Raw genomic sequence first — 254,593 nt, 5'->3', positions numbered from 1 at the left:
GATTGCCGACAGTTGCGACTGGTGAGCTTCGGCCCAGCGAAAGATTAGTCCGATCTCGTTGAGCGCACCACTGCTTCTTGTGCCGCCCTGATGATTGACGTAGGCCACTGCGGTGGCATTGTCGGATTGGATCCGGATCGCCTGACCCGCCAGAAGGTGCTGCCAGTGGAATAAGGTTAGGCGAATGGCCCGAATCTCTAGGAGATTAATGTGAAGGCGTTGCTCTGCCAGGGACCAGAGGCCCTGTGCAGAGAGCCCCTCGAGGGCCGTGCCCCAGCTGGAGAGGCTGTCATTGGTTGTTAGGAGTTTCCATTGAAGATCCCCTAGAGGTTTGCCCTTGGTTGTGGGACTTACAGAGAAATAGGAAATCATTTTTAAAAATTTGGATAAAATGGAGTCTATGGGCCATATGCTCCATCATTCAGTGCTTTCTGGATAACAGGTTTCCGGATAATGGATCCCATACCTGTCATGCTTTCCATAGAAATGTGTTTTGGAAAGTTGCTTAGAATAACTATTTTATTTTTTTGAGTACTCCTTTACGTTTATATAGATATTAGAATGATCAATGACATTTTTAAGTGGCATTGATCAATGTAATATCTCTACAGCTTTTCTTCCTAAATTAAATTCAACAAGTCTAAGCGTGAGCTCTCCCAAACACGTATCACCCTGTGATCGCTGCTCTCTCGAAATCCCGGTCCGTTCTCTGCCAGATTGAACAATACAGCATTTACATCACATCTGAGCGCTGATCCAGACAGGGGAGACGTTGTAATATCAAAGTCAGCTTTTATTCAAGCACAAATATTCAAGTTACAGCAGTGGGTGCAAACTACCGCGTTTCGTGCCTGTGATCTCGGCACTTCCTCAGAGTTGTGCAAACTTCACACACGGACGTGTTTTAAGGTGATGTCACAGGTGTATTTCATTGGTGATTAAGAGTGAGAAAAAAATCTGGTTTTAAAGGTAAAGTTAATCAATGAAATAAAATAAATTGTGTAGTCATAAGTAATATACATTCATAAAATTCATTTATACATATAATCAAAGTATCTAATCAAGATTAACCTTCGGAGTATACCAAAAAAAAAAATATGTGTGTAAACAAGTGATAAAATATAAATTATCCCAAATATTATAAATCAATGAATTATTACTCAAAGTGACTTAATATTGTGACTTCCCTAAATCTACACAGCAATAAAAATCATTAAAACGACATGGTTGTTATATTCATTACTCCTTTATACTCACTGCGATGATCAAAACACGTCTTGTCAATTTTATATAATAATAATATACGATGATCTATATATTCATGTACAGATTGAGGAGCATTTCATCTAATATTCATCTATCATACAACTACTTTTTTTTTAATGATTTTTTATTTTGTAATTTAATAATGTTTATTTCATTTTCTCACTCTTATTCACCAATGAAATACACCTGTGACATCACCTTAAAACACGTCCGTGTGTGAAGTCTGTGCCGAGATCACAGGCACGAAACGCGTTAGTTTAAATATTACGTCTCCCCTGTCTGGATCAGCGCTCAGATGCAAGGTAAACGTTGTAAATATTTAGTAACGCTGATACCATTTTTAATATCCATCTGTCCACAAGAGGTCGTTCTTTGACCAGAATCATATCATCCATAGTAAAATGAGTGCACGGATGAGGAACAGTATGCCAGCCCCCATTTATATGTATAAAAAACATTTGGCTTTAAAAAAGTTTTAACTAACCATTAAAGGGGCCGTGATTCATTTTGCAATTGGTTTTCATTTTTTATTACTTATGGTCTTTTCAGTTATTTCGTTTTTTATTCACATTTATTTACATTAACCTAGCAACCATGCATTCCTTTGAATAAGAGGCTATAATATGAATAGGGGAGTGCCTGAATAGAAAGAAGAATAATAAAACCTAGCAATAACAAATTTGTAGCCTTACTGAGCATTTGTTTTTTAGATGGGGTCAGTGACCCCCATTTGAAAGCTGCAAAGAGTCTGTAGAATTAGGCAAATAATCTAAAAACAATTAATAATGAAGACCAATTAAAATGTTGCCATTCTATAACATACTAAAGGATAACTTAAAGGTGAACCACCACTTAAAGTCTTACAGAATACTTACTATCATGGGGTGCCAGACCAACCTGCTGAGCACAGGGAGTATATCCCAGCCAGCCTGGTCCTGGTAGGCCCTTCCACTATCCTTTCTTATAACATTCCAGAAACAATGTATTTACTTATATTTCTATTACTAGACCAGGCTCTGCTGGTATATGGGGGGAATTGCAGCTCAGGGCACTTTCATTTTTAGCTTGAAAGGGTCACATACTCTATGGCAGTGCTGTCCAACTTCTGTGGTACCGAGGGCCAAAATATTACGAATGGCCAGGGGGGCGCCGCCAATGAGGCGAGCTGAGACGCTCGCCTCAGGCGGCAACGCCGAAGCGGTTTCCAGGGGCGGCAAAAAGCCGCTCCTGCACCTTTAAGAGCCGAATTTCCGGTTTTTAAACCGGAAATTCGGCTTTACTAATGCGAGAGAGCGCAATTGCGCTCTCCGCATTAGTGTTCCTGCCTCCCCTCCCGACAAGTAAGTCGGCGAGGGGGGGCGGCATTGCAGGAGCCGCCTCAGGCGGCGCTTAGGTCTGAATCGGCGCTGCGAATGGCACACAGAAGCAGCACTGAGTAAGCAGAGAATGGCACACACAAGCAGCACTGAGTAAGCAGAGAATGGCACACACAAGCAGCACTGGGCAGGCAGAAAATGGCACACACAAGCAGCACTGGGCAAGCAGAGAATGGCACACACAAGCAGCATTGGGCAAGCAGAAAATGGCACACACAAGCAGCACCCCCAAGTAGAGAATGGCACACAAGCAGCACTTGCCAAGCAGCAGAGAATGGCACATACAAGCAGCACTGGGCAAGCAGCGAATGGCACACCCAGGCAGCACTGGGAAAGCAGAGAATGGCACACACAGGGAGGGAAGGCAGAACAGAGCAGGAGACAGGAATCAGGACCAGTCTACAGGGGCGATCCTGGCCCCTCCGCCACCTGAGGCAGCAGCAGTTGCTGCTGCCCCCCCTCCCTCGAAAATTCACTCTTAAAGTACCAGGAGCAGCATTTTTGCTGCCCCTGGTACCTAGTGGGGCGCTGCCGCCTGAGGTGACAGCCTCAACTCGCCTCATTGGCGAAGCACCCCTGCCAGTCTAATATGTACTACATACAGTGACTGGTGCTGGTGCCTCATTAGCATTTTGAATAAGGTGTGAACAGGTGAACAATGTGGGCAGTTTCAATCTGAGTCAAAGGTGTGAACAGTACAGGCCTTTAGGATATAAACAATAGAGGTGTCACAAGGAGGATCACAGGTGTGAACAATACAGGGGATTAGTCTGAATTTGAGGTTTAAACAATGCAGGGGCCAGTTAATCTCTGTAGTGATGCCTTTTAAATCTTACATATGGTAAACAGACACAGCATGTGGGGGGCCACAGAAGGGGGGGTCGCAGTTGGACAGCCCTGCTCCATGGGACCTCCCGTTCAGTCATTTCACTCATCTGTGGGTTGGGGAGTTGTGTACGAGGCTCTAGTCATGGCTGGAATGGCTATGACAACCTACCCCCACTGCTCACATAGTTTAGACAAATGCACAGAAATATGTAAACAGATAAGATCTTTGGATGTTTAGGAGGCGGTTTGAGGTTTAATGCTTGGCTGCTGGTTGCATTTCTTGCTTTGCTCTGTGTGTTTTAGCATCTAAGTGCAAGCACCAGGTCAAGATTAGGGATGGGTGAATTTTTTCACCTTGTTTCACCAAAAAAATGATGCCCATAGACTTGTATGGCGTTGTGCGTCAAAATAAAAAAACGCTCGTCAAAGAAAATTTGCTGCGAGACAAATTTTTTTTGACACCCATAGACTTTAATGGGCGTCGGTGACATTTCGCCGGCGGCGAATTTTTGTCGAAACGAAATGGGTCAGATTCGCCTATCCCTAGTCAAGATTATTCTGTCTCTGTTTAACCCACACTGTTATATTAATGTTACACTGTCCCATAGTGGCATCCAAAGGAGAACTAATCCCTCCATTTAGAGAAAGCTCCCATCCCCTTCCCTTTATTGCCCCCCTCCCTGCTTCTACCTGGCATAGTCCATTACTGGAAAAAAGTGTCCCTAGCATTAACGTAGCACAGCGGAGTGCATGGGCACCGTCTTCATTCCAGATCCTCTTATTTTTCTCTGGCAATTTAAGGAGCTTTCTAAAGCATGTGCAGTAGCCAAATACCAGACTGGCCCCAACTGCGCATGCGCAAAAAAGCTCAGTGTCAGCAGTCCCTTACAGGAGAAATCTGAAGATGGTGCCCATGAGCTCTGCCTCACTACTCTGCATGGATATGTCAATGTTAATGCCAGGGACACTTTTTTCACATAATCGACTATGTAGGGTGGAAGCAGGGAGGGGACCAATGGAGGGAATGGGATGGGGGCTTTCTCTTAAAGGAAAACGATATCCCCCATAGAATGTAGTTCTCTATAAAAATATATAGCATAAAACAGCTCATGTGTAAAACCCTGCTTCATGTAAATAAACCATTTTCGTAATAATATACTTTTTTTGTAGTATGTGCCATTGGGTAATCATAAAAAATAAGGGCCGTCCCCTTGGACCCTAGGATTCACGGTGCACACAAACAAACCAAACATGTTAGGTCACATGAGCCAATTAACAGACAGAGTTCTGTCTTTTGCTTCAACACTACTTCCTGTTACAGTTAAAGCTGCAGTACTGGAATAATAAAGAGCAGAATATATATATACAGGTTTGGCTTGAAGTTTTAGGGCCCATGTAGTAGATCCCTGCCATTCATTTCTGCTTCCTTCAGATAACATTACATGCACCTGTTGCTGTACAATTGTTCCAATGTACCGTGTGCAGAGTGACAGGCAGAACTAACCCTTTAGATTTTAAGCTCTTGTCTGTAGGATCCTCTGATCCTATTTTTTTTACTCTGTAACTCTTGTTTGTTGAAATACTTTAAGACCCCTGTTCCATATAAATGAATGTAAATCTCTGCATAACTTGCTGGAGTTAAATAAATGATGATAATTAAAATGAACTGCAGAAGGTAGAATCAGACAGGCTGATGTTTTTCTGCTGGCATTTGTGTCCTTAGCTGGTGCCTTTACCTACACATGCTTTGTCTTTCTGGGTGGCTGGTCCCTCATCACTACCCACAGGGCTCCTGATGTGTTATAATATCATTTTAATAAACCGCAAAGGCACGTGGCATGATTTCACTGGAGGCATGACTACTTGAAAAGCCATAAATGATGTAAATGGCAATCTCCCTAGACTCCTTACTAGATTTTCTTCATGTTGTACAGAGAAATACCATAAATCAGTGCCGGCATTGATATTATCCTGGCATACCACAGCACGATTTGACTGTATAGTGGCCCATTAAACTAATCGCAGCTTTAAAGGAACAGTAACAACAAAAAATGAAAGTATTTTTAAGTAATGAAAATATCATGTAGTGTTGCCCTACAATGGCAGAAATTGAAAAAAGTCTATATGGCACAGGTTAAATAGTAGATAACAGATAACACCATTATGATCTACAGAGCTTATCTGCTGTGTAACCTGAGCCTTTTCTCATTTGAATGGCTGCCCCCATTGCTACACAGCAGCTTATTAGTAGTGTTTATTATAGTAGTGTTTCTGAAGCAAACACAGCAGTTTTACCAGTGCAGGGCAACACTGCATTATATTTGCATTTCATTTTTTGATGTTACTGTTCCTTTAAGCTGTTCCAATGTCAACCCCAATCTCTTTGCACTTCAGGGACTGTTAAAAAGCAGACTGACATAGACAGTCACTATTTATTGGGCCTATCGGGGCCTGTTTGGGCTTCTGTGTACTTGAATTTTAGTTCAGACCTGCTGGTATTCATGTTCATGGTATTCATGGGTAAGTGGTGTCCCTACAGATGTTTTGCTGCAAGTCATCCTGTTCCTCCTGTGCCTTCTATAAATTTGGGACCAGCCCTTTGTATTAGGAAATTGCCTGGCAAAAGATCCCAGACCTTATGATATGATAACAATGTGCCCTGTCCGGCTGCATCTGATGGCCAGGTGTTCCTTCTACAGGATATTTGGCTTATATTTGCCTTCCAGCTTTTGTGCTTGGTCCCCGCTTCTCTTTTTTTCATAAATATGTTTTCATTCTTTCCCATGATGATTTTGTTTTTGTCCATTTTATATTGACATAGCCTTCAGTAAACATTCGATTAATTTATAGGTCGATCTATAAAGAGCCTGCCAGTCACATCATGTTTTGTTACTTTAATAAGAGGCTGTGTGTTTAAAGGGAGAGCACCACCCTCTGTTTTGTCCTCCTGTTTAATGATAAACTAAACCTCTGTTGTTTGCTTGCATAACTGTGTCAATGTACAACTACAGTATGTGTTTATACAGAGTTAGGCTATTTGCTTTGCATTTGTTGAGTATGCGTAAGCCTTCCCATCTGCTACTCAAAGGGAAGTATAAACTGTCATATGTAAAGAGTATTTTCCCTTCAGCAGACAATAGGGTACGAGGGAATACCTTAAGCTGGCCATAGATGCTGAGATTTTTTAAAAGATCCGATCGTCATCGTGAGACCACGATTATTTCGGAACGATCGTACGAAATGTCCATCAACTAAAAAGACCAATTTGCTAGGAAAGCAAAGGGTAGCTGCCTGCTTGTTCCTGCAAACATAGATAGATTGCACTGGGACCGACAAAGATTTTTTGACCTGGCCGATCAATTTCCTGACAGATGTCGGCCGAAAAATCGTAAGATGTTCGATCGTTCGAATCCCACTAACCGCACGATAATTTTAAAGGATTGGCCGGACTTCGCTAAAATCGGTCGTTCGGCAACAGAAATCTTTGCGTCTATGGGGACATTAATTCAGAACATTCCTTCTCTGCATAGTTGCTCCATTGATATCAGAATTGTGTCCTTATATTTTTATGAACCACCTAGTGCTCTACTGGAAACGTTTGATTTTGGTCATGTTTAAAGATAGTAGCAGTTTTGTATGGTTTTATTGAGCATTTAGCTAAGCAGGACTCCCTTAGAACTACTGGAGGACTCAAGGTTATTTGACTGCACAGAGTTGTGTCTCCAATGGGATGTTAAAGTTGCACTGACTGTAGGAGATTGGGAGCTGCTTCCCTCCACCCCCTCCTTAATCACTTGAAAAAAACTGTTTATTTCAAGCGGTTATTGAGTTTGAGTATCAGGTCCATGAAGGTTGGAGACTTATGGAGCAATAATGAAACCTTTACCCCAATAAAGTGAGTTCTCTGGAGCAGAGGTCCTACGTTTTTCTAATGTTTTTCATTGTATGTGTAAGTACAGGGCCGGATTTGTGGAAAGGCCACCTAGGCCCGGGCCTAGGGCGGCAGGATTTTAGGGGGGACGGCATGCTGCCCAACCACACCCACATTGGTTCAAAAACACTGGGGAAACGCTGGAGATACAATCATTTTTTAAATTTCCCATGCGCCAATCCCCATTGCTCTGGTCCAGATGATGAAAATTTGCACAAATAAAGTGGAGGGGACAGGGGCGACGAACGGCAGTGGGCCTAGGGGCGCCCACTATGTAAATCCGGCCCTGTGTAAGTACACACTGGTGAATGAAACCTGAGCCCTAAAAAGCATATTTCCATAATTTCCAACCTGAACAGTCATAAGCAGAGCAAATATTATAGTAAAACATCACAAATTCTAGAGCAAATACATATTTCCTACACATGACAACCAGAAGAACGGCATCTTATAAGCGGCCCTATTTACAAGAGATATTTTTTCCATTTATTTTACCTTAAATCAACTGGAATGTTTGAGAGCCTAGATCTCTGTGGGCACAGGACATTCCTACTTGGCATTCTTGTCAAATAAGTATTATAATATGTTTTCTATAAGGAGCTGAGTAGAAACTTAGACTGGGAGCTGCAGAGAGTGTGATGTTCTGAGAGTTTTGCTTCATTTTAGTTAGAGGCTTCAGTATAAGGAACTGTGAGATGGCATTCAAATGTGTAATGGGGGACAATTTGCCTTCTGTTGTCTCCAGAGCAAATCATTTACTCAGAAGCCCATTCTATTCTCAGTTAGACCCCAAAAGGCATATACAGTCATATGAAAAAGTCTGCATCATAATTTACTCCACTTTGAACTAAAGAGATAACAGTGGTATGTCTTTCATTTCCAAGGAACATCCGAGTACTCGGGTGTTTTCTGAACAAAGGTTTTTAGTGAATCAGTATTCAGTTGTATGAAATTCAATCAAATGTGAAGAACTGGTTGTGCAAAAATTTGGGTACCCTTGTAATTTTGCTAATTTGAATGCATGTAACTGCTCAATACTAATTACTGGCAATACCAAATTGGTTGTATTAGCTCGTTAAGCCTTGATCTTCATAGGCAGGTCCTATCATGAGAAAGGTATCTAAAGGGGAAGGAAACCTAGTCGGCGCAAACCCCCCACCCCCCCTCCCATTTGTTGCCCACCCTCCCCCCTGGCCTACCCGTCCCGCTGAGCAAATGCCCCTAACTTGTTACTTACCCTTCTGCGCAGGTCCAGTCCAGGGAGTTCACAGACGACATCTTCTTCCACGCGATCTTCTTCCTGCTTTGAACGGCGGATGCGCAGTAGGAGCATTTCGCCGGTACGATCTACAGCGCATGCGCGTGACTTTTGGCGAATGCGCAGTAGATCCGTACCGGCGAAATGATCCTACTGCGCATGTGCCAAAACGCCGTTCACAGCAGGAAGAAGATCGCGTGGAAGAAGATGTCGTCTGTGAACTCCCTGGACTGGACCTGCGCAGAAGGGTAAGTAACAAGTTAGGGACATTTGCCCAGCGGGACGGGTAGGCCAGGGGGGAGGAGGGAGGATGGGCAACAAACGGGAGGGGGGGGTGGGGGGTTTGCGCCGACTAGGTTTCCTTCCCCTTTAAATACCTTTTCTCATGATTGGACCTGCCTATGAAGATCAAGGCTTAACGAAAAACTAGAGAAATTCATTCATATGTAGTTGTATGATTGGAAATCTCTGGTTTCTCTTTAGAAGCCACAAAGCAAAACTGGTAACTTTTTCTGAATTGTGCTATAGGCCAATAGAAAGAGGGTAGGGGGAGTACCAACAGAGACCCCCAGTGGTTGTTAGGAGGCACATGAGTTTAGTATAGTGTGTTTTGGGATATGTCTAAAAAGCATACAGTATATTTCTTAAGGCAAATTTTAGTTAAGCCTCTGCAACAGGGGTTGGAGGAGTCAAGCTGAAAGACTTTTATCCCTCTACATGATCAAGGAATCTACAACAAATTAGGGAAAGGACACAATAGAGTATTGCACATGTCTCTCTGCCTGGTGAATAGTGGAATTCACTCATATGCCCTTGCCCTTAAAGGGATCCTGTCATCGGAAAACATCTTTTTTTCAAAAAGAATCAGTTAATAGTGCTGCTCCAACAGAATTCTGCACTGAAATCCATTTCTCAAAAGAGCAAACAGATTTTTTTATATTCAATTTTGAAATCTGACATGGGGCTAGACATTTTGTCAATTTCCCAGCTGCCCCATGTCATGTGACTTGTGCCTGCACTTTAGGATAGAAATGCTTTTCCATCTCAATGTAACTGAATGTGTCTCAGTGGGACATGGGTTCTTACTATTGAGTGTTGTTCTTAGATCTACCAGGCAGCTGTAATCTTGTGTTAGGGAGCTGTTATCTGGTTACCTTCCCATTGTTCTTTTGTTTGGCTGCTGGGGGGGGGGAAGGGAGGGGGTGATATCACTCCAACTTGCAGTACAGCAGTAAAGAGTGATTGAAGTTTATCAGAGCATAAGTCACATGACTTGGGGCAGCTGGCAAATTGACAATATGTCTACCTAGCCAATGTCAGATTTCAAAATTTGCCCTTTTGAGAAATGGATTTCAGTGCAGAATTCTGCTGGAGCAGCACTATTAACTGATTCATTTTGAATGAAATGTTCCTTAGTCACCCTGGTTTTTAAAATGGAGCTACTGGACAGAGGAATGTCAATAAGATTATGTGAACAAATCAATTTATCAAAATAAGAAAAATAGAATTGTGATAAATGTACCCCTAATAGTCTGCATCTACTGTACAGCCTGTCCTCTTCTTCTTGTTGTTTATTCTTTGTTTCTCTGTGATTTCCTGAATTCAGAGATGGATAGAGTTTGTGGCACACTGCTCATGTGAGAATGTTCTTGATATCCAGTCTCCAAACCCACATGTGTTTTCCCTTGAAGTGGATGATTAGTTTGTGTGTGTCGAGCAGGTTCTATAGAGCTCACTGTTTGCATGTATAGTGTAAGAAGATGTATGCGGGGTTGTGTGTTGCTAATTCAGTCCCCAATGATAATGTGTAGGACGTCTTTCTAGATATTCCTCACCCTGGGATATTCCCACGTCATCCACTACCTCTACAAATCATAAGTCATAACAATTACTTTTATAACAGCTGTGACTGTGATTTCACCCTGGCTTTATTGCTCTGACTGAGAGCAAAGGAATTTTCAGGACTTTGAAGAAAACATTGCCTGAGGCGCACCCTTCTTCAGGTCACTCAGTGTGAGAGATACATATTTCTATGGTAGAATTACCCCTTTTTTTCATGAGATTACCTTTAGAAGGGGTATAGTATCAACTGAAAATTACTGTATACTAGTGATGGGTGAATTTCCTGCAAAATTCGCAAAACGGCGGTAAAATTTTGACACAGCGTCAAAGTCAATGGGCGTCCGAATAATGTTGACGCGTGACGGTTTTGACGTGATCGACTTTTCCGGCGCACGTCCAAAATTTCTTGAATTTTCACTGCAATTTTGTGAATGTATTCGCCGGCGGTGAAACGAGGAGATTCGCCGCAAATATACTCCTGGCAGATTTATTCGCCCATCACTACTGTATACTTATTTCTTGTATGAAACATGTGCTATCCAAAACCTGCGCAAAGACTATTACAAATGTTAGCGACCATGTTTGCTTACTTTTTGACTGATTAAAGACCTCAACAAATTCATTGCAAAGTTTGTAACCAAATGGCTTTTGCAAACATTCGCAGTGTATGTCAATTTCGCAAGCGCAAAGTGGTTTTTGCAACAAAATAATTAACAAAACTACAGAACAGGTGCTAATGCTTAACCTTTGCTTAGTGATAATGTGCAATGTAATATTTGCCATAAAATTATTTTACATTGCGAGCAGTGCTAAACATTCGTAAAAATGTCATTTTAAATACCGCTTGCGACTTTTAATTACATTCCCCCTTAAGCACGTTTAAAGGTTGATTGATGTGCAATATTTAACCAGAACTTCGTGTCTACAGTATGTGATAGGACATGTCAATAGCTCTAGATGGCCACATAGTAATATGCTTTGCAATCTGCTAATGCTAGCCCACCATGATTTTTTTAGTAAACGCCCCCATACACGGGCCAATAAAAGCTGCAGACAGACCAAGTCGGCAGCTTATTGGCCCATGTGTGGTGCTTCCCCAATCTTGATTGGGCAGGTTAAAAAATCCTGTCGGATCGCAGTCGCATCTGTTCGTTTATATGGTCCCGGGTCGGGTAGCTGCAGGTAGATGTTGGGTTTCAGGTAGGCCTCCCTCGCTGATCTAGCAATTGTTTTCCCTTACCCCATTGATTCACCTCCGGAGTGATGTCACTTCCAGCCAATGGTGATGTTACTTGTGATCTCATGGGTGAGGTGGTGAGTAAACCCTTGCAGGTGGGGTAGCAGGTCTGAGTAGGGGGTATAGCAAGGTGGTGGGTGCGGGTTGGGTTGCAGGTCATTGAGTCTGGGTTGGGCACAGGTCTGGACATGTAGGACTCTACAATGTGTGTACCTAACAGTGGGCTGGTGAGGTGTGTAGATTAAGCAGGTGTGTGTGTGTTGGGGGCAAGTGAGTGGGGTGCAAGACCAAATAGCCCTTGGGTGGCAATAATTCGCCAGTGGCCCATATATATCCTGCAAATAATGTATATAGTGGGTGGCTGTGTGAGTCATATGTTGCATTTGCACTTTCTTTGTAGTGTTGCCCTATTTTTGTCTTATCTTTGCATAACTTTGCATAAGATACAGTATGGTATCTGAGACCTGTGGTTACAAAGAGCACCTGCTCCAAGGGAAAGTAAGTTTGAACATAAAGGGCAAACTACTTGTACATGCAGCACAATGATTCATAAAAATATAAAAACAATGAATATACATCTAAAACCAAATCTCCAGCAGTTCCACTTAAATCAGCTAAGTTGTTGCAATAAATAATGTTTGCCAGTCATCTTAAATTGTTGCTAATATTAATTCCGTTATTAGTAATACTTGTTGATTTGAGATTTGATTACATTTTTTTCCCTTTGTCTTTGTATCCCTCCCTTATCCCCTTTCCCCTTATTTGGCTGTTACATCTGACACATGCAATCTAATATCATGAATACAGGTATGGGACCTGTTATCCAGAATTCTAGGGACCTGGGGGTTTCCAGATAAGGGTCCTTCTGTTATTTTGATCTCTATACCTTAAGTTTAGTAAAAAAAAAAAAAAAAACGCTAAAACGTTAATTATATCCTAAAGAATTGTTTTGCCTCCAATAAGGATTAATTCTATCTTCATTGGGATAAAGTACTAGGTGCTTTTTTGTTATTACAGAGAAAAAGGAAATCATTTTAAAAAGTTAAAATTATTTAATTAAATTGGAGTCTATGGGAGATGACCTTCCCGTAATTCTGAGCTTTCTGAATAACAGATCCCATACATTAGGGGGACCTAAGATAAGAGCTTGGCTGAGGGTAATATTTAAGTGGGCATTTATTGGGGTTAATGGAACTGTTATGTATCCTGGTACAGGTTGGGCGGCATCTATAACCACCACAACTGGTATATTTGTTATTTTTACTGGTAAAGTATATTAGATCACATTACATGTGTGGTTATTGTCACAATGAGAGCTGGCCCAAGAGAAGGGGATGTGTAAAAGAAACGGATCCGCACACACACCGATTAGTGCAGTCGGGGATTATCCCCTTTTATTCAGCCACCAAACATCAACGTTTCGGGGGGGGGGAACACCCACCCTTCATCAGGATGAAGGGTGGGTGTTCCCCCCGAAACGTTGATGTTTGGTGGCTGAATAAAAGGGGATAAACCCCGACTGCACTAATCGGTGTGTGTGCGGATCCGTTTCTTTTACACATTGGTTGCTAAGGGACCCGGCCGGGTCAACGGAAGGAACGCACCACCAGCTTGCAGGATTGGTGAACTGCAGGTGTGCGGTAGGATAATTACATTGTAACCAAGAGAAGGGGATGCCAGCAATAAACAGTAGGTCCATAATAGGTAAAAGATGATAAAAATGATGAAACCCTCTTTTATTATTAAAAACAGTATGAACAAGTGACAGATATTTTGCCCAAGATCTCTGGGTGTTTGGAAAGGGAGCAGCTGTTAGGTGCAGAGTATACCAGACAACGTCTAAACCTCCATTGCTACAAAGCCTAACTGCTATCTATTTATATATTCCAGCTTGCATCCACCCATAATAGAACAGCACTCGGAGTTCAGGTGTGTTTAGCACAGGGCAAGGACCAATGGGAATGGTGTATAATCTCTATTGGGGTTATATAAATAATAACAATAATAATCCTAACGGTACCGATTTTAGAAGACTGAGCTCCTCTGTAATCCCGGAGTTTCACCACTAGGGAGACTCTTTACTCAAAAGTTGCACATTATGGGTTTCTCTAGATTTTCTGCTTAAGTTGTTAATTATTTTAGCCAAAATACAGTTCCTTTGGTTTGGATTAGTTCTCACCAGCTGATATTTTTCTAGAGCACCAAGTCTTTTCCTCGGGAGGATGAATTGGCTGCATCAGTCTTGTCCAGTAGGCAGGAATCAATCAGTTGTCACAGTCTGTTATTCTTTCTTCTGCATGAAGAATAGAAATTGCTCCAGTTGTGTAGTACAGGGTCTGTCTGTCTCTATATTTATATATATATTTATATATATATGGAGGCAGAGAGACACCTACATTAGTACTGGAGTCATGAATTCCATTCTATCAGCACTACTGAGTTGGGGGTTTCTCCCCCTATTTGATAGGAATGTTCTGGCCCCTCACAGCATGGCTTCTTCTGTGCTTTCCTGAGCTGTAACTGAATGGCCTTTCCCTCCTGCCTCTCCTCGTGCCACATGTACAGTATTAGAGACAGTATTAGAGAGACAGATACTGTTTCTGATTTGCTCACCCTATGTAACAATTTGTAAGGTGAGTTGCAAGAACCCAGGGGCGAGGAACATTTGTTAGGAGAGATTCCCAGCCAAGCAAAAAAAAAAAAAAAAAAAACCCTCAATTGAGTTTCTCTTTGATTATTTAATTGAGAAACGGTTTTTACAGAAGTACCTTTCAATGTAAAAGTAAGAAGTGCAACACCCCAGGAGCCGCTGTGCTCTCCCGGCTGAACAGTTTGCACAGTAAAAAGGTGTTTCTTTGTGTATTTTTCCTACATGCAGAGTCGGACTGGTCCGGTGGGCCCCAACCCTTAATGGGCCCCCGCAGGGCCAGACACCTCTCCAGATCTCTGTAAAAAAGTTTTCTACCCGCAGCGCCATCAGCGCAACGCATTCTGCACATGCGCCAGGCACCTTCACGTGTGCGCACTCGGTGCGTCACAGTAGGGGGCGGTTCGGAAGGGGCCCTGGACAGTAGTCCCGGTGGGCCCCGGGCCCCCCAGTCCGACCCTGCGCAGAGACCAAGTCGTAATTCTGGGACAGATTACAGTACAGGTAAGTGGTCTATTATTTGGAATGTTTGGGATCTTGTCTTTTCTGGATAAGGGATCTTTCTGTAATTTGGAGCACCATTCCATAATGCTAAGACAATAACACTATAAAACATGTATACATAGGGTTGCCGGTAAATTTCTTATACCGGCCCCTGGCCTTGGCAGGTGCTAGGCCGGTGGAAACCCTATGTATACACTAAAAACCCAATAGAATTGTGTTGCCACAATGAATTAATGCAGCTTTGTTACCATTAAAGGGTGGTTCACCTTTAAGGTAACTTTTATTATGTTATAGAATGAATTCTAAGCAACTTTTCAATTGGTTTTCATTATTTATTTTTTATAGTTATTTGCTTTTTTCTTCTGACTCTTTGCAGCTTTCAAATGGGCGTCGCCAAATGTATTGTTATTGTTACTTTTTATTACTAATCCTTCTATTCAGGCCTCTCCTATTCATATTCCAGTCTCTTATTCAAATCAATGCATGGTTGCTAGGGGAATTTGGACCCTAGATACCAGATTGGTTAAGATGCAAATTGAAGAGCTGCTGAATAAAAAGCTAAATAACTCAAAAACCACAAATAATAAAAAATGAAAACAAATTGTCTAAGAATATCACTCTCTACATCATACTAAAAATGATCTCAAAGGTGAACAACCCCTTTAAGTACAAAGTAAACCAGTCAAAAAATTATTACAAGCAAAGGTAAACCCTAAAAATGAATATGGCCATAATTTATATACTAAGCTTAATGCACAAGTCTAACAGTTCAGCATCTCTAATCATCTAGTCTTTCAAAGTTGTCTCGGGAGCTCGCCATCTTGGATTTTGTTAGACGTGTCAGTGACATGCCCATAGTGGGCTCTGAGCAGCTATTGAGACACTAAGCTTAGGGATCGTCACAAATCATAATGCAGAAAATGAGCTGATTCTACAGGGCTAAGTATTACATTCTCGTGCTAACTGTACTGGTTTCTGAGCTGCCATGAACCAATAATCTGAATTATTTACTAATCAGCTTTATATTATGACATTTGGGGGGTTATTTATTAAGGTTAAGTTTGTGAGGTTTTTTTTCCAACTCGAATAAACTCGAATGTTTGCTTATTTAGGAAAAAATCTGAATGTAAAAACTCTATTCAATGCAATCGAGAAAAAAACTTGAATAACGTGAATTTTATCAAGTTTATAGGCTTAAAAACCTGATATACCTCGAATTTATCTAGTTTTCGAGAGAAAACCAGCATAAAACACCTGAAAATAGTGAAGTCAAAAAACATCTTTAAATTGTTAAAGGGACCCATGCCATTGATGTTTACATGAATTCAACAGGTTTGAGCTGGAGTATTTTTGCATTCAGACTTTTTGCAGCTGTGGGGCATAATAAATCTCCAAAAATTTGAGGTTTTGTTTTCTCGAAAAATTTGAGGTTTTTTTTTTGTGAAACTAGACTTGAAAAACTCGAATATTTTGAGAAAACACAACTTGACCTTTACTAATAACTTATATTCTATATATACAGTATACTGTGAGTCGGTCCCTAAGTTCAGTAAGTGACAGCAGCACAGATCATGTGCAGTGAATCAGGAGAAACAAGATGGGGAGCTACTGGGGCATCTTTGGAGACAGAGATCTTTACTGCTAAAGGGCTGTGGGGGTCTTCGGGTGGTACAGAAGCCCAAAACATAATGTGCAGCATTTCCAACCTACTTCTTTGTTATGCTTTAGTTCTCATTTAAATTGGATTTAATGTAAAATGGCATTCCCATATTTAAGTGCTTTCTGTATAATGGATTTCTGGATAACAGATCCTGTGCCTGTAGTAGTAGACAAAGATGCAAGAGGACACAAGTTAAGGTGGCCATACACGGATAGATCCGCTCGTTTGGCGATGTCGCCAAACGAGCGGATCTCCCTCCGATATGCCCACCTTGAGGTGGGCAATATCGGGCTGATCCGATCGTGGGCCCTAGGGCCCAACGATCGGATCCTAGCGTTCGCCAAACGGGCGGTCGGATCGCGGGACCGCATCAACTAACAGATGCGGCCGCGATCCGACGGGATTTTTAATCCCATCCGATCGAGATCTGGCCGACTTTCAGCCAGATCTCGATCGGGGAAGCCCGTCGGGGGCCCCCATACACGGGCCAATAAGCTGCCGACACGGTCTGTCGGCAGCTTTTATCGGCCCGTGTATGGCCACCTTAACTCAGCAACTATTCTGCTTCAGTAACACCTATTTCTAGCATTTGCTTCTCACTTCTTTGTGCTTCCGTTTCACAACACAAAGTGTCCTGTACTATTTCTTTCACAAGAACACAAGCTCCCCTACCCGGGGAGTAATGTAACTCTCACTGATAGAGGTGCTCTCCTGCTTCCTTCTGAACTAGAATTTCCTAGCAGTTTTGTGGGAAGAATTAGGAAAGCGGTCGCTCCATGTGGGGTTGAAACATATTGGCCTTAATCTGCATCATGTCTGATCATTTAAATAAACGGTGGCCCTTTTTTTAATTCTTGTTTTGTGGGGTGGAGGCTGGGACCCGTTACTTCTTTGTGTAGCTTCTGGGTCTCAGAAATCACCATTAGTGGGTGTCAGAGTAAACTCAATAACTGTATTCAAGGTGTGGCTTTGAATTAAGAAGCAGATTTGTAGTTAATGGGTTGGGCCAGGGCTGCAGCTCAAGGGTCACTGTGTTCTTTTTGCCCCTCAGGCCAAAGTCTGTTGTTCCTCCCCTGCTCTCGTATGCGGATCAAGTTCACCTTGCGTCTCTGCCTGAACCCAAGAAACAGGCAGAGGGCTCATTATGGCAGCTGAAAAGCTTCTAATGGAAGAACCTTGAGATACATTGCTACAATTGGTATCATTCTCTGTGCATTTATCCGAGTGGTTGTCTAGGGACGTTAACAAGGTGTAATTAATTCAGATGAATATCAGATGAAACACTCCCTGGCTTAGCAAAAAATTAACTATAGCATTTTTCAGGTTCAGCGCAGATAATCATTGCCAAGCTGCTTGACCTCATCCACATTATCTTCTGTAGGAATAAAGGATTTTTATAGCTGAGGACAATTTATTTTTAAGCAATACTGCACAACACCTGAAAAGCGAGGACAGGGTTAAATGGCTAGAAGAACAAAATGGTCATGAATGAGTAGAATTCTCAATAACAAGAATGTGGTTTTGATGGTCGTGCTGGAGCAGCAGGTTTGGTAGCTGTTCTTTCAAGTTTGCTTTTGTTTCCGGGCCCTCAAAGGTAAATACTGTCCATGACAGTCTGACTAATGCTTATTATGTCAAGGGGAGAGTTACTACTAGTCAGGGTACATTAGGACGATCTACGTAGTTGCTAAGGATTTTAAAGCCCAGATGACAAAACTAAAAAAGAAAACAAAAAAATGGCATTATTTACAAGATTCAAAAGAAAATTGTTCTCTGTCCTGTGTTTACGTGGGTTTCCTGGGTGCTTCCAAAAAAAGTACTGGCAGGGTAACCAGCATTTGATGAACAAGCTCCATTGCTATATAAATAATAGTGATAAAGAAAAGGGCGGCGGATGTAGGAGCGAGTAGACAGTCAAATCTGATGCAGCGGATGAAAGCAGTTTATAAAGGGCCTGATAGAATTGGGGTAATATTACTGCAAGAGGTGATATAGAGATACAGAGAGAATGGTCCTGCTTATGTGTATCAATAAAGCCTCACTAATCTCTCCTAACTGATAAAATTTCACTTGTAGGAAACAGTACAACTGCTGCGGTTGTGTATTAACCCAGATCTGCAATAACCTTTGGCTAATAGCCCTCCTTACTACTGTATAACCACTGCCATTACGTAGTACTGCAGTGTACTGAGTAAAGTGCGTATAGGGCTCTGTTACATCAAGGGCTGATAACCGTTTCCATAGGTCCTGCCTGGAAACCAGTCTGCATCAGTGTTTATCTGTTTACTGACAACAGAGATTGTGGCTTCATGAAACTGATAATGTTATCAGTTCAAGTGTTTCTTCTGCTCGAACCTGAGCTTTTACTAGACTGTGTTTGCTTTCCTACTCCTTTCCTTTTGAGGAAACTTCGGGCGACTTCTGAAAAATGAACCACCAGATACGTTTTCCCACTGGCCAGAAAAGCATTTGGAGGAGATTAGTTGATTCAAAGAAAAAAGTTTTTTTTAAATAAAAATATCTTGATTTTAGTATAGCTATTTCTTAGTTACTTTATTGCTGAGTATATTTTTATACAGCATATTGTATTTTTTATTATTCACAGTATAATATGATTTTTTCATTTATTTATGTGCACCAAAGAAATCAATTATATTACCGCTAGGATTTTATGACCTGCAAGTGCTATTTTTGGGTGTTCAATGGCTTCAGGCGTTGCTCAGAAATGGCATTCATTACATATATTTACATCTAAAGGCTCTCCTTGCACTTGCCCTGAGAGCCTGTTTGTTTCTTCCAAAAATGATGTGCAAGTACACCTATTGACAAAGAGCAGGGATCCCCAACCTTTTGAACCCGTGAGCAACATTCAGAAGTAAAAGGAGTTGGGGAGCAACACAAGCATGAAAATGTTCCTGGGGTGCCAAATAAGGGCTGTGATTGGCCATTTAGTAGCCCCTATGTGGATTGTCAACCTACATTGAGGTTCTGTTTGGCAGTACATCTGGTTTTTATACAACCAAAACTTGCCTTTCAGCTAGGAACTCAAAAATTAGTACCTGCTTTGAGGCCACTGAGAGCAACATCCAAGGGGCTGGAGAGCAACATGTTGCTCACGAGTTACTGGTTGGGGACCACTGACAAAGAGGATCCCTGGAGGTACTGCCATCATCAAAGATGAAACTCCAGGGTTCCCAAAGCGCCCTCTGTCAATTGACACAGTGAGCTTGCGCTTAAAGAATCAGGTGCAAACAATATTGCACTTTGCACAATGCAAGTGGTAAATAAACACTTTTGTGTTTATAATTGTATATATATCAAAGCCTTTAGGGTAGTGGGAATATTTGTCGCCCGCAAATATTTATGTGCTGCTGTGCGACAAACCTCCCGAAAATGCCTCTCCATTGCCAATCATTGAAATCGATGGCGGTATGCCCAACATATCGCTAAATTGCCTGAAGTTTCCTCTCGAGGCAACTTTAGGTGATTTAGCAAAAAGTTGGGCATACCACCAGCAATTTCAAACATTGGAAATGGAGAGGCATTTTCAGGAGATTTGTCGCCCGTGCAGCACATAAAATTGTTGACAAATGCAGACAGATTTCTCTATATTTATTGCTTCCAAAAGACTATTCAACTGGTATATGTAAAGTAGAACCCCCATTTTAAGGAGGAAAAATGATGTAAAATATGGGTAAATATAAAATCAGGGAAATATGTTATGGATTATATATGAATGATTTTATTGTGCACAATGAGCCACCAATATGTTTCCTCAAAGGCAGTGTCTGATACTATTCACATTCAAGGAATCCAAGATAAAAACAAGCTTGTAGTTATTAAGGTCAATGACACAAAACAGAAGCAAATGCTGTATGTGAATACCAGAGACATGAGTGATAAAGCTAGCATCTGATCGAATAAAGGGGAGGTGACAGGGGCAATGAATGGCAGTGGGCCTAGGGGTGCCCACTATGTAAACTGGCCCTGGAAGAGGTATACCGTATACTTGTGGAGGTATAGTGGATTTGTGGTACCAGCTGACATCCCTAAGACTCTTCATTAAAGGAGCTGACACTGACACTGTCCCCAAAACATTGGCATTTTATAAGGAGTTCTAAATTCATGACATTCGTGGTTTTAATACAGTGATTGCGCCTGTGACATTTCCTTTAAAAAAAGCGAACTTTTATAATGCCTTCATTCTCTCTGTCCTGTTTGGCACTAGGATCGACAAGAGACACATCAACCTCTGCCCACTTTAAAAGAACACCAAGAGCACATCTTCATCATCATCATCACTCTGCTCCCTGCAGGAAGATTTTCAAGGAGCACAATTATCCTTTCTGTCTTGCTCTACTCTGAGTGCACCATTATCAGTTGTCTCTGCTTCCCAAAAAAAGATATATGACAGTACCATTATCTGTTCTTTAATGGCCTCACTTCCCTTCTCTGCAGAGAGATTTCTAGTGCCACATCATCTTTTAACTCAGTCTTTACAAAAGAATTTTGAGAACCTCTTATCCTGTCATCATTTCAGGGCATTATGTTTGTGCCCTTATCTTCTCACTGCTTATCTGCTGCACAAAACAAGAAAGTAGCTGAAGCAATACTGAAACCCACTAACTTCCTCCATCCACCACCTACACAGTGTGCTGTTTTATTATATTATATTCTAATATAATATTATGTTTATTTTGTATAGCTTTTTAATAGGTTTATTTTTTCCACTTTTCCATTAATCTAACACATGCAAAAGTAACTCTACTACTACCCTTTACTACTTGCTGATAAAGGAAAGGATGTTTTGGTTACATGACGGCTTTTATTCCTCGGCCCTCTTATCTGTACACGTGTAATCGTGAGTTCTTGGAACCTGAAACTTGAATGATGCAGAATGTGAGCTGTAAATAGATCTCTTTGTACTATAAAAGCACAGATAACTCTTCCCACTAACACTGAGACACAAAGACCCCTGGATTTTATAAGCAATTATTGGGGCTGCAGGGACTATTTTCAATATAAAAATGATATAAAATGATTTGCCTGTGTACTGCCATGAGCCACTGATCTGCTTTTGGCCCAGACTACATTGGGCCCCACAGAGCAGGAGTTTTGCAGAGAATGTGAAAAAAACTTTATGATAAGCAGATACTATTTCAGCTCTTGTGTAGGCAACTGAGCCTCACCTATCTCTGGGAAGGGAGTGTGGCTGTGGGATAGCAGCTATAGTAGGGAGGGATGGTGCCTATAGTAGCAGTAGGATAATAGTCTCTTGTGTAGGCAACTGAGCCTCACCTATCTCTGGGAAGGGAGTGTGGCTGTGGGATAGCAGGTATAGTAGGGAGAGATGGTGCCTATAGTAACAGTGGGATAATAGTCTCTGGGAAGGGAATGTGACTGTGGGATAGCAGGTATAGTAGGGAGAGATGGTGCCTATAGTAGCAGTGGGATAATAGTCTCTGGGAAGGGACTGTGGCTGTGGGATAGCAGGTATAGTAGAGAGAGGTGGTGCCTATAGTAGCAGTGGGATAATAGTCTCTGGGAAGGGACTGTAGCTGTGGGATAGCAGGTATAGAAAGGAGAGACGGTGCATATAGTAGCAGTGGGATAATAATCTCTGGGAAGGGACTGTGGCTGTGGGATAGCAGGTATAGTAGGGAGAGATGGTGCCTATAGTAACAGTGGGATAATAGTCTCTGGGAAGGGACTGTGGCTGTGGGATAGCAGGTATAGTAGGGAGAGATGCCTATACTGTCTATAGTAGCAGTAGGGGTAATAGTCTCTGGGAAGGGACGATGGCTGTGGGATAGCAGATATAGTAGGGAGAGATGGTGCCTATAGTAGCAGTGGGATAATAGTCTATGGGAAGGGACTGTGGCTGTGGGATAGCACAGGTATAGTAGGGAGAGATGGTGCCTATAGTAGCAATGGGGATAATAGCCTCAGGGGAAAAGACTGTGTTTGTAGGACAGGATTAGTGAGATTGCATCTGTATCAGTGGAGATAATACACTTTGGCCAGGAACTGGGGCTGTGGGATAACAGGTATGGCAAGGTGAGAAGAGGAATAATAGCCTTGATATGGGAACTGAGTTTTTGTGTAACAGGTAGAGATTACCATTGATGTAAAGAATATTCACAAACTGTTAACACTGTCAACTTACTTCAGATACATATAATTAAGCTGACAACATATATTTTTTTATGTATAGTGACCCCAATGTACGGAACATTCAATTATAATTTACCTAATAAATGTGTACTGTTACTACAATACATTAAACCATAGCACCAATGAGTAAAAAGCTTTGCAAAGTCTACTGCAGTTAGTCAAATGAAAGAAAATATCTAAATGGAGGCTGCACGTTCGTGAATTCGAGCAAAAATGTATACATTTAAAATATAAAGCCACAGACTCTCGTAATCATAACTGACACTGGCAAGGTATAAAATAGTTATTCTAGTTAGCTAGTCTCTAAGGCAGCCAACATACCCCAAATGCATTATACACTACCTTGCATTGTACTAACTAAAGTTCATTGTTTTATAGTAGAATAGAAGAGCCTGCACTGATGCCTTGAAGATTAAAGTGACCATACTGCTGTTGTGATGGACTCTCCCTATAACTATCACACAGTGACACGATTTAAAGTCCTAATCTGAGTCCTTTCATAATATATTCTCTAAACAACTGGAGAAATAAGACAAAACTTAAGAAAAACTAAAACGATCCTGCCAGTAAGACAATGTGAGTAAGTATGATAGAGTATTAGTATATACATTAGGCAAACTGAGAAAAGAAATAAGAAAGAAAGGTAGAGAGGCCAACCAAAAAATGGCAACAGGTTTCAAATATCTTAATTTGAAAACCATTGAATAAATATTCATGAGTGTTACAAAACACCTTGGATTTGCTTAGCAATGGAGATCCAGTTGGGAAATAGATGTAATGGAAAGTGGACTGAAATATTGATGCTGTCCTACATAAGACATGTTGGCGTGAAGCAGATATTAACAGCTAAAGCTATGTTAAATAAATGATTTCAAGGGAAAATATACTTGTGGAGGTTGCCACATACAGTAAATCAATACATAGAAATACAATGATAAATAAGACTGATTTCTGGCTGCCTCCAAGGCCAAGTCACATATTAAGATATTCATAGTGGATCTGGTTAGCTTGTGATTGATCTGGGCCTTCTGATAAAATCCTGATGAAGTTGCTCACACTTCTACAGGCTCCTAACTCAGGCCTCCCATGCTAAATCATGCCCCATGCCTGGCTTCCAAAAGAACTTTCATTATGTGAGCAGGGTCCAAGTGTCCTATTTTTATTCTTAAATTACTTTAAGATCTCTGATGCTATATAAATATATGATGAGTTGCCAATACAATTAGCTGTCAGTAAGTAGGGGAGGATAACATATGCATGTAGCGAAACAGCTGTGTGTTATATAGTGAATAAAATACCCCCTCTTGTAAAATATAAGGATATTATAAGTTACCGAGGAGTTTCATGAACATGTACATGTTTCATTTTCATGAACATATTTTTATATAGGTCAATGAACTTATTTATTATAATACACACGTTTCAGTGAGTCATGTGACAGAAATGACATCAGAACTCACCGTTTATAACTGATGACATCAGAACTCACCGTTTATAAGGATATAATTTACAGGATATTTATGGCTTTTGTGTATATATATATACAAATATAAATTCTACCCCTTCCAGGTTTTGCCCCAGACCAAAGCACAACCCTAGTCAGACTGAATACCTGGGACAATATCAGTTGGTCTGTTCATTATAATGAGAGAAAATCTCAGATTCTAACATGGGACTGTGTAACATGTAGAATTCCCAATCCTATGTAATTCTTATGGCCATCTACTAAACACCCTAATTGAATTAATGTTAACAGTATATAAATGGGCAGGGTGGAAGCACAGGTGCCCAATCACAGCCACATGAGGAAATAACACACATTAAAGGGATACTGTAATGGGAAAAAAATGTTTTTCCAAAATGTATCAGTTAATAGTGCTGCTCCAGCAGAATTCTGCACTGAACCCCATTTCTCAAAAGAGCAAACACCTTTTTTTATATTCAGTTTTGAAATCTGACATGGGGCTAGACATTTTGTCAATTTCCCAGCTGCCCCTGGTCATGTGACTTGTGCCTGCACGTTAGGAGAGAAATGCTTTCTGGCAGGCTGCTGTTTTTCCTTCTCAATGTAACTGAATGTGTCTCAGTGGGACATGGGTTTTTACTATTGAGTGTTGTTCTCAGATCTACCAGGCAGCTGTTATCTTGTGTTAGGGAGCTGCTATCTGGTTACCTTCCCATTGTTCTTTTGTTTGGCTGCTGGGGGGGGGGGAAGGGAGGGGGTGATATCACTCCAACTTGCAGGACAGCAGTAAAGAGTGATTGAAGTTTATCAGAGCACAAGTCACATGACTTGGGGCAGCTGGGAAATTGACAATATGTCTAGCCCCATGTCAGATTTCAAAATTGATTATAAAAAAATCTGTTTGCTCTTTTGAGAAATGGATTTCAGTGCAGAATTCTGCTGGAGCAGCACTATTAACTGAGTCATTTTGAAAAAAAATTTTTTCCCATGACAGTATCCCTTTAAGAAGGTACATGCTGGTGGGAGGAAGGGTAACAGAGGGGGGGTCCTGGGGTAGTATGTGGGCCCCTGATATGGCAACCCCCGTGGGCCCAGACCCCCAGTCTGACACTGGGTATAATTACCTGGAGGTGGGCATTGAAAGTACTGTTTCTATTTTGCAGATGATACTAAATTGTGCAGAACTATAGGTTCCATGCAGGATGCTGCCACTTTGCAGAGTGATTTGTCTAAACTGGAAAACTGGGCAGCAAACTGGAAAATGAGGTTCAATGTTGATAAATGCAAGGTTATGCACTTTGGCAAAAATAATATAAATGCAAGTTATACACTAAATAGCATTGTGTTGGGAGTTTCCTTAAATGAGAAGGATCTAGGGGTCTTTGTAGATAACACGTTGTCTAATTCTGGGCAGTGTCATTCTGTGGCTACTAAAGGAAATAAAGTTCTGTCTTGCATAAAAAAGGGCATTAACTCAAGGGATGAAAACATAATTATGCCTCTTTATAGGTCCCTGGTAAGGCCTCATCTGGAGTATGCAGTGCAGTTTTGGACTCCAGTCCTTAAGAGGGATATAAATGAGCTGGAGAGTGTGCAGAGACGTGCAACTAAATTGGTAAGAGGGACGGAAGACTTAAATTATGAGGGTAGACTGCCAAGGTTGGGGTTGTTTTCTCTGGAAAAAAGGTGCTTGCGAGGGGACATGATTACACTTTACAAGTACATTAGAGGACATTATAGACAAATAGCAGGGGACCTTTTTACCCATAAAGTGGATCACCGTACCAGAGGCCATCCCTTCAGACTAGAAGAAAAGAACTTTCATTTGAAGCAACGTAGGGGGTTCTTCACAGTCAGGACAGTGAGGTTGTGGAATGCACTGCCGGGTGATGTTGTGATGGCTGATTCAGTTAATGCCTTTAAGAATGGCTTGGATGATTTTTTGGACAGACATAATATCAAAGGCTATTGTGATACTAAGCTCTATAGTTAGTATAGGTATGGGTATATAGAATTTAATTAAAAGTAGGGAGGGGGTGTGTATGGATGCTGGGTTTTCATTTGGAGGGGTTGAACTTGATGGACTTTGTCTTTTTTCAACTCAATTTAACTATGTAACTATGTACCATACAGTATTCTTTAAGGGCAGGCGGGTAATTTAAAGCAGAAAAGGGTCAAGGAATGGCAAACCATACAGCAAACATGGTCAGGGCACCCCTGTGGGTTCTTGGGATCCGTTGTATGGTTCACCTTATCTGGGCCCTTCTGCTGGTTGAAATTCCCCTCCTGCCACAAAGAAGACAGCAGGTGGGCAGACAGGGGAGAAGGGGCTTCGAGAGAGAGACTGTTGGGGGTTGTGAGCTGGGCTCCCCTGAAGATGTGTTTGTGGGGGCCCAGCTAGGTCAAGTTACATTGCTAAGCATAACCAAAAGTTACCGAGACCATACACAGCAAAGTCATAAATGATTTCATAAACACAGGGTACATGCTTATGAGTTTCCCACTGCCCTCCATACCATCTGGGTGCCCCTGCAGTCTCAGGGTCTGTTCCCTCTGTATTTACACCCTGGCAGAGAACTACCCGCCTGTGAGTTCTCCTTGTGTTCATGGTTGCCGCCACAACATCCCAAAATCTTACAGGCAGGCTCTCTGGCTACTGATGGAGGGGACCCTAAAGGAGAACTAAACTATATTTTATATACTAAACTTATTGCATCTCAATAGCAGCAATGATCCAGGACTTCAAACCTGTCACAGGGGGTCTGCGACACTCACATGCTCAGTGGGCTCTGAGCAGCTGTTGAGAAGCTAAACTTAGGGGCTGTTGCAAATGATCAAGCAGAAAATATGGTTTGTCTGTAATATAAGCTGATGGTACAGGGCTGATTATTAAATTCTGATGCTAGTTGCACTGTTTTCTGTGCTGCCATGTAGTAATTATCTGTATTAATTACCAATCAGCATTATAGTGTGAGATTTATATTCTATGTGTACTGTATATTGTGAGTGGGTCCCTAAGCTCAGTAAGTGACAGCAGCACAGAGCATGTGCAGTGAATCAGCAGGAAAGAAGATGGGGAGCTACTGGGGCATCTTTGGACACACAGATCTTTACTGCTAAAGGGCTGTGGTTGCCTTGGGCTGGTACAGAAGCACAAAACATAATGTACAACATTTCTAGCTACTTCTTTAGCTCTCCAAATCTGCAATTGGTTTTGAGTTATTTAACTTTTTATTCGTTTATTCGGCAGATCTCTAGTTTGCAATTTTTAGCAATGTGGTGGCTAGGGTCCAAATTACCCTAACAACCATGCACTGATTTGAATCAGAGACTGGAATATAAATAGGACAGTATCTAAATAGAAAGATACATAATAAAAAGTAGCAATAACAATACATTTGTAGCCTTACAGAGCAAGTGTTTTTTAGATGGGGTCAGCGACCCCCACATTTGAAAGCTGAAAAGAATCAGGAGGCAAATAATTCCTAAACTATAAAAAGGAAAAAACAAAGGCCAATTGAAAAGTTGGTTATAATTGGCTGTTCTATAACAAACTAAAAGTTAACTTAAAGGTGAATGATAAGAGTACAGACCCACTTTACTGACAGGCACCTTTGGCACAAAGTCGTTGGGATTCCCAGTGCGACACATAAGCGTTTCCATGGCTAGGAGAAGTCTAGTCACTTCAGCTCAATCCGAGAGGTCGGACAGATATTCAGACTCACCTCCTCGGCTCAACGAAACTTTTTCTCCCCGCCCACTGCATTTCGTAGCCACGTTATACGGACCCTCACTTACTCCCTAGCCAATTAGAGTCTGAGGACGGGAGCCGGGCGGGTTCAATCTCCTGTTCCTGGGGTTTGTTCGCTCTTAAAGAGCCGCCGCTTGAGTGACGTGAGAAGGTGCTGGTGTGTGCGACAGAGACACCGGGCCGGGTGGAAAGAGTAGGGCTTGGAGCCAGGACACGTTGGGAGAAAGAGAAGGCAACGCTGAAGGGACAGGAGTGGCACATGCGGGGGGCCGTACTTTGACACGGAGACCCCTGAACAGGCCCAAGCTCAGATGGGAGAAGGGGGTTGGTGTGAGAGGAGGGGGCGTAAGGCCAGTGTGAGGGCTTGAGAGCGGGGAAAGAGTCTTTGTGCTTCGGGCTACACTGCCGGCCTGACGCTGAAGTGATGTGGGGGCTGCCCGGTGCTGCTGACAGAGAGGCTGCTGCTACTGGAGAGCCCGAGTGCGGACTATGAGTTGGAGCCGGCAGGGCGCAGACAATGCTTGTGTAGGCGGCGGCTGTTGTGCAGGGGATGCGAGGGCAGGGCGCCTATAGGCTGCTTGGATAGCGGGGCCCGGTAAGCGGTGACAGGGCTCAGAGGCTGCTGTGACCGAGTCGCGTTGGCCGTGCTGCCGCTGTTGTAGCGAGAGATCGCACTGCCCGGAGGGATGGCTGCAAGAAGTCGCCACTCGTTGCTCAGCGTCCTGCTGGGACTGGTCCTGGGCTTTCTGCTCGCCTCCAGGTTCATCTTGCCCAGGGCAGCCGAGTTGCAGAGAGCCAGCCGCGGGAGAGCGGGCGCCGGGGGGGAGGCGGGCGGGCAGGCTGCGAGCTGTGGCCGACAAGTTGCTTTAAGGAGCGATTACAGCGGGGTACTAGGCTGGCAGCAGCAGCAGCTACACTCCGACACCGGAGCCCTGAGCCCAGGCAGCGAGGAAGACATCCCCACGGACAAGAACTTCCTTTTTGTTGGGGTCATGACGGCTCAGAAGTACCTGGAGACCAGAGCAGTGGCTGCTTATAGGTGAGTGAGTGCAGCCTCCTGATTATTACCAGTCCCACCATTCCCCCGTGTCAGGCTCCACTGGGAGATGTAGTTCAGCACCATGACCATAATATACTCCAGAATGCCTTTCAGTGGCTGCTTCTTATGGGAAACTGCTCATTTGGCACCCAAATTCCTAAACTATGTCCATGCTGTGCCTCCAGCCATTGTTGCACTGTAACTCCCACTGCCAGCTGAACTCTCTCTCTGTGGGTATACTGCCAGCTGATCTCTCTGTATATACTGCCAGCTGATCTCTGTGGGTATACTGCCAGCTGATCTCTGTGTGTATACTGCCAGCCGATTTCTCTCTGTGTGTATACTGCCAGCCGATGTCTCTCTGTGTGTATACTGCCAGCCGATTTCTCTCTGTGTGTGTATACTGCCAGCCGATTTCTCTCTGTGTGTGTGTATACTGCCAGCTGATCTCTCTGTGTGTGTATACTGCCAGCTGATCTCTCTCTGTGTGTATACTGCCAGCCGATCTCTCTCTGTGTGTATACTGCCAGCCGATCTCTCTCTGTGTGTATACTGCCAGCCGATCTCTCTCTGTGTGTATACTGCCAGCCGATCTCTCTCTGTGTGTATACTGCCAGCCGATCTCTCTCTGTGTGTATACTGCCAGCCGATCTCTCTCTGTGTGTATACTGCCAGCTGATCTCTCTCTCTGTGTGTATACTGCCAGCTGATCTCTCTCTCTGTGTGTATACTGCCAGCTGATATCTCTCTGTGTGTATACTGCCAGCCGATCTCTTTCTGGGTATAGTTCCAGCCGATCTCTTTCTGGGTATAGTTCCAGCCGATCTCTCTGTGTGTATACTGCCAGCCGATCTCTCTGTGTGTGTATACTGCCAGCTGATCTCTCTCTGTGTGTGTATACTGCCAGCTGATCTCTCTCTGTGTGTGTATACTGCCAGCTGATCTCTCTCTGTGTGTGTATACTGCCAGCTGATCTCTCTCTGTGTGTGTATACTGCCAGCTGATCTCTCTCTGTGTGTGTATACTGCCAGCTGATCTCTCTCTGTGTGTGTATACTGCCAGCTGATCTCTCTCTGTGTGTGTATACTGCCAGCCAATCTCTCTGTGTGTATACTGCCAGCTGATCTCTCTCTGTGTGTATACTGCCAGCTGATCTCTCTGTGTGTATACTGCCAGCTGATCTCTCTCTGTGTGTATACTGCCAGCTGATCTCTCTCTGTGTGTATACTGCCAGCTGATCTCTCTGTGTGTGTGTGTATACTGCCAGCCGATCTCTCTGTGTGTGTGTGTATACTGCCAGCCAATCTCTCTGTGTGTGTGTGTATACTGCCAGCCGATCTCTCTGTGTGTATACTGCCAGCTGATCTCTCTCTCTCTCTGTGTATACTGCCAGCTGATCTCTCTGTGTCTATAGTTCCAGCCGATCTCTTTCTCGGTATAGTTCCAGCCGATCTCTCTCTGTGTGTATACTGCCAGTTAGTTTATTAGTTATATAAGGAATGTCTAAAGTTTGTCACTTGGACAAACTTTATACAGTTGCTTCTCAGTATTGTGTACCCTTTAATGTCTAATGTATCTAAACAGGCATTAGTTTTAGTGTATGACTGAAAACTGTATTGGATGCTGCATGTTTCCGTCTGGTTAATCAGGTTTAGCGGTACATGTAATCTCTATTCCTTTTGGGAGCCTGTGGGAAGTGTATCCGATAATACCTGGGAACGTTGGGCTGCACTGAACTGTGCTTTTACCTGTGTAAAACATTGCAAAAAAATAAGTTATGGCTTTAGTTTCAGGGAAGAATGATGAACTTCAGGTTTCATACGGCTGACCTTTAAATATCACTCACTATAACACATGGTTTACCGGTTTGTATTTTGCTCCGACCAAAACAATTTACACCCAATAGCAAGGTGTAAACATGGGAGCAGTCCTTTATTAGTGAACCAAAACTGTTCTGGAGGAGTAGAATAATGAAGTCTTGTGAGAAGGTCCTTCCGTACAAAACCTCACAGTGGAATATGGGGCACGGTGATGATGCTTTTAGTCATTATAAAAGTGAAACACGCAATATATAAAGTGCTGGCAAGAAAAAAAATTAAGATTTTAGTAGACCCTAAATGACTGTGACTTTATGGTGAAATTTGTATTTCAACTGCTGGTTCCCAACCTTTGTTGTGTCTTTTACAGTATTTTTCAATTGATTTATATAGCTGAACATCACAAGGAGCTGGCATAACTTTGAGTAGATCATGTAACCATAGGTGTATAGTAGGGCATGTATTAATTTTTACTTAAATAATTCATACATTCATAACTTACGGTATGTACCAACTATTTCTCAAAAGAGATATTTGACTTGATAAAAGTGTAGGGGTTGCCATGAAGTATGTCTGGTTCTTTTTAGAAATGAAAGGATTTCTGACTACTTGATATTAACAAAGTAACACATGGGTTATCCTTTTGACATTTGTGGCTAAGGGATCTGTTATCCAGAATGCTTTGTACCTGGGGCTTTCTAGATAACTGATATTTCCGTAATTTGGATCATCATCATATTTTACTCTACTTAGAAAATCGTGTAAACATTAAATAAACCCTACATGCTGGTTTTGCTACCAATAAGGATTAATTATAGCTTAGTTTGGATCAAGTACAAGATGCTGTTTTATTATTACAGAGAAAAAGGAAATCATTTTTAAAAACTTAGATTAATTGGATAAAATGGAGCCTATGGGATATGGCCATTTTGTTATTCAGAACTTTCTGGATAATGGGTTTCTGGATAACTGATCCCATACCTGTACTATGGAAACAGTGCAATATTGACAGTGCCTTTATGTTTCTTATACGTTAATCACACACAGAATAAAAGTGCGTTGAAGGTGCCAATTAATTTATGCAGTTTTGTGCTAATTTTCTGCAGTGGCCACAACACAATCAGACAAGTCTTATTTTGTATTGAGGTTTTTCTTGATAATGACGATGCAGTCTGGTTTTAACATCATCTTAGCTACATCACTTGCAGCTTTAGGCTGTATGCATGTCAATATTCTTATCGAAGTCCGATCACTGCCAAGTGGGAAATGTAATCCAGCTTTCTCAGGTTAGAGGTAGGGTTGCCACCCAGCCGGTATTTTACAGGCCTAGCCGGTAAAACACCTGGCAAGGCCGGGGCCTGTATTGCATATTTACCGGAAATGTAGCTGCCTGTAAATTTGTAATACCCTTAAAAAGACCCCCTCGGCCAGCCCCCAATCCTTACCTTGTCCTTCGGTTCTTGTCCTGGCCGCGCCGTGGCCCCGCTCATTTGCGGCACAACCTGCCCCCTTTGACGTCACACCACACCCCCTTTTTGTACCCACCCCCACCAGCCGCAATTTTTTTATGCAAAAGGTGGCAACCCTGGTTAGAGGTGATCCAACTACAAGTGGTGCAAAAATTGCCCTATGCAGGTATGACTCCGTATAGAGTCCTACTAACAGAAAAGAAGCGCTTGGCATGTGGCTCATACGAGTTACTTTGGCTAGAACATGCAGGTAATGTTGACTACAACTAAAGCTGCTATTTATATAGCTATGTTGTATCTGAGACCAAAAGCATCTCCTTCCCAAATCCCATCTGATAAATAATAGGTGCTCCTTTACTTACTATACAGACTGGATGGAAAATTCCAATGGCTAGAGACCACATGGTTCTGTTGTTCCATAGTTGAGCTTTCTGCCTATTGATCCAATTAGTGGCTAAACATTTTTATCAGTCTGTTTTGCTTCACCAGCTGGGGGTCCAAATTGTTCACAGATCCACTTACTTGGGTTCCTGGACAATATCAAATCTTGCTATGGGCAATGTATATGTATGAATGAAAAATTATATTAGTATTTTATTATACTTTGTTTGTTATTTGGCTTATCTGATCTTGTATAATGAATATGGTAGGGGTCCATATGTGGAATTATTGACCAAAACTCTTTTTTTGAACCATGAACATAATTTTTTTTATTTTGCAATTACTGTAGGGAAGAACTGCAAGAAATCTGCATACTAAGCTCTGCTCCATAGCCATGTACCATTGTGTGCCCATCTGTTATAGTTGTGCTGCTTTTTACATTGCAGCTTCAAAATAAAACGAGGGTTAAATGACAATTCCATAATTCTTTAAAGTAGAAGTATAGGATCCCTTTTTGGAAAGCAATTATACAGAAAACTCTGAATTACAGGATGGCCATCTCCCACAGAGAGTATTATGAGCAAATACCAACAACTTCTAATCCTAAAATGTGCAGCTGAAACAAGCGAAATAAAATGCCATGTTGAAAAAAGAAACCTAAGCAGTTTGTGTGTTGTACCTTGACTCTTTCTAAATCCTCTGCATAGTGTTTTCTTTAATCCATGCACAATTAATGTTTAAATTACAGCGGAGTCTTGCAAATGATTTCTAGGCAATTTAATCAAGCTTTTACACAGTTTAAATGGGTTGTTCACCAACTTTTAGTACAGTGTCGGACTGGCCCACCGGGACACCAGGAAAACAGAATAAGTAAGCTAATAATGCAGAAACTATACAAAATCAATAATGAAGATTACTTAGAACTGGCCTTTCTATAACACACTAAATGTTAACTTAAAGGCGAACCACTACTTTAAGACAATTTAACATTGCACAAATTGGTCAAATGACTAAAATCTTGAAAGAGTAACAGGGCTTTCTGAAAAATGGGCATTAAAATGTGTCCGTTTTAAAGAATGTGGTCATGCAACTGATTAAACAAAATAAGGAGGCCTTATCTGTGTTCATTTGGCAGTTCACTTTATTCTTTTGAAAACACGGCCACATAACATTCAAACTAGTTCTTTGTTTCTTAGATTGTCTGTGTAGGCAGAATCCCTATGTAGGCGATTGCAGTAAAACATGCACAAGAGATAAAATTTGAGTTGGTGACCTTGTTGCCTATTCCAAAATGGCAATGGTCTGCCTTTTTATTTACTTTAACAGACAGTGACTAACTGGAAGTTTCTAAACTGTAAAGAATCTTTACATGTGTGATAAGTGACTAATGCACTAGGAAAATAGCAAGGTCTTGTGTAATTTGCCTGCTCCAGATGTTGACTCTGTCTTCCTGGCAATTGTGGGACATGAATTGCTGGGAATAGTTCATCTATATGAATATATTGGTGCAAGGTAGCTAGGACTTTTGGTCCTATCTACAACTCTTGGTGTCTTATTGAAACTTCCGTTTGCAACCGCTGAACCTTGATGTCTTGTTATAGAATTGTGTAGGTCTGAGTAATGCAAAACCTATTTTAAGCTATAGATCTTCTCTAGCATAGTAATGTTTTTGGTTTCTTGATCATGTGTTGTCTTAGTCTCAACAGTGGCTTGATGATGGAATCTAATAGTTATTTTTATTTATTTATTTTTAGAACTTGGTCATCGTCCATTCCTGGTAAAGTTGAATTTTTCTCCAGTGAAGGCTCCGACACATCCATACCAATTCCAATTGTGCCACTTCAAGGGGTGGATGACTCCTATCCGCCACAGAAAAAGTCCTTCATGATGCTCAAGTACATGCATGATCACTACTTGGATCAGTATGAGTGGTTTATGCGAGCAGATGATGATGTTTACATCAAAGGGGATCGCTTGGAGAACTTTTTGAGGAGCCTTAACAGCAGCGAGCCACTGTTCTTGGGACAGACTGGCCTTGGCACCACCGAGGAAATGGGCAAATTGGCACTGGAGCCAGGAGAAAATTTCTGTATGGGTGGCCCTGGTGTAATCATGAGTCGAGAAGTCCTTCGTAGGGTGGTGCCCCACATCGGCGAGTGTCTGAGGCAGATGTTTACCACCCATGAGGATGTGGAGATTGGCAGATGTGTCCGAAGATTTGCAGGAGTGCAGTGTGTCTGGTCTTATGAGGTAAGTTCTCTTTAGCTTGTCAAGCTGCCATTGACAAGCCTGGTCACCCTAAGAAGTTGTGCATCTAGCATTTGAATGTACTTTCTGGCCTATAAGAATGACCCTGCATGCATGGCATAGTAATATATTTTTACAAGCCAGCTAGTAAGTGCTGAGTGAAGAGTAAAAACAATATTTGGCAAATACTTATGGGAGTCTGACAGTTTTTCAGCCTGTAAAGCTTTCTTGTGGAAAAAAAGTGTTTTCATGGAAATCTACCAGCTTGAAAACTCCTACAAAATAACAATGAAGTTTTAGGTGACAGGGCAACAAGAGCTCTTCTACACCATGTTTTATTGAGAGATGTGATCTGTTGGCTTTTCTTTCTCAAGGATTTTGCTGTCATTCTGTACTTAGGGACAAACGCAATAAAGTATCAAGAGGTTGATCTGACTCTATTCAGTTCTTTTTCAGGCTAATCAATCTGCCTGTAAACACTGATATCTTGTGTCCGTGTATTCCAGTCCAGGCTGGAACAAATGAATAAGATATCAAGATGGATCATCCTTTCCACTTAGGATTTACAAATCCTCTCATAAGGATAAAGCAACTAGCTGCAATATTCCCTAATTAGAATGCTGAGCTCTCTTTTTAAATAATGAGAATTTGGTATAGAATTCCATTGCTTTCAGTGCTTGTGCACTTTGTGTATTAACTATTGCCAAGCTCCTGTCAAGCTGTGCTGATGCCAGTTGCCCCAGGGTGGCCTATTAATTTATCTGCCAGAAAATTTAGTGATCTGCGTTAAAAGCGCTTTTCCATTGTGGCTGAGCTGTTTAGTCCCATTAGTTGGGAGCTTAAAGATCCTCAATAGAATGCCCAATGTTAAGCACCTTCTATTCATACATGTTTCTGACCTCTTCATAGGGCAAAACAAGTGCAATTAATTAGATTTATTGTTGTGGCCAAAGGGTCAGCAGTTAGGAAATTGAAAGTCAGTATTTTGCAACTGATGGTTCTGGTCTGTTTCCCAAATTAGATTCTTTGACTTGGAAAATGGAAATCATAAGGGAGAAACTGGATTTCATTCCCAGCGTTTCTGCTTGACTTGGTACAACTTTTCTTTTTTAACTTTGTACCTTTTTCAACCTTTTTTCATAAGACGAATGATATTGCAAAGGATTTGAAATGCCTTGCACTTTACCAGCTACAAACCAAAACCAGATGACCCTCTCCTAACTATTCTGGAATGCAAGTTAACTTAATTTTGTAATTTTTCAGTCTAAAGTCTAGTGCTTAGTCATCAGTTCTGCTCTTTATAATACAATTCCCAGTTGGTAACTTTCCTTATGCTGCAGTGCTCAGTAAACCTCCTGTCATTCTTTCAATTTGCTGCCTCTTCATCCAAAGGGATAAGAAGCAAACCGGATTAAACGTCATTTTTGGTTTGGGTCAGCAAAGGCTAATCTTTTACTGCTTTGTTTCAAGAGGTGCCCTTACATTTCTTATTAATGAAGGCCCCTTTTAGGGTTTGGAATGTGGAGCGTTGTTCCAGGTGTGCAGATATTTTGATAAGGTGTTCAGTAGCATAATCACGTTATAAGTGATAATACAGATATGGGACATGTTCTCCAGAATACTCTGGACATGGGGTTTTCCGAATAGCAGATCTTGCTGTAATTTGGATCTTCTTTTCTTAAAGGGATGCTTTACCTTTAAGTTAACTTTTAGTATGGACAATAGATTATTGTCCATACTAGAACTTTTCAATTGGTCTTCTTTATTTTTAATTTGTTTTTTTTAGTTATTTGCCTTCTTCTTCTGACTCTTACCAGCTTTTAAATGGCAATAAGGATTAATGATATCTTAGTTGGGATCAATTACAAGGTACTATTTTATTATTACAGAGAAAAAGGAAATAATTTTTAAAAAAATTATGAATATTTGGATAAAATATGGTCTATGGGAGATGGCCTTTCCGTAATTCGGAGCTTTCTGGATGACTGTTTCCGGGTAACCGATCCCATACCTGTATCTTCTATTTATATGGTGCCTGCATATACTTTAGCACCTTACCTTTGCATATTAGTAATAAATAGAAAAGGCCATAGAGAGGACAGGCTTACTGTGCCAATGCTGTTGGGTTGGTCTTTTTTTATTTAAGTAGGCATTTCCAGTGGCAAAATAATTTCCAACACCATCTGTTGTTCCCTAGCAGCATAACAGTAAAGGGATATTGATAGGGTCTTCACCAGTGTTGTTAATGGATTGTTTTGGTTAATGAGCCTCAAAGATTAGAAAAATGGAGAGAGCTTAAATGGAGATTAAATGTAGATTTCCCACCCTCCATATGTTTATGTAAATGTCTTTTTCCACCCATTACATGAGGGGGTCTCTTTTCCTGTTTGCTTTTAAGTTGGTGTCACCTTGAAGGTCACAAGTTTACAAAGCAAAATAGGGCTGCCTATTCTAGCCTGGCACATTATTCTGGGAAGCTGCTTGCATGTGCTTACTTCCTGAGGCTTATCCCAATCACGCTGTCGCATAGGGACCTGTCTACACCCCCCCCATCTCAGAACCTGGGAAGGATCTTTGGAAAGAAAAGCCATTTGTCGGAAAGGGGAGATTACAGCGCCGGCATCATCTACTCTTTATTTTTGAGACAACTGATATTTCGATACTGTAACTTTTTATTAAGAATGGGTTTTTTTTTAAGGCTCTTTAGAGGATGGGCATGTTCTTACCCATTTCACTTGATTTGTGCTATTAGTACGATTAAGAAAACATTCATTTACTACTGGGAAGGAGTCATTTGAAACTACCAGGAGCATAACCAAGCACAGGGTTTCATGTGCCTCAGTGTAGGAAGTTGAATAGGTAGGAAATGCGAAAAAAAAAAACTAATTCCAACCAAGAAAGGAGCCTGTTTGCTTTGATGGATTATTGAGGGCATATCTCTTACAGACCAAGCCTTGTTAGCTCTTTGCCTGGGTATAAGGGCTGTTTGTAACAACTCTGCACCTAGGCTCCAGTATGCTGCGCTATAATTAGCATTGGGTGCTTTTTCTCTGTGTGCTCATCCTGAATTAGAGGAGCAGTAATGGCAGAGAGCAGTGGGAAAGATCAGATAGTGAACAGCACTCCACACTGAGGCATAAACCTGGTATGCAGCCTCAGATAAGGCCCACTCAACCAGTCTTTCCCACCCCCTTCTCATTCACACACCAACTTATTTTTGTGCAGTTTTCAAACATTTGCTCATATATGTAGTGCTTTACTCTATAGCACCTCCTTTTTTATTTATTTATTTTTTTATGACCCTCATCATTTCAGCTGTGAATAAGTAGTCATCCCCTACGTCAGCCCATTGAGCTAGTGATTTGTCAAAGTTAGGCAGTGTAAACCTTTTTTTTTTTTTTTTTTTTTTTTTAAAGGAACATTTCAGTGTAAAAATAAAAACTGGGTAAATAGGCTGTGCAAAATAAAAAAAAAATTCAATATAGTTAGCCAGCAATGTAATGTATAAAGGCTTGTGAGTAGATGTCTAACATAATAGCCAGAACACTACTTCCTACTTTTCAGCTCTCTAACTCTGAGTTAGTCAGCGACGTGAACGGTGGCCACATGGGACATAACTGTTCAGTGAGTTTGCAATTGATCCTCCGCATGCAGAATTCAAAGCAAATTTCCTTTTTATACATTCAAGCTTTGTTATTAATTGCACCTACTGCTGCTGGTTTTGACTACTGAAACTCCTCTGATTGGTTCCTACAATGCCTTGCATGCTTCTTCACAGGCCCTGTTAATCCACTAGCTTCTGCTACATTGTTTCAGTAGTCTGAACAGCAGTGTAGAAAATGGCAAGGGGCATAATTTTCAATTATACTTACAAAACTTTAAACCTGTGGAAACATTGTAATGAATGTATCTTCTTAACCCTGAAGCCATTACAGTTATACATGCCTTAGTGGTTATTAGTTTCCAACCTCTGAGTTTAACTGGATATCCTGACAGTCAGCCTGTGTGTGTGGCCAGTTTAGAATTGAGCTCAAATCACTGTTCATTTGTACAACTTGCATTGTAACAACTAGATGCCCATTTCTCTAATATTAATGGGGAGACTGCAGTTAGATTTGACTGTTAATGATGTGAGATGAGAGTTGTAAAACCATTTCGGGAGACGGGTGGCTTGGAACAAATCCAACAATGTTAAGTAACAGTCCCAGTTTGTTACACACCAAACTGTCAACTTGCCACTGAAGACTGTCGCCCGTATAAAATCTATTGCTTATTAAAAGCCGTTCCGGTAAGTGGTTTAAAAGTTGTAAAGCCCCTTGGCAACATATAGACTAAGCATGCTTTTGCATCAAGATTCCTGCATTTGTCTTTCTGGCCCCAGGACTTTTTAAAACATGACTCTGGGTTTAATCCACAGTTAATTAAACTGCCATGAATTATAGAAGTAATCTGTGTTAATTCCATGGATCACTACTCTGCAGTTATCAATGCACAGATGTTTTGCTTCAGTGACGGGGTCATGTTAAAGCTGTTCATTGCTAATAAAAACCTGTTGTAGACATACATCCTTCACCTCCTGAGAAGTTTTAGGCACATATGCTTTATTAACACTTTCTCTGCCAGGTGTACTGCTTGCATAGGGGTAAAAACCAAATTTCATTTTGTGTCCGTCCTTTGTTAATTATAGCTTCAAAAGTGGTTTTAATCCACAATATACAGTTTTGCACAATAAAAGTAGGGATGCACCGAATCCAGGATTTGGATTCAGCAGACTCCTAATTTGCATATGCAAATTAGGGGCAGAAAGGGAAATCCTGTGACTTTTTGTCACAAAAAAAGGAAGTAAAAATTGTTTCTCCTTCCCAAAACTAATTAGCATATGCAAATTATGGGCAGAAAGGGAAATTGCGTGACTTTTTGTCACAAAACAAGGAATTAAAACATTATTTCCCCTTCCCACCCCTAATTAGCATATGCAAATTAGGGTTCGGTATTCGGCCGAATCTTTTGCGAAGGATTCGGGGGTTTGGCCGAATCCAAAATAGTGGATTCGGTCCATCCCTAGCAATTTGTTGAACCAAGGGCTACAAAGGGAAAGTAAATGTTAAAAAGGGGGGAAATTCTACTTGATATTCACCCTAGGGGTAGAGTCTAGATCTCTCTGTCCTTCCACTGGTGTTAGTGTTTCTTCTCCCCAAACCCTTAAATGTTTGTATTATTTAATCCAGAGATGCCACAAGGTTAAAGTGAAATAAAGTGAGCTTGACTTGTGACTGGCAGAGATTATAGCAGGCAGTCACCACTTACTGTGTGCACTGATGATTTATAAAATAGTATGTTACTGGTGTAATTATTATAATCAGTGATCCCTCTATTACAAGGCCTGAGTGCAGCATTACACATTTATCATAATATGCAGGTTTCATGCCAGCATGACTTGACTGAAGGAGTCTATGCCAACGAGGCACCATATGTTTGTGTGCAAAGGCATCTTAGAGTTTTTTTATGTATCCCATATCATAGCAGATGTCAGAGGGACAAAGAAGCTCATGGTTTTATCTGACCCCCTTCTGCACTTTAGCAAATATTTGGATTTGCAGATTTTTTTCTGGGAACTGACATGTCTTAACATATTTTTTTTCTCATGGTATATTTTGCCTCTAGAGTTTATTTGATCTTACACTCTCATCTCACCCACAATCCATATGTGTTCTAGCCTTCCTATATGTTTATATCGTCCACTATACTGGCTACTCGTAACAGAATGCTGCTCTATTATCTGAATTGTGACTGTTTTGCTTATGGCCTTTCAGCTTGTGACAAGACCTGATGGAAATACGGATAGCACCAATACTGCAGTTAAATACATAGAATTCACAAAGTAAAGTGTATTAAAGACACATTTGTTCATGGAATGTGTTGAATATTGATACATGAAGTGTAGATTGGCTGCTGCTTGGGAGCGGCAGATGCTTGTATAAATACTCCTGTGCTGTGAACTGCCAGACCCTGGACAACTTTAGCGTACCCCATAGTCCAATAAACTTAATGGCTTTGACTTTGTAAATAGATCCTGCTAGTTTTATAAACTCCATGGCTTGATCCTTGGGTTAAGCGTTCTTATAGACAACTTGCAGAAGACTACATTTAACTCCAGTGCTGACATAGTGTTTGGTAATTAAAAAAAAATTAAAATATAAAATGTGTTGCAACCAGTAAGGATTTCAGCCAGATATATGAATAAATGCTACCAAAGTACAGTCGCATTGAATTTGCTTTAGTTTGAGTAAGCAGCAAGCAAGCCATCAGTAGATTTCTCCCTCGAGGTATCCGTAAGCATTATGTCACCAATTGGGTATTTGCTTTCATTACCTTAACTGTAGGAAACCAGTAAAAGCATAATGATAATTGGTCGCTTTAGATTACTGCAGTCCTTGGAAAAAGGCACTTTGTAGAATACCTAACAAATAAGGTGTCTAGTGTTCCTGTGTTGTTAATAGTGGTCAGATGCTTCCTTCCTTTCAATTTTTTTTTTTTTTTTTGCCGGATAACTTTTAAAGGGGAAGTAAAGAGTTTAAGTCTTTCTGTAGGCAAAAATATAAAAAGAAAATACACTAACGCTGTCTTGAGCAGCTAGTTCTGCATTATGGCCTTTTTCTTTGTAAACTTTTCTATTTTTGCTCTTATATAATATAAAATGAAAGCCAATTGCAAATCATCTACATCATACTAAAAGTTAACTCAACGGTGAACAACCCCTTTAAGGCTTACACTTGGCACACATATTTAGCTTGGGTTAGTGATGACCCACCTCATTGTGGGGTAAGCCCAACTAGATTATTGGCAAACATACGCAAATTTTTTGTAGGGAGCAATTTACCTGCCCCATGCTGAACGCAGAGCCCAGACTAATGCCAACCATGAGAAAGCATATGGGTACAATTTCACGGGAGTGACATAGGGATTAAGGGTAAGCATTTAGTAAACTGAGCGCTTAGCCCTGGGCCACTTTTGAGTTTCACCTATCCATGTCATTTTTCAGACTGTATTTTCCACTGATGTACATTTGAGCAGCATGCTGTCCAGTGCTAAACTTCTGTGTGCCTCTGCATGTCTGATGTAGGATCTATCTGAAAGCAAAGAGCAGCCCGACCAAGAGGCACTCAGACCAAGGTGTTGGAATGTCTGTTTGATTTACCTCTTGCTGACTCAAGTCTTGCACACAAGTGTTGAACAAGGTAGACTATGAATAATATAATTAATTCTCTCCGCTGTGTAGATCTGTTCCCACAACTTTTCACAACTGTTTTTTTTAATCAAGTCCCCTGCTCAGAAATCTTCCTATACCTGCACCAGAGACGGATCATACAGTTTATATTTTGCTGCCCAGCATAGCCGTCTGTTAGCTGAGGAAGGTTTGAACTCCTCGCTTTCATTCATTGCAACCGTAACCCTAGTCTACCATAGTTCTGTCTTGAAGCAGTTAAATCAATCTTCTTTAATGATGCATACAGCCCTGGTGTTTCCTTCAGCTGTAAATGGATATCACTCAGGATATGGTTTAAGAGAAGGAGGGGAAACTCCTTATCCATAGAAGCTTACAAAGAACTGATTGTTCTGCCCTATTGCAGCCCCCTGGCCAGATCTTGCTCCTGGGTTCTTGCTAGCAGTTCATATTGAATTCAAGTTATCTTGTGATAAGTGATATGTTGCAGAAGCATTTTCCTCCACAATGGCCCAGTCAGCAATCTAGGAAGACCTTCCGCTTCTTTTTAACCCTTATTCATTATTCATGTTCTTTCTGGGGGGGAAAATGCAAAAGCGAAACTCTGCAGCCGAGTATCCAATTTTAATAAATTGCCATTCATTGAATTTTATTATTATTATTTTTATTAATTTATTATTATGCCATTTTATAATTTTTTCTAATAAGCATTTATTACATATTTCTGGCAGACTGTTTGTTTGTATCTCACAAAATTACACAGAGTCACAGCTAGAGGCTTAGGCCCTGGAATGAAATGTATCGCTCTCAAATAAACCCCTATGTCTGGTAGTATATTGGGCCTTCAGACACCTTGTTTCTCTTTCAGTTATAAATGCTTAAATTATGTTGTGCCCACGTATCTGATTAGACCTCGGTTTGGCCTTCATTCTTTTGCTTGTGCCCCTGAATCTACAATTGCTTTTGATTTTTTTTTTTTTTTTTATTCAACACTAAGGACCAGTGCTACACATATAACAGATGTAATTCTGCATGTACTATAACCCTAGAGTGTGGACATAGGGTTCCATATTTATTTGAAATTATTTTAAACTCATGCAGGAGCTGTATTGTTTCTTCTATCATATAGTGCAATCAAAATACCTCTAGTAGCCGTATTTATCAGAACAAAGGTAACTAGTTTGCTTTGAAAAACGAAATGATATGCATTTAAATGGGTATGTGGCCATCCAAATGTATCCAGGCAAGTCAAAGCCACAACACATGGGGCCCATTCCTTTAGCTTTCCAGTCTGTCGTCTCTAATGTTACTAGAATTTATGTGTCTGTGTTACTCTTTTGACAATTCATCCAATAACCTTGTTCACTTGTCCATTTTCTTAAATACTGGTGGTGCAAGAGCTGAACTTTAGAGGTTTATCATGTTCTAAATAAGTTATTACAATTAATATTCTTGGGACATGATATCAATTTCACAAATGAGCTCTTTTTCATAATGCCTACACATGAAGGGTGGTGGCACACGGGGAGATTAGACACCAAAGGACAAATCATCGATACTGCGGACGACTAATCTCCCTGAAATGCCTTCCCGGCAGCAAGAATGTGAATCGCCGGTGTGATGACATACGTGTCACTTTTTTTTCCTTCGAGTTTTCTCGCTAGGAAACTTCGGGCTACTTCAGAAAACTGAAGCCATACATAAGCCAGCAGGAAGGCATTTCAGGGAGATTAGTCGCCCGCAGTAGTGAACATTTATCACAGGCGACTAAATCTTGCCACCACCCTAAAGGGGTACTCAAACGGTCTTTTAAATAACACCCGATTATGTGTGCTTGTTTAGTAGTGCGAGAGCATCCAAGCAATCCGAAAGGTTAGTGCTAGGTCTGTGCTGTGTGGGCAGCTTCCCTATCAAGTATACATTTCCTCCCGTTTCTCCAGATTTCCTCCCCCATGCCAAATACAAACAGGCAGGTTCATTGGCTCCTGATATTATTGACCATTGTATATGTGAATGTGATAAGGGCCTTTAGACTGTAATCTCCACTGTGGCTGGGGCTGACATGAATGGTGTATAATCTCCGTAAAGCTCTGTGGAATAGGTCAGCGCTATATAAATAAAGGATAATAATAATAATCCCCTCCCAGCTTTCCCATACTGGCAGAACGACTAGCAGTTAGGCCCCCTGATTAATCTGCTCATTTCCTCCTCTGTGTCTGCTTCACTTCAAGCCATGTGTACTGATCAAAGGAGACCCCTGTTTATTTAAGGACACTCGCTTTTCCCTCCTAGTAAACCCAAATCCAGTAGAGGATACTCCAGTGCATAATCAGGGATGGGAAAGAAACCTAATGAGCGAGAACAGATCAGGAGGGCTCATTTAACAGTATCCAATACCTAGGTGCCAGTAACGAAAGTTACAGTCATACAAATCACTCTGCGAAATACTTCTGCAAATGGCTTGTTACTCTTTTATATCTCTTTAAATGTGTTTGTAATAGAAAACCGTGTCACATTCCAATAAATTGATCTTAACGGGCAAGTCAACCCCAAAATAAAATCTAATTCTAAGCAAAAAAAATATGTTGCAAAGTAATTTGTAAAACAATGGCTATTGAAAGCAGCATTTGCTTAAGTTCTGGTTGTTACTTTTTAAATAATGTTGCAAACGTCTTAAGGTGGCCATAGATGATACAATTAGGATCTTTCCTGGAAAAGATCTTTCCAAGAAATAGCATTAGTTTCAATACACACGTGTAGAGCTGAATCATCCGATATACAGGTAGAAACAATAGAATTGTCCTGTAGCTGATGATTCAGCACTAACAATGGCTGATGTTCGGGTGCTATCAAAGGTGCCCAATCAAAGTTTTCTGGCCGGCCCGATTGACTAGCTGACAGATATCCAAGTCTTCTGCCGATATCTGTCCTCTCGTCTCCCACCATACATGCACCGAATATTGTACGAAGATTTGTTTTGTACGATATTATCGGTACGTCTATGGCCACCTTTAGTTCCCCAGCAAAGACTGGTTTCCGTAGTAATACATAGACAAAACCATAGAAAAACTGTAATGATTGTGTATTGCAAATTTGCTTTACTTTTTTTGGGTTGACATTCCCTACAAGTAGCCATATCATAGAGCACTTGCCAAGGGTGTGAATGGTTTAGCAGCTTGTACAGACTGAGGAGCTGTTATGTATTTGAGTACATAGACCTCTCTACCCTTGTGAAATGCCTCAGACCTGATGTGTCCATGCAATAAAGCAACCCCACTTTTGTACTGGGACATCTGATTCAATATGACTTGTATATAGAACCACACATGAGGCAGTTTCCTCATTCTCTATCTGTTAACAGTCTGTGGTGGTGATATTTCCTGTATGTGCAGGTTCTGCTGCAATCGTTCATAACTGTCCCTGACCATATGCAAATCCAAGGCAAGTCAGCACTATGCCGCCAACACAAGAACGAGGCAAACTCATACTCTTTTTACTCCAGAATTTGAGGCAAAACTCACCTATTTTAAACAACTTCGAATAATTGGCCTTCTTTACTGGCTCTTTACTGATAACCCGATTCCCTGACCTCATCAACCAAAATCATATTGGCAGCCTTTGAGGCTTCAGTTTTATTGCCATTTTTTTTATTTTCATCTTTACTATTCATCTAAAATGTTTAATGTGAAAACCAGTTGCTGGTTGCTAGGATAATTAACCCCCTAGCAACCAGTTATGCTTAAAGGGGAACTCCACAAAAACAAAACTTAAGCTTTTTGAAAAGTAAACACAATTTCAAGCAACTTTGCTGTATAAATCAATTAAAAAATATGATTAATTATGATAAAAAATTTCATGATTTGTAATGGTTTGGATCCGTTCCCTAAGCCTAGCCCCCTGCTCTCCTGCTGATCTCTCGGACTACTTTGCTGAGCTGGCTGACTACTGTTACTTTGTATCAACGGGCATCTGTCCTCAGCCTGCATCCTCCAAACCTCACAATTCCCTGCACATGTGATTTCAATAAGGAAAGGAACATCACAGTGCAATGCATTGTGGGTTATATAGTTCCTGCATGCTGTCTGTAAGCTGTGGAGAAGTTGTTTGTAATATCAGTGTTTAATCCCTCCTTCCCTGTCAGGATTTTAAATGATGCAGAAAGAAAAGAACTGTTAAAGGGCTGGATTTCAGCCTAGAAAATGGCATCTATTCATTTTTTTTGAAGAAACCGATAACGGGGTTTGGGTACAGTATATTGGTGTTTCTGTATTATGTAGGCCTCTTTATCAAATTTTGGTTTGGAAGCCAGAGTTCCCCTTTAAATTCAAGGCCAAAATGCTGCAAAAAACAAAACAAAACAATATTGTACTACTTTATACACCATACTAGGAGCTAATGGTAAGATGAACTGTACCCATCCTAATCCACCTTTATTAGAAAGATCGAAACAAACATACACTGTGCACCGAAGGCCTTGTTCAGTTTTGTTACAGTCCAGCTTTGAACTCTGTCGTTCATCTTTATGTTTCAGCAATGAAGTGTTCCCGAGAGAACTAGAAAAAGGTTTGTTTTTTGTTTTTTTTTTCCCGTGGGTGATACAAACCCCAGTGATTGAAGCTAATTGTATTCCGCCCCCTTGAAAGTTGTGTACAAAGGAGAGGAAGTTGTAAAGAGGTGCTACAATCCTTACAGCTGTTGACTTAAAGCAAACTATTGGCCATTTCCGGTTTCTTTTCAATTGTGTCTTTGCTCTGCGAGTGTTTGTTAAGCTTTCGGAATACACCTGCACCCCTTTCATGTTCATGCAGAAAGCCAAATTCACACATTGAAGTGGCTTCTGTGTATGTTAACTTGTCAAAGTGATGACGCTTCTTTTGAAAGCACAGAGGTAAGAGGTTCTGCTTAGTAGAGATTAATGGATTTGATGCAAAACAAAATGTATTTAGATGCCATTCCGATATGAGCAAAATCAACCAAACTGCAACCCCTGAGGCAAAAAATCATCTAGCGCAAACTTGTTAAACTTGAAAGCTATAGAAGGCCAAACTCTGTGTGGGCTCCATCTCTCCAGCGGGGAGTACATAAAGTAACTTTTATCTAATGAGAGGGATAAACCTATTTTCTTTTAGTCTATTGTTGATTCAGTTTGTATTAATAACTGTGTTCTTCTCATCTTTAACCAAGCGTACAGAAAACAGAAAAAAGTATAAAGTAGTAACTTAAAAATCCCAGTAAATATTTGACACAGAACACCATAAAAGGTTTGGGCCATATTTAAATTTGATAGGGGCCACAAAGCAGGAGGTATTGGGCTGTGTGTAGACCCCAAACAATTACCGGGGCTTGCAGGACATGTCTAACAGTGGCTACTCAAGTGAGTTGCGGCCCAGCAGCCTGCAACCTTTGTCATTCAACCCTGTAAAAAATGTGAGCATCTGCAGGTTTCAGATTTAACGGACAATAATGAGAATGGATGGAGGTTTACTAACTGTATCCTAATAATGCATCAAGTTAAAGGGATATAAATTCTAACTTTTCCAGTATATACATTCATTCAGAAGTTTGAAATGGCTTCCAAGTTATCTGTAAATATAATTGTAGTTGAAAGTGGTATATTTCTGTGCACTGTGGGTTTCGACTCTCGAAACAATGTGGCAGAAGTTGGCCTGGCATGCTGCTTCATGGGTCTGTTAATCCTGCTACGTTGTTCCATAAAGAAGTCCAAGCCAGCAGGGCAGAGAATAGAAAGGAGACTTTCGATAGCAGTTACAGTATTTCTAAATAGCTTTGTGAAAATCGCTAGCTAATGTGTATTGGGAAGCTGCTTAAAATTTACATTTTCTGTCAAGAGGGAACATTTTACTTTGTGTTTCCGTCTCCCTTATTGCACAACTTGCCGGCAATCTGTGACGATCCGGATAGTTTAGCCCTGCTGACGGTGCAGTGAAAGTGGGCAAGTCTTTTGAACCTCGTTTATGTGTTCACTTCTTGTGTAATTGTTTTGACAAAATGCGTCCACTATTTCCACTTGTAGTATCCTCTCCAGCTTCAAGGGATCTACAGTATGTATCAAAGGCTGAATATCGCCCTTGCCTTAATCATATCAAAATAACACACTTGCTACCTATCTGTTTCATCATTTTAATTCCACAAAGATCCTTTGGAGTTCTGCAACCACCAAATGGCAGCTAGCATTTTTTTGGTCACCTGTTGTAAAAGCAAACGTTTTTCAGTCCCTTCTGAAATATTTTTTGACTTTACATTTAAAAATAGTTGGATTTGATCAAATGCAAAACTGTAATCTGAAAGGCCTTTTGTTGTTGTTTCTCCATTTCTCAATATGCTGCTGTATTGATCTACTGCTGCTCATATTCTGAATTACAGTCCATTGGTTTTATAGCAGTTTTTGGGCATGTCATTAATGCCCATAAAGAACAAGACGTGTGTTTTTTGTTTTTATCCCCCTTCCCGTTCTTTCATGCTTCAGTCCACATGCTGTTCACGCTAATCATTCGGTATTTTTTGTTTTTTGTTTTTTTTTGCCAAATTCTGAAATTTAATTGACATGCATGTTGAGATATTCTAGGCATTCTCCCTTGGGGGTTGAAAGAGACAATTCAGTTAGCTGAACCCTGCTTAAACAGCCTGTGTAGTTACAAGAAAAGCAAACAACCCCCAGCCTAGTAAGCCAGCTGCCAATTTAATCGGAGGGAAATGCCTCTCCCTGACCCCGAAGTTGGAAGTGTTATCACACTCTTCATATTCTTTTTAGAAGTTTGCTTTTGCTAAAACGGAATACAGGCTTTTTAAACCTGACTCTTCTTTTAAGTGAGCAGGTCTTCCTTTTTCATTCATTTATCCATTCTAAAGGGGTTGTTCACCTTCAAACAACTAGTTGTTTTCAGATAGATCACCAGAAATCATGACTTTTTCCAATTACTTTTCATTTTCTATTTGTGACCGTTTTTCTCTAATTTCAATCTTTTTATTATTTTAAATCACAAATAACAGGACAAGACACAATACTGTAGATTACAGAATAGTATTAATCTTACAACAGAAACAAAAAAAAAAAAAAAAAAAAAAGGGGGGGAGGGAACAAAAAGGTGAAATACCAAGTTAACGTGACGTTACCGTATTCCCCTATCTAATGACATTATATGGGGCCTAGGCAATTATTATAGGTATCATAGCAAAGTGAACCACAACTTAAGAGGGTCATATATAACTGACCCATATCTATATTAAATGTGAGGATAGAATAAAAGGTGAGAGTGGAAAAAAAAAAAAAAAAAAAATTTGTGCTTAAATTCAGACTCGTGCCCAAGTAGAGGCCCGAAAAGGGTGCATGTTACTAACTCCCGTGTCTCTAGGGTTTCTATGACCTAACTATTAAACTCTCGTTAATCATGGTGATCGAATCTCTATTAGTGCCTAAAGAGGAAAAAAAAATATTGAAAAAAATATTTCTAATATTGAAGTGTAAACAGTAATTTTTCACCTTCTAAACCAGCTCTGGCAGGGGGGTCGCCGACCCCCCAAAACTGTTCTAAATTGTTACATTTAATGGATGTGTTTCTTATCTTTGTCCCTGCTGAGCAGAATCCCTGGATTTCAATACAGGCAACTAGTGATGTGCGGGCCGACCCGATACCCGCTATGGAAAGTAATTGAAAAAAGTCTTTATTTCTGGGGAACAATCTGAAAACAACTCAACTGAAAAAAGTGTTTGGAAGGTGAACAACCCCTTTAAAGGGGTTCTGTCATGATTTTTACTATGTATTTTTTTTTTTTTATAAACAACACTGTTTACACTGCAAATTATTCACTCTACAATATACAATTTCATTCCTGAACCAGCAAATGTGTTTTATTAGTTGTAATATTGGTGTGTAGGCGCCATCTCAGGTCATTTTGCCTGGTCATGTGCTTTCAGAAAGAGCCAGCACTTCAGGATGGAACTGCTTTCTGGCAGGCTGTTGATTCTCCTACTCAATGTAACTGAATGTGTCTCAGTGGGACCTGGATTTTTACTATTGAGTGCTGTTCTTAGATCTACCAGGCAGCTGTTATCTTGTGTTAGGGAGTAGTTATCTGGTTACCTTCCCATTGTTCTATTGTTAGGCTGCTGGGGGGGGAAGAATGGAGGTGGGTGATATCACTCCACCTTGCAGTAAAGAGTGACTGAAGTTTATCAGAGCACAAGTCACATAACTGGGGGCACCTGGGGAACTGACGATATGTCTAACCCCATGTCTGATTTCAAAATTAAATATAAAAAAAAATCTGTTTGCTCTTTTGAGAAACGGATTTCAATGCAGAATTCTGTTGGAGCAGCACTATCAACTGATCCGTTTTTTCCCATGACCATATCCCTTTAATAAAGTTTCGACTTGCCCTTTGGAACACAAGGGAAGGATTAAAGATAAGGCATTGTTGCAAGTGAAAAAGCGAGGTTACATCAGACAAAGAAGGAACAAAACTGCTGCTGCTGCAGGGCTGATATCTTCTCTGGTGCTGGATGCACTGGATTTGCAGTGTACATATAGTATCATTTTGTATTTATATGTATTTGTGCCCTGTCTTCAGTCGACTATATGGTCCGCCTGGTGTATTTGTGAAATGAGTTGAGACAGGTGCTTACCTGGTGCAAGGTGAATGGGGGCAATATAGAGAGTGGAGTAAGATGCCCACATGCTGCCCACATGGCCTGGAAATCTGCCTAAAATGCAAGTTTGAAAGTCCTGGACTATCTGGTCAGAAGAGCTTAGTTAGGCAGACGTTTGGAATTCAGATTAGAAGATCAGTTATAGAGGAACTGAAAAGAGAGAAAATCAAATAACAATAAAACTAAAGTCTTCTGAGTTTTTTTTATTTCTTGCTGGGGTCTGTGTGCCCAACAATGAGTTTTCTGCTATCTGGTGCAAATTTGGAATGCTACCAATTTATTTAAAAAAAAAAAAAAAAAAAAAAAAAACCCAAAATAAATAACGTAGACCAGTGGGGGGAAAAGCTGCTGAGGATAGGTCCATATATAATACTGAAAGTGAACTTCAGGCCAAGGCAAGATCCCCTTTAAATGCAATCGAGCTTCATTCACTGGAGGTTGCTGTTCCTGAACCACATCAAGCAGACAGACTGTAAGAAGTATATTAATAGTCTACAGTTTCTAGTTTCCCTTTCAGCACATGGTTGTGACTAAAACATACCTTCACTTATTTTCTGGGCTTGGCTTTGGTCCTGCTGGAGCCCTTTGTTTCCAATCTGTCAGTGAGCTCCACTGACTCTTTCACTGTATGACATTTTAATAGCTTCCAGACAGGGACTCGAGGATATAACCGATAACCAGCCCCTAGATGGAAAAATATGAACACCTCTTCTCTGCGGTTTCATCTATGCGCTCATAGTGGCTGCCTTGCCAAGCTCCGACCAACAGATGAAATGTCTCCATGTCATAGGGTTAGCCTCCTCCAGCTGATCCCACGGTGCACTACTTCCTATCATTAAATAACCTTAATTGATCTAGTGTTGTATGTTCAAAATAGCAAACACCCAGCACTAGTGCTTTCTGCTCACAGTTGTAACTACAGCGTTTAAAGGGGAAGTAAAGGTTTGGCAGAAAGGTATGGGATTCTGTTGGATAAATTGCTGGGAGGGTGCCCACCACTGCAAATCTCCCCATGTGCCATTGGATTTTTTTGTATAACGTGCTTGTTCCTTACCATTTCCGATTGTGAGAGTCATTGCTGGGAAAACAGTTAAATTGTGCAGGATAAAATGAACAAGATTACCTCCAGATATTATTTTTTAAAGAATGTAAGTATTTTTCACCCTCTGTGCCCTTCACTGTGTCTCATGGTTTATTAAAGAGGTGGTTCACCTTTAAGTTAATTTTTATCATGTTCTAGAATAGTCCATTTTAATGGAGTTGTTCACCTTTGAGTTAACTTTTAGTATGATGTAGAGAGTGATATCCCGAGACAATTTGCAATTGGTTTTCATTTTTTATTATTTGTGGTTTTTGAGTTAAGCCGTTTATTCAGCAGCTCTTCAATTTGCATTTTAAGCAATCTGGTAGCTAGGGTTTAAATTAACCTAGCAACCATTCATTAGTTTGAATAAAAGACTGGAATATGACTAGGAGAGAACCTTGCTAGAAAGATGAGAAATAAAAAATAACAATACATTTGTAGCCTTACAGAGCATTTGCTTTTTAGATGGGGTCAGCGACGCCCATTTGAAAGCTGAAAAGAGTCGGAAGAAAAAGGCAAATAACTATAAAACGATAAAAAATAAATAAGACCAATTGAAAAGTTGCTTATTATTGGCGATTCTATAACATATAAAAAGTTAACTTAAAGGTGAACCTCCGCATCTAAAAACAAATGCTCTCTAAGGCTACAAATGTATTGTTATTTCTACTTTTTATTATTCCTCGTTCTATACATATTGCAGTCTATTACCTTAGCAGCTATGCATTCATTTGAATTTGGACCCTAGCAACCAGATTGCTGAAACAAACTGGAGAGCTGCTAAATAACTCAAAAACCATAAAAAAATGAAAACCAATTGTAAATTGTCGCAGAATATCCCTCTCTATATCCTACATAAAACGAATTTAAAGGTGAATAACCCCTTTAACATAAAGTTAAATCCAGCTGTGACTTTATATTCTGATTTTTCTTTCAATGTACTTCAGTATCTCTGCCCTTTCTAATAATGTGTCTTTGCAGCAATGGAAGTTGTCCCTTCTGATGCACTTGTTGGACAGAATGTTAAATACCCACAGTATTGCTTTAGTACAGCAGTGCCGGTTGGTACATCAGCAGTACATGTTTGGAGCATGGTTACCCCTCCAAGTACACTATTCTGGAGTATTATATTCCCAAAATCTCATGTTTTCTGATATTTGCCAGAGAATACTCCAGCAATAAGCAAAATTGCAATGACCGCATGTGTAATGTTCAACTTCTGCCTACAATGTGTTTCTATTCAGAAGCTCTTTAACTGCTATGAAGAACTATTGTGTCAGTACTAGAGCTAGAAATGGGCCATTACTGCGGTAGCGTTTAGAATTAAGAAGTCCAATGTTGTGTGTAACTTTGCACTGTTCCTATTTTTGGACCTGATCAATTGCCTTTTCTGCCCACAGACTGTCTGTCTCAAGTACCCGTGTATTTCCTCTCTGGCATAGAATATGCATTAAACCAAACGAGCACAGCCAGGAAAAACTTACAGGTCACATGAAATCACCTCATATTCCTTCACTCGACAGCAGAAGATGCTTTAGGTGTGGCTTCTTTATAATATTTTCCCTCTACTCATGTCAGGGTCAAGCTACCATTTCCTAACCCATGGATTCCTTCAAGAAACCATGTATGCATATAAAATAAATGTGGTATATGTACATACCATGTCGTTTTATAGTCCGTTTTAGGGATGCACCGAATCGGGGATTTGGCCAGGATTTGTCCTTTTTCAGCAGGATTCAGATTCGACTGAGTCCTTCTGCCCGGCTGAACCGGGGAGGGAAATCGTGTGACTTTGTCACAAAACAAGGAAGTAAAAAATGGTTTCCCCACCCCTAATTTGCATATGCAAATTCGGATTTGGTTCGGTATTCGGCCTAATCTTCCACAAAGGATTCGGCCTAATCCAAAATAGTGGATATGGTGGAACCCTAGTCAGTTTAGGGTGGTAAATGCCCAGCACTACGGAATGTTAATTCTAGGACCAAGGAGGTGATTGTTCTGCCACAAGACTGACAGGAGCAGAATGACAGAATATTGCATGGTTTTCTGTCCAGGAAACCTCATCATCTGCTCACGACTGTTTTAAATTCTTTTTTTTTTTTTTGTTTGTTTAACTAGTCGGTAGCTGCAGCCCAAACCTTGATTTGCTAAGAGCAGATGCTTTGGCATAACTAAGGGGCGCAGCAGTGAGTGCCAATGAATACAGCACAAGTCACGCTGTAAAACGCCTGTGTCAAAAAAAAAAAAGGAACCAATTTCCTTTTATATAGACATTACCTTAATTTGCTTTTTATTGGAATAAGTCAGAGTTGCTTTTCTGCTTGCCAATTTCCTGGTACACCTTTACGTAACTGTTGTTCCCAAAACAAGGTTCTAGATTTGTCTCGCCCTAAAAGGAAATGGTATAATTTGTATAAATGAGGTAAGGGCCAATCGTCATTCCTGTACCGGATTTTCTTCTATACTGACAGAATCCCATAAGTGATAGGAGGTACAATAAAAAGTAGGGGGGAAAAGTGCTTATCTCTCTTTAAAGGGGAAGAAGTATTGGCTCTCTTATTCTGCCTTTCTCCAGCTTGCAGTTAAAGGAAAAGGAAAGTCATCCTACGCTTGGGGGTGCCAAATGATTGTATTGACTTACCTGAAACCCCGGCCGGTGCTCCTATCAGCAGAAAACTGGGGTTATACCAGTGAACATCACGGAGTGATCCTCTTCCGGCTTTTTCTCTCTTCAAATTTCCCAGGGCAGACGCATGCGCAGTTGAACGAAATAGCCGGACTTTTTAGTTAAAGTTCGGCTTTTACGCTCTACTCCGCATGTGCAGCCGAGCAGAGAAAGAGGAAGACAGAACAGGATCGATCCATGCTGCCTGCTGGAAGAAACCCCGGTGAAGGGGGAAAACAGATTTATTTTTAATTTTTTTTTGGTGAGGTTGCAATTTTAGGGGTAATGTAATAAAAGGCACTTAGTTTGGCCACAAGCAGTAATCCATAGCAACCAATCGGCATTTACTCACCACCTGTTTAAAAGCAAACATATTATTGGTTGCCATAATTTACTGCACCTGGACAAACGTTGTGCCTTTTATTACATATGGGGGGAACTACTCTTCTGTGTTCTGTGTACCTCTCTGAGCCCCACTGCCTGGTGGCTAGGGAAAATCATGCCTAGCAACCAGATACCTACACATGAAATAAAATACCAGATACCTACAAACTGAAATGAAGGTAAACTGAAGGTAGAATTCCCATCATTTTTTTTTTGTTTTTTTTAATGAAAAGAAATGAGTGGGCTTCATCATAGACATCCCTGGCATAGATGGGCAAGGATTCTGGAAGTAGTTACAGTTCTCTTTCGTTGGGTCTACCTGTGGTCCCAATATGATCTTGATATTTGATCGCCTGGGTGGCATTAAATTGTGTAACTAATAGGGATGGTGATTGACTAGAGGATGAGTGGAGCCATTGAGCCATCATGTTGATGAGGCATTTGGGGTATCTGGTGTTTCTCCTCCAGCAAAGAAACACTCTATGCCATTAGCCTTCGTTATGGAATAAACTTCTCATTGTGCTGCAGCAGCCGGAGCTATTCTCAAGCCTGTGTCTGGCCAACTGACTGATAGCCATGGAAAAATGATGGCTCTATTTCTAAAATATTCCGTTTGTGCATTCCCATGGGAATCTTGTGTTCAGCGTGCAATCTTTTTAGCCTCTCTTTAGTCATGAATATAAATAACTTACTTTCTGGATTGCAATGCACTCTTTTGCTGTCTAATATGTGTGTGTATTCACTGGAAGCCTTGCATCAGTTCTATAATACGCAGACTCACACTGGATGATAATGTGATGTATAAGGAAGGATGTTGCAATATTATATGCTGTATCATGAGCCTGGCTAACTCTCCAGCTCTTCCTTAAAGGAAAACTATACCCCCAAACAATGTAGGTCTCTATTAAAAGATACTGAGTAAAACAGCTCATGTGTAAAACCCTGCTTCATGTAAATGAACCATTATCATAATAATATACTTTTTTAGTAGTATGTGCCATTGGGTAATCATAAATAGAAAATTGCCATTTTAAAAAATAAGGGCCGCCCCCTGAGATCGTACGATTCACTGTGCACACATACAAACCACATGTAAGGTCACATGAGCCAATTAACAGACAGAGTTCTGCCTTTTGCTTCCTCACTTCTTCCTGTTACAGTTAGTGTTGTAGTATTTCTGGTCAGGTGATCTCTGAGGCAGTACAGATAGAGTCACGAAATGGTGGTTCAAGGCAAGAGATGTAAAAGGGCAATATTTATGTAAATATATATTCCATTTTGGTAAGATTCTTTAATATGTCATTCAATTTGATATAAACTATCTGTTGCTTAAGTATTCATTTTGGGGGTATAGTTTTCCTTTAACACTTCACGTGAAGGACCAACGTGCAAATGGTCTCCTCTTGTCCATAGATCTTCATAAAGGGACCTGTACTTGGCCTCTCATTGGAAATGGCTTTTAACATTTGTCATTTTTGGGGGGTTATGGTAGAAACAGCACTGCCACTGGGCAATCTTATTATCAATGGCCAGGGGGCTCCACAGGCTACTGTTAGTTTTCCAGCTGTAGGGAACCGCTTCCTCGTGAATGCAGTTGCGCCTCCCATGAAATGAAGCAATACATTCTTTCCAGTGTCATGCAGGTTATCAGAGGAATTGTCTTAAAAATGTTTCTGGAAATGCATTCACATTAGAAATGTTGGGAGCTCTCAGACTTATGAGATGGACCATCTTTAATTGTTTAATTGACTCTTTGGAAGAGTTGATTTATAATTATTAACATGTATTTTTAGAGCTCCAACATATTGTAATAATGAGTAGATGTAGGTCCACTATTTTGTACTGTACTATTCTTCATTAGATCCTCATTGCATTGCCGATTTGTCAGTATATTATGGGTTTTTGTTTTTTTTAGAGAGGTTTTCATTCATTCATCTCCACTGCACCCTGGAACATATTCCCCGAATTGCTTAAAAAAATACCCCATCAGGTACTGCCAAAGCAGTGAGGGTCTAATGAAGAATAAATATATTATAGGGCTCAGATACATATGTGTTATTGCTTGTTTAAGGGGTCGTCCACCTTTAAATATACTTTTATTATGATGTATGTAAAGAGTGATATTCTGAGACCATTTGCAATTGGTTTTCATTTTTTATTAATTGTGGTTTGAGGCTTTTTATTCAGCAGCTGCAGTTTCAGCACTCTGTTTGCTAGGGTGCAAATAACCATGCAGCCATGCACTGATGTGAGTAAGATACTGGAATATGAATAGGAGAGGACCTAAATAGAAAGCTGAGAAATAAAAATGATCAATAACAATAAATTTGTAGCCTTACAAATATATATATATATATATATATATATATATATATATATATATATATATATATATATATATATATATATATATATATATATATATATATATATATATATATATATATATATATATATATATATTGGCTTCTTCAGCCAATTTCTGGGCAAGCTCTATACTCCAGCCTTGTGCACCCCCTGCTTCACTTGTTAACACTGCCATGTTCTGTCTTATTCATTTTTAGCCTCACTCCCAGGAACAGTATTGAATGGGCTTGTGTAGCGATAATATCCAATTGCTGCTTCTCTGAATGTTACACTTCTATCTGGCAAAAGACTAGGCTTGTGTGGTGTCAAACTGTTAGCCCCTCATGTTGGCTGATGCCGGGTATATCTCAACAGCAGAAGGGTCCATGGCTCTATGCCTGTTAAAGAACTTTTTGTGCTATTTGAAACGTCTCATGTTGTTTTTTCAGTGCCACGTAGGCTTCCAGAAATAACATCAATACACTGTCATTTATCTGTCCAGGCCCAGCTAGCCACAAGTTTGTTCTACTTTAAACCTGTGGGCAAAAAAAGCCTTGTGGTTGGCCTGCTGCTGAATTCAAATGTCCACCTTTTCTCAGACCCCCCTTAATCATAGGAAGATTCACTGCATTTAGTAAAGTCTTGTCCTATATCTTGCCAAATTCTGTTCCCAAGCTATTCCTTCGAATTAGACAGATTGGGCCAGATGAGCTCATGCCTGTTTCTGCACCTTCATGTGGTCTATTCTCAAATGTTTTGCATTTCTTGTACTCTAAACCCAAGTAGACCAGGTTAACTTGCACAGGAACAAGATGGGGGGGAGGTACCTTGTGATGTCCAGTTTAGTACCTACCAATTGCTTACTGGATACATGGGGTGGTTCTTGTCTTGATCAGATTGGTAGTTCAGTCCAATCAACTTTAAATGGAATTTGTTCATTGGCAACACACCGTTGGGGCCAAAAACATAGCTGGAGCTGCTAATTCTAAATAATTAATAATTATTTAATGATGTTAATGGACTGTTTGGCCAGCTTTGGAACACATTCCCACTACAGTAGGTAACGGTTCCAAAATGAAAATGTGATCTTCATCTCATAATCAGAGTAGTGTGCATTTTTCAGGCTACTACATAAACAAATGCAGATCTGGTTGTCCTCTCTGGTGCATCTAATTGATCACATAGTGTAACCAGACTCATCGGAGCTTTTGGGGATCATTTTTATTAGTCCGTTCACGACTGCTGAATATGAAGCAAGGCTGCCCTCTCCGTAGCCCTTCAATCATTTTGCTGTTTAAACTTTCCTTATTTACTTAGTGTGTTATGAAGGTGTTCGTTTATGGTCTTGCAGCTTCAAGATGGTCTAAAGCTCCATTATTAACTGGTAGTCCCTTCACTAGCTTTCATATAGCCTGCCTTTCTTGTAGGTGAACAGTGGAGCACCCAGGGAGGTATTGTCCGCTTTCATCATCATTATTATATAATTCTTTACAAAAAAAACTTTTCCCGTTTTTATTCTCAAGTGCTCTGATGGCTCTTATTTTGATCTATGTAAAGAGGGTTGTCAGAAGTAAGGTGCTGAGTATTTGATATAGACGTGAGCCTCTTTCCCTACTTTCTTCTACAAACGTTTTCCGAGCCCCTTATTTCTATTTCTTAAGTATTCTATACGACCAATAGTAAGATTTGAATATAGCTCTTATGGCCTTTAAATAATATCTCCGTATGCCCTTATTAAAGGTTGAATGAAATCAAGTTGCATGTGAATAAGCAGAAAACCGTTTGAGGCAGGGATGAGCATAAACTGATCGGTTTTTGTTTTTTTTTTAAATAAAACAGCTCACGTTGCATGCACTTATTCATTGATCGAGGGCTAACCATGAAGCCTTGTTCAGAAAATATGTTGAGCTGAAGCCTGTAACTGTGCAGCACAATTTCAGACTGTGATGAATCCCTTCGGGACGCTGTGCAGGCACGGGGCCAACTTCTCTATAAACCAGGCCTTATTTTTAAGTCCATTTTGTCCAGTGCTCACTACTCTCTCTGGCAGGAGTTTGTCTTCATTAAAACTCAAAAACACAACAAACTCTCTTTCAGTTGGGCTTCTGGAAAGCAGCCAGTGTGACCCATAACAGCTGTACCACAAACCTTTAACCCTCGAACGGCCGGAGGACGTGTCAAGCCTTTAAGGCATTGCACTGTTCTTGGATAAATATATACGGCAAATAACAAACCAGACTTCATTTGTATTTACACAGAATTCCCTGAAGGGACAGCAGAAATTTTTAAGAAGCCTGACATTTTCCTTCAGAACTTGCTTAATGTAGACGTCTTGGTCTATTGTATGCTGCACAAGTAGCCAAATGAATTCAAATCGCTAGTCGTTTTATTACACCGTTTACATTGGTCTCTACTAGGGGATCTAAATTCATACATAAGATTCTTATCTTTGTTCCTGCTGAGCAGAATCCCTGAGTTTTATTAAAGGCAATATATAAATAGAATTAGAAATTAGAATTGATACATCTCAATATAGTCAGTCTCCCAAACCAGGATAGGGTATCCTGATTCCATTTGTCTAAATAGTTCCCGATTTGTTGTAGTAGGAGAGGAAAGTTATTAGCATAAAGACTTGTAATTTTTTGTTATCTGGATGTCCAAGTATTTGATTGAACGTTTTCCAAGCATAATTGAAGTTTACTTTTTAGAGTTGTTAGTATGGTTGTGAGAAATATAGTGGGAGGGCTTCAGTTTTGTGTTCATTGATCCTGTTCAGAGAAAGGATGCCATACTCCTGAAGAGTTTTATATACCGTATATACTCGAGTATAAGCCGACCCGAGTATAAGCCGAGGTACCTAATTTTACCTACGAAAACTGGGAAAACTTATTGACTCTAGTATAAGCCTAGACACAACTACAGCCCTGTCTCCCAGCAGCGCACATTCTGCCAAAGCAACCCCCCCAGCGATCAACCGGACTTCTTTGCGAAGTTGATGATGACAGAGAATTGCCAAACGGATTACTGTGTGCATTGTCCCACTGTCCCACTACCATGTGCAGAGGGTGCTGTGTGATATTGCCATCACTGGTAATCTTTCATATAACCAACAGAGGGCGCTGTGTGATATTGCAGTCACTGTTATTCTTTCATATAACCAACAGAGGGTGCTGTGTGATATTGCAGTCACTGTTAATCTTTCATATAACCAACAGAGGGCACTGTGTGATATTGCAGTCACTGTTATTCTTCCATATAACCAACAGATGGCGATGTGTGATATTGCAGTCACACTTATTCTTTCATATAACCAACAGAGGGCGCACTGTTATTCTTTCATACAACCAACAGATGGCGCTGTGTGATATTGCAGTCACTGTTATTCTTTCATATAACCAACAGAGGGCGCACTGTTATTCTTTCATATAACCAACAGAGGGCATTGTGGGATATTGCAGTCTCTCCCCAAGTGTACTGTTGGTATAGGAATGATTAAAAGTGACTGCAATCTCGGCTACTCGGGTCGGGTACCGCTGACCCGAGTATAAGCCGAGGTAGACTTTTTCAGCACATTTTGGATGCTGAAAAACTCGGCTTATACTCGGGTATATACGGTAGGTTTGGGAGAGATGTAAATGGTGCATGAGTGTCAGAAGGACGCCATCCGCTCAAAAGGGAAAACTTATAAAGGTGGCCATAGACGTAGAGATCCGCTCGTTTGGCGATGTTGCCAAACGAATGGATCTCTCCCCGATATGCCCACGTTGAGGTGTCCGATATCAGGATGATCCGATTGTGGGCCCTGGGGCCCAACGATCGGATCATAATGGATCCGATACTGGTAGTCTGACACGGGACCGCATACATGCAGAGATGCGCCCGCAATCCGACGGGATTTTTTAACCTGCCCGATCGAGATCTGCCCAACTTTCGCCCAGGTATCGATCGGGTAAGCCCGTTGGATGGCCCCACACACGGGCCAATAAGATTCCAACTCGGTCTGTCGGCAGCTTTTATCGGCCTGTTTATAGGGGCTTTAAAGGGATCCTGTCATCGGAAAACATTTTTTTTTTTTTTTTTTTTTTTTCAAAACGCATCCGTTAATAGTGCTACTCCAGCAGAATTCTGCACTGAAATCCAAAAGAGCAAACAACAGATTTTTTTTTATATTCAATTTTGAAATCTGACATGGAGCTAGACATTTTGTCAATTTCCCAGCTGCCCCTGGTCATGTGACTTGTGCCTGCACTTTTTTTTTTTTTTTTTTTAAAGAATGCTTTTTATTGATTTTCAACAAAAAAAAATTAGAGGATAGGAAAGAAGGAAAGAAAACAATAGACAGCAATAAGGTGGCTGGAGGAATAAGTCACAATTATAGCAGTCTCATTAAGGTTCTGGTTCGGGCTCTGGGTACCATGGAATCTACTAATCCCAACAAACAAGTGGCAGGGTTAAGTACCTGGGGCAAGGCTAGTTCCGTTCCCATAAATTGAGTAACCTGTTGCCAGAACCTTTGCACAACTGGGCAGTGCCACATCATATGAATAAAGTCGGCTAGCTGTTCACTACATCTCGGACAATGAGGTAGATCACGTTTACCCATAACATGCAGTTTTTGTAGGGTAAGGTAAGTCTGATGCATAGTTTTAAACTGAACAAGTTTATCCCTAGTGCTGACAAGAGGTTTGTACAAAGATTCAATAATTTCGTCCCAGTCATCCTGAACTAGCTGAATCCCACTGGCTTCCCACTTATATTTAACCCTAGGTCGTGGTGCCTGCACTTTAGGAGAGAAATGCTTTCTGGCAGACTGCTGTTTTTCCTTCTCAATGTAACTGTGTCTCAGTGAGACATGGGTTTTTACTATTGAGTGCTGTTCTTAGATCTACCAGGCAGCTGTTATCTTGTGTTAGGGAGCTGTTATCTGGTTACCTTCCCATTGTTCTTTTGTTTTGCTGCTGGGAGGGAGAAGGGAGGTGGATGATATCACTCCAACTTGCAGTACAGCAGTAAAGAGTGATTGAAGTTTATCACATGACTTGGGGCAGCTGGGAAATTGACAATATGTCTAGCCCCATGTAAGATTTCAAAATTGAATATAAAAAAATCTGTTTGCTCTTTTGAGAAATTAATTTCAGTGCAGAATTCTGCTGGAGCAGCACTATTAACTGATGCATTTTGTCCCATGACGGTATCCCTTTAAGTGTTCTGCTGAAATTGGATCCCCTTTATGTCCAGATTATGTGTTATTGCTATTGCTAGGGGTTCTAGGCACAAGGCATAGAGAAGAAGTGAGATCATATATTTCCAATCAAGGCAGTCAAAGGCCTTTTTGGCATCGAAGCTCTGTTTAAAAGGGTGACTTTATAGACTGGCTAATTCTAAGCAACTTTTCAGTCACGTGTTTTTTTGGGTTTTTTTTAATGGCTTTTATTTTCCTTCTGACTCTTTCCAGCTTTCAAATGGGGGTCACTGACCCCATCTAAAAACCATCTAAAAAAACAAATGCTCTGTAAGGCTACACAATTATTATTTCTACTTATTATTACTCGTCTTTCTTTTCAGGCCCTCACCTATGCATAGTACAGCCTCTCATTGAAATCAGTGCCTGGTTGCTAGGGAAATTTGGACCATAGCAACGGATGGCTGCTGACATTCCAAACTGGAAAACTGCTGCATAAGAAGCAAAATAACTAAATAAACATAAATAATAAAAAAAAAAAAATGTAAGCCAATTGCAAATTATCTCAGAATATCACTCTCTACATCATACTAAAAGTTAACTCAAATGTGAACAAGTCATTTTAATTTAATTTTGTACAATTGCTATATGAGAGAAATTAATATTTTAATACACCAGATAAGGCAACAAGGTGTCTCTTTGCTTTTTTTTTTTTTTTAGCCAATTTTAACAGAATTTTTGTTTTTGCTTCCACAGATGCAGCAGTTGTTTTATGAGAATTATGAGCAGAACAAGAAGGGCTACATCCGAGATCTTCATAACAGCAAAATCCACAGAGCCATCACTTTACATCCCAATAAAAACCCTCCCTACCAGTACCGCTTGCACAGCTACATGCTCAGCCGGAAAATAGCGGAGCTCCGGTATCGTACAATCCAGTTGCACAGGGAGATAGTTCTTATGAGCAAGTACAGTAACGCAGAAGTCCACAAAGATGACCTGCAACTGGGGATTGCTCCATCTTTCATGCGGTTCCAACCACGTCAAAGAGAGGAGATTCTGGAGTGGGAATTTCTCACTGGCAAGTATCTATATTCAACTGCCGATGGCCAGCCTCCTAGACGTGGAATGGATTCTTCCCAGAAGGAGGCTCTTGATGACATTGTAATGCAAGTTATGGAGATGATCAATTCCAATGCCAAGGTTCGAGGTCGTATTATTGACTTTAAAGAAATCCAGTATGGATACCGTAGGGTTAACCCAATGTATGGTGCAGAATATGTCTTGGATCTGCTTCTTCTCTACAAAAAGCACAAGGGCAAGAAAATGACTGTCCCTGTAAGGAGGCATGCCTACCTCCAACAGACATTCAGCAAAATTCAGTTCATGGAGCATGAAGAGACTGATGCTAAAGAACTGGCAAATAAAATAAACCAGGAATCCGGTTCCTTGTCCTTTTTGTCCAATTCTCTAAAGATGTTTGTTCCCTTTCATCTCACTGCAACAAAGGCTGAACACAAAGAGCCCAAAGAAACAAAGGTGAACATCCTGGTTCCCCTCTCTGGCCGATTTGATATGTTTGCCAGGTTCATGGCCAACTTTGAGAAAACCTGCCTCATCCCAAATCAAAATGTGAAGTTAGTTATTCTGCTTTTCAACTCCGACTCCAATCCTGACAAAACCAGGCAAGTTGAACTCATGAGAGATTACCGCGTTAAATATCCCAAGGCCGATATGCAGATCTTACCAGTGTCTGGAGAGTTCTCCAGGGCTTTGGCTTTGGAAGTTGGATCCTCGCAGTTTAGAAATGACTCTCTGCTCTTCTTTTGTGACGTGGATTTGGTTTTCTCCACGGAGTTTATACAGCGATGCAGGTCGAACACCATTTTAGGGCAGCAGATATACTTTCCAATTATATTTAGCCAATATGACCCCAAGATTGTCTATGCGGGAAAGGTTCCCAGTGATAACCATTATGCTTTTACTCAGAAGACTGGCTTTTGGAGAAACTATGGCTTTGGCATCACCTGTGTCTATAAGGGAGATCTTCTACGTGCTGGGGGCTTTGATGTTTCCATTCAAGGGTGGGGACTAGAGGATGTTGACCTTTTCAACAAAGTGGTACAAGTAGGTTTAAAGACATTTAGGAGTCAGGAGGTTGGCGTTGTTCACATCCACCATCCTGTGTTTTGTGACCCCAATCTCGATCCTAAACAGTACAAAATGTGTTTAGGATCCAAAGCCTCCACTTACGGGTCAACCCAACGCCTGGCCGAGTTATGGCTTGAGAAGAATGACCCGACGTTTGGCAGATCCACTCACACAAATGAGTCTGTCAGGACAGCCTAATAATCCAGCGCTGCTGGGGGACCCTTGAACTGTTTCATAATCTAATTTATTTTTTCAAAATTATTTTAATAGTTAAGACTGTAGTGTTTGATAGCAATCATGTCTTTCTTAAAAAAAAAAAGCTAAAAAAAATGTGATCAGTATTTGCCTTTCAGCCATTGCAATATGACAACTTGAAGTCTCATGAACAAATCTTTTTTTTGTTTTTTTTTTATACTGCATTCCATGTTTTCATTGCTGCATTTCTTTGCCGTCAGTCTTTTTTGTCTAGGCCTTGCATTGTACCTACAGGAACATATTTGCTCCATTTCAATCCTTCAATTCGGAAACCCCTACTTTATACAAATACAGAGCCTGTCCCCTCCTTTCAATATTCTTGCACAACCGTAGACACTCTTAAAATCTCTCGTGTCAGCACATGAAGTCAAATAACAGGATTGTACCCTTCCATGTTTTTATTAATATTAGTGCGCCAGTAACAGAATGTTTCCCATTAACAGATATTGCTGGTCATGTCCCAGGGTAACGTGTATAAACTGGCGTCGAATCATAGTTAATGAGCAAGCACTGGCCCTTGAGCCAACTTGTGTGAGTGTGTTTTTCCTTATCCGTTATGGTTATTAGTATTGTAATTTATGTACGTTTTTTTTTTCCATTTTGGTTATTTAAGCGTTTCTTGTGCATAAACATTATGTACAATGACTTCCCAAGGCTTTATTTTATTCTTCTTGTAAGCCGTGTTTGTGTCGTGATCAAGCTGTGGTACAATTGTAGGACCTGCTTGTAAAGTGCCCAAACTGAAGAGCAGCCCTGGCTTTAGGAATATACTATGTTTCAATTGTTTACAGAAGGATTTGCCTAGGTTAGGAGTCCTTCATATAGTAGTCACATACCTATATCTAAATACAAACATCTATTTCCACCCCCTCCCGTGAATACGTTAATGCAGGTTTGGAAATTATTCTATTTTGCACTGTTCCACAAAGCAATGGCAGTGGGCAGAGAAATCTAATATAATATAAAGAATCAGTGTCGGACTTGGATGCCAGGGGCGCACCAGAAAACCTAAGACCATGGACCCACTTTTCAAACTATTATTCCTCCTCTCCTCACTCAACCTCTTTATTCATTAAGCATTTTTCCCCATAAAGAAATAGGGAATGACCATGAAATAGGCTAAATGATTAGAAGCAAGAGGCCCACTGATACCTGGGCCCACCGGAGTTTTCCTGGTATCCCGGTAGACCAGTCCGACACTGTAAATAATGTCTATGATTAGTTTGCCATTGTCTGTCAGATAGAGATGCATATGCTAGAGCTGCCTGTACATGTAGAGAGCTGCTTATTTGGCCAGGTAGCTAAATGAGTGGACCTTTACACATGTAGTAGACCAAATCTGCTGATGTAAATGTCCAACCATTGGGCCAACAACTGGAAAATATGGGGGGAGCTAACTCTGTAGTGCAGCCAGTCACTAACCTAGAGTTAATAGAAGCAAATGACTATCAAAAGGCATTTGCTTTGGTCCTATTTGAGCTAATGGTCTGTCATTGCAGTTACAAAAGTCTGAATCCTTTGTGTCGTCAATTATGGCCACTTCTAGTGTTATTTATATTGCTATGCCCTGCCAATGTCTGAAGGGCTACTTCCTAAGATCTTTTTTTTTTTTTTTTTTTTTTTTTATTTGGAGACTTCTTTCTGCCTGTTGTCTGGCGTCTCTTTAAGGAGTCCTGTTCACCGCCCTTTCCTGTCCTTATTGTGTCTACAGGAATTCTACCCCCCGTGATGGCAATTTCAGCATAAAACCTTTATCATAAGACCAAATACTTCAACATTCCTGCAATTGCAGACAACCCTGCCTTTGTCATTTTAATCACACAAAAAAAACTATTTTACAATGTGCCTTACTCCATTTGTAGACCAAGTCCATTCTCTGCAGTGCTCTGGAATCATCCGACATCTCGCTGGTCATCTGAGTTTCTCTATGGGGAATGTATTTGAGATGCTACTTGCAAACACTGAATACAAATTCTGTATTTTAATTGTATCATACATTTTTTTTTTAAATTCAGTTTCTCAATGTCTTGTGGTGCCTTAAATATTCTGGCGCTGATGTTTGAACCAAATGCAGTACATGGGCTCAAAAATATATTTGAGCTGTCAATTTTTTCAGGTCTCATAAATCTTTTTTTTTTTTTTTTCTCATTTGTAATGTTTATATTTCAGGGTGGGTGAGTAGATACGAACAAAGTTTTTAAATTATTGTTTCTTTTTGACCATTACATCCCTCCCAGAGGCACAACGTCTTGTTCATGTAAAATGTTTAATAAATAAAATGTTCACTGAAACGTAGTTAAGTTCTATTGATTGTACGGTTGGAAGTTTCTGAATAGAAGACATTCTTTGTAACTGTTGGATAAGCCCTGATCCCCAAGAACAAAGGAGACCCCGAAAATATAGTTTGGATGGCACTGGTTTTGGCATGTTGGCATCATAGAATTCGCAATCTCCAGCACTATAAGGGTAATGGCCGACAGGGAGATTGTCACCTGCAATAAATTGGTGCTACTGTGGGTGACAATTTTTGCCAGGGGAGTCTAACGGCCATTTATAATGTGCTGAGAATTATGTATACAGTCCATTACTCTGGGCCTTTTCTTCCCCATTGCTCTGCTTATAACTAACTCAAAACCCACAAGAATGAGCAGCTACTAATAGAGTTACACATATTATGTGGCCCTATACACCTGCATTTTCTTCAAGGTTTCCCATTGTATTCTGTGATGTTGATGGATGTTTGGAGAAGTGGGCCCAGTGTTAAGGCCAGTCCAGAGTGAGATTGGGGAGATTTGCTTTCTTGGATAAACCTAAAAACCCAGCTTGATGGTCACCAGGATGAGATGTTCTTGGATTTATGGCTCAATGATTGATAATACTGAACTTTTTCTAGATATGTATGTATGTATGTATGTATGTATATTGTTATTTGTAAAGCGCTCCTCGAGGGCAAAGCACTGTACAGCAAAAAATAAATTAGTAGTAACAAACAAGGGATCATTGGAATAAAAAGCAACAATAAGTGCATTATTAGAAATACAATTCACATAAATATAAAATATAATTACAATGCAGATTAAGTGCTCAGTGTCAAGGAAACAAAAGGCTAGAGGACCCTACCCCGTAGGGCTTACAGTCTAAATGGGAGTGTAACATACAGACACAATTCAGAGGGGTATTAAGGTGCTGTGGGTTACAGTTTGTTACACTGTTATATAAGTGCCACTTCAGGTGTTATCCAGGTGCTCCCAGAGGTAGTCTTTGAGTTTTTTTTTAAAAACACTGAAGGAGGATTCTCTCCTGAGAGATTCAGGAATGGCATTCCAAATATAAGGAGTCGCAAGAGAGAAGGGTTTGATACGGGAAACAGCAGTAGTAGTGGGGGGTACAACCAACGGTTGCTCTGAGAGGAGCGGAGGTTTCGGGCAGGAACATATAGAGAAACAAGAGTTGAGATGTAGTTAGGTGCAGAGGAATGAAGGGCTTTGAAGGTTATGAGGAGGAGTTTATAAGTTATTCTTTGTTTTATAGGAAGCCATGATAAGGACTTCAGCAGCGGAGGGGCCTGTACCCTTTTGTATGAGAGGAGGATAATTCTTGCAGCAGTGTTTAATACAGACTGTAGAGGGGAGAGATGGGAGTTAGGGAGGCCAGTTAGTAGAAGGTTACAGTAATCTAGTCTGGATAGGATAAGCACATGCATGAGCGTCTTGGATGTATCAGGTGAAAGGAAGGAATGGTTTTTGGCAATATTGCGTAAGAAAAAGTGACAGGTTTTGACAGTGGTGTTAATATGCCCGGATAAGAGTTAAGGGGACACCTGACCAAATGCTGGACCTCCAAGGGGGGCTTGAACTGAAGAAGAAAAAAAAAAAAAAACAGATCTAAGGAATATGTTCCTGTTTAATGGTAAGCCAAATGTTAGGCACCCAACAGTGGTCACTTACCTGATACCACAGGCCCAGGTGCTTCTGTTAGTAGCAAACTGCACCAGCCCAGGGTACTTTTCAGTGAGCACCACAGCGATCCTTTTATTTCTGTTCATTCTTCTGTGCCCTGAGGCCAATGTGTGTGGTATAGTGGGGGGGGGGAAATGTCTTTGCATTTTCTCCCAACTGCACCAGCACATATAAAGAAAAATCAGGAAGATGATCCTTTTGTGATGCTCACACTGAAGTACTCTGGGTCATGCTAACAGGAGCACTGACCTGGGGTATCAGGAATGTGGGTATAAGCACCAGGTGCCTTTCACCTCTAGAAAAGACTGCCGCTGTAGTTGCATTTATACTGCCTGGGAAAGCACGGTGTGTCGCTTAGTGACCAAGTTTGCTGCTAACAGCTGAGCTGCAACATGAATTTTTGTCTCTCATCCATGGAATTCCACCATCTGTGAAGTTCTTGGGTGCTACATTTTCAGACACTAATGTTTACACAATGGCAATTTAGTACAGTTCTTCAGCATTCTCCTTGTTAAACAGTGACCCATAATACACAGAGAATGTTAATCATTCCTAATGGTCTCTAGCACACTGAAGCTTACAGTCTCCTTTCCCTACCACATACGTCCGTTTCTTCCATATCAAGAGAAGTCCTCGACTGGATAAAACTGCTGAGAATCTGTACTTCAGATAATAATCAATAAACTTCTATTTGAGCAGCTTTCATGTGCGCCCAGACCTCTCATCCTCAAAAAGAATTCTGTCCTATTAAGAAGTGTTACATTGCTTTGTGAAGAGTCTGTAGATAGCAGAATGTTCTCCATGTGGAGTATAACATTCAAGTTTATGGGGTTGATGTCCCCCGAACTACGCACTCAATTTCAATTTCTCATAGGAGAACGTCCTCGGAAATATTCAGTTATTTGCCAGAGCATGAGAATGTCAGCCAGCGAAGTTTATTACTGTGTTTGCTGAGCCGCCATTGGTCCTTCCATGATAAAGCTCTCACTGTCTCATGGATAATTTTATAAAGGGATTTAACATATTGCTTAAAAAATGAAACCCTGCTTCCTGTTTTATTCCTGTGTGCCAATATAGCTCTATCTAATTTCATTGTACCACCTTCTCGGCAAGAATCAATTCTCAGTTCCATGGTGGGAAGTAAGTTCTATATTAAGCATTGGATCATTGTGCAGCTCTACGTGCGTTAGGAACAGGATCGTGGTAATGTTCAAATAATTCGAAGTACAGTTGCGAATGGAACTTGATTCCGATGTGCAAAGAAACCCATCAATTTTGTAGTGTGTATTGTGCCTGTAGGTTACTATTAAATTACTAAAATATTAGAGAAATTGGTGCGCAGTGCCAGTAACTGTACCATTATTAATGAGAAAGGGAGTATCAGAAAATAATTAATGAAGGGAGAAAAATACTCTCGGTTCACTCCAGTCCATGGGTGCAGAAATCTGAAACCGCAAAAGGTTGTGAGTTTTCTCCAAAAACTGAGGCACTTACTCATAGGCTGAGTAGGCTATGAGTAAGTGCCCCAGTATTCGCGAAACGCGTTAGGCGGTCACCTGTATGTCCTAATAAATGATTTGAATTTTTTTATCTTAATTTTGAACCTTTTGCTGTTACTATTAAATTACTTCCTTTAGTGTTACCTAACCAGTTTTATTGTGGGCGTTTCATATGAGGATGAGGCTCTATTACCCATGTATGTTTGGTTACATATGCTCATAGAAATGCCCAGTGATATCTAATAGCCTTATAGTTACGGTAGAAAGGTATATAATCATCTATATACTGAGCTCTAGAGGTCCCCAGCTTTACTGAGATGCACTGTATTATAACGGGGGCTGGCTATGCTGAAAGAGAGAGGGGCTATTTTGCAATTGATATAAAAACCTGGATTGGATTTGTGGGCAGAGCACAAAGGCACGGGCCTAGGGCAGCAAAGTGGCGGCATACTGTCTGCATCTGAATTGGGGAAACGTGACCGCGATCAAGGAGGGGAGCAACAGAGAGTGGGAGGGGTTTGGGGACTAATAGGGTGCAAGTGGCCATGGGGTGCACCAGCGTTAAATCCAGCCCAGAAGAAACCAAGAGAGACTTGAGTGATTTTTGTAAAGTCTACTGAGCAGCAATTTGTCCTTCCATGATGAGATGATGGAATCCATTGCGGTGAATATAAAACTTTATATAAAAATAAAAAGGCACAGAGATGGGAATCAAGGAGTAAAGTCAGTAACATAATGTAATAGGGTTGTATGGAGAGGAGGACAGGCATCAGAGTGTGTTGTTTATACAGTCGATAAACAGAGAATGGGGAATATTTGTGCTACTGTATATGAATGGAGCAACCTGTTTATGTGCTTTGTTTGTCATTTCTATTCTGCATATGTATACTTCTAATCAGAGCCACCAACAGAAACATTGTGACCCTGTACAAGTAAATTATCTGGGCGGCCTCCCATGAAAATAAGTGTTGGACATTATTGGTCACGCCCCTTGTGTGCGTTTCTCAAACGATCAACTAGCAGGTAGATAGGTTTTCCTAAGACAAAAGGTTGGACTTAATGGATTTTTTTTTTTTATACCAACTCACAAATCATTTTACTGAATAGCAGGGCTGTATCTCAGAGGAAACTGATCCTAACTGCTGGGGGTCCAGGAACTATTGGGGGGGGGCAAGTCAGATGTGACTGATAAGCAGATGGAAAATGGCTCAGTGGGAGCAACCAGTTACAGTAGGACTGAGGGTCTTTTCTGTGACCTATATGTGTACAACATGGAAGTGATTAAAGAAAACACATTGGCATGTCCTAACTGTGAATAAGTATGTACTGACAGAAATACGGCCTTATAGAAACACAGACTTGCAACATAAAGAGATATTGAGCAACACTTTATAAATGATCCTTATCTCACGGCCGTATACATTCCGAGGAACCAAAATGGGCATCCAGCTGGCTTGCACCTGGCTCAGTCAGGACGTGCATTATGGATGTTCATAAAATGCCCCCAATCCATCATTTTTGGAACACTAAATATTCAAATTTATATAAAAACAAAAATCGAAATAGCATTATCTGTCACATTCAGGTGTCAGAGCTTTAATGTCACATGACCACATGAATGATTCTGATTCAGTTCAACAGTTTGGGCAACTCCGAAACCTGCAAATCACTTTCTTTTACTATTCAGACTTACAGGCAAAGCCTCCCCTGCCTGGTATCAATGGATCCTAGTGAGCCCCTGTCTGGGAAAATTCTCATTAATCCCTTATTATTTCCACCATGAGCTTTTACAACTAGAATACTTGGTACTGTCTCCATGATCTAACTGTTGTGAGAGTGGGGCCTGGATGTCGGCTTCTCTGGTGGGCCCTAGAGGTTCAATCTAACACTGTGCAGACAATCCGGCCTTGACCCACAAATCTGCCCATTAAGAGTTTTATTCCATGGGTAACCAACTAACTGTCAGCCAGCTCTTGCAGGATTCCGCCCCTGCTCCAGAAGCGCACAGGTAGTTTTATTAGCTCCTGATTAAGTTGACCATAGTATGTATGTAGGGACCTTAGACTGTAATCTCTGTAAAGCACCGTAGAAATGTAAATACGGGGACATAATTCAATAACCATGGGGATTTATGGGGAATCTCCCCCAAGTAGAAGCCTGGGAGAACCCAATTAAAACATTACAAAAAAAAATATATAATACACTGAGCTTTAAGGTGTAGAAAGACTGGCACTGGGTGCTGATATATTCAACTCTAACACGCAGCCTGGAGCTCTGAATAGAGACAATAACAGCTTTGCATTTGTCTTTCACTTGATACTTGTGTGCTTAGTGCAATTCCGAGCAAGCAGCACCCATACAAGTAAGGGAACACCACCCCAATCCAGGGATTGAACCTGCACATTGAAAGGGAATTCACCAACATTATGGGCAGAAAAAACTGTTTGCAATGAAAACCTATTTTGTTTCTGTGTCTAAAGAACAAGCAAAGAAGTTGGACTACATTCCACATTCTGCTTCCTGCTTGTTCCAGCATTTCAGATAGACTTTATTTGCAGCCCAACCTCATTTCTTTATGGCTATATTTATTTTATGCTACTTTATCTCATATTCACTAATCCAGGGGTCAACAACCTTTACTATCAAAAGAGCCCTTTTGCCCCCTCTTTCAATAAAGAAAAATAGTCTGGAGCCAAAAAACATAACACAGCTTATAAACTTTTAAAAGTTGTAACCTTTTTTTTAATTTTAACTATTACAACAACAGAAAACAAGAAATCATACCTTCCAAGGAAACAGAAAGAGGGACAAAAAGATTTGCCGCGCGTATCATGGCGACATTTTTTTAACCATGCCCGTTTTCGTGACTACACCCCCTAATTATCATGTCCATTTTACAAATTTTGGCAGGTTATGAGAGCTTGAACACATTTCTGTGTTTTTTTTTTGTGTTATTACAGTTTTGAAGGTGAATTGCCCTTTAAGTTGTGACTAAGTTCTTATCTTATCTAAAACCGTTACAAAAGTATCTTAAAGTATGTACTCTGGGCTCTCTGCTAAGAGCCAATTAAGTTAGAAACTTTGTATCTTTTTCTGGCAGTTCAGTGCAGCAGATCAAAGAGAAACTCAGACATATCAATAAAAATCCGGGACTGTGGGTTGAGCTGTAAAAAGCTGGACTGTCCCGCTCAAAACGGGACTGTTGGGAGGTATGAACAAACAGAAGTGCAGTGTGTATGCGTAGGCCTACTTTGAAATAAATTAAACACTGAATAGCCCTATTAAATGTTAGTGTTCTCATCTGTTTAATGCGACTTCGGTTTCTGAAGCTCAATGCTGATCTTCCCTCTCTTGTCTTGAGTGTGTGACCGCGGTAAGGACCGTGATGAATCTTCTTGCTGCGACTCAGTCTTGCCTGTCACTCCTGGGACATCTGATTAAGGCTATTCAGTGTTTAAGCCTACACATACACACTGCACTTCTGTTTGTTCATACCTCCCAACTGTCCCGTTTTGAGCAGGACAGTTCCGCTTTTGACAGCTCAACCCGCAGTCCTGGATTTGTATTGATATGTCTGAGTTTCTCTTTAATCTGACATCTATACATCCCTCGCACCTGCTGGTGCTTAAGTACAAGGGCACCTTTTGAGAGTCGCTGTTGATGAGCTTGGGGAGGGGTCACAGGGACCATGATTAAAAAAGTAGGGGTTAGTTGTTAGGTAATATATGGCTTCAATATCCCTTTAAAGCACTAAATTCAAACCATTTTATTTCCAAATCTAGAATCGTTTGAACAATATATGTTTTACTCATTAGTATTCCTTTAAAAAAAAGTTGGGTTTTCTTATACTTTTGGAATACGCCTTTGTGGTCCAACAGTTCTGTATTCCATAATATACAGATATATGGAAACTTATTTCTTGCTATAGTTTCAGGAATAGCTTTTCAAGAACCTTGCACCCAAATTTGCTTTCAGGCTAAACCCCTTAACCGCTGCTTCTGAACCCAGTTGGCCGGGAAGCCCACAGCTTACTAACAATGTTCACAGTCTCTGACATTGCAGAATTTCCAATGTTGGGCCAGCAAGGCATTTACCCCAGGGAAGTTTATTTGCCTCCTATGTGCTATTTGCCTTCTTCTGCATTCTCATCAAGAGTTTTATGTACTTAGTGCACACCATGAGTCCTACTTTCCCAGTTCTGGGATGCCGCTTGTGTTTTTTTGGTCCACAATGCAATATTTAAGCGATAATCTAGAGGGAAAGAATGTTGAAACTAAAGCTGGCCATAGACTCAAAGATCCGCTCGTTTGGCGACATCGCCAAACGAGCGGATCTTTCCCCAATATGCCACTAACGGCATGGCTATATCGGGGGTAATCTGAATGTTCGGCCGTATGGTCGAACGATCGGATTACGAAACGCCAAGGGGCTCCGACGGGTCGGTCGGGGAAAAATCAAACCTTCCCGATTGATATCGTGACCAGATATCGATCGGAAAGACCCTTTGGAAGCCCACATACACTGGCAGATAAGCTGTCAAATTGGTCTAAACGACCGATATCTGCCCGTGTATGACCACCTTAAGAGTAAATATGTTATCTTTATTTAATTCCTATAATGTAAGAAAAGTATGTAAGAACATAAACAATATATCAATTGTCTATAAATATATATATATATATATATAAACACACCCACTATTGGAATAATACAATAACCTTAAACAGAGGAGCAGATATGATTATTAGAGAATTCCTTATACCTGGAATCCCCAGATCCTCACGTGTTGCTGTTGTACTGCAGGTCCCTGGGTTCCCTGTGCCCGTCTCTAGCAGATTGTTGGTAGAACAGCTGGCAGATAAAGGTGGCATTGCTAGGGAAGTGACAGGACGGTGTTGCAGACAGAATTCACACCCAACACTTGGATGCCTGCCACTCCCCAGGCCTTTACTAACAGCTGGAAAAATTCCCTCTTGTATCCACTGCTCAGTTAATTTCTCCTACTTGGAGTGGGAACCTAATCCCCCTGACAGGAATCCCATTAAACGTGCAACTTTAGCTTTTAATTTACCTCTGAGAACAATGACTCCTTGTGCCCGGCCATAGCTGCTCAGTTTATTGATCCTTTGGGCTGTGTGTGCAAGCTATTGAAACACTCATTTATTTTCCCAAATACCCAAAATTCTCAAGACAGATCAGCCCTAAATGGATATGAATGAATATTTGATCCACTGACTTGCAGAATAAACTAGCTTGCAAACAACTCCAGCATTAACCTTGCCATCCTATGCAATGCTACTTACTTGGGGTTCAACTATAGATAGAACTGATAAATTGTGCTGTTACTTTCTTTAGTAAATGTAGATTTCTCACTCAATGACATTTTTCTCAAAGGTCTAAAGTGACCATATGCGATAAGATCCGTTCGTTTGGTGATATCTCGCCGAGTTAATCTGAACAATGTCTGAACGATTGGATTACAATGAAGAGAATGGCGCCGATGGGTCGTTGGACTTCATTAACTAGCCGATGCGTTCCTTCATCACCTGAAAAATAAAAAAATACCTGATCGATATCTGATATCATAGTAACATAATAAATTCGATTTGAAAAAAGATACACGTCCATCAAGTTCAACCTTTTAACTTTTTTTGAATCTTTTTAAATTTTTTATAACAGTTTTTCAGTACAATTGTCACATTTTAAGATAGCATATAAAAAACTGAGAAGGGGTCATTCCAACATTTTCTACATGAATATATAACCACATTATAGCTGTTCCCGATCAAAGCTATCTGTTACAATCATACTTTTATTTATACAAATGCTGAAATGTGGAATTCTCTCCCTGAATCAGTTATACAGGCTGATACATTAGATAACTTTAAAGGAGAAGTCAACGTGTACGGGAAAAAAACCCTCCCCTGTGTAGGCCCTCCCTCCCCCCCGGCCTACCTGCCCCCTCCCGGGCAAATGCCCCTAACTTATTACTTACCCCTCCTTCCAGGTCCTCTGCTGCGGAGTTCATGGGCACCATCTTCTCCCACACACTCTTTCCGCTTTGGACTGGTGTTTTTTGGCGCATGCACAGTACGAGGCATTTACCAGTAAGGATCTTCTGTGCATGTGCTGAAAGTCACAAAGTTTCCGAAAAAAAATATGAAACTTTGTGACTTTCGGCACATGCGCAGAAGATCTCCATAACCCTGCACACCATCTATCTGTTTCTCTCAAATTTAGAGGTGGTGCCTTACCCAGACCTGCATACATGCGCAGAAGATCTTTACCGCAAAATGCCTCCAACTGCGCTTGCTCCAAAAAATGCTGGTTAAAGCAGGAAGAAGAGCGCGTGGGAGAAGATGGCACCCGTGAACTCCGCAGCAGAGGAACCAGAGACCTGAACTTGCTTCCCCACTAATAGCGACTGTTTAACTCCATTAAAGCTGTGGGCATGGCCTTAATGTTATTGACCGTGTCTCTGCCTGTCTCACCTGAAGCAGGGATTTGGGGAGCTAATTCGAACTGTTTTTGTAACAAATGGAAATCATGCGCTGGGTCTTACTGGGATTATGTGCTTATTAGGCAGCACAAATTCACTGGGGGTGTGATAGTGATCCCTGCAGCGTGTGATTCTAACCACTACTAGGCCTTTTTTTGGTTTGATAGTTTAAAGGGGAATTCATCTAAGAAATAACTTTTATAAAGGTGCACTTACTCTTTATTTATCTTGCTTTTTATAATTAAAAATGGCATACTTAAAGCATATATTTATATCTGAAAACACTAATTACTACTGACTACAGTTAATTTATGGTAACTTGCCCTTTTAGACCCTTTTACGCTTTAATTTTTAAAAAACATTTTATGATAGTAATTACATTTAAACATTTTAGGAGTCATTTACTTACGTATGCGCAGTGTGAAAAGTGCAGTTTATGGACGGAATTCACCATGGTTTTTACTCACGATGCACAGCTTTTTTTTCCCCCAAAATTCCAGCACCATTGTGGCTGTGTGCAGAATAGCGATTGCACACAATGATTCAAAACGAATGCACTAACACATGTACATGAATTGGGGGAAATTTACACCTGGCATTTTCATTTGAAAGTGTCACTTCCAGTGCAAAGGCTTAACAACACTAGTGCCTAGTTCACTGGGTGCAGCTGCTTATTGCATATTGCATTGCCACCCGTCCGGTAAAACACCTGCCAGGGACGGGGCCGGTATTACATATTTACCAGCAATGTAGCTGCCGGTAATTTGTAATACGCTTAACAAAAGGCCTTGCCCTCGGGTGGAAATTTAGCTTTACTTCTTCATCTTCCCCTCGCGCGGTGTGGCCTCTCCCCATTTGCATCACGGCCCGTCATCTTCCCCTCGCACGGTGTGGCCCGTCCCTTTCACGTCGCGGCCCCTCCCCTTTTGTGTCACGCCCCGCCCCTTTGCCCCCCCCCCCCCGCTGGCCGGTAAAATTTTTTTTTTACAAATGTGGCAACCCTAACTGCATACCTCCCAACCCGCAGTCCCTCATTTGTACTAGACAGTCCCGATTTCTCTGCACTGAACAGCCAAAAAAGATACAATGTTTCTAACTTAATTGGCACAGCTTAAAGGGCAATTCACCTTCATTAGTAAAACTGTAATAAAACATAAAAACTACAGAAATGTGTTCAAACTTTCATAACCTGGCAAATTTTGTAAAATGGGCATGGTAATTAGGAGGTGTGGTAGCAAAAGGGGGCGTGGTCAAAAATGTTTCCCTCTTTCCGTTTCCAGAATGTTGGGAGGTAAGTTATTGATGCAAGCTGCTGTGTTAACCCTGCAATTACCACAGTATCCAGGCTGGCAGTAGCACCAATTTTGCTTTGGCCAATTGTCCACAAGTATCTTAAAGGGGTTGTTCACATCTGAGTTAACTTTAGTATGGTGTAGAGAATTCTATTATGACACATTTGCAATTTTTTTAAAATTATTTTTTGAGTTATTGAGTTATGTAGCTTTTTATTCAGCAGTTTTACAGTTTGCAATTTCAGCAATCTAGATGCTAGGGTCCAAATTCCCCTAACAACAACGCATTGATTTGAATCAGAGACTGGAGTATGAATAGGAGAGGCCTGAACAGAAAGATGACTAATAAAAAGTAGCGATAACAATAAAGTTGTAGTCTTAAAAAGCATTTGTTATTTAGATGGGGTCAGTGACCTGCTTTGGAAAGCTGGAAAGAGTCAGAAGAAGGAGGCAAATAATTTTAAAATATGAAAAAAGAAAAAATGAAGGCCAATAGAAAAGTTGCTTAGAATAAGCCATTCTATAACATACTAAAAATTAACTTAAATGTGAACCACCCTTTTCAGAAGAATGCCTCTAACTTTATTCTTTAGCCTTTATTTCTGGGGTCACAAATCCCAGGAAGCCAAAAAAACTATTGTGATCAGTAGCGTAACTAGGTATTACTGGGTCCACAGCAAATTATCTTTCAGGCCCCCAAAATGTCCAAGTTGTTTTACAAATATTTATTGAAATTGTATATGAATTAGAGCTTTATGGGGCCCCTTTAACTCCTGCCCCCACCCCCAGGGTCTGCTTCCTCTGTACTTACGCCCCTCATTGTGATTGTTACTTTTATTACATATCTTTCTATTCAGGCCCACTCCTATTCATCTTCATTTTCTTTGCAAATTACCATAGTAATGTATGGTTGCTATGGTAATTTGGACCCTAGCTACCAGATTGCTGAATGTGGAAACTGGAAAGCTGCTGAAAAAGAAAGCTAAATAATTGAAAAACCACAAATAAACCAATTGCACATTGGCTCTGAATATCACTCTCTACATCATACTAAAAGTTTATTTTAAGGTGAACTTCCCCTTTAATTGTTTATATTGAATATGCACTTACTTAAAATACACTTTCTTAATATGCTTGTGTATTTAGCACTAATATTTTAATTAGTGATGCACCAAATCCGCTATTTTGGATTCAGCCAAATACTAAACCAAATTGTAATTTGCATATGCAAATTAGGGGTTGGAAGGGGAAAACATTTTTTACTTCCTTGTTTTGTGACAAAAAGTCACGCGATTTCCCTCCCTGCCCCTAATTTGCATATGCAAATTAGGATTCGGATTTGGTTTGGCCAGGCAGAAGGATTTGACTGAATCTGAATCCTGCTGAAAAAGGGCGAATCCCGAACCAAATCCTGGATTCGGTGCATCCCTTTTCTTTTCAATTGTGTTTATTAGCATTTTCAAATAAACAGCATTAGGGCTCTTACTGACGAGCGATTGAAACTTCGCTCCCCTGCGTTCCGTTTTTCTGCGTTCAGCCACAGGGGAGCGCAGGAATAGACACATTAAGCTTTTTTCAATGGGGCTGTACTCACAGAGGCGCGTGTAAAATACCCTTTTTCCTCCAATAAGGAATTAAGAATTTCCTCTCTGCTTTAGTAAATAAATCGAGATGAAAAGGGGACAAAAAGGGAGATACTTGGTAATTGCTACCATGCAATTTATACAGTGCATCGCTAATTTTAATATAATATTGCTACTACCATTCCAGTAAAAATGTTAATTTTGATATTTATACTTGGGTACTATTTTGTACCTGGGGGGTGCAGGCCCTTGAGATTAGGTTTCCTGGTGGGCCCCAGGCACCCCAGTCCGACACTGCATACATAGAGCCATTCAAACATACAGCCATCATCAATGGGAACCAGTAGTGTTCTCCTCCAATCAGATGCAGAAGGGCTAGAGCAGTCACATACAAACAGACTCATCGTGATTTACTTCTCTGCAGCCGCCACTGATCTCAGGCCTTGATTTTGGGCGATTTCAAATGCTCATTACAAATATATCTTCATCTTTCACTGCTGGATTTTGTTCCCTATAGCACCTGAAATAATAATGAACGGAGAAAGCAAACACAAGGGCAGGGCTCCTTTGACTAAACCATAAAACACAGCATTAACTAGAGTAAAAATATGCCAAGGTGCCTTTGTATGAAGTTCAATCACCAATGACTCAATGGGTGGACGGTGGATTTCTGCTTCCAAAGGCTGCACAAGCTGCTGTTAGTGCTGCCCAATGGGAGCTGAACTGCAATATATTCCCAGGCATTCTTCTTTTCTTTTTATTGTTTAGTTGGGCCTTCCCTATACCAACATTAAAAAGCAAAGAAAACAAATCAGCAGTTTCAATGATTCCTGCACATCCAGTTGTGCAGTTCTCCCCATGTCTGCGTCGATTTACTCCAAGTACTCCAATTTCCCCCCACACTCTAAATACATACAGGCAGGGCCATTGGCTCCTGATAAGATTGACCCCAGTGTGTGTATTTGATAGGGACCTTAGACTGTAAGATCCAGGCCTGGACTGGCAATCTGTGGGTTCTGGCAAATGCCAGAGGTGCTGCTGTAAATTGCCATAGTCAGTTGATATTTATTGGGCTGGTGGGGGGTTTGCTTGGGCCTCTGTGTATTGGAGTGCCAGGGCCTATTGTGAATTCCAGTCCGGACCTGGTAAACTCCACTGGGGAGAGACTGATGTGAATTTATAATCTCTGTAAAGTGCCGTGAAACATGTCAGCATTATGTAAATAAACTTCATAATGAAAGAAATTACAGCTCTAAATATAAATCCAACATACATTTTAAATTGTTTTAAAAGTGATTTGTAAAATTCATTGCTACTGACTGCACTAATTATTTATCCCTTTTTTTATCCCTTTCAGTTCTCTGCACTCACCCCCTGGTTCTGACACTCTAGCAGAAGTCTATTCCCCTCCAGGTCTGTTAATCAGCTGGCTTCTGCTACATTGCAGAGAATATAAATAGCCAAATACTCTTGTAGTTGCAGTTGCAAATCATTTTAAAACCATTGATTAATTGCAATTAACATATATTGGAAAATTTTTTAGGATTGAAGCAAACCATATTTTTTGCATTCTTCAAGTCACATGACATGAATGGATTTGATTAAGCTAATTTTAAATGGTTAGATGAATATGTATATACAGGTATGGGATCCCGTTATCCTGAAAGCTTTGAATTAGGGAATAGACTCCATTTTATCCAAATAATCAAAAATGATTTCCCAGTACCTTGTACATGATCTAAACTAAGATATAATTAATCCTTATTGGAAGAAGAACCAGCCTATTGGGTTTATTTAATGTTTACATGATTTTCCAGTGGACTTGAGGTATGAAGATCCAAATTACAGAAAGATCCATTATCTTAAAAGCCCCAGGTCCCAAGCATTCTGGATAATAGGTCCCATACCTTTATTGTATGTATATATATATATATATATATATATATATATATATATATATATATACTCCCCCAAACACCCAGCACTCACGATAAATATACTTTCATTGCCTGGGTGCATGCATCAAGATACTTCATACGATCCTCTCCAGAAGAAGCCGCACAACTCAGGACTTATTGCAAAGTAATAAATTTATTAAACACACTAACGTTTCGGCTGCAACATCAGCCTTTGAGAGGCTGATGTTGCAGCCGAAACGTTAGTGTGTTTAATAAATTTATTACTTTGCAATAAGTCCTGAGTTGTGCGGCTTCTTCTGGAGAGGATTATATATATATATATATATATATATATATATATATATAAGCAGTCTGTTAGTAAGAAGAGCTTGAGATGGAATGTCGCTGAGATGGGGCCCTGCTGTCTACAGGGAAACTGCAGGTAAAATACAAGCTTTTACTATATGAAGGAATATTTTGTAGAGTTCATTGCACAGAACTGTATGGCCTATACATATTTCCCTTGGTATGTTAAGCATTTGCATGTATTTTTTTAGCCCACTGAATTAAATTCCTAAGGTCATTAAGGCAGAGGGGAAACGTTGCACACGAAATCTTCATTTTCACCGGGAATTTTTTGTTAAATAAATCAGACATACGAGCAGCCTAGGAATATGTCAGTAGAATAGGGTTATCAGGCTCATCATTGCAAAAAGAACCCCATCATATCTTGTTCTGAATGACTTCAATTAGGGATGTACTGAATCCACTATTTTGCAGAATCTCTGAAACAATCTTGGAAGATTTGGACGAAAACCAAATCTGAATCCTAATTTGCATATGCAAATTAGGGCCGGGAAAGGAAAAAGTGGAAAAAAATTGGTTTGCTTCCTTGTTTTGTAACAAAAAGTCACGTGAAATCCCGTCCTCCCCACAATTTGTATATGCAAATTAGGATTCGGTTCGGCTAAGCACAAGGATTCGGCTGAATCCGAATCCTGCTGAAAAAGGCTGAATCTTGGCCTAATCCCGGACCGAATCCTGGATTCGGTTCATCCCTAACTTCAATAATGCCCCTTAGCAAATGAGCATGTTAATTGTATATATGTTCCTTTCTATCCCTTAATACTCAAAGCCCAAGTGCCTTTATGCTGACTGTCAGTTAGTTCAGGTGTGTAGTGCATGACTGCATAGAAACCAGGATAGACTGATCTGTGATTGCTGCAGTTACTGCATACATCAATCAAGCTTGTATGTATTATAGATAGTAAGCTAGATTCCCACTATAATATATGTATATTTCATTTGGTCACCTATTTAAGGGAAGAGGAAGCTGTGAGAGCCACATATAAGCCATATATGCAGCCTGTTAGGAAAGAAATACAGCTAGGATGGCATAGAATTAGTGAAGCATGTTTCACTGATATGCGTGCCAGTGTATTCTAGTAGTACAATGAAGGCTCCTTGTTTTCATACTGGCAAAAGAAAAGACATGTACGTGCAAATGTGCATAATTCCACGTCTACAACATTATATTGTACTGCTGCTTCAGCAATGTCTCTATATTTACTGTACGCTGCCTTTCCCTCCTATGGAGCAGGGAGACACTTGATCTCTTTCTTCCTTTCACTGCCAACTCTAAAATAAACATTTTAAACAATAAACTCCCCAATGAATATTCGGTTTTATCTCCAAAACTTTCACATTCCTGTTCTCTGCTTAGTTGTTACGGCATTTTCACCCCCTGCTAAAATACAATGGATGACATGCCCTTCACATGTAAGTAAGATATAAATGATGCTTCCCAGAAGTACCACTGCGCTGTGGCCATTTGACACTTGGCCGCCTTTTCTAGTCGATACAAAGAAAATGGGTCCTGTGCACTTGCCCGTTTTATCTGTAACAAAATATCGTAACTTTTTTCTTTGAATGAATTTTGTGATTACACCATCATTGCACCCAGACCTAATGGTAAAAAAATTGATTAGTGGTGACACAACTTTCCCGTTTTGCACGAAGGGATACATACACTAATAAAAGCATCGAAAATCATCTGTTTAATAAAAATTATTAGCATGTACACAGTTTTGATGATATATATATATATATATATATATATATATATATATATATATATATATATCTATACACACCTAATTTATTGCATCCATCAATGTATACCGGTATATATCATTCTGCCAGGTTAGTGTTTCCTTGAGGTAGGTGTTGTGAAAACCTATGGTATTATTATTAAGTATATATTTTTATTAGGAATGCGCAACTATTTTGGGATATTTTGTTGAAGTTCTCAGTTTCCGTTCTTTCTTTTTTTTTTTTTTTTGCATATTCCAAGAACAAAGAGACCATGGACAGAGATGAGAGAGATTTAAGGCTTCTGACAAACCAGTTATTTAAGTGTTTCCTGCAATTGACTTAAACCACCTTTGGCAGCAAGATTTTGGCCAGCAGGGAAAACGCTATTTGGGTGTTATCTGTGTCGTGGCACTATAATAAGTATTATAGAAGCATTAACCTATGCATCAGGTGTTGACTCTTTATTATTAGCATTTAATTACACAAACGTTAGATGTGGATGGACTTAACATGGACTGATTTAGGCTGGTACATTAATTTTTATTACCAAATACGCTACCCAGACATCAGCCTGAACCTTGAACACAACATGTTACTGTTGCCTATATAATCCCCTTTGGATTCAGTAAAATTAATTTAATCCTGCCATTGCTAACTTCCAAGGTTGGCTTTGCCTGGTTTTACCTAGGGGCATATTTATAAATGTTTTAAAAGGGTGGTTCACCATTAAGTTAAATTTTAGTACGGTATGTTATAGAATGGCCCATTCTAAGCAACTTTTCAACTGGTCCTCATTATTTATTTTGTTATAGTTTTGTAATTATTTGCCTTTTTCTTCTGACTCTTTCCAGCTTTCAAATGGGGGTCACTGACCCCATCTAAAAACAAATGCTCTGTAAGGCTACAAATTTGTTGTATTGCTACTTTTTATTACTCATCTTTCTATTCAGGCCCTCTCCTATTTATATTCCAGACTCTTATTCAAATCAAAGCATGGTTGCTATGGGAATTTGAACACTCGCAACCATATTGCTGAAATTGCAAACTGGAGAGCTGCTGAATAAAATAATTTAAAAACCACAAATAACAAAAAATGAAAACCAATTGCAAATTGTTTCACTCTCTACATCAGACTAAAAGTTAATAACACCTTTAAGCCCCCAAAAATGGTTTAAGAAAGATGTGAGTTTGTATGTATGTAAATTAGAACCATTTATAGTTTTAAGAAATAATCCATTATAAAAAGCTTACAAAGGCCTGTATATTTTATTTTTATACCTAAATAATGCCTAAAATTATTCAGGTATGGGATCCGTTATTTGTTAACCCATTATCCTGAAAGCTTTGAATTATGGAAAGGACGTCTTGTTTCTCTGTAATAATAAAACAGTACCTTGTACTTGATCAAAACTAAGATATAATTAATCCTTACTGGAAGCAAAACCAGCCTATTGGGGTTATTTAATGTTTACATGATTTTCTAGTCCAAATTACAGAAAGATCCGTTATACTGCAAACCGCGGATCCCAAGCATTCTGGATAACAGATTCCATACTTGTACCACCGCAGACCCATTGAGGTCAATGGGACAAGTTCAGGAAAAGAAGAATTAAATGTGGGCTCTGTTAAAAGCAGTGGTGCACAGCGGTAGTTTTTACACCATTTTTTACACCAGAATTTCACACTTGGCTACACATAAGATTAATTATACGATTTTATAACTCCATGGGATTTTACAGTGGGGCAGCATTGCAAATTGTTTTTTATAATGTTTGAGCTTCCCAGCTATTGTTCTATCCAGCACCAACAGTCAATCCATGAAATCACCCTAATGAATAAACTGGACTCTTTGTGGTTTCAGCAATAATTGCAGAATAAGTTTTGCTCAGTTACTACTGGGTGTTAATTTGCCCAAGCCCCCACAGTTGTCGGGCGTGTGGCAGATCTGTGTAAAGCTGGATGTCTACCAACATAATTAGTTCCTGTATAATGTGACGTTGTGGAGCGCCAATATATATATTTTTGTGTCATGAATGGGCTTCTGTAACCAATCTGTGGGGTCTGGAGCCGCAGTCAGGCAGGAAGATATAAGGCTAGGGGGAAGGGGGAAAGGAAACACCAAGAGCAGCAGCCGTATCCTTTATTAATCAAGGGATTTTAAAGTCCCATAAAGTTCAATTTAAAGTGACGTCCTTTAACTCAAACCAGTGCGTCATATGGAACCAATAGCCAACCCTGCAAAAACCTCCCTCATCCTGCCCATTAATTTCACAACTCCTGCACAGAATTATTTGGAAACTCTTCTAATAACGCAGAAGTTTTCCATGTATATTACATAATAAGCTGTGTTTTTCAAGAACACATAAAACGTAGGGGAACTGCAAGCAGCCCAGCACATCAAGCTAAGGTAATTTACAAATGTTATGTATTAACATTAAAGGAAGGGCTGAGAGAACTTTGGGAATGTCTGTGCTTTATATATATATATATATATATATATATATATATATATATATATATATATATATACACACACACAAATACAAGACAAATACAATATATAATATATATACTGTATATATAAATATATATATACTGTATATATATATATATATATATATATATATATATAAATATATATATATATATATATAATTGAACATATTTGAACATATTGAAAAATATGCTTTTTGTTTGAGGTGTGCGGTAACATTTTTTTTACAGTTTTGCAGGTAGGACCAGCACATAGATACCTCATACCTGTACTATGTTTGTTGAGGTGATGGGAAAATATTTTGTACACCCAAAGAGCGTGGAGTGCAAGAATAAAGTGATGCTACAATTATAGCCCCTGAAAAGTTTAAAAGCTTAAAGGTATTCTATTCACCCAGGGATCCAATGTCTGCTTTTATGGTCCATCCTAAAGGCAGCCCAAGTTTATGTATTTCTGGCAAGTGATAGCAAATTGGACAAATTTGGTATTGTACTTTTAGATACGTAGCAGTAGCTTCAGAGATCAGTTCTTTAATCCTAGCGCCTTCTATAAGTTTAAATAGCTTAGTGGGGTACCCAGAGGGGAACAGGTCTTAAGACGTCCCTGAAGACTCTGGAGGTGGCAAGTTTTGTGGCAGCTTACCCTCCCGCCCTAGAATGGAAGTTATATATTAAAATGAAATAAAGGGGTTTAAAAAAAAGTGGGGGAGGAAAGATTTTTGTTAAAATTGTTGCAACTTGTTTTTGGACTTATAGAAGTTAAGTACAGTATTTAACAGGCTTCTGGCTGTTGGTATGGTAGGAACTGGAAAATAATTAAGGCGGCCTTTTAACAGGTTGACACAGGCAACAAACAAAAGCCAATATAACTTTGGACCTGTCTGAACACCTGCCAAGCAACAACATTGTCAAAGGGGTATTGTTTGGTTCCTACTTGAGGCCATATACTGTATATTTTTTTAAACCCCCCCTTTATTTAATTTTAATATATAACTTCCATTCTAGGGGGGAGGATGGGCTGCCACAAAACTTGCCATCTCCAGAGTATTCAGGGATGTCTTAAGACCTGTTCCCCTCTGGTGAGTATCTCCCATGGGATCCCCCTTGTATAAGAATTGATACCAAACACACGATAGCTATTGTTTTACTGCATTCCACTCACAAGAAGCTTTGGTTTTCTATTTGCGTCAGTGAGGTAACGCTTTGGGGGCATACCCCTTCGTCAGACAAACACACGATGGCTAAAGTAGTGGGGTGAACCCCTGCACGTTTAGTGGTGTAACGTTTCAGGCACGACATCACTGATACAAATAAACGTGCAGGGGTTCACCCCGATACACTAGTCATCATGTGTTTGGTATCAATTCCTGAATACAGAGTGGGAGAGGTGCCGACCTCTCTAACCAACAGTGGGCAGACACATCAGGAGATGAGGGGGAAAGAGGAACTTTGTGGTTCGTAGGCAATATCCCCTTTATATTGGACATCTACCTAATGATTACAAAAACACCAACACTCCGAGTTGCAACAATGTTTTTTTAAATAAATTCTTTCTTTTTCCCTTTTTTAAAAAAAACCCAAAAAACTTTATTTAATTTTAATATATAACTTCCATTCTGCAGCCATGAAGCTTGCCATCTCCGGAGTCTTCAGGGACATATTAAGGCCTGTTCCCCTCTGGTCAGTATCTCCCGTGGGATCCCCTTTATATAGGGCACCTACCTAGTCACCTGACCCTAACTGAAACCCTGTTAACCAATAATTGTTTCCCAATTGTATGATTTGCCTTTTCTACCCCAGAGACCAACCACCAATCAGGTACTACCTTACCTTAAAGGCGGGAAAAACAAAGGATGACCTCATTCTTCTCTGTGTATCCACTTCCTGCTTCCATCCCATGTCTGTCAGGTGCCTGAATGGCTCCTCTCCTACATAAACCCCTGTGTCTTCAGACTAACTCTCTCAGCTCTCCTCCCACTTTGGCCAAACGTCTGTGTCCCACTGCTGAACAATGGCATCTTTCTCAGCTGTGATGAGAAATGAAACATAACTGAATAGTTTGTAATATTTCTCCTTCAGATACACATTGTAGCCGTGGATTCATACAGTGACACCTTTGTCAGACACCCTGCCTGCAGTGATTCTCTTCCCCCGTTCATAAGGCAGCACAGAAGGGACTTAATGTTGATCATTTCCCTATTTCCTGTGTTTATAAGAAACACATTTCCAGGCTGATTTACATGTTGCTTTGCATACAGTTAACGAGTGACATTTTAAATGCAAACAGATTTCTTATTCCTCCACAAAGGCTTCCAGTGAAGCAGCCTTATTAATTGTGGCCACAGGGCAGCTATGGGGGCATCTCCCCAGCCATCTCTTGACTTGCCATTATTACTAAGTAGAAATGCAACACCAGAGACCAATGTTACTATGGGGAACCTAAGTAATGAAGCCATGAATGGTTTGGCTGTGCCAGACTTAATGAAGTCACTCGTGACATCAGCAATCCTATTAACATGACAAAGTTTTTTTTAACTTGTAATGGAATCAAATATATAATATTACTGGGCCTCACAATAAAAAAGGGCAACTCCGGCTTCCAAACCAAAATTTGATAAAGAGGCCCACATAACACAGAAACCCCTAATATACCCATCACAGTTACCTGTTTCTTCAAAAAGTATGAATAAATGCCATAGTCTATGCTGAAATCCAGCTGGTTAAAGGACTAAAGCTTAACTAAAGAAGTAGGCTAGAAATGTTGTACATTATGATTTGGTCTTCTGTACCAGCCCAAGGCAACCACAGCCCTTTAGCAGTAAAGATCAGTGTCTCTAAAGATGCCCCATTAGCTCCCCATCTTCTTTTCTGCTGATTCACTGTACATGCTCTGTGCTGCTGTCACTTACTGAGCTTAGGGACCCACTCACAATTATCAGTACACATAGAATAGAAATGTCACAATATAAGGCTGATTAGTAATTAATACAGATAATTACTACATGGCAGCACAGAAATCAGTGCAATTAGTATCAGAATTTAATGATCAGCTTTGTAGCATCAACTTATATTACAGGCCAACCTCAATTTTGGCTTGATAATTTGCGACAAACCCTAAGCTTAGCTTCTTAACAGCTGCTCAGAGCCCACTGAGAATGTGAGTGTCGCAGACACTTTGCAAGATGGTGACCCCCTGTGACAAGTTTGAAGTCCTGGATCATTGCTGCTATTGAGAATCTGAAACTTTAGGCTGGTGCAATAAGTTCAGTAAGTGAAATATAGCATTTTTAGCCACATTCATTGTTAGGGTTTAGTTCTCCTTTAACAGTTCTTTTCTTTCTGCATCATTTGAAATCAAGGCAGGGAAGGAGGGACTAAACGCGTATGTTACAAGTTGTAACAACTAGTCCACAGCTTTCAGACAGCATGCAGGAACTACATAACCCACAATGCATTGCACTCTGATCTTCCATTCCTTATTGAAAGCACGTGTGCAGGGAATTGTGGGGTTCGGAGGACACTAAAGGCACACTAAAGACAGCTGGCTGTTAATGCAAAGTAACAGTAGTCAGGCAGATCAGCAGGAAAGGAGGGGGCTAGGCTTAGGGAACTGTCAGAAACCATTAAAAATCATCAAAAGTCTGCATATATTTTTAATTGATGTATATTGCAAAGTTGCTTGAAATTATGTTTACTTTTCAAAAAGCTCAAGTTATGTTTGTGTGGAATTCCCCTTTAAGAATGCCCATCCTTCCCACATACAGGTATATATATTGTACTACATTTTGATGCCCCTTTGTGCCATCCATACTTATGTACAACAGCTAGGCTGGCTGTTATTATAGACAATGGGAATTCCTGGCTATGCTGTGTGGATGCCGCTGCAGGGTGCAGAAATAATAAAATGCTGTCTAAACTGTCTATTGAGATAGGAAATTTGTGTTTCATTGACATGTTGAGTCGACTTTAAAAGTGCAAAAATATAAAGAGCAGTTTATTCAGCATGCTGTAATATTTCAACCCATGTGCAGATTTGTCGCCCACTGTACAATCTTCACTGCCGCAAATGACATCCCCCTAAATTACTTTCCATAGACTAAAATTAATATCCAACAACGCAGAGCAGTGGCAGCACATCTCAGCATGATTGCTGCTCTCGCAAGACACCCGTTACTTTGCTCCGGCTTCAGCAAGCAGTGGCGTAACTACTCACCGGCACCCCTTGCACCCCTGGTAGTTATGCCACTGTCAGCAAGACCTCATATTGCTCGCTTCTGGGCGCTGAGCAATGGACATGAGTCATGCTATTATCTAATCCGGTTTTATTTAATATCAAAGGTACATAAGTGGGCAAAAATTAACGCGTTTTGTGCCTGCCAACCTTGGCACTTCCTCAGAGTTTTAGAATTAGATAATAGCATGACTCGTGTCCATTGACTTAAATTAATATGACTGCAACACAGGTATGGGATCCGTTCTCCGGAAACCCATAATCTAGAAAGCTCTGAATTACGGAAAGGCCATCTCCAATAGACTCCATTTTATTCAAATAATCTGAATTTTTTTTAAATTATTCTTCTCTGTAATAATAAGACTGTACCTTGTACATGATCCAAACTAAGATATAATTAATCATTACTGGAAGCTAATTTACGGTATTAAGATCCAAATTACAGAAAGAAAGATCCAATATCTGACTCTAGAAATTCAGAAGATGATCGCTCCGTGGTACTCACTGGAAGAACCCCGGGCCGGTACAGTAAATACGATCACTTGGGGGTGCCTAACTTTTGGCACTCCCAAGTAAAAATGACTTTCCTTCTCCTTGAATTGTGGAAAATTAAGAAAATCTTGCAAAGTAGTTTTTGTGAAATTTGCTGGCTGCAGTGGCAAAGAATTACCAGCAGGCAACAAATGTCCCTGTGTCTTCAGATATTAAAGGGATGCAGCCATGCAGAGGCTTTGAATCTGAGCTCCCATAATAACCATAATAAAACAAAGCATTTCTTATTCCCAGACAGAGTACAACTGTATATAGATGGGAATTCCTGCTTTCCTGCCAGAGCTCAGCCAAAGACAGCAGTTGGAATTAGCACAGTGATCATTATAAAAAGAGGGACGCGTCTTTTGTGATAGAATTTCTGGTAAGAATTGGCAAAACTGAGCAGTTTGGCGGGAAACCATTGTAAGTCGTCTCTTGGCTTAGGACAGAAATAATAATTATAATATTGGTTTTAAAGGGTGTTAGTAATTTCCTACAAGGGGTGAAAGTTGTAGAAGGGAGGGGACCCAGAACATTTGCATCATGTCAGGGGCTCAAATCACAAAGGAAAATAACTGCAACTGAAATAAGAGATGCCCAGCCTGTGTTGATTTTGCTTCTGCTTAGTTGATACTAAGTTTTGACTTCTAGACCTGGAGGACTCCTTCTCAGTTAAGAGTCCAAGCCAATACCTTCTCTGCATTGACCTAAAGACTTTTCAACAGAATGAAAAAAACATGATGACAACTAATAGAAACCCCAAAGTGTAAGAGCAAATTTGCTGCAATACCATTGGATGTGTGAGTGTATTGAATATTTCTCCATCTGAGCCCTTCTAGTAGCTAATGGAATCCAGACAAATATCAGTGGCAAGGCAGGGAACTTAACTAGGTCCAGCTGTTCCATGCCGGGTCAAGAAGACACAATTTAAAGGGAAAGTACCACTAAAAATTAACTTGGCTTACGGAGCTAAAAATAATGATGGGATTTTGGCCTTTTTTGTCCTTGTAGGAAATGAGTGTTTATGGATAGAAGTCATTTTAGAGGCAACAATTTAGATTTCTAAAATGGTGTACAGATGTGAAGGATAATGACAGGGAAGGTATCTTAAATCACCATCATTTCTTTTAGACTTAGGATTCCATGCCAAAAACCTAAAATATACATACTGCAGATTGCACTGCCATGTATCTGTTCACTCATCACCCTCACATTGAGCACATAGTAAACGTACAGGGTTTTTAAAGGTGATTGGCAGTACTAATTAGTCACCAACACAGACTTTTAACCACAGCATCTAGTGCAATGCTGAAATCTCTGCAACATTATATAAAATAATGTTTGAATGTACACATATAAAGCTACTATGAACAGTAAAAGTGCAGCTGTGGTTTGAAATAATAAACCACAGATAGTTGGGGTATAATTAAAACGGGTCATTTTCACTCAGGAAACCGTCAAACGAGACTCCCTTATTTTCTATGAGACTGCCTATAGTATTTACAGTAAGTGATGTAGCCTCCAGAAACTGGAATAAACATTCTTATTGCAGCTCTTATATATACATATTGCTTACTGGCAGGGTTACCACCAGAAACCCAAGGATAACTGATGTCTGGGACAAAGAGAATGACATGGGTATGTCCCTGAAAAGAGGAGTAAGTATTATTGTTCCTACATTAAGGGGCCCATTTACTTAGCTCGAGTGAAGGAATAGAAGAAAAAAACCTTCGAATTTCGAATGTTTTTTTGGCTACTTCGACCATCAAATTGGCTACTTCGACCTTCGACTACGACTTCAAATCGAACTATTCAAACTAAAAATCATTCGACTATTCGACCATTCGATAGTCGAAGTACTGTCTCTTTAAAAAAACTTCAACCCCCTACCGAGGGAAGGTCCCCATAGGCTTTCTAACAATTTTTAGGTCGAAGAAAAATTGTTCTATCGATGGATTAAAATCGTTTGATCAAACTATTTGCGGTAAATCCTTCGACTTCGATATTCGAAGTCTAAGAATTTACATTCGTCAGTCGAACATCGAGGGTTATTTAACCCTCGATATTCGACCCTATGTAAATCTGCCCCTAACCTTCATGCTGGATCAACAATACTAGCACTGCTGCCGTTAGCATTTAGCTTTCGGGGAGGTGAACAGAAACCTGGTGGGCCCCGGCTCTCATGGGCCCAGCTGGCCCAGACCCTCTACCTGCATGAAACCTTTGTCACTGCCCCGACCTCCCTACCTGGCCCATGTTGCGGACGCGGGAAGAAAATGGTACGTGCGGGGGCCTGGAATGGGGTTTGTGGCTCAGGTGGGTGGCCCTTGAGGCAGCAGCCATGGTGGGCCCCGGGACCCCCAGCCGACACTGGAGATGTGCACAAATCTTCCACTTTCTATGTGTATGCAAATTAAAACAGCAACCAAACGTACTGAACTGGGCCTCCTAAGGCCTTTTAGAGAACCTGAAATAAATTGCCCCCTATCACAGACATTAGGGTTTCATTTTCATGGGTATGAAGGCTTAACAAGATGAAGCTATACGATCATAAACTTGTAACTAAATGTATGTACTCACACAGAATGAACTATTAGTAAAGATGGGTGCCGGAAATGTGCATTGATCAATCTTCCTTTTTAGTACGGCCTGTGTGGTACCAGTGTATGGGATACAGTTCCTAGAAGTTTACTCTACTTTGGTGTTTAAAAGCCCAATGACGTAAGTCGGGCAACGGATGAATTGGTGGCAGCAGCTGGGACTCGGCTAATGTTAGGAGGCCCCACAGAATAAGCTAAGCATATAAACACAAATAAACACTCATTACTTCTCAACATCAATTGAACAGCACTGACTTTAGAGATCCTTTAAAGGATCCAGATGCTGAAAGGAACCAGATGTTCAGGGTCTTGTGTAGTGAAGAGCAGTAGAGAACCTTTGGACAGAGCATCTGTTTTTTTAGTGAATTTTGTTGTGTAGTTAGTGTCTCACCTTTCAGTCAGTGATGATTCCTCCTGCAAGTAATTAAAAGGCAGATATTCACTATCTTCTTGCACAGTTTAACTTGCAGTCAGACTTAAACCTTTTTCACTACCTTCTACTACTAGCTCTAGTATAGTATGCAATGTATTCATTCTTAGTAAATACATATCCTGTGCAGTTACTCACTCTTAGGAACACATTTACTTACATGAAAATTTTCGCTTGGGAAGTCTCAGCACAACTACGTCAGACGTTATTTTGTAACCAATATGTCTAATCATCAAAATGCGCAATGACATCTCAGCAACAGAACTTTGATATACTTGGAAATTTCGTAACTAATTTTCTCTAACATTACTTTCTTCCCAGTGAACTTTGTTAACTTATTTAAGTTCACGTCAATTTAAATCCAGTGGGTATATATAGGTCATATGTAGAAATTTACAGTATTTGTGATTCTGGTGAATTGCTTTAAGTGCCCAATTTTTATTAAAAATGTCCAAGGAAGCAAAAGGAATACAGAGATCCTCTATTGTCCTAGGCAAGCCGGATTTACATGGTGGGAGCCCCTAGGCCCAATGCTGTTTGCTGTCCCTATCCCCTTCCCTTTATTCTTGCAAATTTTCATCATCTAGACCAGAGCAATGGGGATTGGTGTTTTTTCATTTTAATTTTGGGAAATTGAAAAAATTATTGTATCTCCTGTGCATCACCAGTGTTTTTGAACCAATGTGGGTGTGATTGGGCAACATGCCGCCCTAGGCCCGGGCTTAGGTGGCCTTTCCACAAATCCGGGCCTGGTCCTAGGCTATGGGCCCTCCCTAAAACAAATGTGGCATGAGCCTCAAATGTTTAAAGAAGTCTAAATAAGATAGTTTTTAACAGTTACAGTTACAACTTGCAAACATAATCGCACTTTAAATATGAAAAAACGCCAGCGTTTTGACTTTTGCTTATGAATTTTTTGGAACACTGGATATGATGTCACTGACATAATAATGTTGAGGATGTAGCTTCATTGTATTAATTCGCCAGTCAGAACCTGGCAGAAAAGATTTTGGTAAACAGGGTAACAAACTGAAATTTTCACACTTTGATAAATTAGTGGATTTATGAAAAATCGTCTGGCACAAGGCATTGAACGTTCTCCAGCAATAAAGTAATTCACTAGCGAAGTGTTGCTTGTCTTTTAGTAAATAGGTGATGTCGCTGCACATTGTCTTTTTATCCAAAATTCCTCAAAAAACACGATTTTCTCTTTAGTGAATGTGCCCCTTAGAGTTTTTATTAGTGCACAAAATATCTCAGCATATCACATAATATAGCATCCCCCTATCTGTATACCCATTGTCAGCTATTCCCTCCTGATACATTTCACACCAGAATTCATAATTTTTATTTACTATTAGTTATGTGTGGGACCTCACATTGATTACTCACTTACTTACTTATGATGGTATGTGCGATAATTGTTAATTGGTTTGTTAGTTAATATTTTAATGTTTACTGCAGAAACACAGACTTGCTTCCACAAAGAAGGAGAAGAGAGGCAGATTACACAGTCTCACACAGTCCCTTCCCAGAGACTATTATCCCCACTGTTACTATAGGCACCATCTCTCCCTACTATACCTGCTATCCCACAGCCACAGTCCCTTCCCAGAGACTATTATTTCACTGCTACCATAGGCACCATCTCTCCCTACTATACCAGCTAACACACAGACTCTGGTAAGGGACTGTGGATATTATCCCCAATGTAACAATGTAACTATAGGCACCATCTCTCTCTACTATACCTGCTATCCCACAGCCAGTCCCTTCCCGGAGACTATTATCCCACTGTTACTATAGGCACAATCTCTCCCTACTATACCTGCTACCCCACAGTCACAGTCCCTTCCCAAAGACTATCATCCCACTGCTACTATAGGCACATCTCTCCCTACTATACCTGCTATCCCACAGTCACAGTATCTTCCCAGAGACTTATATATCACTGCTATTATAGGCACCATCTCTCCCTACTATACCTGCTATCACACAACCACTCTTCCTTCCCAGAGACTATTATACCCACTACTACTATAGGCACCATCTCTCTACTATAACTGTTATCTCACAGCCACAATCCCTTCCCAGAAGCTATTATCCTGTCTTGGTAGATGGTTTGGAAAAGTTCCTTATAACAGTGTTGAAGCCATGTAAATCCAGTTAAACTAATAACTATTTTTCTGTGCTCCCAACAGACTCCCAGTAGACATTTTGGAGCAGTGATATCATCATCACATTTTCCCTTTAATGCAATTGTTTAATGTTATCCATATTGCAAAGATTGACCCACTGTGATGTATTATTGAAAAGGAATGTGCTTCCTGTGTGCGATACATGAATAGATGGATATGTACATACCGTGACTGTTTAGGATTCACTTGCATTATAAAGGATTTTGTCCTAAGTAGCCTTAAGGGAAAAGTACCTTTTGAGCATGGAAGTCTGATATGTATACAAATCCTTCTGTTCACATGGAAGAATGTAACAAATATCAGCAAAAACAGGTTGAAAAGTTAGCATTGCAACATAGCCAAGTACCTTCTCCATTATCATGGTCATTAGCATAGATGCAGAAAATGTAAAGTTTGATGATACCTTTTATTGGCTAACTGAATAAATAACATATGCAAGCTTTCTGAGCACACAGGCCCCCTTCATCAGGCAATGGTATTTTGCCTGACTAAGGGGCCTGTGTGCTCCGAAAGTTTGCAATTGTTACTTATTCAGTTAGCCAATAAAATGTATCACCAAACTTTACATTTTCTGCATTTTTTCCAATGACTTACACAGTACAACATCTTAAAACTGTAACACAGATGTACCGAGACTCAACCCAACTATTTCAGGATGTTGTAAATGTAAACATGCACATACTCTGTATTTGTAGTACGGATTCTCAGATGAAAACTGAATGTGTATAGGTTGAACTTTTAAAGTTAATTGCATACTATAGACACCCTCGTGTAAATGAAGAAAAAGAGGGTCAGCTCCTGTTGTTAATTCTACATAGTGGGGGGATTTTAATAATCCAGATATTGACTGAAGTAGCAGTACTACCAGAACATTTAAAAGAATGTTTTGGATGTTTCTTTTAGAGTCTGTAAATAATGCATGTGTCAAAAGCAATCACAAATGGTTTATGTGTATCAGTTATAAAAAGGTGGGGGTTGAGAGTGCGACCCTATTAAAAATGGAAACATTTTTTGTAACAGGGGACTATAAATAAAGCAAATGTGCTTAATCGGTTCTTTTATTCAGTGTAGAGAAGTCAGAGTTATAAGACCTGCTCTGTAGCAATACAGATGGCTCAGCTGAAAGTTGTTAGTGGCTGACACATATATATATGGTTCTTGAATGTTTTACAAAGATAATGTGAACAGGGTTTCTGGGCCTTATTGGATTTACATTTGAGTACATAGAGTAGGGCACTGCAAAGTATAGCAGTATAGAACAGCATCTCCTTGTCTTTCCCTCCACGATGTTCAAAATGTTTCCTGTAGCATTCCCCAGCCAGTCTCTTAGACAACACTCACTTATTGGGCCGCTGCCTTGTCATAGCCATAAAGGGACCCTTCAGTGCACTTTTGAATATTTTCTCACAGTGTTCAACACTGGCACCAGCCTAGTTCCCATTGCTTTTGGCACAGAAACTAAAATTGCTTGGTATAATTAGTTGCACTAAAAAGCAATGTTTTAAATATCTGTTTGGCTGCTTTTATTCTCCTGTTTGGGACCCAAGTTTTGTAGAGTTCAAAAATGCTATTTTCAAGTGAGCACTATATTAACAACTTCTAATCTGTATGAAGAGTTTACTCTTAACATTAACAAGGGAATGTGCCACCACCATTCTGTAATATTTAAGCTAAAGAGTGGGGTCATGGCTCTACTCTATAAAACATGTTTAAAGGTTATACGGTTTCTAGTTAAACAGCAGGTCACATCCAGGGGCTAACAAAAGTGACACCTTGCATTGGCCAAATCAAATTACAACAAGCCTCTGCATTCAGACATCTAATTGGCTTTGAGCTCCACTCCTAACTAGTGACTATGGTGTTGGTACAAATATAAAATGCATTACATAAACCTTGAGAAGGGCTGATGTGTTCCGGCAATGATTCCATTGCCAACGAAAAAGGTTGCTTAAAATGCCAAAATGTAGGTCTTTGTAGTTTCCCTCTTAATAAAGAGCTTGCACCCCTCCAAACTCCCACCACACTATTACCTGTGTTTGGAAGAGTTAGTGATGGACACAGAGCAGGAGATACAGGAAAGGTAAGAAGAAACAAGTGCTGCTATGCTTACTGCAATAAACAAATATTTTTTAAAATTGCACCCCCACCTTTTCTAAAAAAGTTACAACCTATGCAGATGCTTCTGCTGCCTACACCTTGTACCATCTCTGAAATAAACATGGTCTAATAGTAGAGGGGAGAGTGCAGTTTTTAGATTGGAAGTTTTCAGAACTGTATTTCTGTTTTAGCATATTATAGTACACACAGAATTCATATATTTATAAAGAGAAAAATATTAACTTTTGCCCAGTGAAAGTTTCAAGCACTACAGAGCTTGCATGAAGCATAAGAAGATTAAGTTACAAAAAGTAAAATAATTATATAGTAAATAAAGTACCCCCTCCTCTAAAATATAAGGATATTATAAGTAGTGATTTTTGTAATGAATTTGCTGGGAATTCCCACGACTCACCGCCAGTGAATAAATTCACCAAAACGGCGCAAAAATTCGCCAGCGTCAAAAAAATGGACACGAACCGAAACGCCATAGATTCGAACATCACTAATTATAAGGCCGAGTGCTTTAAAACAGGTTGTGGAACTCCGAGGTAACTTCTAATATCCTCATATTTTGCAACTGGGGGTACTTTATTTATTATAATACACAGGTTTCAATGAGTCATGAGACAGAAATGACATCACTAAGCTCAGAATTTTTTTTTTATAACCGATGACATCACTAAGAGCCGTTTATAAGGATATAATTAACATGATATTCATGGCTCTTGTGTGTTATTGAATGATATTGTATATTATGTGACTCACTGTTCTGCAGCTTGAACGCAGCTTCTTAGTGATGACATGCAAAGGAAAAAAAAACATTTTTAATTCCATAATATTTTCAAAAGATTGTGGATATCAGTATGCTGAAAAACAGTGTGTAGAGCAACAACTGAACCAGTGATTCCTAAACTGGGGGAAAGGGAGCTTGGCCTGAAGGCATGTTAGGGCCATTTGATCATCTAAATGCCCAGCTTGTAGGCCAGTTAGTGGTGATTGGGATGATTATGAAAATATGGCTAAATGACTGATACACCAATATTTTCCCATATAAGTATTCATTTTATGGGCAAATCTGACTTTTACTGAAGGTGGGTCCTTCAAATGGGCTTGAGCTGAAAATGTCTGACAAGCACTGCCTTACCATGACATATTTAAACACACGACATGATCTTATCGCACTTTGTACCCTAGGGTGTCTCAAACTTTTCTGTGACCAACTGCTTGAATATATTTTGAACTTTCGGTTCCCAGAGAGTAATTGAAATTTTGGAAACTGTCATCATCATTACCATGTATTTATACAGTGCCAGCATGTTATGCAGAGTTTTAAAACAACAAACAGGGGACTTACAGCAAGTAAGATCACATGTCTCCCCTGCAAACTGTCAGCAAGCCTACAGGAAAACAGAAGCCTGGCGACTTTTTGCTCCAAAGGTTCTAAAGTCTAAAATAACATAAACATAGGTTCCATAAGGCATGCAGGGCACAGTAGTTTTCTCGTTAACCACATCTTCCCAACAGTTTCCAACTGTACTGCATACTCTTCATCACTTTCAGATGTTTTCATTAGCATCTCTGCAGCACATAGGTAGGTATCCAGGTATAGACTTTATAATCAGGTGTCAGACAACTCCTTTATCTGTTGCTGCTCAGTGTTAAAGGGATGTAAAGGCAAAAAAAAATAAAATATAATTTTCACTTTCTTTAATGAAAAAGAAATTTATCTCCAATATGCTTCATTTAAAAAATGTGTACTGTTTTATAAGAAACCTGATTGTATGCAGTGAAATTCCCCCTTCTTTTTACTTGCTCTGACTGCTGTGGATAGGAAACTTCAGACGGTCCCTAACTGCTCTGCAGGGAAACTGATCGTACTTTCAAACGGCAGGGGGGAGGCCCCCGAACCTTACTTCCCACAACTTGAGCAGCTTTGTTTGTTTCCCTGTAGAGCAGCCGCGACCGTGTAGAGATCGGCTTCTATGGCTGAAATTATTTGACTTGTGCTGTTTTGATAATTTATGATGATCCCTAAGCTTAGCCTCCCAACAGCAGCCCAGACAACACTGAGCATGTGCGTAGTCTTGGTCTTGCAAAGATGTCTAACAAAGTTACAAGATGATGACCCCCTGCGGCCAAATTTGAAAGCATAAATCATTTGTTTTAATTAGGCTTGTGGTGCAGTAAGTTCATGTTTATATTTAGTATACAAAATACAGCATTTCTAGCATTATTCTATTTTAGACTTTAGTTCGCCTTTAATGGCAATGACACATTGTGCTATTTGACATGCAGCATTTTGTTACTGCTACTTAACACCAAAAGATAACCTGCCATAGACAATACAGAGAAATGTCTCAGCTAAAACACCTGCCTTTGCATGCACATTTGAGCAATTCTCTGTATTGTCTACGTCAGGGCATTTTCAAGTAGCTGCAACAAAACATTGAGGGGCTGCTGTAAGATGCCGCAAAGACTTTGCACTATGTATTGGGCCTATGGGGGCTGTTTGGGCCTCTCTGCACTTGAAATCCCAGGGCCTATTTTAAATCCCAGTCCAGACCTGACCGTGTATCATTATCCCTTTATTTCATTAGTGATGAGAAGCCTGACAGTTACATTATAACAAAATTATCTGACATATCTGTGCTCAAAGGTCTAGAACATTAGAACATTTCATTTCACACACAACAAACTCAAAGTGTTTTCAGTTTTGTGAGCACATAGATTTGAAATAAGATTGCTTCTATTCTATCCAGTTTTCTAATCTGATCACTGGTCGGTGACCTGAAAAGCTGACTGGGCCTTTGGAAACCAGACAATCTGGTTATAAACCAGATGGGTTAGTGCCTTAGGGTCCTGAACATTCTTTAGAAGATACTATCCCTCCATTAAGCCATAAATGGGCATGCTTTCACCTTGTTCTTGCAGGCTGATTACAAAACACGTGTGGCTTCTAGTGATGTCTCTGGAATCTATTAAGGTCTATTTACCATGGGTGAAGGGAAAACGTGAAAATATTAAGGAACTGTGATAAATGGAAGAAGGTCACATAAGACTTTGCTAGCTCACCTGTATATGTTTCCTGTTGGCATTTTCTCTTTGACTTAATTGTAGGTTTGGGTAATCTCTCGTGTTCCTAGCCAGAAGGCAACCATTATCTCTCATTTGCACTTTAAAAGGGTTGTGGAACCACCTATGAAGTATCTATCACATAAGTTAAGATGCTACTACTTAGAAGGACCTCAAAGGATTCCCAGGAGTATGGCCTGTCCTACAGCTATAGCTGCAACTAATTGAAGCCACCCTTCTATATACCTTTCTGTAATCTTCTGACTGTGTGTGTTTACAGTAAATATGCTGCCAGTAGTGATGGGCGAATTTGCGCCGTTCGAAATTCGCGAAACGGCGAAAAATTCGCCCGTTTTTCCGACGCCGGCGCCCGTTTTTGACACCGGCGTCCGTTTTTCGAAAAAAAATTTTTGACGCCGGCGAATTTTTTCCGCGAATTTTCGCGGGAGTTTCGCGAATTTATTCGCTGGCGGCGAATCGCGCAAATTCGCCGCGAATTCGCGCCTGGCGAATAAATTCGCCCATCACTAGCTGCCAGGTGAAGTAACTAGTGACCTCTTCATTAAGCACTCAAACCCCTTCATTCCTGATCACTGATACTATACCCTGATCACAATTTATAAGGAAATGAGGAGAGCACTCTGCAAGCAATTAATGTTGTGGTTATCCTTTTATTAGTTGACTACTTGTACACTTGTACTACTTGTAGTGTACAAGTAGTCGACTAATAAAAGGATAACCACAAAATTAATTGCTTGCAGAGTGCTCTCCTCATTTCCTTATAAATTGAGTTATAGATATCAGGATATCGGTGACCTGATTGAGGAAAGTTGCACCCTTTTCCTGAACCAAGCGGGCAGAGCGTTTTTGGATAATATATTTCCTAGATATACCCTGATCCCTAAATAGTATACCTCACAAAAAAACAACAACTGAGGCCAAAAAAATGGAAGGGAATCGATGTCCATATATAATGAATTGGGAAACAATATATTTACATCCAGGACCCAATGCTCCATTTCCAAACTTGCAAGGTCACCACCTGATCTTCTCTTTACAATTAATTGTAGAGATGTTCAGATAATTACTCTAAGGGGTAGCAATGGGTGCCTTTGAATTGGGTGCCTGTACCTTCTGGCCCTGTTTAATTAAATTAAGCATTTCAACCAGGGAATCCAAAAGGATTCACAGTAGTTTGTCCTATTTAACAACATTTTCCTCTCTATCAGGAAAGTGTCAACCAACTGACACATTTATCAATCAATACAGATACGTGTGTCAGCGTCAGTACTAACTAATCCTTGATGCAAGTCTGAGCCAAGGTTTAACCAATATTATTTAAAAACAAAATATTAGCAGATGCAATGGCATGAGGCCTGGTCCTGACCAAAATTCTAATCTCAATAATATGTCCTATTGCTTAGGAAATTAATATAGGTTTATGAGCAAAATATGGGGTTGGATAAAAGGAGGTGCAAAGTTTGCTACAGGTCTAGTTACCTATAGCAACCAACCAACCAACCAACCAACCAACAGGAAGCATATACTGTACTAGTCTGTTTAAAAGCAAAGGTCAGATTGGTTACTACACCTCGGCAAAACTTTGCAACTGCCTGTCTCTTTTAGGGATGTTGTTTTTGCAAATTAATCATATTAAAGGTAAACCATACCCCTGATCTCTGAGGGAGCATACAGACCATCACAAAATGGTGGCTCAGGGCAAAAGATGTAAAAGGGCAATCTATGGGTTTGCTATTCTCCTTGACACTATGAAACAGGAGTTTGTTAATGTGACTAGTCAATGAATAGAGAATGAACTTGAAATCTAGCCATAAAATCTCTCTGGTTGCCGGGGTTTCTGTCACTAGCAACCATATACCATTTTATGTATCACATTGGACAAAGAGGAAAAACATATTAAGCCTAGTCGCAAAGTCATTTAGATAACTTCCTGCAACACAAGTTCAGTTAAATGTGAACTAGACTCCCAAGGAAAATGCACGTTTGCCCCATCCATCACATGCTATTTATAATTTTGCCATAAAGGTATTTGCCCAGAACTATAAGTCACTTTTAATGTACATTAATAAATAATTTAATACATAAATAGTAGATTTTAGTGTCAGTATCACTTTTATACTTTGCGGGGAATGGCTGCAGATGTATATGTTCCTCATCTATTTATGTTTGAAGCAGAGAGGTGGCATGATATTCTGCTTATAACCTGTTATGCTGTTTTCTGCTGCCCTTATAGTGCTAGACTCCTTTTTGTCTGGGATATGACCTGACCACTGGCCTTTATAATGATTTTGAACCTTGGTTGTGACCTCTAATCTGCGGATAGTGAACCTTCCCTACTCCTGTATCTCTTCTTGCTTCTGTCTGCTACTTAAACCTCATGATGTATCTATTGCTCCTGGTTTTCTGAAAAAAGAAAGGTGAAATCGAAATGGGGTCCTAAACAGAGTAATGTTTTGGGGCCTCATCTTCCACTGCTGTACTGAAGTACAACAAAAACGTACGCCTCCGCATCCCTGATTTCATGATGTGACTGGTTCAGATAACATTGATAGGGCCCTCGTTGGAGCCTAAGGATAATAATGGCTTGGCCTTACTATTTCAGTTTGCAAATGTAATTATATGGATAAATGACAACACAGAGGCCATTTGCAAAGCTAATAAATAACTACAAGACACAATGGGAATAATGTAATAAAAGCTGGACTTTAGCTCTAGGTCTATTAACTCATAGCAGCCAATCAGATTATTGCTTTCAGACGTCAATTTTAGTAACCATAACCTAATGGAAATCATGGAGTGTAAATAGGCTGTGTTGGGCTGTATGTTGCTATCACTTTTGGACTGCATCAAATCACTGAACTAAACAGGCCACCAGACACACCTGCCTGTCTCCTGCGGCCATTTTATTTCCTATAGAAAAGAATTACTAGCTTGTAAGGACACGTGTAAAGCGGAGGTTATAAATCTAGAGCCACATCAGTTTGCTTTGTCTCCTCGGTTTACTAATTGTTATTGATTTATGCGTCCTAATATAAGAGACAGACAAGAAAAGGCATCAAATCCTGACAGAATCCTTGTATGAAAAAGTGTTAGTATGTAAATGTAATATGTATCCAGGATCTCATCACTGGCATTCTCACAGTATTGGACAGGAGTGCCAGGGGCTGCTACTAGGGTTGTCACCTTTTCTGGAAAAAAATATCAGCCTTCCTATATATTTATCTATTTTTCCACTATTAATAACATTGGGATCAACCATAATTTTTACTGGCCAGACCAGTTGGCAACGCTAGCTGCTACAAAAGCATAGACAAGGCATGGCACAATATATGGTGAGCAGCAGGTAACCGGTACAAAATTTCAGAATTTGTTTCTCTCCAGCAAGATCAATTCCTCTTTATTGGCCAGTATTATACCAGCAACCTTTAGGCCTAAACATTCCCTTAGCAGTACCTTCTCTCTCTCAACTTCCTGTTTCCTCTCTACATTTTTTCTCTGATCACATAACTTTATACAGCATAGACAATTCTATGCAATTTTCCCAGCGCTTCCCTTAACTTACTTTTAGTAAGTGGGCTCACCTTCTTAATTGGATCACACTGTAAAGACCAAAAGATTCATCAATACATGTTGTATGAAGGAGGCCACAAAGCATCCGCAGTACTGTGCTGCAAAACTTTTATTCCAAAATACACAACATGTTTCGAGTCAACAAGGACCTTTTCTCAAGTGTATTTTGGAATAAAAGTTTTTCAGCACAGTACTGTGGATGCTTTGTGGCCTCCTTCATACAACGTGTATTGATGAACATAGACAATTCACATTTGTATGGCAAACCACTCCCCCAGGCAGTACTTGATGCCACAACTCTCCCTCCCCTCCTCTACCTATAACACCTATTCTTTGGGGAAAGTCAGGGGGGAGCACAGCGAGCGCATGGTGTCTTCGGCGGGGTGCCAGTTGGGGGCAGTGGGACCCACGATGCCCTGGGCCCACCAGGTTTTTTCCCAGTGTCCCGCTAGCCTAGTCCGACCCTGAGAATAATAAAAGAATAGAACCAACAGGGGGTCATTACAATGATAAATACAAATAAATACAAAGTACAGTGGCATAAAGGGTGGTGACAGACAAGGAGATTAGTTGCTCATCTACAAATCTTCTCTACTGTGGGCAACTAATCTCCCCGAAATGCCTTCCCGCCAGCAAGAATACAACTCGCCAGCAAGATGGCATACAAATCTCTTTTGGTTTCCAAAGTTGCCCGAAGTTGCCTCACAACGTATGCCTTCCCACTGGCGATTCATATTCTTGCTGGTGGGAAGGCTTTTCGGGGAGATTAGTCCCCCGCAGTAGAGAAGATTTGTCTCTGGGCAGCTAATCTCCCCGTTTGCCACCACCCTAAAGAATAAGAGCTAAGTGTCAAAGAGACAAGAGGAAGGATGTCTCCCCATTGAGCTTACAATCTAAGTCTAGGGTTTCTTTTGCACTTGTTACCATAAACATTTGGGAAAAATTAAGCAAGAAGGGCTGCACTAATTCCATTCAATTGGGACATTAGATTTCTCAAATTATGTGGTAAACTTGTTGTTGTGGGCACAGAAAGTTATGGGGGGCTTTGTGGACCAGGCAATACACTCTGATACTCTTTATTGCTTACTGTTCACATTGTGGACCAAATATTTTGTTTAAGTGATGTAATGCACTATGTAACCCAGATAATGTAGACCATATAAGACCCACTGCATTGAGGCTATTGGGATACAGTGGGCAACTTTTGGGCACTGAGAGTTTACAGACATCACAGACTATGTGATGTACTTTTTTGTGTGTTTTGAGTTAAGGGACAATGTTCTATGTAACACCCACTTCATTTATAGTGGCTGGGGTTGAGTCATGGCTCTTGTACTGCTACTAGGGGTTATCAAAGCAATGACTCCCACCCCATGTACTGTGACTGTGACTAATTAAACAACGACTCCCACCCCGCGTACTGTGGCTGGGGGGGTTATCAAAGCAAGACTCCCACTTCATGTACTGGGGCTGCAGGTTAGCAAAACACAAAGTGCCAGTCCCTGCCCGTTTAGTGTGTATAAAAAGGTGGGTGACAATAAATATTTTGCAGGAGGCTTAGAACATCTAATTAAGCCCGAGGGCACAGAGCTGTTCATTAACAAACTGTCCAAAGATCTATCATCATAGCACAGTTGGAATGAAGCTGATAATCTCCAGATGACAACGTGAGCTTGAAAGGCAAATCTTTGTACAAATTACCTGCCAGATGTGCTCTTCATAGTCACATTCCGTGAGTTACAGAGGCACATTCACTGTATATGCAGAGTATGAACCAGAAAGCACCCTTCCTAATTTTTTTTTTTTTACTGATAATTTGCACAGTACCTGTCCAAATAGCCTACCCTCTTTATCTGTACCTTTTAACTCTATTTTAACCTGCCTAACTGCTAGTTAATCCAGAGAAAGGCAAAAACCCCATTTGAAGCCTCTCCAATTTGCCTCAGAGGGGGAAAAATTCCTTCCTGACTCCAAAATGGCAATCAGACCAGTCCCTGGATCAACTTGTACTATGAGCTATCTCCCATAACCCTGTATTCCCTCACTTGCTAAAAAGCCATCCAACCCCTTCTTAACTCGGTTATAGAACAAAATGACTGCAAAAAGCATGTATTAAACTAAAAACTGCATTTCAGGAAAATGGAACAATGTCCAGATTAATTTTGTCCTGAAACAACTTCTCTAAATGTGATTTACATTTTTTTTGGTTGAAAAGAAATGAGATGTTCCAGGATCCTGTGAAGTAAATAAGATCTTGCACTATGAGGGGCTCGAGGAGGCCCTGTCTGATCATTGGAGCAGATTATACGTTGGTTTTACATTGGATTGTGAATTACAACACTGCTCCACTGAATCTCTGCTGTGGTCAAATATAAATGGGGAGGGCCCCAAAGTTTCTCTGTGGGGGGGGCAAATCTCCAGTTACTTATTCCAGTGTTGTTGGATTTCTAACAGCGCAGAGCGAGAAGATTATCAAAGCTTATAACGGAGGAAGTTTATTGCAGAGCATATTGAAACCAGACAGAGCTGATGGTATATGGTTTTGCGCAATGTGCTCTGCATTGATGTAAATCTTACTTTGTTTGGGATGGCTCAAAAATTGAAAACCATTAAAAAATGTTAATATGTACTATTCAGAGAAAAAACTTTAGATAGATAGATAAGTATATAGCTTTCTTATTAAAAAATTATCAACTGCGACAGAACACAGCAAGTTCAAAGTGACACTTTGAATGTGTCACAATGTGAGGTCTTTTTCTGCCTCGATTAAACTAACAACTCGAATGTTTTTTGAAAAAGTTTGAATGTAATTGGGGGGAGAAGATCAATTAGTTTGAATTGATTGAGTTTACAAGTGCAAATCACCGAAAACCCCCTGAAAATCATGAAGGCTTAAAACAACTTCAAATGGCTCAAGGGACCTGTGCTATTGACTTCAACATGACCTTGACATTTTTTTTTATCTCAAAACTGAAACTACCTTTAATAAATAGTCTCCTAACTGTAGTCATTGTGCTTCTTTTGCTGCAACTTTTTTTGTGTCAACCATGACAATTCTTATGCACAATCTTCTAGGTTTCTCTGGATGTCAGACACTTGCCATCATACTGAAGTCTCTTGTTGATATTTATGTTGTTGTTATCTTTGTACGTATGGACATATGGCAGATCAGATGTTGCAAGATGCAAGCTTTGAGGCAATTCTCAGAAACTTCATAAAAAACACTAACTTTCCTACATTTTTTTTATGAATGTTACATTTAATGGCCATACATTTAAGGGGGTTAAGGGGGGCCCGACCACACGGCACTTTCTTGATTAGCCGGGCCCCCCTGCTTTCTGAGAGCTGCTGACTTCGGGAAGGCAGGGCAGGAGCACAAGGGGAGGTATCTTCTGTCCATTACTTCCCCTTATTGGTCACTGAGTTTAAGTCCCAGTTGAGCTGCTCAGGGATTACATAGCTGAGGTTTGAACTTCTCCTCCAGCTCATCCAATCACCATGCAGCTTTACCAGGACTTGAAATTCTGTGACCAATAAGGGAAGAAAATGCTGTCACTGGAAGAAGATGCAGCCACCTGTGCTCCCCTCCTCCCTACTGTAGTGGGCAGCTCACTTACAGAAGGTGGGCCACACTAATGAAGTAAGTGTAACATGGCAGGGCCCCCCTAAAGGTAACCCTTTGTGCCCTGTTGTGTGGTGGGGCCCCGGGCACCAAATTTTTTTTTAATGGGGGGCCCTGACCACAAGGGGGCCAGGATTTTTTTTCGTATGGGGCCCTGTGATTTCTGATGGCTGCCCTGCCCATAGTAATACAATTGCAGAGATGTTATCTGGGTAAAAACAATCCACTTCAGACTAAAATCTTTACCCTAAATGGCACAACAGGGTGTTCTTTTATAAATGCCGGAAAAGGATCAATATGTTCTCTATAGCACTGAGTTAGCTGGCTCTGTAACTGTAACAATAAATACACTATATTTACCAGCTAATCCCACAGCTAGAGAGTTACTATGAGCGGCAGATTAGGGAGAAATAACAACATAATTACTGTGTGATTATTCTCCAAGCAATAAGCTTGCCCCAAGGGTAACTGTATTTAAATAGATTTCATGCCATGTCTTCTTGGCTGGCTACACGGAGCTTGACTCCCACATGATCTGGTTACAGGGCTCTCAGAATGAAGGGACACATGGCAGATTTCGATACCGAAATGCAAGAGTTTGCATTTTGGCACCAAAATCTGCAGCATATGACAGCACCCGGGCCGATGCAAATGGTTATGGGTAGAGGCCAGTAAGGGGATGATTGCTGTGTAGGGACTGTGTTTTTGGCAGGCCAAGTTTCAGCCCCATGTGGCATTGGCCTAAGGGAGATTGGATCTGCACTGGGGATTACTTGGCAGAAGATTTGAGAGCTGTTTGAATCTCCTGCTGAGTCCTAGTGCAACTCCCTTCATTCTAGACTCTAGAGCATGTGTTATATTAACAATGTGGCTTGTGTGCCACCAGAATACAGCATACCTCCCAACATTTTGGAAATGGAAAGAGGGACAAAAAGATTTTTGAAACTTTCACCCCCATTTTGTGGTCACACCTCCTAATTACCATGTTAATTTTAAAGAAATTGGCAGGTTATGAATATTTGAACACATTTCTGTGATTTTTATGTGTTATTACAGTTTTGCTAATGAAGTTGAAATTGCCCTATAGGGTAAACAACAAATCTTCTCTTCTTAGGGGCGACTAATCTCCCCGAAATGCCTTCCCACCGTCAAAAATACGAATCGCCGGCAGGAAGGCATTTGGGGAGAATAATTGCCCAAAGAAGAGAAGATTTGTCGCTGGGTGACTAATCTCCCCATCTGCCACTACTTTAAGCTGCCAGTTTCCCCAGGAGACCTGCTTATCAAAAATAGTTACAATAGTTTTTTTTGCTTAGCCTAAATTGTTACAATATCTAAGTGCATCTGCCACATATTCTGAGCTCTCTGCCAAAAACCAATTAAGTTAGAAACATTGTATCTTTTTCTGGGATCAAAGAAAAAGTTGGGACATTTTAGTAACAATCTAGGACTGCGGGTTGAGCTGTCAAAACTTGCTGCTCTTTTCACTAAGCTGGGCCTGGTAATTGGGAACATAAATATGTAACAGGTTGCAGCACACCACTATTTATACACATGTACCTTTTATAATAAGGAACTACACAAAGGAAAACTATATCACAACAAAATCCACTTTTAGATCATTGAGGTCGGTGTATTTAGTGACTATGTGGTCTTCCAGTTCCACATTATACAGTACCTGCTACATTGTTTGTTCCACAGTATTGGTACTCATAAGTACAGGTATGGGACCTATTATCCAGAGTGCTTGGGACCTGGAGTTTTCAGATATGAAATCTTTTTGTAATTTTGACCACGCTTTGGATATAAAATAATTTAAACATTAATTAAACCCACTAGGATTGTTTTGACCCCTAAAATGATTCATTATATCTTAGTTCAGATCAAGTACAAGGTACTGTTTTATCATAGAGAAAAATGAAATCATTTTGAAAAATTTGAATTATTTAATTAAAATGGAGACTATGGGAGATGACTGTCCCGTCATTCGGAAGTTTCTTGATAACGGATCCCACACCTGTGCTTGGAATACATTAACTTTTAGTCCTTTGAAATGTTGTTTTCTATTTAATCTCGCCAATGCAGAATCCTTTTGAATTTATTTTTAATAAATGGCCAAAGCAGTATGGTTAACTCGTTTCTTTTGTATCCATATTACTTGCACAAAGGTTTCCTAATATCCGCTATTCCCCCATCACGGGGGCCACTCTCGGCTGATCACAGATCTAATGACACGGGCAGGAGGCTGCTGAAGCTTTCTGTGTGTCCATGGTCCTGAGATGACTCCATGATGACAGAAGCAACCTGAGGTTTATCCTTATGTCACTGCAGCTCAGCTCACTACATAATAAGCAACTGTTAATGGAGACCAGGTGTGGGGGAGGCGTCTTTGAAAGATACCATTGTGGCCTTTGAGAGATGGAACCATCAACAAGCTGTCCTCTTTTGAATGTGCTCGTAGTTCTTAAAGAACTCAAAGGAGCGACTGTCGACTTGCAAGAGAAAGGTTTTAGCATGTTTATCCTCTAGATTCTTGGGAGGTAATTATAGCGTGATACACCTGTCATAAGGAATAGTCTCATTCATTCCATTGCCCGGGGCAAGGAGAAAAGTGCCATTCTAGTGTATTTTACAATAATCCTGCCCCCTCCCTGTACCGTTGTTTTCACAACAGAACATCTTCCCACATTTTACCTCCACCAAAGCCTATGCTTAGCTATTAAGAAATAGAAATTCTAACCCACAGCATGCTAATAAGAAATGTCATACGTGTTACATACAAACCTAGCTATTTAAGGTGGAAAGTGCAGTAGTCAGCAATGTAAGGGGAAGGCTGTTATCAATCACAGCTAACTGCGGCCATACTTGTCCCAACCAAGTTAAAGTGACCAAACTTTTTAGAGTGAAATCCGGGGACAGGGGAGAAAATAGTGGTGCACTACATGTTCCATGCCAAAAAATTTAGACCACACCCACTTTGCAAGACACACCCCACTAAACACTCCCTATTTTACAAATACACTCTCAGTAAATATATAAATGAACGTAGTGGCAATTCCATGTATAATACCCCCAAAACCCATAGCAGGATGGCACAAAGACAAATTCATGTATAATACCCCCAAAACTCATAGCAGGATGGCACAAACGCAAATTCATGTATAATACCCCCAGAACTCATAGCAGGATGGCACAAAGGCAATTTCATGTTTAATATCCCCAGAACTCATAGCAGGATGGCACAGAGACAATTTCATGTTTAATACCCCCAAAACCCATAGCAGGGTGGCACAAAGGCAATTCTGTGTATAATACCACCAGCCTATGAGCTGAGGCTCTTCTTTAACACATGCTGATGCATAAACAGGCTGACATGGTGCATTGTCAAATGGAATCTTCTAAACTGCCCGGATCCCGTAATGGAATGATATCCATAGTTTATGGAATTGAGAATTGACTTCAGTAGGACTTTTAGTTAGATATAAACACTGATGTGATCTAATCACAAACAATCATGACATGACTTTAAAAAAAAACTACTTGCAGTTTTTTTAATCTTTTATATCCAAAACATGATCCTGCTTTCTGTATGAGAGCTGAGTGTTACTGACAATCTCCTCCACGCACACCCATGCCCCCTCATTCAAATTGTTAGTACAGGTATGGGACCTGTTATCCAGAATGCTCGGGACCTGGAGTTTTCCAGATAACAGATCTTTCTGTAATTTGGATCTTCATACCGTAAGTATAGAAAATCATTTAAACATTAAATTAACCCAACAGGCTTGTTTTGCGTTGAATGATGATTAATTATATCTTAGTTTGGAACCTATACCTGTACCATCTAACCCAGGGGGTCTCCAACCTTTTTTTTTATCTGTGACCAACATTCAAATGTAAAAAGAGTTGGGGAGAAACACAAGCATGACAAACGTGTCTGGGAATACCAACAGCTGTGAATGGCCATTTGGTAGCTCTTTCCTAGAAGACATATAAGCCTTACACTTCTACTATATATACTTATACTGCACAGCATTTCCTTTAGATATACGCAGCTTTCTGCTTTGTTTACTTTAAAACGTACTTTTAGAGGCATATTTACACTATGTACATCTGAAATCTCTTTTCGGGCATTTTTTGAGAAAAACGGAATAGTCCTGTTTATAGAGCACTGAAAAGACTGCAGATAATGTTGGTAGAAAGTTAAAACAGCTAATTATACAAAAAGGTGAAGCACATTGCTGTAATGTAGTATTATAGAAATACCAGTAATTTATACCATTTTTATGACCCCCTCCATATATTTTCCATGAGCTGAAATAATGATTTATGTTTTCTCTCATTCTGAAAAAACAAAAACCCTTATAGCCTTTTGCAGGAAATAGGAAAATGAACCACATACAACTGATTTTCTGCTTCCAATCATTAAAGGGGTGATTCGCCTTTATCTTAACTTTTAGTATGTTATAGTATGACTAATTTTAAGCAACATTTTAATTGTCTTTCATTTTTTCTTTTTTATAGTTTTTGAATTATTTGCCTTCTTCTTCTGACTGTTTCCATATTTCAAATGAGGTTCACTGGACCCATCTAAAAACAAATGCTCTGTAAGGCTACCCATTTAATGTTATTACTACTTTTTATTACTCATCTTTCTATTTAGGCCTTCTCCTACTCATATTCAGATCTCCTAATTAATGCATGGTTGCTAGAGTAATTTGTACCCTAGCAACCAGATCACTATTTTCTGTGACTGGAAGATTATTGGGATAAGGCAGTAACAAAGACATAATAATAACACGCTGTCCTCTTGCTAATGCCACTGACTAGCAACAAGTTAGCAGCTTTTGTTGATCAGAAATGTTGACAATAATGGGGGAATGTAATATGTTTCCTGTAAAAAACCTGCGCAAAGACATTTGCGAATGTAAACGACCATGTTTAATATGAACAAAATATTTAACAAAACTCCATAGAAGGTGTTAACACTTAACCTTTGCTTAGCGATAACGTGCAATGTAATATTTGCCAGAGACTGATTTTACATTGAGAGCAATGCTAAACATTCGCAAAGCCGTCATTTTAAATAACGCTTGCAACTTTTAATTACATTCCCACTTAAATATTTAAAGGCAAAGTAGATAGTGTTCCTAAACTTCAGGATCTTTTTTCACAGACAGAGCTGCTTGTTTAGCATGTTAATATCTAATTATTTGACCCTTGGATCAACAATAAAATTACATTGGAGCAAGTCTGGACTTGGAATCAAAATAGGCCCCGGTATTTTAGATTTTTATAACCAAAAGGCCCCCACCAGCCCAATAAATAGTGACTGTTTATGGCAACTTACAGCAGCCCCTCTGCCCTTTGCCACAATTTACAGATTGCCAGTCCAGGCCTGCATGGGAAGCCCACGCAAACCAGTTGGGAAAGAGACCACGAGGCAAATTCACTAAAGGGCAAATTTTCACATGTGAAGGCTTCGCCACACTTTGCACCACTTCGCAAGGCACAAAATTGTTACCACTACACTAATTCACAAAAATTTGGAATTTTGGAATGCAAGGCACATATCCATGGTGATTTATTGGAAAGGGTGTATAAATTAAAGGGAAAAAAATGTAAGAATTCTTATGAGCCAAACATGTATTACTACTATTAAAGAACCAGTAACAGCAAAAATTTTCTAAAAAAAATTCATTAGTATGCTATGAAAAAAAAACCCCAACACATACTAAACTTTAAAGTCGCTAAGTCTGTATTAATAAATAACTTACCGAAACTCCGCTTGCGCTTCAGAAATGGCGACAGGGGGCGATGATCCATCATGCAGCACTAGGGTTGCCACTTTTTTTAAAAAAAAATTACCGGGCAGAGGTGAACTAAAGGGGAACTAAAGGGGCGGACCGTGACACAAAAAGGGGCAGAGCCGCGGAAGTTATGCCGCAAAAGGGGGCAGGGCCACATCGCCAGAAAACGAAGAAAACGTACATTTTCATCAGAGGGCATGGGCTTTTGTTAAGGGTATTACAAATTACCAGCAGCTACATTGATGGTAAATACAGTAATACCGGCCCTGGCAGGTGTTTTACCGGCTAGGCCGGACAGCAACCCTAGGCAGCGCTCAATTTCTCCTCCCTGGCTATCTCCTATAAGGAAGGCAGGGAGGAGAAATGGAACGCCCTACAATGGATCGCCGATTTCCTTTTCTGAAGAGGAGCGCAAGCAGAATTTCGGTAGTTAATAAAGACTTAGCAACTTTAAAATTTAATATGCGTTGGTGTCTTTTTTTCGTAGAATACTAACGTATTTTTAAAAAAATAATTTTTGCTGTGACTGGTCCTTTAAATATCTCATAAATGTCACATTTGCAATACACCTAAAGGTAGAAAGGCGCAGGTTTTGTAGACCCAAGTTTCATTCTCTGCTCAGATCTGAGTCTGTAATTCTACAAGAGTCGCACATGGAGGAATTTTGTTGAAAGGGCAGAAGAAATATAAGCTTTATGTACATTGTTCATGTTCATTTGGGTTGAAAAAGGACAATTGTCCATCATTTTAGACTTTTCCACCAGTGCTTTAACTAATAAATACATTTTAATAATCAGATTAAAAAGAGAATATCTTTATCTCCTCTTAATCATTTTCCTAATCTGCCTTCTGGTTTATTTTGCCACACTCAGCGGGAATTCAACTAGTTCCACCTGCTCTATGTCCACAGGTCTTTCTAATCCCCAAACCAGAAAAACTTCATACCATAGTGGGGCTCCCGTCCCTCGCAAGATAAAAATCTCTTTTGACAAACATACAGAGACAATGAAGCACAAGTAATATGCCACAACCCCATAAGAAAGAGCGAGTGACAACAGTTTTCAAAAGAAATAAGGATCCCTTAAAGTAGAGAATTGTAAATATTCACACCGGTTAGAAGTATTGGCGTTAATCTTTGGAGCATTTATTTTCCAGTGTTGTGACTCATCGACAGAATTCTTTCAGGGAGTGTCTGCTATAACCTCTGAACAATGCAAGATATTTTCCATAGAAATTCATAGTAGCCCACATAGAATTATACAGGTGTGTTATGATATTCATGGGAAAATTACCCTACAGCCACGTATAATATAGGCATGCTGTTTTATACTATAAAAATATTTCTTAATTGGGGACTATTTTCCTGCTCAGGAATTTTTAGCTGCTGTTAGATTAACTATAGCTAGACCCCCTAGGTCTGTGGTCCCCAATCAGTGGCTTGCATGTTGCTCACCAACCCCTTGGATGTTGCTCCCAGTGGCTTCAAAGCAGATGCTTAGATTTGAATTCCAGGATTGGAGGCAAGTTTTGGATACATTAAAACCAAGTGCACTGCAAAACACAGCCTCCTGTAGGCTGCTAGTCCAAATATGGGGCTACCAATAGTGAATCTTTATTTGGCACCTCAAGGTGCTTGTGTTGCTCCCAACTCTTTTTATATTTGAGTATAAAAAAGATCATGCCCTAGATCATCATCCCATGCTGTACTTCATCTCACCTGTACCTCACCTACACCTGTACCCCAGCAGCAAGAGAACAATGACACCTGTAGGATTTGTGCTGCAAACATAACAAAGCAAGCTTTGACATTTGGAATGAAACATCCCACAGATATGGCACTATCCCAGCTTTAACAAGTCATTAGAGCTCTACAACACAAAGCTTTTTCATTACAATGTAATACAATCTCCTCAGTAGGCAACAACAGACAGCCTCCAGCCTTATCGTGAAATACAAAAACACAGTTTAAATTCTGCTCAGATGGTGCCAAGAGTTTCCATTTGTGCCAAAGTACCAGTAGGTTGCCTCTATGTTTTATAGAAACTGTTTACAAATAGAAGAGGTCCCGACTGTGCCTTTCCACTAACAGCACCCAAAGGTGTCACAAACTGTACAGAGGGACTAAAAGAAATAAATTATACAGATAGATCCTATAAATATGCCGAAAGGGGTCAGGCTTCAAAAGTGATAGAGTGAGAGGAGAGCTACACTCTGTCTCTCTCTATTACCCCCCTGGCAGTAACATTGTGTAACAGAAGGAAAGAGCTACCTCTGGGGGAGGCAGAAATATAAATATAGTATTAACCCAAACTTTCAGGTGTTTCCAAAGAATCAATCATGTAACATTTCTGAGTTTATATGTACTGGGTCTGATATCTGATTTCCTGTTCCAGCCCCTCTGTCAATATAGAGATAACTGTTTTTATTTATGTATCTAAAGCGGGGCAAAAGCATCTCATTCTGGGATCTATTGGTCTGAAACACTTATTTGACAGTATCAAAGGAATATGAACACTGTACATTGTCACAATTAATAAAAGGAGAGCCTAATTGCACAGAACAGTCACAATGCTGTGAACAAGCATAGTCAACGTGACATTTATCTACTAAAAGTAATATTATTCCTCATGTTGCCATGAACCCCTACAGCTATTGTTAATAGATACCAGCTGGGTTACATGATATGAAGAATGTGTATGTCAAAGTAATGATTGGAACAGACATGTTATATATTGGCACCCCAACATAAGGTAGGGACTCACACAGGGATACTAAGAACAATGAATATTATGGCTGAGTCTGTGCTTTTATACAGTATGAAAGTGAAGCGTACGCTAGCTCTATACAATTCCAGTGCTCAGCTTCTCCTTTAAATACTAGCCCAGTAAATCAGTTAATTAATATTGAGCATTCCATGCATTTTACTTTAACTCACTTTGATTTGCTTAAATTCCAAAGCAGCCAATCATGGATTCCTGCCCTCCAGGTACAGATGGAATCAGGGGCACTAACACAGCCTGTGCTTGGAGGGAATTCTTCAGTCTTCTGCTTTTCATTTCTCCAGCCCATTTAGGGGCCTATTTATCAAAGCGTGTAGATGATTAAACACTTCACAATATGGTGATACAGACCCTAGACCCTGGGTTCAAACATGCAGATTTTAACTAGGTTCAAAGATGCAGATGAGAGAGGGACTGTAGCCATGTGCCATGGGGTTTTAACATGCAAAGGAGAGAAGGAAAGGTGACACGTGTCAATGGGTTTAAACATGTGTATCAGAGAGGGAAGGTCAGGCCCGGATTTGTGGAAAGGCCACCAAGCCCGGGTCTAGGGCGGCAGGATTTTAGGGGGTGGCAGGATTTTAGAGGGTGGAATGCTGGCCAACCACACCCACATTGGTTGAGAAACACTGGGGATTCACAGGAGATTCAATAGATATTTAAATTTCCTGTGCACAAATCCCCATTGCTCCTGTCCCGATGATGAAAAATTACGTGAGAGGATAGGAGCAATGAACGGCAGTGGGCCTACGGGCGCCCGCTATGTAAATCCGGCCCTGGGGAAGGTGGGTATGTGCCACTGGATTCAAGCAGGCAGAAGACACAGGGGAAGTGGGCATATGCCACTGGGTTCAAAGGTAAAGATGAGAGAGCAAATTGGCCATATGCCCAGCGTCGGACAGGGAATCTGGAGCCCACCGGGGTTGCTGCCTCAGGCCCCCACCCTAGCCACAACCCTTCACGTGTACCTTATTTTCTGTTCTTGTGGTCGCAACTGAGACGGGGGGGGGGGTCATGGGAGTTCAGGGTGCAGGTCTGGGTTGCTGGGACTCACCAGGTTTTTTTCCCAGTGTCCCAGTCTGACTCTGCATGTGCCACCAGGTTTAAGCATACAGATGAGAGAGGGAAAGCTGCCATGTGCCAGTGGTTTTAAACATGCAGATCAGAGAGGGAAGGTGGGTATGTGCCACCAGTTTCAAGCAGGCAGAATATGGAGGGAAAGTGGTCATGTGCCACTGGGTTCAAAGAAGCAGATGAGAGAGGGAATTTGACATGTGCTTCTGAGTTCAAATATGTTGATCAAAGAGAGGCTGTGGCTGTGTGCCACTAGGTTCAAGCATGTGGATGAGAGAGGGAAGGTGGCCATGTGCAACTGGGTTTGAGCATGCAGATCAGAGAGGGAACACAGGCATGTGCCACTAGGCTCAAAGATGTACAGTATGTGAGGGAGAAGGAATGGGGCCAAATGCCAATGAGGGAGAGAACATAACCACATAACACTAAACACAGTAAAACATGCAGATGAAGAAGGGAACATTGCCATTAGGCATTAAAAAATATGTAGATCAAGGAGTGAACAATGCTACGTGACCAGGACATTCCTGATGTATATATTGGTAAATAATGTAAAAGGCCCTTGCCCTTTACATTTAAAGGAAAACTATACCCCCCAAACAATGTAGGTCTCTATAAAAACATATCTTATAAAACAGCTCATATGTAAAACCCTGCTTCATGTAAATAAACCATTTTCATTATAATATACTTTTCTAGTAGTATGTGCCATTGGGTAATCATAAATAGAAAACTGCCATTTTAAAAAAATAAGGGGATCATACGATTCACTGTGCACACAAACATACCAACAAACTATACATGTTAGGTCACATGAGCCAATTAACAGACAGAGTTCTGTCTTTTGTTTCAACACTTCTTCTTGTTACAGTTAGTGTTGTAGTCTTTCTGGTCAGGTGATCTCTGAGGCAGCACAGAGACCATCACGAAATGGTGGTTCAAGGCAAGAGATGTAAAAGGGCAATATTTACTTAAATACTTATTCCAGTTTGCTAAGATTCTTTAATACGGCACTTTTGATATAAACTATCAGTTGCTTACGTATTCATTTTGAGGGTATAGTTTTCCTTTAAGTCCGGGGACACAGAACCATAAAGCCAGTCTTTTCAGCATTGTATCCCTGGGTTAAACATTCTATTACAAAGAGCTTGCATTCTAATAAGGGATCAGAAGCTGAGGCTGTGCTCACATCTTGGCACATTTTACCTTCTCGTTCCTCGCAGTAACACTTTCTAATTAATGTCGTCTGATAACAGGAGCGTTTCTGCAGATTAAATTACAGGTCTGGAAATCAGGAGAAACCCAGACTGTCCTCGCACAACCTCTAGCCACTGTGTCCTCCATGCAGCTCTGACCTCAACTTAAACTGGAAAAAAAACTGGCAAATGACTGGAACTTTACAAAAAAAATGTATTAATGATCAGGGCAGTATTTATATTGTTGTGCTGAGACATGTTCATTGTAGACACCTTCATTCGTCTATTTAGGGTTACACTTCATAGCATCAGTCAAATATATATATATACATAAATATATATAGCACACTGCTCCCACTATGTAGAAGCGTAACCGCACAAAGGCTGCAGTATTCACGCTAGGAAACAGGAGAACTGCTCAGAATGCCCACTAGAACTCAGTCCCCGGGAACCTCCCGAACCATAACCATTTATGAAGAATCCAATAAATGGCAAGAAATGTATGACTCAGCTTGCAATAGGGCCCCGGCCTGTGGTCATGCCTGAACACCTACTAAGTCATGGGAAAAGCAAGTCTAACATCATACTGTACACCTTGCAAATCAAAGGAGGAATTTTAAGTGACTTTTCCATTTTCACTTGTACAAATGGCTCCGGGCTAAGTTACAATACAGCAGCCATTGCCTTCCAATACGGGAATTTCAAGACTGTCACCTTTCCAGTTCTTGCTACAGTTTTTAGCAGAGGATGAATTTGGTGGTGGGGGGTGGAAGAAAAGGTCAATGGTTTGCTTGGTGTGTGCTTTGTGTGACACAGCTAACCTTTCCATTTGACTTTATATGACCTTGCTCGGAGGGGTCATTTAGGTCTTCAGAATTACGTCTTGAGAATTTATATGCCCTGTAGCTTGCTGTAAACTGGACTGACACTCAAATAGTCTACAGACTGCTAGACACCAGCAGACTGGCCTGCCAAAGTATCTTTTTGTTGGCCTAGGCCCTAATGTGCCCCAGCCTCAGAAAATTCAGCTCCACCTTATTATCAAGTTTGGATTTGATGATAGGAGCCCCTAGGCACACATCCCACCTCGTACATTCACCCCAGTCTCACTTTTTAATCCATCTCCTCACCGCTTGCACTACACACCTTTGTCCAACTGCAAATACTTGATGGGAAGGAGACAGCTATTCGACTGCCAACCCACTGCAGTCTGCAAATACAGCCCCCTAGAATCCTGCTGTCCTAGGCCTGAACCTTTGGGCCTGCTTGTTTTCACAATGGAACTATAGAAAACCCCACATTACTAACAACTATCTATATCTAATTGCTTCTCTGTAGGACCCCAGGAAATCCATCCTGAAGCTCCTGTGACATTTACTAAATCCTTCAAAACTTCATAAAATATCTCTAGGGGAATTGCAAGTTAAAAACTTAAAGCCAAGAGTTTTTTCAGTTTGTACATTTTGCCCTCAAAATACTCTGCTTATTTAATTCAATTGAACTTTTTATCTTGTGTTAGGGGGGTGTAGAATTAGTAGAAATATGAAATGAATATGGACCCGGCCGCATGTGAATAAAAGATTCAGCCAAAAGCCTCAGGGTAATGAAAGTGGAAATTGAAGAGGAATATCGTTTTCATTGTTCTCTAATGTGGAGAGGGCTTTCCACAGCTGGAAGCCGAGTAAGTGCCTGGCAAGGAAAAATGAAGCCAAGGATTATGTTTGCTTTGGAGGAAAAGGTAGAATGTGGTGGTGCAGAAGATTTAACCGTGAGCGCCATCTGCTGAAAAGCAAAGCATGATGGTCACGTTTGAGCAGCAATGAATAGAAATGGACTCCCGCATGCTGCCGGGCAGGATTATAGACCCACTTTCAATATCATTTGGAAAATTACAATAGCACTTATGTCATCAGAACGGGGGAAAGCCACAGCACAGCAGACGGAGCAGCTACAGAAATCTGGCAGCAGATGAAAGCACCACATACAGCAGCACATTTGGAAAATGATGGTTTGCATTTTGTTCCGAGCAGAGATACTGCAGGACTGTAATTTACTATTTGGTGGCTGTGCTTGCTCTATATAAATCTCCTGCACATTCTTTCAGCAAAAGTCACTTGCCACGTGGTGATTGCAAAGCCTCAGGTCTCCAACATACCGTATGATTCTCTTCAAAGGCTGCTGGTTTATATAATGACAATGGCAATGACCCAGAGAGATCATTTCAGGTACATTAATTTAAAGCCTTATTCTTAACTTGTAATTGAGCAGGCAGTCCCCAAGTTAAATCTAGACATTCTGGAATCTTAATGTACTTCATTTAACTGACCTTCCTCTCTGCAGACTGCCACCGCCAACCTTACCAATCGCTATTCCACTACCAACCAACTGTCAGTCACTTCCAATGCCTTGACATTTAAACTACTATCCTGGAACTTTCAAAATTGCCCATTATTGTGCTTCAAGATATCTTTTCCTCTAATAAAACTCAAATTTTAAAGGAGCTGTTCATCTTTGAGATAACTTTTCAGTATGATGCAGAGAGTGATATGCTGAGACAATTTGAAATTTGTTTTCAGTTTTTATTATTCAAGGCTTTGAGTTATTTAGCTTTTTATTCAGGAGCTCTTCAATTTGCATCTTAACCAATCTGGTAACTAGGGTCCAAATTACCCCAGCAACCACGCATTGATTTGAATAAGAGACTGGAATATGAATAGGAGAGGCCTGAATGGAAGGAACAATAATTTTGTAGCCTTACAGAGCATTTGTTTTTTAGAAGGGAGTCAGCGACGCCCATTTGAAAGCTGCAAAGAGTCAGAAGAAAAAGGCAACTATAAAAAAAAAAAATGGAAAAGTTGCTTAGAATTGTCCGTTCTATAACATATTAAAAGTTACCTTAAAGGTGAATCACCCCATATTATCTAAATCTTTTGTTGCTCTTCTTCTAAAGTGAAACAACATAAACTTCAGCCTGTCACTGTACTTATCACTTCTGATCACTCATCTTCTCCTCTGCCCATAGTGTGTATCTGGCACCCCAAGCTTCTCAGGTTCCACTCTTCTACATCCGAACCATTTAGACTTCTTGAGATCAAGCTGAAGCTTCAAGCTTTGCTCAAGCCCTAAGAACATAACAAGGTTAGAGATGCATACATTTTCAGTCACTCTGCTATAGGAGAATCACCCCAAATATTATCATGATGGACATCAGGTCCGGACTGAGAATTAAAATAGGCCCTGGCATTTCAGGTACACAGAGGCCCAATCAGTCCACACAGAGGCCCACCCAGCCTCCACCAGCCCACTAAATACTGACTTTCTATGGCACCTTATAGCAGCCCCTCTGGCATTTGCCAGAAGCCACAGATTGCCAGTCCGGGCCTGATGGACATCAGGCTGTGTCTCCTTTTCACTGAATTTGGACCCTCCTTGGGGAAAATACTGTAGGAACATCTTTATATCTATCATACATAGCTTCAAAATCTTTTGCCCCTTTACAAATTACTTGAACATAGAGGGCCTCATTTATAAACATTGGGCACATTTGCACCTGGGCAGTAACCCATTGCAACCAATCAATGGGTAGCTTTTTTCAGCCAGCTGCAAGGAAAACAATGAAAGCAAACATCTGATTGGTTGCTATTGGTAATTGCCCATGTGCAAAATTGCCCAGTGTTTATAAATGACCCCGAATGTTTGTAAATACAGAGATGTTACATGCGGTACGGTTGTGTTACACTTGTCACTTCCTCTTGTATCTGTTACATGAAATGTTCTTATAGGTACTGTAGTACGTGTTTTATTAAGTATCGCTATAGGTTACGGAGACAACATCCCTCAAGTTTGATTTTTAATATAAGTGACCCCTAAATTAGAGGGCGGGATTAAAACCCTTACAGATTGGTACCGTTTGGTCAATACTGCTTAAATGCCTTTCTTTCACGATTCTGATCAGCTCTATAAAAGATGTATTAAAAGGTGCCAGTTGATCAATATTTGGTAAATTTACCAGGGTTTTATTAGTACAGAAGTACACACATACACGTTTTATTTTGGACTCATAGTAAATTCACATAAGCTTTTAATAGTTTTTCAATAATTTGCCTTCTTCAGACTCTTTCCAGCTTTCAAATGGGGGTCACTGATCCCATTTAAAAAACAAATACTCTAAGGCTACAAATAATGTATCATTATTGCTCATCTATTCAAGCCCTCTCCTATCCATATTCCAGTCTTTTATTCAAATAAGTGCATGGTTGCTAGGGTAATTTGAACTTGAGAGCCGCTGATTAAAAAGCTAAATAACTCAAAGACCACAAATAACAAAAAATGAAAACTAATTGTAAATTGTCTCAGAATATCACTCTCTCTAAATCATACTAAAAGTTAACTGAAAGGAGAACAACCTCTTTAAAGGGATGTGAATCTACACTATGTTGAAATCACTGACGTATTGTTTTTTATTCTATGCATTATTTTGTAATTTGTCTAATGTCTAAATTCGGAATTTGAAATTTTTAAGTAATTTGTTGTTTGATTATGAAGATGTAACATCTGTCATATGGACTCTTTACACTTGTAGTGTATTATCTCATACTTGTTTATGAAACTAATAAACATGTTGAGAAGAGAAAGCACTGACGTAATTACCATACAGCAGACCCTGCGGCTGTGGGGGGGGGACCCTGGTCCACAGGGTCTGCTGTATGGAATTTCCTTCTTCCAACCCCTTCTGCTTCCTAATGTTCACTGGTTGACCCCACGAACAGGCCCACAGCAAGGCAGGAGGAAGGAGCTTTGGGGCCCTCCGTATTTTTTTTCTTGCAGTGGGGGGGAGGGGCGGTCCTTGGTAGTTACGCCACTGGTTGAAAGCATGCATTAATATAGGTATGTCAATTATTATATTCCAGGACATATTGTACATTAGATAATTGGCCACAATTGACTAATAGGTGCATACCTACCAAATGCTGTAAATTAAATAGAGGGATGTTTTAGGGCCTTTCGGCTATTCCCCTGATCTACTCTGACCATGGCCAGATACATCAAGATACGCTTATGTCACTGGGGACATGGCTTTTAAGTGGCCAGTTATAGCAAGAAGAAGCCATCTACAGGAAGGTATAGTGTCCCTTTCACAAAGATCTCCTGAATCATCCCTAAAGCTGGTCATAGACGCAAAGATCCATCATATGAGAGAGAATCATCATACAATCGGACTTTTCCATCTCCCGACCTGCCACTAACCATTCTGATCAAATAAAGTATAAAAGAACAGATCAGCCAATGTTCTGCCCCTGACAACAATCGTACGAAAGTTATGTCCGACAAAAGTTAGTGACAGTCTCCCACTGAAAATCGTACGATCAGTAATACACGCAGAGATATTATCGGCAGCCGACAGAAATCTTTTAACTTGTCCGATCGACCAAACGACCGATCTCCGCCGGACGAAAAAATGACGGGACACTCCACACACGACCGAAAATCGTACGAATCCTCGATTCGTACAATCTGATCTTTGCGTCTATGGCCAGCTTTAATCAGGACTATGTAGATATTAACATAGGTCACCACACATTCTTTTTAAAATATCCCATGTGAAATGTTGCTCCTCCTAGCTTTGTACTGTAAGTATAATCCTTTGTTTCTGTATGTAGGTAACAAAACAGTTTCAGTGAAAGGGGAAAGTGCAGACAGGATCGAGTTTTTGGCCTTGAAATCCCTCTGGAATATTCTCATAACTATTCTCCTTAAAATAATATTTCCAGGAAAGGATTAAAAAAACACATTTTCTAGGAAATGATTCATCGTCTTCAGTCAGTTTAATGCAGCAGGAGGGGGGTGCTGCCGGGTAATTAGTGAATGAGTGGAGCATTGATGCTGCTGAATTGGGGTCTCACTGCAAGCAAAGTACAGTGATATACACAGAGAGCTTTGTAAGCCCACAAGAATTGCTTTAGAGGATTTAGAGGAGCTGTTTCTCACATACCAAAAGAAACTGAAATATTTTGTAAGGACCCCCCTGTAGCTCTGACATATAAAACCGGTATCCAATGAGCCCCTTGAAGGCTTTGCTTGGGAATGGGAGAATGGTGCCATGGAGCGTGTATGTATTGAACTCATAAGAGCATAGAAGTGACTTACAAAATAAATCCCACTGGCTGGCACTTAAAGGGACGATCAACGGTTCCATATAAACTCATTTATACACATTCCGTACAGAGATCTCAGTGGGTGAGTTGTGGAGCCATGGCTGTGCCAGTAATTCTGTGTTTCTCCTTTAATCGTGATCCTTTATTCTTCCCTACTGATAGCATTGTGTAACTGATCACAGTGTTGGCAGAAAATGTGGCACACACACCCAGACCTGATACAGATGAACAGAATGGAAGTGTTTATTTACTGTGGATATGTTACTGTATATTACACTATACATATATCCTACCAGAAATAATCAACGATGAACAACATTTTTTGCCAGGTTTGCTGCAAAAAAAAAAAAAAAAAAAAGGCCATAGACTTCAATGAGTGAAATTTGGCAAATTTTTCACCATTCTGCAAATTTTCTGAGAAATGGGCCAGATTCGCCCATCACTACTCCTCATAAAAATGACCGAAGTGTGTGTGAATGGGACCTTAGACTAGAAAACCTTAGACTGTAAACTCAACTGTAAAGCACTTAATAAATGTGTTGTGGCTATATACAGGTATGGGATCCGTTATCCGGAAACCCATTATCCAGAAAGCTCCGAATTACGGAATGGCTGTCTCCCATAGACTCAATTTTATCCAAATTTTGAAAAATGATTTCCTTTTTCTCTATAATAATTAAACAGTACATTGTACTTGATCCAAACTAACATATAATTAATCCTTATTGTATGTAAAACGATTATATTGGGTTTATTTAATGTTTACATGATTTTCTAGTAGATTTAAAGTATGAAGATCCAAATTACGGAAAGATCCATTATCCGGAATATCCCAGGCCCCGAGCATTCTGGATAATAGGTCCCATACCTGTATCAGAAAATAAATTACACACCCTAGTTGGCAAAGTGATCACTAACAAAATGGGCATCAGTGCAAGACCACATTAGTAATATGTGCAGCCTCGTTGGCAGACAAACCAATTGCATTTGAGATATTGTCTCACTGGAGTTTCTCTATAAAAAATACTCATAAATTCATGTTTGGGGCCTTTAATACACATATATTCCATATTTATTGTACAAAAGTAATAATACATTACAAAAAGTCCACCCAAGCTTAAAAAGTTTATTTGCCTATGTGTGCACTTTAAGTAGCAAGTGTATTTCTTAGTAGAGTGCTTTGGTGCTGGCCGCCTGTATAAATGTGATATTGGAGTATAATCAGAGCATCAGGAATGCATGGGATACTGTATAGGGAAGGCACAAGCTGCAGAATAGAACTAGAAGGGAGACAGATCCCGGGTGCCTTTCATTATGAAACAAGATGTACAGTGGCTATGTAAAGTAATTTAGGGTGTAAGGTTTTATTGCCAACAGCCAAGAATTGGGTTACAGGTGTGGGGGTTCCTTGTTTTACATCACCTCCAGTTTGCTGTGAATAGTGAAACAGCAAACCATAGTATGAAGCATCGTGCCACCGTTTGGATGTGTATATTATATAGTATGTGTGTCTGTAGTGTTCTCACTGGAAGTGTTCAGAGTACGTGATGCTGGGTAATGTAGAAGTGTAACAGGCCAATAAGGTCCCTTCTACCACTGATATAGTGGCAGCTTGTAGAAAGTGCTCTTTTACCTCTGAGTGAGCGTGCAGGGCTTGCCAGAAAATTATCTTAAGAGGGCCTAACGGTTAACACCACATTTCTAGGATTTAGATCAATTCATCCACACAATCAATATTTTGGAGGGAATGTTTTGGTATCACTAAAAAGGAAGCTTTAAGGAAGGCCTGGGTCCAGACCAGATATTAAAAGTGCATGTATTTCTGATGCTACCTCCTCTTCCGCATGCAGTTTTCTAGCCTTCTCAGTTCATCAGAGGCATGATAGAAAATGTCAAACTCCTCAGATCCCCAGTTCCTCCAGACAGACAAGCTGCAACCTAGAGTCTCGCTCTGCAAGCAACACACAATGGAATCCTTGCAAAGAGCAGCAGCTTGGAGATGGACCCTAAGGAAAGCAGAACACGATAAGCTGGCCAGTAATCTAGACATGTAAAACTGGACACTTTGAAAACTACAAAAGCTACAACTTCCATCATCCTTGACTATCCACCCCCCCCCCCTCCCCTTCTGTAAGGCCGTAAGCACATGCAGTGCATCAAATACATATTTTAACAAATGTAAAATAAGACGAAACACACACTGTAAAGTATAAGACTTTTGTGACATCCAGTACTTTAGGGGCACCATGCTTACCCTTGATTTTCTACTATGCCAGTTTGTAACACTGCAATGACACGACCTCTCTGTCCTTCGGACTCCTTCTCCAGTCCTATGATTATGATGTCTCCTCCGCGCCTATAAAATATTTCATGAAGAAGGCAAGTTTGGTGGAAAGAAAAAAAAATAATTTGTAACAAAGCCCGACATACACAAATAAAGACTTGGCTCCAACCCCTGATACATGGAAACAAGTTATATACAATAACCATAGAATTCCTGATATTGATTTAACCTCGGGGGCAGGGGTCTTTACAGCCTTAGTCGTCAATTGAAACAGGGAGTGAGGTATAGGTCTTGTTCATTTTGGCTACATGAGTGGGGAAAAATGCAAACTTTAGCTAATTAACTTTCCTCTTGGAGACATGGAGAAGTGGTTTAAATTGTATTTGGATGTTGCAATTTCCTCAACTCAGAGAGAGTCAATAAAGCTTCTCCTTATAGCGACTCCACATGAGTCAGAGGCATGAGGTCCTGTTACTGAGCAGAGTAACTGCAGAGACCTGTGCATATGTTTCACGTCTCTTCTGGAGAGTGATGTGCTTTTGGGGGCAAAATGAGGTTTTGACAGAAAGAAAATTGTCTGAATTTACTTCAGGCTGCATTTTTACTAGGCTGGTTTTCTGACACAATATAGAGCATTATGAGTGAGAGAAAAAAGCACATAGTGATACACATACTCATGACAACACATCAAACTGCCAAAATGTAGAACTAATAGGAGGTCTTCTGCCAATGTACTAACCTGAGTGTGGGTCAGGCACACATACAGTCTCAGAGGCTTGTTATACATAATGGCACCTCTAAAACATACGAGTAAACAAAGCAACTTTACAGAATTTACACTATCTTCCAGAAAAAAAATTGATTCATATGAAAGGATTCAAGCAATGCCATACTTTATAAATACCCAATATCTATTGAACATATGGATTACTATCTACAACGTACCTCAAGGATTGAGCTATCCTTAGAACAGTGATCCCCAACCAGTGGCTTGTGAGCAACATGTTGCTCACCAACCCCTTGGAAATTGCTCCCAGTGGCCTCAAATCAGGTGCTTATTTTTGAATTCCTGGAGGCAAGTTTTGATTGCATAAATTAGCTGTACTGCCAAACAGTCCACATAGGGGCTCCCAAAAGTCAATCACCGCCCAGCTTTGGCACTCCCAGGAACTTTTTGGATGTCTGTGTTGCTCTCCAATTTTTTTTCACATTTGATTGAGGCTCACAGGTAAACAAGGTTGGGGATCCCTGCCTTAGAAGGTCACATCTCTAGCAGCAGAAGTTGGAGTGTAGGGTACTGCATGGTTTATAATGAACCATGCAATGGAGCACAGAAGCTTCAAAGCTTTGCTGGTTAGTGGCAAATGTAACTGTGCTTGTTGTCATGGGATTCATATATATTCTATTTTTTTTCCAATAACTGCCTGTAAATACTATTCGAGAGAAAAGTGCTGCATGATGTTCATTTCATGGGGCCCATGCTGTTCTGAGCCACCCCCTAAGCTGACTAGGATGCTCTACTTCACTTCATGAACTTTTACCCAGGGCCAGCTACTTCACTTCATTCTGGCAGCAGAAACATACCAGTATTAATAACCACTGCTATGGACACATAGAGTTGGCTGCATCCATACAACACTGATTGGTGCTGCTATGGCTGCCCTGAAAGACCTGATATGGTTTGTTGATGGTCACAGTGTGCCCATAACTGTGACTGTCACTGCTACTATTAGAATGTACCATTTAAAAAAATTTAGTAAAATGACCATCTTGTAGAGGTACATTTTACTAAAATGCAATGGCATCATCCCATTTACTAATATCTAGTTGAAAACCAGCACATCACAAGATAAAGGCCCAATGGTGCTATAGAAATATATAACAGCCATTGAACACCACAAGTGGTAAGAGCTACACTTCTTCAACTGCATCAAATCAGAAACCATTGACCATTGGTTTCCATACTGTAGAGTGGGTCTCACACCGAGGTTGGGAGGAGGCAAAGCAACAGATGCGGGGCCTGGGATTAAGGACAAATGATTGAAATTTTGCAGCGATATGTTCTAGCCTGGATATTTCTAGAACTATAGCATTGTACCTGTAACCATCTCAAGAGTTGTGGGCATGCATGACTAGTAGCTGTACTGAAACTTAAACACTTAAATTTCACTGTAGTGTTTTGAATATGTGGCCATCGTGTTCTAAAATGCATCTCACCTTGGAACCCAGAGCAAATCTTTGACGGCCAGAATCCCAACAGCCTGTACATTAAGTTTTTCTTCCTCTGAAAGAGGTGTTCTAGCCCCCCAGCTCGCACTAGGAATTCTGCGTATCTGTTCTTGGGATGAGTCTGGATCCTCACTATCTGTGGAAAATGGGGCACTACTGTAGCTGACCGGAGTACTTGGCAGACTAGAGGAGGACTTGGCAGTCCCTTGAGGAATGGAGGAATAGAAGGATGACACAGAGCAGTAATCAGTAAGAGAGTCTTGGTGGCTGAGGAGTTGCATACCACGCTCCAGGCTGTAGATGATACTGACGTTTGCTGTGCGGGGGCTATTACAGTTTGTTACTGGCAATGCAACTGGAGCCACATCTGAACAAGGCTTCACAGTAAACATATCCCTCAGAGGACTGATATCACCACAGAAGTATCGGGCACAGAGTAGGTAGGCTGCAGCATTATACATGACCAGAAAATTGGTTGTATCATCCAATAACCAAACAGTCTCCTCTCTGTTAGTGTCTGTACTTGTAACCATGGAGATGATGGATGATGGTGAGCTAAAGGGTTCCAGTCTTTTTGAGATCTCCAGAGAGGTACAGTCCAATACAAGGACACCAGGCCCATTGCCATACCAGACCTCAGAACATTTATTGCAGATCTCCATGGCCAACACTGGGTACGGTTTCTGACGTGGGTCATCATCTGTTATCTTGAACATGGTGCGATTAGCCGTGCGGGAACAGATGTAGGAACAATCGCTGCCTGGGATACCACCACTTACTGGGTACACTGAAATCAGGCTGTCTGAAAGACCAGCAAATACCAAGTAGTTGCCCTGGGTGAGAGATGGAAAAATACACTTTAGCAGATTATATGTGAACTTTTAAGATTATATGTGAAAAGAGTAACACATGTATTTTCATAACTAAAATGAAGGAACAAAGAAAAATGAAAAGTGGAGAGTAATAAGAGTTACCATTATAAAGATGAATATTGTGTCTGGTTAGTTTTATACTTGTGTATAAGCAAAAAATTAAGATAAACAGCACCCCCCCCCCCTCGGGGCCATCTTGCCTGCTGCCCACTGTCAGAAACAAACACTATTTCCCAAGCATCTCTAGGGTAAAGCTCCACCCTCCTATCCGCAGGAGGATGGACCCAACCTCTGATCAGCAATTACTGCAATTACTGCGGACACCAGGGGTGATACTGGGCTCATGTTTGCCTGTACCTTACACATTTGACCCCCAGGGTCAAATCAACCCTTTAAGCTATTTAGTTAGTCGGCTGCACAATTGAACTTGTCTGATGAAGGCTACTGCCTACATATAGTACTGGTAACATTAACAAATATTTGGGCTGGACTACCTTGAACTCATGGGCCACATATACCTTTCCTAAAAACCCTAATTATAATCTATCACTTATGTCTACTTCATACGTGGAGCATGGAATGCCCACCCATTGCCACAGTCTGTGATCACACCAAATGGATCAGTAATATTAGTAATGTTGCTGGTGGGACGCCAGTAAACTTGGAGCGAATATACTTCTCAGCTGGCAAAACAAAATGCTAACGGCAGCATTGGCTATTATTTTCTTACCTTTTCCATATTCACTACAAGGAAGCAGGTCACAATGGCAGGGGTGTCTATCACTTTCAGTGCGACACTTAGGGGACACATGCCCTGTAGACTGAAGATGGATATGTTCTGATCCTGTAGATAAATATAGATTATATGTATTGAGTAAGTGAAATAATTTTTATACTTATATATATTAGGGGCTGTGCACATGGCTAGAAAATTGTAGATCATATAGGGTGCCCATCAAGCAATTTTAGAACAACCACCACTGATAAATATACCAAATATAATATATTTTATTTACATGTGGGTTTAGTTCTGGTATATTTATCAGTGGTTGTTGTTTGAAATAATTTTCAGTTACTTCCAACAACTTGTACTGACAACACTCTGGCTACAAATGTTAAATAGGTTTCAAACACACTTTGTTCTATTTGAACAAACAAAACTGCTCCTTCATATACAGAGTATCCAGTCTTTTCTTGGCATATAATACAGAACTGTATCCAGTTACAATGCTTGAACTCCTACATGCTTGGCTTGTACGTTGCATTTTCCCACAGTAAAATAGAGATAAGTAACATTAATCTGTTTGTTCTCTCATTATATCACAATAAAGTTAAGGCATTTCAAGAATGAAGGCAATGAAACAGTAGCACCATTGTATGTTAACACTATCTCCGAATAAATAAGGCACTCTTTTGTACATCAGTCCTACTGTATGTTCAATATGTTTTCCTTCCTACCTCTGTTGCAATCCAAAGTGTATTCTGTACCCTCTGCTGGCAGGACATTCTCATCCCGGGGCAGCTCAGAGTCTGCACTTCAACTTGCCCTTTCTCAACGTCAACCACTGTATAATTCCTTAAAGAGAGGAGCAAGCTGGTTTTACCAAGCAGAAAACTGTATCTAGAATATCCTGGGACTGTAGTTTCTTACATGGGGGTATACATTTCAATATGCAGTTATAATGCAATTTTAATGAAAAAAAGATCATGCTGGGAAATATAAAGGCCCTTCAATCACACCGAGAAGACTAGCAATACTGGTGTATGTACCTGGATGACCCTGTTCCTACCCAGAACACAACTGTGCTCTCTGGTTCTCTGGATGTGCAGAACGATTCCTGTATCCCACAAGACAGCTGGTACTTGAAAACTGTAAAGCTGGGGTCATTCATACGATGGATGACTGATGCAGCGAAAGGGCGCTATTTGATGGAAAGAGAATGCAACAGAGCTCACAAAGTAGCCTGAATGATTATCATGACCGGAATTAGGTATTTATACACATGAATTGAATTATTTTAGTTCTAAGAATAGACCAGAGGGTTCAACAGTTAATGACTTATGGCGACCATGGGGCTAATTATAGATATATAATCTTACAAGTTCAACATGTCTGCTGAAACTTATTATGGTCAGTGAATATTTCACATTTTTCAGTCACCTCTGCAGTCTCAGATTAGTGGCACATGACTAAAAGATAAAAAGCCTTTACCCAGTAAATCTTAAGGAAAACATTGCTGGCATTGTGGAATTGTACCTTTTCAGGCTTTGTGTCCCAGCATGCCATCATCAGCTCCTGTAGATGATGGAACTGAACTTCTTCTGGGCGTCCAAGAACTGGACGAATCCCCTTGGACAGCTTCTTGGAAATCTGCACCTGGTGCTGGCCCAAAGATGGTCTCTGGCCTGACAATAGCTCATACAGGACCATTCCATATGAGAACATATCCACCTACCAGAAAACAAAGTAAACTCTCAATGTGGCACAATAAGCAGCATATACAAAAGATTCTCCATGTCAAAGTATGGCTGCCCAGCAGAAGACCCGTGGACTTGATTTTGCCCTCCAAATGCCATTTTATAGTATGATGGTTTTACACTATATGGGGCCACAAAACAAAGTATTATTCATAGAAAAAGTTGAGCAGCACTGGTCTAAAGGAAACAATACCAAGAACAGCTTTTTATTTACAATTATGTATCATTCCACCAGTTTATCCCTCTTTCTACCTCTGGGGCCCCTAACAAAAAGTTGTACCTCTTTAGGGGGCATTTGAATGCAAAATGTCTGGCAAACACTGGTATAAAACTTAGTGCTGATAAAGGAACTACAGAATATACAGGAAGCCAGATATACATGACCAATGTCCTATCTAAGACATAACACGGTACAACAGATAAAACATGTAGAGTACATGTCATAATGGTCTTCCACAAAAAAGATTAATTTCTTTGGCCACAAAACAAATATTAATTAAACACAGCCGACCCATTTGAGCGTTACCTTTTCATCATACACGACCCGAGGACGGATTTCAGGTGCTTGATATCCTGGGGTGCCTTCCACACCCAGAGCTCCTTCATGGAATGACAGCCGTGAAATGCCATAGTCTGAGAGTTTGATAATCACAGCTTCCTTGACATCCAGCGACCAAACCAGAATGTTATCAGATTTCAGGTCGCAAAATATTATATTCTTTTTATGAAGGTAAGAAAGTCCAGAAGCTATTTGATAGCAAACGCGCTGAGTGAGCATGTGACCAAGAGGCATAAATGAAGTTGCAGCTATAAGAGAAAGACCAATCACATGATTAAGTACAGACATAAATGGAAAAGAATGAAATAAAATTATTTAAATCCGACTATCAACAGAATATCACTGTACACAGAATATCAAGGTGAGACATCCCCCTAAGATAAAGAAAAAAGAGGGATACATATATATATATATATATATATATATATATATATATATATATATATATATATATATATATATATATACACATATGCGTTAAACAAACCTGGAGCTGAAGTAAAAATCCTCAAGTAAGTGTAGAGGATATGTTGGAAAAGGGTTTTACAGCTTAATGTCAGTTCCCATTATATCACCATATGATTGTGATCAGTTGCTAGGAGAGCTTTGGCTTTGGTGGTAACGCTTCAGGTTATAGAACATGTTTTATATAAGTTTGAGCAGCAAAGCTCTTCTAAAATGAGTCTGCTGTGAGCTACATAAGACAATATAACTAAATTTATCAGGTTAACAAGCTTATTACAAGACTCTAGTCTAGGTGTCACATTAGACCCCTCCCTGACCAGAACATGCTTCTTTTACAGGAACATTGCATCCTAATAATTTAATCTATTAGTTATTGATTGCCCAGAATCTCAACTTCACTTATTTAAATCCATCTGAAATTCTACTGCCCACATCTCACCTCCCTCTCCACCTTTTTCTTCCCTTTTACTACTATATGGCTATGGCTTTAGGTCAACTAAATAAAATATATGATTCTAATTTTCTTTTTCAAAGCACTGCACTCCCTTGCACATATATATATATATATATATATATATATATATATATATATATATAAAAAAGGCCCCACAGTGGGTCGAAACGTTGGATGCACGAGTGATGTACGAATAAAAACCTTTTTTCACATGAATTTGGAGTGCGGGTCCATCCATAAGAATTATACATTTGAATTTGACCCAGCACCCACAAACAGAAGTTGGAGTTAGAGTGCAGGTACCATCTGAACACACACACATATATATATATATATATATATATATATATATATATATATATATATATATATATATATATATATATATATATATATATATATATATTTATATTTACTGTCATCTCCTCTATACTACCTTCTTAGTAGCTCAGTTGTTCTGCAATGCTCTACCATCTTGCATCAGACATGCTCTCACATTAACCCTGTTCTCAGACCATCATTTTCTAAAGGTAGCATTTTCATTGTGTTCCTAGTGAATTGTCACTATCCCCCCCCACCCACATTTTTGGTTTCTGTGTCTCTCTCTCTTATATACTGCAAAGGACATCATTCCAGCCCTGTATTGAATTTTTTATTTAATTAGTCTCATACAATTAATTGACATTAACTGTATAATTATTTGTATCCATGCCTTGAAATGCACTGTGTACACAATCAAATATATACAATGAAATATGAAATATGGCAAGCAGTTTGATTTTCACCTAAGAACAATAAAGTTTGTGGATAGTTATGGCCCAACATACATTACAACTGTCTGTGGACTTCAATTTTTTTTTCAAACGGCTTCTCTCAAGTAACAACATGCCAGCTACGTGTTCAGTTTCTTATGTATGTATTTGAATGCTAGCACAGCAACACAAAACGGAACTTTAAAATGTTTTATATGGCCTCAGTGGGACTTGATATGTTTATTATCTGAGAATGTTGGTTTACTTATTTTGGCCCACTTTCAGTTTCCTGTTTTCTTTTTTTAAATGACAGCATATGATTTGTGGGGATTGGTATGGTGCAATTTTTCCCAACGTGCAAAACCATAACACTGAACTTTATAAAAATAAAAAAACCAGATGTATACAGGTCTGCTTTATATACATACCAATGAGATCATTATTTGCAATACAAACAAAAAAAATCATGCAAAGCAAACCCCTACAAATTTCTGTTTGAAGCTTTTAATCCTAAATCCTGTCTGCCTGGAGGAGTGGGTGGAATTGCGCAAGGGACTCAAAACACAAACTTTATGGCTAGTAACAATTATGTTATCTGAAGAGTAAACTGATCCCTGACTGAGAGATAGTCACCTTGGGCTGTTGCTGCCAGAACTGTGTTGAGGCTCCCAAGAGGTGCCAGCTCTAGGGCAAAGCACAGTGGGTGGATGCTGATGCCAATCAGGGATACAATGCAGGGGTGCTGCAGAGTATGGAGCATGCTGGCCTCCTGACGGAACTCTGAGAAGTTTCTCATGGCATCCATTGCCTGCAAGTGCTTGAACATTGTGTCTGGAATAGGTAAGAAGAAATCTTTCAATTAAGGCTCAATGATCAAAGGTTCTGTATATTCTCACCACTTGGAACACACAGTACTCCAAGTCCATTTACTAAAGTTCATAAAAATTGTCTATAACCCATTGCTCATTATAGCTGAGAATATTCTTGCGACAAAATTAACGCCGCTGCATGTTTACTAAAGTAACTTGTTTTGTGATAAGTTGTGTTAATTACGCGAGCGTAGCAGTTAATTTCAGCATTATTTCTGGCGAATTATGAGATTTAAGGCGCTCATTTAGGTTAACTGCATAATCTGCTTTAAATCTTGCAGATTTTTTTTGGCACCACTGCCAATGGCCACACTAATGAATATATATATATTAATGAGTTTATATAAAATAGTACTTATTACCAGTCTATGACGTGTTATTAAATATACTTATGCAATCACTAGTTTTCATTGCTTATGTTTAAAAAAAACTGACTATACTCCTCTTTTACTATAACATATCTGTCTTTTTTTTCACATAATGCCACTCTCTGGTAGTGACAATTCTGGCTATAATCTTTAGCAAGCCTTAGGAGACAATTTACGCAGCACAAATGTGATAATAGGTGTTAATTTATATGTTTCGCCAGAATATTCGCAATTACAGAAGTGCTCGCACTTTAGTAAACTTGCTCGTGCGGATTTTCTGTTGTTTTTTCTGGAGCAACCTATTATTGCACCTTAGTAAACAGACGCCTATGAGTTCTAGCCCAGTTTATATGACTTATCTCATTATTTTATCCAGTGACATAACAGCCCATCTGCCAACATTTAAACATTTGGGTTATAAAGTCGGGAAGCTATCAGTGCCTAAATGCAAGGCAGAATTAAAGAATTTATGTAAATGCAGTTTAACAATATTCAGCAATGTCCAACATGCTTCAGTGGATAGCAGTAAATATGGCAGCTGCGATTTCTGTATAAATACCAATATTATGAGAAGGTCTTTATGCTCGGTACCTACAACCAATAGGCAGGATAGTGTCCAGGCTGAATTACAACTACCAGGACTGACATGGGGCTAAACATATTGTCAATTTCCCAGCTGCCCCAAGTCATGTGACTTGTGCTCTGATAATCTTCAATCACTCTTTACTGCTGTACTGCAAGTTGGAGTGATATCACCCCCCCCCCCCCAGCAGCCAAGGACAAAAGAACAATGGGAAGTTAACCAGATAACAGCTCCCTAACACAAGATAACAGCTTCCTGGTAGACCTAAGAACAGCACTCCATAGTAAAAACCCATGTCCCACTGAGACTCCTTCAGCTACATTGAGAAGGAAAAACAGCAGCCTGCCAGAAAGCATTTCTCTCCTAAAGTGCAGGCACAAGTCACATGACCAGGGGCAGCTGGGAAATTGACAAAATGTCTAGCCCCATGTCAGATTTCAAAATTGAATATAAAAAAAATCTGTTTGCTCTTTTGAGAAATGGATTTCAGTGCAGAAGTCTGCTGGAGTAGCACTATTAACTGGTGCGTTTTGAACAAAACATGTTTTCTGATGACAGGATCCCTTTAAGTATTTATCTATGATATAATTTGCATTAATGTGGCAGCCCAGTGGTGCAATGGTTGAAATTGTTGCCTTGCAGTGCTTGGGTTCGAAGGTCAATTCCAGTCAGGGATTCAAGCCAGGGCACTATTGCAAGCAGTTTGTATGTTACCCCTGTGCTTTTGTGGGTTTTCTCTGGGTACATACAGGCAGGTTAAATGGTTCCTGATAAAACTAACTATTGTTTTCAAATGGAAAAGGGACCTTGAATTTTAAGCTCCATCAGGGCAGAGAGTGATGTATAATATCTGTACAGAATAAGTTGGCACTATATAAAGAATAAGATTGGATAAGAACTAGGTAACAGATGCAAAATGAGAAGTGAATACAGAATGAGAATACCTTGCAAAACCTCTGGAGACGACCGGTACTTAGAAATCTGAAACATCTTCACAGCCACAGACTTGTGCTTGTATTTAGCTCGGTATATAACTGTGCCACTTCCTCCCTGACCCAGGATGTTGGAGCTCTCCTGTGAGCATTCCAAGTCACTGATGTCAAGAAAGAGCCTGACAAGGAGAGACATTGTACACGTTTAGGTAGAAACCACATGACTTGGGCTTAATATTGTTACTGCTGAAAGGAAAAGGAATTGAGGAAATAATCCAGGTCTTCCACCTGCTTGTACCTACTACTTACATGGATCTCCCAGACAAAACCAAGGTAAAAAGCAAACAAAACAAAACAAAAATACTTTTGCATTATCACGTTTGACATGTAAGAGTAGCAGACAGCCTCCTGCAGTCAAATTACCAGGCAAAAAAAAAAAAATCACATGATATATAAATTTATATAATTTCTGAACTTCTATTTGGCATTAAACTGGATGCCAGGTTATGGTCAATGATAAATGTAAACATAGAATCCATTTCCAAGGAGAGTCCTGTCTTCTGTATCTGATACAATGTATTTAACCTCTGATAATCCCCACTGATCTTTTGCTATTACCTTGAGGGAAAGTCAGTCATGAAAATTTCTGGGACCAGTTCCTGCAGTGGCACTGCATGCTCTGGGTGGTTCGGGCATTCCAAATAGTCCTTCTCAACAGCAGCTAAGACACAGTCTTCCATATTAAAATAATGTGGGATGTTCTCATTCTTGCTCCCCTCCTGATCACTAACGACGGTGGTACAGCAGTGGCAAGGAACACATTGCTCCATCAGTAAAGTGCCATCACTCTCTGTGGCTGTAAGAGCTGTGGGAATCAGATCAAAATTAGAAGAATGCAGACTGGAGGGCTCAGAAGCCAAACTGAATGCGGTCATGTCAAAAAGAGGGTGCTTTTTTCCCTAAGGACACTTGTTTGCTGGAATGGAGCATCCAATTTAGATGGTATAAAGTGAGCTATACCCTCCAAGCGTGTAACACCAAATAGGCATAAAGGTTATCCCTCCACAAACCTTTCATGTTGGGTGCATGTCCTCTACCACACCCCCCACCCCCTTGCCTGCTCTTACACTCTTTCTACACGCTTTCCACTAGTGTATATCCTCCAGGATTTCTGCTAGAGTTAAAATACTTTATGTATACACTGAGACAAAAAATTCTTGGGAGAAACAAAATAAAGTCCTCCATTTTTAATGAGCACAGTCAGCATTACCTGGAAACCACTGATCTATTAGAGAGTTCACATGGTCTGTGATAAATGCCATAGCAGAGTAATCTCTGAGCTCAGACTGGCAGATGATCTTAATCCCACCGCTCTTCTTCTTCTTCCAGTTTATGTCAGATGACTCCACACTGTGGGAATAAAAACAACCTTGATTCCTTTTCTTAAAATCAAGCAGTGGTCTCTTACATTTTATTTGATATACCTGCAGCTTCACTGTCCTTTAGCAGTAAATAAAAGATTGGAGTTGTTTCCCTATTGTTAGTAACATTCTCCTTATTAGACATTATCTGTGACTGGTGCAACGTTAAAGGGATTCTGTCATGATTTTTATGGTGTCGTTTTGTATTACCAAATAACACTGTGTACATAAAAAAGTCCTTCTACCATTTTTTATTCTTGAATCAATACATTTTTTTTTGTTTTTGTGTTGTTGTTGTAATATTGGTGTATAGGCAGTCATCTGGGAGCATTTGTAGCAATGCAAGTGTTAAAGGAACAGTAACACCAAAGTGTTTTAAAGTAATTTGAATATAATGTACTGTTGCTCTGCACTGGTACATAGTTAGTTAGTTACATAGTTAAATTGGGTTGAAAAAAGACAAAGTCCATCAAGTTCAACCCCTCCAAATGAAAACCCAGCATCCATACACACACCCCCTCCCTACTTTTAATTAAATTCTATATACCCATACTTATACTAACTATAGAGCTTAGTATCACAATAGCCTTTGATATTATGTCTGTCCAAAAAATCATCCAAGCCATTCTTAAAGGCATTAACTGAATCAGCCATCACCCGGCAGTGCATTCCACAACCTCACTGTCCTGACTGTGAAGAACCCCCTACGTTGCTTCAAATGAAAGTTCTTTTCTTCTAGTCTAAAGGGGTGGCCTCTGGTACGGTGATCCACTTTATGGGTAAAAAGGTCCCCTGCCATTTGTCTATAATGTCCTCTAATGTACTTGTAAAGTGTAATCATGTCCCCTCGCAAGCGCCTTTTTTCCAGAGAAAACAACCCCAACCTTGACAGTCTACCCTCATAATTTAAGTCTTCCGTCCCTCTAACCAATTTAGTTGCACTTAGTCTCTGCACTCTCTCCAGCTCATTTATATCCCTCTTAAGGACTGGAGTCCAAAACTGCACTGCATGCTCCAGATGAGGCCTTACCAGGGACCTATAAAGAGGCATAATTATGTTTTCATCCCTTGAGTTAATGCCCTTTTTTATGCAAGACAGAACTTTATTTGCTTTAGTAGCCACAGAATGACACTGCCCAGAATTAGACAACGTGTTATCTACAAAGACCCCTAGATCCTTCTCATTTAAGGAAACTCCCAACACACTGCCATTTAGTGTATAACTTGCATTTATATTATTTTTGCCAAAGTGCATAACCTTGCATTTATCAACATTGAACCTCATTTTCCAGTTTGCTGCCCAGTTTTCCAGTTTAGACAAATCACTCTGCAAAGTGGCAGCATCCTGCATGGAACCTATAGTTCTGCACAATTTAGTATCTCCAAAAATAGAAACAGTACTTTCAATGTCCACCTCCAGGTCATTAATAAACAAGTTGAAAAGCAAGGGACCTAGTACAAAGCCCTGCGGTACTCCACTAACAACACTGGTCCAATTAGAAAATGTTCCATTTACCACCACTCTTTGTAGTGTATCTTTTAGCCAGTTCTCTATCCAGGTACAAATACTATGTTCCAGGCCAACATTCCTTAATTTAACCAGTAACCTTTTGTGTGGCACTGTATCAAATGCTTTAGCAAAGTCTAAGTAAATCACATCCACTGCCATCCCAGAATCGAGGTCTCTACTTACATTCTCATAAAAAGAAATTAAGTTAGTCTGGCAAGATCTATTACGCATAAAACCATGCTGGCACAAACTCATGGTATTATGATTTGCTATGAAGTCCAGTATCTTATCCTTTATTAACCCTTCGAAAAGCTTTCCTATACAACTGTATATGCTTCAGAAATACTACTATAGTTTATATAAAAAAGCTGCTCTGTAGCCATGGTGGCAGCCATTCAAAGCTGAAAAAGGAGAAAAGGCTCAGGTTACTTATCGGATAACAGATAAGCTCTGTAATAATGTACAATGGTATCCTGCAGAGTGCATTTGTTATCTGCTATGTAACCTGAGCTTTAACTGGCTGCCTCAAGGCTACACAGCAGCTTGTTTATGTAAACTGTAGTAGTGTTTCTGAAACAAACGCATCAGTTTTACCAGTGCAGGGCAACAGTACATTATATAACAATTATCTTAAAACACTTTCATTTGTTGGTGTTACTGTTCATTTAAGCTGGTCATAGACGCAAAGATATAGCCGTACAAAAAAAAGATTAGCAGGATTTTTGTACTGTGTGTTATCATCAAAAAATTTTCGTACCATGGCGATTGGTACAAGGGTGATATCACTCGAGCTTGCTGTGCAGCAGTAAAGAGTCACTGAAACTTATGACAGCAGTCCCATGGTTGAGGGCACCCAGGAAACTAAGAACTTTTCTAGCCCTATGACAAATTTCAAAATTAATATAAAAATTCCTTTTCAATGCAGGATTCTGCTGGAGGAGTGCTATTAACAGATTAATTTTGTAAAAATTGTTTTTCCGTGAAAGAGTCCCATTAAGCCATGATACATCTCATCTGAGAAATCCTTCAGAAGGGGTGCCCCCCTTCTCATCTGAAGTTATGTCTCCTCACCTAGGGTATGCCCACTCTCCCCTGAGATACCCCTTCTTCTTACCTAAAGCATCTTCACCCAAACATAAATAAGCCCTCTTCTACTTCCTATCCAGTATCTCCCCCCATGCCTGAGGTATTTCTCTCTCACCTGAGGTAACCCCCTTCAAAGGTGACCATGAGGCCTTCCTGCCAGTAAATGGTCTGATTCCTCTTCACCCTGAAGGTGCTGCATCGGTTCCTCTGATAACCAGTGAAGCTGTAAATGGCAGATTTCCTGTTTTTTGTCTTGGTGTTTTTCTTGCTTTCAAACAGCTAGCACAATAAGGAAAAGCACATGTTAAAACCTGAAACCTTTCACGCAACAGTTAGCAACAAAACTCGGAACCGATGAAAAATAAGGACAACACAGACTACTATCAGCTGTAAAATGTGAAAGCAAATATGCCATATGCTAACTGCACAGACAGGTAAGTAAAGAACCAATGCTTTGCAATATACGGCCTACAGTTTTTTTATGCTACAATGCATTGTAATTACTTTGCCATAAAGACATATTTTACCCATGTGAGTCAACAATAACCCATCTACACCCTTTGTGGAAAATCTAAACTAAGCCAGCAGTGCATTATACAATCTGAACTAGATGCAGTATCACTTTACAGAAAAACAAATTGTTTTGTTTCATGTGTTGCCATCTGGATGATATAAAAAAAAATATGCTCAACAATGAATTTTATTCCTAATTGTGCATGGTAGTAATGCTGACATGTAACTTTCTAGGTGTTCCCATTACTTATCTCTGAACTCACCTGGAGATCCATTTCTGCCAGACTGATCAACATCCGAGCTATAAACCGCTGCCAGAATCCAACAGGAACAAAGCTCATCTTAAACAACCTCTGAACTGTGCTCCCAGTAAGCTGCCGCAAGCTGTGGATATCCATGCCAGGCTTTGTCGGCAACAGGTGTGGCAAAAGGTAACTACAAGAAAAGTCAGAAGACAACATCATTTAAAAACATCTGGAGAGGAACAGGGCCCTGGCCCTTAACGATAATCCATGAACAGAGACTCTAACAAGGCTTGCATTGAATGTAAAAGTACTAAAAATACTTATTCAGACCAATGATGAAAACCACCCATTAATGACTTTGCCATTGGTGCCTTATTAAAGTTTGATAGTGCTCTAATTAATGGCTCATTGACCATTTCAGCAGTGTCAGTTGGGCAATCAAAATGCAATTAAAATTATTTTCAGCCCTTCTAATAATAATTACATTTAAAAACAAAACAACCAAAAATGAGTAGATTCCCTGATTTACCTGGGCTTGACCTCCTTCCACCCTCCTCTTGGGCAGTGTTTGTGTATCTGAATGGAGGGCATGGGTGTTGGACTTACCAAATAAGGTACCACTACATTGCAATGTTCCTAAGGGCCTCCTTACTGCGACCCAGTCAATGGGCTCAGTACACATAAATACCAGACTAACCTAACATAAATACTAGACTTACATAACCTCAAAGTTCTAATTCTGTGCATAGTTCAAAGGCACACAAAGTTAATTCACAGATAAATATCTTTACGTGTTTAAGTCCATACACCACAAATAATCTCTATTTCCATACGGAGGAAACTCCAATGCTCCAATGTTAAAGCACATGCATGCAGAGCTTGCAGATTTTTTCTTTTGTTTAATAGTGATTGTCTTTCTCCTTTTACCAGACAGTTTTCTAGACAGTCTTTTTTTGCCTCTTTCACAGTTAATGGCAAAGATCAGACTTGGCAAGAGTCAGGAAGTCACAGCGCAAGTACAATACCCCTTGGGTTGCTCATCGCCTTAGCTGACAGATACTCTGAAACTATATCTCGGATAGGTGCCACTTTACTGCAAGGTAAGTGAGAGAAGAGTTGCAGAATAGATGGGCTGACTGGAGACAGATATGGAAGGTTAAACAGACTGGAGACTTACATGGAAGGTTAAAAAGACTATGATGCACTAATGAGTATGAGGCAGGACTGCAAACCCACATTTGGCTGCAAAACAACCTCAGAAATGGTGATTTCCTAAAATATTACAAAAATCAACAGGAAATAGATATTCTAATTTAGTCTTTTAGACAAAAATGCGAATCTTCAAGTTTTTTTTCTAGATGTCACCTAAGCTATCAAATGGCTGGAGACAAAAATCTAGAGTAATAAACATGACCTTGTGATTTTAATGAATGTGCACCTAATGTGAATTGAAAAAAATATTTTATGTTTTTTTTTCTTGTAATAATTTGTCACAGGGAGAGGCATTAATATACAAGCCCCAGGCTACTAAAGCTCTTGTACATTAAGCTCACAATCCAATTCCAAAAAGAACTCTCAGACAACTTTTTCAGCACAATGAATAGAAGAGTCTTTCTGCCCAGACTTGACCTGATTTATAGCTGCTACGGCAAGGCCTGACAAAGCTGACATTATGCAACTTGGCAATGTGCCTACAGTTTGGGTCATGTTCCATTACTTAAAGGCTGCTCCTTTATAACCCACTCAGTGAGGAAAAAGGGAACCCTAACTAGAGTCTCCTCTTTCCAAGAACTAGTGAATGCAATGTAACTCTCCCAAATTGGCCACGTTTTAAGAAGAATAAGTCTTAATTCACAGATATTTCATACTAGTTTTAGCAGCACTAAATGGTTCCCCTTATTTCTAACATGACACATGCAGCGGGTTATAAATCAAACTCATCACTGGGACATCTTCTTTGCACAGCCATTCTATTAATTGTTTTATACCTAAACTGACAAGCTGTAAAGCTCTGACTGGTCCCCCTGGGAGGATGAAATTGAGGTAATGGTACTGGTGGCAATTGTTGACGTGTAAAGAAAATGGAATTGAACGCTACAAAGCCTGCGCTGAGAAAAAAGCATGTAGGATTCTATCCAAAGTCATGACTCGGCTTTACTCTCAAACAAAAAAAAAATCTCATATAGGATGGACTAAGGGCAATTTAATCAAAAAAGTTGGAAAAATAATTGAAAAGTTGCTTATGATAAGCCATTCTATTACATACGGAAAGTTAACATAAAGGTGACTAACCCCTTTAAGTTCTTTTTCAGTTTGTCTGGTGAGCTGTAGCATTGTTTCAAAATATCATACCAAGATTTAGCCTCTGTTATAACACTTAAGTTACACCATGCTCCTTGACATTGGGTGCATCTATAGCAAGTTTATGGACCTTTCTTTTTGCAGAATGTCACAAAGCTATCGGAAATGATGAGACTTTGCAATACATAACACCCAACCATACACAAATTTTTTAATAAAGGTGTCCGTTTAGGTGTCCATTCAGCAGAAGCCTTCTTTAAAATTTAACAATTACAAGCCTCATCCTCCAGTAGGTCCATAATGCTGGCACATACTGCAAATCCTGTTTATTTTTAGTTAGTAACATGTTTAGGAGCTACTGAAGCCAGCCATTAGCATAAATGTCAAGATATCATGGTTGCTTTGTGGGAAAACTTTTTGTGTATTTTGATTCTTTTATATGTTGCAAGCGCTATGAGAAAAGTCTGACTTTCCGTATTGTAACTTTACTGCATTTTTAATGAGAAATGCCCCATAGTCAGAATGAAACCTGTATTTTCTCACCTGTTATTGGCTACAGGAAGAGCAATCTCAAACTTTGCCAGGAACTGGAAATATTGTTCTTCAGTCTGTTTGGTGAAGCCAGTCCCAACCAGCAGCATTCTGAGATCTTCTGCCTTAATCACCCCATTACGGGCCACAGACTTGGAGCTCTTAATGTTGATAATCCTCTCCAAGCATTCTGACAGCCAAACAGGATCCAAGAAGTAAAGGTTTCTTAAGCCATGGCTGGTGTCTGGAAAGTGAAGCAATGTCCCAGTTTCTATCAGGAAACCGATTGCTGCAGGATGCAAAGGAGAAAAGCAAAGGAAATTATTGATATTGGTCCACCAAAAAGAAACCTGCATACTTTACATACTAACCCAGGTAGCATCCCATTCTTTCTCTGCAGACAACAGCTGCTCTGAGGGAAGGGGTCCCTAGGAAGTCACCCCTATTTCTATTTGTTAAACTGCTGTAAACATCTCTGTCTATACCCACAAACAGAATATATTTAGGTTGCCTTAAGCTGTCCATAGACGCAATGATACAATCGTACGAAACAAGATTCGTGCGATTTTTGAACAGCGTGTGGATTATCCCAACATTTTTTGTGCCATGTCGATCGGTCGGTCAGTCAATCGGACAGGTTAAAAGATTTATATTGCCCACTGATAATAACTCTGCATGTCTAACGATATCAATGGGAGACTGTCGCTACTATTTGTCAGACATAACTTTTGTACGGTGGCTGCCTGTCAAATAATGGCCTGAGCAATGTGTGATTTGTTCTCTTTTATATTAATCTGAATGGTTAGTTGCAGGTCGGAAGATTAGAACAGACATTCGTTCATCCATCAGATATAGCCTGATAATCTGCACGTCTATAGCCATCTTTAGAATGGGAACTGGACCCTGGATCAGCATTATGATTAATTTATATCAGTGGCCTTGCTCAAAAGGCATCCAAATGTCTGTTGACAACTTAGCTCACACAATGACTGGGACAGTAGAGATATTGAAACGTATATAAAATATTGAATTATATGATGCAAAAGAAAGGTAGATTTTAATTTAAGTGGATGCCAGTGCGTACCTGTGCCCTTATACAATAATAATTCATAGTTTGTATCATGGAATATAAATGATGCAGTGTGTGTGTGTGTGTGTGTTTGAGCTAGTACAGATAACACTGTATTTGAGAAATGTGTTAGTCTGGGTTTTTCTGGAGTGTTATAATGCACATACAGATTCTCGCTAATACAACTTCGGTCACATACCTGCCTGCATGTCTTCATAATCTCGTATATCATTTGTGGGGCTCTGATCAATGATCTGTTCTATCTGCTCATCATTCAGGTATTGTACCTCATCCCCTTGAGCCCGTCTCTGCTGCTCAGTTAGCACAGCCTCCTGGAGGTTCAGGTAGCTTCTTGGGATCTTTGTGCATAACCAAAAAAAAGCATATAGATTTTTGGTAAAAGGATATATTTTGGACATGTGTTAAACTCCTCTAAGAATTTTAATGGTCCTAAAAACTCTGCCTCTATGATTAAAATGTGATTACATATGTTTTGTGCCCACTGCAAAGAACTTTTTGTTGAAAATTAAGACTGTCCATGCCTAAGAGATGTCCTTTGTATGTAAATCAACAAATGAATAAACCACAAAGTTGCAAAGGAGTGAAAAGGTGCATCTTCAGGGAAATAAAGAGTTTTATGGACCACTAATATGTCTTTTGAATTAAATAACCTGTAATACAGTAGAATTAAATGTTTCCAGATTATTTACTGATAATTCACGGTCCTATACTGACGGTCCTTTTCCCCGATTTTGTGTTTTCCTGAATTTTATATACGTTTTGCTTGGTCCCTTGAGAAACGCAAAAGTGGAGTTCTATTGTACTGTATTCGTAGAGCATAATTAAAACTTACCAGTCTCCCTACTAGTTTCTGGGATCCAATGGTGCTGCCCACATCCTTCATATTGCAGGCAGCATGGAATATCAGCTGGCGGAGGGCATCCAGTCCCTCCAATGTTTTGCAAGAAAGTTCACTGAATAGTGAAAGCCAGAGAAATAAAAATTAGATACAACTATAACAACATTAAAATAAACTGCTTATTTACCACCTTTAAATGAAAATGTGCTCACTGTAAGTGTTTGAAAGTGATATCAGGGAAGCCAGTTGCTCTGGAGCCAGATGGCGAGCGACACAACGCCAGAACGTATGCCCGAAGAGTAGCAATTCTCTCCAACCGAAATTTCGTTTCTATGAAATCAAGGTGTGTCCCTACAACCAGAACAACGGCATTGGGAGCTTTTGCCTAGAAAACAGGAATTTTTGTTTGTTGGGCTATGCAAGAATTAGGTAGATCCATCCAAAATACATTAACAGATAGGATACGAGAGGAGAGGATAGCGAGAAATTAGATATTCTTGCATAGTCATTTTCTGCATTTCCTATATATATACACTATACTGGATATGCTTTAAACCTTTTTTTTTTTTACAAAAACATCTAAACAGGATCTGGTTTAATTATAAAGTTGGAAAGCACACTTTTATCATGAACAGCTTAAAACTGTTACAAACTTGCAATGCCTAGTGTGTCAATACTTTAATAGACCCGGATTGGTTGCCCTGACATGACCAGAAATCAGTGGCGTAACTAGTTGTTACTGGGGCCCATAGCAAATTCAATTTAGGGCCCCAAAATATTTATAAGTTGGCCTATTTTACCAAGATATATTAAAATTGCTAATTAATTAGGGTCTCACTGGGCCCCCTACACTCCTGGGCCCCCCTGCAACTGCAGGGTCTGCTTCCTCTATAGTTACGCCCCTGATCAGAATGGTATAAATAAATAAGAAATCTACTGTACAATACATATATGGGAGTGGGGAAAGCCATTATATCCAGAACCTCCTAAAATAAAGTAATGCAATTTTCCAGAGTCCTGCTAAAGCAAACAATTCTTTGCCTTGAACAGATTTTTTTTCCTCTGTAACAATTATATATTATATAGATAAATAATTGAGCATTAATCCATGGTGGTGGCAAACAATACTATTGTTTACATGTATATGTTTAAATGTTTTTAGTAGCCTTAAGTAATGGTTCTCCAAATTAAGGAAAACTGTAGATCCCAAGAATTACAGATAATGGATCCCATACAGTACCCGCATTGATATTCCTAACACGTATGCAAATAGTGTCCTCTCACCTCTATGTTTAGAAGCCAGAACTGAAGATTGGCAACAGCCTCCTCTCCAAGGGCAAGGTTCCACACCACCACATACAGGGCCTTGTCAGTGAAGAAGCACTGGTTCACAGCAGACATTGCATTAGAACCTCCAACATCCCACACATGGAACTGCACAGAATCGACCTACTTAAACAAGTGTGGGAAAAACAAAGAGCTCTGTGAGAAGACAGGTTACCTTCATAAGAGGATGAAATGCAGTAAGGTTGGTTAACAGACTAATTCTTCATCAGTCAAACGCAATTCAACCTTTCTTGCAAATCTTGTCTGTGCCCCCCCACACACATCAAAAAGCTAAGTACTTTCATATAATAAATAATTAAAAACAGATTCAAGCCAATGAATAATATTACTGTATATCTAAGCTAATTAAACTGAGTTAGGGGATGATTTGGATATGTTTCCTCTGGAGGAGAAGGGCTTGTAAGGTGACTTGGCAACTTTTAAAAAAACGTTAAGAAGACATTACATAGAAATCATGGGGTTCCATGTGTATGGTGGCAAAGCCTTGAAATATTATGGGGCTCCATGCGTATGGTGGCAAAGCCTTGGTATAGTATGCTTCTTGTTGTAGACAATATCTTGAAATTTGAAATCTATTTAATGCTAATCTGATACAGACTCCCTTGTGTAAAGGAAAAGACACATGCTCAGATTCAGGGAGACTTAGTCGCCTGGCGATGAATCACCTCTTCTTCAGGGCGACTAATCTCCCCGAACTGCCTCCCGCCAGCTAGAATCAAAATCGCCGGCGGGACGGCACTCTGAGTGAGGCAACTTCGGCAACTTTGGAGAACGAAACACACTGATTGCCATCCCGCCGGCGATTTACATTCTTGCCAGCGGGAGGCAGTTTGGGGAGATTAGTAGCCATGAAGAGGAGGAGAGTTGTCGCTGGGCAACTAATCTCCCCGAATCTGAGCGTGCCTCTGCCCTAAAACTGCTGGTACTTGTGAACCAGCAGGGCCTGAACTAAGGGAGCGTAGGCAGAAGTGGTATGTGCGTGAGCTTTTTCTGCTTACCCCTAGTTCTCAGTTTATTGACTTAAGAGAGAAGCATTAAGGACCAACCTATGTGGCCTAATTCATAACTAAGGAAGTTAATAAGAAAAACAATGGCCTCCAAGAGGTCATTAAAGAAATAGGGAAAGCCCAGAGAAGAGAGAGCCCTGGGAAAGGAGGATGGAAGCGCTTCGCCAATGAGGCGACTTGAGACTATCGCCTCAGGCGGCAGTGCCCCACTAGGTACCAGGGGCGGCAAAAATTACGCTACTGGTACTTTAAGAGCCGAATTTCCAGTTTTCAAACTGGAAATTCGGCTCTTCTAGCGCAGAGAGCACAGTTAGGCTCTCTGCACTAGTACACTGGTGGATCCCCCCGGACCAGCTCAGGCGCAAAAAGGTAAGCGCATGGGGGAGGGGGGGCGGCAGCAACTACTGCTGCCTTGGATGGCGGAGGGGCCAGGACCGCCCCTGGATGAAAGATTGCAGAAAGGCTGGACAAATCGGGATTGCTTACACTGGAAAAACAGTGTTTATGATAGCTATGTATGAATATATAAGGCCCCATACAATAAAAACTCTGCTGACATTTACCAATAAGTATTTTCTGGGAATATCTTATTATTAAACAAAAGGGGGTTTCACATTAATGAAAAAGATTGTGTTATTTCTTTTTTGAAGCTGTACTGAATCATGTACAAGATAACTGTAAGGAAGTTATGGATGCCTTTGTTTGCAAGAAAGAAAATACAAGGTTACCAAAATTGACTGTGTAAGTACGTAACATACACATACAGCTTGACTCAAGGTATTACTAAGCGAAGGTAGCAAATATGCCTTTACCACATTGCCCTGCATTAAATAATACAGCTTTAATATTATATTATAACGGATCAAAATGGATTGACGTACAGTAGTGTCACACTATCGTATGTTAACTTTTAACTGGCTCCCACATTCTCCTCTAGCCTACCTATCTTTCCCCCTAGAGTGTGCATATTTCAAATGTTACACACACTCAGCTCAAGCACATTATCAAATATCATGGTGAGTTTACAACGGAACAACAAAGTAAATTAATGTAATTAATGTAATGTAATGGCCTGTGCCAACTTTATCAGCAGTGTTGCTCTTTGTATATTGCTCCACCATAAAATTAAGCTATGTATGTACTTTGTTAATACTTTTTAAAGGATTTGGCAGCTGCACACTCCACAGCTATAGATTGCAGGCTTGATAACACTATATTACTAAAGAATATTGCATTTATAAGACACTGTATCTATTAATTGATTAATATGTTTTCATTATTAAAAAATATTAATTTAAATAATTGTTGTCATTCACTTCTGATCTTCTCAGTATTTACAGAAAGGCCGCCCAACGTTAAACCAAGCTTTTTTCAGCTCTCTGTATCCCAACAGTTGGCTGGCAGCACTGTGTATCTCGTTCTAGATTTTACATGCTGTAGTTTTCTTCTGGCAACAGTCTTATAGCATAAAGTAAGATTGTTAAACACAATCATTTATTTGTTTTAATTAAAAACACAAGGCTCCAAATGAAAGCATTTGTTTACAAGACAAATGCAGCATTGTATTTTTGTACTCTAATCCTAGCTGGGGCTACCCAAGCGGAGAGTAACAATATCTGTGTGTAGAGTTTATGTTCTTTTCATTTTCCCATACAACGATGAGAGAAATACACATTTTAGGTTGCTACAATTGAACTCTGCTGCTCACCTTTGCAATGGTCCCCACAGGCTTTTGCAGCTCCCAGCAGGTGGTTCTTATAGTGTTGTCCCCTTGCATCAGCTGAGACACTTTCCCAGTCTGCAGAACTTCAAAGAGGGTGGATTTGCCCTGCCGAGGGGGTCCCACAATTATCATTTTAACCAGATGGCATCGTTCTGCCCTTCTCAGCTGAGCTCGCAGGTAAGCCAGGATAGTAACCGGCCCTAGGTACAGCAGGATTGGATATCTCATTATCTAATGACCACCAAAGCAATTTTTCTGTGAAGCTTTGCACCTTTATTTTGATGAGCTTATAAGGGAAAGCTTTATCACGGTGGCATAATGGTTAGCACTGCTCCCTTTTTTTGGATTCCAGCCAGACAATATCTGCAAAGAGTTTGTATGTTACCCCCCCGCCGTGTCTGTGTGGGTTTCCTCCGGGTACAAATGGTTAAAACTGACCATTATGTTTGTGATTAGATTGTAAGCTCCACTGGTGCACGGACTGGTGAATGATGTATATTACATAATATATGTAACACTAACTTGGCTAAGCAGACCACAAAGGGGTTAATGTCCAGCTAGTGCTTAGAGCTTGGGTTACATGTGACTCAAACACTTCAGGCTAGGGCCTTCGCTAAATGAAAGATTTCAGGAATGGTGTAGTATAACTACAACTCTCAGTCTACTGTGCAATAAAATAGGAATAATGGGCGCCAGGAGGATCTTGCAGTATAACAAAATAACTTTTATATGTTTGAGACAAATGATCCACAGGTTTACTTAAATCAGTACAGAGGCATTGGCAGCATATATAGTCACACCCCGCTCACACTTAGCTACAGAGGTAGATGCAGAATATACAGGCACACCTGCTTACACAGAGCTTCCAAGGTAGATTGAATAATAGATAGAATTTCCTCCAGAGACCTCACATTGGAACTCCCTGAACGTCCACCTGGATAGAGGCACCCCCATGATCTCAGCACCTTGACCTAAATCCTCACACAGGGGATCAGGGAACTCACTAGACCTTATCCCTATTAGGCTGTGTCCCTGTACTACAGGCCAGTCTTGCCTGAGAGGAGAACTACCTCCTTGCTCTCCTAGTTTGAGCCAAGCTGCTCTTACTATCTGTACTCTCTATCTCACTCTCCTAGAGAGTGTATTATAGATATATAATACACAAAAGCCATGAATATCCTGTAAATTATATCCTTATAAACGGTGAGTTCTGATGTCATCAGTTATAAACGGTGAGTTCTGATGTCATTTCTGTCACATGACTCATTGAAATTTGTGTATTATAATTAATAAAGTACCCCCATTTGCAAAATATGAGGATATTATAAGTTACCTCGGAGTTCCATGACCTGTATAAAAACACTCGGCCTTCGGCCTCGTGTTTTTATATGGTCATGAAACTCCTCGGTAACTTATAATATCCTTATATTTTACAAGAGGGGGTACTTTATTCACTATATCCCTGCCACTCACTAGCCTCATTCACGGGGTCCCTGCTCCCCAACTTATCCTTCTAGAGGTACTGGTCCCTCTAAGGCACATGGCTCCACTGGGCCTTGATGTACACAGGCCCCCTTGGTACGCCCAGCTGGATCAGCATCCAGCAGCCAAAAGAGCCCAGAACCCACCCCTTCTCTCTCACTATAACAAGTGTGACAGGGTGCTGTCACAGCACCTCCTGGCCAATAACACAACTATGCAAATCACAACTAGCTAAATGGGCATCTGCCCAGCAACTAGGGAGATCAGGAGGTGTAGGGAATTAAAGCCATAGGGGACACCTTAACCCTATGGGTCCCTACATATATATATAATAATATATAACAGGGGTCCCCAACCTTTTTTTTACCTGTGAGCCACATACTAATGTAAAAAGAGTGGGGAGCAACACAAGATGAGGAGGTGCCAAATAAGGGCTATGATTGGCTATTTGGTAGCCCCTATGTGGACTGGCAGCCTACAGGAGGCTCTACTTGGCACTATACTTGGGTTTTTATTGAATTAAAAATTGCTTTCAAGCTTGGAATTCAAAAATAAGCACCTGCTTTGAGGACCATGAGAGCAACATCCAAGAGGTTGGAGAGCAACATGTTGCTCGCGAGCTACTGGTTGGGGATCACTGATATATAATCTCTGTGGAGAATATGTCAGTGTCATAGTAAACCTTCGCTTTACATAATATGTCTGCAAAATCATAATCGCATTTAGTAAACTCTAACCAGTGTATCTGAGAAAGTGGGTAGCTATTGCAGTTTTCTTACCCTCCTTTCTGATCTCCCCGGGCAGGTTTGAGATGTTCAGATCCTCAAGGTCAAGCTGCCACAGACTAGACAACTGCCCCAGATCTGCAGGAAGTTCTCGGATACCTGGATTGCTAGAAAGGGGTGGAATAAGTTAATTCAAGGAAAAATTATATTGACAGTCCAAAAGTGTTGGGTAATGACGCTCAGGTATAACAAACCTTTTAAATTAAACAGATCTCCATCAATTGCTGGACAGGTTGTCAATTAACATAAAACCACCCTACTGCACATGCTCAAATCTAAGCATCAGCTAGGATTGCCTGGGAAAGGAAAGTAAACTGGCAATGTGGCACTGCAATATTTTTTCCATGGACTGGTGCGTTTTCCCTAAAAGGAGCACTGGCCCAGGTAAAATACTTAGTGACTGAATTCAATGTGGTCAAGTCAATAGTGGTGCCACACTTACACTATATCGCCTTTTGAAGCGTCGGGTGCACGGCTGTGTACCTCTCTGCCAAGAAATATATCCACAGTATGAAAATAAATCCAGCAGCACTCCGATATGGGATTCAATTGTTTATTTATGCCACCAGCAAAGCATTGCTGGTGGCACAAATAAAAAATTGAATCATATATCGGAGTGCTGCTGGATTTATTTTCATACTGTGAATTCAATGTGGTGTGCTTAATGATTGGCACCCCAAAGTGAATCTAAGTTTCCTTTGCCTTTAAATATGCACAAATTAAAAAAAATGTAAATAGAGAAACACGTTTTCAGATTGCACATATCTTTTCTGTTAGTGATTTATATTACATGCAGCCATATATACTTTACTTAAAAGCCCAGTGCGGTTTGTCTGTCTCTGGAGAAGGATGTTCAAAAAGATAATAATCTGCACTGTTTATAACATAACTGCTGCAATGATTTTAACCTGAAACCCTTTATTCCAGTTCAGTTACACAACTTGCTTAATGTCAAGTAGGTCACTGCCATAGCCAGCAGAACGGAAACAGGTTTACAGCTTGGCAAAAGGCTACAGTGTAAATTCCAAGCACAAGGAAATTATTTTTTGTCTAATAAAACTTTTTTAATCAATTGCCATCCAAAATGACAAAATCCTAAACTAAGGCCCAAAAATGAAATATAGACAGTAAAAACAAAACAAATACATATCATTTGTGAAATAAACCCACTCTAATATCCAATAAAAAAAAATGTAATACTATGCTTGTTAACCATGTAAACTTCCTTTTTGAAAAATTCCATATAAAACAAGTCACTTACTGTTTGCCTTGATTATTGAACATTTGGCTATACGCATTCGACAAGATACTGACATTTTTGGTCTTAGGGCAGAGAAACACGTGGAGATTTGGGGAAATTTAGACGCCCGGAAACAAATCGCCTTTTGTTCAGGCATCTAATCTCCCCTTTTACTGCTTTCCCGCCGACTAGAATCTAAATCACCAGGGGGAAGGCCGTTCGGGAATATTAGTTGCCTGAAGAAGAGGCAATTTGTCGTCAGGTGACTAATCTCCCCGAATCTCCACGTGTTGTCTGCCCTTAAGGTTGGAGAAATCCATCATTAATATGTTTTATATGCTGATGGCCTATTGTTATTTGTCACCAAGCCCATGGCATCTTTTCCAAATTTGCATAAATTGCTTTTTGCCCTTATTTCAGGCTTGACCATTAACTCTCAGAAATAAGAAGCCCCCTTAATATTAGCATTCCATCACATATTGTATATATGTAAATTCTATTTGTTATTTACAAAACAAATAAAAACAATTAAAAAAAAAAAGATGTAATATTATAGCCACCCAACAGCACCTATGATAAAGGAGTGAATTTATTTAACAAGAAATTGTCAAAGTTAAGTTGTTAACAATAAGTACTTTACATACTTTCCCAAGTAGAGCTCTGTGAGGCCCTTAAGTTGAGAGATTGATGGAGGTACAGATTCCAACTGGTTGTCGTTCAAGTAGAGAACTTCCAGTGATTCCTTTAGAAACAATGGGAATTCCACTGCTGAGCCTGGGAACCGTACAAAGACAGACATAATGCAAATACAAATCATCCAAGGGCCTTTAAAAGAACAAGGACATAACTCCAGGGCAGAAGTAATGCAGTGTCTAAACATTGGACTGTGCAATTGTAACTTTGGTCCCAAGATGGACTGGATAGGGTAATTAGGAAAGACTGCTGGATTGGGCTGTAACTGACTCATTACTGTTATGTATGGCCATTGAGGTTGTTTTAGATTGGGAACTGTTGGCTTCTGCTGTAACTGACCCACTACTATTACATATGGGCACTGGGGGCTGTTTTGAGTTGGGGACTACTGATATGGGCTGTGACTTTTACCAGTTGGTGGCCCTTAGGAAACATGTTTGGGCTACAGGAGATGTAATCAGAAACTGTTTGCATTGGTGTACCTATCTCAGCTACAAACAGAAATAAGAGATCGCTCAGGGTTAAATATACTGGGAGAAACTACTTGCAGGAGCTCTAGCTGGAACAGGTACTGAAAAGGCTCATTGTAAGGACTGCAACCAAAAGTCTGCAGTTGTTCTACAGGGACTGAAGAGATTACTTAGATAGACTGTGACTCAAGACAACTGTTTGGATGGGCTGCAGGTTTTGTTTCTCATGCAGAATCCAATGTACCGTTAACCATTCTCAAGATGAAGCATATTATGATTATAGAGTTCTATTTCTTATACCTGGATCTGTCCCTGTCTTTGTTTTGCTCTTAGTAGAAAAAAATGGCATTCGTCTGGTCCTGGTGCCTTCCTCATTTCTGCAAATGAAAGAGAAACCACTACTGTCACTTCCTACTCAGTGATGGGCACTTTTAGAGTTCCACAATCAGCATCCCATGAAAAGCCAAAGACTGCAGTATCTAGTTCAATAATAACTGAATCCAACTGTACATGTCCCCAGGTGTGATGTTTATTTATAAAGGCCATGTGATTAAGAAAAATCAACTTGCTAAATTATATCAGTTGGGGTGATATTAATAATGCAGTGTTGTAATTTGATATTTGTTGGCCCCTATGCGAACGTTGTGCCATGCCAAACATATATACCTCACATGAATAAAAACAACCCAGTATGAGAACTGGTGTTTTGTTTCTTATGTGCTGAAAGTACTAACTATTTGTGCTCATGAGTCTCCCTCAGACCCCTGGGATGGCGGCAGCTGTGACCTCTGTAGACTTTCTATTTAGACCCCAGCATAATGGAACATTAATTGCAAAAGTAATTCACTGAACTATAAATCAGTCCTTTAGTCCACTGCCATCAGCCACCCTGCTTCAGCCAGATGCAATGCCAAGCCTTTCTGTGAAAAAGTGTAATTATGTAAAAAAAAATATCTGAAAATACCATAGTGCTTAAAGAAGTAGCAATGTTACAAGCAATTTTTGAGGATATGATACCTCAAACTATGAGACACAAGTAAAAGTACACATGTTAAATTCAATGCAATATCACATGAGCTGCATTTGCACAAGAGATTAAATTAATGACCTGCCTAAGCCTGTGAGAAATACTGTATTGGAGACAGTAATCTGAGTAGTGAGCACTCTTGCTGGCATATTCAATTTCCTTGCTTGCTCTGCAGTAATAAACTACATTAAAAAATACAAACTGCAAGGAAATCTTGGGAATGCTACTGTAAATATTTGCTAATCAACCAATTAGAGACATGTTTTCCCATACTACTTGCTGCTGCCCGAATTGACCAAAGGGTCTAGGTAAGCAAACTGCAGAGTTCAAACTCTCAGAAAGGCTATCCGAGGATGTTGGAATTTGTGTGCAAGCTATGGCAACTAACCTATGCCCAAGGTTATATGGGAGCCAACAGAGCAGCTGTAGGCGCAAAAGGATAATGATGAACCACACATTTAGTGTAATACCAGCGGTATTTTTCATAGTACCTGTAATACAGAACAATGGCTCAGACTCACCCTTACTCCCACAACTAAATTTTAAGGAAGGACTGCTAAGGATTTAGTGTCCCTGCAATTATGCAGAACTCCTCCAGCAGTGATTATCCAAAAGCAAAAAGAAAAAGCACTCTTCCTTGTAAAATAAAAAACACTGCTCATTGTTCCATTAAACACACAGATGGCTTCTGTGGCATGGATGCCTAATGTGTTTTGGGAACACTCCTTAATCATAGGATATGATTAAGGGGTGTTCCTGAAACATGTTAGGTGTACATTCCATAGCAGCCACCTGTGTTTTTTACACAGTGTGCCTATTTTCTTTTTGGTTTAAAAACAAGCAGTGTCGCAATGCTTAAAACAGAAATGGGGTTGAAAGCCTCGGGGAAAGGGCATTTTGTGGGACAGCAGGTATAGCAAGGTGATATGGTGCGTTTTATCAGCTGAACATCCATAGGCTGATCAGTAGTACTTAATATGAATAAAAGGTGCCATGAACAGTGGCGCTCCAGCAACAGAAAAGTTTTCAGGGCCTCACTTCATAATGAACTGCCATGATGACTCTATCCAGCCAACTTTTGTTGACATTTCTATCTAAAATGTGAACACATGGCTGGAATGTTAAGGTAAACTAACCATGAATAATCATCTAGTGACTAAGATTAGCTTTTATTTCTTGTACACAATGCTATTTGCCACACTCAAAATATGTGCCCTGTAATGGGCCAGGACACACCTTCCCAGTTGGTTCTTGGACAGATCTAGACACTTGAGATTTGTGCAGTTCCAGGTGTCAGAAGAAGGCAGCGTGGTCAGCTGGTTCCCGGAAAGCTTCAAGCACTGCAAGCTCTGGGAAGAGAACACATTTAAATGATGAGTATATCACATTCTGTCTGAGCCTCTGATCTTAGCTGCAGGGTAATACTTCTTTGTTACAGACACTGACAAGATTACTTGGCATCAGCACATGCACTAGAAGATGTGGTCTCCATTACCAACAACCATCTTGTGGTGAAATATGAGAACTACAATTTCTTCCAGTAAACTAATATTGGTTTAGACTGAAGAACAAAACAAATTAAAGCTTCTGCACTTCTGGGCCAACAATGAGTAAATAAACATAATAGTGGAAGGCTGCAGATAGTGTTGAATGCAGACTAAGCTGCATCTTACGTCACAGTAAAGTACAGACAGCTCATATCTCCTCACATATCCTTGGAAAGTTGCCATATAAGACAGTACGTGATATACAGTGCACACTTACTAATTAACTAATGGCATAGAGTGTCTCTGCATAAAGAACTTGTGATAGTAAAATTTCAGTGCATATGTCTAATAATCACTTTCCAGTATTCTCCTTGAACTTTTCTGGGCTCCCCCTGACACTGAAATTATCAATAATGACCTTGTTCATTATATTTCTTTCTTTACAATTCTAAAACAGTAAAAACTGTTATGTTCTGACAGTGTACAAGCAACAATATGATGGATTACCTACAATGAGTTTGGCCCATTTTTTTCGAATCAGCAAACTGATTTAAGGTACTTTCTGCTTTTATTTCTAATGTGCATTAACGAGCAATAACACGCTTACATGCTGGAGATTTCTTACAGTTACTTAAACTTCCTAGTCATAATCATATATGTGAAAAGATACATGGTAACATTACCTCCAACTGGAAGAGAGATTTGGGAACTTCTTTTATGGCATTTTCAGAAAAATCAACTTCAATCAAATGGTTCCTCCAGAAAAGAGCCAGGTTCTCTGAGACACACTCAATTGCATTTTTGGAGGCCTTGCAATATTTCTGTAATGAGCACAATAAGAAACCGTGCAATTAGAAAACAGGAGTCACCGACACAAGTTTTTAGATTAGAATATATGTACTTTTTATGGTATGTAATAGAAGAAATAGTTTCCTTCATCAAAAAACAGTTACTCTGTAATGAGCAATGAAAAATTCAACAACCTGCTACCATAATCTAAATATTTCCAAAACAGCAAGAGTCCCACAAAATACATTTTTTTCTCCTAAGCCGGTTAAAGAAGTTCTCCTCCAGGAACCTCACATCAATATGGTATATATAAATATGGTATTTATAAAGATACAAGAAACCACTGTTTTTGCTTCTGTGAGTAGCCCTGTGAGGTGAAGACATGTTGGACAATAAAGAATTCTTAACCTCCAAGCATTCCTCTAATCTATGCATTATTTGCTGCAGAAATTTAAACTCTGTATTTCATTAAGCCATAGTATGGCACAATATTGGAGAGAACTAAACCATAAAAATCCATATGGCTAAATATGCCATATTGTATATAATGAACTTATTACACCAGTCTAAACTTTCAGCTTCTCAATAGCAGCAATGATCCAGGACTTCAAACTTATCACAGGGGGTCACCATCTTGGAAAGTGTCTGTGACACTCACATGCTCAGTGGGCTCTGAGCAGCTGTTAGAGGTTGTCGCAAATTATCAAGCAGATAATGAGGTTGGTCTGTAATATAAGCGAATGCTATAAGGCTGATTATTAAATTCTGGTGCTAGTTGCATTGGTGTCTGTGCTGTCATGTAGTAATTATCTTTATTCATTACTAATCAGCCTTATATTGTGACATTTATATGATATATAAGCAGTATCGTTTGCATCTGTGTTTAAGCTCAGTAAGTGACAGCAGCACAGAGCACGTGCAGTGAATCAGCAGGAAAGAAGACGGGGAGCTACTGGGGCATCTTTGGAGACACAGATCTTCCCTGCTAAAGGGCTGTGGTTCCATTGGGCTTGTACAGAAGCCCTAAGTATAGTGTATAACATGTCTAGCCTACTTCTTTATTTAGGCTTTAGTTGTCTTTTAAGATTTGAAAATACATGAAACCCTCAGAACATATACTTATGTCTCTGGGTTTTTTTCTTATGGCAATTTACTACAATAGAGGGATTAACAAAGGCCTTTGTCCATCACCAGACTTACAAGCGGACATGACCAGGGTTCTGGTAACTCCTTTAGCTTGTTTCCAGCTACATTTAGATTCCTGAGAGATTTGAAGCAGTGCAGGATGGAGGCTGGCAGTTCTACAATCCTATTATCAGACAAGTCCAGATCCTGTAACCTCCGTAAACCAATCCAGTTGGTACCTTCAAAAGAAAATGGTGTCATACCAATGGCAGAAACACATAATGTATACAATGTAATGTAGGTCTGTTTGTTCTGCTGCCTTATAGAAAACCTTCAGTACCTAGGGTAACATTGTGCCATAAGTAATTTAATGCCTAACTGAAATGAAGTTGACTATGACATTAGTCCTACCTGGTGTGCTTACAGACAACTACTCTACGGCTTAGAATTAACTGCTAATAGGACACAAAGCACATAAGGCTACAATTATCTAACATGCAGTTAAATACCAAGTAAATATCCTTCTATGTACCCCTAAGATTGAGTGGCTCTTCTGTCTAAATAGTGCTTACAGGCCTGCCATGCAGCATTATTTTCCAGAATTCCAGTGTAACTGCAGGAACCCCTATGTAGTGTGATGCACATGGTGCCAGAAAGACATAAGTGTATGGTTCATAAGGTGCAAGCCAGTTGGAGCATGCAAAGGAGACCCTGAAAGTAACAACTTCTAAGGCAGGAGGTGTCAATTTAGTGCAAAGCTCAAGCAGATGGGTATGTGTGCAAACACAAGTTCATTTGTTAACAGTATTTTAAAAGGACACAGTTTTTCTCTTACACACAAAACAACCGGAAGCAACTTTTTAATCTAAATTGGGTTTCTGTATGTATGTATGTTTATACTTTGTTACCTTTAAGTGACGGAAAAAAAGCTAAGGCAGTTATAAATAAAAGTTACAAATGAGTTTTAGCTTAAAACACTCTTCACACAATAGTGAAGCCATCCAAGTATGTTTTCTAAAGAACTACAATAACAAATAAAAAAACAAACAAATACAAAAAGTATTGTAGAAGTGATTCCTATATTGGCAAATAATAAAAATACTTTTATTTTTTTATTGTTAGCCAATATAGGTATCACTTCTACAATACTTTTGTAATGCTTTGTTTTTTTTGTTTTTTTATTTGTTATTTTTTGCTACTGGCTAACACGGTACCACAGTTTTTGTTTTGTGCTTAAGAACTACAAAAATTTAGCAAGGAGGCAAATCAGTCAGTCAGACTCACCATCTTCTTTGAACAGATCTACAATATAGTTTTTTGATGCACACAGTCTCTGGAGCCGGCTCAGGTGGAGAAATCCAGAAGGAAGCAACATCAGTTTATTATTGGAGACATCAACTTCGAGTAACCTACAATAGCATTCCATTATCAAGAGAGTTTCAATGCACTTGAGCTTATTTTTATTGAGAGCAAGAGGACATTTCATCTTTTACCATTCTTTAGATCAAAAACAAAAAGAATTGTGCATTGGTCGGACATGGCAAACAGCTGTTTGAAGGTAGTTCTTTCACTGAATGACTGGATTTCTGAATGACTTAAAGGAGAACTCCACAAAAACATAACTTAAGCTTTTTGAAAAGTAAACAATTTCAAGCCACTTTGCAATATACATCATTTAAAAAATATGCAGACTTAGGGCCCACGATAGGATCAGCCCGATATTGCCCACCTCAAGGTGGGCATATCAGGGAGAGATCCGCTCGTTTGGCGACATCGCCAAACGAGCGGATCTCTCAGTGTATGGCCACCTTTAGCCTGCATCCTTCAAAACCCACAATTCCCTGCACATGTGATTTCAATAAGGAAAGGAACATCAGAGTGCAATGCATTTTGGGGTATGTCGTTCCTGCATCGTGTCTGTAAGCTGTTGTAATATCAGTGTTTAGTCCCTTCTTCCCTGCCAGGATTTCAAATGATGCAGAAAGAGTAGAACTGTTAACCAGCTGGATTTCAGCATAGAAAATGGCATTTATTCATACTTTTTGAAGAAACAGGTAACTGTGATGGATATATTAGGGGTTTCTGTGTTATGTGGGCCTCTTTATCAAATTTTGGTTTGGAAGCCGGAGTTCCCTTTTAATAATCCTCTTTCAATACTAGTTATACAGAATTTATTTCAGTCCCAAGGTCCTCTAACTTATGAGTTCCTGAGCTGAATGTTTGTGCACAGAGGTTTGGCACAAACACTGCACATTATGGACACTTTGAAAAGGGCATGAAGCTACTTACTTTGAGCAGATTATTTCCTCAGAGCTCTGCACACTGGGCAGGTCACAAAGCTGGTTGTCACTTATGTTCAGTTTCTGCAGGTTCAGAAGGCCCCATGGAACCACAGACGGGAGGGAAGCAAGGCAGTTGGAAGAGATATCCAGCTCTCTTATCTTGCTGGAAATGTCAATAAACCAGTCAATGTTTACCCAGGGCAGCCGTAGGCTAGACCACTTCACACAAACAGCCTATATGTAAATTAAGAAGAGGCAAGAAATTACTAGGCAATCTGAACAAAACACAGACTGATTTACAAGATACAAGAAAACCATACACCAGACTGGTGCACAAAAACGGTCTTCACAAAAGAAAAAAAAAAAACTGTGTGGCTATAGGTGGGAGGCATTTGTCAGCATTGTTATAGGAACATTGTTATAGGAACAATAACAGCAAAAAAAGAACAATAAACAATATACTGTATAACAAATAAGTTCTGATGAATCCCATTGTATACTACAGAGCTTATCTGTAGTATATACTGTACCTTTTCTCCTTTTTCAGCTTTGAATGGCTGCCCCCATGGCTACACAACAGCTTATTTATATAAACTATAATAGAGTTTCTGAAGCAAACATGCCAGTTTTACCAGTGCAGAGCAACAGGACATTATATTTTCATTACTTTAAAACACTTTCATTATTTGATTTTACTGTTGCTTTAAATGACAAGGAAGGAAATCCTATCACATTTGGGTGGACTCATCTAATCCCTACTAGACTTCCTTATGCTCTGTATGCATGGAAAACTTACTGTGCTGGGAACACGCAAGTTTAGAGGGGTCATTAATGAAGACAAGTTCAGGTTTTTTTGTACCCACAATGCAGCATTTTTTACCCCAGATTTTCAACAAAATTGGGGCCCCCACAGATTTGCTCTGGCCATTATTGCATCCAATGCATTAAACCGAGCACAAATGCTTGTGCACATGCTGACAAATAAGGCACAAGTTGTGATCAAAATTGTCAGGGATTGCAATATTACTGACACCATGTTTCTGATTCTTTAGGCACAAGTAATCTGTGCATATTGGCACGGCTCCGAGTGTTAACCGTGGATTTAGCACCACATTCAGGGTGGCAATAGCTACAAGAGTTCCGCTGCATCATAGTTGCACTTATACACCAAATTATCAGAGAGACCAGGCAGGTGAAATGCTGCAGGCTCATGCGAGATTGAGCTACTGGTTATCCCATCTCTTAAGAAGAATGGCTACAACATATAACATGGTTGGACACAATGCCTATAATGGATATAATCAATATGAGCATCAATTACATCCATATTAACATGAACACACTTGTGGCTGTGACTGTAATGATCCCTTAGGAAGAGGGCTCCTCAGAAGAGGAACAAAAGGTCAAACCCAAGCAGCTTATTCTGGACCAAAACAGGTTAGTGCTTCCGGTGTAGTAGACCATTTTCCTAAGAACTGTCTGCTGTCAAAAGTCAGTAGAGAATACACACATACTTGTATATCTGCTTAGTGTATTAGGGACTATCTCTACTATGTATGAGATATGCAAGATTGGGGTCTCCAAGTCAGTAGAATAGTAACTCATTTAGGAAGTGGCCCAGGTGTGCCGCCCTGAGCCCTCAGCATAAGGAGTGGACAACCGAAAATTCTTTAAAGCAGCTACTCCAGCCTATGATTAAGTGTTTAACACGAAACGCGTAAGGCTGTGGATACAATAAACCACCTTTCCATTTGAAAACTTTTGCCTGCTGGAAGTTTGCCTTTTGTGAGTGCCTGTTTTAAAGAGTTTTCGACTATCTCTACTATGTTCCAAAAATAGCATAAGGAGAAGATATTGTGGCAGCATCACAAAAAGGAAGTACAAACCAAAGAATTAGATTTGAGATGTCTGGGACTTTCCTTGCAAAGCAAAATCTTAGCTAACCATGATAAAGGCATAGCTCAGCTTTTCAACCATTTCAATCATTTTCTAATAGTGTACCAGAAACGAGGACCTTTCATACCTGCTTTAAATTTTAAATTTTTTAACCATTTTTCTAAAATGTATGGAGCTGACCTTAGAAACTTTTATAGTTTCCTACATTAACAATGACCTTACAAGCTAAGGTCCTTATTTCACCAAGAAACAATTTAACCTGCCTGAATTTTTTTCAGAGTGGGAAAAAACAGAATACATAGAAGGATCCTCAACAAGTGAGGAGAACATACAAACCCCTTACACATAATGGGGCAGATTTATCAAAGTGTGACTTTAGAACTCACCAGAGAAAAACTTACTCTCTCTTTCTATTCATTTGTATGGGTTTTTTAAAAGCATAAATATCTAATGGTGAACTCCATTGATTAATTTGATTCTAAAAATCCCAAAATAATGAATATAAAGTGGGTGACTTTTTCTAAGGGGGGTCCTAATTTCACATTTTGATAAATCTGCCCCATAGTGCCCTGGCTGGTATCAAACATTGAACCCTAGAAAATTTACTGAGCCTTTTTACTTTTCTAGTGCAGTTAAAAACAAAAGCACACATCTGAAGAAACGTTTTTCCACATAGCCCCAATTGTCCTGACTGGCCAGAACTGTCTGTTGTTCACAACAAAACTCTGGGCGCAAGTTCTAGAACACTAAGGAGCGGAAAGTGCTCATTCAGTAAGAACTCTGTTAGAGGCAGTGTCGGACTGGGACACCAGGGGCCCACTGAAAAACCTTAGACCAGGGGCCCATTTTCAGTACTATTATTCTTCTTTTCCTTACTCAACCTCTATTCTCCTAGTCTCTATTCTTTACATACTATAATACTATAATCTATTATTCCATCTATTTAGCCTTTTTGTTCTCAAAGAAATAGGGAATGGCCATGAAATAGGCCAAATGTTTAGCAGCACAAGGGCCCACAGACACCTGGGCCCACCGGGAGTTTTCCTAGTATCCCTGTGGGCCAGTCCGACACTGGTTAGAGGTCATGTTGTACATTAGAAGAAGGAGTATCCCAAAACTCTATAGTAAAGTTAAAAAACGAGTTTTTATCTAACATCAAGTTAAAAGAATAGGCATACAGACAAACTGGTATTCCGCCTTACGCTTTTCATACCTTCTGGTACTTAATCATAGGAATTAACAATACCCAATTCAACCACGGTATTTATACCCAGAGAAATCTCTTCCTTAATATTTTAAAACCAATCACAAATTGCCACATAACACTGTGTCAGAGCAAAGTTATACATATACATAGTTAAGGCTCTCTTTTTTAGTATGCCTATACTCAGCATAAATAATAACATAAACAGAAGTATATCAACAGAAAAAATGTATAAATAGTATAAGTGAGCCCTGTGTTTTAACCATGTCTCACTTATACTGTTTATAAATGTTTTCCTTTTACCGACAGCCTCCCCTGTAACAAGTTACATACCGGCTCCTGGGCTGCTTGCTGTTGCCTGTGTTCTGGAAGCTCAGTGGTAAGACTTCTCCGCAGTAAAGCTTTGCTCAGCTCCGGGTTATCCATCAGTATGTAGGAACAGAAGCCAGCTCCGTTTTGAAGCAGAAAGACGGCGACTTCTTCATGTCCTGACACAAGGAGCAAAAACACAGGTAATGGTCTGTATGCAGCACAACCCCTTCCTTTTTACAGTGTGGAGAATCAAAAGAGGAACAGAAGCCTCATGTAATCCCACGTTAAGACAGTGACAAACAGATACAGCACAGAGACCAATGGACTAAGAGTATTCATTCGTTTTCCACATGCTTCTATGTTAAAGGGATACATTCATGGGATAAAAAAAAAAAATTCAAAATTAATCAGTTAATAGTGCAGAATTCTGCACTGAAATCCATTTCTCAAAAGAGCAAACAGATTTTTTTATATTCAATTTTGAAATCTGACATGGGGCTAGACATTTTGTCAATTTCCCAGCTGCCCCTGGTCATGTGACTTGTGCCTGCACTTTAGGAGAGAAATGCTTTCTGGCAGGCTGCTGTTTTTCCTTCTCAATGTTACATAGTTACATAGTTAAATTGTGTTGAAAAAAGACAAAGTCTATCAAGTTCAACCCCTCCAAATGAAAACCCAGCATCCATACATACACCCCTCCCTACTTTTAATTAAATTCTATCTACCCATACCTATACTAACTATAGAGCTTAGTATCACAATAGCCTTTGATATTATGTCTGTGAATGTAACTGAATGTGTCTCAGTGGGACATGGGTTTTTACTATTGAGTGTTGTTCTTAGATCTACCAGGCAGCTGTTATCTTCTGTTATGGAGCTGTTATCTGGTTACCTTCCCATTGTTCTTTTGTTTGGCTGCTGGGGGGGGGGAAGGGGTGATATCACTCCAACTTGCAGTACAGCAGTAAAGAGTGATTGAAGTTTATCAGAGCACAAATCACATGACTTGGGGCAGCTGGGAAATTGACAATATGTCTAGCCCCATGTCAGATTTCAAAATTGAATATAAAAAAATCTGTTTGCTCTTTTGAGAAATGGATTTCAGTGCAGAATTCTGCTGGAGCAGCACTTTTAACTGATTCATTTTTCCAATGACAGTATCCCTTTAATGTTACCAGATCACTTGAAAAGACAGCGATATGTATAATAAATTCATGTTGCAGTGCTGCACTAATTGCATATAACAAAGCTGCAATAAGTGCAGCCTTTCTAGACGGTTTTTATAGTTGTGTCCCTGAATTTTGAAACGTTCTGGTAACCCTATTATATGTGACTTTAGGAAAGAGGTCCAAGTATTTCATAGGACTGTTTAATGCTAGCTGTGTCTATATCTGTGCTTTTTGGCTTCCGGCTTTAAGCTTTATAATTCTCTCCTTCCTCTTGTATCTCTATATTTAATATTTACTTGCTTGCATAGTTTCCTGGAATATGCTATTGCTATGTCTGTGCTATTAATATATTGTAAGAAATTGTTCGGTGTTCACAAGAAGCACTATATAAGTGCAAACCACTAAACATTACAAGGTTTCATTGAACACAAACTTTCTGCCTCAGCAGAGATGTCTTGATTTGATTACAAAATAAGGTTATAAGGACCAATTTTAGCAGCAGTCAGAATTTTGCATACAAAGAAGTAAATAATGAAGAACATAGCAACAAAGGGATAAACATAACAACATGGTACCTGCCATAATGGTGGCATAGAGAGGTAATTTCCTGAGGACAGGGAACTCATTGTTTCTCGTAGCATAGCAGTCTGGGTCAGCATTGTATCTTAGAACCAGGAGTTTAACTAGAGCCAAGTGACCCTGTTCACAGGCAGTTACCAGCATCCAGTTTAGCAGTGGCTTGGGACTGCAGGGATCTGAATAAGTGAGTCAAACACAATAAATTATTCCTTGTATAACCATATGAAAAACTAAAGAGTCTACTAATCTATTAAGTAGATTATTCAATGCATGGTAAACATACAAGAAGACTTTCCTTCCCTATCAGGATTGTACCTCACAGCTGAACTACCGTAGTTACATTATTCTGCAGTAATAAAAATATGTAATAATCTTCACATCTTAACTTTATGCATCACACTTTCCTGTCTATCAGTCTATATGTAAACCCCAAGATTCTGTGGTTTGTCCATGCTTTAAATGCATGTATATGCAATGCAAAGGGGAAGTAAAAGGCACTAATCTATACCCTAGAATTTTATTTTGGAGGTACACATTTATTATATCAGCATATATGCTTATTTAATTTATTCATTAGAAAATCTTCGCTAGGTATGGGTATTACACTATTTGCAGTAATGACATATGCAACAAACTTTAATAAGAAACTAATTTACCTACAAATACATTTTAGACAGAACTCCATGTCCCATCTTGCAAATGTCGGTGTTTAATAAACAAGAAGAGCAGAAGAAACGGAAGTAGGAAAACAATTCAGGTCATGACGGCTAAGTCAGGTTTTCTGTATACAAAACATCGCCTCATTCTCCTAACAGCACATAGCTCGACTGATAATACCCATAATTCACTTCCGATAACTTTTCCAAATTACTGGTAATTTCTAATTTGCACTGATATTTTACAATTTGCACTACTTTAGTAAATGAACCGTTAAATGAGAACAATAGTCAGACATTCTTTATCTTCAGTTATTTTTAAGCAAATCGATATAAATTATGATTTTTATTAAAAAGGAAGCCGATTCACACCGGAAGAAATGATAATATGATTGTAACAAGCACAGCAGTAGCAGTAGTAGAAAATATCTTGTAATAACAGGCAGCTCTATAGGAAAACCTGCCGAAAGACCAGATAGGCTAGTGAATCAGTGGTTTATATGTGCTTTAATGCACTGCTGTGCGATAATAAAGGGTTGGTCTTGGGGCATCAGGTTTCATACTACATAAAAATGTATTATAGGCCTGTTTATGATTATGAAATTATACATCATTCACTTTTAGTATGGTGTAGAAAGTGAGTTTCCAGAGACAATTTGCTTTTTTTTTTTTTTAGCAGCTCTCCTGTTTGGAATTTCAACTGCTTTGTTGTGGTTGCCATGGTTCAATTTACCATAGCAACAAAGCAGTTGTTTGAATGAGAGATTAGAATATGAAGTGGAGAAGGCCTGAACAGAACCATGTGCAATAAAAAGTAACAAATAAAATTGTACAATACAATAAAACTGTAACCTCACTGAACTGTCCAAGTCAGGGATTCCCCAACTGGAAGTTAAAAATAGGCAGAAGCAGAAGAAAACAAATAAATCATAAACGATATAAAATAAATATGAAGACCAAATGAATAAATTTAACTTAAAAGTGAATTATCCCTTTTAAATCATAACAACAATGCCAAATCCAATAAACTATAGTAGATCTTTAATAAATCTATTTCACATAAAGGCTCATTTACTAGCCTTTTACAAACTGAACACAGAGATCCAAATTAAGGAAAGCCCCATTATTTGGAAAACCCCAGATCCTGAGAATTCTGGATAACAGGTCCCATATCTGTATATTAAAGGAGGTAAATCTTGGAAATCAGTATAGGAAAGTGCATATACGTGCAAGTAGGTCAGTGGATGCCAATTTAGTAGGAGCATACCTGTGGCTATTTTAACACCTTGCAGGTGCCCTATAAGTTTTTCCTTACAGGTCAACAATCAAATATATTTTTCCTGCTGCTATCGACTCAATCCTCCTGTGTGTCATACAATGATTCAAGCTGAGCTCACTGCAACTGGAGTCAGAGGGTAATATTTTTTACAAGTCATACAAAAAGTGGTGCAAAGATTATACCTTTATTGGCCAAGATAATCTAAGATGAAAAACATGCCATAGTGATTTGGAATGTCCCACTGTGATAGAGAATAACTGAGCCGTTCAGACATCCATTACAGTTGGGTGCACAGCAGATTTATAACAGAATTGAGTAGACTCTTCTGGGGAGTAGTAAAAATGACATTTGCAAACAAAACAATTCTATTATGAATAATTCATCTTTGGAATTCAATTTTAAACAGTAAATTTCTGGGGCATGGCACGAGTGCCAACATTTCCTAAGTGCTAATATTTCACAAGTGCTTAGAAATGGCAGTTATACAAGGCAGTTCCATGGAACTAACGCCTATCTCTTCTCATTCCTACAGGTAACACAGCTTATTCATATACTTGCAACTGCTATATACTGCTTATTCTGGTAATACAGTTTATATCAATACTTGTATCTGTTAACCCCAATAACTTCTGCCTGTTAGGCCTACTCTGCCGATTCCGCCGCGCTGCGCAAAATCGGAGGCGTCACGTCGGATGCAACGGAAAAAAGGTAAGTAATGGCAGTGTCGGATCGTGTCGCATTGTTGCATCAACAATGTGAGACGATGCGACAATTGAATTACTTACCTTATTTCCGTCGCATCCGATGTGACATCTGCGATTTTGCGCAGCGGAATCGGCCATGTAGTCCTGCCCTTGTTGTCTCTGATAAATATCTCAAACAAACATCTGTGTCCACTCCTCAGTGAAGAAGAGATATTTTTATAGCCCCAAACTTGGGGGTCTGTTTACTAAAGTGCGGTAAATCTGACTGTAAGTTTCCGCTGAGAATATTTTTCTGCCAGAATATTCGCAGCGACTAAGTTTACTAAACAGCGATGTGCTCAGAATTCATTGCGATCACTTGAAGTAACCACGTTAACGAACCGGCTTACGTTAGCGGTAATTTTAGCGAATTTTCTGGCGAAAAATTACGTTTGTTCGAATATTTATGCTATAAAATAGTCTTGTTTTATGGCGGTTATTATGGCAATTTTTACTGTGACATTAATGGCCAGAAATGCATCTTCAAAACTCATCTTTATTGACTGATGATTATACCATCCAACATTACCAGATAACACCAATCAAACATTTATGCATCATATAAACCCTTCTGCCAACAGAATCATAGGAACAAGAAATCATACCAGCCAATCTCTTTGCATCAAAGAAATGCACAGTTTAATTTAGCCAATCACAATGAAACCAAAAAAGCGTAGAGGCTGACAAATCCTTGCCCACTGCCAATAATACGACTCTGAGCTGAAACTACTGCTTTTGCAGCAGATAGAAGCAGAAGCCAAAACATCCTGTCAGCAATAGCTACAGATCTCTCTCCTGTCAGCAAAGAATCATGGGTTAAAAAAAAAAAAAAAAGTATTATGGGATATTTCCTGCCCCTTGAGAATTTTCTGGCGAAAAAATTACTTTTACGCCACTACATAGGTGGCGGTAATAATTTGCGAATATTCTTGCGTAAATTTAGTCTTTTGCACATTTCGCTGTTTAGTAAACCAGGCGTTAATGTGTACGTGACGTTATTTTCAGCAAATTCGCAAATTTATATTTACCGCAGGTTAGTAAACTGACGAAAACATATTTGGCGACAAATTTGTCTATATTTTGCGAAAATATTTTTATCACGCTTTAGTAAACAGACCCCTTGGTTCTGGTGTCTGTAAAACTCACCCCTTTGCTAGCTGGTTAATTGATTAGTCAATTAAGCTCCTTTTTTTGGCACTCGTGTCTGGGGCATGGCACGAGTGCTTATATTTCACAAGTGCTTAGAAATGGCAGTTATACAAGGCATTGACAAGGCAAAAGGAACCGGATTATCTTCTATCAACTTTGAACCAGCTGGGATAAGAAGAACACAGATTTGTTTGTACCTGCCAGTTTGTTACTTCTTACTCCAAACATGCTTTATCCTGTATTTCTCCTCCTTTCACTACCTCCCCTATCAAGTCCCAGTTCTATACAAATCTCAGCTTCTCTACTCTCCTCTTCTTCCCTCTCCACACATGAAGTTTATAATGTACTCTGTTTAGCTATTCCATGAAACTCCTCTTTTTCATACAAACTATACAAACTAAGAACTTACAAATTCCGCCCTCACTTAGTCTATATTTCCTTTCTATTGCTGGGGACATTTCCCCAAACCCTGGCCCTTACCCCATCCCAGTTATATCACGGCCACAAGCTCCTTCTCTTCGGTGCAAATTCCAACGGTACAGAACTCTTGCCACACTATAGAAGTGACTGCGCTCTGGGAGAGTGGTTTAATAGGCTTCTTCTATCTCAGTGTACACCCCCACCTCAGGTGTAAAGTAAATCAAATGAAATTGGAGTTACTGAGAGAAACAGCCAAGAATGCAGTGCTTGCTGCTAATTGTGCTTTATTGCCACGACGTGTTTCGGGCTCAAGGCCCTTTATCAAGTGTTATCCATAACACTGGATAAAGCGCCTTGAGCCCGAAACATGTCGGTACAGAACTCTTATTCCTATACCCAAAAACCCAATTAATCTTTCCTGTGCTCTCTGGAATGACAGATCTGTTTGCAACATACTCTCCTCTGTACACGACCATTTCATTGCAAATTCCTTTAACCTACTCGCACTTACTGAAACCTGGCTTTCTCCTACCGACACTGCTTCATCTGCGCCCTGTCCTAAGGGGGCCTACACCTTACTCATTCTGCCAGACCTGGTAACAAACCTGGAGGTGGGGTAGGGTTGCTTCTCTCTCCCTGCTGTACTTTTAAAGTTCTTCCACCTGTTCCTTCCCTATCATTCTCCTCATTTGAGGCTCACTGCATTAGGCTCTTTTCTCCTGTTTAACTCTGCATTGCTGCCATATATCGACCACCGGGACCAACTGCACAATGTCTGGAAAACTTTGCTGCCTGGCTTCCTTACTTTCTTTCATCTAACATCCCATCCATCATATTAGGTGACTTTATGTCTGTTGTCCGGTACATTTATGTTGTGTTGTGTAGCACAATGGTCCTAGAGGAACGTTGTTTCGTTTCACTGTGTACTGTACAAACGTATATGGATGAAATGACAATAAACTCACTCTTGACTTGACTTAATATACCCGTTAACAACATTAACAACCCCTATGTCTCTAAACTTCTTTCACTAACCCCCTCCCTAGGTTTATCTTTGTGCTCAAACTCCCCCTCTCACTCCAATGGTAATGCTCTGGATCTTATATTTACCAGACTCTGTTCAACCACCAATTTTACTAACTCACCATTTCCCCTCTCTGATCACAATATGCTCACATTTCAACTCTCACCAACTCCCTCCTCCCCCCTGCTATTACCCAAACACGTACTTACCGTGACTTGCAAGCTGTAGACGTGTCACATCTCTCTTCTTCCTTTGACTCTCTTCACTCTAATATCTCAGCTATCTCTTGTCCTAATGTGGCTACCTCTGTCTACAACAGTACTCTCACCACTGCCCTCAATGAGCTTGCTCCTACAAAAACTAAATATGCTAGACCCAAACCACTTCAACCTTGGCATACTGCTCATACAAAATTGCTCCAAAGACACTCGTGTGCACTTGGGCGTCGCTGGTGCAAATCTGCTTAGAATCAGACTTTTGGAGCTACAAATCTGCCCTGCGCTCCTAACACCAGCCTCTTCCAAGCCAAATAAACATACTTTACTTCACTGATTAACTCCCTTTCTAAAAAGCCAGCACAACTTTTCTCCACCTTTAACACTCTCCTTTCCCCTTCTCCACCCCTTCCGTGCACATCTGTCTCTGCTCAAGATATTGCTGAGCACTTCAAAAACAAAATTGACACTATCAGAAGGGACATTACACTACTCAACCCCCCTAGACTTCCATCAGCCTCCCTCCACACACCCCAGTCTCTCATGAGGAAGTCTCAAAGCTTTTGGCCTCTACTCACCTTACCACCTGTCTGCTTGATCCAATTCCCTCAAAACTTCTTTGCAATACCAATCCTTGTCTAATCAAAGCCTTAACTCACCTATTTAATCTCTCGCTCTCAACTGCACTGTTTCCTTCTCAACTAAAACATGCTCTTGTCACCCCCATTCTGAAAAAAACCCTCTCTTGATCCCTCCAATCTTGACAACCACCAACCTATCTCTCTGCTACCTTTCATCTCTAAACTACTTGAGCGCCCTTCCCCTCCAGAGACTGTCACCTCTCCAGTCCATAATGAACACTGCTGCGAGGCTCATACACCTCAGCAACCGCTCCTCCTCTGCCATGCCATTCTGTCAATCCCTGCACTGGCTTCCGCTACCTTTCAGAATCAAATTCAAATTAATGACACGGACATTCAAAGCACTTCATAAATCTGCCCCACCCTACATCTCTGAACTCATCTCTATATACTCGCCCAACCGCTTACTACGCTCCTCTACTGACCTGCTACTCAACTCTTCTCTCATTACCTCCTCACATGCTCGCATTCAAGACTTTGAAAGGGCTGCACCCCTTGTCTGGAACTCTCTCCCACGGTCTGTCCGACTTTCTCCCAACCTTTCTGCCTTCAAGAAATCTCTTACAACGCACTTCTTTCTAGAAGCCTACCCTCACTCTGCTTAACTACCAAACGCAACACCACATACAGTACCACATTTCTCACCCACTTAATTCGATCTTACCTATGCCCACACCTTGTGTATTACTCCCTTCCCTTTAGAGTGTAAGCTCTTTCTGCATAGGGCCTTCCTCACCTTTTGTACTGGTATTGATTGTGATGTATGTAACTCCATATGTTCTATGTATATAATTCATGTGATTTAGTTGTATAATCACATTTACTTTACACAGTGCTATGCAATATGTTGGTGCCAATAATAATACTTCTTTGCACATGCAGGAATGCACAAAGCAGGGGCAACTGTATTGCAGTAAAGTACAAAAGATTTGCACTTAAAGGACCAGTAACGTTAAAAAAAATGTGTTCAAAATTCGTTAGTATAGAACGAAAAATCAACACCAAGGCAAATAAAACTTTTAAATTGCAAAGCCTTTATTAAGATATAACTTACCAAAACTCCACTTCCTGTCCTCTTCTAAAACGGCGAAAGGGCGACCATCCTTGCAGCGGTGTTCAACTTCTCCTCCCTGGCTATTCTCTCTGCAGCGCTTCCCCTATTCCCAGCAGTCAGACTTTGAATCCAGCCTTTCCTTGTCCGGCGAGGAAGAAGAGGAGGAGGGCAGCCTCTGCCTCTCGAGCGGCAAGTGTTGTCTGCAGGCGCACCGATCTGCTGAAGAATATCCCCAAGCGCATGGATCAGTGCGACGTGGAGGAGCTGCGCAAACACAAGGCTTTCCACGCGGCCAAGTACACAGCTCCTGCAAACCGTGGCATTCCGCTCCTCCTTTGAGCCGGGAGTGCTACCGGCTCGTAGCGCATCGATGGATAGCAAGTGGTTCGGCGCTACTGGAATCTAAAATCGCCGCCTTCTCCTGCAGCAGCAGGGACTGCCTGCCCCAGGCACACTCAGGTGGGAACATCACGGGAACAAGGGGTTTATCCATGCGCTTGTGCACTATAGTTCAGGGGATATTCTTCAGCAGATCGGTGCGCCTGCAGACAACACTTGCCGCTGGAGAGGCAGAGGCTGCCCTCCTCCTCTTCTTCTTCTTTTTCACCGGACGAGGAAAGGCTGGAGTCAAAGTCCGACTGCTGGGAATAGGGGAAGCACTGCAGAGCGGACCTCTGCCTCCTTCACATACTGTCACTTGAATAGCCAGGGAGGAGAAGTTGAACACCGCTTTGCCTTGATGTTTATTTTTTCGTTCTATACTAACGAATTTTGAAAAAAAATTTTTTAATGTTACTGGTCCTTTAACTGCAAGATAAATAGCACATCTCTGTGATTCTTAGAACACTTTTGCAATATACATTAATTTTCTATTTTTAGTGGTTGCTGGAATATTGGCAGTTTCTAGGCAATTGAAGACTGCTAATACAAGGCTTTTGGCTCAAAAAAAAAGTAAGCAACCCTTGGGTTAACTGACTATATAGGATGTGCATAGACAGTGAGGGTTGTTGGAGCTATAAACTTTGAAGAGAGCTGTTGAGCTAAAAGCCTGGTATTAGAAATATAAAACTGATAATATCTCAACAGCTCTGACCATTGTTTAACTAGATGTTACTGGGCCACCCAGCAAATTAATTTTAGGGCACCCCAAATATGCAGAGGTTGACCTTTTTTACCAAGATATGTTTAAGTTGCTCATTTAATAATTAGGGCCTTATGGGGCCCCCTATCCCTACTGGGCCCCCCTGCAGCCGCAGGGTCTGCTTCCTCTGAAGTTACGCCCCTGGCTCTGACCCATAATTTGTAATATAAAAATATTAAAAGCCACAAGAGTTCCTTATTTTTAAGTACATGGAGTACATTATTCCTTAACAAAAATTGTATTTGTTTATATAGGAGTAGTAGCTAGCTCCATGTTGTATCTCCCCACAATCCCAGCTACAGTCAGGTGATATCATTGATGGCATCCCTACATTATGGCAGGGAGAAAAAAAAAAAAGAGTGTATGAGGAGCTAGAGAGCTGCCTTGGATGTATTCCCATTCTAACTCCATGTCTGACAAGTTTGCCATAGTATGTGTGTATTGCCTTAAGCCTCTACAACTGGAGTGTCCAAAAGGTAGATTGGGATCTACCAGTAGACTTTTAGCTGGTGATAAGTAGATCTCAAGACACTGTCAACAAACAGCTTGTCTAAATCACCCTCCTATTTCATGCTTTTCATTCAGATATTTATTACATTAAGGTTACATAAGAAATAGTTGTTTCTTAAATATAACAATATACATTTTCTCATAAATCGACATTTAAGTAAAATTTTCTGTGGAACAGAATGCTAACAATGCTTTTATGAATGTAGATCCTAATGGGACAACATCACTAAAAGTAGACCTAACATATGTAATGTATGGGCACTGCTGCTCCACATTTAACACATACCTGGCAGAGAATCCAACAAAACTTTTACAGTGTCAATGTGTCCAAAATGAGCAGCCATCACTGCTGGATTGTCATCACTTGGTTCAGTTGGTAAGACTGCTTGGGCTTCCTTAAGCAGGTAACATACAGAAGGAAGATCTCCATAGGCTGCTGTCAGTCTCAGAAACTGGTACTGCACAAAGGGAAATCGAAGAAGCATAACGTAAGTGTTCCTTGCAGCCTGTATAACTACTGAAATCACAACCAATGCCATAGCCAAGATTTCTCTCCTTAACTATCAAGATTGGTAAGGCAAACACAACTTTATCAGTACATTATATTTTCTTTACTGTGGCATTATGACACTTCTGGCTCCAGCCATAAATGATCATGATCTGGAATAAATGATCATGATAAATGATCTATTGCCCAAATATTAAGAGTTGAATACATATACGTATATGGGACTACCATCTTCCAATATATAGCTAGGTCCCAATTGTTTGTTTGTGTTCTGCTGGAGCATGACAGGAGGTTGGCCAAAATACCATTACACATTCATGCACCTTACTAGTTATTTGTCAGTCTTGCAGCAGGTGCATTCTCTGAGTGTTTGACTTTAAAGGAACAGTAACACCTACAACTGAAAGTGTTTTAAAGGGAACTTTTCAGTTGTACACTGAAATAGTAATAACACTGGGGTCACAGACACAGTTCACAAGGTCTTCAGGTAGAACAAATGGGTTTTTTGCATAATCCAGGGTGACTGCAGACAATATGTGTGACATGAGGGAACAGTTTATTGTGCGCACAACACACTTCTCATTATATTTAAACACATCAGATGAGCTGCCATAACATTTCCTTAGATATTTTATTACAGTATGCATTATTCTAGGCACAGAGTTGAATCAGGTGCCAAGTAAAAATATGCCAGATCTTTATTTGGTGTCTTGCATATTAAAGTAAAGCTGCCCATAAAAGGGAGCAATAAAAGCTGGCAATTTGGTTTATGATTAGGTGTGGGAAGAACATACAGTGGCAATTTCTCCCCACCTTCTCCTGCTTCTGAACGTTGTCCTCACAGGCAGTCTTCACTAGGTCCTGTGCTCTCTCTTTGTCCCCCTCATTATATGCGGACTGTATGTCTGCTATGACAGGGCTCTGATTTGCTGGCAGCTCCCCTGGCAGGGTTTGTTTGTTCCCCATACCTCCGGAGCCTAAAGGAGACAAAAGGAACAAAGGAACTCAATTTTACAAAACAAAAGTTCCATTTGAAATAAACAGTTAAAGGACACATTCTGGCATCAAATAAACTGGGCGGTCATGAAATGCTGTACGAACACAAACAGAAAGCAGTGGGTGATGGGAGTATTTGCTGTACTAAATATTATATGAAGGTTAACTCAAAGTCATTAGTGTGACAAACCAGAGAAGCCAGTAAATGACAATACACAGTATACACATTTTAGCTTTTCAGATTATAATTATGCTTTATTTATATAGCAAAGACATACCCCACACAAATGTACAGATATTATATGTCATTCATATCAATCCCTGCACCAAATGGATTTTATAATCTATAGTCCCTATTACATTCATACACACTAGGGCCAATTAGCCTGTCTGGATTTTGGAGTAATAGATATTAAAGTCTATGTTATTTTAGTAAATGTCTAGTCACATTGTTTATACCGAACACACATTTTGAATCAGGCCAGCTAATTTCTCTTGAATTTCTTCCATTTGTCCAATGATGTTTATTCTGCACAAAATATGGTAGCCCTGGCACAGACTGCATGGTCGAACTGGGCCGGCAGAACACCCAAAAAAAAACAGTCCAGACCCGCTATTGGTGCTTACCTCCCTCCTGAACCCTGGTTGCGAGCGGGAAAAAAGTTAGGCATGGGGACTGGAGTGGGGTTGCAGGTGGGGGACCCTGAGGTGTCTAACGTGTCTTCACTGCTGGTGTTTGGGGCCCAGGGGTGTGGGGGGGGGCCCTGAAGTAGCAACCCCGGTGGGCCCAGGCTCCACGGTCTGACCCTGGACTATGACACCCATGACTGCCAGGTGCAGATAATAGAAAGCATTAAATAAATAAAATATACCAATATGGTCTCTATACTGCAGATAAACTGGGGTAGCAATGGTCTGCAACTTACATCAAAAGGGGGAACAACCATGTTAACAGATATTCTTTTTTTCACTGCACAAATGTAATTCAGTAGCACCACCTACAACATTAGTTATGTTACAAACAATGTTTCAGGTTTGCCTAAAGTGCTTGTTTTCCTTCTATTGCTAGAACAGATAACAGAAACCCATTTATTAAAAAGATTACAGGCTCAAAAGTCTAAAATCGAGACTTGTTTGGTTCCCTTAATGACATAATGCAGAGAAATTCTGACTGCTGACTCTTGTTAATTATTCAGCAAATCTAAGTCACAGAGATATCCGAGAAGGCTCCTGAGATTCCAGCCATTAGCTGCCTTTTAAGCATAGTCCCCAATTTTTGAAGGACAAATATAATCAGCACCCATCTGCCACCTGGAAAGGTCAGTAATTAATTGATTAACGCTGTAGGGTGCCTTCTTAAAGGGACTTGTCAACTCTTTTATTGGATACAATATGAGAAAGGGGCAAAGAACAGCCCTGTAGCCTTTGGCAGACAGATACTGAAAGGATACTCAAAGCTACAGTTATACAACATCTGGATCTCTTCCAATAGCCCATACTTGGTGTAAAAACTGCATGTTATGAAAAACATACAGCTATGTGATTTATTATATGGATACCTGATATACAGAAAACAATAAATTATGCATTAATCCATATTGGTGGCAAAACAATCCTATTGGATTTTATTTAAGATTTAAATAATGTTCAGCAGACTTAAGGTATGGTGAGGCCCTAGGTCCCAAACATTTCAGATAACAGACCCCACATCTTTATATTGCTTTCTGGAGAATTGTTTCTGGAGAATTCAAGCACACTAAATATTTTCTGCCATTGTTTTACCATTTGATATTTCTTTTAACATTGTAATTCTCTATGCACCAATCTAGGGACACTTACCTTGCTAGAAATACAAAAATGCTGCTTACATTTTATCATTCATACCATGTACAGATAAGGTAGCAAACTCAGAATCGGTAGTCATGTTGCGAATGATCATATAATGAATTCAAATTAATTTGTTCCTGCTGCAGAAGGGAGCAAAGTAAATACATACTATTCTAGATGATAAAAGGGTATATGTATGTCTGTACTTTGTTCCAAACAACCATTCAGAATAAAGATTAATGCTTTACATGTCCTCTATTATTTATATAATAATATATATATATAAAAGTACCATTGCCACTTATTTCCAGTCTGTGGGGTTCTGCTTTTGATTGATGCCATGCTGCGTTTATTGGCAACAAGCACTGTGGATAAATCAGAAACCCTTTCCACAAAAAGGGTTAAATCAGAACTAAAACTAGAAATAATGAAACAACATCTTAACATAATTGAAATGCTGAATAATGTAAAGGGGGTAAGTTTGGTTTTCTAGTACTTTTGCTAATATTAAAATTCACTTCTGTATTTCCTCAAATCAATTGGGAATGTTTCATTGTTCTGATGATGGATTTGGGCATGTGTAATATTTACATCTTAAGCACTATAGACTAAAAATCGAAACCCAATTTGCATGGGTGATCCGCAGAAAATTTTCCAGGGGGAGCAAGTAAGATAATATCACATAGAGTAGCATCGCACTGAAGATGAACCTATTCATGACAGTGCAGAATATAACTTAATTAAGCTTGCCTTGGGGTGGGAAGTTTAAAAAATGTGTTGTGTTGTTTGGAATTAAATGTAAAAACAATTTCTTGGAACTAGCTGGAGCAGTCAGGGAACTATCTGGAGAAGTCCCTTCTACGGACACCCATGGTAGAGGTCCCTCATTTGCATATTAGCACATCCAGACGGCCAAATATCAACCTCGCTGACCTTCAGGCTGGGTTTGGTCCACTTTCACAACTTTGGATATCCCTGTGTGTTAAAAATACAAATCTTTTACGTGGCTCTCCAGTTGTTGCTGAACTGCAGCTCACAGCCACCCTCTCAGATGTTCCATTACCACAACTCCCCAGAAATGTGAAACAGCTTGGGCAGTAATGCCCAAAAGTAAAAGAACAGATAATGAAAATATCCACTCACAGTCTAAATGCTAAAACCTACATTCTAGGCAAGTGATGAAGACATGGCGTGGGAATGAAGTGCAGGCACTAGGAAGGAATTAGGTTTTACAGGGAGAATATAGGCAGGAGGAGAACGACTGACCTTTTCATCCTTTGGCTACATCAGCTGTGTTCTTGGGATTCATCACCCTCTTAAATGACAACCTGGCACATCCTTGCTCCTGATCTCACTGACCTTCTAACAGAGAGAGCATCTCAGGATAGGAGGTTGCCACTGATGTTCACCTCAGACAGGCGGAGATAGCCAAGAAGCAGGGAGGGGGTGTGAGCTTTGTCTGAAACCTTCTGGGTAATATTCAATTCCCTGTCCCATTAGAGAAGGGTAACATAAGCTTCCAAGGCTATGAAGATGCTCCAATGCTGAGCCCTGAGGGGTATCAGGCTCTTCTAAACATGCTAGTGAGTGTCAAGTCTCTCTCTCTCTTTGTTGACAGTTTTGTCTCCTTTTCCAGTAATAGAGGAATGTTGAAGCAATAACTAGCCGTAGTGATGGAGAAGCAGGGCGTGTGCAAATCTGACCTCCGATAGTAATTCCTCTATAGTAACAGATGGATCCATCTCCCCGGCATGAAATAATCCTTTCTGTACAGATCTGCACGTACCAGGAGAGAGGCAGCAGTGTAGCTGGCAATGCTTGAGACTCGCATTGCTGCATTATACAGTTCTAAGCTAGCTGATCATTTCTCTCAATATTTTAGAGGACATGCAGTTCATGGATTTCTCTCGGATAACGTAAGCGAGTGAGAGGCACACACCAGATCCTGCTAAACGAAATCTCTCAGCAGGCTTTAGTGGTCAATGACATGCTGGGAATTGTAGTTCTAAAACATCTGCATCTTTTCATTATAAGCTGAAGTGGTAAATTAAATATGAGATCTTTGTGCATAAAGGACCAAGTATCTATAGTATTCTGATTTAAGCTATATTTACTAATTATTACAGAGAAAAACTAAAATCTTTCTACCTTGTGGCTCCTTACCTCTGAAATCATATCCCTGAATTACTCATTAGGGAAGACTTTTGAAATCTCTTCAAAAAGAAAGTCCTACCATTTGGAGCACTAGAACATCTTTTGTCTGGCCCAGTCCTGGCACTTAAAGGAACAGGAACACCAAAATATAAAAGCGTTTTAAAGTAATTAAAAATATCATATACTGTTGTCCTGCATTGGTAAATGTTGTGTGTTTGCTTTAGAAAGACTACCATAGTTTATATAAATAGACTACTGTGTGACCACGGCGGCAGCCATTTAAGCTGAAAAAGGAGAAAAGGCACAGGGTCATAGATAAACTCTAATAGAATCCAATGGTATTCTACACAGTACATCTGCTATCTCCAATGTAACCTGATCCTTGAACGGTTGCCCCCATGGCTACACAGCACCATGTTTATATAAACTATAGTATCTGAAGTTTCTGAAGTAAACACACCAGATGTACCAGTACAGGGCAACAGTACATTATATTTTAAATTACTTAAAAACACTTTCACTTTTTGGTGTTACTGTTCCTTTAAGGTACAATGGCAAAACCGTTGTACACTTTTCCATTCAATATGTATGTTATCCACACGGTCAGACTGTAAGCTCTACATGACAGGGTCCGACCACACGGGCAGATTCAGGGAAATTAGTCACCAGGCGATAAATCTCCTCTTCTTCACGGCGACTAATCTCCCCGATCTGCCATCCCCTGCCTTCCGCCGGCTAAAATGTAAATAGCCTGGGGGCAGGCACACGGAATGCTTGATTTTCCGAAGTTGCCCGTGATTGCCTCATGAGAAAACATCGGGCGACTTCGGAAAACAAAACATTCTGTGTGGCTGCCCCCAGGTGATTTTAGCCGGCGGAGGGCAAGGGATGACAGATCGGGGAGATTTGTCGCCTGGAGACTAATCTCCCCGAATCTGCCCGTGTGGCCAGACCCTTACTGTGTCTTTTAGCACATGCCACTTAATCTCTGTATATTTATACTTATTTATTATATGCTTGTCCTCCCAGTTTGTGCTTTTCTACTCTGCAAAATTGTACAGTGCTGCATATTCATGTAGCTCTTTATAAATACATTTATACAGGTATGGGAACTGTTGTCCAGAATGTTTGGGACTTGCAGATAAGGGGTCTTTCTATAATTTGGATCTCCATAAGTCTGCTAATAGGATTGTTTTATCTCCAATAAGTATTATGTACGTCTTAGTAGGGATCACATGGTACGGTTTTATTATTACAGAGAAAAAAAAAACTCAGCTTTTAAAATGTGTATTATTTGATTAAAATAGAGCCTATGGTAGATGGGCCATCCTGTAATTTGTAGCTTTCTGGATAATGGATTTTCGGATAATGGATCCTCTACCTGTGCATTCAAACATATACTAAACTGATAAAAAATTTACTGTAGATGTTATATGTATTGCCCAGTTGGATCAGTAAGACTTTGTTCCAATAGGTGGCAAATGTGCCTCCAGTTTGTAAGGCAAGCAACTGAAGTGACTTTTCTGCTGCTTAATGGAAAACTTACCCCTAAAAATTAATATAGCAAAAAATGCCATATTTTATATACTGAACTTATTGCACCAGCCTAAAGTTCAGCAATGATCCAAGACTTCAAACTTGTCACAGGGGGTCACCATCTTGGAAAGTGTCTGCTCAGTGGACTCTGAGCAGCTGTTGAGAAGCTAAGCTTAGGGGTCATCACAAATTATCAAGTAGAAAATGAGGTTGGTCTGTTATATAAGCCAATACTACTGGGCTGTTTATTAAAATCTGATGCTAATTGCACTTGTTTCTGAGCTGACATGTAGTACTAGTAATTATCTGTATTAAGTACTAATCAGCATTCAGGCCTGGACTGGCAATCTGTAGGTTCTGGCAAATGCCAGAGGGGCAGCTATAAGGTCAGTATTCAAAAGTCAGTATTTAGTGGGCTGGTGAGGCTGTTTGGGCCTCTATGTAGGCTGAGTGGGCCTCTGTGTATCTGAAATGCCAGGGCCTATTTTAATTCTCAGTCTGGACCTGACAGCATTATATTGTGACATTTCTATTCTATGTGTACTGTATATTGTGAGTGGGTCCCTAAGCTCAGTAAGTGACAGTAGCAAAGAACATGTGCAGTGAATCAGCAGAAAAGAAGATGGGGAGCTACTGGGGCATCTTTGGAGACACAGATCTTCCCTGCTAAAGGGCTGTGGTTGCCTTGGGCTGGTACCCAAGCCCAAAACATAATGTACAACATTTCTAGCCTACCTCTTTAGTTAGAAATCAGTCAAACACAAAATGAATGTGGGATTTCCCAAGCCACGGGTGAAATTAAAAAAAAAAAAAAAAAAACAACTGTTGCCAAGCTTACATTAAAAACATGCACAAGTATCCATCATAAGACTTTTTCCTAGACTATGACGTATCTGGTCACATGACACATTTCATGCCTCATTCTGGCACTTTATCAGGAGGTGGAGTTTAGCTAATGCGCACTACCATATATACTGCTACTAATTAAAAACATATGTTGATTAAAATTAGCATAATATGTATGTATGTATGTATGTATGTATGTATGTATGTATGTATGTATGTATATTTTTTTTTGTAAAGCGCTCCTTGAGGGCAAAGCACTGTACAGCATAACAATAAATTAGTAGTAACAAACAAGGGGTCATTGGAATAAAAAGTAACAATAAGTGCATTATTAGAATGCAATTCACATAAATATAAAATATAATTACAATGCAGATTAAGTGCTCAGTGTCAAAGAAACAAAAGGCTAGAGGACCCTACCCCGTAGGGCTTACAGTCTAAATGAATACACTCAGTCTGTCCCGGGTCAACATTTAGACAACATAAATGTATGGGAAATACAAATACACTCACAGGTTTCTATTAGTAGGAACCATATATTGCACAATCAATTACATATAATTAAAAAAAACAGGATACTTCCCAGTCATTATTTAAAGCTTGTGGATAATGTAAATATCCAATATACTTCTCTCTGATCTATTATTTTCTCTAAATCTCCTCAACTAGCTCCTAGTTTAACATTATCAATCTCTTGAAACTTAACTTGGCTAAAATTGCCATTATGTTTTAGCATAATATGATTGCTTATAGCTGAACCTTTTTAAATGTTCAAAATGACCTGATCACAGTGACTCATGTCTATTGTCTCACCCGTTCTTTGAGGGATCTATAAGTTCTACCCACATACTGTTTACCGCAGTTGAATGTAGCTAAATAGATAACACATTTAGATTCATAGCTAATGTACCGTATATACTCGTGTATAAGCCGACCCGTGTATAAGCCGAGGTACCTAATTTTACCTATGAAAACCAGAAAAACTTGACTCGCGTATAAGCCTAGACACAAGTCAGAAAAGTCTCAGAAATATCAAACAGTCTCTGGCAGGCCTGCAGGGAAAAAAGTTGTTTTAAATTCAGTTTCCTTTTTTGCATGCACAACTCAGACTGAGGAAAAAAAAGTTTTAAGCATCCTGGTGCATAAATTACAAGAAATGAGCAAACACCAATTTTCCAATGTTTGAGCAAAAGGGGAAATGATAGGCTCCAAGAAAAAAAGCAATTGCTAAAGGCCATAATGAACAGCACCAGTAGAGGGCACTCACCAGCATTGTAGTGTGTAATATAATACATGTATATTCTCCAGCAACAAAACTGGACTGGCAGTAGAGACAGGAAGAAGAGACTACTCATCTGCACAACTTGCCCAGCGAATGCAGCCAGCCAGGATCCACCCCACCACACCAGTCCAGCAGTACCGCTCCCTCTCTGACGCGTCACGCACGCACCTCTCTCTTCCCCTATGTGAAGGTCGCATTGGACGCCGGCCAGTTTGTGACATCATCAGGCACAGACGCGTGTCGCACACTGAAAACGTGCAGGACGCCGCGCAAACAACCACCGGGCCCGGAGCACAGCAGAGTCAGGGAGCAGCTTCTGCAGTTCAGTACTAGCCAACCCAGGAGCTCAGGTAGAGTAGGTGGCAGCGCTGCGGGACCCATTGCTGTGGAAGAAGCGAGCGCAAAACCGGAGCTCTAGCAAAAAATAGATTGGTGTGTGGTTGAGGGGGCCCACAAGGACTGGGGGCCCACAGGGATTTTTCACTGCATGTGGGATTCATAAACTGACCCGCGTATAAGCCGAGGTAGGATTTTCAAGCACATTTTGGGTGCTGAAAATCTCGGCTTATACGCGAGTATATACGGTAACTGCTTATTGGAAAAACTTGTTTTGTGCTGCTCTTGAAGGTGTCATTTACTACTTTGTGTTTACATACCTTGCACCTATTTTTTCCCACATTTATAGCTACCATTTTTAACTAACCACTGAGTGGCATATTTTTTTGGAGAATAAAGGCTTGGAGAAATATCACTGGCAATCGTTTTGCTACGTCTGAAACCAATTTAATATTATCCAATGTTGACTGATCTAACAGTGGATCCATTTTGAGAATATCTAATCTTTTCTTAATTATTTTCTTTATCTGTATTGCCTGCCTGCTAAATGGTGTAATTAAAAAAACGTAGACTTGGTATCATGCTGTCCCAATTATTACCATCTGTTTTAATGTATTTCTTATTCTTGTTCTTATTGGTGTTAGTTATAAGTTCTTGTCTGGAGGAGTAGAGTCAATGGGAGACCACCACACAGGTAATCTACATAAATGCCAGACAGTGCTCTGAAGTATAACACCCTTTCTTCTTTCTGTGCCCCTTTATGTCTTACATATACAAAAATAAAAGAGAAATTGAACTGAAGTATACTTCTTTAGTTAGGCTTTAGTTCTCCTAGGACAGTTTAGTTCTTAAGGACAGGGAATTTAAGTAGTAAAATCAATATTCCAAGGCTAGCCTCCAGCAGCCAGCTATGCATTGTCCTGCTCCCTCATGAGTCATGGATCTACGGGAAGGGGAAGAGTATAGACACTAACCAAAGGGAAGATAGATGTTGATAAAGAAATCACTTGTCCCTGACTTCCTTAGGCTTCATCATGATAGACTATTCTCTATACAAAATGTTAAAGATTCATTGAGGGGGATGAAACAGTGGATCATAGGATGTGCTGTGTGCGAGATCTTAGAACCTCATCTGTCTGCTGCCTCTGCAGGATCCACTTTCTAAACCTTTTACAGGTGGTTCTCTCTCATGTTTATGTCCTTGTAACCTCCATATTGAATAAGTTAGGAGCTTGGGGTTTTATCTTAAGGGCTTTCAATGCAATTCTTGCCAACATTTACCAAAAGCCAATTAAGTTAGAAACTTTGTTTCTTTTTCTGTTTGTTCAGTGCAGAGAAAAACTGGACTTTTCAGTACAAATGAGGGACTACGGGTTGAGCTGTCAAAAGAGGGACTGTCCCTCTAAAAACAGGACAGTTGTCACCTACATGTAATCATTACAACTGAAGAAAGCCAGAAAATGTTATGCATGTCCAAAGTCTGGGTGTGAAGTAGAGTGCATGCTCCACGCCCAGAGCGGATGGGAGGGAGAATAGACAGAAAGGTTGCTGATGTTACTCAATAAGAAAGGCATGATCCAAAGAAAAAATGTTTTCTCACCATTGTATGAATCCATGCTTCCACCCCTGCTTCCAGCACATGCTTCAACTCCAACGCACCAGTACATCATTGAGTGGACAGGCGGGTCAGGACCAGTCACCTGGCTGCAGGTTTGATATCAGCATCTGATCAAGAATGAGAACTGCAACAAGCACCCATCAGCCCTAGAATGATAACATTAAGTTATTTTAGTTATAATACGATCAGCTGTAATGAAAGTAAAAACCATAACAAAGAAAAAACAGATAAGCAAAAATGCCATATTGATCTTTGTGCTTTGCTCTTTATTTTTTGATATATGTTATTACCCTACCAATAAGAGTCCTGTTAATAATCAAAATAAACAAATAAAAAATAAAAAAACAATCTGCCTGTATATCATATACATGTGTATATATGCATCGACATAGCAAACCTATGCAGTTCTTGAAATCCCAGTTTGACAGTCAAATGATTTGTAGTACAACTGCTTTGTACAAATGCTCTGCATCAAAGTTCACTTTTTTTACATTTGCTTACCTTTAGAAGCAAATACTGTCACTCATGAAGAAATATCTCTGTTAATGTATAGTACATTTATGCTATGTAGAAGTCTCACATTCTTAAATAGGGATTGTATTTATTTATATAGCACAACAAGTGCACACAGTGCTGTCCAAGGCATAAACACTTAGGGGCACATTTACCAAGGGTTGAATATCGAGGGTTAATTAACCCTCGATATTCGACCATCGAAGTAAAATCCTTCGACTTCGAATATCGAAGTCGAAGGATTTACCACAAATACTTCGATCGAAGGAAAAATCGGTCGATCGAACGATTAAATCCTTCAAAACGAACAATTCGAAGGATTTTAATCCATCGATTGAAGGATTTTCCTTCGATCAAAAGAAGCATAGAAAGCTTATGGGCAAGGTCCCCATAGGCTAACATTATTGCTCGGTAGGTTTAAAGTGCCGAACTAGGTAGTCAAATTTTTTTTTAAAAAAAGAGACAGTACTTCGACTATCAAATGGTCGAATAGTCAAACTATTTTTAGTTTGAATCTTTCAATTCAAAGGTCTAAGTAGCCTATTTGATGGTCGAAGTACCCAAAAAAACCTTCGAAATTCGAAGTTTTTTTACTTCGAATCCTTCACTAGAGCTTAGTAAATGTGCCCCTAAATGTAACCAAAAGTTCCTTTAAGGTGAGTTTTTTGTAGTACAAAACGTTTAATACCTCAGTACAACTAGGCATATAGATTTACAGAATGGAAAGAAAGTGGCAAAAAATTTTCACTTCTTAATACAGGAATGGGACCTGTTATGCAGAATGCTCGGGACCTGGGGTTTTCCAGATAATGGACCTTTCCGTAATTTGGACCTTCATACCTTAAGTCTACTAAAATACAGTAATATTTAAACATGTATTAAACACAGTAGGACTGTTTGCATTCAGTAAGGATTAATTATAGCTTAGTTGTTTATTATAGAGAAAAACAAAATCATTTTTAAAAATGTAGACTATTTGGATAGAATGGAGTCTATGGGAGGCAGCCCTCCTGTAACTTGGAGCTCTCTGGATAAGGGTTTTCTGGATAACCGGTCTCATGCCTATAATGGAATTACCACTCTTGCCTGAAACAAACCCTACCTGCGAATATTGTCTTATTCTCACTCATTCCCCTCATTTAAAGTGCAATGTGTAATTTATTCTCACCTGACAAATATATTGCAAGGACCTACACAGTTTCCTTGGGTCCATATTTCAATTTACAATTTTTCTTGAATCTATTTTAATGGACAAAAATCTATTTGCCTCAAACTATTTTCGCTCACCTTCTTCCTTGGACCTTTGCACTGGAGTCTCTCCTACCCAATAAATATACTCTTTTTGGTGAACATCTCCTAAGCTGCATCTGGACATCTTCTCCTCTTTTCCATCACATTTATTTCATGCCCTCACATACTTGTTGTCGTTCTATAAAATGACTAAACGGAAACCCTAGATAATTAACCCTCTTCTATATTAGGAGTATCAATGCAAAAAATTTTTCCTAGTCTGCTTTTTTGAACACAGGAAACTGCTAAAACAAATGTGGGTATAGCAACATGTTATTGAACAATCATTTAGTCTAAAAACACAGATTTGGCATTTCCTTCTGTGGAAAAATTAAGTACATACTTGGCGCTAATACCTGGTATTGTCCCCTTTAGCAAAAACAACTTGAAGCGGTTTATGATAACAGTCATCTAACACCAACTGGGAGATATTTTTTCCCAACTCCATGCTGATTTTTTTCAGCTATGGTATGTACACGGGGTTTCTTGTATGCACAGCCCTTTTTAAATACCCCTACTGCATTGCTTAATTTTTTGGTCTTAGATTATCCTCAAATACCAGCTGGTACAAAGAAGAATTCATATTGAATGCTATAAAGGTTAGCGGTCACCATGCTTTACGGTTGGTATTAGGTTTTTTGTTAAAATGTGGCCTTTGTTTTACCCAATTATGTCTTCTGTAACTGTGGCTAAATAACGTTTCCTCCTCCATGAAAAGCACATGTTTCTGAAGTCCATATCTTTGCCCAGATATTTATCGGCAAAATTTAGTCTTGCCCTGATATTCTTATTGGACAATAACAACTCCTATGTAAATCTCATTTGTGCAGAATCTTTTGAATAGTAGCTTGTGCCCATTGGCATCACTTGCTGTCACAACCTGGTCTGGGCAAGAAAGCAGTTATTCAAAAACTTGAACATGATTTTTAAATTTACTGTAGATTTTATGTGATACCACACACTTCAAAAACAAATAGGAAACTAAATACATGTCTTTGGTTTCAACAAGTCAGATTTCTTCAAGATCCTCTCTACTAATGCTCTAATCATTTGCCACAAATATACTTACTTTTCCCACTTGTGAAATTTTAAATGATATGTAAATTATGTAATGGAGTACGAAATAGAGAAATATTTTCTATTTCTGAAGTCACCTTCCATGTCAGAATTCACCAACATGATTAATCCCTACTCCACAGGTCACTGGACAGGAAAGGCTTAACTCAGACTATGGGGCATATTTATTATGGGGTGTACAAAATGGTGGAATAATTCTCCATACAATCGGCAGTCATTTTTTTTACAAGCTTTTTCTTTGAGAAACTTCCACCGGAAGCAGTGTAAAATAACGGTGGTAAATCTGGTGCTGAAATGGTGTAAAACAAATACACCTTGATAAATTCACCATTTATTTTTATTATATTTTACACAGCTTTTTACACCATTTTGTTTTACAAAGCAATATAAATAGGCCCCTATAAGTACACTTCCTCTACAGCCACCCTCTATCTTTGTATCTCAGCTCCTACAGGATGGGAGTTTGGTGAATGCTGCCATGGAAATAAATATTACAGTAAGTAAAAAAAATATCTCTATTTCCCAAGCCAACCATGGCAACACTTCACCAACATGAGAACTACCATAGCGAAAGAAGGGAGGAACAAGAAATAATGCTACGGTTTATGCAGAATACACAACTGCTTGCAAGACCTTTCTCCCAAATTTAGTATTTTGGAATAACCAAACATTCAGTCTGTAGTGTTTAAAGAAAGTGTGAGATGAAGACCATCTAGTGGGGCCATGGCTTACCCTGCCCCAAGGGTGCTAATACTGAGCTTCTTCCTGAATCCATTGAAGAGAAACCCCAGTACAGCCGACAAAGGAGAATCACTAGGATCAAAGTTCTATTGCTCTGCTCTGACATGAAGTTGAAGTTTTCCTAGCTTTTAACATCAGATCCATTAATTCATCTCCAAAGCCCGCATCCACATGCCTCTGCCTTCAACAACTGGCCCACATCTTCAAAAGGCATGGGTCCTTGCAACAGAAGATTCTGCAGAACTGGTAGCCTCATTGAAGATTCCACTGCCAACTGTTTGAGTAATGGAAACCACGGATGTCTGGCTCAGAATGGATTTATCGCAATTACCAGTGCCTCTTTCAGATCGATATTCTTCAGAACCCTCCACACCATGGGAAAGGGTGGAAACACATAACCTAACATCCATCTCCAACTCTGAATTGGGGCATCCGCCCCACTTGACTTGAGAGGGGAACCCTGAAAAGAATCTCTTGCATTTGTGATTCTGGTCTGACGCCATAAGGTCTACATCCAGGGTCATAACTATTCCGACTCAGGCAATCTGCCAGAAGATTTAATTTTCCTAGTACATGGATTGCCACCAAGCCTTCCAGATTTTCTTCTGCCCATTTCACAATAAGTGACAGCTCCTTGAGAAGTTGAGCACTCCTGTAGCCACCCTGCTTGCGTATGTAAACCACTTTAGTGGCATTATCAGAGCTGATTTTTACCCACTTGTGGTTGATCCTTTCCGCAAAGGCTATTCTTATTGCTCTTAATTCTAGAACATTACAGGGAAGATGCGGCAACTGCCACAAAATACTCCTGTACATTAACACACGTCACTTTTATTCAGAGGCCCTTGTCCATGTCGATCCCTGCCAGGGAGAATTCGGAGGCATCAGGGATACCAATAGTTTGCCCCATGGCAATTTTTGACTTTTCAGCACGAGTGCGATATATAAAGAGCAACCAAAGGGTTTCTGTACTAGGCAGTCTAGTTATTGAACAGCCCTCCAGAAGGAGGCATGTATATGACTATGATTTGTTTAAACAACTTCTTTACAATCTGATGTGTCAAAAGAAAACCTCCCCTACAGTGAGACTGAATTTAAACTGATGTGGTAGGGGTTTTTTACTCTCCTGGATCAATTATGTGTGGGAACACGTGTATGTTTAGAGATGGCTGAACATGGCAGACTTTTTTTAAACATAATTTTATATACAGGTATGGGACCTGTTATCCAGAATGCTAGGGACCTGGGGCTAGGGACACTGAGGCTACAGGGGGGCCCCCGGGAGGTATAGGGGCCCCCACAAATAAAGAGCAATTTCAACGTATATTGGTAAAACAGTACAACCTCTGGATATGTTGGGGGCCCTAAAATTTATTTGCTGTGGGGCCCAGTAACATCTAGTTATGCCACTGCCCTACAGCTTCATATGGTGCAAATGATCCAAAAACCTGCACTGCCTTCACCTAACAGAGGTTTGTACCTAAATTTTTTTTACCACAGAGGCTGTGATCATTCTAATGTAAAGTACAGCACACACAAAATAAGGAAGTAGGAAATGCGTCGTTAACTAGACTATACCAGTGAAGTGTTTGTCATGGAATGCATTATATCACTACCACCATTATATACACAAATGTACTGGCACATATTCTTTAGCTGGTCAACTTATATTCACATGGTAAGCACAAGACAGACAGAACAGGACCTCAAAGTTCTATAAAACGTTCACAGACTCATCAAAGATTCATATACTACATTATTTATATGCTAAATATAACTCCAAAGCTGCAGCTGTCCATCTAGCTTCCTAGGCACAACATGTTGCAGATATGAATTTAAGCGAATGAAAAAGGAAATGGCTGTAATTGAACTTCTTATTAATGTCATTCTAGTCCTTTCAGAAAGATAACTACAACAAACTGAGTCCTAGTACAACAAATAAAAATGCACCAGATATTTATATTATTTAAAATGTATATAATTATCAAAGCAGCTTAACCAGAACTTCAGCATTACAATACATTATCATGCCAGCTTGTTTGGCACAACCAGGGAATATAATCACTTAGTTTTTACCCCAGACTGGTTCTCCTCTTGTAAAAAAACACACTAAAACTGTACTTACCATATGATCATCATGCAGCCATGTTGTTTCCTTTTCGAAAGGACCCTTGAGCTGCTCAGGGCTGATGCATATACAATATTGTCATTTACAATATTAAAGACAGCAAGTCAGAAATAAATAGGGATGCACCGAAAGATTCGGTTCCATATTTGGCCTTTTTTTTTTCAGCAGGATTCTAATTTGGCCGAATCGGAATCCTAATTTGCATATGTAAATTAGGGACGGGAAGGGAAATCACATGACTGTCACAAAACAATGAAGTACATTTTTTTCACTTTTATCTTTCCTGCACCTAATTTGCATATACATTGTATAATTAGGAATCGGTTCAGTATTCGGCCGAATCTTTCACAAAGGATTTGGGGATTCAGCGGAATACCAAATAGTGGATTCGATGCATCCCTAGAAATAAACCTAAAACTTGGTCAGATATTTATAGATCTTTTAATGCCCTGAAAGGTAGCGCCCCTAGCTTTGACCTTACCATACCACACATATGCCCTACCTAGTGCAGAGCACATATTTAGAGTTTTGGAGGTAGGACATTAGTATTCAGGTAGATTATAATAAAACAACAATGAGAGTCTCAGGTAATTTTGAATACAGGTTTCCTCTGATTTACATTGACCCTCATCTGCCCCACATTTTGATCGGTCTTCTTTCTCCCAAGCTATAACAATACAAGCATTGTAAATCCTGTTAGAAAAGCTTAACAAACACACACATTTACATGATGTACTTCTATGTTCAAGTACTAGTGCCTTTTTATGGTACCTGCCAAATATTAGGAGCTTCAGGTCTACATCCACTTGAACATCATTGATGGCTTAAGTACTGAAATCAACAATGGAACTTGAAGGAGTCCACTTACAAGATCACTTCGATTTTTAAACATTTACATTTTTAGGATTTCCTTCCTCACCTTTGTGGACTCATTTCAGTGCAAATTCCCTTTCAAATGGAAACTGAAAAGAGTGGGAGCAATGTTACAAGTGACTGAGAAAAAATGTGAAATCAAAACCCATCTTTAAAGGAGAAGGAAAGGCTAAAATTAAGTAAGCTTTATCAAAAAGGTCTATATAAATACACCAGTAAACTCTCAAAGTAGTAGAGTCCTCTGTCAAAAGAAACACTGCAGTTCTTTCCTTCTATTGTGTACACATGGGCTTCTGTATTAGACTTCCTGTTTTCAGAATAACCTCCAGGGAAGGGCTTGAGCATGCTCAGTTTGCTCCTCTCCCCCTTCCTCCTCCCATCCCTGCTGTAATCTGAGCTCAGAGCTGTAAGTGAGCAGGGAGAGTAGGAAGTGATGTCACACCAAGCTTATATGGCAGCTTCTATCCTAAACAAATAAATGAGCTGTTTACTCAAGTATGGTAAAGCATTCTGCAGAATAAGTATAGCATTCTAGCTTGCAGTATTGTGGCTAATCTATTGACAATAAACTGTATCAGAATCTTTCCTTCTCCTTTAAACTTCAGTAAGGCATTTTGTACCATGTGAGGATGAAGATGCTCCTAATCTTCATTCAGTATCTACACTAGGAATTTTCAGAATTAAAACTGCACATCCCTGTACTTCTCTCAGGACCAACATTTTATTCATACAAAATTGCCGTAACTTGATCCAGGCTATATGCTGCTGCTGACCCTCCTAAAATGTTCATTTTGTTCACATAAGCAGATTTAAAAATCCTTTAAAGGGATGTGATTATTTAAGATTCTGGCAGAATAGAAAGACATTACTGTGATTGAAAAATGACTAATACAAAATTCCTCAGAACATCACTTACTTGATTTTCAAGGGTGCATACACTTCCTGGCTGCTTCAGAAACCAAATAGTATCCAGGGACTTTGTATGGAAGAAGCACACCTATGGCCAATGGCTTTTCAATCCATTTATTGCAGCACAAGCTTTCAGGGGGATACCCCCTTCCTCAGGTGCAAATGAAATCCACACTCAATAAATGCAATAAATGGATTGAAAAGGCATTGGCTATAGGTGTGCTCCTTCCATACAAATCCCTAAAAATTACTAGCACCGCATATCGATTAAATATTTCTATTTATCGGCTAACGATAATATCTCTGCAGGTATTGCAGATCTGATGATATAAATGGGAGCTTGTCACTAGAAGTTTTGGACATAACTTTCGTACAATTGCTGTCACGGGCAGAATATCATCCAATTTTTTCTCAAACTACTTTATTTAATCTAGTAGATCAAGAGATTGCACCGCACAATATTTTAGACTTTAAGGCTATATCTGTACGTCTATGGCCAGTTTTAACATAAGCAATTCTTTGCAGGATGCTATGTTTTAGCTTTGAGGAGACACAACAAACTGTTTGGGGGGGGGGGGCAATAGCAGCCATTGTACATTTGCTCAAGGCCGGATTTACAAAGTGGGCGCCCCTAGGCCCACTGCCGTTTGTCGCCCCTGCCCCCTCCCCTTTATTTGTGCAAATTTTAATCATCTGGACCAGAGCAATGGGGATTGGCGCATGGTGTGGTTGGGCAGCATGCTGCCCCCCTAAAATCCTGCCGCCCTAGGCCCGGGCCTATCCACAAATTCGGGCCTGCGTTTGCCCCATTATAGTAACCAATAAGAAGCAAATGTTAGTGGTATATACAGTTAGTAAAATGAAAGCTGCTCAATGGAGCATGTCAGAGATTGCCCTGTTGCTACCTAACCTAAAATTACCCCACTAGACTTGGCACAAAACACGTTTGCTCTGTGCCTGATTCAGTGCGACCTCCATGACCCATTAACTGCCTGAAGTAGATCAGAATCCTCACATGCATTGAAAGGTAAGGAAGTATTATACGAGTTACTGTATAAAGTGAAGTTATTTATGCTGCAATTGTTCAAGTCATTTAAAGGAATACATGATCACTTGACATAAGTGCAAAGAGTACAAAAACAGTTCTTAGAAGGCTCTTACAAATGCAATACATTACATACACTACCATATACATTATAGTATTAATACTATGCATGTATAAGAGACCCAGAGGCCCAGACACAAATGGTACAGAAAAATCATTTTTTCATAAGTTATTTCTAAACATTTGCGCAGCAAGTTACAACCTGCAGCTCTTCAGCTGTTTCTGAACTACAACTCTCAAAAAGCCAAAAGCAAACATCTGGTGCTTTGGACAGCGACATTATCCAGGACTGGAATTTAAAGAACATTGAACTAGAGATCAAGGAAGGGCAAACGCACCAGTGATTGCACAGATCATAATCTCTTGCACCAATGCTACCCCTTAGTAAATAGGTTTTTATTACTGTATGCTTATACATTTCCCTCCTGGACACCATTCTGAGCCGTTTTTATTACATATGAAACAACCCTTTCACTCACATACCATTCAGATTATGAGCATTTGCTCAAGTGGTAGATGTGCCTTTTTATTACTCTTTACTAGACTGTGCTGCATTCCATCTGTCCTTTTAAATAAATATATTAGTAGCTACAAAATAAGGAACAGCAGGTCATTCTTGACAGGGTGCCTTGATGCTTCATTTTACTATGCTGGAAATATAGTTGTAGGTTTAATAACTAGCAAACTAAACACTGCAACAACATAGTGTACTGTTGCCCTGAACTGGTAAAACTGGTGTGTTTGCTTAAGAAACACAATTATAGTTTATTTAATCAAGCTGCTGTGTAGCCATTGGGCCGTCTGGAGCCTGGAAGATGAATATTGGGGGCAAATACAATGATAAATAATAAAAAGTAAATATAACATTGTACATTCATTTAGAATGGAATTAAAGATTAAGTTAAACTAGCACTTTAAAATTCTACAGGACCCCGTCCTGAGCAGGGGCTTAAAACTTGGGATTTCCAAGGCTACAATTTTCCTTAACCATAATCATCACCATATAATATAAATCCAAAACTATAACATACCCTGCTATTTGAAAAAAGGTTACATCTCTGCTCAGGCCTAACAGCTTGACTGCAGCACACCCTTCCACTGACTCAAGTTCCCCTTTCACATCACAGTTTCAGTGTTGAGAATAACCATGTCGGAAGTATGGCAAGACGGGTAATGTGCAACGCTCAGCAAGCCTCCTGGGCCTGTGTCTAAACAGACGGTATTGTAATCAGAATTTTATAGATACTTAAAGAAGCCAATTAAATATGTGGGCGTAGCAACAATTTAACCTTTTGTGCTTAATCGTCTTCCTAAAAAAATAAAAGAAAAACTTCTTACACTTGCATGTCAGGAAGCTGGATATTCTGCACTGTGTGTTTGATGTGGGAATAAAATAGGAATATAAAGATATATTTAAATATCTATTTATTGATGCTTTCTGTAATAAATTTGAAGTCAAATTATTCATGGTTCATGACTTGGGAGGCATTTTGTTTAGAGGTAAATTAGAAGGAACCATACTGTATGAATACACTATAGCTATATTTAGCTTTATATATAAAATACATCCCTTCTTGATGTTTGATTAATGATGGATGCCCAGTATCCCTGCCAATCATCGTCTCTTTTTCCTTATACAGGTATGGGATACATTATCCAGAAAGCTCAGAATTATGGAAAGGTAGTCTCCCATAGACTCTATTTTATCTGAATAATCCAAATTTTTAAAAATGATTTGCTTAATCTCTGCAATAATAAAACAGTAGCTTGTACTTGATCCCAACAATGATATAATTAATCCTTTTTGGAAGCAAAACCAGCCTACTGGGTTTATTTAACGTTTACATGATTTTCTAGTGGACTATATATAAGGTATGAAGATCCAAATTACGGAACGATCCGTTTTCCTGAAAACCCCAGGTCCCAAGCATTCTGGATAACAGGTCCCATACCTGTAACAAGCTTAAAGGGGACAGGTCCACTTTAAAAATCTCAGATGTCAATCATATATCGCCTGCCCAGCCTCTATGGGCAGACAATTACTTTCCATTTTCTGCACTTCCTAGAAGTCACTGTATATACCTCACATTTCTCCGCACTATCTGATTGTATAGCCAGTGCATGGGCACATGCACCAAGCATTCTGCACCCCAAGGGCCATCTGTCTCTTTGCCTTACAGGTAATACTTTGTAAGGAACAATTTCAAGTCTTTCAAATACAAGTATCAAAGGTGAACTATAACATTTCTATGAATATCTATCAGTTCTCCCAAAATAAACCTAGCCATTTCCCTCATTTTAATAATATCAAGTAATGTATTAAAAGGTTCACAGTTTGTCTAGTCATCTGTAGAAACCAATGTTTTAGCTGTGCAAACAGCTGGAAGGTTGCTATAGGTTTCTACACCTGGGCAAATGCACATCATATTCCTTAAATTATAACTCCCCTTTTCTCTTTTACCCTGCACTTTATGATGTACCCCATTTCCCTTACCCTACTATCCCCCAAATATAAAGTTGTTTTTTTTTTTTTTTTTGCTATGGCAAGTTTTCAGCAGCAGATAATACAAAGACCCAGCAACTAAAAGCAAACACACAGTGATTTTCATCAGGCATTGCCCGATGAGCACTAGCTTTGCTAGCAAGTATGAAATATTAATCATTGCCTCTGCCATTTTGTCAGTGTGAAGCATGCCAAACATTTATACCTTTCTAGGACTAAAGGCAAGTGCATACAGCTATTAATTAGTTGAACAGATTGCCTGCCAGCATATAACTTCTCACTTAAGCAAACAAGAAACTACTTGTGTCAGCAGTTCTATAATATAATACCTTGGATTTTGCTTGTTTTTTTTTTTTTTTTGATTTTGCTTATTTTTGTCCACATGGGGTAATAACATTTTCTGCTTGAAATATTTCCATTCCACGCTTTTAGATGTACCCCCAAAAAGACCAATAAATATCCATCTTGCATGCTTATTCTAGAACTGATAAAGGGGTATGAGACTATTCATACCATAATGTTTATTTAATCATTTGAGCAGGTTTGAACATTTTAGCCAGTTTTGGGTTAAACAAATACAGAGCATAATGTGCATGGCCCACCTGCTGATTCATCTACCTACAAAGATCATGTTTCCAGAACAATATACAGAACAATTGGCTGGTTATATAATATCCACAAATGTGGTGCCACTTTAGATAGAGTGTGGGTTTGCTGGGATGGGAGATATTGGCTATCTTGGCTTTTTACAAATATTTGACATGTGCTTGTATATAAAATACTTAAAGGGGTTGTTCACCTTCCAAAACTTTTTTAGTTGAGTTGTTTTCAGACTGTTCTCCCGAAATAAAGACTTTTTTCAATTACTTTCTATTTTTTATTTTTTTACAGTTTTTACAAAGTTGAAGTTTAAAAGTTTGCACCAAATCCAGGATTCGGTTCGGGATTCGGCCTTTTTCACCAGGATTCGGCCGAATCCTTCTGCCCAGCCAAACCGAATCCTAATCCTAATTTGCATATGCAAATTAGGGGGGGAGATTGCGTGACTTTTTGTTACAAAACAAGGAAGTAAAAATTTTCACCCTTCCATTTGCATATGCAAATTAGGGTTCGGATTCGGCCAAATCTTTCGCAAAGGATTTGGGTGTTCGGCCGAATCCAAAATAGTGGATTCGGTGTATCCCTAGTTTATATTTTAATATTCCTGTCTCCTGTTTGAGTCTGGCAGCTCAGTAATTCAGGTACAGATTCTAAACTGTTACAATTTTGCAACATTTAGTTGATACATATCTTAAGCACTTCTCTGGAGTATTAGCAACTATTGTATCAATTCTAATAGCTGTCTAATAAAATTCAGAGATTTTGCTCATCAGGGCTAAAGATAAAAAATGTATCAACTAAATGTATCAATTTAGAACACCCCCAGCCCAGAGCTGCTTTATAAAGGTGAAAAATAAGATTTACACTTCAATATTAGAAGAATGGTCACACATAGAAAATAGAAAGTAATTGGAAAAAGTCGTTATTTCTGGTTAACTATGTGAAACCAAATGAACTGAAAAAATGTGTAGAAAGGTGAACAACCCGAAAGAAGAAAAAAAAACATTTATAGTTATTTCTAGGGATGCACTGAATCCACTATTTTGTATTTGTCCAAACCCCCGAATCCTTTGCGAAAGATTTGGCCGAATACCGAACCCTAATTTGCATATGCAAATTAGGGGTAGGAAGGGGGAAACATTTTTACTTCCTTGTTTTGTGACAAAAAGTCATGCAATTTCCCTCCCCGCTATTTGCACATGCAAATTAGGATTCAGATTAGGTTCGGCTGGGCAGAAGGATTCGGCCAAATCCTGCTGAAAAAGGCTGAATCCTGGACGAATCCCGAACTGAATCCTGGATTCGGTGCATCCCTAGTTATTTCAAATATTATAAGCAATGGATAATATTCCCTCCAAGTGTTCTCTTGTTTCTACAGGGCAAACAAATATTTGACATATGCTCGTATATAAAATACTTGAGAAAAATCAGTTTATAGTTTCCTATTTAATATATTTTAAGGATTGTATATAGGGTTGCCACCTTTTCTGGAAAAAAATACCGACCTTCCTATATATTTATCTTTTTTCCCTATTAATAACATTGGGATTAACCATCTGGCCAGTAAAATACCGGCCAGGGGGCAACCCTAAATGGATAATATTCCCTCCAAGTGTTCTCTTGTTTCTACAGATCAGGAGAAATTAAAATCTTGAAACTTTTTCAGGTCACTTGCACCACTGGGAAAACCCAAATAAAGCCAGTTGCCTATCACAAACAGAAAGTAAAATCTCAGGCCAAATTTTGCTTTCAAACTATGAGGCCTCTGTGGACAAAGTGATTGCAACTTGCCTTTATTTCAAACTCCAAAGATAGCTGGGAGTCTGCCCTCTATATTTTCTAAGTGGGTGCACCCCCCCTTTTTTTGGGAACCACAGGTTCGCTTAAACTGTAAAAGTATATCATGTACCGCAGTAAACAAAGAAAGCAAGAAGAGAGAATTAAATAGTCCTCCTTCCAAACACTTTCAATGCTCCAAACATATATAAAAGTTACTTGTTGGGTGTTAAAAGTTGCCACAGGGCTCTTGTCATATGCGTGTGAGTGGAACATACAGTGTGTCGCTGTCACTTCCACAGGAGCACAAAGTATAAGTAGAGTCGGGGTAAGTCCTGCCCCTTCGCTTCTACTACTTCCAAAACAAAACCAGACAGAGCTCATAGTGCAGCAGACTGTAATCACCCCTGCATGCTATGAAGCAACTTACTTTGAGTATCGAAAAGTCCCACGTTGTATAAGTTACCAGCAGTGTCCCTCTCCTTTATGCACTGATCCCTAGCTTGTTTCTCTTCCTCCCACGTGACTTTTCTCCTGGTGTCTGCAGGGTCCTAGTGCTCTCTGCTAGTCTCGCCACTCCCAGCACTCCCGAATAGCCGCTCCGGATAGCCCAAGAATCAGAATGCATTCATACCTCCCAACCAGGTCTGGACTGAGATTCAAAATAGGCATTTCAGCTACACAGAGGCCTAAACAGCACCTCACCAGCCCAATAAATAGTGCCTGTCTATGGCAACTTACAGCAGCCCTCTGCATACCTCCCAACTGTCCCTTTTTTGGAGGGACAGTGCCTCTTTTGACAGCTCAACCCGCAGTCCCTCATTTGTACTGGAAAGTCCCTCTTTTCTCTGCACTGAACAGTCAGAAAAAGAAACAAAGTTTCTCACTTAATTGGCTTTTAGCAGAGAGCCCAGAACAGCTAACAGGTGCAAATAAGATACTTTGTAACAATTTTGAGACACAAAACATTAAAAGCCTAACGCATTTAAACGTAAATACCCTTCTTTTGAGGCTTCCTGTGTACCCTCAGCACCCTCTCCTAGCATTTATAGTATAGTATAGTTAAAGATCATAAGGGTATACTAGATTGTCCCATTTAAATCGACAAATAAGAGTTATTTAAAAGCATGTAAGTTATTAAAGCCATGTTTCCAGATATTATTATAAAGATGAACACAACAACCATGTCAAGTCAAAACCAATGTTTAACCCCTAATGTACCAGTGTCCCCAGCTGGTATGTCCATTTTGTTTGTTCCTGGGAGAGACTCCATTTTGAGTCTCCTACTCTCCAGTTGGGTTTTGTATGGCTAATTCCCATAAACACAGGGCCCCTGGGATCTTTAGTGTGTACATTAGAAACATGTTAAATAAATAATGTTTCATATACAACTTTTTATCTTTTATCTTAGCTTTCTTATAGTCCTCCCACATATTGTTTTCCACAAGGGCATTGCAGGAGGTAATACTATAATACTCATATTGCAACTGAAAGGTTGTTTTCCCATGTAAGTATTCCCATTCAAGGTTACCCTAAACTCTTTCCACGTGCAGCTAGTTGTTTTGCACACAACAAAATTCTTACAGTAGGTGAACCCTGACTTATTCTTAAAGGAGAAAGAAAGTCTGTCTAACTTGGGGTGCCAAAAGTTAGGCACCCCTAAGTGGTTGTACTTACCTGACATGTTGGGCTGATGCTCCTATCAGCAGAAAACTGCACCCACCAAGGGTTCTGCCAGAAAGCGGCACAGAGTGATCGTTTTCTTCGATTCTTCAAATTTCCTTGGGCAGACGCATGCACAGTAGAACAAATTTCTGTAACCAGTTTTTTTGTTAAAGTAGTGTCTCCAGGTGCTTTACCCAGCATTTTTTTCTCTTTTCTTTTCATATGTTTACCCAAATGGCTGGGGGTTCCCAGCTCCTCCTCAATACTCTGTTATTTCTCCCTATGTTGTTGCCATCTTAATGTGAGCTCTTAGCTTACAGCAGCTTCAGAAAGTGATATTCTCACCTGGTTACCAATACATATATTCCCCCTTCCACAGCTACTGTTTCATTCCCAATTTTCTGGACAGAACACTGGGGATTCATATCAAGCTGTAATTTTCAAATGTACCCTGAGGACATGCTTGCCGTGCAGTCTTTAGGATATCCACACAGAAGGAGTTGACAGACATGTGAATTGAGTAATTCTGTTGACCTTTTAAATGTTCCCAATACGCTATGATTTGGGAAAAAAAATACACTGACATCCAAGGTGCCAGCACATGCCATTTCCACCCATTGAATAAATACATAAACCAGTAGCAATTATCCCTCCCCACTACTAGAACTACTCAAGGGAAAATAAACAGCAAAAAGCACAAAAGTTTCCAATTAAACATTAACTCTGTAAGTCTAAGGTAGAACACTCCAGAGCAACCTATGGCACCCTACGCGTGTTTGATTGTATCAGTGCTGACTAACTTCTGTGGTATTTTTTGAGGAATTTTTCAGGCCTACGTGGTGGAAGCAAATGTTGACCACTCCCTCAAGAGCCCCAGGTCAAAAGACGCTAAAGGCGTTCCGAGTCGATGGACTCACCTTCCCCTGAAGGTTAGGGTGAACCCCAATAACAAACCCCCCTCCCCCCCAGCCAAAAGGCACCTGCAATGGCAAGGGTCTTCAGACTCTCCTTCGCCTCAGGGTCAGGAAGAGTCCCTTTATCCAAGGGTTCCACAGAAGCTTCCCTAAAGGGATCAAATCCAAAGCCTGGGGCAGAGCTCAAAAGGACCCTCTAGACCCCAAGTTTCAAGTGGAGAAATGTACAGCACATACTGTATAAATACATAAATAAGTGCTGGGATTCAAAGTAGGCCCTGCCATGTGAAGTACACAAAGACACAAACAGCCCCCACCAGCCAAATAAATAGTGACTGTCTATAGCATATTACAGCAGCCCTGTATGAAGGGGCCTTTTTGAAGATAATATTAATTGATGTCATAATTATTTAATGTAATATTTATTAGGGATGCACTGAATCCAGGATTCAGCTGCATCCTTGTCCCTTCTGGAACCAAATCTTAAGCCGGTTCGGTATTAGGCTGAATCTTTCACAAAGGATGTGGACTTGGATGTGGAATTGGTGCATCTGTAATATTTATTTAATTTATCCCAGAGTAAAAACTGAACCATATATTATTTATTTTTGACTACATAATATGTGCCTTTGTGTCCACTTTAATTATGTTTATGTATAGCAGTTCATTTCCTTCTAGTAATCTCTTGCAGCATGGCATTGCATGTTTACAGTATTAAAATATCCTATTATAGGATTAGCACCTCTAGTAAATATTATATAATCTACATTAGTGTGTTGAAGAAATCATTTCCCAATGGGGCTACATAACCCACAGTATCATCAGACTGCTGGCCCAAGGGTCAAAAAATCAGATCATCCCAATTTGGCCTAGCACTTTGGTGTCAACAAACAAGCAGATCTTTACCATGTTTGCTCATGTATGTATATATTCTTATCTGCTTGACATATGCATGTTTGTAGTGCAGTGATTAACATTATATTGAATTGTATTAGCAATTATAAGAATATGCCGTGACTAGAACACATTTTCTTAATTGCAGCTTTTTATGTATCTCCAGGCTGTCTCTAACAGAAACAGGAAAAGGTGTAAGGTCTACTGAACAACAGCAACTCATCAGATGCTTTGCTTTCAAACATGTAACAATAAATTCTACCAGGGTGGGAATTAGGGTTAGGCAGGGTAGGCGCCCGCCTTGGGTGCAATCATGGGGAGGGGCGCACTTTTACGGGGATTTTTTAATCTTTTTTTTAAACAATATTGTTGTATAAACCACCTGTCGAAGCACTCCCTACCTCCCTCTTGGCAGCTGCTGGAACAGGTACATATTTGTGGGCAATATCTTGGCTGCTGCTTGCTCACGTAAACAGATGATTAGTGGCAATATGATGGATTTTGTCAGCTGCTGGCTCAGATACATATTTGGGGGCAAAATTGTGGATTTTTTGGCTGCTGTTGGCACAGGTACAGATTGGGGGCAATATGAGGGATTGGCTGCTGCTGGCTCAGGTATATGGGGCTGTTATGTTTTGGTAGCTGAGGATGAGTAGACAGTATAACAGTGCTTTATTAGCAGGTTCATGCAGCCATTACACTTCAACAGTAAATTCAACTCCAATACTTTTAAGCAGTATAGAAAGTTCTATGTACACAGTTTAACTCTTGTTCACAGTGACACATACAGGCCCTTTGTATAAACACCACAGGGGCAATATGGTGTCAGGTACAAAGATGTCTGAGGCAATATGATGGATTTTTGTTCCTGGGTACAAATTAGGGCCAATAGGATTTTTTGACTGCCACTGGCATAGGTACAGATTGGGGGTAAAATATGATGGATGTTTCGTCTTGTGCTGGCACAGGTATTATTATTATTATTATTAACATGTATTTATATAGCGCCAACATATGGAGTTACATACATCACACTCAATACTGGGTACAAAGGTGAGAAAGGCCCCAAGCAGAAAGAGCTTACACTCTAAAGGGAAGGGAGTAAAACACTCTTGTGGGAGTGGGCAAGATCGAATTAAGTGGGTGAGAAATGTGGTACTGTTGCGTTTGGTAGTTAAGCAGAGTGAGGGTAAGCTTCTAGAAAGAAGTGCGTTTCCAGAGATTTCTTGAAGGCAGAAAGGTTGGGAGAAAGTCGGACAGACCGTGGGAGAGAGTTCCAGTGGAGGGGTGCAGCCCTTGCAAAGTCTTGAATGCGAGCATGTGAGGAGGTAATGAGAGAAGAGTTGAGTAGCAGGTCAGTAGAGGAGCGTAGTAAGCGGTTGGGTGAGTATATAGAGATGAGTTCAGAGATGTAGGGTGGGGCAGAGTTATGAAGTGCTTTGAAAGTCAGTGTCATTTAAATTTGATTCTGAAAGGTAACGGAAGCCAGTGCAGGGATTGACAGAATGGCGAGGCAGAGGAGGAGCGGTTGCTGAGGTGTATGATCCTCGCAGCAGTGTTCATTATGGACTGGAGAGGTGACAGTCTCTGGAGGGGAAGGCCAATAAAAAGAGAGCTACAGTAGTCTAGACGTGATATGACGAGAAAGTGAATAAGAATGTTGGCAGCATCTTGGGTGATAAATGATCGTATTTTGGATATGTTCCTTAGGTCGAAGTGACATGATTTAATAAGTGACTGGATATGAGGAGTGAATGACAGGGCACAATCTAGGATAACAGATTGGGGGTTTGGGGTAATCTGAGGGATTGACTGCAGTTGGCACAGGTACAAATGGGGGCAATATGATAGGTGCTGGCACAGGTACAGGGGGCAATATGAATGGTAAGGTGGGAAATGTTTTTTTCTACAACCAAAGGTGCGGGTTAATAGAATCTGCTTTTTTTTCAATTGCCTCTGCCAGCGCTAGGACACCCACACCGGGAGATAGGTGCCCTTAAAGGGGTTGTTTTCCTTTTAGTTAACATTTAAGTATGGAGTAGAGAGTGATATTCTGAGACAATTTGCAATTGGTCCAAACTACACTAGCAACCATGCACTATTTTGAAAAAGAGACCAGAATATGAATAGGAGATGACCTGAATAGAAAGAGGAATAATAAAAAGTAGCAATAATAATAATAATTAATGTGTAGCTTTACAGAGTTTTTGTTTTTAGATGGGGTCAGTGACCCCCATTTGAAAGCTGGAAAGAGTGAGAAGAAAAAGGCTAATAATTCAAAAACTGTAAAAAAAATAAATAATGAAGACCAATTGAAAAGTTGCTTAGAATTGGCCATTCTATAACATACTAAAACTTAATTTAAAAGTGAACCACCCCTTTAAGGATAACAAACACTGGTGCAAATTTTGCCTGTTTATTGCTTTTTGGGCTTTGATTGTTCATAGCACTGTAATCTAATATGGGGAGCAAAGTACTGGTGTACTGTAGAAATAATGTGATTAATAGCTGCATTTTTTATTATCTGATAAGTGTATTCTGATGCTAACACAAATAATACAATGAGCGTCTCTGTGAGGCTTTAATTTATGCAATATATACATGTTTTTTATGCAAGATTATAATTAAATGTAGCAAGCACATAAGTGAACTTTAGGAGTGTTACAGTGCCGTGCTTCTGATTTCTCTTGCTGCTTTATATGGTAACATACAGGGGGTTATTTATTAAAGGTCCAATTTGTTAGATTTGTGAGTTTTTTTCTACCTCGAATAAACTCACAACTCGAATATTTGCGCATTTATGAAAAAACTCAAATGCAAAAAACTCAATTGAATACAATCAGGGAAAAAACTCGAATACCTCAAATTTATCGAGCTATAGGCCAAAAAACCTTGAATACCTCGAAATTATCAAGTTTTTGAGCGCAAACCACCATAAAAAAATTTAAAAATCATGAAGGCAAAGAACATCTTTAAATAGTTCAAGGGACCTATGTCATTGACTTCTACATAACCTCAACAGGTTTTAGGTGGAATATTTTCATCTTATAGCAGCTTCGGGGCATAATAAATCTTGAAAAATATGAGTTTTTTTTTTATCCAGAATCTACCCTAAAAAAACTCAACCTTTAATAAATAACCCCAATAATGTTTAACTATAATATTATGGATTATGCATTTTGCAGTTGTTCTATACTGTTATTTATTATGATCACAAAGTTTTTAGGATACCTAAGAGAAATATCAAGGCCGCGTAAACATGGGTTTTTAATGTTCAAAGCTTTTAAAAAGACTATGTGGCAAAATAAGGGTTAAGATCATGGATGGGCCTGAGCTCTTATAATAGCTGAAGGCAAAAATCTAGACCTTTGATTAAATTAATAATGCACAAAATGCGTCAGAGTGTGGCCTGAATCTCTTTGAACAAATGTTAGATGAAAATAAAGCACGGAGTTGTAACTTATGAATTGCTGTCTGCCTGATTAAACCTCAGGATTTCACTGGGCAGTGGCTTCCTCTATGTTTTGGCTAGTTGCCTGTAGTGTAGGGACTGATTAGTAGAGAAGAGGGGAACTTTTATGATTATTTTTTATCCCACTAAAGAAAACAGAGGCTAAATGGTGAATTTGTTAACAGAGATGCTAAATTGCACCAGTGTAGTTTCTAATTGCATCTAAATAAAAATTAGGGGGTTAATTATTAAAGGTTGAGTTGTTTCTGGAAAAATTAGATTAATTTTTTGAAATTCAAGGTATTCTATGTTTTTAAGCCTATAAACTCGATAAATTTGAGGTATTTGAGTTTTTTTACATTCAGATTTTTTCATAAATAAGCAAACATTTGAGTTGTGAGGTTATGAGAGGTTGGAAAAAAAACTCGCAAACCTCAACCTTTGATAAATAACCTCCTTTATATTGACAAATGTAAAGTTATGCATTTGCAGATACAAAACTATGCACCATTTCTACGCTAAATGGGAGAAAGAGGGCTAGAGATTTATAAATTTATTGTGGCAGGCTTCGGATGAGTCCGTCTAACGTGTTTTCGGGAATCACTTCCTTAGATGATTCCCCTAGATGACTAAAGGAGTGATTCCAAAACCCCTTAGGCAGACTCATCTGCAGCTTGCCACAATGAATTTTTAACCGGAGTGCAGTCGATTCTTGCTTTGCTACAGTGGGGACACTGTGGCCCGGTGCTTAGGAGCTATCAGAAACAAGTGGAAGCTTGGAGTGGTCCCTTTCCTTTTGGTTTGCAGATAGAGATTTATACCCTGAATGGGAGTTAGATGCATATTGGATGAAGATGATGTGGGGGTACTTGTCAATAATAAACTTCCATGTCGTTTTGGTCTTCAAACTTAGAAAGGATATTAATGAAATATAGAAAGTCCAAAGAAAAGCTCTTTACTTGATATGTACGGTCTTACTTTTGAAGAATGGTTGGCTAACTTAGAGTACTTTATGCTGATGGAGAGGTGCTTAAGGGGGGATACAATTACTTTGTATGTGTGTAGCGCTATAGTAAATTGAGTGCACCTTACTCTTCTATAAGCTTCACTCCCAGTACATATGCTTCGGATGAGACCTTAAAATCTTAGGGAGTGAGCCTTCGCAGCGATGTGGAAGCAGGCTGTAGTGCAACTGTAACTGTATTCAGGGTGCAAATAATTGGGCGCCAGTGGTTTGTGTAACTTAACCATAGAACAGATTTATTGAGCACAATATACAATCCTCAGAGGAGTGTACATAAAGAGAACATTTGCAGGATCATACATTACATTGAATAGGCAGTACTCACAGCACCTTTGGATTCTCCTCAGAGATAGGAACAATACATGCAGCTTTGAGGAGGTACACCCAGCTTTCAGCCTTTTCCCTAAGTGGGACCTGAGGGGAATACTATCTACCCTAGGTCTGTACACTTAGTCCCTACCTCTGGGCAATTAGTACCCCACTACAATCCTCGTAGGAGCCTCAAACTGCTCAGCTAAATATCCTGAGTGTCTGTCACTCCTAGAGTGACCTATAAAGGTGAGTAGCCTATTCTTACTAGACCTGACCTGGTTCCACTCGAGCTCTGCCTCCTGCTCAGGCTAGAGCCAGCACAAGATGGACACTGAAAGCATGGCTTCAGAGTCTTTTATACTCTAGCACAGTGCCATCTGCTGGTCACTGTGAGAAACAACAAGGGGCATAGCTTTTAAAGCAGGAATAGGAAACAGTTACCCCTCCCAACTGTATTTTAGGACCCAGTTAGGTGTCTATAACACTAGGGAAACTGCCTGCTAAATAATACTGGGGATGGCTATCCTACACATCCCTACATGTGCATACAATAAACACAATAAACTCTCTGATACTTTATTCACTAGTAGGTACTTCCAGCAGGCACCAATTCAGATCAGAATAAAGGAGGTTCCATTGTAAGGGTTCTTTACAGTGAGTACTATGAAGCTGTGAAATTATTTCCTCCCGTTGTATTAGCAGACACATTAGATAGTTTTAAGAAAGGATTGGATGCCTTTTTAAAAATTGAGAAAATGGCACATTATTAAAATTATCTATACTTTTACGTTTGTCCTTTTAGGAGTCAGAAAGGATTGGAGAGTCAAACTGGAGTGTTTGTGCCTTTCACATGTCCACCAAGTTATAACTTGCTGTGACTTTTTTTTAACTTCATCTGCTATGTTACTACATTATAGTAATATAATAGTTATGACCCTGGTTTATATATGTGGGAACAATGATCAGCGTTAAAATGTATGAGGAGAAATGTACTATGAGCCAGAACCAAGTGCTAAAGAACTAAGAGGTGCTAAAGCATAACCCTTAAGTTGGCCATACATACAGAGATCCAATCGGTCATCAAACAAGCGGATCTCTCCCCGATATGCCCATCTTGAGGTGGATGATTTTGGGCTGATCCAATCGTGGGCCCTAGGCACAATGAGGAGAATACAGGCGGTCAGATCAATGACCACATTAATGAACCAATGCCGTCCTCTATCTGATGGGATGCTTTCGGCAAGAAAAATCATTGGAGGAAGCCCGTCACAGGGCCTCTATACACTGCCCAATAAATTGCCGACTTAATCTGTCGGCATCTTATATTTGCCCATGCATGGGAACCTTTAGTGCTCATGGAAATTCAATACTAGATGCAGAGTGCTGGTGGGCACAAGGCAGCTCTGCCATTACTACATGGCATAATATGCAATGCCTAAGCACCTCTCCTCCTAAATTTTGGAGCACAATTCAGAAAAGTCCAGACAGGACGCAGGTGTATAAAAAAAACATGTAGGCAACATGTTCGGCCAGTTAGAGGTACATGGACTGTATAAAGGATTCAAAAATATACAAAAGAATACAAGTTTACAGATACGGTCACAGTGCATTTTTTTAAAAATTTTATTAAAAGCTGTAAATATTATAGATTGTTACTATAAAAAAAAGTCTTCTAAATTATGTACATGAGCATTTATATATAAAAACATTAAAATAATCTGTGCTACGAAAATACAAAAAAATAAAAATCGAAAATGTCTGATTAACTGCTTTCTACTCCATAAATATATTTATATATATTTTAACTTTAGTGGGTCATTTAAAATAATGGTAATAAAAAAAAAGTCTATTTAATTACAATATAAAATAATTGCGTCCCGTTAGTAATATGTTTCATTGTCATTTTACCACATTGAAGGCTGAAATTATAAATGCCCCCTTCCTATTAGATGAAAACAGCAAAAGCAGATTTCCAAAGTGGCATTTCATAAGAAAATAAACTGCAGGGGAACAAAAATCTGGCTGTTCTCGTGGGTCTCTAAATGTTTTCTGTAATGAAAATGATGTATTTACTCTTTGCTAACTGTTAAAGTACTAGGGCACAGGATGTGGGAGAGCCAAGCAAGGAACAAAAGCAATTAGATTGCATAAGGATTGATAATGCTCAGCAGCTCTTGCATTTTTTTTTACTTGTGTTCCTGATTCCTAGGAAAAGTGATCTAGACCTACTCCCTGCATTACACACACTTACATTAAATAAAAGATATTTTTACAGATCTAAATATAAGACATTACTATTAAACTGCACATCATGGAATATATTTTTTATTCAACCATTTTTATCATCTTCTGTCTACAGTTCTATATCCCCGCAGTACTGGTTTCTGTTTCGTTCATAGATGATGCTGTGAACCCCTTACACACACTAAACTAAGTATTCAATCTTTTGCTTTCTAGATAGACCTAGGAATTCCAAAAGGCTTAAACAAATCTCAGATGGATACCTGTGTCGTTCAGAAATAGATTTCCTCTATGGGAAACAGAGAGAGGCTTATGTTTGCATCCTATACAGTAACTGCAGGAAAAGTGTTCTTGCACTTGGGGGTGCCAAATGTTTGGCACACCCAATTGATTGTAGTTGCTTACCTGAAACCCTGGGCCGGTGTTCCTATCAGCAGAAAACTGCACCATCCTGGGGTTATTCCAGCTAGCACCACGGATCGATCCTCTTCCGTCTTCCTTTCTTCATGTGGCTGCACATACGCAGTAGAGTGAAAAACCGAAGTTTAACTAAAAAATCGGCTATTTCGTTCTACTGCGCATGCGTCCATGGTGCTCGCTGGAATAACCCAGGGCTGGTGCAGTTTTCTGCTGATAGGAGCACCGGCCTGGGGTTTCAGGTAAGCAAATACATTCACTTGGGGTTTCCTAACATTTGGCACCCCCAAGTGCAAAAATAATTTACTTCTCCTTTGGCAGAAGGCTAAAAAGGCCCCAAGCCACGGCTGCACCATTTAGCTACTTATTCAGTCACATAGGGCTTACCAAAGACCCCTTTACATGTATATCTATAAGTAGAGCTGGATTTTTGTAAAGCAGGCATTTGCAGGAGGCCCAACAACTATTGACTAAATTGACTACTTTTTGTCTGACTATAAATCAATCTTCACCCCAACTGCTAGGTAATTTGGGATCACTCAGATATTATTTGGGCAATAGCAACATGGCAGCGAAGGTTTCTAAGCAATAATCGCCAAGCCATGCAGGGCAATTAAGAGATTCTGCCTACCAAGCAGGGTTTCCAACACATACAATCCCCCATATGAAATTGCCCAAATGATGCTAGTTGTTGAGGGACATTGACTGAAGTATTACTGCACAGCCCTAACTACAAAGATATATGCATGGAGAAAAAATGTGCACATAGAAAAGTGTACCTTTAAAATGACAGTACCCTTTAAAATGTATATGCAGAATGATTATTTTTTTGTTTAAAGATCTTCACAAATAAGATGGGACTAGATTGTAGAATTCCATTTGCTGCATCCGAAAGGCAGAGACACTTTGATTACTACTGAACCCCCCAAGTGAGCATTGAGACGGGCCTTTACGGGACATTATTGTCAATGCTCTGCGCATGCACAGAATCCAGTATGGAGCACTGCACATGCTTTGTGACAATGGCAATCACGGCTGTAAGCAATGACTGCAGGAACTGGGGGTTAATCCCTGGCTTTTTAAAGGTTTTGCCAATTAGAAAGATTAATGCTGAATTTAACTACTCCTAACGTAAGTAAATAAAAGGGTTCTCTACTCTGACACACACGGATATCAGCTTTCATTGTCTTTTTAAGAATAGATATAAAAGGCACAGAGCTCTAGCTGTACGCTGGTAGGATTACTGGCATTCCTTTTCAGTCCTCATCCATTCTCTGTTCCAGTCGGTTGCTGCTTTCATTTCAGTGGTTCTTCTGTGATAATTTAATAGTGATCGTTTTAACCTCTGTGTATTCTGCCAGGGCATACTCTCCACTGCAAAGAATATATATGTAAGATTCATAAGGTCATCAGCAGCAATCAATATTTATCTTCTGCGTTTGTTTAAGTGCTACCGACACATTATGTTATACAGGAAGTTTTATTCTTTAAAGGGCAAGTGACATCAGACGTAAACATCCACTAATCCATATGTTTTGGATAAAAGGCAGCAAGAAAACTTAAAGGGATACTGTCATGGGAAAAAACATTTTTTTCAAAATGAATCAGTTAATAGTGCTGCTCCAGCAGAATTCTGCACTGAAATCCATTTCTCAAAAGAGCAAACAGATATTTTTATATTCAATTTTGAAATCTGACATGGGGCTAGATATTTTGTCAATTTCCCAGCTGCCCCTGGTCATGTGACTTCTACCTGCACTTTGGGAGAGAAATGCTTTCTGGCAGGCTGTTGTTTTTCCTTCTCAATGTAACTGAATGTGTCTCAGTGAGACATGGGTTTTTACTATTGAGTGCTGTTCTTAGATCTACCAGGCAGCTGTTATCTTGTGTTAGGGAGCTGTTATCTGGTTACCTTCCCATTGTTCTTTTGTTTGGCTGCTGGGGGGGAAAAGGGAGGGGGTGATATCACTCTAACTAGCAGTACAGCAGTAAAGAGTGATTGAAGTTTATCAGAGCACAAGTCACATGACTTGGGGCAGCTGGGAAATTGACAATATGTCTAGCCCCATGTCAGATTTTAAAACTGAATATAAAAAAATCTGTTTGCTCTTTTGAGAAATGGATTTCAGTTCAGAATTCTGCTGGAGCAGCACTATTAACTGATTCATTTTGAAAAAAAAGTTTTATTCCCATGACAGTATCCCTTTAAGTTAGTTTAGAAATGAGGACATCAAGAATATGAGCATTGGTATTGGAGTAAGAGCAGCAGGGAAATGAGTGTAAGTTTATGAGTAAGGGCATCAAGAATATTTGGGCTGGTTTAGAAGTGAGGACAGCATGAAGATGAGGGTAATTTAAAGAGTAAGGACAGCAGGAAAATGAGAGTAAATCAAGGAGTAAGCGAGATTAGGTTAATTTTAGATGTGGCATATTGACCACTGCTGTGTTTTCATGGAAGAAAGCACCCCAGCATCTACCATAGGCAGTACATTTGCTATTATTTTAAATGGGAAATGGTTATGGGTGGGAGTTGGGGGCTTTTGCACCATCCAATTTCTCTCCACAACAATCAAAATGCCACATATACCATTGGACTAGGGACAGTAATTAGCCCAATGTACACCATTACAGGAATAGCAGAACTTACAGTTCCCTTCCATTTCCAGACATCTTGAATCCTCCAAATGGAGTCTGTGTATGCAGGGCATTGTAACAGTTAACCCTGCAATAAAAATATATATTGTGAGGGGAAGAACTTCATTTTTAACACTATTTACTGTTCTCTTTAACATGATACTTTACACTCTTAAAATATACTGTATATTCAGTTCACAGTTACATTTTGTATTAAGATGATTCAGCCAGTTTGGCCCATTAAGTTCAACTTATTTCCTATTACCTTATTCTTTATCCAAGAAAGGCAAACAAAGAAGAGACAAATACAAAGCAAATTTAAGTTCCCAACATGGTTACCAGATATCAGCATGTTAAAATACAACATAAAGAAGCTGTACTGTAGAAAAGACGTGATGTCAAAAAGTATTATCAGATAGGGCAGATAAAGCAAGGGTCGAGAAAAATAGTATCTATCACCAGTGAAAAGAATTGGTGTTGACTCTTTTTTATCATTCTTTTCTAGCTTTTTCCAATGCGTGAGCAGCTATGAACAGCATTTATCAATTTGGGTAAATTCTCTACAGGCTTGCATTGTAATAAGTTAACCTGCAGCAACTAAACAACTTGAAAAGTTGCCTACGGAGTCAAGTTAAAATCGTGTTTCCACCAGTATTTTAGCAATGCACCAGCCCTTTGTGTGGCACCACAATAAAAACCTTACCTTAGCACATCCCTGTTGTGCCTGCACTACCTTATTGTATTTGGGGATTATCCCCTTTTATTCAGCCACCAAACATCAACGTTTAGGGGGGGAAACACCCACCCTTCATCCTGATGAAGGGTGGGTGTTTCCCCCCCGAAACGTTGATGTTTGGTGGCTGAATAAAAGGGGATAATCCCCAACTGCACTAATCGGTGTGTGTGCGGATCCGTTTCTTTTACACATTGGTTGCTAAGGGACCCGGCCGGGTCAACGGAAGGAACGCACCACCAGCTTGCAGGATTGGTGAACTACAGGTGTGCGGTAGGATAATTACATTGCACTACCTTATTACCTTCATTGAAATCAAGCAAATTTCTAGGCAGAACACATTAATCTTGTTGGATTTATGGTTCATTTTCTGCTTGAAGTATTTTCCTTATTATATACTTCCGTGAACTTTTCATTCCCATGCTAGTACTGTCTGCTTAATGAGGAACTTGGTGCTGTGCTGTCTGCTCCCAGAGTTGTATGAACATCGTATTCTGTGATACAAACATCTTGTAATTCCCTTTTTGGTCAGTGTGTAGCCAACTTTCAAGAAGGCAACACTGAATTCTACCACTAGTATATCTGACAGCCAACTCCTGACTTAAGACAGAATGAGGAGAATCAGAAACAGATGCTGAGAGAGGAATAGTGAAGATAAATTTGATTATTTCAGAAACGGTACCGAATTTTTAATTGATTGTATTTAGAAAGTTCCTTATTACAGTATGCTAGCGCTAATATAAAATTTTCATTTTCGCGATAGTTTCCCTTTAAGGTATATTATCCTACAATGTCTGGAGCTGTTGATCCAAACTGCTGTAGGTCATTGTGCTTGGTAATGTAGTGATAAACCTTCTGCAAAATAGTGTCCATACTTATTTATGCATGTACTGTCTGCTTTCTGAGCTATGCAAACCTAGAGATTCCTCATGCACTCACCACACTGTGCCAGACTGCAGGGCTGAAGAAACAGACAGGGCTTTATCCAGGCTCTTGGTGAACACAGCAGCTGTCAATCCATATTCAGAACTATTTGCTCTTTTTATCACATCTTCTAGGCTTTTGAATTTCAGGATGGATTGAACTGGTCCGAATATCTGCCAAGAAAAACAGAATATAATGTCCAGCTTGACAAACACCCATTTCTTTAATTCCTCATTGAGAATAATCCTCTCTCCAGTGGACAACTAAAGTTTCTGCCACTTGATTTGGCTGATCAAACAGTGGTACAACAACACAAGCACTTTGGCCAAAGTGGAAAATCTGGCCAAGCAATAGACCTATAAAGGTGACCATAGACGCAGAGATCCGTTCATTTGGCGATGTAGCCAAACAAGCAGATCTCTCCCCGATATTCCCACATTGAAGTGGGTGATATCAGGCCGATAGTGGGCCCTAGGGCCCAACGATTATATCATAATGCATCCGAAACTGTCGGATCGCGGGGCCGCATACACGCAAAGATCCAACAGGATTTTTTAAACTGCCCGATCGAGATCTGGATGACGTTCGGCCAGGCCCCACACACGGGCCAATAAGCTGTCAACTCAGTCTGTCAGCAGCTTATCGGCCCGTATATGGGGAACTTTAGGCTCTTGTATTGGATGCACAAGCCAAAACTTCCACCAAATGGCCTAGTAGCCCAGTGACCTTATATCAATCAGTTGGTGTGCAGTCACTAAAAAGAGAGAGCCTGATGCGTAAGATAACCAACACCCAAACTATGTACTTTATTGAAACACTTACCTCCTCTTTAGCTATCCTCATGTCATCAGTGACGTCGGAAAATACTGTGGGTTTAATGAAAAATCCTTTCTCCCCAATAGCCGAGCCCCCACATTCCAATTTAGCTCCTTCCTCCTTGCCACTCTGTATCAGTTCCAAAATCTTATCGAACTGGTCCTGATCAATCTGAGAATCACAGAGGAAGAGTGAGTATATATATATATATATATATATATATATATATATATATATATATATATATATATATATATATATATATATATATATATATATATATATAAAAACTGTATTTGTGCATAACCCTGCCATCATTTTCTACATCCAAAATATTTACTATATGGTCCCTAATCCCTTTAGATTATAGTATGAGTGTGCAGTACGTTCCACTTGCTTATCTGGTTGTGTTTATCTAGTATTCCTTAAGGATTTCTAATAATCAATAATTCCCAAAGCAGTCTTGTACCTGTGGTCCATGTTCAGTTCTGGGGTCAAACGGGTCCCCTACAAAACGTCTCTTGGCATGTTCTATACTGCGTTTCACAAACTCTGGGTAAATGGACTCCTCCACAAAGACACGTGAAGCAGCTGTGCAGCATTGGCCTTGGTTGAAGAAGACTCCTTGATGAGCACATTCTACAGCCAGCTCTACTGCAAACACAATACATTGGGTTTGAATGGGATGTGAATGTGCATGAAAAACAAGAGATTTCAGAGGGCAATTTACTAAAACAGAGGGAGCTACAATTTAGATGTTCTCCTTCAAAATATCCTTACCCAAAAAGTTACTTTTTTGTGGTGTTTGTGTTTCCATAAAATATGCTTGTGCCACCTACCTCAGCTTTTCTCCTATGCGGTGGAGCCCTGATAGGTGTCAGATTAAAGTGCTAGGTGGTACAATACCCACAGTTAATAGGTTTAACAGTTATGAGAAAGTGTTATCTATATATTAAATTGCTTCCTATATGTCACAACCATGCACTTATTGCACATGGGGGACATGCTGTTCAGTCTATCTTTATGAGATTTACAGCAGGAACACTGGGAGAGTTTCCTTTGACCTTAATATAATATTTCACATATGTTTCAATGATGTCTATTGTGAAATTCAAAAGTGCAAGAAAAATGGGGGAAATCTTCCACTCCCCATCAACTCACAGTCAGAATCTGCAAACACAATGCATGGATTTTTCCCTCCGAGCTCCAAAGTGACACGTTTCAGATTACTCTTAGAAGCGGCTTCCTTGATCAGTTTTCCAACCTGTTTAAATAATACACAAAAACATGAAGGGGGTTATTTACTAAACCACAATTTTTGTCTGGTTGAGGTTTTATTGGGCAAAAACTTGAATGTTTCAAGGTTTATTATACCCCTAAGCTGCAAAAAGTCCAAAAAATCTGCCATCTCAAATCTGCCGAGGCAGGGTCAGACTGAGGTGCTTGGGGCCCACTGGGGCTACTGCCTAAGGGCCCCCTTCGCCGCTCTGGATCACCACAAGAGCCCGGGGCCCACCGAGTTTTTTCCCGGTTTCCCGACGGCCCAGTCCGACACTGTGCCCAGGTCATGAAGAAATCAATGGGAGATGTCCCTTTTACAATTTAAAGATATTGTGATCTGTGCTGGGCTTTGTCTGATAATCCAAAAATGCAGGGTTTTTGGACGATTACCTGCTAAAATTTAGTGCTTCGGGCTTCAAATCTGAAAATTTGTACAATTCGGGTTTTTGTTCGATGTTATCAATTTTTTTTCCCGACCCGACTTTGAGTTATATTATTGATAAATAAGATAAAAATCATGGATGAGAGTTTGGTCGAGCTTGGTTTAATAAAAATATGATATAAATTTGAGTTTTACTAAATAACCCCGTAAGTGTTGGAGTCATGATGACAATTGCTGAAAGTTTCACATCTAAAAAATTGGGCACTTTTACTACAGTGTGAATTTTCTCTTCACCTAACCAAAATTCACAACACATCTCCATATTTACTAAAAATCCTAAATTCACTTTTTCAAGAAAAATATGGTAAATGTTCTCCTCGCGTACATTCGCCAGTATATTTCCCCATTCAATAGTAGTGGGCAAAATTCTCTACAGAATTTTTTCTATAGAATTTTCACCAGAGAATTTTCATCATGGGGGAAAGGAGCATGGAAAAGGCAATGCAGATTGTGATTTAGAAGTGTCTGCTCTATCTTTATAATAGGAGTTCGACCGCCTGAACCTGCTGAAGTAAACTTTGGCGAAAAGTGTAACTTTCGCACTTTGATATATTACCAGATTTTCACTAAAGAATTGTCACTGGCGAAACTGTGCAAAACTTCTCTAGCGCTGAGCTTTTTCGAAATTGCCCTTTTCGACTTTTAGTAAATTTGCCCTTTAGTAAATGTGCCCCAGTGTGTCAATACCAAGAAAGATATGATGCAGTTCTTGGTTGGAGCACTAGATGGCAATGCTGACACACACCAAGACAAGAACTATCTGATACCTATGATGAAACTCTACAAATATGTTCTCTGGCTAGTAAATTCTCGCAATGCATACATTAAAAATGCAACATGTAGACTTTATCACTTTCGTTACAGTCCTGCATTATCTATATTTTCCAAGTGCATGCATGTCCATAAACAATAATATCCAATGTAATAATTCTTATCTAAATGCCTATTATCAGTGAACTGTGGAGTAATTTCATATGTCATAATCTAACTTGTTATGGTTACTATACAAACATTACTGAATTCTGTTTTTCATCTAAAAGCCTCAGGGATCATGAATCATGAAATCTATTCATGGGAAAAAATCCAATTGGTAAACTGAAACAAATATATCTAACATAAAGGTGGTGGGTTATATGTGCTAAGGATACCTATCAGACATACAAACAGCCTGTACCTAACTTGACATAGGACCACAGTTAAAATGTCTATTGGGAGAAATGTAAAGTTGGTACCAGGTCTAGTAACTCAAGGGAACCAACCAGAATCCAGCATTTGCTGGTTACCCTTGGAAAGCAAACAGTTGATTGCTATGTGACAATAGAGCAAACTTTTTCACTTATATTACATAACACAAATGTGTTTGGTCTATATCTCAACCAGGAGTTGGTAACTTATAAGCAAGTAGTTGCAAGCAATTACAGTTTAAGGGACTCATGGAGGACTTTTGACATCTACCAGACAGGTCTTATGGCCAAAGCTGCCAAATGATAACTGCGAAATGATGTGTCGTACACAGTGACACTGGAACTTGTACAGCAATAAGCCATAAAGTCAAGCCCAGATTTCCCGAGCGGGCGCCCCTAGGCCGCGAGATCTGATCAGCGCCGTGAGCGCACGCGCACCTGCGAGTAAGAGCCGGAAGATGTCGCTATTGAACAGGTCCCCATAATGCGGCTGGGCGGCATGCCACCCCTAATTTTTTGCCACCCTAGGCCTGGGCTTATGTGGCCTCAACACAACCTGCATAAAGTATTCATGCATGGTTTGGGTTCTGTTGTTTCAAGTTTTATTCACTTTTGACAAATGTACTGTAGGGACCCATAGGGTTAATTCCCCTCCGGTCAGAGCCTCATGGTGTAGAAACTCTGTTTGGGACTAACTACGGGGTTTCCTAAGGGGCAGAGCCCTTGTGTTGGTGCAGCATGGCCGATCCCAAAAGAAGTCACTAGGTGTCGCTGCTGCACCCTATAAAAGAAGATTTCCATGTGCTCACAGCCATTACTGCTGGAGGATTTCAGCTGTACTTCACTAAGGAGATGTGAGAGTGATTTCAGCTGCCACTATGTAGAGGCAGGAGGCCTCTGAGGCTGAGGTAGGCAACCCCATGCCTGGGAGCAAGACCAGGAGGGTCGGAAGCTCCGGATTTCCAAACTGAACTGTGTTATAGCGCTATAGGCACTGCTGGAAGCTCTAGCTCAGCACCGGATTTATCAAAGCTGCATTTGTTGGATAAAGATTCTCATCGCTGTGGATGCCTGTTTCCGCTCTGTGTGAGCCTGCAAGCTCTGTGTGTGAACCCTCGGGTGAGTCTGCCTGGGGGGAGTAGAGGAAAGGATCCAGCGGGGTTCTATGGTGTTCTACAGGCTTTTTGTGTGCATGCCAGGCGGGAGCCAGTACCTAACCAGAGGGAAAGGTATTTTGGGCTGCTAGCGCTGCCTGGGACCAAGTGTGCTCATTTGGGATAAGGGACTGAGACTTTGATCTGCCAATGAGTAGTGCGGGACTTTACCTGGCATGGAGGGCCAGGATGGGACTGGCACAGGATTCCCAGGGTAGTGGGTCATGCTAGTTAAATGCATATTGTGATGTGATTGTATTTTACTTCCCCTTTAAATCTGCACTTATATAAAGTTATTTGTTACACAGAATAAAGTGTGTGTGTGTTAAATGTTTCCTAATGGGGCCATCCGCAGGTGCATTCCCGGATCCCATTAGGTGAAGGCACTGCCATGAGAAGAATTCCCAGTACCTTCCACCTTGCAAAGGGAACTCAGGACCTGAGTTGGTAAGCATGGAACATACTTGGCACCAGGAGGGTGGCCAAGAGGGTGTTACAGTACTGTGTCCTGGCCACCTCCTTTGGTTGCTATGATGCCTCAACTCAATAAGTTCAACAATTTAAAGTTGGCTGCTACAGGCTGAAGACATAGCTTACCTCTGTGGATCCAGTGAATGCAACCTTATCAATGTCAGGGTGGTGGGAGATGGCAGATCCGGCTGTGGGTCCATATCCTGGTACTATATTGACTACTCCAGGAGGGAAGCCAGCCTGCAATAACAGACATAAACCTTTTTTTTCACACATTCCTGTTCTGTACATTTCACAGTGTGCATGATCTTAATGTGATTTCCCTAAAGTCTATATGTTAAAGGAGAACAAATACAAAAAATGTATATAGGAAAGATTATTGTACTTAAATAAGTCAAATGGAGTAGCCAGTCCAGCAGAGTAACAGCAGACAGAGCAGAGTGACTCTACTGTACTGTGTAGCCCCGTAGTGCTGTTTTGGTATTGGTAACATCACCAAATAAGTGCTCTATGTTACTGCTCTTAGTATGGCTCACTTTAACACACTAAGGGGCACATTTATCAAAGGTCAAGATGAATTTTCGAATTGAAAATACTCTAATTTCAAGATATTTTTTGTGTACTTTGACTAGGGAATAGTCCCAATTCGATTCGAATTTGAAAATAATTTGAAAATTCAAAATTTATCATGTACTGTCTCTTTAAAAGTTCGACTTCGACCATTCACCATCTAAAACCTGCAGAATTGCTGTTTTAGCCTATGGGGACCTCCTAGAACCCATTTGGAGTCAAGTTTTTTTGGGGAAAAACTTCAAATCTATTTTGAGCAAATGCTCTATTCCTTCAATTCGTATGATTCAAATTCGGCCTAATACGGACCTATTCGATTGAAAACTGACCTATTCAGCTGGGAAAAAAAACTTAGACTTCATTTCGGTTGGTCTTTTTGAATTTGAATTTAGAAGTTTTTCAAATTCGACCCTTGATAAATATGCCCCTAAGTGTATCTACTTGGGGTACCATAGGAGAGCACAGTACAACCAAAAGCTTCTGGTTTATTATTTCCCTGTATACAGGTATGGGAACTGTTATCCAGAATGCTCGGGACCTAGGGTTTTCAGACAAGGGATCTTTCGATAATTTGGATCTACATACCTTAAGGGGCATATTTATCAAAGGTCGAAGTTCAAGTTAAAAGAACTTCGAACTTCGAATTCAAAAAGACCAACCGAATGGTGGTCGAAGTTTTTTGGGTCGAACTGGGCGTACTTCGAATCGTACAAATCAAAGTAGCGCTACTTCAATTCGAAGTTTTTTTAACTTCGACCTTCGATCTCCCAAACTCCCCCAATTGCCTCCATACAGGTTCTAGGAGGTCCCCCGTAGGCTAAAACAGTACTTCGGCAGCTTTTAGGTGGTGAATGGTCGAAGTCGAAGTTTTAAAGAGACAGTAATTCAAAAAAATTTGACCTTCGAATTTTGATGTTTTTTCAACTTTCGAATCGAAGTATGACTAATCCCTAGTCAAAGTACACAAAAAATAGCCTTGAAATTCGACGTTTTTCACTTCAAAACTTAACCTCGACCTTTGATAAATCTGCCCCTTAAGTCTACTAAAAATCATTTCAACATTAATTAAACCCAATAGGATTCTTTTGCTAAAATAAGAATTCATCATATCATATTTGGGATCAGTTCAAGGTAATGTTTTATTATTAAAAAGAAAATATGTTTTACATTTTTAAATATTTGATTAAAATGCAGTCTATGGGAGATGACCTTCCCATAATTCAGAGCTTTCTGGATAACTGGTTTCCAGATAACAGATCCTATACCTGTCTTGCATAAACAAAAGAAAACAAGGATCCCCAAGCATTTAAATACTTTCTATGAGGGTATGGGAAAGAAAAGAAATACGGCTATAAAAGTCAGGGGCGATCTGCCAATGAGGCGAGCTGAGGCGCTCGCCTCAGGCGGCATCGCCAGCTAGGTTTCCAGGGGCGGCAAAAAGCCGCTCCTGGTGCCTTTAAGAGCCGAATTTCCGGTTTTTGAACCGGAAATTCGGCTTTACTAGGGCGAGAGAGCGCAATTGCGCTCTCCGCACTAGCGTTGCTGCCTCCCCCCCGGAAATCGAATCGGGCTGGGGGGGCGGCATTACTGGAGCCGCCTCAGGCGGCAATACATACAGAAACGGCGCTGATAAAAGTAGATGGTCCATATTATAGGACAAAAAGAACATCAAAATTAAAGGAAAGAATCTTAAACAATCTTAAGGGTACAAATATCCTATTTGTAGTTAAGAGTTTAAATTTGCTTTATCGATCTATAAATATACAGTTAAATATGTTGACATAACACACCGAGCCTTATTTGCTTGATATTTATATTTTTTAATAGCAGTGGGAGAAAAGCAACAATGGCTCTGACAAGGAAAACACACACTCACTTCTCAGTAAACATTTCAGAATACTTGTCTAACTGTAGTATGTATAACTTAAAGGGATACTGTCATGGGAAAAAATGTTTTTTCCAAAATGGATCAGTTAATAGTGCTGCTCCAGCAGAATTCTGCACTGAAATCCATTTCTCAAAAGAGCAAACAGATTTTTTTATATTCAATTTTGAAATTTGACATGGGGCTAGACATTTTGTCAATTTCCCAGCTGCCCCAAGTCATGTGACTTGTGCTCTGATAAACTTCAATCACTCTTTACTGCTGTACTGCAAGGTGGAGTGATATCACCCCCCTCCCTTTCCCCCCCGCATTAGCCAAACAAAAGAACAATGGGAAGGTAACCAGATAACAACTCCCTAACACAAGATAACAGCTGCCTGGTAGATCTAAGTACAGCACTCAATAGTAAAAACCCATGTCCCACTGAGACACATTCAGTTACATTGAGAAGTAAAAACAGCAGCCTGCCAGAAAGCATTTCTCTCCTAAAGTGCAGGCACAAGTCACATGACATGGGGCAGCTGGGAAATTGACAAAATGTCTAGCCCCATGTCAGATTTCAAAATTGAATATAAAAAAATCTATTTGCTCTTTTGAGAAATGGATTTCAGTGCAGAATTCTGCTGGAGCAGCACTATTAACTGATTCATTTTGGAAATTTTTTTTTTTCCCATGACAGTATCCCTTTAAAAAAGACAGCATTTGAAGAAAGAATTTCTTACACATGGAAATTGTTTTACACTGAGCTTTTATGGAATTAAATGCATTCTAGCATTCCATATTGAAAATGCACCCAACAGAGCATGGACTTACCTTCTACAGATTGGCTAGTACAAGGCTGCTATAACACCCATGAGAACCTATGTCTGCATATAGGCACTATATTATATAGTGAATAAAGTACCCCCTCTTGTAAAATATAAGGATATTATAAGTTACCGAGGAGTTTCATGACCATATAAAAACACGAGGCCGAAGGCCGAGTGTTTTTATACAGGTCATGGAACTCCGAGGTAACTTATAATATCCTCATATTTTACAATTGGGGGTACTTTATTTATTATAATACACAAATTTTAGTGAGTCATGTGACAGAAATTACATCACTACTCACCGTTTATAACTGATGACATCACTACTCACCGTTTATAAGGATATAATTTACAGGATATTCATGGCTTTTGTGTATTATATTATATTATAGCATGTTTCAAAAGAATGTAAAAACAGCATAAGTGATAACGGATGTTATGCTTCTCCAAAACTGGAAGGATGAGGACTGGGTATCCAAAACGTATACAGTAGAATGGATTGTATTTATGAAATGACTAAACACGATGAGCAGGAACTTGGAATATTGTTAAACTAGAATAGAGTGTATATATAGTGAAAAGTAAAGAGAAGATCATTCATTCTGCTAAAAATTGAAGTCCACCTTCAGTAAGAGAAAGATCCCAAATACAAGGCCGAATTGACAATGGAATGCCTGAAAACAAGAGAGTGAATGTCCTACAATGACCCACTCAGCCCTTATCTCAAACCAGCAGACCTAGAGCTAATCTGCCTGGAAGAATGGATCAAAATCACTCCTAAATAGCGACTTTTATTGAACTTGTCTTTAAAAATGTTTATTTTGCTGCTCATCCCAGAAAGGCTGCCAGTTTTCCACTGTTTAGAATGGATCGCTGCCCAAAACTGCCCATAATTTGCAAAGTTGAATATCAGAAAAAAATGAAGTAGCTGTCTAGATTACATTGAAGCAGACATATTTCCCTTTAATATGAAACATATCTTTTAGTAGGGATGCACCGAATCCAGGATTCGGTTCGGGATTCAGCCAAGATTCTGCCTTTTTGAGCCGGATTCGGATTCGGTTGAATCCTTGTGCCTGGCCGAACCTGAATTTGCATATGCAAATTGTGGGGAGGGCGGGATTTCACGTGACTTTTTGTTACAAAACAAGGAAGCAAAACAATTTTTTTCCACTTTTTCCTTTCCCGCCCCTAATTTGCATATGCAACTAGGATTCAGATTTGGTTCGGTATTCGGCCGAATCTTCCAAGATGGATTTGGCCGAATCCAAAATAGTGGATTCGGTGCATCCCTTTCTTTTAGTAGTGGTATTTAATACTGAATATTCATATTTTCTGGGGGAGTATGTGTTCAGCATATCCTAACGATATCACCCTTTAATTGCTTTCAGTGTCGACGTGGCACCCATGCTGATTCCCATGTTATAGCAACTCAGAAAGAACCTTCTAAGCAATATCAGTGATCAAAATCAAGATTTAAAAAAATGAATTCTTGTTTTATCAATCTAAGCACATGGCCAGGTAGTTGTCTTTATTAAAAAACTAAACAAAAAATATGCTGTTACTCTTACAGCTCTATAAAGGCTGCAAGCACCTCCGTGGCAATCTGTGGGTTCTTGCTAATAACAGAGGGGCTGCTGTAAGTTGCCATAGACTATAGTCACTATTTATTGGGCTGGGGGGCGGCTATTTGGGCATCTGTGTGATTGAAAAGTCAGGGCCTATTTTGAATCTCAGTCCAGACCTGGCTACAAGCAGCCTTTCTCTGCAACTTAAATACAGAACACCTTTACTAGAGCAAGCAATACCAAATAGGGTCAAGTTGTGAGACCTAGTTGCTCCATACCTTTCCCACATCACCATATTTCCTTAGCTGTTGATCCGGTGCCCTTGCAGTAACACACCAAGCATACAGTACCTATTCAGACGTAGATAAAGTGCCTCTCAGCCTTAACTGTGCTGAATGCATTGTGAACACAGAAGTGGTTAGTGTAGTTCCTGTAACAGCCTGTTTGGGCAACTAGCCTTACCTCTTTGATTAACGATCCAATGTAGAGAGATGTGAGGGGAGTCTGTTCAGCTGGTTTAATGACTAAAGTGTTGCCACAGCACAGAGCAGGGCCCATCTTCCAGATAAGCATGAGCAGAGGAAAGTTCCACTGGAACAAAAGTGACATTCTTAGCTACTCCAATACATAAATAAATCTTGGTTTAGTAAAATAACCAAAGTATCACATTTTCATTTCAACCAAAAATTGCTACAAACCTACAATTTACCGAGTGCTAAGTATAATAGCTTAACCCACAGCCCATAAAATCCTGATCTAACACTGTAAATTTCCATTCAGTTAAAAAGTTATTTTTAGTGTTGTTTCCTTGGTTTCAACCAGACTAACCAGGCTACGATTCCAGTCAGGATCCAATGTCATTTCTCAACCATTAATGGCTTTGTGGTCCCATATTTTTTGCTTGTCTGCTTGATGCTGCAAGGGCCAGCAATATATATAATTTAATAGCAATGGAATGGCTACTGCTGTAAATTTTAAAGGTGTGTGTGTGTGTGTTTAGGCGAAATAAAGAAAAACTTTTTATTTAACTCAACGTTTCGTTTTCGAGTATACAAACATGCCAGTAAATTTTAAAAGATATACTGTATATATATGGATATATATATATATATATATATATATATATATATATATATATATATATATATATATATGGATATATATATATATATATATATATATATGGATTTGCTGCATCCTTAATATATATATATATATATATATATATATATATATATATATATATATATATATATATATATATATATATATATATATATATAGTGAAAAAGGATTGCGGCACTCACAGGGTTTTAGTGAAAAAACAAAAAATGTTTTATTATTAAGCCTCAACGTTTTGATCCCCCACAGGGATCTTCTCCTGACGAAGATCCCTGTGGGGGATCGAAACGTTGAGGCTTAATAATAAAACATTTTTTGTTTTTTCACTAAAACCCTGTGAGTGCCGCAATCCTTTTTCACTGCTTATTTCCCATGCTGGCACCCAGGTATTCATTTTGTCTACGGAGTGCACAATTCCTTTGGTTATATATATATATATATATATATATATATATATATATATATATATATATATATATATATATATATATATATATATATATATATATATATATATATATATATACATACAGTATATATATATTAGGGATTCAGGGATCCAGGATTCGGTTCCGGATTCGGCCAGGATCCTGCCTTTTTTTAGCGGGATTCAGATTCGGCAGAATTCTTCTGCCCGGCTAAACCGATTCCGAATCCTAACTTGCATATGCAAATTAGGGGCAGAAGGGGAAATCGCTTGACTCTTTGTCACAAAACAAGGAAGCAAAAAAATATTTCCCCTTCCCACCCCAAATGAGGATTCAGATTCGGTTCGATATTCGCCCGAATCTTTCGCGAATGATTCGGTGGTTCGGCCGAATCGAAAATAGAGGATTCAGTGCATCCCTAATATATATATATATATATATATATATATATATATATATATATATATATATAAAAATACACAGTGATATCATTACACATGGCTTGTTACTGCTAATACTTACAGGTGTAATTGCCCCACATACTCCAATGGGTTCATGCACAGTGAAGCACAGGAAGCTGTCGTCTGAAACAGAATGAAAAAGGAATGACAGTTACCATGTAAATAAAATGTACCAAGCGATACAAATGTCAAAGTTAAATTACATGTGTTACACAGTATCTGTTGACTTGGTTATAAGGATCCTTTAACCAAAAAGATATACAGGTATGGGATCTGTTATCCAGAAATCCATTACTCAGAAAGCTCTGAATTATGGAAAGGCCATCTCCCATAGACTCTATTTTATCCAAATAATGCAAATTTTAAAAATTGATTTCCTTTTTCTCTGTAATAATAAAACAGTACCTTGTACATGGTCCGAACTAAGATATAATTAATCCTTATTGGAAGCAAAAGCAGCCCAATGGGTTCATTTAATATTCAAATAATTTTCTAGTAGACATTTGGTGGGACATTCACTAAGATTCATTGTTGCACCAGCGTCCACTTTGCCGCACTTCGCCAGGCGTATGTTCGCCAGCGCTACGCAAATTCACTAAAATCCGAAATTGCGCTCAGGGGAAGTGTAAGGTTGCGAAGTTGCACTAGCGTTAATTCTCCAAGCAAAGCAAAGTTACGCTAGCGATGGTTAATTTGCATACAGCGCCAAATTCAAGTTACAATGGAGATATATGTAGCAGAACTACACAAGCCTGGGAAACCTTCAAAACAGCAAATAAAATCTTTATTTTGCCCTACACATGTGCCCACTGTATAGTTAAGGTGCCATGAGTTAGGAAATGTAGGGGGGAAGGAGGGGAGCCCCAAAAAAAATTTCAATCTTTTTCAGCCTATCACCCATAAAAAATGAAAAAACGCCAGCGTTTTTTGGGACTTGGAAAAGTTTTTAACTTTTTTTGAAGCAATCCCTATCTACTCTATTGCACTTCGCCTGGTCTGAGGTGGCGAAGGAAGTCTGGCGTAAAAGGTAGCGTTCAGAATAATTTGCGCGTCAGTGAATTTGCATAGTTACGTCCATTGCGCAAATTCGCCAGGCGCAAGGGTGTGAAGTAACACTAGCGAATTTACACCAGCGTCCGTTAGTGAATCGGTGAATTAACGAAAATGCGATACGCTGGCGAATTCACGCTAGCGTTAGGCGCTTCGTCGTTTAGTGAATTTGCCCCTTAGGGTGTGAAGATCCAAATTACAGAAAGATCCATTATCCGGAAAACCCAAGGTCCCAAGCATTCTGGATAAAAATATACATTTATCCCTGGGCAATGCAGCCCTCTAGTAATTCATCTGCTGCTGCTGTCCTAGCAAAGAGAGGGTTTCAATTAAGCATGTCTCATACTACTCATATGTGTACATCATATCTATTTTGGAGGATTGTATATATCTCCTTTGGAGGTGAATAATATCCCTACTAAACCTGTTTTGTGGGCTACATACAGTATTTCATGGACTTAACATTTTGTAGCTTAGCCCTCACTATACTAGTTCCACTCACAGAATTATAACCCTGTTGGATCTTTCATAATCATGCAGAATTTCTGATCTTGCACAGATAACATAAGTCTGTATGAAAGCTGTACTATAAAACATTACAATCTTGATGTGATTCGACATAAAGCATGTAGCTACAAAGTTGCCAGTTCAAGCTTCACGTTCCAGTAAATCGTTTTTAAAGCAAGCAGAAAAATAATTATAATTCTCAGAAAGTATATTTTTTATATTTTTTATTTTTTATTAGTTATTCAGCTTAACACAGAGTTTTGGGGTAGATTCCAGTACTGTTTAGATAAGCTCTCCCTAGTTCCTGAACCCCAATTAGGTAAGACCTGAGAAGTTAAATGAGACAGGCAGAAACTGTGTTTAGTGGGCCTGGAACAATGTTTATAAAAAGTGACCAACCGGTAACTGAAGGCTCCTTTCCCAGAGGCTACTATTGCCTTCTTCCTACTATCCCACAGCCCCTCCCCAGAGACTATTATCCTCACTGCTATTGTAGGCACCGTCTCTCCCTATCCCTCTCTTATACAGCATTATTGCACTATGTGAGAAATGCTTACAGTTTTGTGTTGACTGAGGCATCCATTAAACCAACACATATGAAGAAAATTAATGTTCTTAACCTTTGGGAACATGGTCCTAATCTCTACCTACAACACATGCTATCCCACAGCCACAGTCTCTTCCCAGAGACTATTATCCCACTGCTACTATAGGCACAATCTCTCCCTACTATACCTGCTAACCGACAGCCACAGTCCCTTCCCAGAGATTATTATCCCCACTGCTACTATAGGCACCATCTCTCCCTACTATACCTGCTATCCTACAGTAACAGTCCCTTCCCAGAGTCTGTTATGCCCACTGTTACTGTAGGCACCATCTCTCCCTACTATACCTGCTATCCCACAGCCACAGTCCCTTCCCAGAGTCTGTTATCCCCACTGCTACTATAGGGATTTTTATTAAAATAAATTCTTACAATAAAGAAACAAACCAGCAGCCTTTTTGATAGTAAAGTAGACATTGAGCACCCTCATATAAAGAGCACGCCGGGAGGTTTTACCAAGATCCTCTATTCCGATATCCCATCTCCTCAAATGCTTCAGCGCAAGGACAAAGTATGATGGAAGATGACTATGTTGTACCCGCACCTGTTTCACCCTATTGCCCAGTAATCATTTACCTACAAAAGGGAATACCCAGGCCCTGACACTGCTTTCCAGAACATCAGTTCTTTGACCCAGATGCCCAAAGTTAACCTTTAGGAAGATGGTCCACTGCTACTATAGGCACCTTCTCACTGATCATCTAACTATTTATTGAAAGACAGATGTGCCCTTACCTACAGGAATTGTCTTGCCCTGTATTTTGTCAGTCCAGCCAGCAAAGTAACGCAAGGTCCGTATGCAACCCTCCAAGTCTATAAGAAAGGCATGCAGGAAGGGTTTCCCAGTGTCCATTGATTCCAGAGTCTGTAACAATAAAATGGGACAATGAGAAGGTGGGCACAGACATCATTACAAATACATGACTGCAGAAACTGAATTAGGCATAGGCATAGGCATTTGCAGGGCTTCCTCTTGAAAAAGTGTTTATCTTGAAACACCGGGGAACCCTTCTTTCCTCTTCACAAATTTTTATCCTCAAAAACCCTTCTTTTCTAAGACAAGCATACCTTATTCGGCTAATGTTTGAAAATCTCAATTTGTTCTATTGAGTTTTGGGTATAGGTAAACTTTTAATGCAATGTATTCTATAAAAGGATTTTGTGTCACTGCAGATTTTCTGCAAGAGACAGGCACTCAGAAAATTGTTATGTATACTGTTGGGATTTGGTGTGCTTTCTATAATATCACATGAATATGACTTTACAATGCTGTACGGCTCTTGAAATGTAACTGTCCATTCTTTTGGAGTGAATGTCATTTGTCATCCATTAGAAATTCACCAGCAGGAAAGCTTAAGCAGATAGAGTGCTAGTTCTAACAGACTGGGTTGGGGATAAAAATAATCATATGGCACAATGAACCGATTCCACCCCCCCCCCCCCAAGGAAGTAGATTATCTTGGTTTCTTTTTAGCTTACACGGAGATCATGTTCCAAAGCTAAATAAGACCTATTTAATGATTTCTAAGTAAGCCAGCTTGGTGCATCTAACTGTAGAAACCCAAGAGGAAAATGAGTAATTGCAGAGGCCAGTAAGTGTCCCTTACAGCCAACAGAACTCTATCCCTTTCCAGGAGGTCTCCCAGTTTGTGCAGCAGTCTCCCTCGGCCATTGGCATCCAACCGTCTCCACGCAGAGCCCCTCTGAAATGCAGCACGAGCAGCTTCAACAGCCTTGTCAACATCTGCCTGTGAGACACAGATAACTCCAGTTTACAATACTGTTGCCTATATTAATATCCATGTGTCAGGTAAAAGACTTATTGTTATTTACTTTCTATAATTGACAACATACTGGCCAATGAGACTTCTCTATCATTTTATACTTGGCCTTAAAGGAACAGTAACACCAAAAAATGTAAGTGTTTTAAAGTAATGAAAATATAATGTACTGTTGCCCTGCACTGGTAAAACTGATCTGTTTTCTTCAGAAACACTACTATAGTTCATATAAACAAGCTGCTGAGTAGCAATGGCGGAAATTGAAAAACGGTTATATGGCACAGGATAAATAATGGATAACAGATAGCATTATGTTCTACAGAGCTTATCTGCTATCTGCTGTGTAACCTGAGCCTTTTCTCCTTTGAATGGCTGCCCCCATGGCTACACAGCAGCTTATTTATATAAACAATAGTAGTGTTTCTGAAGCAAACACAGCAGTTTTACTAGTGCAGGGCAACATTGTATTATATTTTTATTACTTTAAAACAATTTAATTTTTTGATGTTACTGGTCTTTTAAGGTGGCCATAGACGCACAGATAATATCTTACGAAACTAATTTTTCTACGATATTCAGTGCGTGTATGGTGGGAAAAGAGCCAAGCGATGTCGGCAGAACACTTGGGGGCATATTTATCAAGGGTCGAATTTCGAATTTGAAAAACGTCGAAATTCGAATTCGAAGACCAACCAAAATGAACTCGAAGGTTTTTTTGGCCGAATAGGTCCGTATTTTTTTTTTTTAAAGATGTTTATTTCTGGTTTTAAAACACACAACAAAACAGACACATACAAGGCTGTGCACCGAGACATCATTACATGTACAGATCAGTATCAAAGCATATGTAAATCAGGCAAAAAGAAACCTATCCACTATTGTGGTGATTCCGGGAGTGAGATACCGGGATTGGCATCAACCCAGGAAGCCCAAATTTTATCAAACTTTGTGGGTGAACCTCTGGCAATGTAGGTCAATTTAATAAGTGGTAGTGTGTTATTTATCAATTCCCGCCACTGTTTAATATTGGGAGGGTATGGAGAATAGGTCCGTATTTGGCCGTATTCGAATTGTACGAATCGAAGGAATAGTGTATTCGCTCGAATTAGATTCAACATTTTTCCCAACAAAAAAAAAAACACTTTGATTTTTCAAAGTCTACCAATTGACTCCAAATAGGTTCTAGGAGATCCCCCATAGGCTAAAACAGCCTATTCTTTCCACCTTTCAAATGGGGGGTCACTGACCCCATCTAAAAACAAATCCTCTGTAAGGCTTCACATTTATTGTTATTTCTACTTTTTACTTACTTTCTATTCAGGTCCTCTCCTATTCATATTCCAGTCTCTTATTCAAATCAATGCATGACTAAGGTCATTTGGACCCTAGCAGATTGCTGAAATTGCAAACTAGAGAGCTGCTGAATAAAAAACCAAATGACTCAAAAAAACTAAAATCTAAAAAAAATAATAATAAAATAATAAAAAATTAAAACCAATTGCAAATAGTCTCAGAATATCACTCACTACCTCATACAAAAAAAAATTAAATGTGGACAGCTTTAAGTCTGGCTCAAGTTCTACTCTTTACAAACAGAAAATAAAAATAAGAAAACAATAATATTGCAGAACTGACCCACTTTTGAGCCAAAGCCACTCACAGGTTTTCACATGTTGATTTTAAATAGTAAATCAATGCTTTGGCATGTTCATTGCAACCACAAAGCACTCACCTTATCTGCTTCTTCCACTTCACACATCTTCTTTCCCGTTGCTGGGTTAAATACGGCAAAAGTGCGGCCACTTATTGACTTATGCCACTCATTGTTGATGAATATCTGGAAGGTGTTATAAAGGAGATATAAATTAGCAATATATCTTTTATTCCCAATGAATGGGATGTTTCTTTTTAAAGAAATATATGAAGACTTTGGTTGTGTGGCACAGCCATCTTCATACATATACATACCTGACAACATTTGAAAAATAGAAAGAGGGACAAAAAGATCTGCAACATTTTTTAACCATGTCCATTTTATGGCCACACCCCCTGAAAACATGGCAGGTTATGGAAAGTCTGAACACATTTCTGGGGGTTTTATGTGTTACTACAGTTTTGCTAATGAAGGTGAAGGCTTATATTACATAGTTAAATAGTCACAAATGTATCCAAGTGCAGGTACTGAGTATTCAGGGCTCTCTGCCAAAAAGCCTCTTGTTTAATTAAGTTTTAGAAACTTTGTATCTTTTTTCTGGCATCAGTGCAAGAGATCAAAGAGAAACTCATGACATTTCAGTAAGAAACCAGGAGGTATGCATGTAGCAAACCTCTACATTTCCAAACTCCTGTGAATTCTAAATACTCATGCCCAGTGCACTGATGTTAGCATGTATTCATACTGTTGGATTTCCAGATCTTCAGATCCATATTCATATGAAATTCAGTGCAATTTCTATTGCAATTTGTTGAGGGGATTTGCCCATAGGTTGGGGTGGTTGCGAGAGATAAAAGTGCTAAAAAGCTTTAAAAATTTCAAATCAACCTTAAAAGAAAACAAAGACAACTTTGAGGACAGTCCTCAATCTATACACCCCTTGGCTGAGGTTAGGGCTGTGGTAGACTCTACATTGTCCAGAACTGCCCCTTCCACTTCCATTCTCTGACAACAGCCTGACTGAAACCAGGGAGAAGAGGGTTTCCTGTATCTTAAAAATCAAACAAGGCCCTGCTTTTTACAAGGAACAGAAACAAACATAAAAACAATTTCCCTTTGAGTTTCACAGTAAAGGGCATAAAAAAGAAATACAAAACTAGACATAGTAACACAACTATGGTGCATACTTTCTAAGTGTCCTTATAGAACCTATGTGTACCCCAAACTTTAAGGGGCAGATTCATTAAGGGTCGAATTTCGAAGTTAAAAATACTTCGAAATTCGACCCTCGAATTGAAATCCTTCGACTTCGAATATCGAAGTCGAAGGATTTAGCGCTAAACGTTCGTTCGATCGATCGAAGGAATCGAACGATTCGAAGGATTTTAATCCAACGATCGAAGGAAAATCCTTCGATCAAAAAAAGGTTAGCAAACCTATGGGGACCTTCCCCATAGGCTAACATTGACTTCGGTAGGTTTTATCTGCCGAAGTAGGGGGTCGAAGTTTTTTTTAAAGGGAAAGTACTTCGACTATCGAATGGTCGAATAGTCGAACGATTTTTCGTTCGATTCGTTCGATTTCGTTCGTATTCGAACTAATTTAACCAATTCGATGGTCGAAGTACCCAAAAAATACTTCGAAATTCGAATTTTTTTCATTCGAATCCTTCACTCGAGCTTAGTGAATCGGCCCCCAAAAGTAAGGTGTCATTGCAAAATATTTTAAGACCCCTCAAGTCCTTAGGTCATATTTACTCTAAGATTTTTCTGTGCAGCATAATAACTGTAGTCCTGTATGGTTGGGTGTACTATTGTAGGCATGCATCAGGCCATACTCTAACCTCCTTTGTTTTGCCATGTTTTAGGTAAGTAAATTCAGTACCCCCCCCCCCTGTTTGTCAAGGGTGCACCTGTTGAGCTTGGGATCTTGCTTTTGATTCCACTATTTCCTAATAATACCTGGGTGCTAAAATCTTCAGATGCCCATTTCAAAGGTTGGGGAACTGTTAACTGAAATTCATTGCTTAGTAAATAAAACAGATACAATTGAAACACCCAGTACTAAGAGAATTACAATGCACAAATAAATTACAATGGGACCATATAACTTCTCTTCTGAAGTCAGTGGTTAATGATGATGCCTTTCAGGGCTGGTATCTTGGCTTCCAATCTAACCAGATCATTATCTGTAAGGAGCTGGTGCTTACATGGGTTTCTGTTGGGTACTTTAGCTTCCTCTAACATTCCAAAAATAATCTGGCAGGTTAAATGGCTCATGATAAAACTGACAGTAATGTGTGTGAACGTGATGGGGACTTTTCATTGTGGCAGGGACTGATATGAATGATGTATCATCTCTGTTAAGCACTGTGGAATATGAATATGTGGAACATATTTGCTTGTCACACCTCAATTCCACATTCCTTAGTTCTTATCCACCTGCCACAGCCAAAGCTGCTTTAGGGCCCATCTGTGGGATGCAGTGACTTGCATACATGGGAGTGTTTATTATTACTGCTGAGCACCACAGTCATTGCCCTTTGTTCCATATGCATTAAGGGTTTCCTTGCAAACTTCCTTGCTTTAGCTTCCACCTTACTAGTTCACAGACAGAAACCCATGATCATTACAAATTTCTTGGCCCAATGTTTTCACCAATCACAGCAAAATATACCCACAGCAAACTGCTCCTGGGCATTAGCCACTCCCAGGCCTTTCATAAGTGCATATCTTGCTTTATGGTCTTTCTGATGTCTTTGTTCAAGGAATGATTTCATAACAACATTTAAAAGACAATTTGTTCTTACTGACATCTGGACCCGCTTAAGTCCCCACACATTATTTATGTACACAATAAGAATCCATAGAAGGTAATACAATGAGCAGAACACAAAGAAAAGAAAGGCATATTGGATTAATCAGGTATATAAAGAGACATACTTTTGTCTAGAGTAGAATGTATTGTTACGTCTTTTTAAGGGCTGCTGCATACTTGCATGTAATGTCTTATACAGCTTTATTGCACTACATGAGAAATGCATACAGTTTTGTGTTGACTGAGGCATACATTAAGCCAACACATATGAAGAAAATTAATGTTCTTAACCTTTGGGAACTTCTACAACACCTGCTATCCCACAGCCACAGTCACTTTCCAGAGACTATTATCCCCACTACTTCTATAGGCATCATCTCTCCCTACTATACCTGCTATCCCAAAGCCACGGTTCCTTCCCAGAGACTATTATTTGACTGTTACTATAGGCACTATTTCTCCCTACTATACCTGCTATCCCACAGCCACAGTCCCTTCCCAGAGACTATTATCCCCCAGAGACTATTATCTCCACTGCTACTATAGGCACTATTTCTTCCTAGTAAGGGCTAGTCCACACGAGGCGATGCGCTTTTCAACAGTCGCCTGAAAAAGCCTGGCGAGGCATTTTCAGGCGACTGTTGAAAAGTGCATCTCCTCGTGTGGTTAGCACAGGCGTTTTTACATAGGCGCCCATACAAAACTGTCGCCTGCGCCGGTCGCGGCGACTGTCGCGGCGCTTTGTCGCCGCGACCGCAAACGCGTCGCTATCTCCCCGTGTGGAATAGCCCTTAACCTGCTATCCCACAGCCACAGTCCCTTCCCAGAGACTATTATCCCACTGCTACTATAGGCACCATCTCTCCCTACAATACCTGCTATCCCACAACCACCGACAATTTGCTCTTACTGATATCTGGACCAACTTAAGTCCCTGAGCATTATTTATGAACACAATAACAATCCATACAAGGTAATACAATGAGCAGAATACAAAGAAATTGTATCTTCCATAAATTGCTACAAAAAATATAATTTCACTCTACCATGAAATTAACCTCTTGCAGTTAAAAAATTATAGAAAGTCTGGGCACATTTCCTACTACTCTGAGCAGAATACTCCCAGGTCATTAAATCCCAACATTCATTTATTAATATACACAACATGTAGAAAATGCAAATAAGACTGAACAGCTGGAAAGCAATCAGACCCTTGGCTCACAGTGCCGGCCATAAATCAAAAATTAAGCTGTAAATTCTGTTAGTTTTAGAAATAAAGAGGTTAAATAAATTATCCATAAATCCTGTTTTGTAAAAACAAGATACATTCCTTGTAAGTTACCGCCCTATACTGATGCTGCTGCATTACTTCCAGACAATAACTATGGATTCAAATTCTAGAAATAGGTGCAGATCGCTTCCAACCCAGGAGCAATGAATGCCAGTCATGCCCACCTGTCATCCCTTTGAGATTTTTCAGGGATAACCTATATTTATACATCCTGCAGGGAACGAGTCAAGAACTGTTCTTTATAGGTTAGGTGCAATAGATCATATGAACCATAATAAATACATTTCTAAATATGCATTATATGTAAGGGCATTTCTCATTTATACACTGGAGCATCATTAATTATGCCACGCAAACTGTGCACTGCTCAGGGATGTGTCTGTCACTGTAGTGATGGGTGAATCCGACCCTTAACTCTTTGCCAAAAATTCTCAAAACGAGGAAAATATACCAAATGCATTTTTTACCCATTGGCGTCTTTTTCGCTGCGAAACCTGGAAAAAGTTATCCAAGTTAACAGAAAACATAGCAAAAGGCAAGCAGTATGATCAGCACAAGCCCTATTCATTCAGCTTATGTTAAAAATAGGTGTATATTGTCCCTTTAAGGTTCTCCAAATTACAGGAGAAAAAACTCAAATCGCTCGAATTATTCGTCATGCAGGCTATTTACATCTTTAAATGGTTCGATGGACCTCTGCCATTGACTCCTACATGACCTTGACTGGTTTTAGATGGTGTATTTTAGGATTCCAGCTATTTCCAGGGTCGGGTATAATAAAATCTCGAAAAATGCAATTTTATTACAAAAAAAAAATCGAAAATGTGAGTTTTGACTCAAAGATTCGAATTGTTGTGGAAAGCACAACTTGAACCTTAATAAATAACTCCTTAAGTGTGTGTGGATAAGAGAGAGTTTTAAGCAACATGGTAAGCTAATGTTAATGGCACAGCAAAATGTGGGCTATTTTTTGTACATTTCATCATTTATTTTACATAAAATCAGGGGTGTCCAAACTACGGGCCACGGGCCAAATGCGGGCCGCGATCCATTTTTAATTGGCCCGCAGCAAATTCCAAAAGTATACCAGAATATGGCCCGCACACAGGGTCGGACTGGCCTGCCGGGACACCGGGTAATAAACTGGTGGGCCCCGGCATTGGTGGGCCCTTGGCCCTCTAATTACATTGGTGGCGCAGTGCATCCTGTGCCAGAGTCAGCCTCTACATCCTGCGTGAGCACCAGTGGGTACCTGTGATGGGGGACCTGGTCACATGGCAGTTGGCTGTAACTTGCGGCATGCGCTGCGTCTGCATGTAGGGTTTGATTGCCCAGCACCCGTGACTCCTCTTCCTCTTCTTTGCTTGCATGCACGCGCACGCTCAGCACAGCGCAGCAGGGAGCAGCGATGGCTCTGAGACGGCAGCTTTTAAATATGATCAACATTTTGTTGCTTCCTGGCAGCCATCTTCCAAGTGCTGCCTGGACAGGAGGGATGTAGGGCTTGTGCTTTTTCTATTATTTTTATAATATAAATACAACAAATTCCATGTCTCACAAGAGACAAATTATTCACCCTACATGTTAAATTGTTATCATTCCTAAATTCAAGCCGCTTCCATGCCATGTTTTTAAATATATTGCACAGGGGGGTATTTCTCTCCTGAGATATGTCAAAAAGTCAGTTGGTCCAAAGTGTCAGGCTCTGAAAGCTAATATTTAGTAGTGGTCTTGTCCACTGATCAGACAGTTTTTTGGAATGTGGTCACCTCTTACTGTAAACTTACATTATATATTCAGACATATCTTACACCTACGTGGGCAATCTTTGGAGATACAGCGAAAGTGTCAAAGGTAGATAAGAAATTAGCAAACATTATGGCGGCGGTTGGTAGGAAAGCTATATTACAGTGCTGGATATCAAATCTACCTCCCACACTGGAAATTATGTTTACAAGACTCGATTATGCTTTCCGTATGGATTGGCTGGAAGCCACTCTTAGTAGAGAACGCAGAGTTACATCCCTTTTTGCTACTTGGGGAAAATACATACAAACACTATCCCTTGTTAGACAACGAGAAATTGTGTGTTTTTCGATTTACTTGGTACATGGCTGAAGTGAACTAGCAGGGAGAAACCCTTTAGGGGGAACCTCAGCACACGAGAATACTCATTAATGCCCTGATATTCTTCTATATGAAACAACTTTTGGAGGAATGGTGTGGGGCTCCAGGATGGGAGGGGAGAGAAAGTGTTCATGGTCCAATATTTAAAGTAATGTTTAATCCACACTTCTGATCACTGGATGGTCGAGGAATATATGGACCCATTGTAACTCATATTTGTGGTTTTATATTTAATTGTATTGGCATGTTTCATTCTGTCTGTTAACGTGTTTCTGTTTGCTGCAAATAATAAAGACATTTTATAAATAAATATTTTTACCCAATAGGCTGTTTTTGCTTCCACTAAGGATTAATTATATCATAGTTGGGATCAAGTACAAGGTACTGTTTTATTATTACAGAGAAAAAGGAAATCATTTTTAAAAATTTGGACAATTTGGATAAATTGGAGTCTATGGGAGATGGCCATTCCGTAATTTGGAGCTTTCTGGATAACGGATCCTATACCTGTACTAAAGAAGAAAATGAAACCATTTTCACTTTCTGACTTTCTGTAAATTCCTAATTCTTCCAAGCAGAAGAGACAGTCCACAGATATTCCACAGATATTAAGCTGCTCCTTGTCTTTGTGTATTAAGCTGCTCCTTGTCTTTTGCTCAAATGTTTTTCTTAGTCAGTACTCACCTGTGTGAAGTGCTGTATTAATCATAGCAAATTATGAAGTCCTAAAATATATGGGGCATTTGCATATGACAGATATGGAGACTGAGTATTCAGATTTTTCGTGGAAAGACAAGCAGCTCTGGATCAGCAAAAATATGGTAGATCTGTATAATTAGGTGTTATAGGGCTACATAAATAGTTATTATAGGGCTGCATTGTGTTGTACCTGATACACTGCAGAGAATTCATTATTTCTGCAGAACATCTATCTTTGCACCTGAACCTGAGCATCACCTTTTTTCAATTCCAATTTTTTCCGAGAGCTTTTTTTAAGGGGAAGTATAATAGGGGGAGTATTATTAACAACACCTAGAAACAGCAGGTTAAAAGGCAAGTCTGTATGGAATGCTTAGCATCTAGAGTTTTCTAGAGTTTTTCTGTAATTTATCCTTTAATTAAACAAAACTTTAAATGTTCAAATGACAGGATTTTTAGCAAGCAATCCCTCATTGCTTTTTTAATCATCTGCTAAAAATGAAGAATTGCTTGTGTAAATAGTTGTCTATCGGATATGGCAATTGGTTTCCGTATAATACCTTCCATACCTGTACCAAGCACTGTTTTGTACTAGGCAATTCGAAAGTTGGAAGCATTTAAGGAATATAATCCAGATTATTTTCAGGCCTCACAAGCAGTGATTCTGTATGCGTTTGCCATGCACTAGTAATTAATCTCAATTACAAAATCTTCAGAATTCAGATAGTTGGCTATATGAGTTTATATACTTTTCTCAGTTCATTCATATGTTACTGAATATATACTTCAATCTAAATCACCGGTGTCCAAACTTTTTGCAATGAGGGCCAGATTTGGTGAGGTGAAAATTAAGCGCTTCACTTAATAAACATATCATGCAACCTTTTACTATGTACCATAGTCACATTCTTTCTGTGCTCTTGCAACACTTAGCTAGAGCTGCCCAACTTTGTTAATGTATGGCTGCTTTTCCTCTACGCCATATATTATGCAGCTTCATCAAGAATATATATATATATATATCTGTCCCTGGTACTGCTCCCCAGCATCCAGATGCCCCTGTGTAAAGTAAACAAGTGTGTTGCTTTCAGAAACACTGAAGGCAGCATTGGGAATCATTCGGCTCATTGAAGTTGGGCACTTAAGGACACCGGCTATCTCAAAGGCATACATTATACTTGCCAGATCTTTCAAATGAGAAAATCCAACTATGTTCACCAAGTAGTGTTTGAGATGACTTGTTCTTTTTAGGGAAATTAGTCACAGCATGGCAGGTTTTTTCCCTTCTGGCAAGTTACCCATTTGATATTATCCTATTATTGTCACTAATTACCGTACATACCAAACTGTAATTTACTGCTATGTAGTACCCTATACTGTGTCTAAAAATATGGGTTAATTATCACGTAATGGCCATGTCTCTCTGAGCTCAGTACTTAGTCAGTGCATGGACTGTGCTCATATCTATTCATATGATCAAAAACAGTGCTGTATAGAATATAGAGGGGGAGAATATAAAAAAAGTGGAACTGAGATCAATTCTTTTTTTGCCTTTTTCAAAAGAGATGTTGACACACGGTATGAATAAAGATATGTTTAGTAAGGAATGTGGCTATACATGCTTTACTAAATATATCTTTTGTTTTTTCAAAATAAAATATCCCATTGTTGCATATATATGTGTGTGTGAGTAGCACACGTCTAACATATCAATCTATTTATCTATCTCTATATAAACATTTATTGTAAGATCACCTCCTTATGCTCTACAGTTAAAATATTTGTCAGTGTAGGTCCTCCATGATAGCCACTAGTCATTCTATCTGTCTATCTATCTATCTGTCTATCTATCATCTATCTATCCTTCTAATCCATCCATCTAATAATCTATCTATCAATCTCTCTCTCTAATCTATCTATCTATCTATCTATCCTATACTATCTATATATTCTATCTATCTATCTATCTATCTATCTATCCTATACTATCTATGTATTCCTATCTATCTATCTATCTATCTATCTATCTATCTATCTATCTATCTATCCTATACTATCCATGTATTCTATCTATCTATCTATCTATCTATATATCTATCTATCTATTATCTGTCTGTCTATCTATCTATCTATCATCTATCTGTCTATCTATCTATCTATCTATCTATCTATCTATCTATCTATCTATCCTATCCATGTATTCTATCTATCTATCTATCTATCCTATACTATCTATGTATTCCTATCTATCTATCTATCTATCTATCTATCTATCTATCTATCTATCTATCATCAATCTATCTATCCTATACTATCCAAGTATTCTATCTATCTCTCTATCTATCTATCTATCTATCTATCTATCTATCTATCTATCTATCTATCTATCTATTATCTGTCTGTCTATCTATATATCATATATCTATCATCTATGAATCAATCTATCCATGTATTCTATCTATCTATCTATCTATCTATCTATCTATCTATCTATCTATCTATCTATCTATCCTATACTATACTATCCAAGTATTCTATCTATCTATCTATCTATCTATCTATCTATCTATCTATCTATCCTATACTATCCATGTATTCTGTCTGTCTGTCTATCTATCTATCTATCTATCTATCTATCATCTATGAATCTATCTATCTATCTATCTATCTATACAGTGCTACGCAATATGTTGGCGCTATATAAATACCTGTTAATAAAATAATAAAATCCTATACTATCCATGTATTCTATCTATCTATCTATCTATCTATCTATCTATCTATCTATCTATGAATCTATCTATCATCTATGAATCTATCTATATATCCTATACTATCCATGTATTCTGTCTATCTATCTATCTATCTATCTATCTATCTATCTATCTATGTATGAAACACATGAATAGTGAAATCGCTGCGCTGTGCAGTTACAATACCTGTCGGTGCTGAATGTCCAGGTTAGTAGCAGGTTTAGGGAGCATTGGGGGCTTCTTATCCGGCTGCCCGTTCTCTATAGCCCCGTTAGTGGTTGTCATGTTGATAGAGGCGCTGTTGTTCTAATTCAGTGCTGTCCCTGCGCAATAGAAGCGCTACTCTGCCTCCAGCAAATCTCTCGCCTTGTTCGGGGGTTTCCCTGACTGGACTGACAGCGCTGCGCTTCTGCCTTTTAATAAGTCACATGAGTGTCAGTGTTGGCGGGGAGGCGCTGATTGGCTGCTCAGGGGGATCCCCCCACACGCTCACTTACACTCACACACACCCACTCTCTCTCTCTCACATGTAGGGTGAAATCATCTACGTTTCGTAGGGTGCGACCTCCTAAAAATGAGAACATTCTAAATGGCCCCTCTAGTCTAAGTTGTGTGCACGCGCACAAAGGTTTTTAGAGCAACAGCAGCAGCAGCAGCAGCAGGTTAGCAGCACACAGAGCGCGCACTGAGATAAGTTAAACAAAAACCGCTACAAGTTTGCTGTGAAACCCAGCGTTCTGGCTACTTGACGGATGGATGGTCAGCCACCACCTTGCCAGCATGCCCATTGGTGATGTAATCTGCCAATTAACCAGGGCTAGCGCAGCACATCCAATTGAGAACTTTGTGGGCGGTGCATCAGGGTGGGCGGGAGTCAGGCTGCAAATTCGCTTCAGATGCACAAGTCTGTCAGAGAATAATACCGAGCCCTCGATGCAAACAAGTATTACTCACAGGATCCTACTCTTCCAGTTTGTCACCAACAAGAGCTACGTATGCTTGTTGTAGTACATTTGCACCCTGTCAGTTTTATTACATTTCATAATCATAAGCACACAACTCGTCCCTGGTCTCTAAAGTCAAAGTGGCATAACAAAAACCCCAATTACAGTCGTGTGTCTTCCTGAGACAAGGTCCAAAACTGTATTGCAATAAGGGCAGATAATCACCTGTTTGCCTATAATACATGTTCACATTAAGTTCACTTCATTTCCTCTTATTATACATTTAATACCAATTTGAAATCCCTACAAGAGCAGCCAATCAGTGGCGTAACTACCAGGGGTGCAAAGGGTGCAATCGTACCCGGGGCCGCACCCCCTTGGGGCCCACTGGAGCCATGATAACAGTTATTGTGGGAGGCTGGGCAGGGGAGATTTTGCAGCATGCATGCCAACAGCACAATTCATAGGGGGTAGGGCCTGATGGGGTCCCGGGTGCCCATCCTGTACCAGGGCCCGCTGTCCTCCCAGCAAATTATTTTTCAGGCCCCCAAAATGTAGAGAGGTTGACCTGTTTTACCAATATAATAAAATGCCTCCCTGTTCCAAACTCTGACTTACAATATCACATATTGATTTACAGCTGTGCCCACGCAATAGTCACGTTTGTGATCATTATTTGTAATAAAGGCAGAACAAGCAAAGACAAACTAATAATTGCCATATGCTATACAACTGTATTTATTAATAAACAGCAAATATGTGCTTGGTTTAAAGATATTTATTTATTTGTCTATATATATTTTTGCTGTTAGAAGGAATGATAGTTTAGTCACTGATTTCATATAGCACGTGTGGTCAGGGTTCTTTGTTTAATACTTGATCACACAAGTTTTACGCCATGTTGCACACACATTTAAATGCTGGGCTGAAAAGTTGCACACAATAATTTTATTGCGCACACAGCCAGTGAAAAATTAGAGGGGACATTGTTTATGAGATTCCCCCCAATAATCTCCTAAACAGCTGACAGCCACAAATGCGCCACAGACACTGGAAATGTGGATATTTGATGGGGTTAAAGAGGGTGTAAACATTTTTTTCTAATAAAAAAAATATTTAACTCTAAGCAACTAAATCAGATTTTAACATGGAAATTCGGCTCTACTAGTGCAGTGAGCGCAATAGCCCCCCCCCCCAGACCCGCTCAGATGGTAAAAGTTGAAAGTGTTGAGCAGCCCCTGAAACACTGCTGCTTATTCTAGAGACTATTATCCCCACCCCACTGTTACTATAGACAACATTTCTCCCTACTTTACCTGCTCTCCCACAGCCACAGTCCCTTTCCAGAGACTATTATCCACACTACTACTATAGGCATCATCTCTCCCTACTATACCTGCTAACACACATCCACAGACCACAATCCCTTCCCAGAGGCTATTATCCCCACTGCTACTATAGGCATCATCCCTCCATACTATACCTGCTATCCCACAGCCACAGTCTCTTCCCAGAGACTATTATCCCACTGTTACTGTAGGCACCATTTCTCCCTACTATACCTGCTATCCCACAGCCACAGTCTCTTCCCAGAGACTATTATCCCACTGTTACTGTAGGCAACATCTCTCCCTACTATACCTGCTATCCCACAGTCACACTCCCTTCCCAGAGACTATTATCCCACTGCTACTATAGGCACCATCTCTCCCTACTATACCTGCGATCCCACAGCCACAGTCCCTTCCCAGAGACTATTATCCCCACTGTTACTATAGGCACCATCTCTTCCTACTATACCTGCTATCCCAAAGCCACATTCCCTTCTTATTGACTATTATCCCCACTGCTACTATAGGCACCATCTCTTCCTACTATACCTGCTATCCCAAAGCTACATTCCCTTCCAACAGACTATTAGCCCACTGTTACTGTAGGCACCATCTCTACCTACTAAACCTGATATCCCACAGCCACAGTCTCTCCCCAGAGACTGTTATCCCACTGCTACTATAGGCACCATTTCCAGGTTGAAAAAATGGAAATTCGGCTCTTAGTTACCAGGAACAGCATTTTTGCAACCAGAGGGGCACTGCTGCCTGAGGCAAGCTTCTCAACTCGCCTCATTGGCGGAGCTCCCCTGCAATCTAGGAGTGAATGTGATAAATTATTACATTTTCTTTTACTCTTTCTACCTACAGCCAGTGGCGTAACTACCGGGGGAGCAGGGGGTGCGATTGGGCCAGGGCTCGCACCCCCTCAGGGCCCCCCGGCAGCTTGCGCGCCACTGACTCCGGCAGCAGAAAATGGCATACGGAGGGGGGCGGGGGCCTTTAGTTACGTTACTGCCTACAGCTGCTGCTCTGTGGGACCGCACTATGTACTATGCCCAGAGCAATGGACCTTGCTTGTACGCTGCTAAAGACAGCTGTACATATTGTCTTCATAGCGTTTCTATAACCAGAAACCAGAAAGGACTGCCTCTTGCCAGAGAACTTGTCTGTGCCAGCAGGCAGAGGATTAACAGGCACTCATTTCTAATTCTGTGATGATCACACCAAGGAAATGGTTTGTGCAATGAGCTAACTGAGATTTAAATGTCTCACTCTGGAGTTTCAGGGGTCTCTTTTGGCAACAGAATAGCCTAAAGCCTCCAGGTTTGTTGGAAGCTCATTGAGAAATAGTATCTGATGACATAAAATAGTGAGCAAAAAAAAGCTGGAAGGGAAGTGATCCTTTTCCTTTATATCCATTCCAAAATACACCTGCCTGTAGATTCCAGCTGTTTCCTCCTGAAATTCAGTAGCATCTGTTATGGCTAATTCTGTCTCACTTTCCCATAGCAGAATCTGCAGAACTAGCTTCAAGCTGTTACATTCATGGATGTGTTACATAAGAGACGTCTAAGAAATGGCAAAGGATATATTTACAGGAGCATTAATATGGAAAGGTATGTGTGTCTGAAAGCATTTATAATGTTATTTAAACAGTTTTGTGGGGTTTTTTTGTTTAGTAGCTAATATTGCACAGAGAATCTTTATTGCCTGTAGCTGGGACAGTAGACCAAAGGCTTCATTATCATAAATTTATATGCAATTATATGGAAACTTAAATTGTGAATAATTTAAGGAAATAATTGAGAGCATAATATACACTAAGTTGTAAAATATTAGTAACTGAGGAGTTCCATGACTATTTAAAAGCCACAGTCTTTTAGATTGGCTTCTAGTATCATTTGCAATCCACAGGTAGAAAGGGCACCGTAAAAATACCTTGGAGAACCACATCTGGCTAGAATATTCATGGATTTTGTGTACATTCCAGCATAATTCCACATGTTATTTTCTTTCCTAGTAGATAATTAAAGGTTGTCATTATATTCTATAGGAACATAAAAGTTTTCCATCATGAGACTACTATCCTGTGACCATATTTTGAGTAGGTATATTACAAGAAACTTTTACCTGGAAGATGCAGTATTACTATCATCTAAGGATGCATCAAATCCACTATTTCATAAAAGATTTGGCTGAATCCTGAACCAATATGCAAATCAGGGCAAGGAAGATTTAAAGAGAACTGCATAAAAATGTTTAACTTACTTGTTTGTGTGATGAAAAGTTATATGATTATATGGATTTGGTTAGACCAGGCACTTGGATTCAGTGACCCATGCTGAAAAAGGCCCCTAACCCCCTGAACAAAATCTTGGCCTAATTATGAACTGAATCCTGGATTGGGTTCATTCATATTTTCTTTTGCTGAGACATTTCTTATAACTAGAAACCATCTCTAGTGTTAGAGATATACAGTATTGCTATTGTCCATGGGAAATGCCTTCTCTGAAATAAAGCTACTAATGTAGACTAAGCCCACAGTAAGGCTTAACTTCCTGCTCCTCTATAATGGAAATAAAAAAAACTAAAAATGTATAATGACTGAGAAATATATATTTGCATCTCTTTTTCAGGGGGAAAAACTGCTGTTAAAGTTCTGTATGTCTCAAGTGTCACAGCATTCTGCTGAAAGAGAGGAGAACAATGGCATCATGTGATTAATCATGCAAAACTAACGATGTTCTCATCTAATGTTGACATATAACTCAATTTTTACATAGAAACTTTTCTTGCCAGTGCTATGCAAAGTTAATCCTAACATATTGGGCTGAACACGCACGCTAATGCAAGCCATAAACATCAAGTGAGAAAGCAAAAGGATATGGTAACATAACCCTCTTCTAAGTTAATTGTCCACATTGTGTATTGCATTGGGTTCTTCATTATAACAATGATCAGTACTTCTGTATACTTTATACTTGAAAGTGTGCTCCCTAGCAGATTACACATACGTTTAAGATATTGGTTGTAAAACTTTTTCAGCTGGATGCCCTCCCTCCAAGCAGGGCCGCATTTACACAACGGGCACCCTTAGTCCAGCTGACGTTCCTCACCTCCATCCCCTCTCTTTTATTAGTGCAAATTTTCATCATCGAGACCGGAGCAATGGGGATTGGCGAACGGGAAAATTTTAAATCTATTGTATCTCCTGCACATCCCCAGTGTTTCTGAACCAATGTGGGTGTAGTTGGGCAGCATACCGCCCCCTAAAATGCTGCTGCCCTAGGCCTGGGCCTTGGTGGCCTTTCCACTGCCTCCAAGGTCCAACCTTTAAAGTCTAAGGTGCCATCCTTGCAGGTCCAATGATTGGTAAGGGTCGTCCTTAGCATATGAATTAAGAACATGTATAGGAAAACATTGGTGTATCAGTTATTCGGTTGTAGTTTAAAGCATATCTAGGGCAGCAGATATATATTCAGCCCAAATTTCACCATACCAGACCCATTCACCCATTCATAAATTTCCATTCACTCTGACTTCACCCTAACTGGACTTCAGCCTGAGTGCCCCCTTCCAAGCCCCATTAAGGTTGGTTCAGCCCTGCAGTTCAGTAACCACTGCTTTAAGCTTCAAAATCCAGGGGGACTCATTAACAACTGCTAATGGAACATTTTATTTGGTATTTAGTCTAAATGTTCTGCCATCATGAAGCATGTTGCAATATTCCCCGGATTCATAAAGGGCTGGTTCACCTTTAAGTTACATTTTAATATGCTATAGAGTGGCTAACTCTAAACAACATTTCAATTATTCTTCATGTTTTCTTTTTTATATTCTCTGAATTGTTTTGTTATCGCTACTTTTCAGTATTACTTTTCACTATACTTTTCAGTTAAGATCCTACCCTATTTATATTCAAGTCTCTTATTCAAATCAATGCATGGTTGTTAAGGTACAGTAATTTGAACCCCAGCAACCAGATTGCTTAAAATTAAAACAAACCCAGTAGGATTGTTTTATTACCAATATGGATTCAAGTCGCTTAATTGGATACTTTTTTTATTATAACAGAGATAAATGGACTCAATGGGAGATGGTCTTCCCATAATTTAATATCTTTCTCTACCAGATGTTGTGATCTGCAACTGGCTAAGGATTATGTGAGAAGTGCATTAACAACTGATTTCTTCTTTGGGTTTGAAATGAGGACTCTTATCAAAACAACTAAATCATAGAACTGAATAAAAATGCCTTGCATTCATGCAAAATAATAAAAAAAATCAAGGAGAGGTAACCCACAGCATCATCTTTGAAGGTAACTGCAGTTCCTGTATAATAGGGGACTGAAGGAAGAGCAAAGTTTAGATATCTCATGTTGTCAGAGGTCAGTTAGTACCATGTCCCATTACAACCTCTGATGAAGTGACCCATGCAGTCACGAAACGCGTAAAGCCATGCACTTCCCTGCCCAGCTCATCCACTTTTTGCAACACTCAATGTTTTTAAAGCATATTCAATAAATATGGATTTTTTACTGGCAGGATTACCCTGCATTTATGATCCAGCTACGCGTCAAATGCGCCTTCCCTATTTCGGATGCTTTGTAGCTGGTCCTGACTGGCAATCTGTGGGTTCTGGCAAATGCCAGAGGGACTGCTATAAGGTCCCATTGAAAGTCAGTATTTAGTGGGCTGGTGGGACTGTTTAGGCCTCTATCTGGGCTGTGTGGGCCTCTGTGTACCTGAAATGCCAAGGCCTATTTTAATTCTCAGTCCTGACCTGCTTTGTAGTCCACGTGACCAGAGTGGAATTTGTTTGCTGGATCAATCTCACTGTGTCCTTCTCGTTGGTTTTCGGATCCGTATGCGTTCATTGCCCATTACAATAGACTAGGCTTGTGTTTGTGCTTGGGTAATTCTAGGGTCTTAGGACGGAACAGTGCATAGTCTTTAAACTGGAGGGTCCTCATGTCAAAACAGAGATGCCCATAATTTACAGACATGAGGCCTACTTTAAGTGGAATTATCATGTCCAGTTCTGCCAGCATGAATGCCACTAAAAAAAACATGACACTGTATGTAAATATATTGTATTTTTAATACTGTTGCCTGTTCAATCTACTTTTTTAAATAATTTGAATAGTGGGGAGCCTTTAGATGGGTGATCTCATATATCTGTTTGTGAACAGCGACTGCTGTTTTGGTGTGCTGTTCACAAGCTCAAGATCTGCTGGTAGATCACAGTGTGCTTATTGTCCACCACTCATTGTAGGTCTTGGGCATTCTTGGGTTAAAGTAATAGCAAAATATAGCAAGCCCGCCATCAGCAGATAGGGAGGTCTTAGAACTGGATTGACTTGTGTTTATGAGACTTGTCTCATATTGAAGAATGTTTCACGACCAGTATATACTTTACATTTGAAGAAGCCTCCCAACAGAGTGTTGGGAGTGTTATTCATTACATAGGAATGGCATGTATAAAGCAAATGGACATACTAAATAATTTTGAAAGTGTTTTGAACACTCAGTCCAGTGGATTCTTCATCTAAAGTGAAGAAGTCCTCTTTTAGGTTGAACTTTAGAATCCTGCTAAAGGATCATCTACCGTAATCAGAAAAAAGGGGGACAGAAATATAGTATGTGCAGTGCTAGGTTTTACTCTCATCGCAAGTTTTAACCTTGTTTAGGACAGCTAGGGATTTATTTGTCCTTTTGAACATCCCACATTGGCTTTTTGGGATCTACTTTGGCTGGTGGCATTGTGCCAGAGATACCAGTTATTAACACAGAGACCTCAGAACTGCTTAGAACACTGTTGGTCATACTCTCTGTACTTGGTTTACTTAGACTAAATGTAAAATGTAAAACATTTTTTTGCTCACATAAAAATTTTTTGCTCGCTGTCTAGAACACTATGTAGTGTATATTATGAAAACTTATTGGCAGTTTAATGTATTTGGTTGTTAGTACACTGTGTAATTTCCCTCTTAAATTGCCTTTGAGGCTTGAGGTTGCCTGTGATCTCATTGCGTGCCAGTCCAGCCAGTAGTAAATGTCACCCTGTGTAGGTTTCCCTTTATTCAAGGCTGCTTTGATCATGTTTATCCTGCATTATTTAAAAAGGAATGTACATTACATTGCAAAAGAACATGGGTGGGGATATGAAAGGCAGTGTAGTAGGTGGTTATTATGGAATTCTTAGGTTCAGTGACCCTTTTATCTGGCAGATGGTAATTTTGCTCTCTGACTAGATAAACCTACTGCATTGGTTGAACTACTATACTAACTATATTTTACAGAAGGTTAGAAATGTGACTAAGAACAGGTCCTGACAGATCTGTGGACCCATTAAAATCAAAATCCCACATGAATATTAAGAAATATGGATGGATAGATTGGAATGGATTGGTTGGTGATTGCATTTAAATCTGGAATTAGGATCACTGAAATCACAAGTAATACTATTGACTGGAGCAGTATGTTGGACCCTTGAAAGAATCCTCCATTTTTTTTAGAAATTAGAATCAAATAATTCCAGAAGTAAGCATGCTCCTTCCTCATATCCGCTATGAGGTTGCTTCCTGGTGATTTTAAATCCCGATGCTTGATTTTGGGAGAAGGTAGATCTGGGGAAGTCTAATTAGGTTTAACACTTGCAAACAAGAGCTTTTGTTTCTAGTTAAATAAGCATTTCTCAGACCAGGACTGGTCCTCAAACACTGTTGTCATTGTTTCCCCTCCATTGCCCCTTGTCATTTCTCCTTGTCAGAGTTTAATTAGGACAACGGGTTTTCACAGGCTCATTTGTCACTTCAGCAGCTTTCTAACACTTCCTAACGAGGGGAAATTTAGAGAACCGTGTGGGTTTGACGGAGGGGGTAGAGGAGCAGAAAAGGCTTGGATAGAAGAGGGCAGAGGGCGATACTTAACAAGTAGTTTTGGGTCAGTTATCAAAGTCTCACAGGTGCGTAACTGCTGCATAACTCATAGATAACACGAATACCCCTCATAAGTAATTGCTTTTATAAGTAGAAACCCATGGCAAGAATTCTCAAAACTAGAACAAATTGTATGTATGTATAACTGTCTCTTTTGACTCCAAATACTATAGAAAATAAACAAAGCCCATGTGCAGCCCATGGTATCTATCCTCATTGGCCAACTGTAAACAAGATGAAGCTGCTGTGTCTGCAGTTATTATTTATTATTATTATTAACATGTATTTATATAGCGCCAACATATTGCGTAGCACTGTAAAGTAAATGTGATTATACAACTACATCACATGAATTACATACATAGAATATATGGAGTAACAAACATCACAATCAATACAGGTACAAAAAGGTGAGGAAGGCCCTATGCATAGGCATACAGTCTAAAGGGAAGGGAGTAATACGCAAGGTGTGGGAGTGGGCAAGATCGAATTGAGTGGGTGAGAAATGTGGTATTGCGTTTGGTAGTTAAGCAGAGTGAGGGTAGGCTTCTCGAAAGAAGTGCGTTTTCAGAGATTTCTTGAAAGTAGAAAGGTTGGGAGAAAGTCGGACAGACCGTGGGAGAGCGTTCCAGAGGAGGGGTGCAGCCCTTGCAAAGTCTTGAATGCGAGCATGTGAGGAG

General features: G+C 39.8%; 3 protein-coding genes and 2 long non-coding RNA genes across 9 annotated transcripts; 2 read left to right on the top strand and 3 right to left on the bottom strand.

Moving 5' to 3' along the window:
* The first annotated feature begins 27,997 nt into the window (after positions 1 to 27,997).
* chsy1.L (chondroitin sulfate synthase 1 L homeolog) lies at positions 27,998 to 65,674 on the top strand. The gene is made up of 3 exons (XM_018253273.2): positions 27,998 to 28,978; positions 34,400 to 34,895; positions 63,203 to 65,674. Exons 1-3 carry the CDS (start codon positions 28,626 to 28,628, stop codon positions 64,793 to 64,795), a joined length of 2,442 nt encoding a protein of 813 aa, XP_018108762.1. The 5' UTR covers positions 27,998 to 28,625; the 3' UTR covers positions 64,796 to 65,674.
* On the top strand, positions 42,116 to 53,320 carry LOC121401568. The gene is made up of 3 exons (XR_005966369.1): positions 42,116 to 42,130; positions 46,649 to 46,680; positions 53,270 to 53,320. It is a non-coding gene; the product is annotated as an uncharacterized LOC121401568 (long non-coding RNA).
* A 9,114-nt stretch (positions 65,675 to 74,788) lies between the features above and the next one.
* LOC108711483 lies at positions 74,789 to 121,952 on the bottom strand. Of its 2 annotated transcripts, XR_001934911.2 has the most exons (5): positions 119,415 to 121,952; positions 117,290 to 117,431; positions 99,025 to 99,048; positions 88,000 to 88,196; positions 74,789 to 75,856 (listed from the first exon to the last, which is right to left on the bottom strand). It is a non-coding gene; the product is annotated as an uncharacterized LOC108711483 (long non-coding RNA). The 2 variants fall into 2 exon arrangements; XR_005966368.1 differs by lacking the exon at positions 99,025 to 99,048 and having other exon boundaries at positions 74,790 to 75,856.
* A 315-nt stretch (positions 121,953 to 122,267) lies between these two features.
* Positions 122,268 to 202,606, bottom strand: lrrk1.L (leucine-rich repeat kinase 1 L homeolog). Of its 4 annotated transcripts, none has more exons than XM_041586877.1 (35): positions 202,437 to 202,605; positions 188,474 to 188,637; positions 178,710 to 178,873; positions 177,675 to 177,846; positions 168,553 to 168,732; positions 166,830 to 166,984; positions 163,404 to 163,630; positions 162,399 to 162,523; positions 161,190 to 161,353; positions 159,884 to 160,021; positions 158,950 to 159,062; positions 156,987 to 157,063; positions 156,168 to 156,297; positions 154,278 to 154,390; positions 152,002 to 152,216; positions 149,224 to 149,388; positions 148,152 to 148,324; positions 147,934 to 148,054; positions 147,280 to 147,439; positions 146,024 to 146,300; positions 143,198 to 143,369; positions 142,537 to 142,700; positions 139,675 to 139,814; positions 139,023 to 139,269; positions 138,417 to 138,583; positions 136,286 to 136,483; positions 133,949 to 134,229; positions 133,202 to 133,396; positions 132,715 to 132,866; positions 132,403 to 132,520; positions 131,675 to 131,788; positions 130,061 to 130,905; positions 127,814 to 127,915; positions 127,392 to 127,565; positions 122,268 to 122,526 (listed from the first exon to the last, which is right to left on the bottom strand). In XM_041586877.1, exons 2-35 carry the CDS (start codon positions 188,541 to 188,543, stop codon positions 122,520 to 122,522), a joined length of 6,015 nt encoding a protein of 2,004 aa, XP_041442811.1. In that variant the 5' UTR covers positions 188,544 to 188,637; positions 202,437 to 202,605; the 3' UTR covers positions 122,268 to 122,519. The 4 variants fall into 4 exon arrangements, with proteins under 4 accessions (XP_041442811.1, XP_041442810.1, XP_018108761.2 ...); XM_041586876.1 differs by lacking the exon at positions 122,268 to 122,526 and adding an exon at positions 125,599 to 125,774 and having other exon boundaries at positions 202,437 to 202,606; XM_018253272.2 differs by lacking the exons at positions 122,268 to 122,526; positions 188,474 to 188,637; positions 202,437 to 202,605 and adding exons at positions 125,599 to 125,774; positions 181,986 to 182,356.
* Positions 202,607 to 213,748: 11,142 nt separating this feature from the next.
* aldh1a3.L (aldehyde dehydrogenase 1 family member A3 L homeolog) lies at positions 213,749 to 245,084 on the bottom strand. The gene is given in 13 exon segments (NM_001095605.1): positions 213,749 to 214,298; positions 215,572 to 215,646; positions 217,231 to 217,388; positions 218,038 to 218,202; positions 218,501 to 218,685; positions 219,193 to 219,295; positions 222,690 to 222,803; positions 227,861 to 227,989; positions 229,471 to 229,532; positions 232,309 to 232,438; positions 233,181 to 233,321; positions 235,087 to 235,191; positions 244,882 to 245,084. Coding segments are annotated over 13 exon segments (1,539 nt in total). The 5' UTR covers positions 244,981 to 245,084; the 3' UTR covers positions 213,749 to 214,225.
* Between the last annotated feature and the right edge of the window lie 9,509 nt (positions 245,085 to 254,593).

The sequence above is a fragment of the Xenopus laevis genome, chromosome 3L (genome assembly GCF_017654675.1).
Source record: "Xenopus laevis strain J_2021 chromosome 3L, Xenopus_laevis_v10.1, whole genome shotgun sequence".
Classification (NCBI taxonomy): Eukaryota; Metazoa; Chordata; class Amphibia; order Anura; family Pipidae; genus Xenopus; species Xenopus laevis.
This window is presented reverse-complemented; position numbering and strand designations above follow the sequence as displayed.

Excerpts from the sequence above, each read along its gene's own strand:
- chsy1.L (XM_018253273.2), top strand. The coding sequence starts at position 28,626 with ATGGCTGCAAGAAGTCGCCACTCGTTGCTCAGCGTCCTGCTGGGACTG. Across the intron at positions 28,979-34,399 it reads AGAGCAGTGGCTGCTTATAG|AACTTGGTCATCGTCCATTC; the intron begins GTGAGTGAGTGC and ends ATTTATTTTTAG. Across the intron at positions 34,896-63,202 it reads AGTGTGTCTGGTCTTATGAG|ATGCAGCAGTTGTTTTATGA; the intron begins GTAAGTTCTCTT and ends TTGCTTCCACAG.
- lrrk1.L (XM_041586876.1), bottom strand. The coding sequence starts at position 188,543 with ATGATGTACTGGTGCGTTGGAGTTGAAGCATGTGCTGGAAGCAGGGGT. Across the intron at positions 163,631-166,829 it reads AGCAAGCAGCCCAGGAGCCG|GCTGTTTGTGTGAAGTGGTC; the intron begins GTATGTAACTTG and ends ATTTACATATAG. Across the intron at positions 159,063-159,883 it reads AATCTCTCTTCCAGTTGGAG|AGCTTGCAGTGCTTGAAGCT; the intron begins GTAATGTTACCA and ends TTCTCTTCCCAG.